The sequence below is a fragment of the Labrus mixtus genome, chromosome 21 (genome assembly GCF_963584025.1).
Source record: "Labrus mixtus chromosome 21, fLabMix1.1, whole genome shotgun sequence".
NCBI classification, from domain to species: Eukaryota; Metazoa; Chordata; class Actinopteri; order Labriformes; family Labridae; genus Labrus; species Labrus mixtus.
Genome location: NC_083632.1, coordinates 8,919,591 through 9,207,948, shown reverse-complemented (window position 1 = coordinate 9,207,948; position 288,358 = coordinate 8,919,591). Strand labels below are relative to the sequence as shown.

Here is a 288,358-nt window from a genome sequence, read left to right as displayed (position 1 = left end):
AAAAAGTCTTTATAAATGAAATGTTTAGAGTCCCTCTGGGCGTATCATCTGCACTGTTCACAGCAGGAATATCTCGGAGTGCTTTCAAGATTAGGGATTTAGATGTGTTGTTTCTAATGAAACTACAAGAGTGAAACTACGTTGTTATGAGCTTGAACACAGCTCTTTATTGCTGTGCACTGCCAGGTAGGGCTATTTGGCAGACAGAAGGCAGAAATCAGGGGCACATTTCCTCAGGGAGCAAAAGGAAAGCATTACAGAGATTCTCAAAGTGTCCAACAGTTTCAGGTTACAATTACAGTGCAGGCCATATACTCTCATTTTTCATATTAAAGACTAAAGCCATGCTGAAAAAGGCAACATTTTTTATTTCCCATAGTTTAAAAAGAATATTTTTTCTTGCTCTCCTTCATGTCTGCATGCACACTACAACAGATTCAGTCAATCAGGTTGCTCTTTGGCTGTTCCCCTGTAGCAAAGACATGCTAACTTTCACAGAAGTCCGCTAATTGACCTAAGCGACCAACGCTAGCTGGTCGAATGATAGCATCCAGAGCAAAGTGTTTGCTGGTTGCATAACACTGTGAGTCTTTGAAGCCGATTCAGAACCCTTGTTATTCTTTATTTCTGAGCAGTTAATCAATGAGGTTATAAGCCAGCATTTTCAAAGCATGCATCTTTACTTGGGTTACATTTATGGCCTGGTGCTATAGATTGCAGTGAAGGAACAGGACAAACCACAGCCTCAGTGTGTATCGGGTTGCCTGCCAGGAACTATTGAACTTCTCTCTGACAGGTCATTCAGACTGTGACAGCAGCTAAAGGACATTTGGATCAACTTAAAAGCGGGGAAACAAAGCAAGTCCGGCGTCTGTACTTCGCATCTGATCTACCGCAGATGGTGCTCACGTACCTGTAAGGAGCTACAAGCGGAGGGAGGAAGTGCACCGCGTTCGTAGGGTGATATCCTTCCTTGCTCACACAAAGGGTATAGCCACACTCCTTTGCGCTGTTTATTTTTAGTCATAACATCCACGACTATTGAAAGTATGGGTCAAGGTGAGGCTAGGACACTTGCAAAGGAGGGGAGGGTGCTGTAGGAACAACAAACAGATGTTCTTTGATGATAATTGCAGAGAGGGGAAAAGGAGTGTGGAGGGCAGCCTCGTAAAGCACTCACTTGTTGACGCTCTCCTGCCCCCCTCTGAAGCCCTGTGGTGGTATGTTGTTTAGCCCCAGGAGTCAGAGTGGGCCTGCTGGTGCCATTACCTTTACAAGCCCAGAGGTGACATCTGCTCACAGTAGCAGCCACAAATTTGAATGCCAATATCCTCGCCTTGAACCGACCTGGAAAAAAAAAAAAAAAAGTTGGTGTCAGTCAGTGACAATCTTTCTTAACATGAAAGGTTAGCGAGCCCGAGCCCTTAATCAAGTGTGGCTGTCAGCAGGCGCCCTTTAAAATGGAGCTGTAAAGACAGGCTGCCAGCGTTACAGCCGATGAGCGCTAGCACTGAGTGATTGATTTGTGTAAATCATTTTCTTTTTTTGCTCACTGCCTCTCTTTTACGAGCAGCAGTAGCGGTGGAGGATGGTGAGGATACCATCGTGGGATTAAGTATAGCTTCAGCAGGCTGTCCGGGTGATTAATGAGCTGCCACAGCGTTCCCAACTGTCACTAACAGGAGCCCGGGTTCAAACCCTGTCTAGACTGATGATACAACAGATAAAAATCACTTGTGTCATCATGTCATTAATGTCCCAAAGTTCTGAGGTTGATTTAGCAAGTTGCCAATCACCCTCAGGGGCATTCACACTCTTGTTATTTTGAGCCCTCAATTGCTTCCTTTCCTGGAAATATTCAGAGCAGATTTAATATTATTGATTGACAGAAGTGTTAGGGTGAGCATCCCAGCAGTTTGGCCCATTTTTATGCCACTTTTTTTTTTATCACTAGCTATGTCACTCGGTTAGCTTAATTTGGTCAGGGTTAGCTTAGCTTTAGCATTATGTTTTGAGTCTCGCCACCTTTCTCCTTTGAATGCTCCTATCTTTTAGTCTTTTGATGAGTCATGAGAAATATTTGACTGATGTGGGATTTCGACACTTGTTTTTTTGTACAAGGATCGTCTGGAAGAAAATAATCAGGCTGAGCCTGAAGAGAAAGAGCAGTGCATCGAGCTGCTGAAGGCCGTGCTGGAGTGAGACAACCATTCAAGTCCTTAATCATCCATTCATCAACCAGTACGGAAGGTAAGTCTTTATGTTGTCCAAAGACTATACATAATGGACTTAGCACCTGCATAGACATGCCTCAAGTTTGGCTTTTGGCTGCAGCTATTTTTTAAATGTAGTTATTTTTATTTTTATTTATTGGAGCCATAGCCAATCATATTTAGGGGACACGGTCGAGCTGATAAGGAGCCTCCACAGCTGTTTAATTTATCAGGCTAAAAGAGATTATGAAGAAAGACTCAAATCAAATCTCCAGTGAGGGTTGGACTTAAATAACCCCTACCTGCTACTTGTATTATTTATTTAAGTTTTTATCAAAATATACCATACAAATACATCACAGACGTTACGATCAATGACTGAATTGGCTGTGTTAATGACTAGCAGATTGCACGATCCACCTGTCACTCATAGTGGACACCCCCCCCCCCCCCCCCCCTCCACAAACACGCACGACATTAAACCCTACCAAAAAGATTTGACCCTTTAAAATTGATCTTCAGGTGTCATGCATCTCTTGCATCAGTAGCTTCATGTTCTGCATCATCATTCATCACTTTCAGGCATTTTCATCATTTTAAGGCACATCATCTTTTTCAACCAAGTCTTCATCATCTTGAGCATCATTTACATATATTTTGCATCATCATCATTCCATTATCAAAATCAGAATTTCAGCGTAATTTTAAGCATATTCAGCTCGATATTCAGTTCCTTCATTTTCAGCAACAGTCTTAGTGTTTTTTATTACATTAAGCTTTTGTTTTAGCAGCTCACAAGCAGTTTTTGTCATGTTTCTACATTTTCAGCAGTGTTTCGCAATTTCATTTCAGCTTTCAGTATCCCCACGCATTGCTGCAAGGAAATGCAATTTTGTCTGGTTTTCAAATCTCAGATATCAAAAGAGATATCAGTAAGATCCTTCAGATCCTCTGAGGATTTCTTTATGTCTTGTTTTCATGTTCATACCTTGTAATGTCTCATGACCTTTTACTGTACACTGAACTACAGAGCTGGGCAGCGAGCTGTAAGAAGAGCAAGAAAGCGCAACAACAACAACAACAACAAAAAAGCCACTCCACATCTATCTCTCCCCGAGGAGTGTCATGTTTCTCTTTCCACCATTTATTTGAAAGCTATCATTTCCTGGGATTCATAGCTGAAAAATGGCATCGATTTTCAGGATGATAGATGCTAAGTGTCCTCCTATCGACATGTCTATTGACAGCCCTGTGTAAATTCTGCATCTTATTACCCCCTCGGATAAATTATACACCTTGTGAACAGGGAGGATGTTGCTCAGTCGATGGAAATGTCTGAGCATCTCCTACAACAGCGGGTGTCACTTCTGAAAGGTGTGATTCAATTTGTCAGAAAACACCTCATCAGTCACTGTGCTGAATAATTAAACATAGTAAGACTGTTGGCAAGATAACAGCCTTTTAAAAGAGAGAAATAAGAGCGACTACAGAGGATTTGATTCAGCTCTGTTGTGCTGTTACTGTAGGAAGGTCAAACCTTAATCTAAAGGTGTTTTTGAATCTAATATCCCTGTCGGGGAAGTTTGCTGTAGCATTAAAATGACTTATGTAAAGCCTTAAACGTACTGCATGTGCTGTGAAGCAACACCTTTCTTTACTGCATTGTTTACAAGGGCTATTTCTCTTTGACTCTGTATGGTTTATTGCATCTTAATCTTCCCCTTTCGCAGCATTGCCTGCAAGGACGTTAAATAATGCCCCACTGCCAACCGTTTTCTCCATCTCAATTTGTTTTATAGTAATACACAATTTAACCTTCAGAATAGCATTTGCAGGTTCATAACACTTGGAACAGGTGTAATTTTTCTAACAAACAGAGCTACAATGTGACCCTATTTATCTCTGTTTCTTATAATGCATTGTATTAATCTGCGGGCCATTATTTCAGTAGGACAATAACTCACTCTTATTGTTTAGCCTCGCCACTGAAGGAAATCTTTCTCGTCCAGTTATGCTTTAGTGTTCAGGCCTGCAGCTGGGATCTATTGGGGTTTCCTTAGCTTTTTGCACAATGTGCTTTTATTATTTAACGTCGGAATTTCATCGTTGACTGATTTGGTGTTTTAGGCTTTTATATTGGTTTTGGTGTACACTGACACAAAATGTTTAAAGACATATTTTCTTGGTATTTTCTTATTTTTGTTAGGTAGGACAACTAAGAGAAGCAGGCTGAAAGGAGAGAGTTGGGGATGAAACCGAGGTCCGATTCAATCCCACGGCTGATTGGACGAGGACTATAGCCGCTGTACATGGGGCTGGCAACTAACCGCTAGGCTATCAGATGCCCCGTAAAAAATTGTTTTCAGTATTGATAAATTCAGTTTAATTAGAGAAACTGTGAACATTCTTACATTACAGCCAAATGCCTATTAGGTAACTGCAAGTCGAACCTCTGTGCAGTTCTTCCCCTTGTTCTAAAGATAAATTAGCAGCTTCTAAATAATGCAGTGAACCCTAATTCTCTTTGATTAGTAGTGAGTTAGATGATGGCGACCCATTGAAATTGGTCATCAGCATAAATAACGAGCGAATGAACTGATAAAATGCAAAGTCGTGGGCCATCATAAATCAAACGGAATCCACTGGCCGTGGAAGCGGGTGGAATTAGAAGTCCATGCTCCTATTAATTATGTTGCCTTGTGAAGGCGACAGCGTGATAAATCAGCGCTGAAAGGCCCTTCACCAGCTCAGCCTGAGGAGTTAGACTGCCTGCAAATTGCTTTGTGTATGCTCCTAATTGTTTCTTAAATAACCCTCCTTTTTTGAGGCAGGTTGTAGAGGAAGTCTACCAAGAAGGGTCAAAGACGTCAGAGCTGCTGCCTCTGTAAGATAACATTTTAGAAAATGATCCCCCTCTCCCCTTCTCCTTCTTAAAGCCCCTTAAGATATTAAGAGGTATGTATATATTTGTTCAAATGTTGCAGTGAAAATGGCAACAAACAAAAATCAATACAGATCCAGTTGATCAGTAAGAGTAAAAACTGAAAGAAAATTGGATACAAAATCATCAAAAATATGAATAGCATACAGTATATTAATTTGTATGTATAAATACTTTAAAGAAAATCATAATAGAGGTACCTATATAAAAAACATTAGACCATCAGTTACCTCATTGTTACACAGCTTTTCTTTTTTTTTAGTTATGAAGCCTTGACAAAATTGAACTAAATTATTGATCCATTTTAAATAGAAGTAGCTCTATTGTGCAAGATTTAATATCTTATGAATGTTTTCTTTTTCATCATTAAAATCATGAGAAAGGATAGTACACCAATGCTAAACCCCCAGCCCTTTATGACAGTAGTTCTCGAAGAGGTGTTAGGAGAGCCCCAGGGGTCCTTTAAGGGATCCAGGGGGGTTCCCAGCAATTACCGTAAGCTACACACAATTATATTCTTAAGAAATACAAAGAATGGATGTCTGACAAATTTGGCCATGGGTGTCATATTCTTTCTAAATAAAACATGTTCAAGCAATATCTGATGGCGGACCTTGGGACATAAGCTTTCTGTGAGTCATATCAGAATCTTTTAAGCTTCACCTGTCATCCTACATAAATGAAAATTATACAAGTAGATTTTCCTAATTTCTGATGAAGAAACATTCAAACAAATCGCACTAAATCATATCCTCTTTTGCTGACATGTAGCATGGACAGTGTCCAACGTCCCTTATGTTGGTTACACATTCACGTTGACCATTTCCTTCGTTGCCTTTTATGCAATTGTTTGCAAACACATGCCAACACATTTTTAGAACTGCTTTTATTTGAGTCTTACTCTTTAGAGTCTAATCCTTTATTTTCTTCTCTGATATAGTATTTCTGAGCAACAGCTTTATTTTAATGGCCATATAACATCAACATAATCAAAGGGATTCAATTAAATTACTTCAACTTTCGAGGCATGTAATAATGATCATACCTCTGAGAGGGCTGTAATTAATGTGAACAATGAGGCGGTCAAGAGCGGTTCCTCTAGTAAAACCAAATATACACCAGGAAGTTAATTTGTTGAGTAGTTGGCATCCTAAAGCATGAAATGTGGAGTTTTTAGAGTAATTAGCCTGAGTGTACAGCTCTTTGAATTGTGCGCTCTGTCTGAAATGCCAGCGGTCAAGCAATGTCAGAGTATGGATTTGTGTCTGCTGTCAGTGTGCTGATGAAGAGCTAAAGTGCTTTGATCTGTTGACAGCTTTGCAGTGTAACGTGTGTGTGTGTGTGTGTGTGTGTGTGTGTGTGTGTGTGTGTGTGTGTGTGTGTGTGTGTGTGTGTATACGTGTTGTAATGCAGCCACTTATTGTTGTCATTATTGATTCTTTTTCTGATAAACCATTCATCCTGTAACAAACAGTCATCATTATTTCATGGTGTATTATAAATTCCCAAAGACATAGCTGTCATGTCAGCCTCTTTATATGGGTCTTAGTTCTCTGACATGCTGTTCAATACCAAAATGAAATCACCTATATAACATTTTTGGAGTAAGCAGTAATGTTTGTGATTCATGACACACTGAATTAAATTGACTATAGGAACCTTGTAGGGTCTCAGTCATGAACTATAAGTGGGAGTTTCAGTCATTAGCTACTAACCTGTACCGATGAGATAACTAACTATTCAAAAGGTTCAATAGTTAGAGTTAGAATAGAGTTAAACTGTACTTTTCCCCCTGATTTTAGAGATTTTTTGGGGGTCATTTATGCCTTTATTTACTCAGGAAGATAGAGATAGGACATATAGAGAGGAGAGAGTGGGAAATGGTATACAGTAAAAAACAGAGATTGGAGTTGATTCCGGTGACGCTGCATCAAGGATTTTAGCCTCTGAATATGGGGCACACACTTTATCTCCTGACCTAAACAGGCACTTTTGAAAGGTTACTTTCTAATGTTTCAAGTGGCCCTGACAGGAAAATCCATAGCCCAGATAGTAAGTTGTGCTCCTTTCTATAACACTAGTTAGGGCAGTTTACTTTGTTATTAGATGACCAGAAAGCATTTCACTCTATATTGAAGAATTATATTGTTACTGAAATCTAAGAAAACAGATTTAAAAAAAAAAAATCCTATTATAGTTGACTCCAGCTCAAGGTGTACAACCAGTATACTATTGATTGAAACTGAAAAGCAACACATTCACATAATCAAGAGGCTGGAGAAAAAAACATATTTGGCTTTTTTTGGTTGAAAAATTCCAAAGTCTTATTCATTAAAGTAGTTTCAGATAAATTTTCTGACAACCTGCCATATATTTATTGACTTATTGACGCAGCTCTTAAATAAAAAAAAATGAATACATTTTGAGAACTATTTGGCGTGTTCATTTGACAAATGTCTGAAACGATAAGATAGATAGGCTAATATTGACTATTAATTTAACTTGTAACATATATGTGTGTGGGTGTGGATGCCCTTGGACTGACATTGAGCTGCCGGTAGATGTTTGAGTTTAAATAATGCTCCTGTGCGGCCGGAGAAATGATGGTGTGGTCTTTCATGACATTGCGTCAGTGCCAAGGTGACTGACTCGGGGACTGACTGATTGCTCTCTCTCTCACTCTCTCTCTCTCTCTCTCTCTCTCTCTCTCTCTCTTTCTGTCGGCCCCTCAACCCCCCTTCTCACCCTGTCAATAAGCATCCTCTTGTCTGATGGAGTCACATCAGGGCACTGCAGCTGACACCATGGTGTCTTTATTTCCTGCAGCAATCCTTTTACAAGACACATCAGAGGTGATTAATACACTGACAGCAGCCAGGAGGTTAACCCCCTGCTGCCAGCCGGATACTGTTACTGACAAACACACACACTACTCACCTTACATACCAAACTACACCATTCTGCACCTTCTCCTTTAATACACACTGTGTATAATCACAGGGGAGAAATGACAGTGCAGGATTTTTAGATTTGATTGATGGGAGCAGATAACACTTGGTATTCCAAAACTGTCTTTTACATTAAACCAAATGGTCGCTCCCACTTGCAGCTGTCTGTGCGCTTATTAAATCGCAGCTCCTCCGATTCAAATTTATGGCATCCATTACTCCAGAATTTACATGTCCAGGTGTTGCATCTGTTTGGCTTCAGGTAGGGGTCACTTTGATTTATTAATATCCATGCTTTCATCTGCGAGACAATCACTGACATATTGTCACTTAGGGCAGCGTGTCTCTCCGTTTTTAACAGCTGTGACAACCTGCGTGTTATTCGCTCCCTGGATGATTACGCACACGCACAGACCCAACATGTCAGCCTCGGTAGGGCCAGATTACACACGGTGTCTAATGCTTATAATAGCCAATAAACAGCATATCATAGACTGCAGGCTGAATGAGAGTTTTCTCATTATGTCTCATCAACACCTGCTTAATTGTTGGACATCCCAGAAAAATCTCGTGATGGAGGAGATAAGTTTCAGGTCTTCAGGAGTGATCGGACCATCTGGGTCATTCAGAGCCATATGTTCACACTGTTTTGTTGTTGCACAGGTTCGTGAAAACAGTTTGTTAGCTTGAAGCTTAAGTCTGTAATGTTCAACAGTTTAACAGTTTTTCTTATTTTGGGTGAAAGAGCTTCACTCGAACAGTCATTGGATTAACTCATTAGCAATTAAACTATCACATTTTTTAAATTATCGACTCAATTTTTCAAGATTATTTCATTCAAACAGCCCTTGAAAACAAGTTTTGGGCGAAAGAACTTCACAGAGACAGACTTAAATGTTTCACATACAAGCATGAATGAATATAGGAGCGTAACAGATGAGTGCCGATTCTTGCTCTTCAATTATGATGTTTATGATGAAAAACAGGCTAACACCACACCACACCAAGACATTTGTAACATTACCTTAAATTGAATAGTTTAAACATGTAATTTAGGATTGTAATTGTGTTTGGGATCAACAAACACGGACACATGACGAAACATTCCATCCATCAGGCTAATTTCTTGCGTGCTGCTTGCTTGAGCGAACGTCCGCCCTGAGTGACAGACAATCAAGACACTAGCAGGGGACTACAACTTGGGTTGGCACCAAACTTGCCTGTCTCTCCACTCGCAGTGCGTGTCAGCAGGACGGACCACTGAGGGCCATAGGTGGGCCAGTTGTTAGGACATCGCAAATGTCACGGGAGGAGAGAGAGAGAGAGAGAGAGAGAGAGAGAGTGTCCCCTCGAGTCACCCAGATGCTGCTCCCACCTCTCATCATTAACTCTCACACTGAGATAGTAATTAGTGCTCCTCACGGCATAAGACAGATTCTGCATCAGACCAAATTTTCTAAGCTGTCATTCTAATTATGTAGGCCAGGGCAAGATGGATCAGCCGGGCTGTATGTTAGTGTTGACGTCAGTTAATCATGGTGACTCGGCCCAAAGCCACATGGACTCTCTGCTGTGTCCGTCTGAAGGTATACGAAAAATAATATGTTTCAAAAATGTAAAGAGAGGAACACTTCCTGGGTCAAAAAAAAATGACGCTTTTGATGCTCTTTGGATTAAGATACATCTAGATATCAAATCACAAAACTTCAAGATACTCTCTTTTAAGTAACAGCTAAATTTAACTTCACACTAAGTAAGCTAATATCAAACACATTTTCGTTTTTTGGGTGATATACTGTTGTGAAATGAATGCAGTGACCACAGACGTAAATTAGCTTTATCGCTAACTGTGGCCCAAAAGTTTTGCTGTGTATGGCTCCTGTCAAATATACTAATGCACTGAACTACGATGGAACGCACTGGCTATTGTCTGAGGACCATATAGCCTGGTGGCGAGTGCCAAAGTTTTGGAGCGTCTGGTGAAGCCAATTGGTTAGCAATGAAGATCACCTTGCTTAGACTTATTTTTCTGCAAGTTGACATTGTTCACATTCTAGCAACTTGAAAAGCCAGAACGGACATGAAAGACGACATCTAACATCAGATTGTTAACTGCATCTGCCTGCCGTTCGTAGAGATGTTAGCTTATAGCGTAGCTGTTTATCGTTAATTATCAGTGTTAATTCATTTTTCCGTTAAGTTCAGTTTCCATTAACGTCCATACCTCACTCTTACATTGTTAGATGGGCTGTCCAATAAAGGCAAAAAGGACCAGAAGATAACTTAAAATAAAAATTATGAACATGGTATGAGTTTCTAGAGATTATGATGACCTTTTAAACAAACACTGATGTGTTTCATCATCAAGCCTTTGTCAGAGAGTCATAAGAACACAATGGTGGTAGGGGTTGAAGGGTTGCTGACACATTTTTTACTCTGTGGCCTTCTAAGTGTTCTTTAGGTGTTATTAGTTCAATTTCATGGCTCATAAACTATAGTACAGAGTATATATCCATGGGACTGTATGGTGTCATGACTCACAGTAAGAGTTTAGCTGCTCATTTAAGTCTGACTTTAGCCCCCGCTCCTCAAGTAACTGGCAAATTATAACCTTTTCTCACAGCGGGAGCTAGGACAAGTTAATTGGATTTGACAAGGGCATATTATGCACAACAAATATGCATAATTCTTGGGAAAATGGCACAGAAAATTGGAGGTAAAGAAGAGAACAAAGTAGATTTACATGGTCTGGTAGTCTAAATGTCTGGTATCATATTCTCTCCTGCCGCCTCCGTAAAAAGGCACAGAACTGTAACAATGGGTATCAGTGGAAAGTGCTTTAAAGTTAAAGCTGATGGATGGCTTGTCAAAAAAAATAATTGCACTGGTGGGAAAGTGGGTCTGCGTGCTTAGAGGGGGGAGAGCGGGATCTACAGAGAGGATGATGGGAAGTGACAGTGGTCTGTCAAGACGCAGTGGCTGCCCAGAGTAGTGTGAAGCCCTCGCTAGAAGGTGGCAGAACAGAGCAGGCTGTCAGAGCAGGAAAGTGCCTTTAATACATCGAAATGAAAAGGAATCCGCCTGTCAGACCTGTTCAAGCCGGTCGAGGGAGGAAGAAGGAATATGGCGGAATAGGTGTAGACGTGATAGAGCTGGAAGAAGACGGTGTGCCACTGGCCTTGCTACAGGTACAAATCATGCAGTCGAATGAGACAGATCGTCAGCCGCCACTAGTGACTGCTACCAGTTACAACTGGTTCCTTTTGCTGTGACAATTCATTAATCAGTTTGACAGATCTGGCCTTATTACATGGAAAATTTGACACTTCAGCAAATGGATTGTCAACTGCCTCCTATTTTAGATACGATTCAAAGCGACTTCTGGCTCTCTTGTTGAAATTCAGAGAAGCCTTTTATCTTAAGATTCCTGCACTGACCTTGGAAGGCAAATACCGCTTTATGTCTAAATGTAAACTGTTTTAGTGGATATACATAGAATAGCCTTTTGTAAAAACACAGAGACATAACCAGCTCATTAATCTGTTTGGTCCTTGCCCATGCATGACATAAAAATGTCAGACTTTGATTGGGCGAATGATGTATAGACTGACCTAACAAAGGATGAAGTGCCCAAGAAGACAGACAGCTAATAGATAGAGAAGCAAGAGGAGCCTCATTTAGAGAGGAAGGGCTGTTTGCGCTGCCAATATGACAAAGGGGAAGTCGACAACCATTGATCCACGCTCATGGATGACAGCTTAAAAATTCAGCAATAATCATGACAAACGAGGAGAGGCACCACAGCCGGAAAATTATCAATAATCGGCGGCTGGGAAGAAATGCCAAGGTCAGAGAGAAAAGGCTACAGAAGTTCTGAGTGTGTGCAGAGGCTGCCAGGTGATATATCTGTTAAGATAGGAGAAGCAGCTCCAAAGCGAGGTAGAAGTTATTAATTAAGTTTGGGATCCCACTGGGACAAAAATGTCCCTCAGTATGGATTCCTTGCCGGAGCCCTCTGAATGCCAAGGGCAAAGAGACCATTATGTAACAAGCAGTTTCTGGTGGCTTTGATCCCTCACAGGGGAGCTGCTGGATGGATTTGCTGTATCAATAACTCAATCCCTTTTCAAAGGAAACCTGAAGAGGGCTAAAGTATTGGTAGCATCGTATTTCATGACAGGTCACTGCTGACGTGGGCTCAAGCAGGAACAGGTATTCATTCATTCCTGCAAACATTTTTAAGATTACTGTATGGGGCAGGGCAGCAGGCAAAGTAGCACAAGAATATTTTTTCACCAACAACTTTCTCCAAACTCTCCTGGAGAAGTACCTGAACTCGTCACCTGTGAAGGGAATCCAACCCCCTTAATGGAAACCCCTGAACTAGCTCGTGTGTACACATTACGCATTTCAGGCTTCTGCTTCATGTTTCTTTCTGTTTTGATTATGTATGTCAGGAGCCATCATAGTTAGAAAATTGTTGCGTCAAGGCACTTTACTAGCTCCTTCTTCAGGGACATACTCCACCAACACAATGAGTGACTTAACATAAGGTGATAGGTCTAGAAGTAAGATCACTTTTACTGGTTGAATACATGAACACCTACCATCTTTAAACAGCTTGCGAATTTAGCCTTAAAAAATAGACCAACCAAGGACAAGCAGTCATTCAAGAAATATACTGTGAAATATACTAAATATATTATGATTATCATGAAACCCATGACACACAACAAGCCTGTGCTATGACCATAGCCATGTCCATCTTGTTACTCTTGAACGCCACTTTGCGTAACCTGTCACTTTTGAAAGTATTTAGATCTTTGGTGAATCCCTAGCGGGTAGTTCCTTTCAGTTAATAGCCACTATAGTTTGGTCTATAAAAGCCTATTTTCACATTGCAGGCTTAGCCTAGCGGTAGGACGGTGTGCCCCATTTTCAAAGGCTACTCTCTTTACCACCCCGGGATCAATTAAAAAATTTGTTGCATCTTATCCCCCACAATCTTTTCCAAACATTTCCTCTCTCCACTGTCCTATACCAATAAATGGCCAAAAAATTATCTTTAAAAACATTTCTTAACAAACCATGGTATATCTTTTTTCCCAGTGGTGTGGCATTAGGAAGTCAGGCATAACAAACCCAAACACTTGACCAAGGGAAATTCTAAAACCATGGCTTTTTTTGTGGGCTGGGGCGGGCCTCATGTTCTACATCAACCAGAGTGTTAGGTGCCTGATGTCCAATATCATCACTTCACTGTGGGTTGTCTTATCATTTTTTGGACACATTTGCAAAACCATTTGGTAAAAGATCTCTATTTACTTGATCTGTAATCAACCCCTCTTTTTAGGCTTCACGTTTTGAGAAGGAAAATCTTAATGATATTAAAAAGCATTATCTTTGTGCTGTTCAGTTATGTGATTATTTGGAAGAATTAAGTATATACTAATTTATTATCTAGACACTCCAATTGTCTTTGATAACAAGTCATTATATTCAAACTTGTATAAAATGGAAATGTGATAAATTATTTAGGTAGAGGGTTGAACCCTATAGCTATGGTTATTTAGAGAACAGTTTGAATCTCTCGGTTGGTGAATTAGCTATATACATAAACACACAAGTACACAGTGAGCCACAATGCGTAATGCGTTAGTACAAGACACATCCTTCAACTTGCTCTGCAGTCATGACTGAAATTAATAAATTGCAGGCAAAACCACCATATAAAATTCTCAAACTTTTACACAAGGTGACCTGCAGACTATACAGTATAGTCATTATCTGTAATGAAGTTGGTAGCTTCTTTCTTGGTTGGGGCGATTAACAGTTTCATCCTTAGACTTAGCTCTCTTTTCATTTGGGCTTAGCAAGTTGCATAAGGCTAATGTCCTTGGTTATTTGCTGCTAAAGTAGAAAGGAATTGGAGTAAACTGTAAGGCAGTAAAAAGAGTTGCTGACACAGCCGACAGAGCTCATTTCAGTGAGATGCAAATACAGCTATAGAACTGCAAATGAACTTTTATTGTATCTTCTTTAAATCCAACCAGCAGGTCACTTGTTCAGCCAAGGTTCATTGGGCCATGAGGTCAAAAAGACAAGAGAATAATTTACTAGCTGTGTCATGCTGCTGTGATTGAGTTGCTGTTCTGGCTTTGGGACTTGATTTGTTAGCTTGGTGTGAAAAGTGGCATGTGGCTGTAGGTATGCACACTTCAGGGGAGGTGCGCTTTCTCGCATCTCTACTCCAAACTAGCACACTGCTAACAACAACATGAGATATTAATTCTCAGCTGGTGAAAATGGATGTGCAGCAAAAAAAAAAAACCTTGATGAAAGTGTGAAACAATTAAGCATCGACAACAGCTCATTTGTTGAAGTGTGTTTAGCGTCTGTAGAATGTTCACATGCATTCACACACACTTGTGCATTTTTCCAATATTGTTGACATCATTGCGTTATACGTCGCCTCAAGAGGGATGATTATTCTGTCATATTACTGCCGCCCAGACGCTGCCCACACACTTCCTTTGCCTTTGCTGTAAGGATAAAGCACAGTTCCTGTTTTTCTGGGACCATCTGTAAGAAAAAGCAGCCCAAGGTAAAACTGATGACTGCAACTTGGCAGAAGATTAAACGGGCCCTCTGCAAAAGCCATTAATAATTCTCATATTTTGGAAACAGACCATACATACAGAATCTGTGGTATTTAATCTCCTCTCTCAGCGAATAAAAAAAAGGTCAGCTGGGAGGGAGATGCTTTTTTCTTCTCCCCAGCCTAGAGTGATGGGCCTAGCTTTTCCAAGGCACCCCATTTGTCTGTCAGGGCTGTGAGCGGAGCCAGTGATTTAGTTTCCATCACATGAAGCTCATGTCCGGTTGATGATACTGCCAGGCGGGATATGGGGAGAATTTGTCACCTGGAGCTTTGACAGGGAGATAATTGCTGATAGTTAGCAGAATAATAGGATATGAGCATTACTAGCCAGACAGGGTTTAGGGAGTGTTTGTTGTCCACACTCCTGAACATGTTTTCCTCACATAATGTCAGTATTGACTTTGTCTAAATGGAGATAATTTGACCTGATCACGGTGAAACACATCGGTTAAGTATTAAGAAATGGATCAACATGCAAGATTTTGTCATAACATCCTCAAGCCTCTACTTATCATGTTTACATTTTTTAAAACAGATTCAGCTAATGATGTCATTATTTGTCCCAGCATTATGAAATGTGCTTAGAGCTGTGTATTTGGATTGTAATACCTTAAAGTACTCGGGAAAAAATGCGTCAATAGCTCTTTTTTTAGGTGTATTGATGGGTATGAGGATGGTCATACTTGTAGTCCTTATTCCTCCCCACTGATACAACCCCCACATCTAGAAAAACAAAGATTATGAGTTAAATTAATATAGAAAAGAGAGGTTGTAGCACAGCTAGTTGTTTGCTCGTATTTGGCAGCAGAATTTTACCTTTCACAATGTTGTCCATGCATGTACATGTTTGTCCAGCCGATTTCTACTCACAAGTCATCAACTACATAATTTAGCTTGGTAGCCCACAAAGTTGAAATATAACGCTGTACGTACAACAGTGTTGTCATTTCTGGGCACTTTTTTTCTATCTTATAATTTTGATGTGGTGTTAAAGTCAGCCGATGTAGTATGAAAAGGGTTGAAAGTCCACTTTGGGTAGCAGCCAGAGTTTGATTGGTCAAAAATCTCATAATTGTTTTGCTACAGGTCCAAGTCATACAATAGAATGAGACAGAACATCAGCTGCCCCTACTGACTACTACCAGTTACAACTGGTTCCTTTTGCTGTGACAATTCATTGCTCAGTTTCTGTGAGAAACAGTCATTCTTGACTTCTTTGAAGAAGTACAATTGTTGTTGTTTTTGCACTAATACCGTACAATGTTATAAACTTATGTAACCTATCTTACAGTATTTATCTAAGTTAAGTTGTTAATGTAATAAACAATAGTTAGCTAACTTTTGCAAGTATATTCTTGCTTTAGCCGACACACTTATCTTTTCTTTAAACCTAACTAAGTAGTGTGCCTTAACAAAACCGAATTGCAACACTTTTTCAACATTAACCAAGTGTTGGTAGTTGTACATCAGTTTTCCTCAGTAACCTTTGATGTTGAAAATATACCCACATGTTTCTGATTTATTTTTGCTAGCATAACTTTTCTTTAATGCTAACTAGGTTTTGCATTTATTTTTTGCTAAATGGATTGCAACACTCAGTGAGTTCGACCCTGACGATAGAGCGGTAACTAGAGTCGCATCTTTGAGGGGGCAAGACCAAAGCAACGCGTTTGAAAGGTTTGTGCCTGGAGTGTGTTGGTACGTAATGTTTGACAGTACCATCCATGCTCTCTTGTGTCTGCCCTTGTGTCTTGGTGAATATCTACTTGATCAGACAGAAACCCTCTGGCCCATTAGCAGGTCTCACACAGCCTCAACACCTCTGCCGGGCAGCATCCACAACTACAACTCTGCCTGTGGCTACAAACAAGGCCAGGCACATAAGAGTACCAGAACCATTTCAAACTCTCCAGGAGCTGCACCCCCCCGCCCCCTTAGTTAAGTCAAAGGTTATTTTTCTCTCATTATTTCTTGGATGAGCCTCCACAAGTGCCAACTGTAACCTCCAAAGTACGGCAGCCAGTGAATATGATGTTTGCTTTTTTAAGTTTTTGGAGCTGCTCAGGGTTTCTTTTTGACAAGTTGTCCAAAAAATCCTCATATTCCCGCATTGAAGCTGGTCTGAGAGTTCATTTAGGGTCCCCTACTGTCTCAAGGCTCGTTTTGAAATCTTCAAAACCATTCAGCCCAATTAGTTTGAATAAAATAGCCAACATTGGGTATTTATGTGAAGTTGTGCTACTGCCCCAAGTGTTTCTTGAGTTCTCCTTCTAATAGCATTGGCAGCACATTGGGAGGATTTAATCTGTGTGTTTTACATTCTCTTCAAGTATAAGACAATGAAGATCTTTGTCGAAACTTAATTTGACCCAAATGTTGGCAAGATGAACACAGTTTTCCTTGAGTGACTTACAAAACAGACAGGTCACATTAGACAGCTGTAATGGATGGAGCAGCAAAAGGAGCGGTGCAGATAAGGGAAATGTGCCAGAAAACTCAGCTGTGGGGGTTAGGGAATAATCTCTCTATAATAGCCAGTGTTGGGTCAGAGAGCACTCCCAGACCCCCCCGCTGTCTTCCTGTGTGTTAACTAACGCTTACCAGAGTGCTGCCTGAACTCAGTGGCTGGCAGAGCCACAAGAGTGGGATCCAAACTCTCAGCAGCTCTGCGACCTGGCTGGACCTCTACCTACCGCCCCTCAGTGGGAGGGGGTTAAAGTGCCTATGATGTCCTCTGAGACAGTGCAAGGCTGATTTAGACAGATTTACCCCCCTCCCAGCAAAAAATATCACTTTGAAATGAAGCAAAATTATATCTGCTGGGAGCACCGTTAAATATTTACGACTGTTGTTTCAGTTGGTGTAGTTTTATGTGCCGATTGTGTATTGGATAGTTAATGGTGTGTACTTTCTGCCTGTTTGTTGTAATCTTTATTTTCCAAGGATACATGGAAGGATAAATCTTTTTTAAAATGCAAATAATGGAATTCTTAAACCCCTTCAAAAGGCTTTTTGTTGGATTGACAATAATCACACTTGGGGCAGTTCCTGTCACATACTGTAGCATAGGGCTTAACGCCCAAGTGTTAAAATGTCCTAGTGCTGTGTTGAGTTTAATATATTGCATTAATGAAGGACATCTGAGAAGTTATCATAACATTAAAGCCTCTAGATTTATTGGGAAGTTAAAAAAAAACAATACAATGAACATATACCATTTTGAGGAACATTGGGTCTTATTTGAAGTTAAAGCAAGACATGGTAAAAGTTATGCTACCATCAAACCACAGCTAATGTTTGTATTCAGCCAACTCAAGCTGATATTACTGTTAGCTTAGAAGGAGCTGAATGCTAACATCTTTATTACGCCTTTCCCACTTAACTTTGTAACAATAGTCTTTATGTCAAGCGATTAGCACCCATCAGGAGGCAGCTAATGTTAGCATTCGATAACTTCCTTGCTAACATAACAGTTAGCTTAGAAGTTACTCCTCCAGTGTATCACACAACACTATTAAACATTATACAAGTATTTTTCCACTCCCAAACTTAAAGTAGCCTAATATTAGTTTTATTTCAATTGCTATCAGGAAATGGTGAAATGATAAATATTGTCTGATCAACATATGTTCATACATATGGAGCACAACGATGCTATAACATTTGAAATGGTCAAAAATAGATTTGATAGGTCATTACCAACCGTCTGATACCAATATTAACATTTAAACACTTTCTCGCTAACATTACAATTAGCTAAGCATTTACACTTTCTGTATCATAAAACCATCAAAAGGTTGTGTTTATATTCATTTGAAATTTCATGAATACTTTTACTTTTACCCACCCGCCGTGATGTCAGAGGAAAATGGCCATCTTTTGCTTTCAGTGAATAAATTGAAATGCTTTGTTCTTTACTTGGCTTGATAATCATGGACATGGGCCTTTTAAATACAATGTTGTAGTTAAACATTTATAAATGGGAGACAGGCAGTTTCATCCCAGTAACAGGGTTTACTTAAATATCTTGCATCATTTTAACCAGCCCTAATGAAGGAAGGGGGGCTTTAAGAAGACTCCAGCACGCAGCCAGGCATTACCGATTAGGTCAGTGGAACGGCTGCTGGGCCGAGCATGATGGATGACTGGTGGAATGAGTTTCTGCCTAGCGGTATTGTGAAATCTTTTCATTGTCACTGACGGGGCCTATGAAGGCGACTGATAAATGAGGGTGCAAGTGTCAGAAACGCCCTTCTTTGCCCTGCTGCGGCTTTAATATCTCCCCCAGCTACACGGCAGGGAGTATTGATAAAAGCAAAAGTTTTAAAAATAACCCCAGTCCGAGGTGGGGATGATTAAGGTGGCTGTTGCGACAGTTGGACCAAACCGGGGTTTGTTCGCTGTAAACACCAGTCGAGGCCAGTGCCCATGCTGGGAAGAGAGAGCCGCTTTTTATGGGGAACGGGTGTTACCTCAGTGACACACTGCTGTGATGAATGTGTTGCCTCCATCTGGTTTCAGCACATGTAATAAATATCTGGACGTGTGTTTGACCTCTCTCACTTACCAGACACATCTTTCACATTAGAAACATCCAAGAGGGAAGCACCATTATGGGTGTGTGTGTGTGTGTGTGCGTGTGGGGGGGGGGGGAGGTCACAGGGCCAGGTTTTCCTTTTAATATTATCTAGACTAGAGACATTAGTGCAGGAAACAAAAGGCAAACAACAACATACAGTGTCCACACATACTCATATTAGTTACTGATAAATTCACCAAGATTTTAGTTTATCAAGTGTCAGAAAATAGTTACCCCTTGCCCTTTATGAGTTCCAAGGGAGATCCATGTTGCCTTTTTTAAATGTTCTTTTTTCAATCCAACAGACTGTCTAATAAAAACACAATCTCTGAACTTGTCAAATACAACAGATTGTCTTGTGGCACTACGCTTCAAAATATGACTTAAGTTACCACAAGCATTAGACCCTGAATTCAATTCAACAATGATGAAAATAACAAACAGATTTTGATCAGATTAGGATTGCTGATTCCCGCAGTATGATTTTTTGACACGCAACAATAAATAACACGTAGTTTATGGCACAAAATGGTCCCGATCAAGACTTTAAAAATACTTGGTGGGGTTATTGGAAACTATCATGGTTGGGTTCAGAGCTAGGCAAATGTTATGTTCGGATGTTAATTTGATTCATAATATGGATGTTGAACAATCTGAGCAAGAGCATGCCGCCTCCTGTAACGAGCCAAAATGCCGTCCCTGGTCCTTTTATTTTGAAATGCTTTTTGGCCTACATGAATGTCTTTTATTTGTAATTTCAAGTTTTCTATCTCATCATGGCCTCTTTAAGAGCTTAAATCTATTGACATTTTGAAATCTGATGTTTTTGTCATTGTTTGATAATACTGGTTAAAGTCAATATTAACTTAATGGTTAATGGAATTGACTGATTAACTGTTTCCAAATAACAACTTTGTGAAAGGATTAATGGTTAAGAGAGTTACATTTTTGATTAGCTGTGTCCACCTCTGGCTGGGTTAAACGAAAGTACTAACTTATAAACACTAGTTTAGTTAAATTCCTTCTCTTCGAGGAAATAAACCTTTGCTATTTGTTTCGCACTGAAATCAAACACCAGTCTCCTGAATTCAAGTCCTGAGTTTGATTGACACAACCATTACCACCCTGAGTATATTTTTGCACTACTAATACTATTTAATCTGACAATGATGCCAAATCAAACAACTATCTAGAAGACAGCGTCCAGAAATGGGGCTACATTGGTATCGTCATATTTTGAAGCATTGCACCACTGATCAATCTGCGTTTTTGACAACTTAAGAGTAAGTAAGTGATGTCAATGCAAACACATGTTTTGGAAGATTAAACTGTAGAGTTTTTGTTTTCAAATTAATAATTAAAATTGTTAGATGTATTGCCTTTCAACAAATTCATAATTAGACCAATTGTTTCTGCATTACCCTTGACAAAATAGAACTAATAGACGCATGCAGATGAAAGAAATTAAAACAGGCAGAGTTTTTCCTTTATTCTCCCCCCGTCCTCCAGGTTTGTGTTCTGACCTTGCAGCTTCTGTGCCCCATCCATCTTGGGCTGTTTAGCCATCTCACTGGATACATACTGCGCAGATTAACACAATTCATCACCACAATCATCCTCGATTCATCACCCTTTCCCATGAATGTTTTGACATCTAGTTAATTTTCTGCTGATGATTTATCAAATTATAATTACCATACTCTGAAGGAGTCATTCATTATGTTGAAACATGATAATGATGCCAAAGTGGATTGAATTTTAAGTAACTTCTCTGTGATTATAGCGTATGCATTATTGTGAGTAATGCTTTACAATTTGGTCCCCTACAGCCCGGGGACTCTTTTAATGTTGCGTCAATAAATGCAGAAAGAGGCTGGTTGTTTTTTTTTTTTGTTTTTTTTTCACCACAGTTGTTGAGCATAGACTGGAAAAGTCTGATCCAGGGACTGAGAGGCCAGGTTAAATACTGAGGCCCAGCCTGCCCAGGTGCATGGCATCAAATGAAGTGGCTCCGCCCTTTACCACCTGACGGCAACCTGAGTGGGGAGAGATTGAAGGCAACAGAAGGAGCATAGACACTGTTAGGGGTCGTCACAATAAGACAATTACAGTAATCTAATAGTCTATGAAATAGTTATTCTTTTGTAGTTTTCACTTGTTTGTAAAACTATCCAAAAACCAAAGGGGATTTGTTCCTTCTCAAGGAACAGGAACCAAAATAATTTCTATTTATTCACTATATTAACCTCATCTGCTGATAGATTCAGTACAAGCACTCAGGTTAAAGTAACACTGACATTGCAGAAATTTTAACGACAGACCTATTCTGTGTCGCTGCACCCTCCATCAGTCAGTTTCTATCACCATCAGTAGTTTCCACTTTAGGCTTTGCAACACTTGCTTTGCTGGCTAATGGGTGGAAACTGAGCTAGAATACATTTTGGGTGCAGTGTTTAGTTTGTGCAAAGCATGAATATACAGAACTTCTGTAACTGTCAAACAGGGTAGGCCTATGTTGTAGGCTAAACTAATACATTTTACACAGAGAGCATGATGTGTTCAACAGACCATGTTTCCTTTATAACCAATCAGCTCAGCTTTCTGCTTTCAATTCAGGTAGTGACAGTGGCCATTTTCCAATGAGTTTATTGATCTGTTGTCATCGATCGAAAATAGTATCATACAGTTACTGATTGTGAGAAAAACATGAAACATAATTATTAAATATCTCTTTCTGCATCTCTAACACAAATAAATGAATGTTTATGCTATATTTATACCATGTGAGTATAACAGGAAAGGATTGTTTTGTAACAACATGGGAATAATTATTGTAGCTAGAATTAACTGTTCTAATGCATTTGTCGCAGGTTTTGCCAAGTTTAACCCCATATAAACATACTGGAAAGCTATATTGTTTGGAAGCAATAGTATAAATATATTTTGCTAATACTTTTTAAATGTTCCATTGATCTCTCCATGTTGAGAACTTGCAGCCAGTTTGGCAACTGTTTTTTTGCAATGTTGTTCTTCTTATTCACCAATCTGAGAAGTTGTGATCTTAGAAATGACCAGTTTCATAACCATGATAAGGATGCTTCAGTGCATATTTATTTCTTCTGTAATGTGACAAGTCCTTGTGGAATAAATGGGGCGTAAAGGTCAGCTGTTCTCAAAGACTGAACTTCCTTGGCATCTGATTGGAGGTGGTACTTCTAGAAACTTTATTTTGCTTCTCGGACATTTGCCTCCCGGATCCTTCTTATGAAGAGACTTATTTGGCTGTCCACTTCCATGCTTCTCTTGAATCTCATTGGTGCCCTTTTTGTCAGGCTAAGTGCTCAAATTGAGCCATTTTGTCTCACTTTGGAATAAACCAACATCTATTACAGTGATCTTTCCTTCATAGCTCCTTTACCTCTCACCTCCACCTCCCTCTGAGTCTTCAACCCTCATCTCCCCCCTTGCTTGCCCTGGCTCCCAAGAAAAGCATGCTGGATAACCTTGTGAGGGCTCGCCTCTCCACTCCAGGCATGTCAGACCCAATCTGCAGTCATTTGGTGTGAAATGTGCGCCTTGGTCCGGGGCTCTGAAGGTCAGGGCCTGGTAATTGATGTTGCTTATTCATCTGTTTCCTGTGTCTCTTCTCCCTCCTTACACAGCCGCCTTTGTTTGGATAGATTGTTTGAAGATTTACTGTAGTTCTTAAAGGCCCTGAGAAGTGTCTCCCTGCTGTCCCGGCTCAATGTCCCTGCCTGACTGGAGGCCCAAGCTGATGACACACTGCTGGTCTTGGACAAAGGCCTGTTTTTCTAAGACAAGATGGAGGGAGCATCTCCCTGCATGACAATTGAAGCAAGACTTGAATGAGACTTACAGTAACTTTTGTGTGCTTTAAATCAGGCTTAAAGAGGTCCATAAAAGCAAAGAAGGACTCAACAGAAGAAAGAAACGATTGAACTTCTTCCTGAGGTCATGGAATGAAAAAAGTGATGTAACAGAAGACTACATTAATCAAGGGGTTTGTTCAGAGTATGAACAAGTGTCATATCCAGCCCAAAATTGTATGCATATTAAAATGTCCTACTCCTAAATCGTCTAAATAGCCTTTTCTTTGGCAGGAAATCCTGGCAGCTGCACAAATCAGACTTTCCAAGTGCTCCAAACATCTCTAAACTGAATTAAAAAGGAAAACTTTAAACATGGGCTTACAAGTGATTCGCTTACAAGCACATGGAGTATCCGTTTCGCCACTTCTCAAGCCTCCGCAGCGCCATGCGCCCTTGATGGCTGTCACCCAAGGTGCAGATAAACAATGGGCTCATTTGAAAACAAAGGAATGATTATGGGGGGACGTTTAATCCCAGCTTGACATGTCAGCAGGCTGCATGGGCGACAGCTTTCAAGGCAGGCTTTGAAGTGGCAATCTTTTCAGACTCTTGGCTCATTACACAATAAAGAACACTTCACATGTAGCTGAAGTGGGCAGGGAAATGATGGCTAATGATGTTTATGGGCTCCTTGACTTGCAAGTGAGTTTACAAGATTGGCCGTCATGTGGCTAGCTTGTTCTTTTTAAGCAGTGGAGAGGTAGAGCAACAGGAAACAAGTTTCATCTGATTCTTTAAAAATCCATAAAGCCACAATTAGTGCCAAATGTATCACTGCAAATCTATCTTAAAGAAGCATTTTTAACAATTTTAGAAAAAAGCATCTCTGCTTGGTTCATTTAAAAGAAAATCAAGAAAATCTTTCAGGGCAAATGAAATAGCTTACACTAGAAAATGCTGCCGTTTTTTTCCTAAGTTTAAGCTCCCATCCAACTCTTTTTCTGGCTTGAATAACCTTTCCTTTTCATAAAAGATCCAACCTCTTCTCTAGATGTGTCAAACTCTCTAATGGCTTCCCACTGGCAATAAGTCGGGTATTTCACTCCTTTATCATCCCCAAACAATACACCTCCTTAATCTCCTTGATCAGGCTCTGTGAACAAGTGGGGAGGGCTGTGATTGACGGGCCCACGGTAAACATAGGAAATGCACCTGTGAGGACAATGTGTTGTGGAGGAACAAAAAGGGGAAAAAATGCACACAAGGCAGCTGGAAACCTTTTAATTAGTGCTAATTACCTTAGCAGAGGAACGTCGGGAGGCTTGAAAGGATTTGTGTCAGCGCGTGAGAGATCAAAGATTGAGGCGGTCACGTTTTGTTCTGCTGAGTCAAAAACTAATAAGGAGGGTGATAATGGGGCCCAGGAGAATGACAACCCAGGTGGTGGTGTGTTTAATCCCTATACAAGCCTAGCTCCAGTTTAACCATCTGGGATATCTTCTGTGAGACATTATAAAGGTGGAACTAATACATAAACTTGTGAATCGTCAGCAAAGAGACGAATAATCCTAACAGAAATCTCATTGATGTTTACATTCAAAGATGATAGCAGCTTTTTCTTTATTCATTATTCAAGTGTAAAATCATTAAGCCTGTCAGGCTGCAAGTTTCATTTTTATGATTGTATAAGCCAGAGGGTCAGCAAGCTTTTCAGTCACAAACCATCAGCCCAACCCGTGTGATGGTATCTGCAAGTTTTTCTGGAGGTGGGTCAAATCTAGCTTAAAAGTCGGTCCCCTTCACATCCAATTCACCGTCACATTCTTACCTACAGGCAACCTCTGCTGAGCCCTGGTCATTAATCAAAGCGGAGTGCTGTCCTGACCTCAGCCCCTTCCCTTTGAAGTGCTCTGTCCTCTGCAGCATGAGGAAATCATTTGCTGCCTGATTCAATGAGCCATCAGTCGAGCCAGCAGACCTAATGACATGTGAGAATATTAACCTCCTACCACCAAGAGTGCTGCTGCTTGGGAAGCAGTCTATTATTCATCCAAGGTTTTACTCATACCCTTTTTTTTCTCACTGGGCTGCTTCTCTGTTAAATCAACCTACAATAACTATAACCACACCAGTGTTCAAACCCGAAACCAGTTATTTCATACATACTAGGAAATATAGAATGTTACATTTTAAATATAAAATATGTAAGATTTCAAACACAAAATGTCTGTAAAATAGCAAAAGCTATGTAATATATTTAGTTAGTTAGTTGTTAGTTAGTTAGTTGTGACTTACACAATTCCAATTGCTTCAAACATCCTTCAGTACTGGATAAATACATGAATTAGTACATGAAACACTAAATTAAACTGTAGGGATGAATTTCATAAATAATAGCCTGCTTTTTAAGTCATCACATTGGAACTACATCCTGAAATAAACTTGACAAAAGTGAAATGAACACATAACCTTGTCAGTGAACAAGATTCCTGACTGAGTCCCATCAGAAATAGTTTAATCCACAGAGGTGGTAGTTCAACATTAAAGACTTCAACACCCATAAGCCCTGGCTGCTTAACAACGTTATCAAACTAAGTCTTTTATTGTAGTTTTGATTGAGCTGTAACATTCATTGCGTTCAATGCAAGATTATCATGATTGTTTTGGCTCACAAATAGTAAAAGTGCCCACCTCATTATTTTCTAATATTGTTAGACTAGTACCATGAATTATGTGTCAAGTATTGACACTTTAACCAGCAATGTCATGTCTTTTAACTGATGTTAAATAGCCTAAAATATATTTTTTTACGACCATGCTTCTCCAAGCCATTCATTATAGTTTCCTGTCTCGACAGGCAATCTGTACTGAGAAGCATCCAGTCCATTACACACATATGAGGCCCATCACTCCTGCAGTATTGACAAATTCATCAGGCATTTTTCTCTCTGCTCCCTGAGCTGAATTTAGATTTGACTGCCATTCCCAACCCAGAGCAGCCTTGTTAGAATACAAACATGGCTTTTTCCTCTCTGGAGCTTGTTCAGAGCTCTTACAGTGATGAGCCATTACCTGTCAGCAGTTAGAGCACGGCCTCCAGTTTGCATTGATTTGTCAAGTACAACACAGCATGGAATAGAAATGCATCCAATGTTACTTGAGCCATAAAAAAGACAATATTTCTATTTTATTGAACACTAAGAATGGAATCTTGAAGCTCTCCCCCAGGCATGTTTTAAATTACAATATGTCAAAACATAAAATATATATAATTCTTTTTTCCATTATTTTTATTCAGTATGTTGGGAAAAACCATTCGCAGCTAGCATGTACATAAGACCAGTATGAGTGCAGTTAGCATGTGTGTTTGTGGTGTTTGCGAGCTTGTGATTGTTACTGTTTGTGGCTAACATGGTATGGGTCAATTAGACATCAATAAACACTGGAATGATACTGTGTTTGGTATTGGTTTAAGAAGATATTCGAAGGAAGCTTTAAGATTAATTGCACAATGCCACATAGCTGTTGTATCAGCTAATGGTGGTCTTGCTCTCTTTACTGACGATTCGTGAGGTTTCTAGCTTCTTCAAGATGCTTGTGTGTCATGTTGATATGCTATGAGCTGCCGCTTAAAGGAATAGCCATAGTTAGCTAACTGTAAAAACCTGCAGAAGTTTTTGCCACTAGGGAGTACTCTAGAGGCAATTCTTAGAAACATTAGCATGCACGTAGAATAAGATATCTGGTCAGATTGTAAACAAGTGTTTCTATGGGTTATTTTGGAATTTAGTGTTTTATTTTCTTTGAAATATGGAAATAGCTACAAGAGTGAAGCAAAACACACAAAGTAAATTGTAGAATGGAGACCAAAACAGTGAGCTCAAAGATTATATAATATCCTTAAAGATGAATTGACAAATGTTTTGTGGTAGCCGCCCTGTTTTTGGATTCTTCAATTTTCTGAAGAGATAGCAATGGAGTCATTTCAGTTACTCATACATATTACCTGTTCATCACTGTCAGAAATCAGCTCTTCCTTATTCCTCGTCACATACAGTAGTAGTGACGCCTGGACTGACACCGAGTGGAATCCGTTCTGACAAGTGATAAAAAAGTGTTTTGGCATGTTACGGGCCTTGTAGGCTGGCCTTAGTACCCCACGGTCACAGGTTGAGGACATCCGACCTGAAATGCATGCAAACTAATGGCCAGCATGACTGACATTTCCACCGATGAGCCCAAAGTGTTCGCCCGTTGTCAGCAGGAGTTTATCAATAGGCACGTCTGCATATGCGGTCGTCTATCGATCCATCCATCTCTGTCGGCCCGTCTCTGCGTCACTGTAGCTGTCTGTTGTCATTCGGTGGACTGGCTGTGAGCAGAGATGGCTGCAGGAGCCTCAATTTGCAATCCTCCACCTTGGGAGAAAGGATTTAGAATATTGGCAGCGTCGTTTCTTGTCAGAGTGGTGAAATCTCAGCTGACCTTGCTGTTTGGATGCAGAACATCAGAGTTATACTTTTCATTCAGCATTTTTCGCCACCTTCTGGAAAATGTCTACGTAAGAAGGTGCTTTAAAGTGTCTGTTAACATCATTGATAGATGTGGCTGGGCCTTGTTTGTTCTCTCCTCCCATGGAGACTGACTCTTTGTGCGGAGTGTTTTCCTAACAAGGCCCCAGGTTAATTGCGGCGAGTAGCAGAGGCTTTGCCCCTCCAGATAACGCTCAGCTTAAGCTCGGTGAGATGCTTGTGATTAGAGAAAGGGACCAAGTAGGTGACTGAGGTGAGGATAAAGAAGCCAGATCAGGTCTCTGGGGACAGAAAGGTGCAAGTCCGCGGGGGATTGAGGTAAACAAGATTGTACCTGTGAGCGAGTTAGAAGCTGCTGCTGCCCCCAGGTCATTATTGCCCTTAGAGCAGGAAGCAGAAGGCACAAACACACACACACACACACACACACACACACACACACACACACACACAATTCAGTGCTTATCAGTGTCCGGGGGATAATAGGGATACTATTTTGCTTTAAACCGTCAGCCAGTCAAAGCAATCTCTCATGATGAGCTGACATGCTGGGGCCACAAGGAGTAAGTGAAAATTGAATTAATGAAATGACGGCATTAATGCAATGAAGGAGCCGGTTAATAACTTCATCCCATTTGGCTAATCAGTGTTATTCAGCGCACATATATGTAAATCACGCTCAGGAATGAATTGGAATGACAGGTTCATTGTCAATATATTATTATTACACCTATTGCGTTAAACCTGGCTCGGGCCGAGGCTCCCATGGCGGTGAATTTAGCTGATTAAATCAATGGGTGCACACAGCAGTGGTGACACGAAAACAACAATTAATAAGCCAACCCCCAGTGCACAGCGGCTCCATTTTAACCAGGCTGCTAATAACATTACACGGCAAAAAAAAAAATCCTAATCAGACAGGTGAAAAGGGATTTGGAAGCAATTGGATTTTATTCTTTTGTGTGTCTACAGCCAGCCGATATGTTCAAGAAATGTATTAATAGAAGTATTCATACACCTCTCTGGATTTTTGAATTATAGAGAGTCTACAAGCTTTAAGTACAGTTGAGACAATAGTGTTTTTACTGGTTATCTTGACAACTTTGTCTTTATCTCATTTGTTCCCCTCACTCCCTCATTCCCCCCTTAAAACCGCCCCTCCTCACACACACACGCACAATCACTCACAAAGAATGCACATTAAAAAGGATTTGTTCCCCAAAGAAGGTCGGCATTTGTAAGGCTCCTGACAGATTTAAGTGTCAATTAAGTTGATGTACAGTGGGCACATTATCATACAAGGTTGTCAGCTGCGGCCATTTGAGGGAAACAAATACCCCAAGCTTTACACCTTCCACAGCTTGAACTTTGTATGGACCCACAGTTGCAATGAATGTCGCAGTCAATCATTTATCCAGTTGGCAAGCTTTCTATGTGTGGGTGTGCGTGTCTGAGATCAAGCCATTTTATACAAATAATAACCACCAAAAAATGTCCGAAATGCTTTGTCATGTTCTGCCACGAGGTCCCATCCCTGGCCTGTTCGGCGGTCTTAAACTCATTACTGGGAGGGGGGGGGGGAAATTATACCTCTGCACAAGGATGATGGATGACAAGTTAAATTTGTGTCCAGGGACTGAAGGTGAATGGTGACAGAGGTATTTATCTTGAGAATGGAGGTTGGGGTCAGACGAGGCTGGGCGCCTTAAGGCACAAGACATTGACAAATTTATCCAGTGGACCCCATTGCTTGGGCCTTTTCTTTGTTTTGAATCCTTGCCACTTGCTAAGTGACCCGCATCGCTCATGCTGCCAGTGTGTGAAATAAACCTTGCCATGCCAGGCTTCCTACCTCTGCTGATGCTTGTAGTTCATTCTTCTGTGGGGCCCAAGTCTTTGAATCGTTTCCAGTCATTTTTGTTTGGATGCATTCAGCGACTCTTGCATCCTCGGTTAATTTGATTTCTAGAGTCACATAAATCTTGATAAATATTTTAAACCACAAACTTCTTTGTGCGCTTCCTTTCTTGGTCTGAGTCTGATATTTATGCTCTTACAGCTCCACCCTGCCTCTCTTCTTAGACTCTACCCGTTTCATAGTCACCTTTTCCTGCATTATCCTCACTTGTTTTATCTGAGGCAGAGGACCATAACATGTGCCTGCATGAGGATCCACTATAGAAAAAAGGGGGTGTGAAACAGAGACCTCTAGTGGATATGGACGAAGCCTTATGGAGGTTACCTTGTAATGTATACCACTAATGCACCTCATAATGTTGCTTTAGTGTCTGTCTGTTTTAAGGCCCGCCTTTACTCCACCTCTTTGCCTGTTACTAAGTTGACCAAAAGTTGTTCTCACCTCATTTCAAGTGGAAAAAAAACTATTAATCAGAAAGATTTGTGGGTGTTGTTATAAAAATTGGCAACATCACAGCACAACAGGCAACAAGGAGTTAGCCTTTTAAAAGTAAAAGTCTCTCAGATAAAAAAAAAAAGGGACTTCATTATTATCAAACTGGGAATGAGTAGAGGGATTTTCTAAAGTATTTCATACTTTATTAAGCGTATTTTACATTCAAAATGTATGTTTTGTTTTTTTGCATCCATACCATACTTTGGGGCTAAAAGGTTAATTGGGTATACGTGTCAACTTAGTCTAGGTACATTTATATTCCAGTGCATTGTGTGTTGTTTTTTTGGTTGATACCAAAGGGTCTCATTTTCCAATTAGGCCAATGTATCAGAGATGGATACAATGTGAAGTGGTCATTTGTTTGTGCTTTAGAAGAACTTTTCAGAGCCTTTACAATTGCTAACCACTTTACCATGCTTCATCCATCATTTTGTCAACACCCTAATGTTTGAACCTATACAGCCTCGGCCCGGAGAGGAAAGTAACACAGACAAAGCAGTCGGTCGCTTTCACAACATGCCAAATATTCAACCTACCTTGTACCTCCCTCCTTTTGTCCGTGACCACCATTTAGAGAAGATTTGTGAATTTTGAAAGGCAGGAAATGGGTTTCGGGCTGAACAATGTATGCGTCTGGAGTTCACAGTGTTATTCAAGTCACTGTTTAAACGCTGACACCACGCTAAAGGCCACTGTTGTGTTTGATATTTACTCATACCTTTTGTTCCAATAACAGATGACTAAACAAGGAGTGGCAGTTATATTTAATTGACTTTACTTCTTATAGTTTGATACACTTGTAACATTAATGAACGATGATGCTATTGACGTTAAGAAAAACATGTACTCAGCAGTTTTGGCACATTGTACTTTTGATGTGTATTTCCTGTTTCCTCAAGGAGCAGTATTGATTTCCTGTCTGAAAACCGATGTCAAAATTAAATTAAATGTTACATACATTCAGGCATTGATTTTGCTTTAAGAAAAAAAAGAAGACAAGCCTGCACACCCACTTAATGCCAAAACCAGTTTAATAATCAAGATGTTTGAAACCAATGGTCTTTGTCAGGTGATAGTTTTTGAAAATTTGGAGCCACACCTGACAGGCTGACAAGCTCTATAAAGGAGTAATCAGAAAAAGGTATAAAACATATCTAAATATTATTAAAATACAACCATAGGGAATGTACAAAGTTAAAATGGATAGGGAAAATGTTACCATAGAACTGTTCAGCCATAGCTTTTCACAAATCATCTCTCAGAACATCAAATACAAAGACAGATAGAACCATATAGAGTTACATAAATAAAACGATGTGCACATAACCATCCCCTTGATTGACTTTGCTTTAAACCCAACATTAAAGTCCATGTTTTTATCACAAAATCAGTAAATAAAATGTGTCTTTATAAGGCTGTGATTGTTTTTTATATCTTATGGATAGTATAGCAGATCTTTCAAAAGGGAATAAAAACATGATTAAGTATACAGCATGACTTATCGTGTCATGATAATTGACTGTTCAAAGTTTTTGAAAGGTGCCAAGACAGATCAATTCAAAGTGAAACACTTCAGAGCCCTTAGATCCATTATCAACCCCTGGCATTAATATGCTTTCAGACAGCCCTGGATAATGCTACAAGCTTTTTCACTGCGACTTATATTTACTTTTTCCAGCCCCCCCCCCCCCCTCCTCTCCCCCTCCTCATCTTAAGTGCTGTTTTTAACAATGCAGGCACTATGAATCATTTACCATACAGGAATACCGTAAAGGAATCATTTTCTTAGGAGACGTTTGTGCTCGGTTTGATGCTGACGAAAGGCATTATCTCCTGACTGACAGCTACGGCGGGCTGCTCTGATGCAATATTTATTATTTGTCACATAGCCGTGCATTAGGGCCAAGAATGGGCCATTGTTTCTGTGTTATGGACATGGAGCTGACAATGGTCGGGCAGAAGCAGGTCAGGGATTGTGAGGCCAAAGCAAATATTAACCTACAGTTAGAGCACAATGCAGAAAGGGGCTGTTATGTAGTTTGATGTTGAAACACAAAAATAAATGAATAAACCCCGAAAATAAATGACGTGCGCAAAAATGTTCAATGCTTCAATGACAGAAAAGTGGTCAAACCACAGCAGGAATACTTGAAAGCTGAAATGTGTTGATAAAGGAATAAAAAGATGAAAATACATAATCATCTATTATTTAGCATCTTGATCAATAAGTCCAGCTTTTGTAATATATGAGGGTTGTGGCATCCAATAGAATATCTTTGGTTATGAAACTGTGATGGCTTTATTTCTACATTTTCTCACAAACACATCACACTCAGCAGATGAAATCGTATAAAATTATTTTGTCGTGTTGTGTACTTTTGTCTGGTTTTGTCTTTAAAATGAGCATTTTTAGTGTCTGTCACTGCAGGTAAATGTAGTTCAATTGAGAATATAAATGTTGTTGAGTGAAGGCATTGAATGCATAGAAAGGAAATAGTGACATACAAGCCCTCGTGACTGTATTTTTTAACAATACTCGCGTAAACATGTAGGCCACTTTTCCATTTGCAAACAGTGTCGCAACCAGAGGAAAATCTTTGTAAACTAAGTGAACACGTCGGCTATCCTTTGATTTCTGTTTCTTCAGAGCAAAAACATACAGGGCTCTTTTGCTTCTTATGAATAATATAGTATCCTATTGCGTATATTTTCCTCGTGTCGTAATGTTTTTTTGGCTGTTTGGACGGTTCATTTGCATAATCTGGATTGCTCATTTTGCTTGTTTCCAGCTCGTTTCTCTCACTATCTTTTCCCTGCACTGCATGCATTTTATAAATCCCCAGCAGAGGAGAAACTGCAAGCAAAGTGAAACGATATCAACTTTGTTCAAGTGTCTGTACAGAAATGCAAAACGACATGAGAGCAGACCGACTGTGGGACTGGTCCCCTTCATTCTTGCTCTGGCAAATGATCCCTGTAACTTCTAGCGCTCTCATCGGCCTGAGTAATTGAGATGAGTAATAACTGTGACAGAGGGCATTATCTGACCCATTTTCCTTTTCTTCTCACATTGCTTTGTTTATACATGCCTTCCTGTCATAATCCCTTACAAATCTCCAAAGTTAAAGCCCTTTGAAGAAATTGCCTCTCGTAGCGTGATATCCCGAGTAAAGGAGGTCTTTTTAATGACCAGGATCTGACCTCATTTCATATGCATAAGCCTACATCAAAGTAGACAGCATCCGTCCAGTCTGCGCAGCGTTCTTCCACTTGACAGTCTTTCACATCGGAGCGACAAAGCACATACATGGAGCTTGTAATTGCTTAATTAGTTTCAGGCCGTGCAGTTTTACCTTGGCTTGACCTTCTGAGAGGAGGACAACTGCTCCCCTCAAAGAAAATGTAAGATCAGATTGATTTACATTACCACTTTGTCTATAATCAGTCACTGTTAGAAGCTAAAGGGCATCTCTGGGACAACTGGAAACTCTTTCTTTATTTGTGTACTGGACTGTTCATCTAATGGGATTTTGATAGGAGAGAAAACACAATGATATTGTTATGCTCATATGAATGTATCTAATCTAAATGAATTGGTTCCTTTCTGGACCTTAAATGTTTCCTGTTGTTGTGGGCAAAAGGCAATTTGGTCCTCACAAGAAGGCTAAGCTGGAAGCTGAAATTAAATTCTAAATCATTTTAATTCTACTTGATCATTAAGCTAAAGTTAGCTCATATAAAGCTCTTGTAGCTGCTTAGCATCATGCTGCTCCAAAGTCTACAAGTTTTAAAAAGCTCAGCCAAGCTTTGACTTGAATTAAAAGGTAAGCTAGCTGATGTCACTGACAGCATCTCTATACATTAGCCTGCGTTTGTGTTCTGTCATCTACATTTACCGAGCACCTAGCAAAGACCATAAACTTGACCAGAATTATGACCAACAGGGTACAGCTTATAGTCTCTCAGGTGTGCAAGGTTGCAGGAACATACAATGAAAAATAAATCAATAATCCGTGGCACACTGAAAATGATTTTACTGTAACTTCATTGTGAGCGAACAACGCGTTTCGACTGTAGCTTCCTCAGGTGCGCCCAGCACGGCAGTGAGCAGTATTATGTTTATTTCATCTTCTAACGTCATATCTCAAATTTCTAATAAAAATACATTTAACTAGCATTGTATTTTATTTTAGAACTTTGCATCAACATTACTCCAATAGCAAGCCATCCATGCAGGTAGTGATTAGCAAGACAACTAGCTAGCTTTATTTTTTATATAGCTAACGATGCATTAGCAATACTCTAATAAAAGGGGTTGTAATGTTTACCCTAGTCAAGTGTGCTAGCATGCTAACACATAGTTAGCAGGACTACAGGACTTAAAAGGCATTGATATCTGGACCTTATTCTACGGCTATCCATCTAATGTTGTTGAGTCATTCATTCATAGGCAACATTTCAAACTTATGTGGGCACTATAGATACACTGAAACTTTATCAAACATCATTTACAGCCACATGCAAAGAGCTAGCCCTGTGAGATTTTACTGTAAGTTTTATAATTTGTATCTCTTGTTACACCAGTCTGTGAGGTTTGACAGGATTGTTTGTCTGTGCTGCAAAAGGCTTCAGTGAAAGATCAACAAATCTCAGTCAGAAACTGTCTGTAACTCCCCTCAATGTGAGACAAAGTTTAGACAGTTATATAAATGACTCACATCATAGCACGTGGGTGAATTGGCAGCGTTTCAGCTCTTTCTGCCCTATAATGCTGTGGGCAGCACCTGCCAACTCTGCAGGCACATTTTTCAGCTATTTGAAGTTAGTTATTGACCTCAGTCTGCTCCCTCTGTTCAAACAACAAGCTCACAGTTCAGCACCTCTGCCAGGTACTCTGTCTTTGTGGCAGCTCTTTGAAGCTTTAATCTAAACACCAGCGTTTATCTGACAGGACGATGATGAGATCATCAGGACAGCCGGTTGGCTTGTTTTGGTTCTGATAACAGCTGGGTGTTAACCATGTTCACAGCCAGGATGCCCCTACATCATCATCTTTAACTGTTTAGGCAGCACCTAGTGTATCTCACTCCTACAGTATGATTTATCTTTGTCGTCATTGGAACAAAATGATTTTTCTTCCTTTGTCCTCTCTGCAGTTAAACTGCTTACAATGATTTTTCTTAGAACTTTTACTTGATAACTGTATTTCCTTGTTTACGCTTACATGGCTTTTTAATGAAGATTAGACCAAGTTTCCTCGTCTTATTTGGGACATATATTGTAAGTATGTTGATCGTTTTTCTGAATTGCACAGGTGACCTTCACAGCATTAGCAGAGTTTCAACTTGGACACATACATTTGTACTACCCAATACTACCACCAGCCAAAGACAGCATTGGCTGTCTTTGATGACAGCAGATGCCGGAATGAGGAAGCTACTTTCTTACAGTTCTCTGTTAAAAACACATTTCTGAAAGGATATTAAAAAGTGTTTGCGACGAGTGACACTATTTGGGCCTGGCTAAGCAGATCCAGTTCACATTGTATACTGAACATACCAGAGGTCCACCACTGAGCCCCTTTTGTTTCCAAACACATGCAGAACAGAACATCAGCACATATTAAATCTTTTTTAGTTTCCCGCTTTAGTGAATGTGTGAACGTTTGGGTGCTGACTGCAGCTTGGCCCTTTAATCTCTTCGGCTCCACATGCTGCAGCCCTAAAGAGCTGGAGGGTTGGGTGTACTGTACTTTGTGGAGGTCATGATTAGGGCACCGTTCGCAAAAACAATTGCAATTAGTGCAATGACTCAACTTGTTCGCATAATTCACACAAACCCGCACCTCGTAAAGCAGCCTGTTAAACTTTAAAGCACATGCCGATTACTCATAATTGCTGCAGAAATTGATTTATTAGCTCGGGTGTGAGGCTGTGTGAGCCGAGTGCCATCTGACCTCCAGCTGAATGAATAATCAACAGGCTCCCCGAAGCAAGCAGATGTTTGAGAGTGTTGCTGTTTTATCAGGCCTGTAATGCGAACAGGCATGAAACCAGATTAAATTAAATGATGTGAGGACAGACAGCTGTGACACATTTGGACTTTGCAGCTTTAGCGCTTTTGTGCTAGCAGCAGCCAAACATGAAAAACGCTCTAGTTTACCTGAGACTTTTTTTTAAATGAATGCTTTAAAAAAAGAAATGTTGAAACAATGTCTGCCTTATTTTTTATTCTGAAAGAAATCATTAAAGAAAAACAACCAATGGCATCAACTGCTTTGCAAACAACACTTAATCCAAAGCAGTTTTCCTCGTACTGATGTTGCATCTGGCTGTTTTGCAAGACCCGGTGTTCTTTAGGGACATGAATGATGATCCCTTAGCTTCGACTCCTTTTCTCTAATTGCTGTTTAATTTCATGCCTTGCCCGTGATTAAAATGTGTCTCCGGCCTAATGAAGCACGGGTGACTTGTTTATGAAATTTGTGCTGTTTGTCTTGTTAGCCCTGAAGAACTAAAGGTTAGTTTTTATGCAGAGATGCAGTACATGCATTGCATATTTTGGTAGCTTTCCTCTTTCACAGATACAGTATATAATATAATAATGCATCCTGTAGCTGTATTTTGTTGAAAATTCTCTGATAGCCTCTCTTATCTCTGAGTGGTTCCAGTTTGCAGTAAGTGATACTTTCAGGTGCAGAACTGCTGGTTTGTATGTTGAATTGCCGATCATTGTACACTGTTTTGTCTGCCCCCGAGGAGCTGTCGACTCAAGTGCTTTTTCTCCGAACCTGTCACACTTTTCAGGAACAATTAGAGAAAAGAAAGTAAATTGTTCCCAGGCACTTGGATCGCTGTCCTCGCGACATCTGCCACCGCAGTGCGGATGATAGATTCCTCCTTCATTAGCCAGGGGTGTGGGATTACCCAGTGAGAACACATTAATCACCACTTTCTGTGGCAGCCTGAATGCACCACGCTTTGTTTGAAAAAAACTTTTTTTCTCCCCAACGTGTCACTCTTCTACTGTGACAGGCCACAATCAATCATGTTGATTGACAGCACTGATAGGTTACACTGTTTACACAATGTGTAATGAAAGATCATGTTACCCACTATTGTTGTTACTGAGACAACTCTTTTGGGCCTGGTATGAATAGAGTGGCTGCTTTGGTACAATCTCAGACAAGCACACACTAGTTTGCTTTCCCTTTCTCTTTTCAATGCAGTTTTTTTTACTCACTCTCTTGTTCTCTTTACAAAAAAACATAAGAAATGCAAAAATGAAGTAATCACTTATGGGTAATTTAATTTGGCATATTTTTCATGTACAGATCTGTAGGAAAAAAACACCCAACTAAGAGACACAATACAGTACATTTATAAAAAAAAAGACTATGTGAGTCTTTTCTCACAGACTAAACTGAACAACATATTTTTACAATTACCTCAAAACAATTCTAAATCATGTTCACAAAAGTTATTCATATCATTTTTTTTATTTAATTTGACACTGCTATTCTTAGGGCTTGGTTATGTGTATGCACAAAAACAACTTGACCATGGAGGCAAGTGTTCCTGATTTAAAGGAACACTTTAAATGTTGTCAAAAAAATGTTGACCATCGATTTTAATGGATGGATTGATGGATAAAAAACAGTATAAAAAACCTCAAGGCTATGTCCTGATAGTTCAGCGTTATAATAAACATAGTTTCTTTTGGTGAAGTTGGAGGAATAGCCGCTATTTCAATAAATAGTTTCAGAACATGGTCATTTGGGGAATTGGCTCATACAAATCAAAGTATTCCATTGAATTTATGTAAATACAATTAATTCAAACTGGCTGTTAAACAATCCCGCCAATTGTTTTTTGCAAGATCGCCTACTATAGGTCATCCTAATGCAGCCAGATATAATAAAGGAGTAGTTGTGAAAAAACTGAATTCAGAAATTTCCAAACACAAGTGCTATATATAAGAATTTCACAAATGGTTTCTAAAGTCTATAAAAACCAACCAACAGGACATCTTACACAAAGATCAGAATAAACAACAAATAAGGTCTACATGTTATTCAAGTTCAATCAAATTCTAAGAAGTAAACCTTTGTTAGAAACATAAACTTACCTGCAAATCTCCACGACCAACAAATTAATGACTTCATAGTCCAATAAAGCAAAAGAAAATTCAATGCAACAATTCATTATCCCTTACATTGGTCAAGATGATATGAAGAACAATTACTGTAAACTGTTTTGACTGTTGATTAAGAGTCATTTGGATAGTGTTGAGCAATGTTAAGCAAATGAAGGTTACTTATCTTCCTGCAAGGTTGTTCTAATGATGCTGTTGTGTCCTGAGAAGATGCTCCTGCAACTGTCAGACATGTAGCTAATCGTTTCCACCTTTGATGAAAAGAAACAAACGACCTTTCGTTTTTTTTCTGCAGCGATCAAAACAAAGGAACACATCGAAGTGGTTTGTGTTCTTGTCATAGTCCAAGTGTTCTCGGTGTCACCTCTAAATTAGCCCTACAGAGGACATTTACTGTACAGAACTCACACTGTTTTAATGAGAAGCGTATTAAACTTTCAAGAGCTGTCACACCTTAAACACTCATACATCAGTTCAATGTGGACAGATTGGTAATTGTGCTCTGCAGCGATCAATCAAGACCAGCCCATGAGGTATAATTAGGCCTGCAGGATTGACGTATTGACCATTTGTATTGAAGTCCTTTGTTATTGGACGTTTCCCATCCAACCTCTGTCTTTTACTTTAACCACCAGTTTAACTTGTCTACATGGATGACCTCATATTTAAAGATGTGTACACAGAAACACTTGTACTATCTCATGTGTACACACAGATGCAGAGTGGCCTCCGGATACTCTCCTTAATCTTAGGGCTATAATGTGGTCAGTGGAGAGGTCAAGTATGGCTTTCATTTCACATCAGCTGAAATGGTGATCCAAAGTGTATCATTTGTTACACATTCACAATACATATTGATTAAGGATAGAGTGATCCTTTTGATTATTTACTAGGCCGAGGGGGTTATTTCCCAATAATATTTGTGAGACATCATGGAAAAACTGCTGGCCCCATCTTATGAAACGTAGTAGATGTTGCATGGACAATGGAAGACCCCATCCAACCTTTGAACAAATCAGGATAAAACATACAAAGCAATAAATAATGGGTCGGACTCCAAGAACAAGTCTACACACTAACAGGCTACAACATTCACAAATTAAAACACCATGGTGTCTTGTTTTAAAAGTTTTGGACATAAGAAATATTGTGACCAAGTTGCCATCTTTTTGGTTGGTCATTTTTAAAACAAATTGATTTATATTTAAAAATGTTCATATGCTTTAAAGAAAACAACTCACTAATGCCTGTTATGTAATCTATTCTAATCCAGCCAAGAACATTGCTGTTGAAGGCCTCGTACTAGCCAGCAAATTTGATGCATTGCTCTCTACCTAGTTCACTCTTTCTTTTAAGTTAACTCTTTAAACCATTTATCGATTTTTGATACAAGGATAGTGAACAGATACTGAGGTTAAGCACTCACTATGAAAATTGGCTCTAAGAAAGCGTGCTTCCAAAAGTTTTAACAAAAATGACTCGCAAAGATTGAGACTTTGTTGTTTCAAACATGTCCTCAAACAAGTTTTATGCAAATAACAAAGGAGATTAATGGAATCAGCAAACTATGCAGCATTTTTTTGTAGAAGCATTGGTGAGGATCTCACAAAGACAGCAGTGGTTGTTTCATCTGGATAATTAGTGCATGCAAATTCCTGGACTGTTTTTTTCTTAATAACAAGCCCTAATCACAAATATTCTGCTAATTGAATATAGCACCGAGCAGAACCACTTATTTATTTTTCTTTAAAGCTTTACAGTCCTTTTAAATGACTCATGTGAAATATGCCATTATTTGGCACAGATAGGCACGTCTGTTCCTTCTGGGCACCAAAGATAAGCCGTATTATTTTCCATCTCTTGAACGGCAGAGGTGTCTTTCCTTTTCTGGTGTCAAGACTCTATTCAGAGAATTTCATACCCCCAATCATTTGATACAGTAAAGTACCTTTCTGACCCAAATGAAGGTGTCATACTTTAAATCTTTCCAGACGTCTGATCTCTGTGGAGATTGGTTTGCAGAAATATGATGAGGGGGCATAAACCAGCCGAACTTGCTGCCCTTTTTCGTCTTTTAGCTGTTTTTGTAAGAGGAATATCAGTCCTGTTTTACAAAGAGATGCTTAACTCGTTTCTTGTTCTTTTTGCATTTGACCTACACCCAAACCCGCTGCGTCATTGTTATACGACAGGCAGTACTAGTTATAAACTTGACTTTTTTCTCTGGTGTTATGTTCAGCACTTCCACGTTGTTAGATTAGAGTCCTTCAGACAGAAAGCCACAGTGACCGGGGGAGATAAGAGCTGTGTGCGGACTGAAATAAAGCCAACTCATTTCCACCCACATGGCTGCAGGAAGAGACATCAATTCCTACCTGTCATCTCCACCCCAGAACACTGTCTCATTACGATTATCTCTCAAATACACACAGTGCATAAAAGCTTCAGTAAATCAGAGACTCTTCTTTTACAAGATGGGCTTTAGTGCTTAATGAAAGTCAATGATCTGTTAGTGAATCAGAGTACAATGTCAAGGAGCTCTCAGCAGATGAATCTCCATGACTCTTTGTATTTGGTGGTTGTGGGAGGAGATGTTTCTATAAAAAACATTGTGATGATACTGATTCCAAGAGTATGGGTGTCGGCCAATACAGAGTTTGGTAATATCTGACTCAGAAATTGAATAGCAGCGAAGGTATACATCTCTCACCTTTGTCTGCTAAAGTTTTCTGCCATTTTCAGTGGGATCTGTATAATTTGCAATTCTTTGGTTACTGTTATAAAATGAGAAAAGCATCCTAACTAAAAAATAAGCAGATCTCCAGAGCGTTCCAGCAGAGCCACTCTGCTCTGCTCTAAATATGCACCAAGTCTATGTAAGATAGAGTCGCTGCAAGCACGTGTCAAGCTGAACAGAGTATATCGACCCAGACAGGAAGTCAGACAAGAGAACGCAAAGAGCATCCATTTACTTTCGAAATGAAACTCAGTATACAGACTCCAGATGGTATATCCCATAACTTTTTCAACATTACATCAAACCAGGGACTGAATGAGCAGCAAATCAACCTCAGAAACAAGTTGTTCTCTGAAGTTTATTCCCGTGTGATTTTTTAGTTCTCCAGTGATCTTGTGAACTCGTGATTACAGATGCTCATGGCTGCGCTCACGCTCCAGAAACGTTACCAATGGCAACCAATTGTGCCAAGTAGGACGGAGCAAATCCAGACGGAATGTGACGCGCACAGACTGTGTAAAAATTGCAGGTGAGGCCTTTCTCACTGATTTAAAAAACCCATATTATGCCCTTTTTGGGGTTTCGTATATTTAATCTATGTACTTACTTTTGTACGTTCACAATAGCTAAAGTTCGAATAAAGTGTCTGTTTTCATGTACTGCTCCTCCTTGCTCCCTCTATGCTCTGAGTCCGTCAGCTAGACTCTGCTGAGCCCCCACTGTTAGACCCCACGTGGGCCAAGTCTGCTCTGATTGGTCTGCCGATCTGCTCTGTCGTTATTGGTCAGTTGCTCAGCACGCTTCTCGGAAATTTCAACATGAGCTGCTGGGCTTGCCACAACGAGCCAATGGGCTTAGATCAGTGATCTCACACTGACAATGACGTCGGACTGACAAATTTTTATCGAGGGGGGCTAGAACCGAGCGTTACATGCGGCTAATGCTACAGCTAACAGGAGGACGTAGGAGAAGCCGCGTTTCTGCGGACTTTGGATTTTTGCACATAGATGTGCCTAAACATGCACAGGACACATGGAAAACACCAGAAAAAGCATAATATGGGACCTTTAACATTAAACATCTAAATTGAGATAAGCCAACACTATTCTTAATTACTCTGAAGCATAACATGGATGTTGTTTGCTAACATAACAGGATAAATCTGTTCTTTGTGTTCTTAAGCAGTATTGGTAGCCATATAGCTAGCTGTGGCTACAGTTTTGAAGTGGTGATGTAGAACTGATTTTCAGTAAAAAAGTGGATTTTAATGAAGCTTATAAATAAATTACAGTATCTGATCATTGCACAGTCTGGTGTACAATACTCCATGTAAAAAAATAGATGGTATCAGAGGTGGTGGTATAAAGATTGTATCTTTATTTTAACAATCCTAGTTTGGGGGAAGTTTAAGATTATCACAGTTGTACAGCTTTCTTAGCAGAGACCCCTTTCTTGGTACTTTTGGGTGGTCTCTAAAGACGACTTTCTCTGTGTTCCTACCTCCTGCTTGACAGCCTTTGTGTTATGCAGACGGAGCACAACATCAAGACACACACTCCTGAGGAGAGAGCCACAAAACACACTCTGAAGCTTGAAGCTTTTGGCGTCTGCCTTACTCCTTTAAAGAGACTGTTAAATATGAGTCAGCTGTTGTGCTCAGGACTCCAACAACAGCTTTAATTCCTCTGCCTCCCCCTCCTCTGCTTAAAAGGGGGGGCTTTGTGCCTGTAGGGCCCCCATCAGTTACCTGCTGACAGGCCGAGCATGACTGATGAGCTGCCCGAGGCGTCCCAGTATACTTTGTCAGCTGCTCATAATTTATACATCTTATCTCCGTCAGAACAAAAGACAGAGCGCGGCTTTATGGAAATGAAAACAGAGACTTGTTTAGACTCCAGCATGTGGAGTGATCCTTGTGATAGTTGTTTCTCTTTGCAAGCAAGACGAGCTGCCTTGTCTGGCTCTGGGCGATCCACACCCAGTCTGTCTGCAAACACCTTTACTCAGTGTGGTTGCGGTTGCTTGTAAGTGGGTTAGTGTGTGTGTGTGTGTGTGTGTGTGTGTGTGTGTGTGTGTGTGTGTGTGTGTGTGTGTGTGTTTGTGTGTGTGTCTGTGTGTCTGTGTGTCTGTGTGTGTGTTTGGTGACCCTGAGAGGCCATGTGAGGTCATTCTGGTCGTGTTTCTTGCTTTAGGTGGCAGGTGTCAAATACATAAAACAGATTTGTTTACGTGATCATATCAGTTGTTTGATTTGCTAATTTTCATGCACTGCATTTAATCAGAGGTCGACTGTAACAGCATTGTTCAAACTGGCAGGGAATAAAATTGCTTTTGATACGGAGCACGTTGAGAATCAACACTGGACTGTGCAGCTATTTGTAGCTTTCAGATGCTTTTATTGTCATCTTTTTTATAGCATGCTAACTATCCATCATGCCCAGATACTAATCCTGATAGTTTGGTAAGCATAGACACAAATGGTATGTGACTATTTTTGTCAGTCCAAAAACACAGGAAACCACAACTCTGAGCTGACATTTATAGTCTATGTAGCTTGTTTTTCTGAATGCATATAGAGACGGACTAGCTGTTTACCCCAACCTCCACTTTTTTTATGCTAAGCTAGGCTAAAAGTATCCTAACTCAAGCAACTTACTCATTATGGATTTGAACTTTTTTAAGATGAAATATATAAATAAATAGCCTAAGTATTTGTATAGCACCTCAAGCATAGTAAAATAGAAAAATTTATGCAAGAGAAACATGGAACTAAAATCATTATGTAAGGAAAAGATGAATGGTGGAATTTGTCGGACAGAAAATTACTAACTTCAGGGACAGGAAATGTGGGTTTGTACAGTAGGGGTGGGAGATGACTTGCACCAAATAGCGTCAGGAATGGGAGTTGAACCTGCAACTATGACGAGGACTGTAGCACCTGTTCATGGAGTACCTGTCTTACCAACTGAGCTAAGCCAGTGTCCTGAAAACGTAAAAAAAGTTAAAAAAAAAAAAAAAAGTTTTCTACCAATAGTGATTAGCCAGTCTAGCACTCTATTTGTTGTGGCACTTAAACACCTCAAAAATCAATTAAGCAGCTAAAATTACTACTAAATTGTTGTACAGGTTAATTATATTGTTAAATATATATTTCCAAGCACAAACTAGAGTTAGATTAAGATTTCACAGAATGAACACTGTGCATCCTAAAGCTATTTTGTTTTCCGAGCATCTGGAAACGTCCGAAAACACACATTAGTGATTCCTTGGATTCTAGTCAATGCATCATAATGAATGGGATATTGGCGTGAACCATGTGGAAGACACTGCAGAGAATGATAATTTATCACTGCCAATGGAACACTTCCCTACTAAGGGTGGATTTCTCTCCAACTGCTGTGCTTTGGTCTGAGACACTGAAAGTGATTCATTCACTGACTCATCCTCAAATACTCTTGTCAGTTTCAGATTTGTTTGCCAAATCTCTTCTTTTTTTTTTTTTTTTAGTTTTGGGTTTCTCATGGCCTTGGACAAAACGTGGGATATGCACTTACTTGTAGCAACTTACTCGGCTGCCAAAACACACCACTCATCCTGCTTTAGTTTTTGTGCCTCATCAGTAATGACATATGAAGTGCAAGTATAGCAGCTGGCCCAGGGATTTAGTCATGTAATATATCTTAAAAACAGATTATCCCAAGCTTTGTATGTAGTTTCACTATAGTAACACACCGTTTCCTCAACAAAGGAAACTGTTGCAAGGTATGTTTTTACTTTGTGTATCAGAATCTGCTGAGCTTCCAAGCAGGGGTTTTGCCAAACTTTTTAAGGGGTGGGTTTTTGACTTACCATATGATGGGCTGGCATGAAACATGTATTACACACAAATGCTCCAATTGCATTTATTTACCATTTATTTTCCTACAGCAATAGCCTTTTATAACGCTTCAATATGTATAAGACAAGACTGTCGAAGAGACACTGGTTTGTACACAGGGGGCGCCAAAATTGACACAAACCAAAAGTTTCTCACAGGTGCTTTTAAATGGTAAATGGACTTGAGCTTGTATAGCGCTTTACACTGCAGTTAACAACTTCCCATTCACACAGTGTTGGCAGAGGTTGCTATATGTTAAGTGACCATTAGAGTGACTTCACACACATTCACACATTGGACAGGTGGCTGCAGGAGCTGGGGATCGAACTACCAACCTTATGGTAGAGAACAGACTCCCAACTATCAAATCATATCCTGCTTGTATTCCTTCTTTTTTTTTTCATTGAGTATTTTATCATTTCATTTGATTAAGGCTTAATAAAAAAAAAGCACAACATAGTGGCTCTATAGTACACACATTTTCCCATGCTCAAGTCTTTATGGATTAAAAAAAGAAGTCACCTTAAAAAGAACCATTGAATTGCACCAGAAGCTTGTAACAACGGTTTACAACAGGGCAAATTTAACTCACCTCTGACCTATGACATAGACTATCATAGAGTAGTTTACTGGGGGCACCTGGGCTGGGCATGCTTATTTCAGTGGGGCAGCATACCACCCCTTAACACGCCCTGCTTCTCCCTTCTAAGATGTTATGAATAACAAGGACATCACATGCTCAAAAGAGACAATATTCAAATGTGTGTGTAATGACAGCACGGCAATGAATGTCTACATTATCAAGTTTCCTTTTCATCCCCCAACACTTCTTTTTTTTTATCTAAGACAGCTCATTATAAGCTCCTGGAGTGTCCTCACAGTTTCCTGCTTTTGAACTGTAACAAGCAGCCCAGCTGTAGCTATCAAACAGAGGAATGAGCAGGTATCTAAACTGTTCAGCTGATATCCATATCTCCATGTGGATTCTGTTCGTGCAGTCAGCGCCGGCTGGGGCAGTGGATCATTTGCACCCCTGTGACAAGTACATCATCATCCGCCTGTAACCTGAGCGCGGGGAGACGATGCAGGCTTTGTTCTCCGCCAGGCTCACTTGGGGATGTTTGGCAGTGTGCTGATAGATATGATTATCCTTAATGTCAGAGCATAGCACCATCCCTGATAACAGATTCTCTCAGTAGAATCCACCAGGCTTATCTCCCCGCTATGTTGTTAGGCAGCCGCTGCCTTTCTGTGCAGGGAGATGCAATGCAGGCACTCCTTTTATTCATTTTTGATGTATGTGGGTGACGCTTAAAAAGAGAAATTGCTACAGAATTTATTTCTAATAAGTAACCATTCTAAGTACAGTTGTTTAGGCGTGTTAGCATATTTGAGCATTGAGTAATATAAGAGGCTGAACAAAAAGGTACACAAGTATTAAAGTCCAAAGCAGAAAAATACAAATAAACCTGTAGGTTATGGTCAATACTCATTAATCAAAACTACTTGCTGACAGATGAAGAGGTAAGCTCCTTATAACTTAATTAACTTATATTGGTATCTCCTATGATGAGCCAACAATACTGTAGTTTGTGTCATAACACTTAATTTTAAGCCAAAAACTGCAAATGACAAAACATACTTTTCCGTTTCTTTGAGTTCAGTTTGACATTTTTTAAGTTTGAAATTTTGTCTCTTTCTAGTGTCTTGTAAAATCATGATGGTGGGCCACAGTAGATATTCTTTCTTATTTAGCTTCAGACCTATAAACATGCAGGTTACCAGTCAATAGGGATGACTTAGAGTTATTGCTTGACAGATGCTTGTATTTATTTGTATTTTTATCTGCTGTTATCTGACAATCATCGTCACAACAGCAGAAAACTGTTCATGACGATAAGTCTTCTCCCTAGTCTATTATATTCTCTGATTTTATTATATTTTCCTCTCTCAGAATCTATCCCTTTTTTGTTAATCTACCTCCTTGAAGGCTGATTAAAGTCTAAGATTTCTTAATTCCCCTTTCAAATGCACTGCAGCTGTGTTCGCTGGAGACAGCAGACAACCTCACTTGACACTTGTGACGGGTTGGAGGGTTGAGGGTGGGTGTTGATGTTGTAAAGGGGAGGTGGAGGCGGAGGAGGAGGAGGCCTGAGGGGTAGCAGAGGATCCTGTTCAGCTCCACTCAGTAGCCCGGTGATGAGCCTGCAGGAGAGGACTGTGTCTGCAGATTAGAGCCAGGAGATGAGACAGGAGGCCTGCAGGATGAGGGTGGAGGTTGAAGGCGGGGGTGTTGCAGACCTGGGAATGCCAGCTGCCAGACAGCTCACCACATGCAACACATGTCTCTCAGCACCTACTGTTCTACTATGCAAAGCTCCCCTTCACCATTAAGATGACAGAACAGTTCATATCCTGCGCCGGGATGATAGATATGTCATATCTGTGAAAACCCTGTTTGTCTTCCACAGGTGTATGAGCTCTTTTATTCTCCCAGCAGACAGCGCAAACGGCACTTTTCGACACTCCCTCCCCCCCCCCCCGATAGTGATTTGGCATGCAGACAGTATCAAAGGGGAGATCTTTCCCATGCAATTATGGCAGAAAATAAAGGCGATGAGGTGTGTCGCACAAAAGAAAGCGAGGGATCAAAAGGGTTGGAATGAAAGCCTATTACAATGAAGGGAGAAGCTTCCACTGAATGCCACGATGTGAGTTAGTTAGAGGAGCTAGTAAAAAATGGCAATAGCTTCCTTATTTATTGGGATGTCTTTGAAAAAACTATTTGACCCAAACAAAATAATTGATTAAAACTTGAAATGCACTAACTCCTTGCATTTTAGACACACAAATCTGCTTTTTTTCCTTTGTTTAATGACAAAACACCTGCAAAGAAACACCTGTCACCTTCAATGACATGCTAATTTTAGCATACTGACACAGAACTAAGATGTTGAGCAATTATCCATCAGTCCATCCTTTATCTTGGGCCGGGTCTCGGTGACAGCCGGTCCTGGGGTATCCCAAGGCATTCCCAGGCTAGAAGGGATATATAATCCCTACAGCTAGCTCCGGGTCTACCCCCTGGGTCACCTCCCAGTTGAAAATGCCCAGAAGACCTCCCGAGGGAGGTGACCAGGAGGCATCCTGACCAGATGCCCGAATCACCTCAACACGGCTCCTTTTAATGCGAAGGAGCAGCAGCTCTACTCGGAGCTCCCTGATGATGCCCGGGCTCCTCACTAAGGCTGAGTCCAGCCACCCTTCAGAGGAAACTCTTTTCGGCTGCTGTAAACATTATCTTGTTAGAAATGTTATGAGGAACATTTTAACATACAATAGGTCGTCATTGCTAAAAAGCACAAGCTGCCCATGAGGCTGTATATTGAGTTTAGTCTTGATAGAGTCGAGAACCCAAAGAAGCCCCTCTGACTGAAAAGAAGGCATGTCCTACACCAAACAACTCAATTTACAAAGCTGCTGACAGGAAGCCTGCTCTCACTACAGAGTTGTCAAATATGGAACCTTCACAGTGGCCCTACAGGCATCAAATACGACTGTACAAGTTCATTTTAGATGGGTCAAACAAACATGGTATCTTCAACCAGGGGAAAGGGGTGTGATTCCCATATCAAATAAATAGTCATTGTTGACCTCTTTTATTGCTCCTGTGAAGAACAGACGAGGAGACAGTTTATGTTGTGTTAGCCGAATTCCACTGAGCCGCAAAGTTGTCCATGTTTTCACCATTTGACAAACGATCAGTTTTCAGCTTTCTAAATTGTCTGTTGATTGTTTGGTATGAAGAAAGTCATATAGAAACTAGCTGAAATTAAATGGCCTAATCTAGCTACATATCTGGAGCTTGCCTAAAGTTCATATAAACTTACTGACTGAGGCAATGTCCATCTTTTATACAGTCTCTGGTTGTGACAGGTTGCAACTCTATCAAATCAAAGAGACAAACAACTCCAAACTCTCTGTATTTGCTGTGAAATATGTGATTCTAACTGGAGGAGTTATGTGGTTGTGGCTGTTTGTGATTCCGTCTGGACGGCGGGGATGGCAGGTCATTACTCCTGGGCCTGGCTGTCACATTCAGTTGTAATTGGTAATGAGTGGCTTCGCACAAATCCGATTCTGTACTTTTGCTTTTCTTTTTTTGTTGCTAATAATGCATGATTGTTCTCTGTAATCCGCGGCACCATTTCTCTTTCATCTCAGCGATGAGATAAAAAAAAAAGGAGATTTGTTGGCCAGGCAGCCCCATGCCATGCTTAGACGGCTCAACTCTCTCAAAGGGATTTATCCACTGTTGTTATGACTAATACTCTGTGGATTACAAGTTAGAGAGAGGTCACCTATCGCTTCTACTTCCTACAAGTGAGACTCACGGCACTTGAATTTGTTCCATTGGCCAGACTGTAATTGTACTACTCATCAAAGTTGTGAAAGACAGGGCGCCAAAGTCTCTCTCTCCTTTGAACTCGACTCAAACGTGTCACTTTCTCTAATGTGCGTCTGCTGATATTATGAGTTAGGTTGATGGACAGAATTGGCCGAATTTCCATCCCATGACACCCTGCTCCTCCAAAAAAAACGCTGCCACAGATTTAGCACCTCGCTCCAACAAGTTGAAGTAGCAGAATTTATTCTCAGGGAGGTGGCGGCTAGCACTGACTCACAGCCTTTTATGCAATGAAGCGTGTCCTAATTCATCAACAAGCGTGTCCTCCCTAAAAGGGCAGAGGAAGTTCACAGTCAGCAAATAGTTATTTATTTATGAGGCTGATTCAGAGATCTAAAACCCCTGTTTGGTGGTAAAAACAAGCCAAAATCAGACTGATTTAAATCAATTAGTTATTATATAATTCACACAGAATCAACCTTAGTCCACCAATGAGAAACCATTTGGCAATAATGGCAAGAAAAAAAATCCTTTAGACAGGTAAACACATTGAGAAAAACAAAGCTTATTGGTGGAAAGAGAGTGGGGAACAGTGAGCAAAAGAAAGAAAGATGGATAGAGCCAAAAAAGACTGACTGGTGTACTAAAGAGTGCTTCAGTCTGATGTTACACTTTAAAAACGTGGAACCCTGTACATCAGATTTGACGGTAATTAATCATATTCACTATTCACAAGCATATAGGATCGGGAGTCCGTAAGTTGTGTTTTATCTTGAAAATGACCGGATGCGTTCCTGTGTCTGTTTTTTTGTCTTCATGAGAGTGAGATAGTGTAACTAATACAATTTCCTCTGTTTTCTTTGTATTTATCTCACACGTGTCGTTATCTCTCCACTTTGTTCATGGCGTGTTGGTGCAGCTCAGGGTTGACTGAGTTTGCTTACGAAGTTATCAGAGCTGTATCATCATAACATTTTTTAATTGACATTTGCATGAACAAATATGAAAATGACGTTATAAGAATGACTGGGGGTGGAAATCACAGCGTAACTCATGATAGGATACCATGCATTAAGATAACGATAGGCCCAGGATGTCTGAAGAGTATTCATGTATCTATTCATTGCGATTGGATGTCAGTTTAAACTATTAACATCTTCACTGCTGTCTTCATTTATCCCACTTTCAACTTCTTCTTCGGTCAATTAACTTCCGTTTACATTACCATCAGTCTTGTCGTAAGCGCCACCATAAGGAGTCATGAAGTAATGAATTAAAAAAACCCAAATGTGGTACCAGAACTTCAACAACTGAGTCAGCACTATGATATATTGTTCACATATTTCTCTTGCACCAAAGAATGACTGATAAAGATTGAAGCAGGTTGACGGTAGCTGCTGTTCCGCAAGTACAATCCAAAGAAACCTTCAAAACTGAGAAGCACATAAATTTGTGTTTGGCTGTTATTTGATAAATTTAGTTTTGATGGATTCATGAACTCTTAGTGTTGCCACAGTTGAGCGCGTGGCCTCTAGTAACCTGCTCAGCCTCCCTTCTCTCAAAAATAGTAAAGTCCTTAAAGGGTTGATAGGTTTCCGACTGATGCTTAGCAACAGCATTCCAGTGCCTTAAGTAGCAGTAAGCCCCTCACTGCACCCTTTGATGTGGCTGTCAAGGCAGATTTATTTCCTCTTAACACATTGTCTCCTTGTCCACATACATAAAGGGATGAAAGAGGGTGATGTTTACACTTTTTTTTTTTTTTAACTTGTAATTAAATTGTGTTGCTCATGATTTCTCAGGTGATGTGAGACGTACATGTTGGCGGATCATAGGGGGGAGGTCTGACAAAGCAGCTTACTTTGATTTCACCAGCTGACATTTTGGAAACTGAAGTCAGGTCGACTTAATATCTATTGTTCATGACGGCTATAGAAATCCAGCGGTAGGTTACATTTAAATTTGGTTTCCTGCTGTTGTTTGACTGCATTGTTGTTAAAGGAACATCTGCAATAGTCTCCAACAGAAAATACTGCCCCTAGAGGCGACTTTTAAATGGGGTGGTCCAGTCAAAAGTCCCCTTTGACACATGCACTCCACTCTTCACATTTTTCCAACATTGCCCAGGTGGGTTGCATGTGTGAACGCAAATGAATAAATTGGCTCACCATGACTTTGTGCAGACTTATTCCTGTAGGATTTTGGGTAAGCAACTGGGAGTGGCCAATCAGATTTCATCGGGGGCCCATGCCACCCTCGGACGCCCCCAGGACACTCCCATGGATGGCCATTGGAATTATGTTCTTTTTTTTTTTTTTTTTACAGTTTCTCTGTTTCTCATGTGCAAAAGTCTGCTGCTCTTTCTGCACTTCCTGGTTCAGCGCTGCACAGCTATATGAAACTGACATTAATTTCCCCACAGCCATCCTGTAAAGTAAATAGTTTGTCCACATCGTCTCACTCCCAGTTTTGTGTCTGCCATTGTCCTCAGTTCCATATTTTCATTACCTTTCAGACTTGATACCTGCTAGATCATGTGTTTTCACAGGAACCCAAATATAACCCTGCTGCTGTGTGTAAGGCTCCTTGTAAAAGCCACACACTTGACATCTGCTTGGCTTTCCTCCACGATGCTCGTCTCTTGCGAGCTCTGACTAACCCTCTTGTGTGTTCTCGACACTCTCACACGGGAATCTTGCAGCTGGAGAAGTGCTTGTTCTTTGTGTTTCTTCAGACACACCGAGCTGTCCTAACCCACATGTCTGTGCAAAAGATGTCCAACGGTGGCAAAGCACCAGGAGTTTCCCTGAAGGGAGAACATAGAGTAAAATCAGGATTCCTCGTGTTTGACCATGGGCTAAACGTGGGGTGAGTATAAAACAGCTAAAAACTGCCTTTAACAGTCCAGTGGCGTCAGCTAGCCACTTTGTTTTAGCACTACTTTGTCACGCATACATGTTCCTCCGCCAGCAGAACACTGGATCTTAAGTGTATGAGTCAAATTAAATTAAGCCTTGACTGAGTTCTGATATTATACGGCATCCCAGTCATTGATCATTTTTAGCAACAGTGTATAAAGATGATCTGGCTAACACAGCACAGTAATGCTTGTGTTGCTTTTTTTTATGTATCGAAACCATGATTTATTCCTCATCTAAACTTAAGATTTTTTGTTTCCCAAACCTAATACAGTAAAAGAATCAAGTATTAATCCACCTGTGACTCTGTTGAACAGTCCTGCACTTTATGCACCTGCCATTTAGTCTTCAGTCAACTTCTGTCTATACAATAACAGTGTTTTCATCCCCTAAAAACATGGTTTGTGAATTTATAAACTGCTAAACATTCATATTTACCGAGTCAGAGCTGATGCTGAAATCGTATCTAGGCTACTTCATGGTAAAAGAAAGCTTCCATTCATTTTCGGTTCCTTAGAATTAGAGTTTGTGGTATAGGTCATCAGATACAGTTTGTTATTCACATCATCTCCTCCTGCTCCCAGGAGCCCCTTCAACTCTGAACCACTATCACATAGTTCACTGACAGACAATCCTTTCCTAAATCCAAGACCTAGATTTATCACTGTGAGAATTTCTCTCTTTGGTTTCTTCATTCTCTCTCATAATAACTTTGATCGCTGACAGCGAGTTGAGCCTGAGTGGCCCTCCTGTATTACCGTGACATGTGAGGAGGTTTCCTTTGCATGAGAAGTGAGAACGATACACAGAACATGATAAAGATAAGGCAGCAGCATTGGACTGCATAAACTCTACAAACAAGATATTTACATGTTTCTCAAAATATACTTGTATCCTTGAGGCTTTACAAATCTATCACAAAGAGATGTACTCTTTGCCTTTCAGAATACCTTAAAACAGTTGGAAGAAATATATATTTCTTATTTCATTTGCTTGCATGAAGGCGTGGTTGGAACTCCTCCTGTGAATTTTCTTGTAGAACAAGATACAAACAACACAAGGTCCATCTTTTAAACATGCATAATGTCACATGGGCAGCATACTCTTACCTCTTGATTATGGATTTTACCTCTTGGTGGATATGTACACTTATTAGGAAAAACATACCTTGTTTTTTTCTTAAATATATGCAGAATTGTAAGTTATTTCTGGTGAATTTAAGTTCATAATCACTCTCTTTCAGCTCCCTTTTTTTTGGTGTCTCATTATATAAAGCCACTGCTTTATTTTCTCTACTACTTTATTTTATTCATGAGGTCACATGTGTATGTCCTTTTTCTGATTGAAAATAAGCCACTTTGTAAATCTTCATTCAAAAAACCTGCTTAGGAGCTTCTCTAAGAAGTCAAAGAAAACATGTTTAGAGAGAGAGAGAGAAATGCTCTGCCACTGAGAAATGTTTGCTTAAGTCAAAAAACTTGACTCCGTGATGATTCATTCCTTCATCTCCAAAGAGGACGACAGCAGCAGAAGACAATCTCGTATCTATGATACTTTGGTAAACAACAGGCCTAAGCTCAGCGGGACTGTCTTCACAGCAGGGCTTTGTTGTAGAACTCAGCATAATAAAAGCTCTTGTTTGGAGACGTGAACGCCTAGTTTTCAGTTTGGACATCCCCAGTAATTTCTCACCACTAACAAAGCTGCCTGCTGCCTTCTGTGCCGAGCCGAGTCGAGCCTGAGATTTAGATCTAAAGGCCTTATTTGAAAGTGCTGGTCATGCATGCAAACAAGGGGGTGCTATGAAACCATGTCCTTTGTCTGACACACAATAGCATTTCAACCACTGGGGAACAGCTTGGATCTCAATAGAACTGGCATTACTTTCATGTCAAGTGACACCGAAGGCAATAGAGTGACCAACTTTTTAAAAGAGCCTCCACACATTCAGCTCTCATAGGCGCTCGCCTTTCTCTCCTCTCTGCTCTTTGAGAATAGTTGGATTGGGACATTATTTCATATTCTTTTAAAGTGGTGCCAAGCTATTCTCACTGCAGCAGCTTTGATCACCACTTGCGGAGTTTGTGCTAACAGCTTACACTTCACTGGTACAGAGCTCAAACCAGTGGGTGGTGCTCGGCTGTTATCACGTGTTCAACACAAGACAAACAAAAAGTGGAAAATTGTGTTTTTATCTGCTCTTTACATGATTCCTCTTTATGTACAAAGTAAGGCATTTTATAACAAGACATGAGATACATTCATGTGACAACAGCATTAAAAAAGCTTTGTGTTTTGACACATCAACTTTTGGCTTCTTCACTGTAATAGTCGGGTACCAGTTTCGTTATCAGCCTTCAATTCTGCCAAAAATGATGTCTGGGGTATCAGTGAGTCAATGCAACAATTGCCCAACCACAACCAATGCTCCCCATCCTCCAAAGGGGGAAAACAAACCTCTGTTTCATCCTCGATTTATGTAAAATCGAGATTCTTATCTTCAGAGATTTTATTTGATTCATAACTTCCAAAAATAGTTTTATTTATTTGTTTATCAGTCACTCCCTAGGCTACTAAGTGCTAAGGCTAGCTCTTTAACTAGCCATGCCAAATGGAGCAGGAAGAAATTCAGCCAGTCTCACAGATGACTGGAGTAGATCCTGAAGTATGTACTGATTCAAAAATAGACTTTAAGTCATGAATCAAGAATCGTTTTAAAACGAAAATAGATTCTGAATCGAATCGTGAACCCAAGAATCAAAATCAAATCAAGGATTCACAGCCCTAGGTAATGGTGGGGCGAAGTCGTTCCGTTGCTGAGCCTGCATCAGCGTTATTAACTGTAGTTACAGAGAGCGGTACACTGGAGAGTAAACAGTGTCAGTGTGTCCGAGTTTGTGTGTATGTGAAGCACCTTGTTAGTATACACATCGTGCCTCCTGTGCTTTCATAACGCAGTCATAAAATAAAAGGCATCGTGAGCTTCATTATGTTGCTTTGGTGGTATCTAAGGGCAAGGTCACACCGACAAGCTGTACCGTGCCTAAGCATGCTTCACCCCTAAAGTCCAGTTGGTTTGACCAGTGTGACCGCTCCGTGCCGTGCTCAGGCACGGTACACTTCCTTGGCTCTTTGGTCTTCATGGTGCTTCATAATCGGACCCGATTAAAGTCATGTTGAGGCAAATGAATTACATTTAGTCTGTTTCATAAGTATCTGACAGTACATTTTTATAAATCAAAAACGTATTAATTATGCAAACACAAGACAACATAGTTCACTAGTTTATTTATTTATTTATTTTTTTGGGATGACAACCCAAGTCAACCAAAAGCAATTTACTTGTAAGCCCTCTATGGATGTAACACACATAAAAGGCTAGTTACAGGTCTTTTCCTTCTTTGTATACAAAGACTAATGAGAGTGATGGGCCGCTGAGAGGGAACACAGGAAAGACAGAAGAAAGAGACAGAAAGCCAGCAAAGCAAAGGTAGATGTAGAAAAAAAGTGCAGGGGGAACTCAACTGTGGGTTTTTTCTCTTTGGTGGGAGGGGTCATGTTGTTTGATCAGCAGTAAGGGAGGGTTGGGGGTTGTTAAAAAAAAAAAAAAAGCCCTTGATGCTGATAGTGGGCAGCTCTTTAAATCCCCACTGTGATTGACACTTCTGCCACTCCGCTGTGGGCTAAGTGAAGGGGGGGGGGGGGTCAGGGGTTGCACACAGAGAGGCCTGTTCCTGGCTTAACATTTGCATCCTCTGCCCGTGGGTGGTTGTGTTAATAATATGGCAACCAGGAAGATTAATTGTGGACAAGCAGCAGGATTACGAGGGTCTTTGTGGGAGCAAAGGGAGCGCTGGGCGGGAAAGGCCTGTGATCTGTGAGGCCGTGAGGAAATTAGGCAGGGCAGGCCGGAGCTGCTTTTAAACAGCGTTCCTAAGGAAATGAAAGGGCTGCGCTAAGAGGATATTGAAATAAGAAGGCAGAAAATTGTTGACATTCTTGAGAGGCTAATATTGTTGATAATCATTGTGCAAATATGGACGCACAAAAAGAAAAAAAAAAACACTGAAGGGAAGTATAATTTCATTGGAACAACTTACGAAAGACGCCACACTTTCTGAGTCAAAATATTGCTTCATTTTCATAGATTGTGAAAATAATCGAAGCTTCTTTTACATTATAACAAGGAAATTAGGCTCACTTCATGTCTAGGACCCAAGTAAGAAAAATAAGAACACAACAAAGGTGTCTTTAGTCCTCCTGCAGCTGTGTCTCCCTCTCTATTGAAGACAGAAAAGAAGGAGCAGGGCAGGCGTCTCATGCCACCTGTTGGATGGTCTTCACATAGCAGCACAAACTGCCTCAGATACTCATCTGCTTTCTGACCCTTATCTGATCCAGTCCTTTCACAATTTTATCCGAAAAATGTATTTAATTTATGTTAAGCTAGCTCCAGAATGCAGTACTTTCCAAAAAAAGAGAGCATATGATTAAAAAAGATCCAAAGGAAATCGAGTAGTTTAAAGGTATCAAGATGAGTGTGCCGTTAGAGAAGCACAAAAATGGCACAAACAGTTCTGTCACAGCCTCAAAGAGCCTTTAAAACGTCAATTCTTCTCCACACACCAGAGAATTCTCACTTTGCAACCCTCTAGCCGTCATCGATGTTTGGCCGATCCATTCGTTGCTTTCCATAATCAGTTAAAGGAATTGGTAAGCATCTGGACGTTCAGGCCTCTTAATTAAACCACTGCTGTTTTTTTTCTCCCAATGCAAGAGAAATCATGAAAAATGGCCTGTCATGGCAAATTTCTGAAACCAGATGACAAAGCTTGGGCGGCTGGCGAGGGAGTTTCCAAACACAAACACCAGGCCTAATAGTTGTTAATTAGATTTAATTGTGGAAGCAAAAACTGGCTGATAGGTTCAGTAACCAAAAGTCAAATAGCTTTTTTCTTGATTTATTCAAATAAACGGAGCGAGCATTTTCCAGGAAGGGAATTGATCTACTTGTTGTTTCTTTCAATGCACTTGCACCCAACGATGGAAAAAAACAAGTAACAAAGAAACAATGCAATCGAAATACAATGTCATGATTGTGAGAGCATGCAAATTCTAGATACTTGTGAAACTAGTCCACCTATGAGCGATCCCACATTTCCAGCATCTCCCGCCAGTTTCTGGAAAGATCTATGGTCTCAAATGTGTGTGTGACATGATGTGCTTTGAAATGAATTCCTAATACTCTGAGCCTGTGTGATTTGTGGTCTCAGTGCGCAGCATCTCAGATCCACTCTTGTATTTCAGCTATGTTTTTACTTGTGCCAAGATGTTGCACCACTCATTATTTCCCTCGGATTTTCTGAAGCACCGTCGTTTATCAGGGAGATTTACTGGCAGATGGACCTCCAGATGTTTTGAGTATCTTTTTTTTGCAGCAGGAGAGAAAAAGTATGTTTTAAAAGTTAGACCATGACAGCGCTGCAGACAGTTTTATCTTTTAAGAAGAAGCATATGCACTGAGGATTGAATACATTGTGTGTTATGTAGATACTTTGTCCTAATTAAGCCAAATCCAAGACCTTCAATGGATGTTTCACAATATTTGGCCACCAGCAGTCTACAATAGAGATTACAGTCCATTGTGCTTTGTGTCTGGATAGTACAGCTGTTTTTTTTTGTAACAGTAAGACAAATGAAATATTTCTTTGTTGTTTAAAAAGTTGGGTAAACCAACTGAAGAAACAAGGTTTTTGCACATGTAGCTTCATAAGTTCTTATGTCTTGAGTAATTTCAACACAGGAAAAGTTATATATATTTGTCAAAAGAAAAAATATCACAAAAAGAGATTATTGGTATTGAAAATCTTAAATTCAAGATTCCCAATGTGGTGGCAAGGCAAACAGTTGGACAAGGAGAGGTTTACTCGTAAAAAAAAAAAAATGTTTGAACCTCTGAGCGAGACATAAACAAGATGAAGGGAGTGCCTTCCCCAACCCTGTGAACGCAGAGCTGAGAACAACAAATCCAGACTTTTTATTACTCCACAATATATTCACATTGGGTAAAATTGATTTGCCATATTAATTTTCAGAATGTCACATGTTTGGCCTTTTAACATCTCCATTCTATTGCAACCATGGTAGTGTGCTGGTAGTAGAAGTGCTGTGAAATTGGCTTGCTGGCGATAAAGTTTAGTGCTGTGTCTTCTACACTTACTACTGACAAGAACTAATACAAGTCTACTTCATGAATACCAAACCATCCCTTTAAAGCCGAGGATAGTATGCCATGCCATGTTTTCCAGCTCTCTTTCTTCTGTCAAAGTCGATTAAATATGTATTTTCCATCTTTTATTTAAAATACTTTTGAAAAAGCACAGACAAATGTTGCCATAGTGCTGACACAGGCTTCAGATCTAGAAACATTTCAGTGAGTTATGTCCATAAATCTGAGGGACTTGTGGATTTCTTTTTCTTTGGTAAAGGCTTTGATCAAGAAATTCTTCTAGATGTAGTGTCCTGATTTTCTTAAAAATCCCCAAACCATTTTCATTAAGATTAATTGTATTCTACCATTATACGAAAAAAGAGGAAACTATCCAAAGAGTGAATATGAAAATGTAGATTTAAGATAGGGCCGGGAAATATGGACCAAAACTCATATCTTGATATTGTTTAGCTGAATGGCGATACTCAATATATATTTATTGATAAGACATAATAATAAGTTCTAAGTCAAATAAACACATGGGCCAAACACCAAAAGTGGCTGCACAATGTCAACATGGACATGAAAAATGACATAAATATAAATAGAATAGGTCAACCGGTAGCTCTACAGGTAATGATTTTTTAACGCAAAATAAACTACATCAATATAAACGATATTGTCTTACCCTATCTTGTTTGAAAATATACCGATATATCTTAAAAACTCGATATATGTCGCCCAGCCCTAATTTAAGGTAACATTGAGAACTAAATAAGAAGAATATACACAAACTGATATTAAAGTGACAGAAGTGACCTCTCAAAACATGGGTGGGGGGTGGGGAAGGGGGCTGCGGGAGGGAGGGTTTGACCTTAAAAATCTCTGTGTCTCATTTGAGATATCACTCAACGGAGTCATGAGCTTTATTGGCTGCTACCTCATAAATTATGCACATTTACCTCCTCAAATCAACCTTAAAGTTGGCTCTTTGAAATTATCATAATTCTTTCCATTTCAGTACATTTCCATTAGTGCCCATGTGACAGCTATTTAAGGAGTGGGAAGTTAAATAGAGCTGTGCTGCTGTAATGGAGTTGAGTCCAGTTGTAAAAATAGTCATATTAATGGGATTAAGTGAATTCATATTACATATTAAAGCGATAAATCACTGAAAATGAGTGTGGAAAAACCATCGTTGTGCTTGACACTATTGAAGTAAAGTTCATCTTTGACCTCTGAGTCTGCAGCTCTGATCAGGACCCCCTGTGATGAGATTACAAAGCAGCCGGATGGAGACGAGGAAGACAACAGACACACTTTGTTGTGCCTTTGTTACTCTATGAGGGTCATTACATTTTTCCATGACTGTTCAAGTCTGAGCAAGCGAGCTTAAAGACATAATGCATCACCGTGTGGAGGTAAACGGCTGCTTTGAAAGAAGGCAAGCGCAAAAGATTTAAGAAGAAAAACAGAAACAGTTGTTTGTGTCTGGAGACTCAGAAATAACCTTGGGAGTCGAGATAAGAAGCCACGGGGCCACTTCTGTTTTCGCTAACCAAATGTGACATTTGGGCATTAGAGCTGTTTCGAGTCAGAGTGCATAAGAAACTTGTATTTGAACAACTGGCTCTCCGTCTCGTGCCTCGTGAACAAGCAAGTTGTTGTTTTTTTTTTTTTTCCTGGTGCTTACAGTGGATGTATCCATAAATTATCATCAGAGTGCTGGCTGCTGTTATCGCACTGCTCCGCCGTCCTCTCCGCATTGAGTTTCAGCTCATGTTCCTCTTCCTCTCTCCCCTCATATCTCAGCTGCGACTTTGTCACGCAGCCAAGCACGTAATACGCTCTGAGCTCTGTATCATGTCCAATTATAATTAGCTTTGTCAGGCCTGAGCCCTACAACCCTCATGCAGATAATATGATAATATGTCTTCATAACCAAGTGACCTTACATGTGCAATATTTCTCTCCTTCCTCAGATTGCGTGTCAATAAAGTAATGGAGTCTGGGCAGCAGTGGCAGGGGAAGATTTAGATGATTGGGCCTCTCAGGTGCACTGATGTATAACCGTGATTATTCTACCTGTCGGGGTTGTATACACAGCTGGGCGCAGCATGGTGGCGGCTGGGGAGAGAGGCGTGCTTTCGAGGCAGGCCTTTGTTAATAAGCCTTTAATCCTTCGTTAAAGCCCGCCGCAGAGGGACACTCTCTCATTTTCATTCTGCGCATGGAGATTCTTTGCTGAAATAACTGGTTTTATTATGAAAGGGCTGCAGTGTCAAAAGCCGTGGTATTAATCAAAGCGGTCCCAATGATTATTTAGGACGTCAGTGAGCATCCACGTGTGACAACTTGTGCAGAAAAGTGAGTTTATTAGACAACAACTTTTGATCATTTGATTGATAGAGTGCTTTACAACATCTGGATAGGGAAACCAAAAAAAAAAAAAAGCTTTATTGTTCTTAACTTCTGGACAATATAAGCAGGCATTGCTTTCAATTTTTTGTAATTAATGAAACCACTTTTATAGGTTCTGAGTTTATTCTGTCACCTGTTGAATATCTCTGTGAATTGTGTATCTTCAGAATAAAGCTGATCAGCTGGAGTTCAGGGATCCTAAGATATTATTATAATTTGGTTTCACCAGTAAAAAAGTGCCTACGTGTCGTTCCTACTGATGGCCAGCAGGGCTCCAAGTGTATAAAACTGATTGATTGCCTCTAGTAGCTTTTCCCAAACAGGTTTATGCTCTCAATCGCAAGTTTCAAGCCTTCTTCGATTATAGTATTACGAAAACTTGGAATAAATAACCAATAAAGCACGGCAGGGGTTCACAGAATGTGGGTGTCGTCCCCTCAATGTGCCACCACGATACTGCAGGTAGACCGTAAGAGATCTTTTGCAATAAAAAAAAAAATCAACTTTGTTGTTGATGATGATGATGATGATCATAATCACAAGATTAAAAAGACATCTGCTCCCCTACACTCAATGCACTGCCTTTCAAGTCGAACTCGAAGCTGTTTTTTATAATAATAATATAATAATCTGAATAATTCATCATTATTACTGAAGCCTACATTCACATACAATTTTACGGTTTGTAAATAAAAATATTTTATGAAATTCTCTTATCGAGTCACTTTCAAAAGGTTTAGATTGGCCCAATAGTTTTGTAAGATTTCAAAGTGGGCAGCGGTAAACTTCAACAATGTCAGCTTCAGGGTGTGGCTGCCATGTGATTGACATGTCGCTTGCTAGTCTCTTTTCATCCAACTATTGTCAAACCTGGTCCCAAAAACCAAGATGGCCGCAGCTGCAATGCCCAATCTAAAGTATGAATAAGTACGCACAAAGTAATTGCTGACTTTGTTCTGCCATTGTTGACTACAGATTTTTTTTGTACAGTCTATGTCATGAAGTCAAAAACTTTGTCCCCAAAATACTCAAAGTGTAATCAATGACAACAATAATTAGTTTCAACCATAAAGCTCATAAATGTCATACTGGTGAGCACGTCTTTGTCATCAGTCATTTGCGCTGACGATTTGCCTCCAGCATATGAACACAGACGTGTGCAGCCATGCAGACATTTAGCTTTTTTCGCGAAGCAGAGGTCAACTTAACACCTAACACATTGACATATATGTAATAGCTGTAAGATTCCCATGCTCTGATTCTGCTCTCATCCTGTGCATGAGAGAAAGAACAGGACGAGAGATGTGGAGAGAAAGACAGCAGTGAATTCCTGACAGGCCGAGGTTTCACTAACACTGACGCAACGTAATGAGAGAGCCAGAGGTGAGGCCGATCTCGGCATGTCTGACTGGATCTCCCTGAGTGATTGATGTGTTCCAGTCAAATGAAGCAGCGGGCTGAGTGATATGACACTTGTCTCGCAGTGACACACGTGTTCGCGGCTAACGGTTATTGGTGTTGATGGGCCCCGCTCCACTCAGCCAGCCAGGCACGGTTATTTTGATCCCTTGTTCTTTTATTTCTGTCCCCCCTCTTCCCTGTTTTCTGTCTCCTTGCCACATCGAATCAGAGTTTAGAGACGTAGCAGCACCCTCAGGTACTCGCTGATTAAGCATCAGGAGCTGAGACGAGATGAAAGTAATAACGGGGACCAGGAAGCCGGGTGGGCACCTTACATCTCAGGTAAGAAGTGACATTTGGGATTTTTCTCAAGAGAGGAACCCATGGCAAAGCTTATATCACTTCAAAATGGATAACTGTCTCCGTCAGGCAGAAGTCTGTTCTTTAAGCAATCTCTTATATTGTCTTTACCTCAGTAAGGTTTCATCTTTGCTAAAGAAAAACTTTCAACTTAATGTTAGGGTTAGGGTTACATTTCAAGACTCTGATATGTGCATGAATCCACCCAATGATATGGAATCTGGTTTTCCATAATTCAATTGATTGATGTTGTCTTTAAAATTATGAATAAATACTGGAAAAATGTAGATCCAAAAGATCAAGACAACATTGACGTTTCTCGCCTTAGAACCAGAAAGATATGATATGGATCGAATACCTTAATATGATACATAAACAAGCAACTAATATGTACTTATGTAAGGCAGGAACTAGAATATTTGGGCTGACCATTGGCATGCAATATGGTCGTTACAAGAACATCGCCGGGCGCTACGAGGACAAATTTGGACCACTCGCCATGCCGGAAGACCAATAGACAGCAGTTTGATTTATTCATTTATTTCTCTATGAATAAATAAATCCAACCAGTCGGGGATGGTGTGCGAAAATACTAGAATCGAGCGGCAGTGATTAGCCACAGGTTCAAATCTTTTTTTCGAATCAGACCTGTGGCTACTTTCCTGCATGTCATTCCCCACTCTCTCTCTCTCCCCGATTTCTGACTTTATCTACTGTTCTGTATCTCCAATAAAGGCACACAAAAGCCCAAGGTGCACACTGTGTGTTAGGACACTCAATTACATGAACCACTTAAACATTACATAAACATAAATCTCTACTGTAGCTTTATCAGTTGATTGATAGTTGCATAATTCTTCTGGAACCATTTCCAAAATCAGATACCCTTACTTCATTCCAGCAACCATGAATACATCTCTGATACAATCCACTGGTCTAAAGACTTATAACTGGATTAAAGTGACTCCAGATTGATGAACATCTGATACTGAAACCAAAGCTGCTTTATAGAAAGCTGCTGCGTAAATCTGGGAACCCTCAAGACTTTTTTTTTTTTTTTAATACATCCCTAGATGTGGGCGACAGCTCCAGTGGTCACAAGATGGTCGCCATCAAACACTATCCGCTGCTGGTCTCTGTGACAGCTCTCATTATTGGAGGCCACCGAATAGTTACCAACTGATAAAAGCATATCACAGCACGGAGGAAATTGAATTCTGGAGGACATAAATTCTGACTGCGAGGGCTCATAGTCTGCAGCTAATTTAAGGAAGATTAAATTAATTTCAATGACATCCATTCTATCTTGACGAAGTCGCTACATAACATAATGTAGCTCTGTTGCCTTGAGATAAGAGGATAGTCATTTGAGACTGGGCACAGCAGTAGCTGAGGATCAAGCCCTAATCCCATTGCTGCAACCTTTTTTGCAGAACATCATGGATGATACAGAGTGTCTGACAGCCATTATTCAGTAAGGGGATTTTAAAAGTCTTTCACTTTGGTGTGATAATTTAATTGACTGCTGACCCAAAGCCTCAGGACATAACTTGCCTTCATACACAGCCAGCTCAGTCTCCATGTTCATGGGCAGATTCCTTGTTTTGTCTCCAGATGTCAGTTTGTTATTTTTTTATTTTTTTTCAGAAATCAAGTATTTCTCTAGCCGAGTCTGTAAGTCTGCGTCTGACACCAACCGCTGTTCATGCTGTGGACAAAAATATTCATGAGCTTTGCACAAGTTAATAATTTATCTTCAATTCAAGAGGTGAATGTTTGGTTTTATGATGCGTTCATAGATTTATTTGGCTATTTGGGGGCAGAGAAATTCCATATAAGGTTTGATAAAGAATCTTTATCCCTGTAGATCTGTTTTTGTATCCACCTGGTGCTTCATATTGTGGATTTATCAAAGATTTTCCAGCCAAAGCGAACAAAGAGGATGATGATGATAGTCTGTACCATATAGACAATGAGCTTAAATCTAAAACATTATCACCCTCAGTCTTCCAATGAATCTTTTTTATAACATGAAATGTATTGTGCATCACTGTTAGCAGGCTCTAGCTTGCCTTCATGCCTCCACAGTGTGAAAAATGGCCTTTCATCTGAAGACAGAGTCCTTGTGGTTGAGCTGTCTAAATGGCTAATGAATTACAGGCGAACATCGGTGCAGATTAATCTCCCAGCAGTCCCTGGGTAATATGGCAACCATTTAAAACTTTAATCAATAAGCCCGAAGTTGAAAGCATGCAGGCACTGCACTTGTTTGGTCACAATAAACAGAATGCAGACTGCATCGCCGCTAAATCATGATGACAAGCACAGTCACGCTAAATCACTGGAAGTGAAAAATAAATGTCTGCATAACTTTATCAGCTGTGCCTCCACATTTCCTTTGGGAGAAGGAGGATATCAGCAAAAACAACAGAGGAAATGAATGATTTATGATCTAAAGTAATAGTTCAGTCCACTCATATTGGTTGTTTTGGATGAAAGATGTTCTCTATATTAACATTAAGCAGGCCAAAGTAACGCTTCATTATACGTCACAAGTCCTTGAAATGTTGCACCATTTAACGTGGAGCTGACACACATCTGTCTGTAAACAATGTGTTTTTCTAGCTGCATAAAATCCATCATTATGTCAAAGTAGCATCTCCGATATGATTCAGTTTATCAAGTATGTCAGATGATGGACTTCTGTTCTTTATGAATATATAACATATGTTGACACATTAGGTTTGGTTTATATTTTACAAAACATTGATCTGAGCTGATTCATGACAGTTTATAGTGATTATTAGGATAACACATAACACAACTGAATTACAGAATTTGTGTAAAGTGTAAAGATCTAAATGGATTTATGTACACTTACAACATTGGTTGACTTTTTCTCAACCCAGAAGAGCACATAGCTAGCTCTAAAGCTAGCTCTGTGGGTTAGTTGATATTGTAAATGTTCATAAAATTCATTGAATACCTCTTCCTGACGCCCAGAGCTGATTTAAGCTGCTGGTTGTTTCTTGCATATATATCAGATTATCTGTGTACAAGTGTGTTGTACTTCATATTATCTCCACAGTACAAAATCGCATGACATGACATTTAAAAATATAAAATAAGTGGGGGCCTAGCGGTCAGGTCGTGCCCCATGTTTAGAGGTTATAGTCCTTCAAGCAGGACCTGCGGCTTCTCTCCCACGTTCTTCCGCTCTCTCTCTTTCTCTCTCTCTCTCTCTCTCTCTCTCTCTCCCTATACAAATAATCTAAAAACTTAATATTTAAAAAATGTATTTATAAACAATTTAAAAATATCAAATAAATATAGAAGATGACCGCTCTTATGTTCGCTTGCATGTTTCTACATTCTGCATCTAGAGCCAAATTACTTCCATACATTCATGCTTAGCCTCTTTGATTGTCTGCAGATGCGCAGTTATGTCACATATGTTTTCTCTTTTCTTACTTACACTGACACAATAACAATGTCTTACCCTCCTCCTCATCAACTTCATTGTTCTTGTGAATTCGGCCCTGAACCCCCACTACAACCTGAGACAGATGATGTGTAGACACACGCTCTGCTTCCCTCTCATCCGTCTCATCCTCCCACACTCCCTTTCCTGCACTCCATCTTTCACAACTGTAACCTACGGTCGCCAGCTGTGCGGGGAGCCCCAGAGTGTATTTACAGCGAGCTGCACTTTATCACACACAGCCTGCACAGCTGCTAACTTTACTCAGAGCGTGTTCTCCAGCCTCCCTGCCTGTGGCCATGTTTTTTTTTTCTGTGTGTCGGTAAGCTCCTGCACTGATGCTTCCCTCTCCCTTGCTGCTGCCCTGCTGGAGGAGGTGGAGTGAACTGTTAATGGCCTGTAGAGTACAAACAGCGGTGCCCTCCACTGCCGCTGGGCAGGCTTACAGGACACCTTCCAGTCACAACTCAGGGCTAAAACAAATAGTGCCATTCAGAGTTTTAAAGGAATACAGTACTGGCCAAGCGGCAACCTCAGGTGATGAAAAAAAGGTACAGTTCCTTGGGTTTCCAAACGACCTGGAAGTTCCTGACACACTCCTAAAACGTCAGATTTTACCGAAATAATATATTACCGCAGAAATGAACTCGTTCACAGCGTGGTACAAGTTATGCATAATTAGGGACGTAACTGATCTGACTGCAAACAGCCGCGCTTTCTTCACGAGGCTTCAGGTCTGCCTCAGCTCCAGCTCTTTGCCTGTCGTTAGGTTGACTGAAGGTTTGATAGAGTCAGCATTTCCAACATGGCAACTGCCATGGCTTCCAAAACAACCCTTTAGAAATTTGGTGACATCACTCAGCCTTCATCCAATATTCTATGTAGTGTAATGGTAGATGGTTAGATAAATCCGTGACTCTTAGCAAGAGTCTAGCTGGATTATTTTGCAGTGGTTTCACATTTATGTCTTTGGAACTATGACCACAGCAGAAGCAGAGTTGTGTCACTGTTGCTAGCTAAGTATGGATTTTTACATTTTAGCAAAGCTAATCGCAGCAGGATCATATCTTAGCTTCTGTGTTGGTACTCTATAGCTCCTCCATCCACAGGCCATGCTGTATGTACAGTAATACACTCACTACTGATAAGTAAAGTCCAGCCCGCTTAAAAAAAACGGAATACCCTGAGTATTAATTCTTCTGTTCCACCTATTTTGAAAATCATCAATTGTCTCGGCTTCTTGTTGATATTTTAACGCAGCATTCAAATATTTCCGTCATATTTGGCCCACAAACAGCGTGAGTCTGCCCTGAGACTGCAGGGGTCTGCTGATTAGCTGCCTCCTCTCCCGCTGACCTCTACTCCCAAGACGGACAGAGTTGAATAAATTCCCTCCTCTGCTCTTATAGGGTCCCAAGTGTCCTCACAGCCAATCAGAAAGTAGGAACCTCCACTCCCCCCTTTCCTCCTCTCCCCTCTTAGCATATCAGGAGCCACACATCTCTTGCTGGCGCAGATCTTTATGCAAGGTGACAGCTCCTCACACTTCAGTGTTCGGATCACCTCAAGTAGCTCAGATATCGGAAAAAATGAGCACACTTCCCGACGCGGTGACCAAATGTAGATTGACTGGGGGTGTCCGCAGGCCGAGGCACCCCGCCCCCTCCCTCTCCTTACGTCCTGGTAGAACGGGCCTGCCGGTAACTCTCTGTATACGAGAGAGGGAGAGCAGAATCTGGAGACACATCAGAGGGGAGAGCTGGCTACACACAAAAAGAAGAAGTGGGGGCGGCTGGTGTTGGTGGTGGAGGGGAGCGAACACTTTGAAGCCATTGGAGGTGATGTCAAGTTTGCTTAGGCTCAAGGATGGTGTTTGAATATGCCGGCCACTAATATGGCACCAGTATCTCTGTCCTCAGCTCTGTTTTCTGTCACTATGTACAATCTGGGCTCGTCTCGGCGCCTCCTGACAATGTCCTTTCACATCATGTTATTGCACACTCGAAGCTGCAGTCAGCAGGCCGTCACTCAGCTTCTTTGTCTCAAAGTCAGGCCCTGTGTTACCGTTAATGCACTCGGTGTCTGAATAAAAGTAAGGGCAGAAAATGCTATCTGCTCTCCCATCAGGATACAATCAGAATATCAGTCACCTTATTTACACCAGGATGTATCTTCATTCTGCAGGATCTGACAAGTGGCATTTTGTGTGCAAAATACAACCGTATACCTGCTTTTCAGGAGGTCGCCTAAAGCATATAATTCCACCTTTTTTTCCAAAATATACAAAGTATATGTCTCTGCAATATCATTTTCCTGCCTTGGGCAAAATACCCTCATCTAGTGTTTTCCTGAGCATGTAAATATAATTCATCCCCCCCCTGGGTTTGTTGTTTTTGGTGCATTTTCACAAGGAAAGATCTCCCTGAAACTGGAATAAGAAATCCTTAAAATAATATCAGCATTTCACATTTCTTTTAATTGCAAAGTTTTATGATATATTCATTGCTCAGCAGCTTACTTCGTTCAGCCTGTGATCCCTTCAAAGAGAACCCAATCTGTCTGTCTAGACATTGTCCTGAGGCGGGAATCATATTTTGAAGGTCAGACTTTTAAAAAAAATGGTTCATATCCTGTCGTTGTGTAGTGCTAAACAGAGCAGCTTTAGATCACTAGCAACTGATTTCTTCCATGTATAGAATGGTTTACACATAGTAAAATGTATTCAAAATTAAAACTGAATTCTTATTTTTGGTCGTACTGAGAATCTATAATTAGGGTCTCAGGAAAAACGCTTTGGTTTAGCATAAAGGTTGGGTTTTCTTTTGTTGATATTCAACTCATTTATATTTGATTCAGTGAGTTGTTGGCAGAGGATAAAATCAACCATCACTTTTCTTGTCCACAGAGCAATCAGACACAGCCCCGCAGTGTCTTCAGCTGACTCTTCTGGCCCTGTCAAGTCCTCCTTCAATCTGCGAGTCTGAGCAGCCGCGTGGAGGTTGACATGATTGCCTTTAAGCAGCCTCTCTTAGCTGGTGACACACAGCTGCAGCCAGGCACCTCCTCTGACAGTAAGAGCACCATGATGGATTGCCTTGCCAAAACTGCTGATCAAAGAAGGTCAAAGATCAGATGTGGGGTCTGCCTGCACACTATCACCAGAGATGGCTTTCCCCTCAAACGGCCCAGCACCGCTGATATTATTATGCCCTTAATTATCAGGAATTTATCAGATAATGAAAAAGATACAAAGCATACATGTTAAGAATATTTAATTATATTGATCAAGTGGTTCAATTAAGCTTAAGAGTCTTAATAAAGTAGAAGATTTTTAGTTGACATAAAGCCAATATTGCTACAAATACAGCTTACTCTGACCATTTTTCATAGACACATTTTGATATGCATAAAATTCCATCTTCGGGCTGCAGACGCACGATGCTGAAAAGAGCAGACATGTAAAAGTTTGTGACATGTGTCGCGCTCCTATTGAGACAGTGCCGCTGATGTAGGTGGAGCTGACAGCGTCCCAGCCACTGAAGATGGCTCTGGGACATACCAAGTTTGGTATGTGTCAGCTCTCATTGTTGTCAGGATGCATCCTAAGTGAAGTCTGAATATGTAAACAGCATTATTAAAAAAGGAATACATGCAACACATTTTGGGGGAGGAGTGATGACAGGACGATTTGGATGTTGCTCTCGCTTGCCTTAAAACATAAAGGTGAGTGAAACAATCCAGATAATCAGCAATTTATAGATGATAGGTATACTTACTGTATGTCTCTCAAATATATGGATAATGCAATCGAAGGACAGAATGAGGGCTGAGAAGTACAAGTATAGGTTTGTAACTGGGACAGTGTCAGGTTGTAAAAGCTAAAACCTTCAGGCACACTCTCTTCTGCAATGACTACATTTACAGACACACTTATTTAAACTATAAATTCAAATATGTAAAATATATAAAAGTTGGTATTTCAAACTTGGAATGTCAACACGATTCTCTATTTCAATATTCCAAATAAGGCTTTTTATGAATTGATCACAGTCAAATTAAGAGATGTACATACACCAGATATTTAGATTTTTGGAGCATTCTTTGGACATGTAATCCAGCACATTCCGAAAATACGTCTCTGTGATCTTTGTTTTAACAGATGTTTGTTTGAATCTTATCAACTTGCCAACAGTTTGCAAGTGGGCCTATCGTAAGGCCTATATCTTAAGGTGGTCAGCAGGGTTCATCACTAAAATTTAAATGTGTCAAAAAAAAGTAACTATGTGGCCACCAAATATTGTGCTGAGGTTGTCCTTATGCTCTCCTACTGTGAGCAGTGGCCATTCTAGAGTCTGTTAGGACCCTAGGCAAAAATCAACTGGGGGGTCATCGAACCAGCGCCCTCCAACCAGTGTTCAGCAGGGTAACGAGAGTCTGGGTGCGTTCGAATTGTCATTTTTGCTCAGGAAGATTCCTAACTGAGTGAAATGACCCGGAAGCATTTAAGTGGCGGCCATGATAAGAGCCGTTCGAATTCTCTAAAAGCTAAGGAAAGGTGGGTCAGTGCTTCCTTTATAACCTCCTTTAGCATAGGATACACTGGACCGTCCTTTACGAAAGGAGATGAGATATGCCGCCCCACAATTCCTTGCGGCTGCAACATTTAAAGCGAGTCGCGCATCCGACCGTTCACGAACATTAACGATGACCATAAAGGGGCTCAGATCATGTAAGGGATGAAGGGATAAGCAGACATTTTTATCCAGATGATGTTTTATTGAACATATTTCATTCACTTAAGAATGCTTTGTGCAGTTGTACATTTAATTTCAATCATGCTTATTTTGATGTTGATTTCTGAGTGGACAGGAAGGTGATGGTTTCACTTTTGTTACTTGTAGCCTGGTTTGCTTTTATTTCAATCCCAACCTTTTGGTGATTAGGATTATTTCACCAGCAGGAAGGCACAGGGGAAAGTTTTTTAGATGATCTTTTTGTAGTCCATTTTCTGAACATTGTAGTTTCACCACGGCGGACTCACGTCATTAACCTCCGCCGGCCCGTCGCATTTAATGACGTGGCCTCGTGGAAATGTGGTCGAATTGTCAGAGCAACGAGATCGCCTTTCCCTAAGTCCTTTATGAATTCTCCTGACATCTTTCCTTAACCTCATGACTTTTTCCCCGGGGTTAAAGTGAAGTGGATAGTGAAAGGGGATAGGAGGGACAATTCGGATGCACCCTAAGTGCTGTCAGATGGGGCCTCATTAGGGAGGTTTCCTACCGTCATTGCAAAATTTGCACATTTTCGGCCACTGCTTTGGGGCCCCCTACTGGTCTGGAGCCCCAAGAAGTTGTGTGCCTTGCCTGTTGACAAGCAGCACCTCTGACTGTGAGCTTTCCAAACACACCTTTACAGTCCCTGATTCCTTCCGGCAAGCGTTAGCGAAAACCATTGCAGCTCTTGAAACGCTCTAGTAGCCACCGTGCTTTAGCAGGTATAGCAGACACACTCATAAAGCATGTGAACACGGAGTCCCTGCTTTTTGGTTGCTATTGGCCCTAAGTAGTGACGTATTCAAATATGTAATTTCTGTTCCTTTCATTAGCTCCACTTCAACTTGAGGGAACCCCGGCTCTTACACCTCAATGTAACATACAAGGAACAAGCAAGTGACACCAGATGGTGCAAACAAATAGCTGTCCACTCACACAATGAGTGATTCTGCACACCTTAATGAAATCAAACAGCCTGCTTTAGGAAGAAAAGGCGAAAACACTGCCTCCCTCGTCTCATGTCTGAAAGGTTTTTTTAGTGGGTTAGTCTATTTACAATTAGTGCTTTGATGTTTTGAAGCTCACTCGATTCAGCAGGAAATGATGAAGACTGAAGCGGCCCTATCTAAAGATCCTGGCTGCAGTGCGAGACTTTCCCAGTTGAGGTGACTGCAGAGTCTTATTTCTGGGCCAGATCCACATTAGTGACATTTATCACTGAGAGGGAAGATGGTATAATTAGCTTGTCAGTGGACTTTAGGCTGAGCTGGCGCTCTTTGTGAAGAAGAATGGACTGCGAGCCCAAGGAGCTGACAGCCAGTCGATAATGTGGCAATTAATGTCATAAATAATTCTAAAGCCAATTATATTAAAATGGACCTCAGCCTCTAAAACAGCACTTTATTTCCTATCATTTTATGATGTGTTCAGTATCAAACAGCAGGAGCAGATTTTCCACTTTATTTCTACATATGGTCGACATATGGTGGAGTCATAATGTGAGGCGTAAAATCAGTAGGGCCATGCGGGAGATTTATATGTTGATTTAGTTTGAGTTTGACTTATGAATTTCTTCCTTATTGCTGAAACATCACCTGCAGTAAAAGGCAAATACAAAGTGTAAACCGCTTTTAATCAAAGTGAAACTGCCTCTATGTTGCTAGCTGTATCTTCAGCTCTTACAGAATGTGAGTAATTTAATAGCCGTAGTGGTTAAATATATCAAATCCTCCTTCCGGCCTTGGGAGGGTCAAGCCCACTGTGATATATAGAGATGGCTGTGATGGCTGAAGGTCGTGTCAGCTTCTTCTGCATAATGCATGAATCCTGTAACTCTCTCTGACTCCAATCTTCTGAACCTGAACCTTGGAATGAAAATTTTACTAAGTAAATCAGCGAGCATGCTGGCATTTCTATTAACCTCCAGTGTGGAGCTGACACAAACATGAATCACAGTAAATAATATCTTGCAAATTGTAAATCATGTTTACAACTTGGGCTGAGAAGTGATGTTATGGGATGGGGCCATCTGTTCGCTGTTTGTTACTGCTAATTTCTTTACGCGGAAGCGAAGAAATTGGATTTTAAATGTGTAGAATTACAATTTAGCAAAACAAATGATCTTCACTGCAAGCATTTATCTTGTAAACCAGCCACAAACATGTGTTGTGCTTATTTGTGACTTATTAAAACATGCATCTAACATCATCCACAGCACATGTTATTATATTAATGTAGCATTAGTCTTTATCATGCAGGTTATATTTTGCTTTTGATGAGTGGTGTTTCCCACTTCAAAGATGGAAATAGCCAAGAGCTTTGATTTATGCATGCGTGGACTGAAACAAAAGAAAAGGGAATGTTGACCTTTACGGGGAACATAAAGGGTCAGTGCAGCAATGGTGCCTCACAGGCAAATTGCCTTGCATCTGTCCTTAGAAAAGGGATGAAATTCTTCCCTTTTTGCCATTTGATTTCTGCTTCTACAGTAGAATTGTGGAGAGACACAACATGCCCTTAGAAAAGGCACAACATGTCTCTCAGTGTGCAGGTCAACTTGCAGAACTATTAAGAAAAGAAGGTACAAATGAAGCATTAAGCAGAAATTCTAACAGCAAAGTGTCCTCAATGTAACTCAGATTTTTAGAAATAAATCAAGTGACTGTGCTGAAAATCTTTAGTTTTCTTTAAACACTGCGTGCAAGCCTAGCCGCCCTCCTGCCCTCCTTCATTTCTGTATCAAAGGGTAAACTAATGCAAAATGTATATGGCCCTTGGCACAAAAGATGGTGCTGCAGCGCGCTACAGGAAGATCTGTGTGCTAAAAGCTTGAAACATCTGTGTAAACACATGGCCTTTTTCCAACCATGTAGACAATGTTCTCATAGCCTTAAGATAGATGTCCAAGGCAATATACCTCGCCCCAGGGCCATGCTGGAATGGCTTTGAACATCTGAAAAACCTTGAGCTTGGAGCAATATTCACTCTCAATATTCAAGCCCGACAGGAAAGAGGAGAAGAATTCAACCTATGGCTTTTGTTTGACTCATAAGCACTGTATCAATGATGATACAAATACATGTTTTAATGATTCAGTCATAGTTTATTGTTGTTTTATTTGAAGGATTATCTGGAGGTTTTAAAGGACTTTATATAGTGTTTGGAGAGGCAGAGTCAAGCAGAACAAAAACTAAAAGAGAGGACCTTCTTCTTTTGTTGTTGTTCTTTAATTCTGTTAATAGCCCAAGGTAAAGATTTATCTGCTCTTGTCAATTTACCTCAGCCTCAATATAAAGCACCAAGGTCACTTTTTCCTTGCCGGGCCCACAGGATTAAATTGTCATGTCACTCTAATAGGCAGCACAGGGAATCATTAGTCCAGCTCAGCTGCCTGACTGATAGGCATTTCAGTCCAATCATGGGAGTGTGCCGCCACAGGCCAGCCAGTATTGACACTGTGTCAGGACTGAGAGGGGACGCCTTAATCAGCGAGGACACTCTCAACATTGATTTGACAAGCTGCCGTAATGACCCCCTTGTTTTGGTAAAGGATCACTGTTTATCCAGGCTGGCATTGATGCACTTGGAGTGTTGTATTGTCATGGAAACTATTATCACCAGCCAAGCCTGCACAGTGGGACAGGAGATGTTCTCAGAGGGGAACATGGGTTTGTGTGTACATGCGCGTGTGTACATGCACAGCCCAGTAGATCTGATCGCTACATGTACAGTAGTTACTGCAGAAATGATGTTTAAGGTGTATCTTTCAGGCAGAAAAGTTCAGTTTTTCAGACTGAACGTCACATGTTATTTAAATCTCACACATTTTAATTTACAAAATTGTAGAAATGCATTTCTATCAGTCACAACAGAGAAGCCCATTACGGTTGCAACCAGTAGTACTGAATTAATGGACATTTCTTTAAAGCTGCTGTGAGACGATTTCTATTTTGTGGATTTTTGCTAAACCTGTGGACAAAGTGATACCTCTTACGTCTCTGCTGATTTATTCCTGTGCATGTGAAAGTAGAGTTTTTTAACAATAATAAAAAGCTGTTTTGGCAGCATGCTGTTGGTCACTTCATCTGTCGCCTACCTCCCGGCATAGGTTTCAGACACTTCAAATAACAAGAACAAGAAATTGTGAAACCTTGTGCTGGTTATTCTCAAACAAAAGTAAGCTGAAGATAAAAAATACTAGTTTCATACATGTTTTCCCTGTACACAGACATGGGACTATGAATTTCTCTAATAAAATGAGCTCTGAAGGAATCAAGATGCTTTGCAGACATAACTTGATATGGTTAGATGCATTTATATTATATATTTACAGCATTGGAGGAAGAGCCCTGTTCATTCCAATGAGCTGCTCATGAAGCAAAAAAAACTCTGACTTCCGTGTGTAGAAGTACCCGAATCTGCCGAGTTACTGGGGTCAATAGAGATGCGCACTTGGAGTCACTGTCCCATGCCCCTGATCTGTGTTCATCACGTCTACAAAATATCTCGGAATTAGAATTTAATTGCATTTTACAGATTATGACTGTTAAAAAAGAATAATTTATGTGTTTGTATTGGCAAGTTGATGTACCTAAAAAAAAAATGTATCTGCTGATGTATAGATGTCTCTTATGGGTAAGTATGTGTGGGCCCAATGGCATCATGTGACGCTACAATACCAGATTTGGCCACAATGTAAAATTGGCTTCAATGATCGGCACACTTTCTGAGGACTTGGTTAGATGACATTCGAGCTGTTTTTTTTTTTTTTTTTTTTTTTTTTTTTAAAGTTCTGGTCCGCCCCTTTATTTCTTCTCTTGATTTTCAGTTTAAAATCCCTTCAGCTACAACATTTGTGTTTGTCAGTGTCGTTTGAACAAGACTATTTCTGCCAATAATTACTCAAACCGTTGCGCCTCTAAGTTCTTTAAAAATGTCACTGCTGAACTCGTTCTTTATGAGCTTTTATGCACGATTGTTTGACAATTAAATGTAATTATTGAGATAGTTGTTGACATAATCTAACAGAGCATGCATATAATTATGTTCATGAAGCGTATTATCCTATTCATTAAATCTCTGCAAATAAACTTTCATTAATACATGAAATAAGTGCATATTTACTTTTGTCTTCAGGCTACATTAACCACAGAGTATTTTGCTGTTGTGGCTGCACGTGTTTGTTTACTAAGAAGGTGACACTGCCGCTGGCGGGGACATCAGGAAATAGAGCGGCCTCTCTGCGAGGTGTTAGTCTGTAAATATTATTGGCGTGCTGACAGTCTCCCACTGTGCTGTGATGTGTAAAATCATTAACAAGCAACACGATGGGTCCTGTCCATACCCAACATGAGCATGTGGAGGGTGATTTTATAAGCCTCTATCCAGAGCATGCACCAAAGTCTCTCAGACTTCATATATAGCTGCTTTTTGATTGACCGATGTTTACAATGTGGCCTAAAGTGTAGCTATAGAAAAGGATGTAAAAACAAATGTAGAACACAATAACATCAGCTTTAATTTGTGAAAATACAAAATGAAATCATGTACAATTTTATGTACAAGCCTATTTGTACAAGACAATAAACTGCATTGGTAGGTATTATGACATAGTCAGAAATATCAACTTAGCACAGTCATTGTATACACAAGTCAATGTGCTAAAATAAAATCACAAAATCATACAAACTAGACCGCAATGCCAAATGTCTCTCAACCCCCACAGATACCAATCAAACATGAACACACTAGAAATTAATATTTTACATTAAGCTTTACAGATGTCTTTCAATATTACATACAAATGAATAGCTATAATGCTCTGCTATCAACAATGGGTCCTTTAAAAAAATCGTATTAAGACTTCAATTATCGACTAGAGTTCTAGTTGTCTCCAGGGAATTACAGCCTCAAATGTAAGCATTCAAAGGCTATAGTTTTCAAAAGTATAGCCTCTGAGCGGGAAGGTATAAAGCAAACAGGAAAGTACGTTTCTCAGACAAATTAGCATCAATGGAACTAAACTAGAAGCCACTTTTTCGCAGCAGTGGGTCTTTGTGGAGTCCTCCTTCGGCTTCAGCACTGCCTGGCACATTACTGGCACTGAGGGATGGACGGTTTGGATGTTCTCTGTGCCAGTAAATGTCACAACCTCTCTCTGTACATGCAACATTGATCCAAAGCTAAAACTGTGACACATGATCTGTGGATTAGAGATTTAGCAGATTGCTTTTTTTTTTTTTTTTTTTTTTTGTACCTCTCTTACCCTTTATTGATTCTGAGTAAAGTGACAACAGTGCCCATATAGCTATGTTGTATTATCGAAATAAGACAGGATTAATAACCACGTGTAGCTCTGCATTCTTGTTAAACAAAAATAAATTAACAGTCCTTTTCTAGACATGTGTAAAATAAATTATGAATGCTATTAAGCAGGCAGAACATACTAAGCCAAAATAATTTGTTTTTGTATGATAGAGCTGTTTTTTTTTAAAAAGCATGAACATGTTTGATTAAAGCATTAAGATTGGTCATGGAGTTCAAACCAAGCGCTTAAAAGCCTCCAAGACAATCCTGTGTCAGGCAGTGCTTACAGCCAAAGGAGGACTTGCCCACTTCATGCGATATGTGGCTTTTACATTCATCTCACCTACAGACAAGCTAAAACACAGTATTTGGCTTTTCTGTCTATTTTTTTCCCTAAGAAAATCAATAGCTTTGTAATCGAAACTGTGACATTTTGGTTTTATTCTACTAGTGCACCAAAACAGCTCTATCATATTTGGCTATTAAAAAAAGGGTTAGAAAAAAAAAGATGAACAACTATTTACCCCCTGGAGAAACTCTACATATTCTTAAAAGCTTTTCTTTCTGGGGGTTTTGGACATTGCAACCAAACAAAAACATGAAAACATTTATAACAAATGACTCAAAAAAGGCAAAGATAAGACAAATATAAATGGATAGAGATAAGGCTGGAGCCAAATGCCATTTACACATGGACACTGGCCTTTTTTTTTTTAACTGTCACAAATGTTGTGAATTAGCTTCCAAACGGCAAAGGAAATCACTGAGCCAGTCACTGTCAGTGCCATTGTGGTGGGATTGCAGCAGGATGTAAAATACACTTTTTTTTTTAAACATACTGTACAGAGTAATTCTGTAACACTGGGTAGAGTAAATGCAGTAGTAGTTGTTCATTAACAGCTAAAAAGGCAACTTTAATAATTGCAAAACTTCCAGTTACCATTATAATCCCCTCTTAAGTATAATAATCATTTTTACATCGCCGTTTCCCGTGAAGTGACCCTCATTCCCCACAAATGGAACAAAATCCTAATGGAGTCTGGTCACCGCTAAAGATAAGCTGTACAAACTAATAGCTGATTTGATTATGATTGTCGTCATGTACATTTTATAATGATTCTAAGTCAGCTTGTACAATAGGCTTGCAGCATTCGATTGAGAAAAGCAGTATGGTTTGCCTTTTCCAATGACAATAAATGATTTATGTTTGCACATGAAAAGATATCATAAGTCCCCGTCCGACATCTACACAATAAGTCCTTTGGGAGTCCCAAGCATCCAAGTGTCAGTGGGTGTCGGTGGATCAGCACTCGTCTTCTGCTTCTCTGATGGGATGAATCAAGCTGTTTGTTGATTGAAACTGACTGACGTGGTTGACGGCGAGTGTATTCACAGGCTTGATGTGCATGGTCCTCAGGTTGGTGTTTTCTGGTTCATCTGTAAACCATGTCTTTTCTGAGAAAGAGCCAAAATCATATAAAAGACAAAGAGGAGGGACAGAAAAAAGTTAATTCTAAATCAGGACATTTCAGTGTTTGTTTGAGTTCAAAGTTGCATAAGGAACTTTCAGAGAATGTGTAGATTTTTAAGGAAAAAATAGTTCGGAATGATTTTAGAAAAGACATTTTGACATCCTAGAGGTGTATGTTTAATGGCAGGTAAGTATCAATAATTATTACATTATCCCAGTTGTTTAACTCTGGAAATGTTGTTTCATAAATACCATACTGCCATTGAAGCATGCCATTTTATTGGGTCAGCCGACATGCAGGTCAACAATTAAACACACTCCATCCTCATAATCACTGTCCAAAATTAGGAATGAACACTTCACTTTTAAACCATAGAAATATTTTATTTTTAATCATTATTCTGGGCTTCAGGCTCTTGGCTTGATGCAACTTTTTTGTCTTATGTCTTAAAATGAACAGTTTGGCATTACATGGTCGGTGATTCATCCACTTGGCAATGGCCATGGTCATGCATTTTCATCAACATGACTTCAGGCTAAGTTGCCAATAATAAAACATCCAACATTGCTTGATCCAGAATAAAGAGAAGTAGCATCAAACCATTGCGATTCAATCACACATTCTACAGTCAAATCCTACAGCGAGATGTATTGCATAGGTCATAACCATGCGGTCCCAATGCAGTCATTTAGAATACTTCACTACTTGGCTTTCATTCAGGGGGCAAAATGTCAGCAAGGACATGACCGTGTTCAATGCATTATTTAACATCATGCATAATCATTCACTTCCGTACCTTGGCTCACTCTATTCATCCTTGTTGCACTTTGGGAAAAAAAGTAGTAGACTAAATGTAAGCTCTATGGGAAATACTAACATGACCATTAATGACAGAAACTGCACAATGATGATCAGAGGTATAAAAACAGCCGGTGATCTCATTGCATATGGATGAAGTGTAAGTTGAACAGCCAGGTGTAACCAAGAACTAACAAAATAAAAACGTCAAACAGAACATGTATCACGTCTTCTAGAAAATCTTTAAGTGCCTTTAAAATGCATCGTATCACTGTAGCTTATGTCAAGCAGCCATATTGTCCATTCCTGTGCCAAAAAAATATATTTTCCAGATGGCAGAAACCAATAATTAGCATGTAGATCACACCAAATATGTAAGCCATATAATTTATTTTTTTCAGCACAAATCATGAGTTTTCAGACACAGGAATTTGTGTAAAATGTGAAATGAAAATGAATTTGTGCTGCTATTTTAATAGAAAAGTGACACCAATTATTAACCATGGAATGCTTGCTAAATTAATTCTGTTGCTGTAAACTGGTCACTTTATTGGTGAATACTTTCCCATACATCAATACTATAAGAAAGTATGGAGAATGCATATCTGCATCAATTGTGAAAATCCTCTGCATGTGTTAATTATATAAAAAAACTGTAAATGTATGTACAATCAAATTACACACAAAAATGGACAAAAGTCATCATACAGGGGTAAACCATCTTCCCTGTTTGTACACTTCTATGCTTTGTTTGATGTATTGAGTTACGGCTATTACAATTTTTCAGGATGCTGCATTGAAAATTATAATCAAAATGCCATGTTACTTGAAGATTGTTCAATTATGAGTTGTTCAGCGCAAGAGTGGGATGGATATCTGGTTGAGCACTGTTAGTATACAAGTTTTCTCTAAAAATTAGTTGAGTTGTCGCTTTACATTGCATCCTGCAAAGTTATATAGGCTCTTTTCAGGTATGTACTGTAAACAGTAGGTTGTCATTTTTTTTTAGCAGTAATGGGGTCTGGTTTGTCCAACCAAGGTTTGCTACCTTTAGACTCTATATTTTGCTGGGTGTAAAATCTGGAGGGATGTTATTTGTAATATCCATCTGCTTGATCCAAACCTCAAATTGCTTTACATTTGGACTTTGGCACAAGTAAAAACAGAGGACAAAAAAAGTGTCTACATTTGAGTTTTGGTTTACACTTCTACATACAGTATTTCCAGAACACCTTGGACAGAAGAGTGATGATCGACTTTAGGGTGATAATATTTCAGTTGGCCACTGTTTGTAGATGATCGAGTAAAGAGAGTAATGTAGTTGTTCACTGGTGGTCACCTGGTAACGATGGTTAGGAAGTAGAGTTTGTGAGCTACAAGACAGGTCTGGTAAACCCCAAATGCCAAATGATGGTGGGATTATCTTGCTTATGTTCCTTTCTGTAAAGTCAGATTGCAGAAATACTTTCTGCCTCTAGGGAAAGAAATATTGCCTCGATGGCAGAAAGGGCTACCTTGTGAGTTATGGCCAGAATGTAATTGATGCCTGATGCAGTGGGGTTTTTAGAGTTCATCTGGGTTGAACACCAGTGGTGAAGGGAGTCTTTAAACTTGAAGAGGCTTGTTTGGATCAGGAGATTTCTGAATCAATAGAGACATTCAGGGGCAAGAGGGACTCTATCTTCCAAGTATGCAGGTAAGTGAGCAGAGCTTTAAGTGGACCCAAAAGAGCATTTGCCAAACTATCAGACTGTTCTCATCGAGCAGAAAATGGTGACTCTACTAGCTTTTGTGGAGGATGTAACATTGGTAACTTTTATTTGTCTTTATGGTAAAGATGCTGAGTATACCTCTTTGTTGTTATGTGGCAGATTGGGGACAACGCCAATCCACTGTCAGATGGTTGGTGGTTTCACCATTTGAATAAAATGTGCTCTAATATATTGGGGTATCATAATGCTCAGCCTCTCAAGGAGAACATGGCAGTGTGCTGGTTGAGAACGTCTGATCAATGTGAATATTTCCTGCTCATTTGAATATAGCTTTTTTTCTCTTGAAAGAATAGTAATGGGGGTCTTGTAGCTTGCAGAACAAGTTGTCTCTTAGTCAACAGGCCATGATGTTTTAGAGCTCTTTTGGAGGCATTCAGTCATGGAGGGACATCTGTGTTTGTATTTTTTGCAACAACACAAGCCTATTGTGCTCTGCGCTCTACCAAGGAAGTGGCATTCATTGGATTTGGTTAGGGCTTTGCAGGGAAAGGTGGCTGGTGGTGATGGTAACTTAAGGAATATAATCTTCTTTTTCCCTGATGATGTAGTTATATTTGTTTCAACATGACCTTCAGCACACATGATACTTGTTGTACAGGATGTAACATATGCGCAGTAACTTATTTTCGAGACTTTAATAAAAACATAAATACTTGTAATCAACCAAGTACAAAACATGTTTTCGCGAAATATTCACAAAAGTGACTTCTGAAATGAACACAAAATTATATTAGCATGTGACATGAACATGTGAGGACACTGTTATTATAATGGCTGTGTGACTTTATTGATAACTGGAACAGCTTGCTGTAAATATGCCGGCTTAATGAACACATCATGGTGGCAAATAACATTTAAGTGAAGCATTTAAAGTCTTATAGGAAATCAAAAGGCATAAAGAGGACATGGTGTTCAGCATTAAATAGACATGACAAGTTATGAACTTTTTAAGACAAGTATTTAAAGTGCAATTCAAGTACAAAAGGGTTTAGCTTAAATTCAAACAAAAAAAACCCACAAGTTTCAACTCAGCAAAACTTGGAACGCTGAGCGAGAGACCCCATGACCTTTATCAAAGAGATTGGAGTCTTAAACACAAGAAAGCACAGTATAAGAATAAAGGTCTGCCAATTTCTTCTCTGAGGGGATATGAAGTTGGCCAATATCACACATACTGTATACAAAAGAATACTTTGTTTGCTCACAGGGTCCTTGCTTCTCATTCTATCAAATAGCATCATCTTTTAGTAGGGGAGTTATGTCTCAACTGTGTGCAGGTAAAAGCTCTAAAGACAAAAAACACCAAGGATATTTTAAATGATGAAAAAACTCTGAATAACTCCTATTAATCTTTAAAATACAGTTTATAGAATCTGATAAAACAAATGCAAATTTTCATTGGATGCTAACAGAATTTATCCGTAACAAAGCCAAGATAACGTGCTCTTCTTAACAGCTATTGAATGGGTTTCTATTGAATAATGAAAATCAAGAAATGTTTCAATAAAATGTCTTGAAAAAAAACATCTATACCCAGGCTACTCAGCAATAATATAGTATTAACCTAGGCAAAATGTCACTGCAGTTCTTGGCATAGATAATGTACAAGTGTGGAAAAATGAAGAATAAGAGCTCATAGCAACTGGTCCAAAGGAAAGACAGTTTTTCATTTTGCCTTATGCAGGTTGGCCCTTCTCAGAGGGCTAAACGCACTGTGTTAAACTGTGAAGGGATGGATGCTGAATGCATGAAGACATATTAAGTAACACAAACATACACATTCAGACAAACATTGAGACGTAGACGACCAGGCATGTGACAGTCTTTCCGGACACACAGGACAGAAACTTTTGGCAGGCACTGTTCACGGACAAAGACAGTCAGAGAGCTTTAGAGGGGCACATACTTTTGTTTGTCTCGTGAGTCCCTGCTTTTGGTGCGGTTGGTGCGGTTGGAGGTTGGGATTGAGTGGACGGAAGAGCTCTTTTTGCTGGAGGAATGGGACGAATGTGAAGAGTGGGACAGGCTGGTTCGGGACTGGCCAGCATTGTGGTCAAACTGCATCAGGCAGAAAATCAGGTCTGAAGGAACCAGCTCAAACGCATACGGTGGATTGGTAATGACATACCTAGAGGAAAGAGGGAACATACTAGTGGACAGTTCTTGATAAAGATAGACCTGCCTTTTTCAATCTTTTCCATCTATTTTGGTGCATTGAAATATAAGACAACATTGGGTCTGTACTCACCGTTTGGTGCATTGGTTTTGACTGTTTAGGTGTGCATCTCGTAACCGATAGATACCAAAGCACAACATGTTGTATGTTTTCAGGGCTTTACAAAATAGGTCACCATAGCAACCACCATCCTGCAAGACAAAATAACCCCCAAAAACTATTTGGTATACAGTCTGCATTTTTAAAAAAAGCATTAAAACACAAAAATGAGTCTATAAAATAATATTTAAAAAATGAAAAATACCATAACAACAATGTGGTCAGTGCTTATGTGATAAAAACAATAATAGAAGTTGTTTTAAGCCTTGTGCACATTTTTAAAGAACTCTAAAGGCACGACCGAAGCTGGATTAAAAAAACAACATTTTGCAGGATCATCATCTTCCAATAGAACAGTTTGCAATAACCTCTGAACTCGGAAGTCAGGACTGGGAATTACGTCACGCCCGAGTAAACTGCGTTCCAGTTGCAAGTCGGAAAAGCAACATGGACGCGTCCAGGAGTACCTTTGTTTTGTTAGCTAATACCAGACGATAACAACAAACTACGTGATAGTTTCTCACCTAACATAACATGAAAACACCTCCACAGAGAGAACTTGCACGATGCCATCGGTCTGATTGATTTATTACACAAAAAGACGACTAAGCTGCTAATAAACTCAACAGTTGTATCTTAAACATCCCTTTGGATGCACGTAGCAGCCATATTGGATCTGAACTCGCTCTGCTTTTTTTCCTCCGAGTTTCCGAGTCGTAATTACGACATCAGGGGGCGTTTCAGTTGACACTTCCGACTGGGAACTGGGAAGTTCCCACATACGAGATCAACTGGAACGCACCATTACTTGCAGGGAGCGAAGCAAATTATTTAAAAGCTTCGGCATATAAATTAAAGCTGTTGACTAAAAACAAGTCATACTGAAGATGCTGAGACAAATGAGTTTAGCTTAATCCTTCTCTTTATTAGAACACTCCACTACAGAATCATTTTACAGTCAATATAGAGACAAGCAGTTGTCTTTACTTAATGCCACATTAAACAATGACAAACTGATTAGATTTGATAAGCTATTTCATCTTGTTAAACAACACTCTAAGGAATGGCATGATGTTTAATCCTCAGAACAGAATATTCCGGATTCATTTTTCAAGCTTTTTATCATCTAAGTCGTACACTTGCTGCTTACTGCGGCTTACAATTATGCCTGGGAAAAGTCCTCAATTATCCAAGTCTCTATCACTACTTGTAAATAACCTTTACTGTTAAACTTGAAAGAAGGACTACTGTGCTTGTAGATTTTGCTTCATCTCAGGGAATGAAAAGTGTTCATAGGTAAACATAATGTATTGGTTATTATGCATTATAATGCACTCATGATTGTTTCTTATATTTATTCTTCAGACATTGATTTTATTCATGTAAAAATGTTTTTGCTGAATGTAAATCATAATCATTATTAAAATGATAACTAATGTAGATTTTGTATTAACCAGACAGGTCAAAAAGCTCCTGCAACACTTGTAGTATGAAGATCAACTTTATTAACAAATTACACCACCATGTTTCAGCTTTAGCCTTCATCCGGTCAAAAAAAGGATATAATATTGCTCTGATTTTTTCTCTAAGTGGCAAAAGGTGACAGGGTGACTGGATTGGGTCAGTCAGTGTCACAGAGTTCAGCTTTTTTTTTTTTTTCTTAACACAACTCCTGTTAGTTATCTCGACTCTGATTCACAGCCATCCCTCTTAGTCTGAATCCTTCCACTAAAGTCAGCTCCCACAACACGAGCAGACAAAGACGTGCCTCGCCCTCGGCTGACAAGATCAGTCACTTACCCCGAGGTCGGCGAAGGGCCCGTCGTACAAGGCCAGCTGTGCCACGCGACACCTGTCCCTGTTTGCCAGGGTCTGTGGTGTGCTGTAGCCGCCCCGTAACGCATTCTCCTCTGCCAGCAGCCCCTCCAGCTCCGGCGTCGCCCCGCCTGTTACCAGCGTCCGGATCAAGGTGAGGATATTATCATTGAAGTATGTCTGTTAGGATAAAGAAGGGAGAGGGTAAATCACTCAGAAAACCCCCAAAAAGTCACAACTGAACCTTCTCAAAGTGCCAGCCGGGCCAAAAAGAAAAGCCTTCTAACCCTGCTGTTGCTTTACATTGAGACAAGACAAGAGAATCCAATTACTGCAGGTTACTTTCACTCACATTTGACAGAGAAACAGGAAGCACATATAAACATGCCTGCTGTCCAGGCATTTCCTATTGGGACAATAAAAACCTCCAAGTTAAGGTAAAGATTTTTCTGAGATTTTGAGTTTATGTTTTTTTTTTTTTTTTTTAAAGCTGTTGCTGCGGTGTTACTTTAAATCAAAAAAAGCAAATGTCTGTTTTTTTTTCCCCTCGCACTGCAGTCTCTTGTCTCCCCCTGCTTGTACAGCACAGTGACATCTCCCTCGGCTGCTGACAGCGCTATTGACTAAAATGATGGATGAGGGCTGTCCATTAGGTAGCATTACCTTTGTCTGGACCGGAGCGCACTTGAAGGCAGCTTTGTTCTAACCTCACTCAAACTGAAAGGCGGACAAGTGAAGCCATCATACCCGGTACAAGTTCCAACCTTGTCGTCTATTGTTTCAGTGTGAGCAGAGAGTGCTTACATCAAAGTAGGAGGGGGAGATAGATAGACTACCATCTGTTTTCATATCAAAACACAAGAATTATGGGATAGACAGACAGATATGCCTCTGTAACAAATCCTCTCTCATACACTAATATCGTCAGTAAGCCAAATTGATTGTGACTTACAGCACTCATTAAAGAATCCAGCACGCTGACTGCGAATGCTGTCCCACAGGCGAAAGGCTGAGTGAGGTATAACTCGGTGTCTGGGTCGTCATCATCGTCTTGGTCCAGGAATTGAACATTCGAGTCATTTACTATGGACAGAAAGAAGTTTATTACAGTCCATATATTATGTTCATTTTCTGCACTTAAATGTTTAGATCATGTGGAATTCTTTTGTGGTTTTCAAGAAGCATGGATATAATGCTCGAGCATACATCAGGCAAATGCTTGATTCAGGTGAGAAGGAGGGCACAAATGTATCGTGCTGCAGATATGGACTGTATTAGAAATCAGTGAAAAGTTCCACAAATTCTTCTTAATTTGTTTGTTTGATATTTGGACAAATTGCACTTACTTTAAGCCAAACCATGTCTGGTATTTGTGCAAACTTGCCTCTGCCACATTCCATATCCCGGCCGTTCATGCACACTCATGACACCATGCATACTGTCAAAGCTTCAGGCTTTGAATAAGAGTCCTCCATCGTTGATATTTGTGAAAACCAATATGCCATTGTTTGTCTTGTGAATCCAAGACAGAACTAGCAATTACTCGCACTTGCATGTCAAAACAAATGAAAGTGTCTCACTGCCCCAGAACCTTCTTTTGAAGACGTCTATGAGCACAACAAACACATGCAGTAGCTGGAAGAATGTAATGACGTAAAAAATTTAGTTGGAGAACCGCTACTTCTGAGAGGACAGACATAAACGTCAGTCACACAGACGAAGGCTGAGATGAAAAGAAAGGGCACAGGCCAGAGAATGTGATCCGACAGAAGATGCTATGAAAACAGCCACAAGGACTTCTGAGGGATCAAAGGCCTTGTAATTCTTGAAAAAAATAGTGGTGGGGGGGGGGGTGCTTTGAGATAAGAGCGCCAAAACAAGACAGGCAATTTTCAACCAGAACCGAAGGGGGTAGAATGTGCTCAAAGTGATGCCATGGGAATGGACTGAGCCTCTTGTGCAGCGAGAGAAATCAAAAGAAGAAGCTGATATGGAGGCAGCAGCAGCAGCAGTTACAACACTGCAGTACAGGACAGATGCACTTCTTACCCAGCTCTGTTATCATTTGTATGTTGGTCCCACTGCTTTTATCCTGACTGAATGAAATCACAGGCAGTTTTTTGCCTGGCTTTGCTAATGGTGCTAGACAAGTGTTGAGGGGGGGAAAAACAGTTACTGGAGCATGTCAACAAGAGACAAAACAAAAAAAAACACACACACACACACACAAAGAAACTCCACTTTGAGTGTGCTTAATCAAGTGTTGACAGTTTCTAATTGCAGATATTATGTTTTCTGATCTGTTAACAACTACTTAGCTGGAAAAAAAAAAAAACATGCATCTGTAGACGTAGCATATCAATCATGTCACACTGTAATACAGCAGTAAAAGCATACCTAGTTCTGTTATGATGGGAATATTTCCTCCAGTGGTGACAGAAGTCTGCCTGACTAATCCGTGGACCGGGCTGCTTTCAGGAGAGGATCTATCCATGCCTGGCGGTGTGAAGCCTAAATGGATACACAGAACACATAAAACACATCCGTTAATGCAATATTCAATACGTCTTCATGGGCTACAAACGGGCATATCAGCAGAACTAATACGCCAGGGCTATTTCATCCATTCTCCGGCTAACGCTGGAGCACAAAAGTTGCTGAGTGTGATGTTACCGTTTCCTTGACATAGGTCCAATATTAGTGTATATATAATAGATGTGACATACAGCTCATTTTGTTTCGCTTAGATGGTGTGTGCATGGAGACGGAAAACCTTTCACACACACACAAGCAAAAAGCAACACACACAAAAAAAAAAAAAAAAAGCCCAAGCATGTACATTACGGAGCCATGAAATAGAAAATAAGTGACGCAAGATTGAATTCAAATTGACTTGACGTTTTCTTGCTTTCCTCAGACTGACAAGTAAGCACATTAAATCAGTGATGCTGTATGTATTATACATAGGCCGTGTTTTGACATCCATCACTTGCTGCTGACTCAGGCAAATGCGAGGTCATACATGTATTAGAGAAATAATGATATTGGCAAGGTTTTTTTTTTTCCCCCCTCCCTCTTCTAGGGTCAAAAGGTTTCTAAAAGCATTTCTCTCAATGCCAAAGAATGAGCATTATTGAAGGCCGTATTAGGCTAACTGAGTGCTCCAGTGGCTGTTTTGAAAGCTAGGACATGCATACTCATAAATATAAACATTACCTATCTTTAGCAAAGTAGTCCCATTCTCTGAAAGAAACAAAAATCTGTGTGTCAGGTGGGACTTTTGTGCCAACCCTGTGCTTGTTGCAACCAATTAGCTTTGTGAAGAAACCAGTTGTTACAGTAACCTGAGGAATAGTCAGTATGGTTTAGTGTCAAACGCAGTGACACCAGGTCAGCCAGGCAGCACCTAGTGAGGGATATTCTGTGTGCCAGCGCCCTGTCCCTCCCAGGCGGTGCAGTGAACTATGATAGGGCGCTCCTTACCTTGGGAATTAGCCTGCAAGACCCCGATGCTGTCGTCAAACAGCATGGATTTGATGTTGAGTGACGCCAAGATGCATTCTTTGTCCTGCAGTGATGCGTCGTCAATATTGTTCTGATTGGCTGACAGGATGACACACATGTCGCAGAGGTTGATGTTGACAGCCCTCAGATCTGCCCGACTCAGCGGTGTGCCCTTTGAGAGGGAGTGAAGGAGAGATTTGGTTATCTCACCTTTACGGTGAAAGAGGGTAAATTTTAAAAAAAACAGCAACTTTAAACTGCAGATATCATCTTTGGACCTGATGTCAGAGCTGTCTCCTGCAAAATACTGTCATAGAATTCTTTGACTGTTAAATCAATTTGCCAATTTATATGCAGGGAAATGTAACTGCTGCCTTCATAAATGGCGAAAGGTTTTCCAATTCAGAGGCGAGATATCATCATACTAAACCATCTGAAGAGAGGCCGGTGATTCAGCCAACAGAGCACACTTTGTCATCTGCGATCAGCAGTCTTCACATTCTGCATCAAATGTTGCTTCAAAAAATACTTGAAAAATTGTGAAAGAAAAACAACAACGTAGTTTCCTCTTATACTCTGTGACTCCCAACAATCAAGGCAGTGATCTTGAGACTTTAACCAGGTGTTTTAAAATACATAGATACTGTATTTATCCTTTGAAGGACATTTCATTGGTACAGCAGCTGCAATCACAGTAAAGACACAACTTAGTTTTCTGTATTTATAAATGTGTGTGTGTGTGTGTGTGTGTGTGTGTGTGTGTGTGTGTGTGTGTGTCATTAAAGTGATGGGTTTGACTCCTACTCTCCGCCCTTTCCTTTTTGACATCCCCAATCTCTCCTCCCAATAAATCCCGTCTCTCTTCAGCTGTCCTATCAATAAAGTTAATGGCCCAAGAATATCATTAAAAACAACCACTAACAACAAAGGCGGTTATATCAGTGACATTAAAATTCTCTTTATTAAAAAAAATATCTGTCTTAAATGTCTAATATCAAATAAATAAAACCCAGCATGGCCAATGTTCACTTCATTTCCAACTGACAATGTTGTGTACCTGGCCAACCTGTTTCACATTCACACTTTGGTACAGGTAATACTCACAGGTAAAATGGAGATCTTTGGAAAATTGTGAAGGGTCTCCCACTCTCGCTTCAGATACTCGAGGGAGCCGACGAAGACGATGTGCTTCAGCTCATGGTAGTGAAAGTTACTCGCTCTTAGGGGCATGACGAAGTTTCGGAGACCGATCAACGCCGACTTCACATCTCCAAATATGCACACAACCACATGACCGCTCAGGACTGTCATGGCCGCCTCGCTCCGGGTCTGAGAGAAGAACAGAAGAAACCAAGACAAATTGTGTTTACGACATAAATGTGGCATAATGGACATTCTTCTTTAGAAATTGCTAGTGCCATCTGTCTTCTCTCGAGTGATCACCCAGTGAAATAAATCACGCGGTTCATGACTGCAATAGACTATGGAGGTAATTTGAAAAATGGCATATGTATTAGTACAAGAGATGCTCTATATACAGGGCCCCCATATAGCAAATGACATGTCAAACACCTCATTACAGAGTGTTTAAGTGCCCTGTCAGCCTCTGATGGTGCTTTGTGACATGACACATCTGTCACTGGGGGAGAAGAGTGTCAGGGACAAATGACGTGTGCCGAGTAAAAGAGCAGAACCCACCAAAATGACCTTCTCGATGTCTTTGGACGGGCACCAGTGAAACATCCCCGTGGAGTCGTATTTCTTTACGTTCTCGTCCATGCTTTCCATTTCGTTCCCCGGGACGAGGAGCGGGTCGTGTCTAATCAAACAGAGAGACGACAGGGAGGACATAAATGAAGTCATCAGACACTGTAAATTAGAGTTAGGGGTCTAGTTTAAGGCTTTTGGGCAGTAAGGGAAATTTAAACACAATAAACCCGAGCACAACGCAGACCTACAAAAAATGAAAATACTAAGGTCAGATTATCCTCGCACAGAATCTTCCTGCTTTACAAGAAACAACTTGAAGTGTATAAAGAGCGTGCGTAGTGCATCAAGGTTAAAACAAGATGAGAGGTTTTATAAGATTCATGCAATGAAGAAGGCAAAAGATTACAAAGAAAATGAAGACAGACAAATATTCACTTCCAATGAAAAATAGATACAAACTCTCCTCTATTTATTACAGAAGTATTCTTTTCCAGGCACGTTACGGGATCTTCAAACCAATCAGTTATACTTCAAAGTTGCTTTCTTCCTTCTTTTTTTTTTTCAATCCTTGCTCATTGCTGTCAGAGGCCATCTGCAGAAACGCCAATAAAACTGCCATGTCATCAAGCAGAGTGACATCAGCAGCGGCAGCCAGGCGGAAGGAGATGGCAGCAACACACTGCGTTGACTGGCATGAGCACGGAGATGCAATTACGCCCCCTTACCGCGTACAGCTTTTGACGTCGTGTGCTGCGTGGTAAAAGCTTTAACAGACCAGACTTTAAATATTTCAGTGATTTGCCCAATCATATTTGCTGCTCAAAGTGAAGGCTATTAATGTTTAAACAGAACTACATGAAGTTATTTCACAGAGCGCAGAGGTGCGCTCCATCCTCCACAACGCTGACCACTGAAGCGATGTCCTGACACGAGTTTGTGGTTGTTGTGCGGCTTTCTTCGGTCAAAGTGATGTTTCAACAGAGATTTTCCCCAAATTCTTAAATAAAGCAACCCTCCAACAAATAGAAGGAAAAAAACAGACAAACAGAAATGAGGTTCATACCCAACATATGGTGCAGCTTCTGCACATGGGGAATGCGAAACCAACTACTATGCCATCGGCACCCCAACATAAGGTGCTTTTGCTAAAATTTCTTGTCCAGGGCTCGTCAAATTGGGACAATTTCTTTTTAAGATGTGAGATGAATTTGATTTTTTTAAACGCTACATGCAGTATGAGGCTACTTGTTTGAGTCATACCATAAAATAACATTTATGAAGCTTTAAGCCCAAATATTTTTTATTTCCAGTTTATGTCAAGTCCAACAGTTCATGCATTTAAATATAATTTGAGTCATTTTCCATCTTTCTGTTTTCGAATAATAAAGGTGTTGTTGCCAATCCCAGCATGCAAAAGAAATGAATTAGAGCTTTGGTTCAACAGGACTCAAGTAAACGACCGTTGATGTATATTATAGCATTTAAACGAACAGATTCAGTAGATTTGTGCAAAACCATCTTAGATAAAAAATTATACTAAATAAAAAAACAACTATTAGTCTTTTTTCAGGCAATATAAGTTTGTAGAATACTTTTTTTAAATCCAATTAAAAGGTTTCAAACAAAACCTTCCTGCATGTTTTTGGACTTAGGAGGAAATTCAAAAAGGCAAAATTTAAGCATACCATAAAAACAACTGGCATTCCTGCTAAAGTTCCAGCTGTGCTATACAGTAGATATGGAGGCCCAGTGCTACCAGACTCATCTTCCCTCAGCCCTAAATGGCCTTTGTCAGATTGAGATCAGAGTTGAAGATGTTATCATCTGAAACTCAGACAGAAGCCTTGTGTTTCTGTCAAAAATCCTTTAAATACTTCAAGTCATTTAATCCGTCTGAGTACTTTAAAAGAATGCTGCTTTAAGTAACATGTTAAGTATGCATGAAAGTGTCAGCCCAAACTCTCATCCCTCGGGCTCCAAGAGACTGAAGCCAAAAAAGCCTGCCTTGGGCTTATATACCCCTAGGCAAGACCTGGATGTCCTTTCAAGAGAGGAAGTGGTCGGGGAGGGAAACGTCTTTTCTGCCACTTTCTACCTCTCAGAGTCTCATCTGTCAAAGTCATTCTCATCTGACTGGATACGGTCTGTGAATGCAGATTGTTATGGGTTTGAGTATTGAAAATATTATAGCAAAGAAATAAAAAACTTATACTGCCTGGCTGCTTTCTATAAATGACATAAAAAAAACTAAATCACAATGCAAGGATACAACTTTTAAATCTAGGAATCCGTTTAGTTTATGATTCATACGGTATTGAAGGTCATGCATTAAAATGTCTACGTATGTGCTTACATAATAATACAGTTTTAATATTAAAATTGTTGGTAAAAGTATAGAAAACTATAAAACTTACAGTATATCACTTTGGGTTTTTCTGGCAATAGTGCCACAACACTATTCCCATTGAGGGGTACAAGAACCAATCATTTCTTCTTCTATGTTTTCATTAGCTTCTATGGTTTTTATTGGGTAACTGGTTGATTTATTTTTACAATAACTCAGTTTATGAAAAAAAACTTTTTTAGAATATTGATGCCTTTTCTTAGGGGTGATGGTAGTGTCTTGAAACTGCCATGTTGGTCGGACTAACAGTCCTTAACCTAAACATATTCAACTCGTGATGATAGATTCATAGTTTGATCCAAAGGCAACTGGTGAAGATCTTGACGACGTTTAAAAAAAAAATGCTTCTATAGTTCAGAGAGGAGAAATGTCTTCAAGATCTTCCACCAGTCCAGTCGCCTTTGGATCAAGCTTTGAATTTGCCATGACCCAGACGACTGAGAACCTGCACATACCTCATGATGATATGCAATCCAAAAGCTAGAACCAGCAGCTTGATGAATAGTCTTTATAAAATTCCCTATAATGTAAAACAAAATATCGATACATTTACGACAGTCTTCTTCGATAACTCTCCTTTCGTCAAGTTTCTGCTCAAGTCTGAAAGGCAAGTTCTAATAAGAGGGAAAGCATTTAGTGGTTTTACACCTCAGCTAAATATTTCATCAGAAGTCGAATGTTTCAGCGCTCACTCAGTGGAGCCGCTGTCACTTCAGTTTGTCCTTGTGGAGATGACTGGTGAGGCAGAGCTCTGCCAGGATAGCTATCGCTCACTGTCAGCCATGACGGCCTGTCACTATCCTGCACTGCCAATTGCCTCAGCAGTGCAGTAGCAGACATGACGTGTGTGTCACGGCGCGGCCCCGATGTGACACAACGCGTTGTGACATCCCACAATTAGATGTGTCTTATGACCCATCAAGGAGCCTGTGGAAATGGTGTTAATTTCAGTGAGGTCGTCTTCGCTAAGTTCCAGACAGGATGTGGTGGTTTGTTGATACAAACTGTAAACAGGAGACAGTTCTGCCTCCACAGCTGATCACTTTCTTCCTTTTCGTGCAGCCGCTGCTCAGGCGTCTGTGAGTGTCACTTCTGTAAGCGCACTTCTAACCATTCAAAATGATCTGCAGCATAATTTGCTGCTTTGGTGGTAAGATGACACGGCTGACAAGAATTCACACGTCATGACCGCAACACATAAAGCCAGGTGTCTTCTAGAGGAGTGTAATGACAGTCGAGAGAGACATAAAGTAGAAGCTAAACATGCACATTATGTAAATTTTCTATTTCAGCATCGCTGCACTGGCTTACTCTTAACACCCGACGAGCAGTGAGGACAGGCAAAGTCTTTGAAAATCCTTCCCATCATGCAAGCTGACAAAAGCTTGCTCTTCAAAACTCACCGCCAATCTGTTGATCATTACTTATTTACACAGGCCTTGAGGCTGCAGGTCCTGTAAAAACACATTTGATATAGTATACACCGAGATGTTTTCTTCTCCGCTTGTTGCAATGAAGTATCCCTTAGGCTACCGCAGCGAATCCCTCCCCACTGTGTAGGCAGCAGACGAAACAACACATCCACCTGCATAGTACATTGTATTAGCATGACAAGGAGATGGATTGGTGTTGTGGGCTGATATTTAGCTGATGGCTAAAGCTTTAGAAAAGCCTGGTTTTGTTACACGAGAGTCTGAAAAGCACCTGGAGCGATTCAACTCTGACACCACTTTGAACCAAATCAAACAATCGAAGGGCAAACGCCTACCTGAAAAAACAGAGGCCATAGATCAAAGGCAAATGCTAATTGTGTGTAGAAAGACTCTTTTTTGATGTATAAGTGAGTGATTAATTGAGGCATTTATATATATTTTCTCTCATAACATCATATAAAGAAGACATTTCTGATTGAATTTCTAAATGTCGAATAAATATCAGCTGTATTAGCAATGGGAACATAAAGTCATCCGTCAGTTTTAATTCAATTTCATCCGTACAATTCCACTTTGTACACATCAGGTTGTAGGACTTCCCTGTTGCCTTGCTCCCTTATAACACAGCACTTAATGACAATGACTATTACTATTATCATCCCTGTAATGGCCTCTTGTTGAATAACAGCGTTATCGCCAGTCAAAATCAATAAGCGCCGATGTAATTCTACGGGACAAGATAAAAGCAAGGTAGCATTTGAATTCACCTCTCATTGTGATGATACATATCATCTGTGGCCTTACGTGCTGAACAGAGCTCAGAGGGTTCCCACAATAGATGAATAGCCTTGGGCTATCTTTCCTTTAGAGCCTCTCTGACAGCCTGGTGCTGTCATTAGTGCCAGACCTGTTTAAGAGCTGGAGTGTGTGGGTGTCACATGAAACCTCATAGCATCGAGCTCTTCTTCTGCAAGTCGGACATGTTTGCACAAAAACAGGCTCACATGTATTTCACTCTTGAGTTGTTTTTGTGCCATGGTGCTCAACCAAAATGGATTCAAGACGTATTATATCGATATTTGCAAAAAATTTGAATTAGGAAAAATTATGTCTGCAGGTATTTGTTTTCTAATACAAACCTACGGTTTCTACATAAAGCAACACTATTCAGTATTTTGGTATAAGAAAAAACTGGTTGTGGTCCCCTAGGGATCCACCATCTTACACTATGCTTTATTCAGCATTTTAGCGTCTTTTAGCCTTTTAGTCTTCTTTTGGGTCTTTTTTACTGCTCTCATCCACAAGCAATAGAAGGAATCTAATGTTTGCAAAATATAGTCAGATAAACCAAATGTTTGCTACTTCCTCAGCAGAAAAGGGTGGCAAAAAGTAGCTACAGAGAAACAATTTTCTTCAGGAATTGGTTGAGACCAAAACAGAGCCAAAAAGAGAATTACACTGAATATAAAGGCAACTGATGTCAAAACATTAGCACAAACAGCTTTAATGGCAGCAACGTGTCATTGTTGAGTTCACAGCTTGTTGGGCTGCTTCCAAATTTAAAATTGGTGTTTGAAGAATCATATAAAGTAGAGACCTGTTTATCTCACAGTTCAACAGTCGGACACATTTCAGTGCTTATAGGAAAAGTTGAACATTTTAAAAATCTAAATATATAAAGCAGAGATGTTCATGTCCTACCTCATTATCTTGGGGGAGGAGTTTGGTGAATTTCTCATGCCTCCATTACGCTGCTTTTTTTTAGGCGATAGCGCCAACTGTTGGTCCTCTTCAACTGCAATAAAAAGTATTGGTATGAGAGAGCATGTTATAAGGAGACAAGCAACAATCCAAAAGTCAGTTACGGCCAAAGGACAACACAGCACAAGTAGAGGTCAGTGAATTCAAAGAGATAACACAGAAACAGACACACAAAGTGTTCAAAGAAGTTGGGTGAACAAGATGAAGCAGACATATAACATGAACTTACTATTTAACAGAAACAGTCAATTTTTTTTACAAGACAACAAACAGATACATGAGCACAAGTTTTTTCACAAATGTGTATGAAGATGCAAACGTGCAATAGTGCCATCATCAACCATCATGCTAAATGATTTAGTCTAATCTGTGAATTTCTATTCACTACATTCCTTTTGTTTGAGCCACATGCCAACAAGTTTATAATTATGAGATTTATCAAAGGGTATAAGAATACTTTAATTATTTAATGACTGCTTGGCACAGATGGAATTTTTACTGACACTGCAGACTAGGATAGCTCCTATTTTAGCCACACTAACCCTTCACATTCTCATTGAATTATTTCTCTACAAGCATCAGGCGTCAAATATTACAAATAGGGGTGTTATTTGCCAATACTGAATCCAGTCTGGATTGCTGAGCTTTTTTCTTTTTGGGTCTGACCCACTTAGCCCATAAACTCAGCTCGGTCCTTGTGCCAGAGTGATTTATGTACAGCTAAAATGCCCCTTGGACATTGTCTTTTATCACCACACAAAACTACAGAGCTCTTTATAAGGAAATAATGACAAGGTTTACCCTCAAGTAAAGTAATCAGGCAAATATTTTCAAAAACGTATATCTTGGTTGAGGATAAAAAAGACTACTCTATGGAAGTGGCAGGTAAAACAAACCACGGAGAAGCAAGATCCGTGTTTAAGCAAATCACATTTTAACAGCTATTGTGATGAGTCGTCATTTCTAACAAGGAAAATAATAATTTCAGAGAAAGGGCTTTTAACGTCTTAAGGATCATGCTCCTCAGCAGATGAACACAGAATTTCCAACGCTGCTAGCTTGTCTAAGAGTGTCACCATAATGGAAATTGTTGCGGTTCGGGGGGGCTTCCAGTGGAGAGGGGATGCTCCAGCAGACTGGCCCTTCACATCTTGCTCGGTCTGTTCAATATTTAATGTTTCACAGCTGACAGCTGCACACACTGGGTCATTAGTAAGGAATGCTACACATGCAACCACTCCAGCCTGGCAAGCACATGCTCTGGTTGTACTGTTGTTGAGTACAGGCCTGACAAACACGCCAAGAGGTGGGGGGGGGGATGGGGGGAGGTGGCCCTTACAGTGCCTATGGCTGAGTTTGGCGTTATTGGAGTGATTGGGGTGGTATCTGTATTTCACCGGGAGGCTGCGTGCCCGCTGGAGCCGACTGGCCACTTCTGCTACCCCTGGTGGCCGCCCCGCCTGGCCAGGATCCCCAGAGCCCGTGAAGCTCAGTCTCAGAGCAGGGGGCTTGTTGTTTACCAGCGGGACTGACAGGGCAGCCACTGTGTGAGTGGCTGAGTTGTGGTTCAGTTTAGCCGACTTGTATTGATAAGTTGAAGACTGGATAAGGGAAGCGTCACTTACTGCTAAATAAAGAGGATTCAAATTCAGGATCTGTTCAGAGGAAGTTAATAATAATAATACTAATAAATTAGATTTATATAGCGCTTTTCTAAATACTCAAAGATGCTTAATCTCTATAATTTGACCAATACTGCTATCCAATACCACCTTAAACATGGTTTGGGGCATCAATAGTATGCCAGTCAATGGACCTATAGTTGCCATAATTTGTTAGCTCTGTTATCAGTTGACTTGTTTCCTCTTTCCTCAAAACAGTAGCCCACATAGCAATATAACGGCTGCCAATAGCAACAACTAGTTTTGAGCGTAGTTGCAAACAATAACATTGTTGTGCTAGCTGAGAGCACAAGTGTAAGCTAGCAAACTGTCTGAAATGTAGAGTTAACTATAACACATTTCAAGACTGTTTTTCTTTTAAATAAAGTTAAGATACTGAAAAAACCTACTGTAGCAGTCCCTGCCCTAAATAATGGTGTTTTTGTCACTCTTTAGCAGACAAAGGCTGTCAGGAAGGGCTACGAGCTCAGCTGCCACTAAAGTTAGCGTAACTTGTTTTTAAGGTAAAAATTCAGTGTCGGCCTATTGTTTCAGGCCAATGATAGCAAGTTAATCATAACATGGGTTAGTATTATTCCTTTTTAAAATATTAATACCATATTTTATTCCATTGAATTAATTTTTTTGGCCCACATTTGAGTTTAGTTTAGAATCGGTATCAAGAAGGACAACATGGGAACAGAAGTTTCCGCCTCTTTCTCAATAAATTCTCATTTGCTGTGCACAAAACATTATATAATTTAATTTCAAACAGTAACTCAGAACAATCCTCAGACCTCATAACGATAACAGTTTCTTTACAGTGTGTTCTGCAGATTGTTCCGAGTATCCACAACATTGTTTCTGAGAAAGAGACGTTGCTGTTAATTCGCTCTCAATTTGAATTTTTGATGCTCTGAGCACCACAGACACAGTTGAATTCAAACAGAAATTACAGATACAGATATTTCAAAACAAAGGTGCATAAATGTGAACCAGCTGGCATGTCTAGATACCACAGGGGGCAGTACAATGCTTGCTTTGTGATTTGGGTGAACTAACCCTTAAAGTCTTCCCATTAACCACAGGATGGGACTTGATTTAAAGTGACTTGAATAAGACCTGCAGTGTGTATGTTAATAAAACATCTTGTGACTCTTATCATTATTAAAGCACAATCACTGCTTTTTGGGGGTAATGCTTTCTGGCACAAGAATGCTAATAGCTGAATAATTAAAAAAGCTCATTTCTATTAAACACCACTTAACTACTATGTTTTTAGCCACCAATGAAATGTTGACTTTGACATTCGCTTTGATATTTATAATAAACATGAATTAATAAGTACGCTTTCAGGTGTTCCAGCGATTGTTATTCCATAAGAACAAGGAGGTGACACTGTGGATTACCAAGCACTAGCTGCTGTGCACAGTTTATGCCTGATGAGGGAGGAATGAGGCACTTGACTATTTAAGATATGAAAGCTTACAGCTCCACTGGTGCTATACTGTAATAGAGGTAAAGCTTGTAAAGATCCCACGATAAAATAGACAAAAGAAAAGAGTGTTCCCCTTGTTCTAAAAAATGGCTGGGAGCTAAAAGTGGAGAATAAAGATGACTATTTCAACAGTCAGCTGTCTAGAAGATTATCCTCCCTGCTCCAGACCTCCACTATTCATCTGCCCCATGTCAAACATGTACGGCACTCCTGCTGGACGACACTGTGTGGCAGATTTGCTGCCTATCACAGATCCTGTTGAAGTAGACGCCTTGCATGGTACACATTCCTCTGTTGTTTATCTTTTAGGCTTTTTTTTTTTTTTTTATCAGGATCTCTCTTTCAGCAATTCTTACAAACATTTCCTTTTACATTTTTGATTCTTATTTTCAGCTGGATTCAATCGTTCACACTCGGTGAAGCAGCAGCACCATCTACTGTAACTGCTATACGCAACACAAACCAGAGAAAAAACATTTTCCTGTTGCTTTGCATGTAAAATACACATGATGGGTGATGATACACTGAACAGAGCCATGGGTAGAACGCACCGAAAAAAACAAACAGGCGACAGACGGTTCAATGCACGAGACGAAGGGTCAAAAACAAATGACAAAGAGTAAGAGAGAGAATGGAAATCAAAACTTACTTGATTTGATATATCCATTATAGCTATTTTTAGCTGAGAAAGATGCAGAGACAGATGAGAGGTTACAGGGAGGAACAGGTTGTAATGAAAGAAGCAAATTATAAATGACATCTGGGAACTGAAGGCTGAGAGGTTTTCTCTTAAAGGCACTTTTAAAAAAATAGAGAGAGAAAGGTGCCTGAGAAAGATAACATGGACAAAGCAATGATAAATTAAAAACAGCTGAGTTAGGAATATGATATTGTGGTCAGTAAGCAGAAGATAAGTCAGTGTTTAAAGGCTTTCACCTGCTGGATATAAACATCCATGTTTGAGTTGTCACAGTTAAACATGATTTGATGATTTACATGTTAAAAGGTTAAACCTAGGCTGACTGTAGTTAAATGTTTAAGTTGTTTTATATGAGAGTTTAGTGCTGTATTAGTAATTAATCCATTGCACATTTTAGTTTATTTACCAAATGAAGGAAATAAGCAGTAATACATGTCAGGCCCAAGCTCATTTCTTCAAGTCGCTTGGCTTTTTTCAGCCATCCAAAACATCTTAAAGATTAATATTAAATATTTCCTTTAAGATAAAGAAGGAACGTTTTTTTTTTTTTTTTTTAAATGAAACCAAATTTAGATCAGATGCCTTGAGACATAAAACCAGAGGTTTTTGCTCCTTAGCTCTCCATTAGTCAGCAGGTATTTAACAGAACTTACAAAATGTGACAATACTTCATGTGTTTTTGTTCTTGTGTCTATAACATCATGTTTGTTTTTCTCCCCTTTCCCAGAAGCTCTTTCCCATCCCTGTGCACTGCCTGACACAACCTGCACCGATGCATGGAACTTTTCTGTGAGTCACTTTTTTTTGTCGGAGCGGTGAGTCCCAGACATGCTCATTAGTACCTTATTTCAACCCCTTGCTTATAATAAAGGTCATGCATTGAGCTTAAGGCAGGACAGTGACAGCGATGTTCAAACAGGGACCTTGCTGGTCCTGGCATCTGTCGCCTGCAATCGGAGGGCGCGAGCAGAGTCACAGGACTAACAGGCTAGCATCTGTCCCACAACGAGAGAGGAGGGGAGAGGGGTGGAGGGGGGGTGGGGGGGGCACTCTGCTGCCTGGTGGTTAGGAACTGTCAGGCTGAGTTTCATGACAACCGGTAGCACTCCAAAAATGAAAATGCAAACATAATTTCCATGTCAGGCCGTATAAGGCCTCGCTCCGTGTGTCTCCCGCACCGTGTCGACAGCAACTCCAGAGCTCTGCTTGAGCCTAGCTAGCCGGGCGAGGCTCACAGCACACACGCCTGTGAGACATATTGAAGGGGTGGAAATGCCCGGAGACGTTCAACTCCACACAGAATGGTCTTTGATCAAGAAACATTCACTAAAGCTGTATGACAGAGTACAATGTTTTGCAGCAAATTGTATCAAGGCTCTGCAAACTCAGACACATTCTTCATGCCTCTTGCAATACATCAGTGTAATTTAACATGCCCTCTGGCTTTAAAGGGGAATCACACTTAAATTAAGAATTTATATGCAGCTCTATTCAGTCGAGGCTGAGTCTCTAAAATCCAACACAGTCTAGTTTGATTCTATTGTATTTTATTATTTTTGCTGTCCAATTGTATCCATCTCTCGCCACTGTATTTTGTACAATTGAATCAATGTATTAAGAGTAAAAGTAAAGTCTCTCTCAAACGCAGAGCTTCTCCGTTAACAATGAATAGGGCACTGGTTTGTGTACTTAATGCATTTTGGAGATTTTTAGCCCCCAGTGGTTGTTCCGGATTTTGATCTTAATTCAATAAACCAGTTCATTTCGGAAAACATGCACTGCTACCCTCAGAAAAATCCCCCCAGGAGCTGTACAAACCGCCTTTTATTAATGAATTGTCAGTTGCATTTAAACATATAAATCTCTCAAATCCTATCCTGTTCAACCATTTCTAGAGGGCACAGCGGTGAAATATTTGGTTGAAGTGATTTTTTATTATGAAAATCCTTTAAAAAAAAAGAATTAACCCCTTCCAGCGATATATTTAAAGCACAATCACACCTATATCAGAGCTAGTTTTGTTTAGAAATAAAGGACCATTTCCACAAGGATTCCTAAGTTTGAGTGTTCATCAGGATATTTGTGGTGGTGATGCAGAACTGTACTTCTTATATTGCTTTAATTTTTATTTCCTGTAGATAAGTGAGGTCACTGGAAGGGGAAGTAGCCTCTATTTTAGGGATGAATTGGTGTTCAAACAATGCACAAATTAAGCATTATTGACTGTTTAAACTACATGCCAATTTGAATTCACAATCTCTGACAAAACACCAGCAATACAGAATCCTTGCATGCTTTACAACAGTTAAAAAGTCAGCTCCAACACAAGTAAAGCGACATCTATATCCATGACAGTAACAACACAGCTGCTACAGCTAGACAGCACACAAGCCCAACGACACTCTGCACGGCTAACACAGTGCATGGTACAGACACTGAAGAGCACATGTCATGGTGACAACTTACAGGCACGTAAAGTGGCAGAGCAATCATTAACAGAGACAGTAGAGAGTGGGATGTGGCGTCGAGGGGAGTCCGTGTTACAACACACATTAACTGGCATGCAAGAGCAGTCCCGCTCTGAGCGGCCGCAATCAAAACAACATGCCAGTGTCATTTTCTTGTAGTTGGCCGTCTTGGCTACAGTGGCGGGTTGAGACGAGAGGAGAGGAAGAGCAGGTTAATTCTGAGGGTCGCTCTGGAGGAAGAGGGGACAGAGGCAAGACAGGAGGAGCACAGAGGAAGGCTGCTGCTGGGATGCACAAGGTTAGCTTTGTCCTGACGGCGCGCAAATGTCAGATTAGGAGTTTTCGCCACTTTTTTTGTGGTTAGTTCAGTTTGGGTCATCTCTGGGACGAGTGGGGGAAATATCAGGAGGTCATTGAGTCGAATGGTTTAGGGGTAAAATGGGATAAGAGATGGGGTTGAAGGTGTAAGGTAAGGGCCGGTCGTTAACAATAGAAAATAATTGTTTCCTTTTTGAATAGATCTCTACTACCCTTCACCACAACATGACCCTTACGAGCTTATACCAAATAAATTATTAGTCTTGATCTGTGAATTTCTTCTTAATTAATAATATATATATTTTTTTTTACCAAGTTTCCAATACTAGCTGTGGTTTTCAACTGTTGAAATGTTTTCTAGAGATGTTTCCCAAAAAAGGTTAAAGCAGGGTCAAAATACTTTTATGGGTTTAAAAAGATCTGTAAATTCATCCAGACATGACAAAAATCAAACACTTGTACGAAACTCTTTAAGACCATTGATGCATTAAGAAATTCTCATGTTAAATGTCACTCAAAACGGTTTCTATTAGTCCTAAAATGATGCAGTCAACTCAGTTCAGGACAACGTTGTTTTGATTGTGTGTGTCCAAAGATATTTTTCCTTTTTATCAAATCTCTCACTGACATTTGTCTTCATGCTGTGGGCTCCATGCAAAGGTGCTGTGGTACTGTGGGGACACCTGGTGGTGATCTAAGGTATTACTGGCTCAAGCAGGCATGAATGAAATGTTGATGCTAGTTTAATTATACTTTTTGGATGTTGCAATTGTCATTTTTTTAATGCATGGTCCTAATAAAAGGAGAGGAATAAGGAATAACATGCTCAAATGTTTTAACACTTCCCTCTCAGTCTTTGTATGATTTATTTATTGTCTTACTGTCCCTTTTTGTTCAGTGTTTTCCTGGATTTGGAAGCAACGTGCACATGACAACTGTGGGTATCCAGGCAGCATCAACCAGTGTACATGCAACATTTACATTACATTCAAACAGGTAGCTGTAATCAGAGGTAGCAGGCTGTATTTTCGGAGGGTAAATAAATCCATGTTACTCACAATATATCACTATAAAGTGATTTTTTTTTTTTTTTTTTTTTAAAGAAAAGTGTGTCAAGTTTCCAAAGCAGCAGAAAGAGAATACATCAAATGTTAAGATTAGCTGTTAGCTGTAATGGTTCAAACAAAACCAAAAAGAACTACAATTAAATCAAAGTGAGACAACAACAACAAGGTGACAGATGATGTTTTAAGTCTATAAACACACGATCCATCCAAGTACCTTTGGTGTTAACAGTCTCTCTGAACAGCCTGTTAACATCACAAAGTTCAGAAATGAACTGTAACAACACGGACAGCTATTATAAACAGCAAACATCCACACAGGTGAAGAGACAAAATGCACATTTAGACTGACTTCACAGGTGGTTTGAGAGGTATTAATGTGTTTGATTCTCACTCAGTTTATCTTTATTTGAAGGGAATCATTGGAAAAAAAGGACAACATGCTATTAAAGCTAAATATGTCTCTGTATTCTCAGATCTATAGTCCATTGTTTTCTACCAAAGGAACTCACAAAAATGCATACAAACATTACATGATTAGAAGAAGTATTTCAAAAAGAAAGCTATGTAGTTAATGAACAACACCACACCGCTAATCTGATGCTAACTCAGGACTATTTCACTTTAGTCTGTGAAGAAATGTCAGAGAAACTTAGAAAATAAATGATATAAGCAGTTACTTACATTTCTTGCACCCACATTTCTTTATCCTTTTGGGATCAGTGATATCATCATGGCAGGCTTTACAGTAAAACAGTGCCCTGTGAGAAAACAAAGTCCTTTATTAGCTGAGTCATCTACAAGGCTGAGCAAGTCAATGTCCAACATGATGACGCAAAGTGTTTTCAGACATTTTACCTGTACTACAGCTTCAACATGTTTTTTACACCCTGATTTACATTCAATCTATCTCAAACTTTAAATGAATTAAAGTTATTTGTTGTTCAGAAATGGCGTTTTCCTTCTAATGTCAGTAATGACATGGAAAAGTAGCAATACCAAATCAGTGGTGATCTTGACCGGTCTTGTTTTAAAATCCAGAGTCTGCGCAGTCTGAGACCGAGCAAAACATTTTTTCAAATCCCAGACGAGACCTTCAAAAAGTGGTCTCCAGTTTAGTCTTGGTCTACAACACTACTAGTTCTTAAAAGTAGTCAGTTCAATTTAGGCTTGGAGTTATGGTTTTGACCTGTGGGCTACATTTTATATTACATGACTGCCTTTATACACCTGTGAGCGCATACTAGCTAGCAGCTAACAGCTAGCATCAAATTGTAACAACGTGCTAGCATGCTATCCCTTTGTTAAATGTGTTTTATTATCCTCATGAGACATCTAAATGGTTTAAAATGTCCCTCCATAAATCTGTTTGGTCACTTTGATGATACTGTCTGGTTTAAAGTTTATCACCAGTATGCTAGCTGTAGGTGGTTTATTTCAAAGCTACAAAGCTAGCCTGACAGAGCGGCTTGTAGAGAAAGCTCTTTAAACACATTTTAATCATCAGTCCCAATAATTACCTCTTTACTTCTTTGGCATCACTTGCAATGAAGAAGCCTAGGGTTCCCTCCTGCATTTTCACGTGGTTTCCAGGGTTTATCAGGGTGCTGTGAAGATTTAACAGACCAAAGATGTCAGAGGGGAAGGTTTTTATCACAGAGTCTGGAGAGGCTTTGCATTTATCACTGGAAGTGGCACACGCTGTAAGGATTAGTTTTTGGCAAATTGTTTGGCTGGATGGCCTCTGATTATTAAATGAAGTGAAATGAAAGCAGTGACACTTTGAATGATATAAAATGAGCATCCGTACACTTAAACAGACTCCATTAGTGCTTAGAGACCCAAACTGCAACTTTCCCTAATTTATTTGTCAGGATGTTATCTGATGTCAGGGAACAAGCCAATTTAGACGCCAGTGTAGAACATCTTGTAGCCCGCCTTGTGTTTGCAGTCAAACACGGAAGCTGATTCAAAGTAGCTTCATCACTGTCAGCAAACACACACCTGCATATTTAAGTTTTCTGCATCCATGAATTTTAATGACTCCAACAATCCACTTACCTGCTTTCCCTTTGATCAGACTTGTGCTCTATTGCTATCAGCAGGAGCTTTAGCTTCACATAGCAGAGTCTGCAAAACAGAAAAACAACATAATTAGACCTCTTTCACACTTAAAATTTGTGCTTTCCTGAAAATCATGTAAGCTCTGAGTGACACGTTTTTCTACTTTGAAGTCTGGTTTACACTTATGACTACGAGGCTCAGAAAATCTTTTCCTGTGTAATACACACTTGTTGGATTGACCGAGCACATGTGGTTCTTAACATACAAAGTGTCAAGAATTACATTTCATTATCTTACTTTATACTGTATGAACAGAAGCCGAAGATTGGCCACAGCTCTTAATTTTTAGTGAAGCCCATTTTCTACAAATGAATGGTTATTACAGGTAACTTTTGGACACTTTCTAGATCATGATCAATACTTTACAGACTTGTCTGTTTTTTTAAATGTTTTTTTAAAGTTCTTTTTTTGTCGAAATCTGAAGCTTCAAGGTCAATGTTTCAAAAAATACCAAATCTAAATGCCACACAGCGTTCAATGTTTCAATCTGTTCAACACAAACCAAAAATAAGCAACTGAAAAAGTTTGAATGTTGAAAAAAAAATCTACATTTCATTGTACTTACTCGCAAATTACAGGAAAAGACATGCCCACAAAGGCACTGGACAGGTACTCTGTGTACATCTCATTGGCTACTCCTTCAAGGTAATACTTCTGCCATGTGTCCTCCTCAATCTGAAGCACAGATTTATCACAAAATACAGACAAGAGTTATCCATTACAGAAAAATAAACTGGACACAGAAAAGCAAAAAAACAAATGCTGGTTTTGTTTTTTTCAGGCTTATTACCACCCCACTCTCCAGATGCTGCACATGGGCCTCATCTGGGGCAATCATTATTATCTATTCAGACCATGTTAGAGGCCAACTTCACTTTTGAACCTAATCCAGTGAGCACAGATGGAGGAGTTTTAGCTGTAGCTACCTTGATGAAGGACCTCATGGAGAAAAGGTTTGCCAGCATGGTGGAGAGGCCCTGAGCCAGGCAGCTCTGGGCGATGAAGCCCAGTTTCAGCTCCGCCAGACAAATGGCGTCATCTCCTTCCTTCCAGGTCCAGCTCGGGATGTTCAAGAGGTGGGCCTGACGGAGAAAAGATGTTAAACAAAAAGACAAACGTTCATAAACCTAGATTATATCCATGCAAACTATCCACATATAAAGACTAAAATAAAAGGACACCTTGGAGCTCTGTGCTTAATGATGCATTGGACGTATCAGGTGATACCAACCTTGTTGTGGTACTGCAACATTTGGGTGATTATTCTGATCTTCGGATGGTAGTTCTTGATAGATATTACCCTGATGCATGATAAAAAGTACAAAACAAAATCAGACTCTCACAAAAAGATATCAAGACATTTTTATACTAAAAATCAATCCTAAAAACTAGATAAAGTTTACATTTATGCCCAGAAATGTAACGCTAAAGACAGAATATGGTAGATACATCATACATCATCTCTTAGTGACAGAAATTGTGTTATTCCAAATAATTTTCAGGTGTGTTTTTGCTGTTACAGAGTTTACCAACTTCTGTTCATCAGTCATTGAGCTAGTGGAGTTTGAGGTACATTAAAAAAGCCAACAAAGAAACTAGAAAAACAAGGTGTGTGATAATGTTTTTGCTTGATTACACTGGTATTTCATCAACCAAATTACATGTGACAGTAAAATGATTTTAAATTAATTTGTAGAGATATCTGTCGCACATTCACACTTATTTTTTTTTTTTTTTTCTACTGAGTGATAGAAGAGTACATTTATTTAAGAAGCTGACCCCCTGCGACTCAAGTTCACTTTAAAGAAGTTCCATATATGAAATAGTCTTGGACTTGAAGTTACATATTATCCTCCTTTTCAACAAGTTTAAAGTCTCAGGGATCCCCAAAACAAGTCTGAATTTTCTTTTTCAAAATCCACTGTATTTGATCACGACTATAAACCCCTCTATTTCAGCCCTGCTCAGAACAGGCTTTTTCTGTGTCTGTAGCTTTAAATGCACATGAGCTATGTCTGACCACGCCCCTCTCTGGAAGGGGATGTGGCTTGGGCTTTCTTGCACCGTGCCCGATTGTTTACAGTCAGTGAGAAGGCAGACTCAGAGGGCAGAAAAAACACCTAGCTGTGGGAGTGTCGCCCACCTGGGGGAGGGGTTACTGCCCTTTGTGATGTCACAAAGGTAAAATCTCCACACGGCCTGTTTGTGCACAAATTTTCTGAAAAGTGGAGCAGGCAAAAGACGGAGTGGATGGACTTTTCTAATAAATGGGGGACAAATTTTCTAACACATGTTTGTGTTAGAAAAACATGGCAAAGTGTATTTTGCCTAATATTTGACCTTTAAGATTAATTTGAGTTTTTTTATGTCTTTATTTGAGTCATCAGGACGAGAGAGTGACATGAGGGAAAGGAGCCACTTGTTGAATTGATCCTGGGCCGTCCACTTTGAGGACTGTAGCCTCTGTACATTGGGCGTGTGAACTAACCACTAGGCAACCGGCGCCCTTAATGCACATCGTTTAAGTGCATGGTCTTAAAGTAACCAAAAAGAATGTCAGTCTTAAGACGCTGCTCTGGTTCACCTCATGATGTTGGATGCGTCCTCAGCATCAGGGTCAGCACAGTATTTGTTGGCTAAGATCAAACAGGCATCAGCCGATTCAATCTGGAAACAAAATAACACATAAGTTACTTTTATCGATATTTTTTGGAAGCCAGAACAGCACAGATGCCTTTTGAGCTACAGACAAAAATGTATAATCCATTAGTTACCTTAACTCTGGCCAGGTCGTGTGGGTTCAGGACGGACCCTTGGTAAAACTCCACCTGGGTGAAGTGACGCTTGAACAAGGCTTCCAGCTCAAGATTAGGGGAAATACTGAGACACACACAAAAAAAGAGAGAGCCCTCTTACTCTCTTGGAAATGTAATTCACTTTATGAGCAATGAAGTGTGGATATTTTTTCAGGGACATGTGAACAGAATAAATGTTTTGCACTCACTTATGGAGAAAAACAATTTCTACATTGACATCATCCCTGTCCTTGTGTAGGAAGTCTTTTAGAAAGTTGGACACACTCTCCAGTGTAATATGACCACAGACCACGATGTGCCTGGAAAACGAGGTGCAGAATAGCAATGAAACTGAAACGTAGTCAAAGTAATATTCAACAGCAAAACTCACACACCCACACACATACACAAAGTCATCGTATCATCTTCATCCTCGTCCTAGAATCCCATCTGTGATGAGAGATTTAATGGGAATGGAAAGTAATCAGTGCTGCTGTGTTTAGGGGACTGATTCTAAATCTGTAGGCAAATAATACATTCTATGTTACCGAGGGGATGTTTTATGTTCCGGTCGGGATGAGGGAGGACTGAATGAGTAGGTCAGAGAGCACCGTGGATTTCAGTATCAGATTATAGAGGATCAGAGTTTACTTAGATGGAGATTATGAAATCAGTGCACTGTCCATCTCAATTACCATTATCCCAGATCCTTTACATACAGAAACCAGTTTAGATTGATCTCTGCATCTATGTTATACTCTTTATATATATATATATATATATATTGAGGAAATGTTTTGGTAAAATCTTTTTTGCCGGAAAATGCAGCAGCTCAAAGAAAACCAGAGCTGGATATTTTATGATTATACAATATTTCAGTGTGTGACCCAGCGTCATGGCCCCTTGTAAAACAGTCCCGAAGGTTCCCGTAAACACGAATGTCAAACTGATTCAGTTCAATTAGATGTATCTTTCGTGTCTGAAACACAAAAGCCGTTCAGCGTCACTCAGCATGACCTGCTTAGTAAGATGCATATTTCTATGGAATACTCTCTCTCTCTCTTTCACCCAGGAGGTCGCTGTGAGTATCACTTATAATACGTGACGTAACAGGAATCAGCTGAGATAATTCACCTCCCCATGAGGGAAAGCTCCTTTTTTCTTACCATCCCTAACCCCTGAACGTCCCCACAAACTATTTTTTTTTTTGCTATTTGTACCCCGTCCCTTACCCTAACCCCCTTTTAGAATAAAAACTATTGACTTTACCAACAGTTGAAAACAAACCTTTGTTTGTTTTCAACTGTTGGTAAAGTCAATAGCACATGTTTCTATATTTATTTAATTATATATATATTTTTTATTTTTTTTATTTTATGTGTTTTCTCAGTTGTGTTTTGGGATATAAATGTAAATATCTCATGTGATCCTGATTTCACTCTGTGTCTGAGAGAAATGATTCTAGAGAAAAGATGGAGAGGAAAAGGAAGACAACAGAAGGAAACAGATGCCATTTGAAACAACTGGGACAATTACTTATCTAATATAATTCATTTTATATTATATTATATCATAATGCATTATTATTTAAATTAAGAGCTCTAAAAGTTAAAAAAAAACAGCGTCCCACAACTGTTCCTGATGTTAAGTCAGTGTGTTGACCAGATGTTTGTGTGACACTTCTCTTCATCTCCGTTTAAATACATCATCTACATAAATCATCTTCATTAGAAACATTTGCAAAATACAAAATACAAGACACAGAAAAAGACTTCAAAGCACTAGTTGTGAGTTTCTCTAACTAAAGAGACAAAGATTTAGTTAAACAAAAGTTTCCTAAGCCAACTATGACTATAGCTATGACTTCTTTGAACTATGTCAACGACCACAGATAGCAAAAGCATGCTACAATAAACCTTACAGTACTTTGTTTGGAGGCATCCAGCAGAATCTCGCTAACTTTAGAAAAGGCTGCAGAGCTTGGGATATGAAAGTGTAAGTATGTTAAAGGAATGGTTTGACATTTTGGCATTAAAGTTTTAATAATGAGATGAGAAGATTGATTCCACTCTAATGTCGGTGATGTAAGGTTGAAGCTAGGACATGATTAGCTTAGCATTAGGGATAGCTAGCGTGAAAATAAGAAATTAAAACCTCTATTGTTATATTGTGACACATTTTTTTCTTCCAAAACATTTGAATCTGACCTCGGCCCTTTGCTGCATGTCACCCCACCCTCCCACCCCCCTACTCTCTCGTCCCAACATAACCGCTGTCTCTTCAACTGTCCTATCCAATAAAGGCAAAAAGGACCATCGGATATATTAAATCAAAAAACTACTTCCCACAAATCTTGTTTGTACATGATACTTTTTGGGACTGCTGGGCTCTATTAAAAGTTGTAACCAAAACAAAATTATTTTTTTAAGCCGCAGCATAGCAAAGGTAATCAGGCTCTAGCCTTATATTAATCAAACAGACATCAGAGGGGTCTCAATCTCATCGTCTAACTTGGACCTAAAGTGAATAAGCTAATTTCCCAAACTGGTTAGTCCTGAGGGTGTAGGTCCGACTGAAGATAAAGGCCAAGAATATTCACCAACAAAGCATGAAGAAAACAGACAAGCACAGCGGGACGAGTTTTTCTGGAGCAGAAAAACAAACGTTCTAAATATCAGCAGGAAACAAGCCATGGCATACAGAATCAGATGTTCATGTATTTATTTTAAAGGCTGAACTGAGGTAAGCTTGAGTTGATTATAGTTCTTATTTTGTTATTTCTTTGTTACCATTTTTTTAACATCTTCTTTTAAATCTAATCATTTACTTTACTTTGTCATAAATTAAACACTCTTGTTTTAGCAAAGCTTTTTAATCGCTGTTCAAAGGCAATAAGGTAATATGTTTTACTAAGTTGAGTTTTGGTGTGCGGGGAGATGGGGTAAAGAAAATAAAAACTGTGTGAATGTCTGAAATCACTTGATTCACAAACACAAACATGACCACAAACGTACATTCACGAGAAGCAGACGTATTCACAACGAGACATTACACAACATGTAGGATTTCTTCTCATGGCGGATTAAAGAAAGAATGAAGTGTTGTAAACGGGAAACATCGGGCTAGTTTGTTTTCTAAGAATACAAATCTTTAAAGGTATTTAAATGTCATTTTTTTCATATATCAGTTAACTGTAAAAATCTTTGAAGGATAAACTCTGAGATGGATCCAGAGCAACGATTATCGAGATGTGCAGCACGTAGCTAGTCTATATGAGATGTTGAATAAAAACATCTTTATTTATTCATTCAAAGTCAAACATCCTCAGCATTAAAATTAAATTGTTTTTCAATCAATACACGGTCCTTTTCACCTTGCAGCGAGCTGACATCGTCTACTTTGAACATTTCAGTTTATTTAAATCCATATTTTGTAAACAGTGTTAAACTGACCTTTCGTAATTGTACTACTTTCTACAAAATGTTTTAATTTGAATCTTTTAATGTGTAATGTTTTCCTGCTTGGATATTTATTATATAAGAAAGTATCATGAGTGTCCATGCCTTAAGTTCGGTCGAGAGCGGAGTTAATGTTCTCACTTTAAACGACACCACAGCCCTCTCTTCAGATAATAAGTAACCATGGTCAGTCCTTCTACATGAACTTCAGGGGAAAAGTATTTACTTTTTTGTTAGTTTAGCTTTTTAGGTTATGAGCGTATACACAGTGATAGATGAGTGAGATAATCCTACATGTGCCATCAATAAGCATGATAACTGATTTATGACTACACTGCAGAAATGTCTCCATTCATTTTTAGTGACAATTTTATTAAATCAGGTTAAACAAAAAGCCTCCAAATTAGTTTTTTTTAATCATTTATTGATTGATTTAATTCTTATTGATAACCCTTTAAACTCTATTTAAAGAAATACTCATAAAAACACTTTCAGGAGAGACAAAAAAAAATGAAGATATTCTGCAGTGTAAGGGCGGACAATCCTTCATGAGAAGCAGCAACGACATCTTGCACAATAAAAGCAGCAACAATACAGCAACATAAGATCTACACATGAATCATGGCCTAGTTCTTCAGTCACAGTGTGACTTTAGTGCTTACTGAGATCCTTACATCTCAAAATACAGTTTAATGATATAGAATCAGGGCATATCACCTCTTTATGAGAGGGCCACTTGAGTCACACAAAACCACACCATTAAAAGTTGTCTTTGTTTATCATTCGTTTGACTTACTTTCTGCCTCTGGTCGAGTTATAACTCCCTCCATATTTCTTCCGATTAAGGATGAGAGCAGCAATTTCTGGCACGTAGCGAGCAAACATGGCCTACATGCATGAAAAAGAAAAAGAAAAGTGCATGCAGAGAAGGTTCTACTGCGGGCGGAGGCAGCAGAGCCTCCTTGAATACTTACTTTCTCCCATTAACCGCACTATAGGAACCACCATATTTCTTGCGGTTTCCTATTAACTCTATGATTTCAGGGACGTAGCTTGCAAACATGGCCTAAGGAGAAGATAGGAGACAGAAGAAGAGTCTAAAAAAAAGAAAGGCAAAGTAGAGAAGGTCCTCCATTTGTGCTCGAAAGCGACACTACAGTGAGAACAGGAGCATTCCAAATATCCAGAAGTAGTATGAAAATGAAAAAAAGGAAATATTAAGGCCAATATTTACGGATATTGGAAGACTAAAGGAGAGAAATGACAGCTGATGAGCAGTATGTCAATCTGTGATAGAAAAATTAAAAAGTTATAAAAAACTGAAGAAAAAGCCTTATATGCCATGTTTCCTCCAACAAACACATGAAGGGTCGATTTGTAGAGAGCAGCCAAATGGATGGCAGACAGAAAGAGAAAGTCTACACTTTAGTTCAATGATTTGAAGAAATCTTTCTTTTTAGTTTAAATCACTCTGCATAGAATTGTATCTCTGCACTTTTTGAGTGTTTACATGTTTGAAAACAAATTGCAGAACAACTTTTTAAAATTCAACAAGATGTAGAAGTCTGCTTTAAAAGAAACATCAGCAAAGGGGAATCTGTAAGCCCTCAATATGCATTTTCCTAACATTTCTCTGTAAGATCAGAAACATCAACTTGCTTCACGTGGCTGACAATATACATGAATAAAAAAAAGAAGGCTCATGTGAGGTACTTAATCTCTTCACTGAGCTCGTAGTTGATGGTTTCGTTTGCATTTGTACAGTAGGTCATAAAGTTACATCACTATTGATTTCCAGTTACAGGGTAAAGTTATTTTGAACAAAATAGTAGAAGAAACTCAAATTGTGCATGCTTGAATCCTTCTAATGTAAGGCAGAAAGATAATAAAGAATAATGTCTCATCTGCAAATCTAAAAATATGACTACGGTGTGAGCCATTCTAAAAAAGTTAACCCATAATGTTTTATTTCTTTTAGTTATTCAATACTTTCTTTTGCACACATGAACCCTTATTTAGCTCGACTTAATTGTCATCTTTGGAGTCCTCTCTATCTTTAAACAGCATTTTGTTGGTTTGAACATTTCACTGCACAAATAGACAACATAAAGCCTTCAGTCTGTCCAAACCATTCTGTAAGCTTCCTTTGACACTGAAAATATTATCATTAAAATCAATCGATTTAAATGTTTTTCATTAATAAAATCCCAGAAGAATAAGCCTGCACACACTTTTCTTAACTTCGAATAAACTGTCCACTAAGTGTGTTATCATGATTTAAGTCAATAGGTGTAAATTTAATTTTCACCTCAGAGCAGAGAAAGACTGAAACGCCCTGAGATCTATGTCAACCCCCCAGGTTGGGAACCAATGACTTAAAATATGTGTTCTAAAAGTTTTTAGCATTGATTTAGTCATATATTTTATCTTGTAAAATCTCTTCATATATTTTCTTCTTTATAGGCCTTTCGGTTTTTGTGCAGAAACCAAGATCTGTTGACGCATCCATTGAGCTGAGATCTCATTAATCATCCCCATGTCATTGTGTTTGTTGGAAAGAGGAGGGGGGGAGGCAGAAGGTGGGGCCACCTGAAACCGCAGTACTTTACTGTTAATAACAAATGCAAATATAATCAAATCATCTACATTAACATACAAAACAACAGAAGACAACTGAAATACTTCAGTAAATGTAAAAATAATACTGTAAAACATTCATGTGGTGGACAACAGAAACACCTCAGAGTAAAAACAGGTGGAGGGAGTCCTGAGTGTGGAGCACCACCTGGCGGGGTGTGATGATGGTTGGCATGGAGGATTTAAAGAAGGAGTAAGAAATGAGGGATTTTTTTACCAATCCACCAAGGATGAAGAAGACCATAAACAGGCGGCCGAGCGTGGTTTTTGCATAAACGTCTCCGTAGCCGACAGTGGACATAGTAACCATGAGTAAATAAACACATTCCCAGTAGGAAAGTGCCTGGGAATTCTGGAAATTTTCCCAAGGGTCCCCTGAGTTCTCCACCTGAAACAAGAGACAAGGATTTTAAAAACATTCATGAAATCAACCTGTGTTTGAGTTGACGATTAAATAAAAAGTATAACGTGTTTGGACAGCTTCGACGTATTTACCAAATGAATGAATCCTGCTGCAGTCAGCCATGTGCTTATAAAGATTGAACACAGGTTCACCAGCTTTATAGAGTTGCTATTTAAGAAAGAAGGGCCAGAACAAGAAGCATGAGGCAGCAAGTATAAAAAAACAACATTTATATCAGGGAAAGACATAAACCAACATGTCAAAACATTTCATAAGATCTGGGAATTGCATGCTCTAAAATGCTTTCAACAATGACGAGGCATAATGTAAGACAGTGGACCAAAAGGACCAAATCAAAACACACCACAGCATGCTGCGCAAGTTCATTTTTATTTAATTAAATTTCATATAACCATATAAAAGTAAACTATATATTATATCTGTGTATGTGTGAATATAACATTTCTCAAGACTTTGATGCATTTTTTCAATTTAAAGCTCCTGTGAAGAACGTTAAAAATGTGGTGCTGGGGTTCGAGCACTGCAGACAATGCACAACTTTTTTTTTATCTCTTCATGATCTTGTCCTGTACATTTTGAAGTAGTGTTAAATGCCTGGTTTACAACTCACAAAAAAATCTTTACCAAATCATTTAAAAAAAAGGTTGTTTCTGCAGCATGCTGTTAATCACTTCGTCTGACACCTACCCTGTGAAAGGGGTTACAGGCATACTAAATAACTCCACAAAAAAACATTTCCTTCCTGATGGTCTGATTGGCTTTTGTTAGTCCTATAGAGGCATCATGATTCATTTCAGTCAGTTTCTCTACTTGCTGAAACTCGCCATTGCAGCTTTAAAATCCATGAAAAAACATGTTCATACTCTGATTTCTTTCGCGACACAATGATTGTACATTTAAAGTGACTTCTTTGCGAATGTACATATGTTTAATTAACACTAAACATCTTATTAAGTCCCTGAATGACTAAATAAATAAATCACCACTACTTTGTGTGTCATGTCTTCACTTTCACGTGGGTGAAGAGCGAGGTGATTACTCGGCGTAGCGTTTTGTTGTTTAAGCTCTTCCTGTTCTGACATCTGTGCACAAAGTCTTAATTCTAAACAGAGAGCTGGTTCATTTAAAAGTGCACTGTGCACAAAACAGCAACATACCAACCAAGACTAACAAGAAGTATAGAGTGTGTTTAGCAAATGACTTGAACGCAAGTACCTACACTAACTTTTCTTTTCTCCTTCATCTCAACAAGGTTAGATTACTGCAACGCTCTATATGTCGGATTATCAAAACAATCTGTAGGAAGACTTCATCTTATTCAAAATTCCTGACCGGTACGAGAAGATTTGATCATATCACTCTGGTCCTCAAAACTCTCCATTGGCTCCCCGTACAACACAGAATCACCTTCAAAAACTTCTTATTAGTCCATAAAGCACTCAATGGTTCAGCTCCTGAGTACATCTCTGACCTGCTCACAGACTACAACCCAACCCGGACCCTCAGGTCATCAGGTGGAGGTCTACCCAGAATAAGATCAAAGTCCGGAGAGGGGGGCCTTTAGTTACTGTGGTCCTCCTCTCTGGAACAAACTCCCTGCTGACCTGAGCTCAATCACTACTGTTTCTACTTTTTTAAATCTTTTCTCCAAAGCATATGAATAGTTACTTTTTGAATGTGTGTGCGTGTATGATCACTTGTGTGGCATGATGTTTGTTTTGATTAGATTTCTGTATCCTGTTAATGACAGTGGAAACACTTTTTTTTGTATGCCGTGTTTTGATTTTGTTTTTAACCTCAATGTAAAGCACATTGAGCTCATCTGTAATGAAATAAATAGATATATATGAATATATTTGCTATTGCTATTCTAAATGAATTCACGTTCATGCTTATAGCCAAGAAATCATTGCACTAACACGTAACATGCCACGTTCACACTTAAAACAGCTGCAGAAACATCACAAACAGTCTGCTACATGGACAGAAAGTGAGGAGAAATATTTAAAAAACACTTACCTCGTCTTTAGTATATTCAAAAACTGTAAAATTTCTGAGAACTGTATCAGCCTCAAGGCCCTTAAAAACCTCAAGCCTGTGAAAAAAAAGACCATAAAGACATTATTTTAACAAGATTATCAACCAGAGACACGACAACATCAGCATTCGACAGAACACACACTTCATACCTTTCATACTTTCATCCATGTTTAACAACTTCAGCGGACTCATGTTAATAAAAAACGGATGAAGCAACACTCAGCTGTAATGTTTTAAACAAAAAGCTTTTGGGTCATGCGGAGAAAAAATAGAAACAAGCTCCCCATAAACTTCCTGTCTGTCTAAAAAAAACACACCGGCGTCCTCATGATACACGTTTCATTCCTGCTGGATAAAAGTGGAGCATAGACGGGATGAAAATCTAGATTAGAGTAGAGACAGGTGGAGGCTGATTGAGTAGACAGATGTGACGTCAAGTCCTCACTTCAAGGGTATTTACGGGGAGAAGGAAAAAAATAGAAGTCTGTGCCTGATGGCAAGATTTCAGGGAGGGAAAAACACCCGACAAAAACCAACAAGGGCTGCGTTACGTCATTTACTCGATCATACCATCATTTACGGCTCAACAGAAAACGAGACCGAAAATGCATCAAATACGAAGGAAATTTGATTGCCAGATTGTTTTTAAAAAATGGTAGTAAATCTGTTTTACAACAGATAATCAAATTCATATGATATTAAAAAAAATATTAAGCATTAGATGCAAAAAATTGGAGGCTAATGAAAAGACTTCAGAAGTGGGTGCTACAATAAAGCAGAGCAAAGTAATAACTGTTAGGACATTATTAGAAGCATCCTACATCAAATTGTGACTTTTTTTTAGCTCGGTTTTGTCCAATAAAGTGAAAAATCGGCTCAAAAATCTCCCACATAGACACATCTGTTGAAGCTTAAATATACACCTCCAGCATTTATCTGCACCACAGCCATTATTTAAAAGCCAAATAATAAATCAAATTTAAGTTTAAATCAAAGCGGAGTTCACTGGTGTGTTTGTGCTGTATGAAAAATGAAAAAATCCACCTCAGCCAATAGCAGGCAATCAAGCAAAGTCCATCTCTGTATGCATCAATCGAGCTGACAAGTTTCCCTGATGGAATGACTTTCTGTGAGTGCCTAATGCCACAAATCAAATTGTTGATTCTCTGCATGAAAATACAAATAAATTATCTTTGATAAAATGACGTGATCTGTGGCGAGCCTCGCCAAAGCTCTTTTATGAATGCGAGTGAGTGTTTGCCAGATGGGCAGCATCATAACACGGCAAATCCCGAACCTGAACCCGCTCCAGCTGACACACACACACAGAGTCCAAAGACCCGGGGACACGCCACTGTTCAGCTTTAGAGGAGATTCCCCCTCCTCTTGTTTCCCTCGTCCCTGCAGGTCTTACCCCAGTAGGAGATTACATGGAAGCATGCACCCAGGCTGTACCACATGCTGTCCTGGTCCTCTTTCTCGCCCTGCCCGTGGCCCATCCTGACCCTGTAGCCTTTCTGGAAGAGCTCACCAGTCGATTTCTTTCGCCTTCTTGTGTTAACTCCCACCTGAGAGTGGGTGCCTCCATCGGGCCCCTTGTACACCAACATCTTGGTGGGAATCATGGCTGAGAATGAGTTTTCAAATGAAATAAATATAAAGAAAAAAGTCCTTAAGTTTGCTTTACATCCAGGTCTTCACTCTTCTTGGTAAATAATAAATAAATGTAGAAAAATCTGATCCTTTTCCAAAAACAGAGAAAAATTAGAGACCAACAGGCGCTTTCATGTCAGCCGCAGCCAACAGGTTGTTGCAAAAAGGACTGTTCTTCGAAGACGGATCTTTGATCTGATTCACCTCAGACCTTCACAGTATTCTCGCTGTGATGAGGCGTGTATGTCGAGCTTAAAGCGAACCCTTTTCCCATCAGGATATTAGAGTGTAAGCTCCTTTGGGATTCATCCAGGGAAAGGAAAAAAGGCTACACAGCGAGCGTGTCCATCAGCCGGCTTCACGATGTAACGCACATCTCCGCTGCCTCTGTCGAACCAAATTTCATTCACTAATCTTAGACGAGTACAGCATGTAGCTTTGTCTTACATCAGAGAAAAACATCCACACGGAGTACTCAACAGCCAGCAAAGCTGTGTAAGGAAAAAAATGAGAAGCTTTGGCAATAAAAGTGTTTTTCAATGGGTTTAGTGATTCTGCTGTAATCCCTAAATGAAGCACAGTTGATGTAACAACTGCTATTGTAGTCCATGTTAAAACTAAAAGTGCAGCATGAAAAAAAACACTGAAATGAGTATAAAAATAAAACAGCTGACACAAATTTAAGTCTGCAAAGTGCACTTAATCTGAAAATATCATATTTGAAGCGTGTCGCTTTATTATACCTCCAACAAAAAGCTCAACATGCCCTGATTATTCTCAGCGAAACAAAACGGAGGAACATATTCTTTGTAGGAGGGTCTCTGAAATCTAAATCTAAATTTAGCATCGTCCAACAGATTTGATTTTCAATACCAGATTGTATTAGTTGTTGCATTTCTTTATGTTTATGATGCGGGCTAAATTCCCAAAAGACCGTTTAACAGCTGTTATAAAGACTGAATCATTTTGTGTCTCAAAATGTTAATAATGGGTCCGTCAGTTTCCAAAATAAAATGATGTGTTTCTGCAAATTCCTATAATTGTTAGTAGAAATAGCTTTGGTTGTTTCTTATATAAAATATCAGATTGATACAGTAATCATTGGAACAGTTGCCGTTTGGTGCTGGGACAACCTCCAGCAGAGGTTCACAACCAACAAGGGTAAAAACATCAATATGACTTCAAGATTAAGAACCAAAAAAATAGCTGCAAAATGTTTTCCTGCAACACAAAAGTCTGTCGATCTTTTTGCTCCCTCAGAAATAATTATTCATATTACTTCTTTTAAAAGTTGCTCTTAAACTCCACTGTTTAGATATGTATCCTGGAACGAGGGGTCACAAGCAAAAAAACGGTTTGTGACCATCGACAGAGAGAGTCAACACACAACAGGTCAGCTCTGTGTATGCAAGATATTGACTTTGTCTGCAGGCAAGCGAACAATTCAAAGTTTCCTTTAATGGGACAATTATCAACAACTGCATGGTTCATTCTGACTGTTAAATAATGTCTGTTTTTTGATCAATCTCTTCTTTTTAAACATTGCTAAAAAAATATTTGATTCATCTAGGGGTATTCTTAAATCTTTTTTTCGGGTTAATATATATGTATGGGAGGGGGGCGTCAGTTTTGTGGTTAATTTGTAACAAATGTTTCATGTCATGTACGTCTTTGTAACCTGATACTGGATGCTTTGAATTTCCCTCGGGATCAATAAAGTATCTATCTATCTATCTATCTATTCTTTCTTTCTTTCTTCCTCCCTACCTTCCTTCATTCCTTTCTTCCTCCCTACCTTTCTTTCTTTCTTCCTTCCTTTCTTTCTTCCTTCCTACCTTTCTTTCTTCCTTTCCTTCTTTCTTCCTACCTTTCTTTCTTTCTTCCTTCCTTCCTTCCTTCCTTCCTTCCTTCCTTCCTTCCTACCTTCCTACCTTCCTTCATTCCTTACTTTCTATAAAATGCTCAGAAAGTTACAGATCTCTGACATTAAGCCTCTTTTCTATTAACCAATATTGAGTATACTTAATTGTCTATATGTTTGAGGGGTCCTGAATGTCATGTAACAAACAAAGGCTTTAGTACATTTTCATTCGAGGAGATTTAGTGTCAGTGGATAGTGAAATACTATAACCCTCAGTATTCAGCACAGGAGGAAAAAAAAGCTGCAACACAAGGACGCCACCAAGACATAAAGATGTGATCTGGAATAGAAATGTTGTGTTTACCTTATGACACTTTGCAGAGTTGCACTTGATCATTTTGACTGTCACAGATAAATGTGCTGCTTGCATTTTGTAAAGGCAAGAATGTCTTCCTTTGCAACTCTTATCTTGCTCCTTAGCAACCACTCAAAACCTTCCACACTGTGACGTGGTCCCTCTTGCAAGCTTATCATGCATCAATGAGTGTGTCAGTATGAGAGAATATTAGCACCTACTGAGAGTGTTTTCGTGTCAAAATGTTCAGACAGGAGGACTGGCAGATTGACAGTTTGGCTGAGCTCTGGGTCAGATGCAGAGTTTTGATCAGAGGAGGGAGTTTGACAGCAGCCGGGTGCAGGCGATGCTGAGCTGGTTATGACCTGTTTAACCCTTACTTAACTACCACACTGTCAATCAGTCTCTAATCCTACATGACCAAATGCTCACAGAGCATATTGACTGAGATTATGTCACAGATTAGCTCTGAAAATCACATGCAATGAAAGTACATTTTCAATGCTTCTGAGTAGGATACAGAAATGTTGTGTCAAGCAGTAAATTTGAAAAAATGTGGTATATGACACAGACGCAGTCAAACTTGGTCTCAGTGAGCTAAAAGTTTAAAGTAGTGTGACAGACAGCGTTTCACTTCAAATTATGTTGTAGAAAGATTACTGTTAACTAACAAAGTGGCTGACATGCGTTGCACGGCAACAACAGCGAGAGCGACACCTACATAAACACGATCGACACAACAACAGCATGCGAGCAGCAACATCAGAATCCAAGCAAAGTTCACACTGAGTCAGGATGCTGTCATATCATTCATTAGCACTTTGACCTACACCGAGATGAAAATAAAATCTCAGGGCATCACTTCCAGAACAACCATTGATTACATAAGAGATGCAGGTTTTCCATGAAACATATTGGTAGTGATATCAATCATGTAGGCAGGATATTTTCACTCTAGTAAAGCATGCAAAAGTTAAAAACATGGTACAAAAAAGCACATTGTTTTCAAAATGGGACCAAGGTTGATGTAATGGAAAATCAGGATGCAGTATGTTTGGGAAAAATAGAAAATAAAATGCATTTTAAAACTATTTTGTACAACTGCAGACAAACAGCAGAGCCAATAAAATGAATTCACAACAACACAACAATTGTCAACAGCTTCCCACATCTACATCGAATCCCAGTCATACTCTCATATGTCCACTAGATGGAAGCAGCAGCCAGCTCTACCTCAGTCAACCATTCTTGTTTCCTCACCATAAATCACAGTACATTAGCCTATTGAAAAGACACATCCGAATTATGCAAGCACGCCCATCAAGCTGTCATCCTGACTCTAAAGTAAAGAAGCATTTCATTGCTGAAAGAGTTGCTGGGGTTGGCAACATGGCAGGTTTGTTCCGCCACTGACAGGAGAAGAAAAAGAAGCTATAAAAACCTGAAATGCAGCAACAACAACAACCTAAAACAATCCCCTTTAATCCAGTAATTCCTCTCAGACCTCTCTGAGTGATGAGCTTCACACATTTCACAGATTGACTTCTATTCTAGCGCTCAAACCGCCCGTGCAAAGCTTATTACCTTTTTTTTTTCTAATCTAAGTATGTACTTTTCAATCATTCCAGTGTAATCACGGGTGTGTCTGAGAGCTCAGCCGGACAGGTGAAGGGCGTGTGAAAGACAGCTGCCGCACGAAGCAAAACTGTCCACAACACATGGACAGAATCCAACACACCATTCAAAATAACTTGAGTCAATGCGTGTTTAAAGGCTCACCAAATGACAGACGTTCAACGTTTGAAACAGAGAAGAGCGTCACTCTGAGGCCAGTAAGGCTTTTCAGGCACCAGGCGTTTCAATTTTCAAGCTTATTTGATGCATTTTTTTTTCTAAGCTAAAAGATGACAAGATTGTGTGGTGCCTTCACTGTCTGCTGCGAGAATGGTGGAATCCACTGGATGGCACCACAGGCCAAGAAATAGTAGCCGAAAGACCAACTGTATAAGTATTGGATCCTTACCAAGCCAGCTCCTGTTCAGATACACGGACACAAACACCGGAGGAACCGTAAAGAAGTCCACCACCGAGTTCACCTCCAGCCAGAACCACAGCTTGTCATTGGCAGCAATGAACTGCAGAAAATACGGAGTTAGATATAAAATGTACAGTTTTTAGAATTACAGATAAAAGGGGGAAAGACGGCTGCATTTGTTAGACTTACACGGAGGCCGAAGTACAACAGGAAGAAGACGTTGAACGCCATGTCGATCTGCAGAGTGAAGTCAGAGTAGAAGTTCTGACACGACTCAATATCACTATTAGACAGAGAGGGAAACAAAGTGTGTGAGAATTATTGGTAGTCAAGAGAACGGTTTGTTCAAAAATGTGTGCACAGTATTTCATTAAAAATGCAAATTAGTGCATTTTTTCCTTTTCCTGAAAATGCATTTTCAAGGTTGTCAAATAAGAGGAACTGAAGTGCAATTGTTGGTATTTTCCAGTGGATTTTTTTCTGTTGAGGAAGGACATGCATTAATTGTCACACAAGCAAGAACTTGTTGAGAATACTGATTAACCCTTAAATAACTGCAAAACAATGTCCCACGTTTTAGGGTGCTTAATGCAAAAATAGTGCAGTTTTCATTTCAGGCCAGACCTTTTTTTTTATCTCAAGGACAAAATTTGAGATCAATGGGAAGTAAAACACATGATGTGAGTGCAGAGTCAAAGCAGTAGTTTAAGGGTTAAATGCATGCAGGGTTCATGTCTTCTTTTATGAAATCAGGCAGCCATAGCAAGTGCTAGCAATGTAGTGAAGTCTCACCCTCAATAAGCTCGTATCTGGCGATTAGAATTCAAATAAAGAGAAATACATAACCAAGTAAATGGGGATGATACAGGTTAGTAGGACTGGGTAATAATTATGAAGACCTAGAAGTAAAAAAAAAAATGAAGTTGTATATTATTTACACGTAGAATGAGAACACTGTTTACTGTACATTTGGTGCAGACTGAATGTTATTGAACTTAGTGTAATGCTTAGTTTGGAATCTATATTTGAATAACTTACCCCTTAAATTACAAATTATGTTAAACTGATGAATAAAACGAAACTGAAAAATAACAGTAAGCGTGACTGGTTAATCATGTTAGTGCTGAAACTGTGAGTGGATAAATTAGTATCGACAGAAAACTGTTTAGCAACAGTTGTTATAAAAAAAATGTAACACGTTAAAAAAAAAGAAAATTCACTGGTTCATGCTTTTAATATGAAAGGGTTTACTGTTTGTAAGTTATCAACCACAACCAGGGCTCTTAAAATGTATGTTTCCACCATTTCTGTTTTATTCAAAATTAGTAATAAAGTCAGAAAAGAATCAGAATTAAAATGTGGGCTGGTTGATTCAGTCCTGGATCCTCATGTAGACACACTTCATCTCTCCAATGCTTAATGCCACTCGGATTAAAACAAATTGCTTTGGTTATGTAAAAAAAAAAAAAAAACTCCTTTAGATAAAACACTGTCCTCATGGAGGTTAGTGACATTAAAATACTGCAGGCATTATCTTCCACTGATCTGATGCACTGCAGAAACACTAAGGCAACGTTTATACAAAAATCCTCCACAGGAGACAAAGTCTAACTCCAGCTAGGTGTCGTGTAAACTAAATTTGTTGTTTCACTGAATATATACATTTTAAAGATGAACATCATTTTCAAAAAAAGTGGATTTAATCAATAACGGTTTTCTTTATAGTGTCATAACATATACTGAATTTGTAAGAAAGTTAAAGATCTATTCTTATTTTGGGATCGACAAAGGAATAAATACCCCGACCTGTTCAAGAAAAAAATATTCTTTAGTGACCAGGTTCTTGATGACTTTGAATAAGCTACGTTTCCATTGCATTCTTATCACAGCTGGGCTCCTCTTTTTTTTTTTTTTTTAAATGTTTACTTTCTTCTTTTATTAAAAATTCCAGGAGGTTCATTAAACTTCTGTCTTGATGATTTATCAAAAAAATGTATGATAAGGTAAAGCAAATCCAAATCAGTGTTCTCTGAGGCACCTCTAAAAATAGTCCCAACATGTTGGATAGTTCTGCTCTGATTCGCTGCAATGACACGTCATCCCCACAAATCCCTGTCATCACATGGTGACAGACCGTACAGAAGAGTTAGACCTGCGGTGCTAAATAAGTGAGTTCCAGTAGGCATGGTTTGAAGATGACCAAACCTGCTATGGATCACAAACTCTCCCTAGCTGCTGTTGCTCTGCTGTCTCTTACAGTCTTCTTACACTCAGTTCAGACTCAGATCAAACAGGACAGAGCAGCTCACATGTAGGAGAGCAGAATGTTCTCTGTCGATCTGCACGTTTACAACCTTTAAGTTTAGCCTCTGGTCGTCTTTTGATGACTTAATTTGTCAAAATGTTTCCATTGACAATAAATCAAACGGGTATGAAGGGCATGATTCAGTCTTAATCCCAGAAATAATCGACACATTTATGTTTCTACTGAGATATTAATTATGGAGCTCTTTATTATAGCACAGCTGAAGAGAGGCTGTTGTGAGGAGAGAGTGGAGCAAAGACATACAGTAAGGGCCGAGGTCGGATTCGAACTCACAGGCGCTGCAATGAGGGCTGTAATCCCCATACAGTATGTGGGCTAGCGACATAACCACTAGACCATCCAGCACTGATTTTCAGATTTTTTGAAGTTTTTTGTTTTGGTTACCCCTAAATCAGAGCTCCTTTAAAATATTTTCCAACATTAAATAAACTCTGTGCTCGAATAAACTCACCCCAAGACCTGCATCAAATAGAAGAGCAATGTAGCTAGCCATTAGCTAGAAAAGAAACTAACAACTAGTGGCTAAAAGAGACACATTGTTTCATGAGCTGCTGGAGACTGAGCTAAAAGTTAAGCTAATAATACAGTATATCAGTAGGTTAACTTTCATGTTAACCTTTGTTCAGGCAAACGTTAGCTTCCATGTTAGCCATAAAAACAGCTTTAAAAGGCAACATGTCAATGTTGTGTTTTTAAAGTTTGCACTGCTGCCCCCAAAGGTAATACAGTTGACTCTTCAAGAACTGTAAGCAAGATATATGTTGAGAAGGACATTTCACTGATACATAATTAACTACATCTTTCAGGGACATAGCTAGCTACATAGCCATTGATATGTGAGCTAACTTTGGGAGCATTGAGGTCAACATTATGGCTGTCACCATCTTGATTTTAAAAAACAAATGTGACCATATTTAGACTAAATTACTTAGCCTCTATGCTTCTCTACAGATCAACGTGGTAGCGACTTGTTAATCACAGGTAGAAAAGCTCTCAAACATACTTCTAATTCTGATCTTGCAGGTCAAAAAAACGTTTGCATCAGGCTCATTCTTAAAAATCAAAGGCGACATCCACTCACAGTCCATGATTTTTCAGCTTATGGTGAGTTTTTCCTGCCCTCCAGTGGTCAAAATAAATCATGACAGAACCTTTAATATCAACAAACTTCTTACAAGACTAAATGTATTTTGTTTCACAATAATTGTACCCTAGCTCTACTTTAGAATAAATGAAATAAAGAACAGCTCCCTATTCTTCTTGGACACATACTGTAGAAGCGAGACAGATAAATGACAGCTTTATGAGGTCAAACTCTCCTTTTTGACCTAACTGGTCTCTTATCTGTGTTTTTTGTCGCTTAAGCTCTCCACTATGGATCTAAGTGGGTCTGCTGTGTTGACGTCTTTCTCTCTCTCCCTGTGTTGCTTCCACCCAGGTCAGCCTGTCCATCATATAACAGCCTCAGCAGCCCCACAGGACTAATTACAGGAAGGGCTGTATCTGTTTCAGTCGCTGGCACTATAGCAACATGTGAGAGAAGTGGCCGCTCTTTGGCTTCTAGTACTGAGCTTTTTAGGCTGACAGGTAGTGAGAATATGGCCAGAAAAAAACCCAAACCCTTTTGGACTGAATGAAACTGGGACAAAGGGGTAGTTGGATTGTAAATAGGTGCTACATCATAAAACCTCATTGTGTATTTAATAATGCATGCAAAGGTTAAAGACAGAGGTCCTAGGTCATCCCTCATCAGGTGAAAAGGTATCAGCTGCAGCTACAAACCAGTTCTGAGAATGAGAGGCCACAGATGGCATTGGTGAGGATGTAACTCTACCTGTCCTGATAATGAAATGAGATCATGCTTGCAAACATCAGGGTTAGCCGAGCCGTCAGCCGTTTGTGGCCTTATGAAATAATGACAAATAACCTGACTGTCGGATTATGTTTAAAGCCCATTTTTCTCTCCTCCTCTTTAACATTACTCCCAGAGGAGACTCCCTGCTGGCTTGGTAAAAGCTTTTATCTGGTGGTTTTTTTTTCTCCTCCTCTTAATAGCACATCCTGCCCAAGCACCAGAAAGACTGCAGTAACGGTATACTGGCACATGGAGCTAAGAGGTTTTTTCCGCTTCCTCTGGTCTGATGAGTGATGGGGATTGTTTCGTACAGGAACTTTGGTCTTTCCTGCCTGTTTTATCGTCTGATCCTTTCATTACAGAGATTAAACAAATTTCATCTGTGAGTACACTGGTTGCATAGACTGCAGAGGTCACTGGTAAACCCAGAACAGTTTACCTAAAAGAGGATTGGATGAAGACAGCCAGGAAGTACATATTTTCATATACCGCATATATAGAACATACAGCACTCAATGTAATGAAGTCAGCCAGTTTATAGCTTGGGTCTCCGAGGCTAATCTAAATCATACATGTCAGAGTAATATACAGTTTTCCAATTAACCATTATAATCTCAATAACTGGAACAACTTCTAATTTGCCATAGAGGTTTAGACTGCAGTATTATAAATACAGAATAACTGTCAATAATAGAGACAGCAGCACAGAATATAAAAGTGTCCAAGGTTCTTGATCTTTTAATGTTAAATCTTAATTTAATAAATCCATCTTCAGACCGGATCTAGATGGTCTGAAAAACTAGGTAAAACTAGTCTATCTCTTACAGATTACAGATTCTGCATGGGGAGCAGCATGTTTAAACAGGTTAAGAGTACAATGATTTAGCTATATAATGACAAAAAAAAATACTTACTCAGAGGAATCTATGAAGTATATAACAAGAGCTCCAATGCTGAGAGCAAATACCAGCACCACCTGGAAAAAAAAAAGAGAAAAAGGAACCATTTCACTTGAGGTGTTAAAGTTAGACTAAGTCATTTCAATATACTTTTCAAGTGAAAAATGTTGACAAGATTAGGATGCAAATCTAGTGCAGTCAATGGCTTGTCAAAATACATGAAGCTTTACACATCTGTGTGACTTAAAATAAAGAAGCAATTAATTCAAATTAAAATACTAATTGTTGTTGTTCAATGTTCAGAGACAACATTAAAAATTGTATTGCACAATTTTAAGATAAATAGATTTCTGATATATAGATACAGGTGTATTGAGATCAAACATTAAAAAGAAATCTCTTTATTACTCAATAATCCAATCAAAAGAAGATTAACCTTCAATATTTGAATATCAGAAATCTTAAAATTACATAAATATTTAGTCTAATCGTCTTAAAGAGAAGATACTTATCTATTTTTAAAGGGTTAATAGACTGACAGCTAAAAAGACAGCTACTGCTAATCTTGTGAGGAAAAAAAATCAAGATTTAATTGTTAGTTGCAGCTCTAGATCTTATGCATCATAACATATTTTCTCAGTTGCAAAATCCAATAGATAACATCACACTTCCTATGATTTGAAATTAATAAAGCATAATGTAAATGCATTTCAAGTTGTGCAACAGATGTTTAGTGCATATTAAAGAACAAAGGAAGACCTTGATACATCCTGTGAGCCTGTCTGAGTTATATAAACCAGAAAACAAAGAATCACAGTTTGGAACAGCAGTGTCAAAAAACAGACTCATCAATTACTGTACATTTGACAGCGTAAATAAATCCACAAGAGCTACAGCTCATCATGTAAATTGGCAACGAGGGAGTGGGCGAGGTGACAGAACGTGGCTTCAGCTTTCACACACATAAAACAGGGAAGGGATGCAGCAGCAGAGCCCGGAGCTCATGTGGCCACTGTGGAGCAACGAGATAATAAAAAACAGGGTATTGCTTTTTATTCTGTCACTCTGCCTTTCTGCAAGGGAGGAGATGAGCTGAACAAACAAAAGCCTGGAGTAAGAGGAGAGAAGTTTGGAGCAGACTGAGACAGGCAGGTTTCAGAGTAATAAACATGAGATCTGGGGGTGTAAGGGAACAAAGCAAGAGATGTCCCTCAACAGCTTTGACATTGAAATATACTAAAAGAAATCGTGCTTAACTGTAACTACAAATAGTTAAGTGTGAATTTAAACATGGACGTCATCAGCATATAGTGATGTTTTGAGGTCAAAGAAAGCTCTAGGTGAGTACTCTGTCAAAGCAAGAGCTGTTTGTTGACACATCTGACAATTAAGAATACTCAAAGGTAATCAGCCTCAAGTGTAAGTACAAATAGTTAAATGCAAATATAAACACAGTAGTCATCGGCATATGTATATATTTTGAGGTCAAACAGAACTCGGGGTGATCACTCTTTTTCATTTTGACCAATGTTACCTGTAGGGAAAAACAGTGTTCTCACCTGACCTGACACAGTGCTACCGTCAAAGAGAATCACACAATACAACAGAGAAGGGACTGCTGTCATGTCGTGTTTGTCAAAGCACAGAAGAATGTAGAAGATTATCAGAAATGGAGGGCAGAGGACAAAATCTCTGTTACCTAACAACAGGGTATTTATTACAAAGCAGGTGGAAAAGCAAGCTAAACAAACACAGTTCAGAGGTTTATACATTTCACATTTTGACTTGCAGCTGTTGCAAAAATCTCCTATGCTTGATATCAGACACATTTTTTTTTACTCCTGTGATTCTTCATTTTTTTTTATAACAAAGCTGTTGAATAATACTGTTACAAAACGTACGTCCTAATTTTTTCCTTTTATAAGCTTGGCTGTGACGGACTCAGATAAGGAGAGAAAGGTTTCGGCAGACAGCAGAACAAATGTTTTACATCCTGAGATACACTCCCTGGTCATCTGCGAGTCTACCTGGCTTTCATCTGTGTAGAAATGACACAATGGCCATCCTGAACAAGAAACCAATGAGCATCCATAATGAATGAGCTCAGAGTAATTCATTTCCATGATGTGAAATCGTATTGTCAACCTCCAACCACTGATGGCTCTGTCATGACAAAAAGCACCCCCATGCATTTTTAATTGACCCTTCTTCTTTGAAAGGCAGGAAATCTCTTAATGCCCCTGACCATCCCGGTTTAGAAACTGGAAACAATGTTGATGCAACCTTAGAGATGTTAATGTAGCCAGCAGAGGGAGATTCAGTGATGGCAGTAAATAAAACACACAGGCTGCAACCAAAGAGGGTTCAATCAGGGCTGGGTTTGTCAATGAGGTGACAGCACACTGCGCCAGGGTTTATCATTCATCTCAGTCAATGGATAATGATGCATCACATCTGTAACTTCAGCCAACTTCAGCTTATTGCTGAAAGATAGCTTTACCCACAAGGGGGCACAGTACAATGGACCCTATTAGTCAGAAGAACCAATTCAAGAATCACTCTGCAGGTTGACCACTTGAGCAGACAAGATCGACTCAGTTCATTTTGCATACATTTTTTTCAAATATACTCTATGTTCCTAACCTCATGCCTTTGCCAGCTCGAAAAAAAAAAATAGAAATTCAATTACATAAAAGGAAAGTGACATATATTTTCCCTCAAATCTTAAATAATAATTGGAGTTGTGAAAAAAATATGTTTTTTATATTGTATGATTCTCATCCATTTCCTGGTATGGCCAATAGAAGCCTGGTCCAAAGGAATGTAATCATGGCTGACCCACATATAAAGATATCCAACTTAGAGCAGAATTAAACATGTTTACACCTAGGTAACTACTCTTTTTGGTTCTCTAAAGTGTATACCTCTATTCATAACAACTGAACAACAGAACTCATCTTTCTAAATCAAATTAAGTATTAGAGTTGAATTAGGAGCATGGCTTATTCGAGGGACAGATGGTATTTTCTAGGTGACTGCTCGGTGTCACCTCAGCTAATTTAATCACTGGGACTTACCTCTCAAACTTGTTTTTGTAGTTGGTGTATTCAGAGATTTTTTAAATGCAAAACCATATAAATAGTCTAGTCTAGGCCTGTGAAGGCTTTTTCATCATGAGCCGGGGATCCAGCCGAAGATTTCTGCCTTTTAATAAGGCAGTTTTTTTCTTACCACTGTAACTTTTGCTGCTTTGCTAAAGTGCTCATGATGGATAGACCGGGTCTTTGTAATATAGCAATGAGTAAGGTCTTTTTACCTGCTCTTTTGTAATGTTAAAAGACAAAGAGTAAGGTATTTTACCTGCTTTTTGTAAAGTGTCTCGAGATAACACTATGTTATGAGTTGACGCTATACAAATAAAAATTGATTGATTGATTAATTGATTGAAATACATTGCTGTTGATTTATTGTGCTAACAGGTCACACAAGAAGTATTTTTTACATAAATATTTTAAGTTGTTTTCCCCCTTTAGCAGGTATTGATGTCTGCCCCATACCTGATTTCTTCTTTTAAGTAACCTGGTTCTTCTTGTTTAGCCATGCTTGTTCTCCCAAACGGAATGTGCAAATGCAGATAACTGATGTCCACTTTCACAATAAATCCTTCATCACCAATGTCCCTTTCTTTGGTGAGCATTATGTTAAGGCCCTGCAGAGAGCACGAGCAGAACTCAAGCATTCAGAAGTTGACCTGCAAACATCAGAGAGCCCACTCATGCTCCTCCACTCTTCTTTCCGGAGAGTGACTCATAATCAAACAGCGTGAATATCCTGCCAAAGAAATGGGAACTTTACTTTGGCAGAAAAAAAAAACGCTCTTACTGGTGGGAGTGAGCTCGGAGCCCAAGGTGGTGTCACCCTCACTGATAATTCAAAGAAAAATGACTTTATTGAGGCTTAGACAGGGGTTGACTAAGAGGATAATTATGTATTTTTGAAATTGTCTGTTAAGGGCTCCTTGCAGAAAAACATACATTGTGTAGGGTTGTGGTTTCTGTGAGCTGCTTCAGTATCTAAAAACAGGATTCAGAAGAACCAGGGGTCAGGTTGTTCCCTCAAAGTCACTGCAGGATCAAAAGCTCTCATTTGTGGGATGCCAGAGATTGGTTTGTACTGTCAAATGACTGTGCTTGTTTGGGAAAACCTCTCCAGTGTCACATCCAGTTAATGCATGCAACTGTGTGAAATTCAAATGTTTGCAGGAGCCTACTGTATGTCCCTGACCTGGAGTTCCTCAAGGGTCACTGTTTGAGCCACAGCATGTCCCACAGAAATACAGAGCTGCTTTAAGAAAATGGCCTGACCTTAGAGCTATCCTGGTGAATACGAGCCAGCCCATCTGTCTGTCTACAAGCCCCACTTTTTGGCATCAAGGACATAATGGTACAGAAGAGGGGAAAACAAATCTATAAGGCCTGCTTCAGCTGATAAGTGCCAATTAAAAACTGCAATATGATTTGCAAAATTGGTAGAGCTCTATTCCTTCTGCTTGAGATTCATTTTTTCAGAGCTTTGAAACAAGTTTTAAAGATATGTGTTGCAGAGTGAGACTTGGCTCAAGATTTCATGAGTTTTAATCAATAGAGAATTTTTTTCTGGTGAGAGAAATTGATTCGTGCAGGTCATGAATTCCAGGCGGCAACAGCACAAGTTAGAACGCATGAAAAAGAAACCATTTACTTTAGCATACAATGTTTTAATTAAATCTATTTAAAATGTATTCTTGTAAGGTTTAGAAAGGCTGTACTGTAAATGTCCGATGGGCCATCATTTGTGAAAGAAACCTCCTTAATCATAACTTTCCTCACTAACAACACTTGTTTACATTCTTTCTGCCTAGTTCATACCTCTCCCAGAGTGCTAACTGCAAATTAGCATTTATTACAACTTCAGCAATAAATGTGATTGACTGCAGCTCTGACAAACACGGACACCAAATGGATGTTCAAGACATTTACAGGGTCATAACTGTTGAACTGTTCCTTATTTGCTGGACACAGACCAAAACATATGTGACCCATGATGCAACTTGAGTAGTATGGGGGGAAGACTACAGACTGCTTAAATATCATAATGAATGATGATCACTGAACTGAATATGACCTTTTGATACTCTGTGGTTCTCTGTAATTTAATTGGAGTGCTTTGAGTGCACACAGAGCACTTATCGGGCCTGATAGGGCTACACAATAATGGCTAAAATAATCATCCTGATTATATTACGAGATTTGAACTGATGATTGTCAATCAGAGTTATTACTCTATGCTGATTTGGTTAAACAGTTGTATAGGTGTCCTTTTGTGTATCAACATTTCTGGCGAAGAAATCGATCAAACATTTTTCAGTAGTGTGAAAAAAGTTAGCATGTTGCCCCTATGGCAAGACTGGAAACAGAGGGACAGCTAACCTGACTGTCCAAACAAAAATACACAAAAAAAGTTATGGTCAAAAAATCAAATAAACTCTAGTATTAATATTAATAATTAATAGTGTTTAACCAGTTTGTCAAAACAACAACTTGCTGTTTTAAAGGGGTTGTTATTTGGACTTTTATTTTTTTCACTGCAAGCAGTTGCTAGGCAACCATCGGAGGTTCCAGGAAGTTGCTGCTTTAAGCCAAGAAAACTTGAGCATATTAGTGAGGAGCATGAATGGTAAATGCTCAGCAGCAGCAGCAGCTTCAAAACAGACCTACAATATGAATACTGATCTACTTAGAATAACACAATTCTTACTTTTTCACCAATAATATAAAGTATTTAGTTTACATGTAAAGTCTACATTAAGTCATACCGTATATTTATTTTAAAACCATAAATTGGTCCATTAAGAGTTAGCTGTGTCTTGGCTGTGTGTCAATGTGCAACATACATGAAAAAGGAAAAAAACAAAAACACATCACACAGACAGCCTACTGACGAGGTCTTGGATGTTGCTCCTCCCGATAACATGATCCTGATATAACCTTCCCAGCATGTGTTTATAACTTAAGCAGTCTGCATTGTAATCTGCCTGAACAAGAAATGATTATGAAAAGGTCTAAATCACCATGTCCTGTATTCTGTGTCACCGAGTTAAACAAGGTCACACACAGACAAAACAGAGTCCCTGTTTATAGATAAACAGACAAAAAAATACTTCAAAGTCATTTTTCTCCTTTTTCACAAATTTCTACTTATCAAATGTAACATAATTTCCATCCATCCATTATCTTAACCACTTTTCTCGTTCTGGGTTGCGGGGGGCTGGATTAAGAGCAGGCAATTAAGAGTCATTAATTAACCTCACGAGCATGCCTTTGGACTGTGGGAGGAAGCCGGAGAACCCACACATACACGGGGAGAACATGCAAACTCGACACAGAAAGGCTGCTGTCCTGGTTGGATTCAATACAGGAACCTTCTCGCTGAGAGGCAACAGCGCTAACCACTGAACCACCAAATGTAACATAATTTGATCCTTGAAAATCATTAACCTAAATATATTTTTATAAAAACAGGGCACTATCACGATCTTTACATACAAAAATCATAATATCCTTCCAAGATTTGAGTCAGTGATTGTCAGTCAGTAATATAGCAGAATAAGATTAACAATAATAGGTATTTTGTGAATTAACATTGTTGTTATTTCAAGTTTCAGGAAGTACAAAATGAAAGCTGGAGGATTTTTGTACCAATAAATGACTCCGGTCAGGTTTCCGATTTTATAGCCCTTTTCTTTACCGCTTTGGTTCATTCTTAGCATCATCTTTGTTAACAGCTTGTAAAATAAGAAGGAAAAAAAGCTTTAGCATTCAGGCAAAGTTAGCAGCTAGCTGGGGAACATGATAATAAAGAATGAAGATGATGATGAATTTAGCAACTTTACGTGAGGTGTTGCACCACATGAGGTGTTGCTTTAGGTATTTTTTCTCCACATCTGATGGATTTCTTTTGATGAATATGATTTGGTTGTGAATACTAACAAGAACAAGTTGGATCCGGTCTAAATGTGCAAAATCTCTTGTCTTTGGTCTTCAGGTTGTTTGGCTGCTAGCTGGTCCAAAAAAATATTTCCTAAACATTTGTGTCTAACATCAGTGAAAATGTGTCTGTCACTGACGTTAACATGCAGTACATTTAAATACAACTTCTTCACCTGATGTGAGCTTTGTGTTACCCCATTCATTCACCATCAATTTTCTTCTGTAAGAGTCTGCACTGTCCATGCCTTTCTCTAAAATTCTAATTTTTCCCCCTTTCTCACTGACCTTTTCAGAGCAAAGACTACAAGCTGTCCCTTTGGATCCAAGTTTTTTTTGTTTGGTACACAAACATCCAGGCATTTTCCCGAATTGACCAGCCTGCAGTGTGTTGGATACTAGTGTAGGTCTATTTACTCTATCTTTAAGCTTCTTCCTGTAACAAAAGGACAACAAAATGATGCATGATGTTTGGTTATTCATTTTGGATTCGAGCCAGTCTTCAGGTTAGTCCAAAGCCACGACAACTTCAGAAAAGAATATGTCAATTTGTGTTTTCAGCTTGATGTGCTGTTTCCTAGTACCCCCAAAAACTGTGAATTTGTCATTTCACTTAGGTTGTTGCTGCAGAGGATGGTCATGTGATTGACACATGCATAATTAAAAGCTGTCATGTGTTTCCAAGCAATGGAAAGACACCTTTGGCCCTGAAAATCCTCAGAGTGACTGGGATCAGTGAAGGTTTTCAGTATAGCTGCCAATCAACACTTCAGGTGAAAAGTGGTGTGAGCTCTATTGGTACCATAATTACTACTTTTAATGGGTGGCATGACACTCTGTTCCATGCTAACATCTCTTTTGTGGGTTCACTTTATAGAAATAAGGGAAATAAAGCCTGAGTAATCTGTGGTTTTTAAATGTGTCTGCGTAGGAAGCTCCATTCACAGCATTGAAATATATGAATGTATCATATCTACATCCAAACCAAAATCTCAGCTCGGGAGAGAGAGTGTGATTACTCATCATCAGACATGATAACAATCAGATTGCATAAATAAGCTGCAGGGACTGACGACAGCAGCGGGGGGATGATAAATACTACAATACCCTCAGATGTGTGTGGTAAGAAATCAGCTCATCATGTGTCACTGTGATCAGACTTGTGTGTTTTCTTTATTTTTTATCTGGTGACTCATGAGGAGGTGAAGCTGAAGGACAAAGAGCTGGATGGGTTCAATGTGCAAGACTGAACGCTGTAGAGTTTTCTTTTCTCAAGGACATCACGCTGATCAGTGGGAGGAGAGCGACTGAAAGAACCTTGTTAAATCATAAAGAAGGAAATGTAGCTTAAATGTGCTGATGGAAAAGGGAAACGGGCACATACAACCTTCCAAGGATCTAAATTTAAAGATTTTAAGTTAATGTTTTCTCTTTCAACTTTCATTTTAGTCTCATTTTTTACTGCCAAATCTGCTAAATGTCTTTTTTTTTCTAGGTCATATTTCCCCTTACTGGCTCATGGATAAAAGTTAATCATTTCCATGTTGGCAGAGTTCAGAATATCAAATCAAGGCTGAAAATAAAGTTAATTCACATGTATTAAACTATAGGCTGCCAAAGAAAAGGGGAAAGTAATAAAAAACATTTTAAAAAATCACACTGGAGACTGTACATTAGGCCAGCTTTCATTTAAGGTACAAGCCACAAAGAAACCACGAACCCCCAAAGGGGTTTAAGCCAATTAGCTGTAACATCTGAGAAGTTACTGGAAAAATGCCCTGAAATAATTTCTTCTTTGTTTTTTACTTTCCTGCAGTGTTGTGCAATGAAGTGTGCAAAAGTGTCTCTTTTAGCTCTGATTGAGGTCAGAGGTGAAGCATACATGAACACAGACTCGGCCTTTCACACTGGTGGGACCAGCGACGTCCAGAGGATTTAAAGGGGCAGGGGCTGAAATTCACAAGAGGGACATTTAAAAAAAAATAAAATGTAATTGATATATACCCGCAGTGACACTGTTAAAAGAACATAAAAATATATAGATATACAATAAAAAAACACATGACTAAGGGTAGTTCATACAGTGATACATGACTGTTAATTTGTTTTACATGCTAAGAATGTATAGGAGCTATTTCTGGAGAGTAGCAGAGTGAGTAGAACTTGTCTATTTTTTCGAAGGTGTCAGCTTTGTACGATGGGTCAATGTCGACGCCAGGAAGAAACCCTTTCACAGAAGACAGGCGAGGAACACAACAAGGGTTTTCACTTCAACATGAGGCCACACCACTTCAGGTGGGTGCTGTCATTGTATTGCTGAAATAATTGACTGTTTTGACCGTCAGCAATGCCAAGGCGAGCACTTCATCTAGCCCGCCTACACAGCTCCTCAGTGGCTTTAGGCTAAGCCACTAAACATATTGTATTGAAAAAAAAACTCTCCTCACGTGTTAACCATCCCAACTCTTACCTATACCGTCAACATCTCACCAGCAGAAACTCTGCTAATTCATGTGGTAAAGCTGCACTTCCTCTCTCTCACCTCACCTCCATATTCATCTCATCTTATGGAAGGTTCATTTACTTCAATATTCACAGGCTATGTACTTTCTAAGTATATGAAACATAAAGCAGCAGACATGAGATTAACATTGACACAAACTGAGCAGTCAGTGACTGATTGATTGTTGAAAATACTTAAATTGTCAACTGTGTTGATAAGGGATAAGGAAACTACATTGGCTAACCACCTCTCTTGTTTTTTTTTGTCTGTGCCTTATGTCTTGCATTCTGCACACACCCATGGGAGGGCACATCTCGGGTTAAACCTGTGTGTTTATATTCCACCTGGACATCCTGGATCATATTTCATAAGCCCACAGGTATCTGAGGCAACATGTTCCCACTAACGCAGCCCTTTGCATCTTTATATGGAGGACTGTTTCTCAGAGACTCACACAGGGTCTGGCCTATGCGTCGTCCAAAGATTCCTGATAATGAACACCTCGTTGGTCCTTCACGTCATTTAATTCAATCAGCATTGAATGTTCATTGGTTACATTGTCTACAGGGAGATTATAGTCAGACATAAACTGTGACTAGAATTTGTATTTGTTCTAAATGTATTAATTCCTCATTTTGCAGACATCAGAGACATATTGGATTAAATATCAGAGCTTGTAATACATGATTCAGACGAGTCCCCAGGATGAGCACATTGTGCACAGTACAGTATCCTACGCACGGCTTTATCAGCGGCTTTTCTCTTGTGCTGTGACTTTCACACTGACGAGTTAAAGAGGTGGGTTTAAGGGATTTCTATCTCATCTTGTCAATAAAAGCAGATCATACCTTTGTCTTCCAGACTTCCCGCGCAGCTGCTTCCACATCATTAGTGATTACTACCAGAATTACGGCTGTTCCAAAGGGATAGAGCGCTGCTATCTGGTAATAACATCATTATTTTCCAAGTCTGGATACAGCCGCCTCACCAATGGCAGAATATAAGCAGGCAAATTAGCACAGCTGATAGGCAGCTGCAGCTAACACAATGTAGAGTACACAGAAAAGAACATGTTGGTTCTTATGTTGTTATCACATTAAACTGGATATCAAAATCGTATCTGAATTATAGAGACCTTTGATGATAAAAGCCTTTAGTCTAGACAACAACAATCTTCACAACAAATCCAACAGGCTACCCTCTTTAACAGCTTTATCACCATTCCAAAAAAACAAAATCTTTTAAACCCAACATACTGTACATCAAGGGCTTGATCACACTCACTTTTATTCTGCAGTTGTTTCAATGAAACCAGAAACCAGTATCATTAATGCCTTGTTGCACCATATGGTATAGGGCAGGGGTCATCAACTACTTGAACAAGAACCAGCTTTTTTCTTATCAGACACTGTGGGGGCCGGACTTTAAAACATGCTTGCACATAAACCTGAAAGCCGTCAACCCGATGTGAAGAAGTTGGTGTCAGAGGGGAAACGTAATTTCTCCCATTAACCTAATCCGAGTATTTCAGCCAAGTGATTTTATTTTCGTGTTTATTGTTTACTCACCAAATATAATTTATATTTTAGGGGCTGGATAGGAAGCTTTGGGGGGTTGGCAGGTATCAGAAAGTATTATTATTTAAGCCTGGATTGCAATGATATTCATAACAACACCATGAGCCAGAACTCTTGGTTTCTTAAAGGCCACATGAAAGAGAACTTCGAGAGTATCTAACTGTCGTGCCATGACATATTTCCAACTGGCACAGGATAGAACCAATCAGAAGACAGAAGGCGGGATATCACGTTGGGATGAATTTGACTGGATCGTTAGCTTCAACAAAGTACTGTAGTATACTCCCCTGAGTGCATGATGAGTCATCAGACATTTGAAAGGTTCAACAGGAAGAGGAAATATGGTTATTTTGGTGTAAATACACTCAGATTATGCTTTTTTTTAAAAAAATGTATTTGGCAGATAATGGCAGATAAATGAACATTTAACACAGGAACGCTGAATTAAGACCGTGAATATGTTTGATTCATTTCAAGGAGACGTAAAGCAGAAAAGAGGGACTGCAAGGCTCATTGAGCATGCATGTGTCGCTAACATCTACAACAAACATTTATTAGGGTTCATATATGGATATCATAGATAATGTGCCTCCTGAAAGAGTACGTCACACCAAGTTAAAAAAAAAAGAAGTCATCATATCATGCTTTAGTGTTGCTGAGTTATGTACACATGTTGATGCAAATTGCAACAATCTGGTGCTAATACCTTACTTTGCCCGAAGGAGTGTGTGTCACATCCCCCCACTTACACCACTGACCCTGTTGAGATCACCGCCTGTCCCTCACATCGCTCCTGTAACCCCCTGAATCCCCGCGGGTAAATGATCATCACGGTCTAAAAGCCTCAGCTCGAATCTGAAGGGCTTTAACTTTAAATGATTGTTGAACTGTACCGCGAGGTCAACTCAATAGAAGCAAACATGTCGTCCTCGAAAAAATTATGTTCCTAAAGCAGATGGACTGTAATTTGTGAGTTTCTGCTGAATTCCTTTTTCTTATCTCTCAAGGACTTTTCTTGCTTTTTTTTCTCCATTTTGTTATTATGTCTTATATGATGAAAGACTAAGGGAGATATGTCTGGTTTTCTTTTTCTTTTACTTGAAATAACCAACACCACGAAGTTTGTGTTTTTGATACCGCTTGTTTTCCACCAACATTGAATAAAAAGGAACTGGTACGATTTGTATTAAACTTGTTGGAAGTCTGAAGATTTTAGAAGACAGAACCTATCACATTTTGGAGAAAACTAAGATCCAGCTTACTGAAATATTGGTAATAACTTACAAACAAGAAAAACTATCTGCCTCAGTGAATGACTGCCCTTTCTGAGCTCAATTCCATTTTAAACAGTTTGAACAATACTGTGCAAACTTTAAAGGCTCTAACTATGACACACACATGTCTAACTAGCTAACTAATAGAGTTGTTCAGATATCACTATCAGTGTCTGTACTGGCCTTCAATACCACCTAGTTGATGCACCAACACACACCTACAAACACACAAAATGTACTTGTTTTGGTATATTAATGTTAATGTTAAAAAACAGGGTGTATGCCACTTTTGCTCTGGTACTCTGGTATGTAAGTTTATACTCATGAAATAAACAGAAAAAATGGCATTGTAGAATCTGTAGTTTCTGGTAAGTACAGCTCATTAGAAATATTCTCTCCCACCAGGTTGTACAGAGTACGCCTGGAGGCGCTGCAAAGTATGGCGATGTCACTGTGTTCCTGCAAAGAGAAACCAAACCTAGTTAACATATGATAGTGCTGACGTAAGCAGACGAAAACAACATCGCACACGAGGGACAAAGCCAGTCTAGGAAACTGAAAATGGTCCAAGTACATACATGTGCATCAAAGCACATCTTGTTTTTGTCTCTCTCATGTTTTCACTATTCCAAACCTATCTATACAGGGTCAGTATGTGTCTGAAATGTATTGACACATTTTAGTTGGATTTAAGCTATAATGTAGTCATGTTAGGTGAAGAAATAATTATTTTTGAATAATTATAATCCCTTTTTTGATGATGAGAGCGTTTTCAATTTCCCTGTCACACATCGTCATAGAGCTGTCATCGATTAACGTATGTTAGTCGATGACAGAATAATAATTAACACTGCTTTAGCAAACAATCTGTGGCGTTGAAAAGAGCGGGTCAAAAATAACCGTGAACTTTACAGACAGCTGCTGTGGGAGTTACACTATATGGCAGCTTGATGCAGGATGATTTATGACTTCCTATAAATAATAGTTTCTCTGAGTGTGACGTGTGTCCAACATGATGGGAAAATATGAGATTTGTCTTTGTGCATGTAAAAAACAAACTAAAGAACAGGAGTCATATTCTTTTAGTTGTTCCGTGGAGAAAGATTTTTCTTTGTACTGGAGATAAAAGAAAAACTAAGAAACAGGAAACATATTCCTTTAGCTGTACAGTGATTGCACAGAGTACAATAACTGTTGTTGTGAGCTATAAGCAGTCACTCCTGGGAGTTGAAGTTTGCCTGGGGACCCGCAGGGTCTCTGCAGCCACTCACACTTCCTGATTCACTCAGTAACCCAAAATCAACACACCAAGCTGTAATCTGCGCTGCTCAGTGAACTTAAAGAAAACGCAGCATGGAGTGACAGACGCCTGCTGGTTTCGGAACACAAAAATCAAGGCAAAAAATAGTCTCTGTGGAAGTAATAGGAAGAGATAGACGTTTTTTCATTTCTCCGAGCATGATTAGATTTTTTAAAGGTGTTTTCTAAAGCTATATTTCTAAAAAAAAATGTGATGAGTGCCAAACAAGCCAACTGTGATAAAACTTGTATTCATTTCTTAGAAAATAGAAAGGTTAAAAAAAAAGAGTCCCATTAAAGCAGTGAGTCACATAGTTGTGCTCAGGAGGCCAGCTGATGCACTGTAGGTATAACAGTTGGATAAAAGAAACCATTAAAACAAGACACTCAGACTGCTTCAATACTGTTTATACAACATTATGAATTTAGAGGTGAGCAACCTTTTCCAGTTTTGATGATAAACTCACGACTCAGATCCAATTATTTTACAAATAATGACATCATGCTCAGTTATGTCTGGAGTCCCGCATTGAAATATTTCCTCCTCGTCCTGCTGACAAATAACTCACCCTGCAGCCTGTTAGGCTAATGGCTCCCAGTACAAAAGTTCTAAATCACAACCTATCTAAAAGGGAGTTTCATCAAACACATAAGAAGGAAAGTCAAAATCATTTAATCTGGAACAACAACGTTTGTGGATGTGGTTTCATAAAGTTTCTACAGGTTTATTTGTATTTCTGTAATTGATGTGAAACACAAAAAGTAAAAGACAACTATACTGAATTACAAAGATCTGTTTCTCTCTAATCTCAAATATGAACAACACAAAAAACATTAACCCTAGAGGAAAATAAAGTTACGTCACTCATTACAGGATATTATTTTGGTTGTGCCAATAAGGCAATCCCCCTCATAAAGTGATTGTGTAGTATTGATGTCACGGGGAGGCTTGAAATCAGACCTGCAAACCGCTCAAGTTATCAAAACATTTGGGCCTAACATTGGTACTAACCAAGGTTCCAAACCATAAGTCTGCTCTGACTGTCAGGGAGTGGGCCTATGAGTCATTTTTACCAGTACAACAAAGCTAATAAGTAGTTCAACTTTAATGTACAATATGTAGAATTTTATGACAATGTTTACATTAAAATATCTAAATTAATTTAAAAATTGACTAAACCCATGTTATATATTATTTTGTTGAGTACTTAAATTACCTCAAATATTTCATTATTTCATATTTTATCAAAAGTGAGAGAAATCCGTTATTTTATAGCTGTAACGGAAAGTGTCTTGTTCAAGTGGCCGTCATGATAAGCCGCCATGACATACAGAATGGTTATCATTGCCGTGGAAACAACGAATGTTACATCATATGCCGCTTACATAAGGAAGCAAAAATTACGACTGAAAAAAGCTGCTATACTGTTGCTGCATGTGCTGCTTTGATAAAAAAAATGTCATGTAAATTATACTTGGATACATCGTAGGCAAACATAGTCTCTTCCACAGGTCTGCTCATCGTTACTTCGTCAACGCTGAGTTTGTTTTCACCGGGGTGGGGGGGGATGCGTGTGGAGGGGGGGGAGGAGCAGAGAGAACTCCCATGATTCCCCGCTAGCCTCAACGTCATCTTTTGTTAGTGTAGTATTGATTGAGAGCCCCCTGACGGAATCTACATCTATCTTTAAAACATCCCTCAAACATCTCCAATATAACATTTAACACAATGATAAATGGCATTAAGCTGTAACACAGTAGCTTGATATTTGCCTCCTCAGCATTAGCCATATTGCAAAGATATTTAAAAAACAATGGAGGTTAAAGCACTTAGAAACTGAATCTTCTCTTTAACCCCCGGCAGCTCCACACAAGTGCTCAGTTTGTGTTTCATGTTGCATACGTTGTCGCACTGTAACTACCCGCAGCCTGAAACCTGATCCTCTGTTTGTTTGACATCTGTCACAGTATACAGTGAGCGACCTGATCTATGAGCACCGATGACATCCGCTCTGAGCTGTGAAAACAACGCTGCCGACCATGAATATTTTGGGTCAAGCCCCCCTCTGTCACACTGTTCGCTATACTCTTAAAGGTCTATTTCAATATCTTGTTGCTTTTTATATTTCTGTGATGCTTAGTCTACTTTTGTCAAACCAAAACAGCTTTATCTGCTCTGTTGTAAATAGGAGGCTTAGTCGTACAGTTTAGCACCATTATTCAGCTATTAAAATGTCCACAATCAAAACCACGCAGCGCATAGAACCCCAAATCCCGCAGTGGCTTAGCCATGATTTAAGCCACCCTGGAAGCAGCCCAACCACTCTCACAGTGAGGCGTAAAGAGCTTAGCATGGGTGGGGATGGATGTGTCTCCCTCCCAGCCTCTCGCTGTCTGTCTCAGCTGGAATATGAGGCTGCAATTCATTTCATTCTGGGGTTAGAAAACAACTGAATGAAGGAGACAAATAAGTGGTGAAATAAAATTGAAAAACTGATTTTTTTTTTTTTGTCTGAAGGTACAACTTGTCATATTTCTATCGATGTGCAAAAAGAAGTTTGAAGTAAACTTATTTTTGAGAGGGACAAAGACTTCCCTGCTCCAACAATTCAAATAGAAATGTCTATCACAAGTTAAAATGTAGCTCATGTTCTGTCTCTCTGGAAGCTGAACATACTGTAACTGTAGCAGCTGTGTGTACGTTAAAGCATTGATGGGTTGCAAGAAACATGAGGTGTTACCTCAGCGGCAGGGACACTCAGTGAATCCATTATATTTGGTTCATATTGTTCTCAAATGTGTTGCATTTACAGTATAAGCACACAGAAAAAAAGGACCACGCTTTGGTATTCTTTTAAAGTTGCAACCTGTCAAAAACATCTATTAACTTCTGTATATTCATTTTCACTAAGTGGCTGTGTTAATAAATTAAAGTGAGCTTGCCAATAAGAACGCCTCTTTGATGTAAAGTCCCAGCTGCACGAATAAAGAGCTATTTCATTTCCACCTCCTTTAAGCCTTTCTTTGCTGTGAGAGAGAAGGGAAGATTTGGGTCATCGTGTATCTAACGACTGTTAATGAAACCTGGAGAGTCAAATTCATGAAGTGGGGGAATTTCTTGACATAGTTTTGCTTGTGAATTGGATTTTTGAGGAGGGGTGTTACCTAGGTCCTCTTCTCTACAGTTTTTTTTTTCCTGCACTCTGAGTGTGTTGCTATACGCCACAAAACTAATTATACTCCACAGATTGTTTGTGCCAAATGAGATCCTGGTGAAAACATGGCCGCCAAAGAGAAGTTCAAATTAGAAATGCTTTCTCCCCTCTCCGCCCCTTGAGGGATGCTAATTATCACACCTGATACTTGCTGCTCCGAAACGAATGGTGTGATTGCTGCAAGAATTTGGCCCTGCGAGTTCCGAGTGAAAGATCAAGCCTCTCTCAATCTGTAGACCCTGCAGGCACAGATGGCCACAGGTCAAGACTAACTCACATAAATGTGTCAAAGCAACACTCAGATCTGACTGCGTGCTGCACTGAGGGCAATCACTTATGGTGTTTTGAGTAGACTGAATCCAGGCTCCATCTAAAGAAAACCAAAAAGGAGGACAGCTTAATATTTGCATCAAAATTAAGAATCTCCATTAAAATTGGCTAAGATACTGCAATGCATAAGATTCATCTTTTCAATTGAAATATATTACATGATTTCTCTCAAGGAGCAGGTTGTCTAAACCAATTAGCAGCAGGCAAGCCGTATGTTTCCGCCTGCATGAAAAATCTAACCACCACAGTTTGCAGCTAACAAGGTCCTCTTGACATTTTACGCTCAGAAAATGTTTCTTTCCATAAACAGGAAGAGAAAAATTGTGGAGAATATGCTAATGAGCTTCTGCATATGCACAAGAACCCATCGTAATTAGTACAAAGAAGGTAAAGGTGCAGTATGCTAGTAGTTTTGTGAGGCTGCAGCCTACTTCTGGCACGTGGGCGTTTTGAGCTACATGCTAAAGTCTTCAAGCTGAAAAGTTTATACACAGAAAAATGAAGAGAGATATAAGAATAATATGGAATGTGTGAAGATTTTTACTTCTCATGCACCAGTTTCAGTTCAAATTAATTACAACAACGATTAAGCAGCAGCACAAGGTTTCGAGCATTAGTCGACAGGGTTGCTGTGAGCTACATGCTAATGTCTTCTAGCTAACATGCTTACAATCACAGGGCTGATATGTAAAGGATACTGTAGGGGGAGCGGGCTGTTTTTACAAAATGGAACCCTACTTATTAATTACTTACTCAGAGAATCAATCAATTGACACAAGATATTCATTTTGAAATTATATAATTGATTTTAAAATGATTTACTTCTGCTAAAAAAAACAGTCTGTTGGAATCTACAGTTGGGGCTGCGTCCATAGCAACAGCTGACTCTGTAGACTTCATAAAATGAGCTCAACTGTTCTTATTCACAATAAACCAAAAGGTTCCACTGATGGTGACGTTAGACGAACAGGTCTGCATGAATCTGCGCAGCGTCATCATTGGAGTGGACTTTTGTTACTTCTTTCAGCGGTCTTCAAACACCACCGTACCTCATACCACCATCTGTTGCGTGTTCACTAAAAGTTCCATCTTCAGTTTTGTAGATTTCTCCTTCATAGCCATAACCTCTTTTTTCTGTTATTCTCTCCTTTTTTCATATTCTCAAAGTAGACGGACCAGTGTCATATAACAGGACTTCTTTCTGCAGATTAGGATAGGATAGGATAGGATAGTACTTTATTGATCCCCAGAGGGGAAATTCGGGCGTTGCAGCAGCACAGACAAGTAAGCTCAAAGATGATTACAGGTATTCCTCCAGATCAGATCAGAGCTACAGTTGATCCTTTTTTTTCCACTTGTAGGAGTAATTTTGACGGTCAATTATGCCGAATCAAGTTAAGATGTCCTCGTTTTGGCTGAGCACAGCAGAATATCTTCAGTCCCACATGGCATTGTTTCTTTCTGGAGGGCCCGGACAAAACAGGCCTGGCAGCTGCTGTCACCCTAAAATAACAGCAGAGTGCCACGTCGTTCACTCTGTTGCACTGGGCGCGGTGAAAGTCACACACGATCCCTTTGGCACCACCGTCCACAGGTGGCAAACAGCCTCCTGTCTGTGCCCAGAGGCCCCGGCATGTTAGGAGAATATCTGTTACCTCGCGCCCTAACCTGAAGCCAAGAGTCAGCGGGGAATGTCAAGAAAAGGGCACGTTCAGGGAATGACGTTTGAGTCCTTTGATGCTAAGCTGAACACTGTGGAAAGTGTGTTTTACAAAGAAGCACTAAGCTGAAGTCCCAGTATGCGTAATAGCTTCCATCACTTGTGAATGCCACTTGGATGTTTTTTTTTTTTTTTGTGCTGCTGCAGTGCTGTAAAAGAAGAGCGCTAGTCCTAACAAAAGTGTTCACTCATTCCCTCTGTTCACTCTCATCAGACAAAAAGCTTTTCCATGTAGTGCCACGATTGCTCACTGAGCCTTTCAGAGAAGACGGAGGTGAGTTTGTCCGCCTGATGAAAATGCCCTTCTGGCCCACCTATAATTTGGTTCTGAGCTCTTTTTTTTTTCCAGCTTTGCAGCTGCTCCCAGGTGACATCGACAGAGACAAAAGACTTCACCCATCTGTCAAATAGGACTTTTATCCCATGTTGACCTCAGGAGTCCTAGACAACTCTGAATCTGAAGCTCTTTCTAACATGTGGAGATTACAAGCTTTTAGTGATTTTGCAGGCTTTTACATCTGTAAAGGTGCATGCTGGGACTTGCTGTATCTTGATCTTAAGAACACTGGCTATAGGAAGAGGAAGTTGGGGGGGGAAGCAGTATCGATCTTCAAAGTATACCTACGATCAACAAAGATATACCTCACAATGTTAAAAATAAAAACTGTACTATAATAAATAATTATAAAAAAAAGCATGTTCATTTTTCATACATTTGCTTCCGTATGCTATTTTGACTTCTAAGGCTAGACCAGTTGAGAAACACATGGTTTAAGCCATCATTTTAAAATGCTAGCAGCTTTTGTAATGTTCATAGAGAGTACACACTTGTTAATCTGCATGGAAATTAAATCCCTACCAATTTATCGGCCAGACGATAATATCGGTATCGATATTAGCATATTAAGTGACTATCGGTATCGGCCAACCTTATCACATATTTGAGTAGATATTACTAGATTTATTCACCAGTCAAATAGCATTTCATCTGAGAGTCATTGTATTATCAGTATTATCACCCTCCGCAGTGTCAAGCAGCGACGCACATACATACAAAGTCACTTTCCAGTTGAGTGACCATCTTGTCTTTGTTATTTATCAGAATCATATTTTTTGTTCCACAATATCGATATCTGTATTGGCCCCAAAAATGCCATATCGGTCAGACCCGAGTGGAAATCATAAGCGCACTTTACATTTTCATTCAGCTCCTGCCTCGTAGTCGACAGGTTTAGAAGATTCTTCAGCATACATTTTTTTGGAGCTCGTGGTCTCGTAGCTATGGTAGCATGACTTGTCCTGATGCAGATTTGCTATGACATATTTTGTCATGTATAATACTGAACAAAACAACAGGGCCCAGATGTAGCCTGCAGCTATACTGGCTGATTTAATGCATGGGAACAGTATACCTAATGTTCACATCACCCAGAGACCGGAGCCATGGTGCCAAAATGTCAAAACATATTATTCTTCAACGTTATCCATAAAACATCCGATCAAAATGGTTTCTAAATGCCTTTGTCCACCCCCTAATGAAGCAAAGTTATCTTTATGTATATTACAATTCACATGCCTTTCAATTACACTACTAAAGATCCTTCTTATTCAGACAGTAAAGCAGTATAAATGAAACAGTTTAAATGTAGAAACAGCACGGAGTTAGGTCAGACTATTGGAGATCATTCTTCCACGTCTAATGAAATCTCATTGACTCTGCTCAACCTTTGGCTGCGTTTGGGGTTAGAGGGTAAACTGAACAGTGCAGGAGGGAAGATCAGTGCTTCCATTAATAGAAAACCTTTCTTTGTCCACAATAATAGCATTGTGACGTCCCAGCCCCCCCCCCCCCCCCCCCCGTGGACCCGTGGAAAAGAGCACAAGTGGGCTAAATGTCACTCAGCAGGGTCCCATCATTTAAGAGAAATCACATTTTACCCAAGGATACACAACCCTCAGATTCGCTCCATCACACTTTACCCATTTTACAATTTCATGATGATAATATCTTCAGGGGGAAGTGCGACTAACAGGAAAAAGATGTAGGATATAACAGGACACCTGCTGGGTTTCTTGGCACAGGTACAAGCTGCAGCCACCTGTTCAGCCCCCGAAGCCGGTTTTGTTTGTTTTGACGCGGGTAAACATTGAAGTGATGACATTTTTCGATAAATAGGGAGAGGGAGGGTGGTCCTGTATGATGCAAAAGTGACTCTAGGGGAAAGAGGAAAAACAAAAATGCATATTCTGACAGATGGGATACCCTCTGTGCCCCCAATCTGAGGGAAACCACGTTCCTTACATGCAGCGTAAACACGCAGCGCTTACTGTTTCATTTGAGTGCAGGAGGAGGGGAGCGTTGATCTCCAGCAGATAAACCTTTACAGACTGAAAGGTCATCAGGAAGTGTCCTCCCCACTAATCAAATAACCCTGAAGGCGAGGTTTGATCTTTTACAATCTGCTGAGACGGAAGGCCAGCCAGGCGAATGAAGACTGAGCCTGTGGGCCGTCCTCAGGGCAGACAGCACCTGTTTATCACTCAGCATCCTCTGGCAGAGGTAAACAGCTCCGTGTGCACCCAGGAACACTGTGCTTTAAACGTGTCACGCTGATTTTTGTTGAGGTACCTCAGAACTTGGTTTTAACAAGCACGTTATATCAGCAGAGAATTGATCCCAGGTAGCATAATAAAAACACAACCCTTAAACTTGGAGACTGTCTTGTGAAAAGATCGAAAATCAATCACAGCGAGGATGTCGTTTCTTTTATATATCAACAAGCACTTAACCTTTTCATCGCATGTCACACCTCGTGCTTTTAGAACTAATTGAATCAAAATATTCAATAGAAACGTGTGATTTATGAGATTTATTTTGTGGTCACAGTTGACGTTTTTAGAGCTAAATTGACGTTTTAAAAAAAAAACTTTTTTATTGTTACCATTATATTTTGAGTGGTGAGAAAACAAGTCAATAGAAAACGTGTCCTCAAAGAAAAAGAGAAAAGGACCATTTTCAGACATACGTACAACACTAGAGGTTACAGTAAAATATGGATGACGTACCACAGGTTTGAAACTAGAGATACTGATTAATGTTAAGGAGATAAGGAGAGAAAAATAACAAAACAAAAAAACAAGATTGCAAAAAGCTGCAAAAAAAAGACATATAGGCTCCTTGTTGTGGTAGTGATATCTTTGTCATTAGATCTGGAACAGTTTCTGTGAAAAGTGTGAGAAGGAGTAAGGAGAGAAAGTAAGAATTTAATTAATTAAAATGTGATTTAAAAAAATGCACCCTAAAGCTGGCTACACATTAGACGGGCACTACGTCTGTAAGTTTTTATTTTACTGCTCCCAGCCGAATTGGAGCCTACACAATCTGTAAAACAGCAGGAGTGTTGTCTCGCAGTCTGACTGAATTGTCTGGTGTGTACGTTTAAAGGATTTTAATGTAAAAAAATCAGTTGAAATCAGTTCAGATTTGAAAATCGTCTAGTGTGCAGCCAGCTTAAGTTTTCATGATGACAGTAAAGTTAACATCATATATGATTTAATGTTGAAAAACGAGGTCCTAAAACTGAAAACTTGGGGTGCAGGAAAGCCTAGCGCTTATGTCGTGCACCACAGTGGCTATAGTCATGGCAGAAAGTTCAAATTTGACCTCTGCCCTTTGTTACATTTCATCCCCCACTCTCTCCTTCCATTTCCTGCCTCTCTTCAGCTGTCCTAATAAAGGAATAAATGGCTCAAAGAAATATAACTAATACCTGAGAACTTATTTTTCTTACTTGCAACCTTGTATTTGACAGCTTGTACTTTTAGCGTCCTTGCTTTTGTTTCAAGTTTTGATTAATTTATTGACTTCTCTTTTTTTCTCCGCTTCAGTGACGCACTGTACAGTAGATCCTATTTTAGAATGAAAAGAGCTTTAGAAATAATTGAATCTGTAGAGATATAAACCAGTGTTTGCTTTCCTGATCCATAAACCTGCATCACAATTGCAAAATACTGCAGGCATGCTGCTGCTGAGCCTGTTTTTTTATTTGTATGTTTGTTTTTATTTTTTGCATAATCCTTCTCCCTTGTCTTCTAGGTTCAGATTTTTTCTCTCCTTGACTTCGCTCGTTTGCACTTTGGTCAAAGTCTATCATTGCAACATAAAATTAGAAAAATCTATAATTCTGTTTGCTGGGTATTGAGGTGTAAAGTAAAAAAAATCGATTCATCTTAACAAAGGAAGCCTGACAGTAAAATTGATATTATGCTCACATGAAAAGCAGTTTCAGAATATTTCAATACTAAATAGGCTGCTTGCAAAAATTACATTTTTAAAGACAACAACGTGGGTGAAGACGTGGGAATAGCAGCTCATCTGTACTCAACAAACACACGCAGATAAATGCATAAATAAGCCAGAAATACAAACACATACTGCCATTCATTTGAGCCATGTCATGCTTGTACTCCAGTGTAAAAATGTCCTCTCTGGTGGCTGGAAATAGGCTTTTATGTCCCCCTCTTAACAGGCTGACATAGAAAACACACATCTGCCATGTTTAGGTAAGCTGCGGTTGCCATGGTTACAGACGAGCAGCTTGCTAAACAGTTGTGTGAAGCCGTCATTGAGACAGAGCACTTGAGCAGCACACACACACACACACACGAACACGCACGCACACACACACACACACACACACACACACACACACACACACACACACACACACACACACACTGTCGTGATGGTTCAAAGTGGAAAACGAGGACGGGAAGGATGTAGTCGAGCTGACGTCATGCTTCTGTTAGCACTGTGGTGCTATCATTGTAACTGTATATAATCTTATTGTGCTCAGCATCTACTGATAGAAGATGTGGGGATAACCCATGATGGAAAACAAGTCTCCACCTCCTGTTGTAAAATCTGAAGCCATAACACCCCCATCAACAGGCACTGACATATTGCACTTTTGGAGCCAGAAACTGCGATTACTGGAGGAGCTGTTGAATTGACGTACTGCACCTTCGGCTAACCAAAATACACCTTACAATTCAAATCCCTTAGTTTGATACAGTCCATAGCAGAACAGGCTCAAGGATTCCATTTGATTGTTAAAAAGTAAAAATATTGATATGTAATGTCATCTCTAAGAATTGCTCACCAATATATTGGTGAGTTGACATTTTGTATGACAAAGGTACATGATTACACTTAATTCACTTAACTTAAACAGAAATAATAATATAATATAATATTATCCTGTTATCAAAAAATTTAACATATTTTTTTAATATGCTTTTGATTTAGACACCTAGTTCCTGTTGCAGAGAATTTCCTTGCGGAGGCTCCTGAATTAAGAACACTTCATTTGCTACAATCCAAATACCATCTTCCAAAAGCAGCAACATAAACAACAGACATGAACATTTTGGCACCAAAGCCCATCACATGAACTGGTGTCACAGCCAGAGGGCAAGAATTAATGGAACTGAAGCTTGTTTGGATAAAGAACACTTCCCCTGTCCATCCACTAAACAGGAGCTAAGAGCTTTGTTAATTTTCCTGATCAAACCATAATAATGAATGAGCCTGCCTGCCCAACATTCATGATTAACAACCCCCACACGCTGAGCCAAGTGCAGAGATGCTGCACCACATTTAGAGGGGAGTGGGTGAAAGTGGGATCGGCCCCCAGCACTGCGGCAAGCCTTGGCATGGAGCCCCCACTCATGTCATTTCATTTCATCACTCCTTAATGCTACATGTGCATTGCCAAGAATTTGTAGCTTATTTATCAAACTCTCTTGTAAAGCAAACACACACAAAATAACATCAAAACTTTTTTGCAAAACTTAGAAATACTAGCTGTTGTACTAACATGTAGTTGAAGTTTTCATATCAAAGGACACACCAGTCCCATGAGAAACAAGCTGACCAAATGCTATTGTTAAACTGAACATTTACCGCCTCCCTTCCTTCCCCCCTTCTGTTTCTCTCTGCCATCTGAGGGCATTACGAGGTGTCTGACCTTAATACACTCCTTAAATCTCTCCTCTTTGTTGCCCTGGCTTTGTTTTTGATTTATCTGTCAGAGAGATAAGCTAGCAAGGTATTCTCTTCAAAACGTTCAATTTATGCATCAGACGGGCAGAAATAAATTCAAAGAACATTCAAGCGTGCCTGAATTGTGGCCTGTCTGATTCATGTCCTGCCCAGGCTCTGTCCAACAGTAACAAATATTTTCGACAGACAGATATATACGATGCTGAAGTTCAACCCGTCTGCAGAGCTGTCATGAGAAAGTCTGGGGGTGATGATGATCTGCTGTCATGCTTCATCTCGCTGACGTCTTAACCAACAGCATGCTACATGTCAGACTGAAGTAGCTCAAGACGTCAATCATAGATTAGAAGATAGATGATAACTGAGTGTGAACTCACCAGGACTCGTCCTGTCAGCGTCTGAGCAGAAATCATGACTCCAGCCCAGTCTTTTACCGAGGTCATCCAGCCCACCTCGCTAGCTGCCGGGTCTTCCTTGTCTGTGCGCTTAATGCCATCACCTATAGTGAGCCGATGGACCTCCTAGAAGACCAAAAGATGCAGAAGGTAATGTTAAAACATCTGGAATTTTAAAAATGGTAAACTCATTTATGTTATCAAGATTTAAATAATATAGATATCTATGAAAATCTATATGAAAACTAAGATTCATACAAAACCTCATTAGAAAAACAGATTTTTTTTTTGCATTTAAGACTGTGTAAGCATGACAGATTACATTTTGATTGACATTTGACTGGCTCAACGCACAACTAAAACACAAGTGACAATAAGCCTTGCATTAGGTTTGAGTTTTCTGAGTCAGACTGAGAGGTCGCATCATAACCTGCAGACTGAAAATATAGCTTTAAAACTGATCACTGACTGGAGCGTTAGAAAACACAATCTTTGGTTAAGAAAACAGGTGCTTTCAAAGCTATGAACGCAATGTTATATTGTGGCTATGAATAATCTTAACCTATGCTACATTATTACAAAGAAATACTCCCTTGGCAGGTCTTCAAATGTGCTACCAAAAGTAGATCAATATCCACTGCACTTAACCTCTAAAGCTGAAAATTAGACAATAGTAGCAGCCATCTATTATCAATTGATGTCTAATTCTGAGAGTAAACCATTCTATAGCTGCCATGTAACATTTCTATTTTTATCATTAGGTTTATGGAATTATCAGTGTGATATTTCTTATCAAGCAAGCATAAGATTTAAACACAGAAAACACAGGAAAGCTTTGAGAAAGTTAAATAATTGTAATACAGATTTGGATTTCTAAGTCATTTTATATTACTTACACCAATTCATAAAACACAAGATAACTTATATAGTCGTCTAACAGGTAGTTGGTTATCCAGTGGCGTCAACAGTAAACAGTTAATTGAGAAACTCTCTCAAAACAAATACACTCTTGACATTATCATTGCTTGCAAAATGCTTACTTTTTTCATAAATCTTCAGAAATTGCAAAACAGGATTTAAGCTGTGCTGGAGGAGCTAAAAAAGCTAGAAAAATTATGTATTTATGCACTTACACTGAAATAATAATAATACATGTTTATCATTAGCAGCATGAAAGAACAGAAACAGAGAAACTAGCAAATCTGACCATTAGCTGCTACCAGTAGCCTACAGGTGAAATACACGAGTCTAGCTGTCTTTTAATCAGCCTTCCCAAATTTGAAAGTAGTCCATCATATTATTTAGCCCAGAGCAAGATAGTTTTTAAGATATATTTCTAACTTTTACATTATCAAAGCCTCAGCTCCAAGCAGGGCTTGCATCAAGACTAGCGAGAGCAGAGGCAGAAATGCTAACAATGATTTTGTAACTAAATACTATAAGGGTGTAGCTAACTTTGTTCTTTGGTACTGGGATGATACATATTGGGTTCACAAAAACGTCTCTTACTGAATCACTAAAAGTTGACATGGCTAGTGAAAATTGTACAACTAAGTCTCAACAGTTAAATCAGCATTCAACCAATAACAAACTAACATTACTGTTTAGCTGGCTAGCTAGTTGATCATGTAGGCTAGGACTAGCTACACAAATAGCAAGAATATAAAGTGGTTAAATTATTTGTTAGCTGTTGTTGAAATGTCCCAAATAGGTTTTCAAAAATATTTTAACTTGAAATATACCTGAAGTCAATCCATTACTACTACCCTGTTATTTCAGGTAAGCCTATTGAGGAAGCAGTGCAACTCTAGCAATTGGTCTAATGAACTTAATTATGCCATTTGCAAACCAGGGACAGGGTATTATTCCATTACAACAGTGTTTTACAATGAAGGTGTCTTCAGAGGAAAATAACCACCATGTGAATAAGGTGAATGGAGCAGAAAGACACTAAAACACAGCTGAGATTCACAGCAATTATAATTGATTATAATCCTCAGTGGATTTTTCACTTTGAGGATTGTGATTTACATTCGAGTGATTATTATATTTTGTTTTGTTTAAGAATTTGTTTTGGACTATTAATGCCTTTTTGTGAGGGACGGGACAGGACAGTGGATAGAGACAGAAATTGGATGGAGAGATAGGGGACATGAGGGATAAAGGTGCCATTGATCAGATTTAAATACGGGCTGCCGGCTTTGAGAACTACAGCCTCTGTACATGGGGCACGCAAACTAACCACTGTGGCTACCGTCGCCCCCATGTGAGTTATTGTGAACAAAACATTAGTGGGATCAGATTAAATTTAACATGAAAATTGGTTCAAACCGCCCACAGAAAAATACCTCCTACATTTTTGATTGACATCTGTAAAAACAAAACATAAACAACTGCTCAACACCTCAATTTACCACTTCAAATACAAAAATGCTTAATTCTTTATAGTGACCACACTTAAAGCCTCCAAACTAAACCCACGCTCATGCATGCTTACATGCTTACAGTAAACATACAGAGAGGGAGCAGCACAGAGACTCCAGGAGTGTATCCATGGCAGCCACTGAGCTCCTGTTGTTTCTGCTCCACTGAGTGGGCTGCCTGCCTGCCTGCCTGCCTGAATGCCTGTCTCTCAACCTGTTTGTCTGTCTGTCTCTCCACCTATCTGTCTGTCTGCTGGGACGTGTATGATTCACAGAGCAGGAAATCTAGACTGGATGCAGGGGTTAGTTGTGTTCCCTGATGAAACTCCCTACAGCCTCAAGGCTAACACAACTTGGACTCTTTACCCTGTGCCCTTCTCTTCTTTGGCCTTAATAGTGTCACACATCACTCTCCCCAAGGCCTTTCCCCTACAGTGTCAGTCATGTGAGATAACTTGATGCAGTCTACAGAGTTAGACAGGAAAATGATCAACCCACATTTCAAAGCTGGAACAGTTTATATGGTTTCCATTAACGTATTATGCCATGTGCGCACTACTGCAGCGGTCCTTTTTCTTCAGGTGTTTATGTCCGAGATTTCAACATGCCACATTCTCCAGATGCAGAATGGGCTTTTGTGTGTCCCTGGGATAGGGCATCAGCTTCAAAGAACTCTGGGCATGCAACTATGCAACATGTGCTCTGCTTCCACTCCACAATAAATCATGTTAAAGCTGGGCAGTCTGCAGCACCACTGAGATAAAGCCATGTACAGATATGATCCACAACATACTGTACATCTAGGAATTATTAAACAAATGAAACATCAACTTCTCCAACTCTCCGTCTACTACATTTATTTATATTTTATACTTTGGCAATAATATTTAATTTATGTGTTAATTTATGTTGCTGTGTTTTGTATTTTTATTATTTTTTAATACAAAATACTATCAGGAAAAAATACTATCAGGAAAAACTACAGCTGAAAAAATGTCCTGGTGTAGTTGTTAATTTGAAATGGCTCAAAAATCTATAAACACCTTTATTTATTTTTAAATGTTGAGTTATTTTCTCAAACAGAAAGGCAGTGTCATTTTAAGCAAATGTTACTCAAGCAGGAGGAAACGGTGTATTTGCAGGGGACTATTTATAACTGTGGATTTGGATGCATTTATTTGCATAATTTACGGCAGCAGAAAGGTACATCAGAGATCGACTTTAAATAAAGAACAGTGCCCATGTTCATCGAAATGAAGTCGCATGTCATCCAGTGTGAAATTATGGCTCTGGTGCACATCTTTTCCACATGTCCAGTGATATTCTTCTGTATTTTCAAAACCAAGATTGAATTGATCCTAAAAATAAATATTGCCTGTGTAAACCAAAGTCAAGAAGTGTAAGTTCATTCCTTACCAAAAGTCTCATTTACACCCACCCTGTTTCTTAAAATTAACTGATTAAGCATAGAAATTGTATTGACCCGCTGCCCAAACAAATTTACTTTGAGAGACTTTGCCATAACTTTAAAAACCAGCTGTATTAAGAACCTATTTCTATGACGAAACTCCAGAGTCTTTGTAGATTTTAAGCTATGTTTCTATATATAAGATAAGCACCTTCTTAATTTATCTACATGGTTTCTGAGAGCTGGGATCCAAAGAGCTATAGAAAAACTAATCAATGTTGGTTCTGTTCTTTTAATGGATTACGTAGATAAGGAGAACGTTGGAAAAGACCAAGAGCGCATGTTTTAGAGTTTATAGAGAAAAGTTAATGAAGGTCCAGGGCACAGAGGATGAAGTGGTCCTTTAAGGAAATACTTTTTCACAGGATTACTTCAGTTTTAGTCCAGGAAATACTAAGCACTGTTGCCAACACAAGAAACACTGACACACTTATTCTTTGAACATGAATAAATAAGTGATTTAAAGTAAAGGTCATTTATAACTGTTGTGTTTGCATTAACATGTTAAAAAGCCTCCGATATGAAAATACAAATTTGTCTTTAAGCTGTACAAAATTGACCCACTGTCATCAATCTGTATATTTCCTGAACAGTTAAAGCTGGGCGTCACTTGCACAGTTCAGAGAAGGGAGCAACTCTGCTAATAAAATCAACATTCATCAACAACGCGGTTGGAGAACGTGTCCGGAGCTCATAATGTACTATATTTATGGTTTCACCATGCAGCAGCTATTATGTTAATTATTATAATCAATCAGAGCCATGCAGAGCCCTGAGTCCTCTGATCTGCCAGAAAGAAACAGAAAGGGATAAACAGCCCTGTTCAGCAGTTCTATTAATTTGGTGAAATAGCAAGTATCACGGCTCCAGTCACCTGGCTAGAAGCCATCGTCCAATTTTTGTTGAACTCAACATGTGCTGTGTGCCATCAGGTGAATTTGGTGGAGTGTAAGGTTCAATATTTTTCCTCATAGATGAGGTAGAGGAAAAAGGATCACGCCTTAATGGCAGAAGTCTACTTTTCGCAGATTGTTCCTGGTGTGAAAAACTTTATTTAACACCTTTGAATGTAAAAACAGTATCCGCACTAGATTCCATGATGGCACCCCCTACATGCAACACATTTCAGCTGTTTCCATTATTACAACTAAAAAAAGCCGGCGGCAGTAAGAAGTGTAATCATGTTGTGAGCCATTAGTCAGAGAGCAGCAGACCAACAGCAGACCATGTTACACCTATTACAGTCTGTACACAGCCCTGCAGCTCTAACCTGATATCACACTACAGGATAATAACATGTCAGGTTCACTCAGGAGCTAATGCAGCCAACAGGAGAAGGGAGCAGAACATTCAACAAGTATCAGCTGCTTTTCAAAAAGTGGTTTATTTATTTTTATATCATTTGAATTGCCCAATTGGATTTTAAAGAAAAAACACGTTTTGCGATAATATAAAGGGTTAGGAGTGAAGCGTAAACCTCTGGTGTTGAAAAATGAAATGAATGCGGCGGTCAATTGAATCCCGTCCGTAAAATGTTTACAGCCTGGTTCAAAAAAACGAAAGAGGTCTGATTAGCTCATGTTCCGATCATGGAGTGGAGTGAATATTTTGATAACTCATCTGTTTTGATTTTATGACGGATAAGAGTTATTCATAATAAGGCTCATAGCTGATCGATTGACAGGCGGGCGCGATGTGACGGTTTGTCAAGAGGCTTAAAACCTGCCTCAGCTCTAGCTCTCAGCCTGTCGTTAGGTTGACTGAGAGTTATGGTGAGATAGCATTTCCAGCATGGCGACCCCCATCAATGGGACTCCAAAGCCCCCCCGCAGTAACAGATGGGTGAAATCGCTCAGGCTTCGACCATTAATATTTACAGTCTATGTTAGGAGCAGCAGTAATTCTACAAAACTCTACATTTCCTTAGAGTTACAAAGGTTACATCATTTATTTTGATTTTAAATCAAAGTGGTCTTGAAACAGAGTCTCAGGGGGGAATTTAAGTTAAATATCACTTTTGAATCCTCTTCAGGAGATCAGGCTGAATGGATAAGACTGAGGGTTAGAGATAAAAAAGGAAAAAAGATCATGCTGTTTGCTCTGTCAGTGAGCAGCCTGTTGAATGAGTGTTTAACTTTGAAGGAATATACAGCTAAAGCCTTCAAGTTTATCTGCAGTTAGCTGGCAGGAAGAGCCAGAAATGCTCATGATCTGAAAGCAGAATATAAAAGACAAGAGGATGCTGAAAACAAATAAGTAAGTATATATCTACCTTGATCAGAAAGTTAAAAAAGGAAGAAGGTTCAGAGGCTGTTTAAGTATACAACAAGTCCTTATTTGAAGAATTATGAACCCACTGAAAGCCCTTATAGCTTTTATATTACCCTGTCGCTTATAAATTACGTCTATTTATTACTAAACTGTCTCCTTATTATGCTGTATGGACATCCTTTTCTGTATTATAGAATATATCATCTTCCTGATTGGGTGATAAAATGATCATATAGCTGGTGCCAAATATCAATATTTGAATTGAAAAAAGAAAAATATGGCGCCATAAACAGATTTCCTTGGCAGTTTTGACTCGCCATGTCATCCCTTCATTACTCCTACAGTGGCACTTTGTGCATGAATGAGGGTGATGTGAATGGAAGTCAATTGGCCTAAAAAGCAGCAAACAGCAGGATAAAAAGATGATGAACACGACCAGAAAATGTAAGACAGTGGTGAAAAACAAGTTAGGATAAAGAGTGATAAGAGGTGAAACTGACACCAATTTGCAGTGAATAAAAACATGAATGCTGCACTTTTCTGTAATTTCTGTACAGTGATATTAAGCTTATCCTGGGCCACTTAACGCATAGTGTATCGTATTGTGACTGACCCTGCGAATCCCACCACTTCGGTGACAACCAAAGAAAAAATACACAAGTACAGATTAGACTAATGTGTTCAATATTGACATTTTTGTAACTTGCCAGATAAGTACATTAACTACTTCTCTTAATTATGTAAAAAAACAAAATGACATTATTTAAATTTGTTGTTGCTATGGCAACTTTGTTGTACACAAATGAAATTTTAGGATACAGAGCAAGAATAAACTGACATTTTTTTTACAATTGTTTTTTTTTCTCCAGTACACTCTTAATTGGATTACGGTGTTTTTATGTTGTCAATAGGACAAACATAGATTGCAGATTCTTTTTGAACATTGCCTGATGAAGGTCTAAGGAACATAAGTCATAAATAAAGTAAAAGTGGTGGAAACTTTTCCATACTCTTTTGAACTTTCCCAAAAAACTTGTGTAAATCGCCTCATATAATATAAAGTGCTCTAACTATTCAGTACTAATACACCCCTCTGAACACTTAACCTGATGTGCTTATCTGAAATGACACTTTCCTCTTTTAATGAATGAAGTGAGAAGGCCGAGGAGAGGGATGTGCGAGTTAACTTCAGTACACTTAATTGGCATCCCGCGGTTTTCTGCAGCTCTTTTAATTACCAAATCTAAAAGTGTAAACTGAAGAAAAAAAAACACTGGCCATGACGTTTTTGACCCCAGTAAATGAAGAGATGAATTGGTTGTGATTAATTGGCATGTCTATCTAATTATGTTTTTAAAGGATCAGTGTGCTAGTATTAGCTGAAAGGCCACAAAGATGGAGAACATTGTCTCTGACATTCAAATCTCTAATTCATTTCTGCGTAAAAAACAACATCACTAAGTTCAATGAAGAATTGGTTATGGTTTTACTTCTCAAGAGGGTTCAACACACTTTTACTGGACTTTAGTTCAATGCAATTAAAATAGATTAATACATTTTTAATAGCACCAGAAAAGTTCATGGAGTCATTACACCCACTCAGGCATCAGGTCTCCTCTTTGTCAGTTTGATCGATCGTCCAAGACTCCAAATTTAGGCTACACTATCTCGCCTGAATCCAGAGGTCATCTATCAGCGCTGTTGGCTCGTTCTCTGGATTCACCATGATCATTTCTCTCAGGGCGAGTGCATTAAACTAGAATAGAACATGTGCCTTGTGACACGACTTCTGCTAAAGTTCATGAATTATTTAAAACATATTCATATAAATCACATTAATAAGCAGATATAAGACATTCTGAGGGGAGAACAAAATCCAGAAATACTCGAGTATCCAAGTGTTTCTAAGTGGATGTATGGCCCCCTCAGACAGGTACAAAAAGACCGTAACACAGATGCTTCTTCGCACTAAGTCCTTGAATCACTGAATGAATGAACGCAGATAACATCACCGAGCAGACAAACTTAGCCTCAACTCAGCAGCTAAATCCAGCTCCTGCATGATGACATTAAAGCTTGAGGAACCTGAGCGAAAAAAATAGACAAGTGTCTATCTCTAAGTCAAGTAACATCAACAATTGCATTAAAAGCAGCAGGCTCTGGCATCGTTGAGATTTTTAACATTTGTGCTAATCTGAAACCTGTTGGATCACAGATGGTGTAGTGCCAGCCAAGCTGCAGCACGCTGCTTTTATTATGTAACGTGAGCAGCTAATGAATGCTGTGCTAATTACACAATCCTGAATAGAAAAGACTACAGAGAGAAAGGGTTGAGGGTCTTGACTTTATATCTCTTATACTGCCTTAAAGTGCTTCCTCTTTAAGTTCATGTGAGAACCATCTGTGATGTGTTCAGACACTCCTGGTTACAAATTTAATGAAATGGACACAAACCAAATACAAAACACTAGTATTTTTTACAGTGTATGTTTGAGAAGCAGTGAACAAAAGAAGAAATACTAGTCCAGGGCAGATAATGTCAGTGCAGAATTATTATTCATGCTGCTTCACTTGTTATTTTGTGATTCTGTATGTGTGTATGTGTGTGTGTGTATGTGTGTGTGCGTGTGTCAGTGCAGGAGGAAAAGAGACAACAGCAAAGTGCCACTCAGCTATTCCTACTTTCTGACTGGTAATTACTGCTGTTCGATCACAACCACTCGTCTCATAATTACAATATTTCAGGCGACACTTAAAAGCACCACGAGAGAGACTCTCCATCTGAATTCTCCAATCACCCCCCACCACACACACGCAACCACACACACACACACAAGTTAACACACCCTCATGCACCTGACACATCTAAGGACACTGAGTCACTGCAGTAGATGTGCATTAGCTCTGACTGTGCTGCAACACATAAAATTGTACACAACATAATATCTACTCAGAAAAAACTACATAAAGTATCATAAAGATAAATGACTAATAAAAATAAGTCAATTAAAAGAAATATGTAATATATTAGCTTAAAAATATAAATAATAAAACATTTTAAGAACTCTTCAGACATGCTAGTGGCTCTCTACGTTTTAAGTTTGCTCTGCAGTGTTTGGCGCTGTATGCTGAAATCAGAATGCTAAAAATCTGTTTTATACGTTTTTAGCTGTGTTCAGCAATATAAGTCTTGTAAAAGTTGAGAATCTGTCAAATTATTAATTCACTGCTTCCACATTTAATGGCAACTGAAAGACATAAAAATATAGAGACGCATCAGATCATATTTCAAGACAAAGCAACTAATATGTCGACCCATTAGCTCATGTAAGCTATCGTTAGCATCCAACCACATCTTAGCTTATATTACCATTTGATTTAACGTTTGACACTAAGATAGGAAAGAAAGGATTGTTACTTTTGGTACGACACTCTTCTAATAGTTAAGACAGTAATGCTAGCATGAAGGTGGTTGTCTGCTAAATGGCCATTGTGTAAGGGTAGCTAGGTAGCTGACTGGTAATATTCAATGTTGTTTTCTCTTTAAATACGGCCAGACAACATATATGGCCCAACATAATTTCTCCCAATTGTCTTGTGGTTGCTAAATGATCTGGAAACAGAGATTAATCAAATAATTTAGAGGTACATGATTTGAATCCTGCCACACATAACATTACAATGTCATGTGCGGCAGGCGCTTGGATAGCAGCGTTTTAGCTTCCTAGGCTATCGTTAGCATGATGTCAGATGAAATGTGTGATTATGGGTTATCTGCCCAATAGATATGCAATAATTAATTTAGTATCAAAAACATGTAAATTTCAACATGATATCAATTATATAAGTAGTTGTTTGAATCTGAATCAAGGCCATGCACCATTGCCACAACAAATCCAAAAACCATATTGCTAGACTGGTCATTTTTTTTTATATAGGCTACTTCTAATATATAACACATTGGCCAATGTGCTTATCTACTCAAACTTTGAGCATCAAACACACATCCTTCAATGAAACCCCCAAAAATGACTGATAATCTAAAACAGCTGTGAGTTCAGTGCCATTTACAATGAACACAATTTCCTCTCCCTCCCAGACGGATAATAGCCGTCATTCATCAGAATCCCACAAACAGAGAGTTTCATCGATTACCATCAGACTTTGGAAGTCAGAGCCACAGAGAGGGAGACTCAGTCTCAGGGACCTGTGAGCTGTCAGAACAGAGCAGAGAACAGGGCAGCAAACGCCCCGCGGATGGCAAAAACAAAATGAAAAAATTCAACTGAACAGGAGGAAACGGTTTATCAGCTCCCATCTATGAACAATGCTGTGAAAGCTCCATGTTTGTGCTGCTAATGACATACACAGACAGAGGGGTGGTGTGTTCCTCCAACACAACCTGCCACATCTCACAGCCCAGACAACTGCATAACACAGAGATTTACACTTATAATGAAATCCTTTGCTTGCTAGTTGCTTAGCAACAAAAGTACTGATTCATATGGCACATACGGTGTGTGCCTGACACTGCATTTCTGACACTTTGGAGGAAATCTTGGGTGGAAAAAAAGGGTGAGAAGAAGAAAAAAAAGGGGCAGGAGTTTGGAATGAATGCCAGGAGCGCAAAAAGAAGGCAGAGAGGGAGAGATAGAAAGTGAAAGGATGACCCAACTCTAACTGACTCCCACTGAGTAACACAACAGGTTGGTGGAGCTCGCAGGATTCACTTGGCAGGAATGTGAAGAAAAACACACAATCCGACTGCTCTCTTGTATTCACACATGCACGGTGTTCGCCTGCGGACTCCAAAGGAGAGGAAAAACCTTGTCCTGATCTTTCACAGATTTATTTCTGTTGCCTTTCTGTGCATCTATAAATATAACCTGGATGCAAACAGAGGGATTCTTTTTGAATATCACAACCAGAACAAACAGTCTTTGCAGAAAATTAATGGTTCATTTCTTTAGGTAACTTAAAAGCAAAATCTGCATAAATATGTGCTTCTTTTCTCTGATTTATAACAGAATTTATCTGTCTCATTTACCTGCATTTTTTAGACATGTTACAGTCCAAGCAATAAACAAAATAACCAAATATATATCAGCAGATTAATTAGAGACGGTAGTGATTGATGGTGGGATGTTAGTTGCAGCCCTAATTATAACCAGGTTCATCCAAGGCATACAAATGTTAGACGTCTCCTTTCAAAAGGTCAGCCCCACCCTGTATGCAGCCTTTTCCATTTCTCCCCTTCCTCCAGTCTATCTGAGAGATGAATGCACATTAAAAAGTCAAATTGCTCCATCTTTGGCGCCTGTATCAGCTGATCCATTCTTATCCTAAAGCAAAAGAATGAAGATGAAAAATGTATTAAATAGAGCCTGGATCAGTTTCCTTTTGCAGGACTTTAGACAGCCTCGGGCAGATGGTATCCTAACTATTGGAAAGCATTACTTTGCTCATTATTTGGGGATATTACACCATGGCATACATACTCTAGACAAGCACTACAGAGACACCAAAGTGGTAAGACAATCAGCTGTGAAGCAGCAGCTGATGTGCTGGGCGTGTCCTGAGCACCAAAAAGTACAAACAAATGGTGCCGCACATTTGAGTGAATGATGTTGATTGTTGTATTTTTTTATGGCTGCAGCACTGGTTTCAAGGAACAAATATTCCTCAATTTAGACTTTAGACAAGGGAAAGAGTTTTTACAAACAACATGTTAAATAAAAAATCTTTCTTTTCATCTTTAACTCTTCTCTATCATTTCTGTTGAAGTTTCTGTCTCCAGCCAACTAAATGGCAGTAATAATCCATTCAGCATGTGGTGATGGGTACCATGGACTGGTACTTAATCAGTAATGGTACCCGACTTGATGGTAACAGAATACTGATAGACTCAGTGCTGTTATTGGTTGCAAATTTTGCAACGTTTATTTAAATTAAACGTAACCAAACATAGCTGGAAAACTGGTGAAGCTGCTGGTGTTAGTCTTAAAATCAAACAGACATTGATTTAATTAAGTGTATTTATCAATACATACCAAGGTTAGCAGCCCTTCCTATTTATACCCTCAAAAATCTATAAAACTGCAAGATTAAGCAGAGCTTCAGCTAAATGAAGAGGAATAATTTAAAAAATTAAATTCAAATTGATTACAAATGATCACATTGTGTTTTACATTAAACTATGGAGACTACTATCAACAAGAGTATTAATAGGCAGCATCTGTTTTGGTGTACAGTACATATGGTCTAAAAGACCCTCATCCCTAACCACAGGCTGTGGACGGTTTTCTTTGAAACCAGTTCTTCCACAAAAAGTCGCTCCAATGCAAATATTCACAGGGAGGTGAAGAACTGTCAATAATAACAGGGCTAAAGTTTCTAGAAACACAAGTGTCTGTCCATTTATGAAACTTGTATCCCCACTCCCTCTCCTATATTTATAATCTCATTGACTTCTGTTGTTTTTGGGTTGATGGAGAAACATAAAAAAAACTGATTTCTTATAAGTAGGGCCAAAAGTTAACATGCCAACAGGGAGTGAGGTGAGGATATATATGTGGTTGTGTTTGTCATTTTGGATGAACCAACCCTTCACATATTTTAACACCTTACTAACAAGTTGTTTTACAGGTGTTTATGTTTATAAATAGGGGGGTGAGGGGATGGTTTTTTATTTGCCAAAATGCATTTTATGCACACAAAGGGGGGGGGGGGAGGGGGGGTAATATTATAAGAAAGGCATTTAACTCAAATATTAGCACAGACTGAATGAAAAAAAAAACATTTTATAACTGTTGCAACCTGCTTGTTTGTTGTTCCAACAGTTACAGATCTAACTGATGGATAATATGAGATTTCCATCCAACAAGTGTCAGCTGTATCAGCTTCACCTGCAACTCAAAACTAAAAGCCTGCACAAACATGGTGTGTCAGAGCGACATGTATTTGTGATGGTGCATCCTTCCAGCATAACGGCAACTCTCTGTTTCTCTATATGCAATTAAGCCGGAGGTCAATTATTCAACGTGCTCTCTGCGGACACAGATTTAATTACGAGCCTTTTTCATAAATCAAACTGGACACACTTGATGTCACGCACTGGCTGTGATACAAAACCCCGCTGATGAATAAGTCATCCTCTGAGGTGTGGTTGGCTGCTATGCTTCATGAAAACGAGCGGACGTACCTTCTTCTTGGCGTTACAGTGGCAGCACACGGTCCACAGGTATTTGAGAGTTCGCCACAGCAGGATGATGAAGAGCCCCCCGAAGAAAGTGACCATGGAAGAGGCGAGGAAAGCCCACCACATCCGCTGCCCGTTACTGTCACAGGGCACATCTGGCGAGAAGGGGATGATCACGTTCATCTTGGATATGTGTATGGACGGATCCGGGTTGAATTTCTCCCGGTTTTTCGGCATTGTGCTCACCTGTCAGGCCCCCCCCACCCCTCCTCCTCCTCCTCCTCCTCCTCAAACAAACACAAACAAACAACTCAACAGGGATTCAGACGCTTTTGGGACCTCCAACCAGCGCCCCCTGATGCCCCCGCGGCTCGGCCATGTTTGAGTCTGCCACCTCCCGCTACTCTGGCTGCACCAGTCGAGGACGTAAAAGTTGAGTCGACAGTAGACAAACGCACTATGGGGAAATAAAAGAAACTTTCACACAAATTGAAATATCAGTGGTGCGCGTCACGATGCGCGTACATGGCTGGAATTGCGCGCCATCATTTGATCCGTGCGTAAAAATCACATTTCTAGAAAACTACTAAAAACTCAATATTTCCAGCACAGTCCAGGCGGATCAAAGTATACGATTGATATGTTGATGTTGAAGAAATGTGTCGTCCTCAGCAGACGATGGTTTTCACGCGCTGCTCCACCTTGTTTAGCAGCGCAGTTTTCAGCAGCTCCGCACTGTTGAATGCTCTCCTCGCAGTTAAAGGTCGCACTTTCTCGACATCCTCCTTTGGAGAGGCGTTGTTTGAAAAATAAATCAAGTATCGGTTCGTGGAGTCAGAAAACAGAGGGTTTAGTTGTTGCGTCTCTCCGGGCTCCGTTGGCCGCTCGTCGCATCCATTTGTCGGGAGATGGCATCGCAGATTTACAGGTAGCGGGGGAGGAGCCATCAATGGCAGACGTCGATGCCTATCTGGATGTCTGGTTATTTATAGTGACCGCTTCATCAATTTTTCATGGTTGTAACTTGTGGTTACTACCATCTTACTTTGAAACTGTTAGTTATGTAGATGCACTTTCAGTTTCACAAACGATGACGTTCAACTTCTGAGAATAAACACTCTCCAAACATGGTTTATTTTAATGACATAAAATACAAATATTTTAACGATTTTTCTCCTCTCAGTTGTTTTAGTTTGTTTTTTAATTAATGCCTGACTTTTGGTGTTTTCACAAAATAAATTGTCATTTATTTTTTTCAGTAATTGATATAAACATTTATTTTTGAAGATGTTGTGGCAAATAATGTAATTTCAGCTTTATTTGAAACAATGTGTTAAAATGCTCAACTAAATATTTAATTACAGTAGCACCATCAAATTCAAATAAAAATATACATTAACAAGTATGACATTTTAACATAAACTGGCTATAAAGTTATTAATAAAGTTGATAAATTAAGAATATTTTTCATAATAGGCAGCTTTGATAAAGCGCTATGAAAAGAGATGAGGACATCTATACTGGTGGTTCACTCCCCCTACTGGACTGAAGGTGTATTGATCCTTAGGTCCAACTTGTGACATTCTCTCTTGCCAGTTATGAAGCAGATTTGTGAATCCTTTCCCAATAAATACGTTTACAGAAGAATGATAAGGAGTGTGTGTTGGCAACTGTATCTCAATGAAAGACAGACACATTGTATTACAATAACAGTTTTGTTTTTAATATTTTATAGAAATATTAACCTTCATTAGGAGAAAACCTGCCTCAAAGTATTTGATCCAAACTGCGACATGAAATGTTGACAACATGATCTACAGCAGATGTGTATGTGTTTAGTTGAACCATGAACCAGAAATAAAAATATCCCTTCTTTTGGCAGTTTTGGCAAAACTGTAGAACACACAACCTGGGACAAACGAACATACCTACTGTTTGATTAGACTTTTAGTGTTAATGCATCCAATAATGGAGAGTTATAATTGGCACAATCTCGTACTGAGGGCTGAAATGAGGTCAAGATAGAACAGGAAACTACAACATTATGTGAAGAGGAAGAATATTTGTCCCAATTACTCCTCTATAAATAAGACCATTATCTGAAATATCATCCTACCTGTTAACTACAGAGCTACATTTGTATATCAAAGTTTTATAAGCAACATCTTTGATTGATTAGATAAATTAAATGGCAGGAAATAGGTATAAATATAAAGAGGTGGTCCACTTTTACCATCACTTTAAAAATAAAGTCTTCATATAACGTAGATGCAGACTTCATGTGGTCCGACGTGTTCACAGGGCAGAGCGGGATTAAAGGAGTGCTTCTACATACTAGGAAAACCTTCAAGTATGAAATACTAGTGTAAACAAATCTATCTGTACAGGACATCACTGTTGTAGTGGGATTAATTCATGATCCTCTTCATCAGTGCTGAATATTTCTAAATGTGAGAAAGCATTGGCGTTAACTGTGATGTCTGTTAGATGTACCGTTTCTCTGTGTTTCCCAAAATAAAAAAAATAAAAAAATCACATCCTCTGCGACGTTTCAGAGAGGCGTGTGATGCGAGGTGAGAGTGAGGTGAGTGAGGTGAGAGATCTCTACGCTGCTCCGTCCGGAATCCACAGAACTTTGCTCTGCTCCTGCTCCACGATGGTCATGATCTGAGTGCAAATGTAGGAGACGCTGCCGCCTTGGACAACGCCTGCAACACAGAGAAGGAAGGCGGGGAGATTGACATGGAAAGTGTTACATATCTATTGTAGTACATAGTTTATTTCGTATCATCTGAAATTGAATGTTTTCATTATCAAATTATCCGTCTTTAATAAGCTTTTGTTCAACAAGTGTAGAAAGGGGGGCGGATGGCCTAGCGGTTAGGCTATAGTCCTCCAAGTGGGCGTCCCGGGTAAAACACGGTTATGATAACTCTTTACTGATATTTGGTCGAAAGTAGCCGATTTGTTGCACTGATCGATTTTTCACTAAACAAGACTGTGGAGCCTAAAGATTTAGTCGTAGACTTAGGAGATGGAAGTCCATCCGTGGTTTGATCAGCCTCATCGTACAGTTAACCACCACAGTCGTCCTCATAACATTATAACTGTTAATAACGGTTAGCTGTATAATCACAGTTTTCTTCATCCTGGCCATCTCCCCCCCTTAGGAGGGATCCGCCGTGTTATGTGTTCATTTCAAGAGTCCCTCCTCATAAATCGTCTCCTTTTATAGACTCATTAATCAGCCGGACAGTCGGCTGTCTCAGGCTGGCTGCTGCTCCAGATACAAAAACTTTAACTCTGATCTGTGACGTGTTCCAAAAACCTCAGACGACCTCCAAAGCTGGTAGAGACTCACAGTGACTATGTTAGCCTTGTTGTTGTTTTATCTGTTTATTATGACCACGTTTAGGTTCCTCCAGTGCAGACTTTTACTGCTTAGTTTATTAAAGATTTTAGTTTTTAGGCAAACAGCTGCTGAAACATACACTTCCACCCTTATTTAATACGATGTCTATCAAATTAAGTTTGACTTAAAACTGCCTAAAATGGTCATTCTAACATTAAACCACAGCATGTTACAACCTAAAGAGGCCCTGCTTTGTGGCCTTGGATTAGTATGACACACTTTCTTACATTCGCATGGATTAACGGCTCTAAAAAAACAAAAACATATTACACGTACACTTAAGGTGGAAAACAGCCACAGGTCGGATTCGATTCGGCCCCTCACTTGGAGGACCAAAGCCTCCGTATATGGGGCGTGCACTAACCACCAGGCTATCAGCGCCCCAGGAATATATGTCTTCTGGGGGAAATTTTGATGACCCTTATCTCACTGTGGTTAAAAAGACTTTGCATAACACACTTTGTCATATGCACATTAAGTACATTTCCTACTCGTAAATAAGCGGAGGACTGTTGACGTCTCCATCATTCCTACATCCATTCTCTCTTCAGTACATCACAGAGACAGTGTTGTTGTTTCCACCGACCTGTGAAGAAGCGGCTGTACTCCTGCTCCACTTTCTGAGCCGCCTCGTACTGCTCCTTGGAATGTTTCTGTGAGAGTTTATCCCGCAGGTACAGAGGATCCTTCTGCTCTCTGCAGAGACAACACCAGCACATTTTAGCAGCCGTTCAAAGAATCAACCTCCAAACACACAGACTCATAACATGGCTCAACATCACGATGTAGAAGGAGTCAGGGTGTGCGATGATAGGTTCTTCAGACTGAGGTTTGAGATTACACCGAAAGCTCACTCGTCATTTATATCATTTCCCAGTTGTTGTACTGTATATATACCAGAACAATCTTAAGAAGTCTAAGTAAAACTTGAAATATGATTGGTCCGTCAGACTTATTTTGACCTGACCTGATCATATCATTTGATTTCTAAAATAACTCCAAAAGTTGAATCAAATCTTCCATTAACAGCTTATACATCATGAAATATTGCATTTCTTAAGATTTTAAGTATGGAAAGAACATTTAAGAATGGGAAGTTCTGTTTTTGGTGAATCCCCCTAAAGATATGTGACTTCTTCCTGTAGACCCATACAGACATGTTGCTCATTATACTGTCACAATGACCTCAAAAAACTAAGACAACCACAAACCCTGTTTCAAAGGAACACGTTCAGTCAGTTGATGAGAATCTGTTATTTTTCCGACATCTAGTCTCCAGCCGGATGGTTCGCTCCATATCTGCCAAAGACTTTAGAGAAAGTCATGTGACCACTTTTAGTCTTCCTCCACTGGGAGCCTCTGACCTCACTGCGTGCTCTCCCTGGCACTCAGTGTTCAGTCAACATGTTGGTCTGCTGAAACCTCCCGCAGGATCAAAACCATGAAAAAACCCCCGAGCTGCAGCAGGCGGGCAGTGGGAGGTGCGTTTGTGTTAGTGTGTGTGTGTGTGTGCGGCTGCTGCGGCGGGTGGGGTCAGCGAGTGTTTTAGCCGCCCACGCCACAAAGCGGAGCCACAGTGAGCTCTCCTTGGACAGCTGGCACTCAGCTGATGACAGACGAGGCTTAGCAGGATTCAATCTCCGCCATGTTTTCCTTCTGCACCAATCCATAGATTTATGGGCGTGTGTGTGTGCGTGTGGCCGAGAAAGCCCGTTCCTGCCAGACCTGAGTGTGTCTTTATTTGTGTGCGTGTGCGCAAAGTACCACACTGAGAGTTCAGCTCATTTAATCTTGCTGCGAGATTACGAATGGAAAAGCAGAGGGACCTTTGAAATATGACATCATCCCATCACAAACCAGAGCAGGTGGTGGAATAGAGCGGGCGGCTGTCTGTGAACTAATCACACTGTGATCTAATCAAAAAGATCAATTAGTTTGCTATGCGTGTGTGTGTGTTGAATTAATATGATTATGAAAGCAGAAAGACTTCTGCACATGTTGGTTTCCCGAGCGAGTGTCTCCATGGAAAGGAAATTAAATATGAGTGATTCATGTGTATTATTAATGGGAGAAGGATTGGTACCAACAAAGATGAACTTTCTCTTTCATGTGTAACTTGATGGGTGATATACGCATTCCTCACACCATGTCCAATCATGTTTCATATCATTTGTACTCATAATATTACATGATATATATCTCATTAGCACAGGCTATACAGCTGTTAATGTGAAGTGCATTACTGTTTGAACATATACATACTTCTATTGTTGCTTTATTGTGCACTGATTCTTTGCAGTCAACTCTAACGCCCTTTATATTTGACGTTTAATATCTGAAGCTCTGTTGTTTGACTTTTATTTAAATGTACTGTCATTTTAAAACAATCAGGGGCTAGAATAGCACTAGAGGGCTTTTTCAAATAAACATCTTCAAAACTCAATAATGCTCTAGATTTGTAGTTCACAGCCCCACCTTCCTCTGTTTTTCTTCTTCTGCAGTTATTTTAATTATTTATCATGTGCCCTCCCCTTTCTCCTTTTATATTATATATGTGGGAGTCATTTGTTTTGGGCGGAGTAATGATCTTATACCCATCTCTTTTATTGAAGATATTTTAAATATATTTGATTTCCCACTCTGTTATAGTATCTGCTTCTACCTGTAGATTGTATTTCAGTGTAAAATCAAACATGTTGTTTAAAAGCTGATTGCTGCTAGTTGAAGTTTCCAGCGAGTTAAGTTAAATTATATGATGTTTATTTATTTGATCTGTGGAGGAGCTGGAGCGGCCAGTGACTGACAGAGTGGCTCTGTTTCATTGTGTGTTTGTCAGAATAAAAGATGGCCAACAAGAAAGAGAACGCTGAGGGCGTGTGTGCATTAAATATTATTTTTACAAATAAAAATGACTTCTCTAAAATCTAATTTTGTACACTTCATATTCTCATAAACAGCCTTTTGAATAGTCACCATAGAGACCATGACCTGTTGTGACCTTGTTTGTATGACATGAAGGTTTCATTGTATTTGTTGATGTAGATTTTTCTCCAGTAAACAGACCTTTATGAGTCCCTACAGAGCCACACTTCTGGATTGTGTTGGGTATATTTTTATGATTTTGAGACCATGAGCTATTAGCTGTTGGGTGCATATGTGACACACCTGAAGGGATTCAGACGTATTTGATTTTATTTGTGCTTAAAACCACATTTTCGGGAGCGCTGATAGCCTGGCGGTTGTGTCGTGCGCTCCATGTACAGAGGCTGTCGTCCTCGTCGCAGCTGCTGTCGGTTGAAGCTGACCTTGGCCACTTGCTGCACGTCATCCCCTACTCTCTCCTTCCAACGTTTCCTGTCTCATCTAATAAAAGGCCCCCCAGAAAAAAAACTATTTTCTAATATCACTGTTTTTCTAGAAGTAATGGTCTGCTCTGAAGTATTACATTTGATATTTACAGATAACTTTGCTCCATAACTTCTGTATGATGACATTTTTAAACCCTATATTCTCATAAATATCCTCCAGAACTAGAAACATTGGATGACTGATTTTCTCATCAGCTGATGATGAAGCATCTGAGCCTGAACTGGAGTTATAACAGAAGATGCACACTCAACATTCACTACAGCTTTTCAGGCAAAACAAACAAAAATAACTCTTTTAAAAAGGAGGCATGGGATTACTCACTTTATCTGCTTGGCGTTTTTGTAGCGAATGAAGATGACGATTGGGTAGATGTGAACGCTGTGGAGACGTTCGATGGCATGAGGGGCAATGTCAAGTAAACAGTGACTGTCCTACGAGAGAAAATGAGACATGGACGATGGATCAAAGCAGAATGTTGCAAAAAGGCAAGCTCAACCACTGATTACTTTCTCACAACGATTCTGGAAACATAAAACATTGAACAATCAAGTGAGCTCAGGCCTGTAAAACCTTCAAGCAGATCACACAGAAGTTTGAGATCTAACGATCAAAAACAAGTTCATTAGTCCCCCAAATGGTTTTCTTTTTTATCCTATGGGCAGATCAACCATGACATATCATATCATTTGCAATAATAAATCAGAGGCATTGCATAACTATACTGACATGCTGTTAAAGAACTCTTTAGACAACTATTTTTCAGAGTGCAGTTTTTGAAATAAGAGGTGTCTTTTTACTGTTTTTCTGAAGACAAACTATATTTTTGAGTGCTGCTGATACATCTCCCAAAGATCCAGAAGTCTTTAGAACTATTAGAAGAAACCTGATGTTTTTTGATTGATTAAAAGGTGAGCCTTCTGGGATGGGATAAACAAAGAACTATACTATTAGTTACTTACACTTAATACTTAGAATCATTTGATTTGACCTCAACAATAAATACGATTTGAAAAGTTCATCCCCAGCCTATCGCCAGATTATCTAGGAATTTGAAATTCTTTAAGAACAGATGATTCAGTAGTTGCATGTAAAGCAAAAGCAAAGCTATTCTCCATTAAGTGTGATTTTTACAGAAAAGGCAATGCGTCGAGTCTATCTGATCCTGTCCTTGAATCCAGATGAATTTTGCTTCTTTTTGAAGTACCAGCACAGACTTGGACCTGATATATGGAGAAAGAAGTGTCATCAACAGTAAGAGGATTTTTACCTTCTCTGTGATCTCTTTGATTGATGCAACCGTCGTCACATCAAAATGGCCGCTCCTGCGTTTGTAGTCGATGAACACACAGTCCTTCACTCCGCGCTCTATAGCCTGCTGAGATGCCTTCATGATCTCTGGAAGTTATAAAGAAAATAGTTTCATTCATTTTTATGTTTCCTCCAACTGTCCCTTAAATGTCATGATTGAGTGTTTCATGCTCTAACATGCTGCAACCCCTCTATTCGAAACGACATCAGTAATTCAAACCTGAAGGACACGTACAATACAAAAGCTTAACGTTGGTGTGTGTGTGTGTGAGCTCACCAGGCAGACAGCGGCAGAACTTGTCAGGAGCCTCCTTCACCAGCATGTCCTTACTAGCCTCCACTAACGGACCCAGAACCAGCACTGGTCTGGGGGACGAGCACTCCACCCTCTGAACCCGCTGGTACATCAGGCTCACTCCGTCTGAGCAGAAAATAGAAAAGATACAGACTCATTCTCAAATCTACAAGACCGCATAGAGATACTGCTGCTCTTTAATAACCACAGTTATGAGTTTATGTGTCCTGGGAAAAGTTCTGTGGAGCCAGCGGGCTTTTTATAGCACAGCTCTACTTTCACACAGCACGTTATACCTGGGAGCTGCCAGACTACCATTTATATGAAGGTAAACCTTTATGCAGTACATTTGCATCCAGGAGCTGTATTTCTGAAATAGAGTTTGATGAGTTTACACTGGGACACAGAGGTACGAGAGAGTTTATGTAATTACTGTAGTGATAGAATAAAGAATATGATTTTAGCCCTGGATGTTTTTTTAGCTTCACATTTTTACCCCAGGGACAAACATGTAGATTTATATATTACATTTGTTGTTGTCTTTTTTTTTTTTTTTAACTACAAACAATCCAGAATAATATTAAATAGTAAACTTTTAGAATCAATAGTCAATCAATAAATAAATAACAAACCTGAGGAAGCTACAGGACAAACGCTTAGCTTGCTCACAATGAAATGACAGTAAAGTCATTTTCAGTGTGCCACAGGCGATTGATTTACTTTTCATTGTTTTTTTCTGCAACTGGGCGACACCTGAGAATCTAGGTCAGCTGTACACTGGGTACTCTGTTGGCCATTTTAAGGTTCTATTTTTTGGCGGGTTTAGCCTTTATTAGATAGGACAGCTGAAGAGAGACAGGAAGTGTTTGGATTAGAAAGTAGGGGACGGCACGAGGTCGGACTCAAACCCACGGAGACTACGACGAGCACCACCGCCTCCATACATGGGGTGCGAGTCATAACTGCTAGGCTATCGGCGCACCCCAAATATGATTACTTTACTGTGATGGAAGTAGAGCAGCTTGCATTTATAGGTTAACCTTCAATTTTTAAAGTTCTTTTAAGTTCTTTTAAGTTTTTGGTTGTTAATTTATCCTTGGCCGACTGATTTATTTGTGCAGCTTCAGATAAGCACTTCAAGACTGGTGTCATTTTATCTACATTTTTAAATCTCTACTTCATTGCTGAAATTGGCTCAACATGCCATCCATGAACCTGTGACGCATAAATAAAAGTTGACTGGTTGAGAAAATCCTGCATCAGTAGATGACGTCTCACCCTCTGTGATGGGTAAGGAATCCGTGCTGATGGCATCCAGAGCCATCAGGTCCTTCCCGTCTTTAGAGCCGTTTCGTTTGTGCTTCAACCTTCGTCGGAAGAAAGACCTGCGTGCAGCTGCCGACAGAGTCTTACCGGTACCGTTATCGTCTTTTATATCGGCAGAGCTGTGTCGCCTGTAGAACTCCTGATCCATCCTGGAGGAGATACGTGAGCACATTAACACAAAAAAAAAACGGATATGCATGATCTACATGTCATAAAAGTAAAGTTAACGAACAGCTGGACTCACATATATTTACTTGGAATCTGCCCTTTCCCCAGTTTCTGTGCATTCTCGTCCAGTTGCCAGGCCATCCAGAAGCCAAAGTTGCCGTTTGGTAGCGTATCTTCTACATACAGAATGTCGTCTTTGTTAAAGCCCAGCTCCTGCTCTACCTCCGCCACACGCTCATAAAGTGCTCTGAGGGGAAAAAGATGAACAAGAATGCTCCTGAAGAATGCTCTGACCTCTGAACAAATTCATAACCGATCCAGGGACAACTTCACAGAAGCTCTAAAGGCTTTAATAATAGAGTGTTTAATACAGCAACAGAATCTGCACTTGCAGAGGTCCTCAGCTTGGATTGTGAGATCTAGTAAAGTACCTTATGTAAAATCCATCTCCGTGTGTGTCTTTGATGGCAGGGAGGCTGTTGACGCAGTTCTGGACCTTGAAGGTGATTGTTTCTGCAGGTTTCAACAGTTCCAGGTAAGCCTCTTCTTTAGATTTGTTCTTCATGCTGACACCATTGTACTGTTTGTAAGAAGACATAAAAACATCAGTTACACAAATGACACTGAGCTCAGCTGCAAACAAAGAATGACTCATCGTTTTCAGTAAAGAGAGCTGAACAACGTAGGAATAAATGCCAGTTATATACACATGAAGAGACCTGGACTTAAATGGAGCTTTGAGCAATATCAACAAAAGACTGTGAGGTTTCATAATTTGAGAGGTGTGATGTAAAATCCTGGCTCATGTAATTTGTCAGCACCAACTACTTAAGTCGTGTTTTTTGCGCACATACAATTATATTTATATATTAAGTAACAGGTGCAGGTACCTCCAGTATCATGTCTCCAGGTATGAGGCCGTCAGGATCCTTAGCGGGGCTGTCCTCATCCAGACTCTCCACAAAGATGCCGTGCAGGTTTCCTCCACAGATCTGAACTCCCAGCTCCGCCTGGATCCTCTTCAGCCTCACCAGGCGATGCTCTGCAGCGCGATGTGAACCTGAACCTGGAAGTCTGGAGAAAAAAAAAAAATAACCTTACAGTTAACTTTGAAGATATACGGATTCCTCCAACTAAACTGCACCAAATGCCCCTCAGAAGATTTACCAATACCATACCAATATGTCGCCTTCCCAAGACATCAAACTGGACAAATGCTACTCTACACTCAAACAAAATAATCAACGATGAGAGACATTTGCACCTGAAGGAGCTGTGAGGGCTGGTGGCGGGAGTCGTCTGTTTCGACGGCGGCGTCATGGTTCCCTCGTCCTGCTCGCTCAGTGTATCCGCGTGATTGTCCGGGGTCGTGGCTCCACTGCCATGGAAAATCGGATGGTTGCTGATGGACTCCATACGAGAACTGTTGACAGTAAAAACAAAGTCAGAATCTTTGAATCCTAAATGACTAAAAGATTTAAGCTATTGAGAGAGAGTGTGGGGAAATAATGTCTTTTTTCTTGTTTTAGCTACGTTCCTTTGTTTAGGAAACATTCTTTCAAATCTGGCCATTATCGTTATATTAGATATTTTATGTTCGGCTTGTCCTCCATACGATGTTTTCATGGTTGTGAGTCATGTGGAGAAAAAAAGACAAAAAGAGTTCTTGAAATTGGGACACAAATGATAAAATCCCTAATTGGACATGCCTCCACACTTTTTGTTTACTTCATATTCCAGTGATAAAGTGTTAAGTTCAGCAGTTTTCTTGAGATCTTTATCTTGTTTTTTTCTAATTATCTCAGGATAACAAAAATGGTTTTCACATTAGAATTGATCCAGCTATTTTGAGCAAAGACTTGATTCATTGATGGATTCTACTGTAGAACTGTAGGGGGTAAAAAGACACATTCCCCCCCAAGAGGACAATAAAGTGTATCGTGTTAACGAGATCATTGTCTAAATTCTAGAAAATAAAACAACGGGCTGGTCACTATTGTGAAGTGATATGTCCTATACTGGTGATGGGGTAAGGGGGCGCACTAGTGTGGTGAGAGCTGAAGTGTTCAAGTAAAAGTATGTTTTGTGCACAGCAACTATGACAGACCAGACATCGACATGGCATGCTGCCTTTGCCCACACTAATTACATAATATAAGCCTATTTCTATGTTTGTTTTGTGCTTTTGCAACTCTGAGGGTATGATGTAAATAATTTGGAATCAACAACCAAAAATGACTCTTCATCACAGGAAATCGGGATAAATAAAATGGATGCATATCTGCTTAGGGCTTCCATATTGCAATGTATTCTAGATTTGGTGTTTGTTATTCTATACCCGTTACCAATCCAAAACATTGTGCCACATCTGTTTGAATGGCTCTTTGTTTGCTTGCTGTGTAAGGTTTTTATGTACTAGCTGTGTATAAAGAATCAATCCATAACTTTCCTCACTGTTTACAAAAACACTGGTGCTGTGTGGACAGGCTTGAAAGAACAGAATGGTTTGTTTGATAGTCTAAAATGCTGTGTTATTCATCATGATTCTGTTGTTCCTTCCTTTTTTTATTTTTATTTTTTCTTACCCTGATCGTGAGTGGTTTCCCAGCTGGAACATGTGAGGATTGTACTGAGCCAGAATAGTGACTGTATCACACTGCTGCCCAATCACCAGCCGGGCCTGCTGCTCGTTGGCATTGCGTAGGTTGATTCCGTTAAACTGGAAACGGGTGAGTCATTAAAAAACAAAACAAAACCATGAAACACGAGACAGATATTAAGATGAAGTGTGTTAGCAGCTCTACCTCGAGGAGCTGGTCTCCGTACTCTAAACGAGCTTGGTGAGCGATGCTGCCCGCCGTCACTTTGGACACAAACACTCCCCCGTTCTCACCGCTCACAATGGAGATCCCCAGAGGTTCTGCTCCTTTCTGGACGGTCACATTGCGTGGCTCCTCCAAATACGGCCTTCGGGGGGGGGGGGGGGGGAAGAAAAAAAGAGAGGAACATTTGTACAACTGTGTAGAAAACCTAAAGAATGCTGGAAGGTTTCAACATGCAACTCTTGACGACATCCAACTTCAGTTGTGTCGGGATGTTTCTGCCCGGTGGTACTCTCTGTGCGGTGATTCTCTGGGAAGATTTCTTTTAAATAGAAAAGCCTGGCGTGTCTTTGTGATGTGAAAAGATCTCAAAAATAGATGTGAGATGTGTGTTAGATGTGCAAAGTGCATTTGGGATTTGCATTCAGTCAGTCATGCAAGCATTCAAAATTAAACATCATTCTAAATAAATAACAAGCAGAGAAAGGATGGTGGCTTAAAGGGACATGCATCCATAATTTTTTATATGTGATCACTGATATTAGTGATTGTTGATTTTATATATTTGCATTGTGTTGTTTGTATCTTTTGGGTGTCATTTACAGATTCCTATCCCCCACACACACCCTCTTATGTTTTCTTTAGGTGCTTAAGAATGTTTGTATTCCTGTGTAAAAACAAAGTCAATAAAGTACACTCAATCTGCTTAACAGTACCTACACTGCACAGATGCTACACAGGGCTAGAAGCATCTCTTTCTGCTCTGTGGACAAGGTGGATCTTAAGATACATGCTCTAACCGACTGACTGCACATGCTTCAAGCAGCACAGGACAAACCTCAGGCATCTTAAAGAGAGGAACTGTGGCTTTACTGCCAGTGGAAGTCTGACAGAGGAAGAGTTATAAGAGACACATCTGAGAAGAAGAAATGAGAGAAAGGAAGAGAGAAAATGATCACCAGATGTATGAGAGAAAGATTCCAGTTAAAATGCACAGCAGCAGAAAGAAAGTGATGGGAATGATGTGATAGATGGGGACTCTGTGCTCTAATGATATGAGATGGAGCCGCACAGCTTTGTTTACTGCTTTGCAGACACTTAATCACAATGAAGCAGACAGAAGTACAGACGAATGGTGGAAAACATGTCGTGTTCTGCTGAATGATGACGGCGTAATGACCCGGACGCGGAGCAAGGCCTACCCATCCTTCCGCCTGTCGCCAACTGGAGCGGGGCTGACTGATATCCTGGGCTGGGTGGAGATGGAGCTCTGCGATTGGCTGCTGGTGAAAGATGATGTCTCCAGGTTGATGGGGGACATTGGAGGCGTCGGGCTACTACACTCTGAATGCGAGAGGGACCCTGAAGGGCCAAGAGGGGAAAGGTATGACTATAGACTTTGTGTTTCGCTGCTGTAACGCTTGTTATGTGACAGTGTGGCTGTCAAACGGAGCTGTACCTCTGTCAGATCCAGTGGAGCGAGGATAACGAGCTGGAGGGATCTTAATGCGCTCTGCACGAAACTGTAACGTACTGGAAGATCCTAAAAACAAAAAAAAACAGAGGATATCTATGAAACTGCGCTTAAAATTAAAATACTGAATATAAAAGGTAGACAGATACTTACACTAATTAGATAAAGGACCACTCTTTTTAAAAGGACGAACGACCAGGCTTTGTAAATGCAACAAAGAATCAGTCTGTCCAGACTTTAAAAACTAATGGGCATGAAGTTTCTGCAAATCCATTCTTTGACCAATGAGTCTCTGTCTTCTAAGCTGATTCAGACACAGTTTGATGAATCTCCTCAGAGATTATTTTGATCGATGAAAGTCAAAACATTCATCAAATCTGTGTGGTATTACACACAATGATAGAGTTGTGCTTGGATATAAAGTTTCATAATCAAATCGACTGTGCGATCTCTATCAGCTTCATCAACAACAGTCTCCACTGATTTAGTATTGTGCCGTCACATGTTTGGTAAATAGTTTATTTTTATGCAGCAGAGCCAGAAACATTCTCTCATTTGCTCCATGAATTATTCTTCCTTGTCAAAACCCAGTGCGTATGTTTCCCACAATGCAGAGCTGCTGACCTCAGACAGAGAATATGTCTGGTAGGTTTTTTAACAACCATACCCGCCCCCCTCTTTTTTAAACTTGAACACTTCAGCACTTTTGACAATGACTCCAGTCACTTGTGGCAAGAATCAGACTTCTCCCTGCTTCGCCTGAAGCCACAAAAGACATTGCAGAATTCTTCCACATGCAGCAGTACTAAAAGTACGTGCAAGACAAGTTAGAGAATAAGTTGTAATTTGGAGTAACTGAATTAACTGAAGCTTTTAGAGGAGTCACACAGGAGTCAACATCCTCTTATTCAAATAGCTTACTAGATAAGTTTAGATGAGACTTAAACTGGGACTCCATACGTACCCAGTCTGGCACTAGAGGGCAGCGAGTTGGTGCTGTGTGGTGGTTGGCTGCAGCTCGTCTCAGCTGAGTCTCCAGTGCGCTTGTGGCTTAGGTCCAGACTGTGGCGACCTTGATGCTGGGGGCTAAAAGTGGAAAAAAAGGCCTCAGTGAGTCCCCCGGTCAGTCAATTATTCAACCCAGAGCAAGATATAATTTGATACATGCCATCTGTTCATGAGATCCAGGGCGTCATAAACATTGCTTTGAAGAGTTAATGCTCCATCACAGAGTTCATTAAATGGATGTTAAATAGATAAACTCAGCACTAGTGGTGCAACTGAGGACTTATTTAGTAACAATTAGTGGAAAAGGGAGCATTGTATATTTATATACCACAAAAAAAAAGCTAAAAGCAAGATCGGGTATCATGAGCATGAGGCTGCCAATAACCCAAAAAATGAAGTTTTTCATTTTGCAGCAACATTATTAAAAAAGGAAAATCTCTGCAGTGAAAATGACCTTTTAGTTTGAACAAATGAAGAGTTAAAAAAAAGAAAAGAAAAGTCAGATGTTCACACCTTGCGTGCGCTTGCTGGTGGACCCCTGAGCCGGGAGCTGGAGGGCAGTTGTTGTTGTTCTGGATCTCGTGGCTCCAGGCGGTGTAGACCGGGTTCCTCATCACAGCCGTCACAGCCGGACACGGGGCTAGACCTCGCTGTGCTGGGTCTGAAGAAACACACAGAGTTTAATTATTGATCACGTCAGACTAAACACAACTATAGTGAAAAGAAATTCAAGCACAGGAATTTTTTCTCTGGCTCAGTTTTGCCTTCATTCCAACTGAAGAACAAACAACAAATTCAAGCACGCGTGTCCTCGTTACGATCTCCAGCCGACTCCTGAGGATAACATTTGGACCAACTTTGACTGAGCAGACAAGTCAAGTCAACCATGAGGAAAGACTCCTTTACCTTCTTGAGAAAATGAAAAGTTTTCTTTCGTGCATTTGAAACTACGTTTATTACAAAACAAAGCTGCCAAAGCACGGCTCAGACACATTAAACAGTCTACGTTCACCACTGATTGATATTTATTAGTTAAGCTATAAATATATAAATCTATTTCCTGCAGAGATGTGACATCACATCCTTTTTGAAGCAGAGTGAGAGGAAGATTTCTTTGAATGGTTAAATGAGACCAAAACGTCCTCATAATACTACAACATGACAACATTTACATAATACACTATTATCGCATTCCAATAATGACAGACAACAATCAGAAAGAAGTTACAGTTTTTCTGATGACTTACGTCCTGCGATGCTGTTGTAGCTGGGAGGTGCAAAGTTCATGCTGTACCGATTAGTTCTCAAAGGAGAGAAGCGTAACAAGTCCATTGGCTCTGGGGAGTGCTCATCGTTTGAGAAACTCTGAACCTGACAGGTAAAAAAAAAACAAAAAAACAAAAAAACACTTAGAACACTGACAAAAACACAAACATCTAGAAGAGAGTCAGATCTAATAAGAACAGGGTCTCAGTTACCTGCATTGGAACAGGGATGTGTAACGGAGTCACATTTCGCCGCAGTGCTGGAGCAGATTTCGGCCGGTACCTCCTCTTCGGCGGCTCCCCTGCTCTGTGTTGACCCCCCTCCACCTCGGCGGGTTTCTTAGCGCCACTCTTAGTCTCTCCTGGAGGAGCGTGGGTGAAATAAAACTGGTTCCCGGGCTCTCCTTCCACCTGTGGGCTCTTAGCTTGAGCCGGTGAGGCCGGAGGAGTGCCGGTGGTGATGGTGGAATCAGACGCTGAGCTGTTCTGCTGCCGGTGTTTGAACCTGAAAGAGTCGCTCCTGGTCGGCGGGGTGGGAGGAGTCTGGCCAGATTCCGATACTGAACTCTGCGGCGAGTGTTTTGGCATCTGAGACAGAGACATGTAGTCTAGTTTTGGGGGCACCTCGGGTCTCCTGAAGGCGGTCACATCAAAGATGGATTTCCTCTGTTTGACTTTTTTGTAGATGGAGAGCTGTGCGCACTCTGGATTCGACGCTCCTGCTAAGACTTTAGGCCACGTGCCTCCGCTTGGCTTCACCGGGGGGCTATGCACGTGCTCCACGGGGGCCTGAGGAGAGCTGCAGTTGGAGAACACCGGGGTGAAGGTAAAGGGGCGATGGTGGAGCTCCTGCCGCATGTAGCAGAAGTCTGGGTGGGGCTCGGAGGGGCTGTGTGAGGAGAGAGAGCGGGAGTGTAGAGAGCTGTTGGAAAAAGGTTTGTTGTGGCAGTGAGCGCTGCTGCCGCTGCTTTCCAGGGGGTTTCCCATGTCTTTACACGCCTCTTCCCCCCTGCCGCCCAAGTCACAGCTGCAGGTCTCCGTTTGTGTCGAGCAGTTGTGCTTGGGGCAGCTGTGCTTGGGGCAGTTGTGCTTGGAGTTCCTGCAGTTCCTGGAGTGGATCTCACAGGGTTGTAGACGAGAGATCTTTTCAGAGTCCCTCAAACTTTCGACCAAACTCTGGCCAGAGCAGCTCTGTGGCAGGAACTGCAGAGGAAGGAGAGTAAAAACAATAATTTTATTTTTCGTCAGGAATTGAAAGCACAAAAGGAGAGAAGCTTCATCACTATATGCCTTTCCGAGTCTATTGTATTGCTCCTGGTTCTAGATGAGTGGATTATGTATGTGTGGGTCTAGGTACTTTACCTTCATGAGGGAGACGCTCAGAGAATCCTGGCAGTTCCTCAGCAGAGACTCACATTCAGAGAGCGACTTGTTATCGAGGGCAATTCCATTGATCTGTAGTGGACAAAAACACAAGGTGTGCAAAAGTCACCCACACAGAACTTTTCTCCAACAGAATAATAATAAGAAAAAATAAACTACATTATTTATTTTATAAAGCTGGCCAAAACATTATGGTTTTAGATTAACATTCTCAAAGAAGGCAGCATGCATTGCAGTATGACCGGATAGTGCAGCATATGAACACTGAAATCAATGTACACAGGAGACGGATGAAGTTAAAAAAAGTACACTAACTACTGAAGTTGTGTAACTTCCATAAAATAATTTTTGAAGTATTAAAATATCAGGGTTTTTTTTTTAAACTAGACTCCTGTTTTACTTGATTTAACACATTAGGCCTGTGGTCAGTAGAGGGCAGTAGAGGCAAACATCTTTGTCCTATCACTTTCTCCTTAAAAGGGAAACATATTATGTTTATTTAAAAAGAATCACTATAAAGAGAATCTTTATTTATCCAGCACATTTCTAGCACATGAAGCAATTCAGTAAGCAAACAAGACAAATCTAAGGGGAGAAATTAATACAAAATGTACAAACAGGACTGCTAATAAAATCAAGTGAAAAAAGAAAAAGCTCTCAGATGAAGGTGTGCTGTAACTTAAAATAACTTTATTTGCATCGTACTCACAGCTAACAGTCTGTCCCCCACAGTCAGAGCACAGTCTCTGGCAGCTGGACTTCCTGGAGCCAAAGAGGCAACAAACACTCCGCCTTCCAGCCCGATGCCACAGTCTGAGAGGAAAGATCAGAAATCATAAAACATATAATCCAAGTTATTTACAAGAATAGAAACAGTGCATTCATAATGTTTGTAGTAACATTACATCTTTAACTATGTGAAAATTCTGCCTGTTAACATCAGTGTATCAACCATTAAGTTGACCTTTGTGTCCGCTCAGGTTTATCTGGATGGGAGTGATGACTCGTCCTCCCAGTGACTTCCTCCTGCGGACCACCATGTTGATCACTCCCTCGCCGCTCAGCACCGCTTTGATCACCTGCTTCCTGTCCTTATTGGTCAGGTCCACATCATTTATTTTCAACAACCAATCGTTAACCCTGCAGAGGGAAGACAGGTGAAGGACTGGATATTTCATCTTGACACCTTTGGGTACCAACAGATGTGTGTCTGAGGCGTTAGGGATTGAATAGTGTGAAGACATAAATGGCATCTTAATTCTTTTAATCCAATACTCCCACATGGAGATCGGCAGACTTTATACTAACTTTATACAATGCTGTTTAGTTAGACTCAACATTTCCTTAAGGCCCCTGAGAGAAGATTTGAGCAGGTTTTGAAACCAAATGAAATAAATACTGATGCAAGAGCTTTAGGACGAAGATATCTTATTTTTGTATAGTTATAATTTGTGTCTGAAAGTGCTGCCAAGGGGTAAGTTGTCAGACAGCAACCTAAAGAAAAAACATTTTAATGTAAAAATGTTTTTTTTAATGTTTTTTTTGGTCTATGCTTGAACACAACAGGATCTGCAGAAAGATACGACAACCTTTCTTTGTCCAGAGGCGGCAACAAAATCAACACAAACTAAAAAGTTAGTCGCAGAGGCTTTAAGAGAACAGCTCAAACATTATTTTAAATTCAGACAATATTGAAATGTGATGTTTTTTCAACACTGATATATATTCTGTCCTTATAAAATGTCCTTAATTGATGAAGGTGGAAAAACAGTGATAAACATACCTTAATCTTCCCTCAGCAATACTTCCTTTATCCACCTTACTGACAAATATGCCACAATCTCCTGGTAAATAAGGATCATTTACCCCTTCAGCGATATCAAACCCAAGTGCTTTCAAGTCCATGTCCTGAAATCACACATTTTGTTCCATTCAAATCTGAACTTTAACTTTCTTTCAAACATTTATTTTAAATAAGAATCAAAGTGGTTCTTACTCTGTGCGTTTCAATTTCCACAACTTCTGTCTCCCACTCCATTGAGTCTGTGTCGATGGCTGAATCATGAGAGCTGTGGGACATCAGCTGACGAAACCTGGCCTCCTTTTCTAACTGGTCCTCCATCTTCTCTCTTCAGGAAATAAAGACAAAAGAAAAGTGTGGCTCTAAAAAAAGTACAGACACTTTTAGAAGTGATCTGAATCTTTGCTCAGTCAGTGACTACAATCCTCCACTAGGTGGCACCAAAGCTCTGGCATGACATCAACATTCCTGGTTCAAATATAGAAACAACTCAACAAGACAAAACTCCCAAGTTTAGAATCTGAAAAAATGTCATATGTCTAGCAAGAGAGAAAAAGTTTGGAGGTATGACTCACTTTAGTTCTTTGAGTTCCCGCACAGCGTCGTTCTTCTGCTTCCTCATGTCATCCAGATTCCTCAGAGCGTCTGCCAGATCGCTCACAGCTCTGTCCCTCTCTCGCCTCAGGTTGTCACATAACGTGCTGTCAGATGCACACAAGATGTAAACGAACTGTTCTCGCCCCAGTATTTCTGCAGTTACATGCAGTCGTTTTGTAAATGTAGCATATTTCCAAATAACAAGCATCCTCACCGTATGCTCTCCCGCTCTGCCACTATCTTGTCCCTCTCCTGGAAGGCCCAGTCCCGGCGACACTTGGCCACCTCTGCCTCCTGCAGGGCCTCCTTCAGCTCCTGAGAGATGGCCTCGTACTGCTTCCTCAGCATGTCGATCTCTTTGTTGGCTCGCTCCATGTCCAGAGTGGCCGAGTCTTGTTTCTGGAAAAAAATTGAGGGAAAAAGTCAGGGGATGAAGGTCGATATACGAGTTCACAAAACATGTGAGCAGCAAGGTGCTTTAAATCTAACACTGTGTTTGATGGTAGGGCAGAAATCTTTCAAAGAGCTTTGCATGATATGGTAAATTAAACGTTTTTTTGCCTCCTGCAACAATTTTTTTCCCCCAACACATTGATGAGACACTTGAGTCAGGCTTCATCCTAAAATGCACAAGCCTTGGAACCTGATCTGTGTCACTGTATTTGGTTATGAATTAAACATTAACAAATTATCACTAACTGTATGTTGGAAAGTGTGCATTACACTGAGAACCAACACATTTTGGATTATTAGAATGTATTACTGTAAATATTATTTATCTTATTTTTACCTCATTTTATTTTATCTATTTTACCTTATCTTATTTTGGTTGTATTGCACCGCGGGACGGAGACAAACGAAATTTCGATTCCACTGTATGTCTGGCAAATTTTGAAATTGACAATAAAGTTGACTTTGACTTTTGAACTTAGTCAAACTTAAAATCAAAGCATATACAAAGAAAACCCAAAATGTTCATTGTCATTCATTTGAGGCAAGCCTTCCCTTTTATTTAAATAACTAAACCATTTGATGAATTTAATATAATTTCCTTATCATGTCTTTCTTTACCAAAACCATTTCACAGGCCCAGACACATAGCATTGCATCCCTTCCCATGTAGCATCACAATATTATACATTATGTTCATTTGTTACATTATGTGTATCCATGACTTTGATAATTGATCCTGGCTTCTCTTTTGATGCAACAAAGTGATGCATTATCTGGCAACTTCTTACATTTTCCCATCAGATACATGCAAACACATTCCTGGTAAATAACTTACCATGAAGGCAGTGATGCGTCTCTTAACTTTGAAATCATTTTACATGTAAACTCTGCACAGAGTAAAATCGTGTTTTGTGTAAACACTGCAGTGTTTTGACATGTTCAACCTTTTACATTTCAATTCTAACTAAAGGCAACTGAAATAATGAAAAAGAAAAGTCAAAGGAAGTCACCTCAAGATGAAATGTTCCGTCGTGTTCAACCACAAAAATCCAAACTAAACTGCTTGAGACTGAAAATAAACTTCTGCCCGTTGTGTTTCTGTAAAGTTCGCTTTAGGCAGAACAGTCATAGATTGGATTAGGTTGTGTGGTTTGAAGTGGGTCAGATATAGTATAATGAGAGCCCATCTCGCAGAGAGCACATGTTCTCTGTCTCTTTGGATCAAAATTACTGCAAGGAGACGTCTGTGTAGTGGGAACGTTAATTAAACCCACAGCTAAATTTATTCCATTAGACTTCACTGTGCTCTTGTTTGGCTTAATTGTTCTTCCTGCTGCAGTTTTTTTTGTGCACTCCAAAGTCAGCAAGCTTTTTTTTTTTTGCTGTAATTTACTAATGCAGGTATCTCAGTACTTGTAATTAATCTGACCATCACAATCGTGTGATGGACCACATAAACGTTTCAGAACAAAATCAATATGTGGAACCCCACGCCCCCCTCCCCTCCCCTCCCCCAGCAGAAAAAAAAACACATTTACTACTACTATAAAAGAGAGGGGATGAAAGGATTATTGTCAGAGGAACAAATCAATCCCTCCACTTGTAATGATAAATCTCCTGTCTGTCTGGCTACCTGTCTGGCCTGGTAATACTCTCGCAGCAGCTGGTCCCGCTGGATGATGGCCTCCGTCCTCTCCGTGCGGGCCACGTCCCTCTCCTCGCGTACCGTCTCGATGTCCTTGCAGGCCTGGCTCAGCTCCTTCTTCGCTTCAGCCTTGTCCTTCACCTCGTGGCAGTATTTCTCCAGCAGCTCGTTCTTCTCGCAGATGGCTCGATCTCTGTCCACAAGCGCCGAGGCCAGCTCCTTTAAAACAAAGTGGATGATACAGGTTCAAAATAAGAAGATGCTCACCATTGTCACCAGTCTTTATTTTTAACTAATTTTAATGAGAATTTCAACATTTTTTAACCTTATTTGGTCCGTTTTGTTACATCTCTTGTCACTTACCTATTCCTGGTTCTTTGGCCTGTTTTCTTGAGCTTTGATGCTACTTAGTCTCACATTTGGGATTGCAAAAAATATAAATCATTTTCTCCCACTTTGAAGATACCTAGTGAAGTAACTTTCTCTTTATTTTTATGAATAGGGAAATTGTATTTTTCCAAGCACAATTTCTTTTGTCACATAGCAGCTCATTTGTGTTGTTTCTTTTGAGTTTATTTATTCACCTCAAACTGAACTAAAATGTTCCATTTTATCCAGCTGAACTATGTTTTGACATTTCCAAATGATACGAAAGCAGCAAAAACTAACTCAGGTTGATATATTTTGAGCAGAGATATAATTTTACACACCACAGGACAACATTAACCTTGTTCGTTTTATGTTATTACGCAGAAATGTGTGACTTTATATGATTCAACAAGTCCAAAATGTTATGATCCTGAAATTATTCGACATTATTTCTTTACTTGTAACCATTAACAAGTATTAGATTTTGTTATTTCTATGTTCTCTTGTTGTGTTAGATGTGCAGTTCAATATGGCTGATTAATAACTTTAAGGGAAATTATTGTTTTTAAAGTTGGTTATGTTAAAATACACAATAAAAACTGTTGAAAAATACCAATTAGAAAAATCAAATGTTTGAGCTTACTGCTCCTCAGTACGGGTAGAACAGTTCTTCTTACCTGTCTGAGAGCCTCCAGCTCCTCGTTGGCCACCTGTCTCTCTGAGGAGGTGTTCTTCAGCTTTGCCTCTGCGACCTCGAGCCCGGTCTGCAGCCGGTCCACCTCTTTGATCACCTGGTCCCGCTCGCTCATGATCAGGCGATACTCGTTGATCACAGAGTCCCGCTCCTCCTTGTATTTCTCAGAGTCTTTTACCGCCTTGAGCTGCTGCGTCTTCAGCCGCGTCGCCTCCGACTGCAGCCGCTCCATCTCTCGCTGCAGCTCCTTGTTCTGGGATGCGGCCTTGGAGAGCTCCTGCTGCGTGTTGTCAAACCTGAATAACATGGGAATATAATGGTTACTACTGTGCTTATTATACTGGTCCGCTTTGTAGATGAATATTTTCTGAGTTGTTCTAAAGAACATAAAAAAATAAAAAAAACAATAAAAACACAGACATGCAAGTGACTAAAATTGCAATCTCAGCATTATAGAAGAAAAGTTAAATTTGGAAAGCATCTGCATGTCTGCAAAGCTTCATCTGCTTTGGATTAAGTCTGATTTAAGCACTGTGCAGACCTGACCTTGGCATTAAAATCAACCGAGGTTTGTTTGACTTTTGACAGCTGCTGAATCTGCCTGTGCAGCCTCTGGTGTGTCTGTGATGTCTCCAGCTCTACCTTCTTATAGACGAGGAGTACTGCTGCTGATAGTGGATGGCGGCGTCTCTCTGCTTCAGCAGCATGTCCAGCTGTTTCTGCAGACGGTGGTTCTCCTCCTCGGCCTGGTCGAGACGACTCAGGTCTGCGTTGTGACCGGCCGTATTCTCATTGTAGCGCTTCCTCAGGACCTCGTAGTCGCTCTTCATGGCCTCCAGCTTGTCCACGGCCGAGTCGTACAGCTTGTTGAGGACGTCAGGCGAGCCCTCTCTCATCACCTGGAAGCGACAGCGTTCAGGTGCTTTAGTGAACCAGAGGAGAACAAAGGGACTGCTCCTTTCATCTATTTGTGGTGTGTTCAAGTAACGCCAATAAGCAATCAGCCAAATAAATGGTTGGATAAAATATTGTTTTGTTTTTTTTTAAAGACGTGCCTCTCTGTTAATTTTTTACAACGTTTGTTAATACACAACACTGACAGTATGTCCACACCTGGCTTTTCTGGTGCAGTTCCATCAAACTCTTATATTTTCCGGTTTGTTTCGGTTCATTTATTGACTTTTGGGAGTCGTCTTTTGAACTGCACTGAGATCAGATGAAAGTGGAGGCGTTGGCCTGCTTTGAATAAGACTCAGGTGTGGTTCGTTTGTGTTATGAATGTAAAACTGACATGTAGGACCACAGTAAAAGTAATAAATAGCGGATATTAGCTTGAATGCATAAGCTACATAACTTTTCTCAAACCCTTTTTTTTTGATCACAGGAACTGTTGAAGAAGTGACCATCGTCTATCTGGTCAGAAAACACAAACATGACTGAAACAAACAAACAAAAGCAACCAATATGAAATCCTGACGGGCTTCAGCTCCAGTTACACAGTCACGTCAGCTCATGTGTGCAAATCTTTGTACGGTACATTAAACACATTGCATCGTTAAGTTTGTTGTATAACACCATATAAATAAACAGGGGGAACATCTTATTCTTTTGCCACTCTTAAGACTCGACAGACAAATTTGAAATGACAACACACTCATCCCCAAAAAGATGTTACAGTACGAGACTTTTTTGTTCGTTTTGTAATATTTCTTAAAACTGCAATAAATAAAATCCACCATATTAGCTTCTTAAACTCTTTACTTTTGCCTGGTTCAAACCTCGGAAGTAGACCTACTATATATATACATACTATCATTCAGTATGTACTCTCTCTTGCATCAACTATACAATCCATGTTGACTCGGACTGACATCACCAACCTAATTTGACTAATTCAATACTAATTTGACTGATGCTGAACACGTGTTTGTTTTATGACAACATGAGCTCTGAGGACAACGAAGTATTTACTTTTCCCATCAAAGAGACATGTCAGTCCTCCCCCGCTGTTGTGTAGTAAAAATTTAATGATCCGACCTTCTGACTGCATGTCAGAGAGAGAAACCGTACGAGGAACAGGTTAGGTCATTTGCAGAAATGTTTTGATCCATGAAGACTCAGCAAAACGAGCTCGCCCATTTCTCTGAATGATGTTATCTTGGAAAACCTGATATTTAGGAATAAATATATATTCTACTCTGAATATGATTAAGCATGATTTACAGTGGTGTTTCCAGCACTACGGGTACCTGTTGATGCAGCATCCTCATGTCAGCCAACTCCCTCTGGTCGTCCTCATGCAGCCTCCTCAGCTCCTCGCAGGCCTGCTTCACATGGTTGTGCTCTCTGACCAGCTGGATGTTGTCCTGTCGCACCGCCTCCAGCTCCTCTTTCAGCTGAGCCTGCTCACTCACCAGACGGCTTTGCAGCGTGCTGAAGAGAGGGAAAACAAGGAAAGTGGGATCAGTGGAGAACAGCATGAGAGAGCAGCGCTGTGTGTGTGTGTGTGTGTGTGTGTTCATGTCAGACTGTGTGTGTATGTGGAGCTCCCACTGTGCCGTGCTCCCTCGCGCTTCTGCAACGCAATGTGAATTCATAGACAGGGACACTAATATTGCACCGATGCGAAATCAATATGAATGTCTTAAGGTTTGATAACAGTGTAGATTTGTTTCTGTTGTGGAGTTTCACTACAAAAAGGGCTTTATTCTTATTTTCATGTCTTAATGCCACTTCAAAGATGCTCATTAGCGTTATGCTAATATTTACAGTAAAGAAAGCCTGTTGTGTAACACTGTCTAACTGCTAACATAACAAACATGAATGACAGTGAGGACAAATAAAATCCTCTGCGATCAGTGACAGTTAATGTGAGCTTACGTGATAAGTGACTTATTGATTTGAGCACAATGTCATTTCCTATTCAGGATGCCGTTTAGTGTGAATGACTAAGTGAAGAGGCAGACGGGGCCATAATAAACTAAAGACTTTCTCTGTGGTGCAAACAGGGTGCAGAAGAAGAGGCTTAAACATGGCAGTAATCCGCCCTCCGTCTGTTTGCATTGGAGCCAGATGTCGGTCCCCTACACTTGGAGACAGTATGGCATCATTAAATCACACAAATGGACCGGCCATGGGACAACAAATGCCCTGTTTGGTAGCTTTATCCTCATGGCACAGATGCCGTGCCATCCACACAGGGTTCACGTGATGATGATGATTACAGAGCATGCTTTGGCATGAAGTCCACAGGGGCATTACTTTAAGAGAAGTAATTCAGGCTCTGCTCTTAACCTTCAGTGTGAAGAGACGGCTCAGGATTTCTGCTGCTAAGACGACAATAAAAAAAAAACTTTTGGAAAGAATGAAATTAAATTGATAAAGGATTTTTTTTCAGGGCTTAGCTCGCCAGCTTCTGGGACAGCTATAAAAGATTTCATCCCTTTAACTCTGACAAAAATAAAATCTGTTCTATGCAATCTGCTGTGAATATGTCAGAGGAGGATCTGAAAAGCAGCTCAAACCCTGCAGGCTGAGTGCAAATGCAGAGCAGAAATGTGCTGGCTGTTAAAAAATTTACAAAGAAAAAAAAAAAAAAAAAAAACAGCCCCGTAGTGGGTTTTACCACTCACTGGTAGAAGTCGGCTTTCTTCACAGCCTCCTCGCACCTCTTCAGGGTGGTGCTGTGCTGGTTCTGCAGGGACTGCAGGTCCGCCATCGCCTTCATGCACTGCAGCTTCAGGCGCTCGTAGTCATGACCCGCTTTTAAGCTTGGTCTGTTCAGCAGAGAGGAAAGAAGGGCGAATAAACTTGGGATGCATGGACATTTAGTTTTAAGGCGCCACATGGGATGATGAGAGAAACAAGATCACAATGAAAATCATCCAAACTGTGTGCTTTTGGGAACACAACAGAAGAGCAGCATCATTAAATTTGCATGCTCACCCGTTGTTTTACAGAGTAGAGACATTTTTAAACCATTTCATGTCACGAAAGACTCACGTAAGCTCACTTGTTTTACTTTTTTCGTTGCTTTTAGCAGCTGAACAAGGCAAAAATAACTGCAGTGTACAACGCGTCACTGCACCTTTCTGTAAATGTTTGTTTTGGAAAAAAAGAGCATAAGATCCGAACAGTACCTGCAGTCATCGAAGGTGGTTCCGGGTGAGGAGAGAGCAAGGCGTTTGCGGAGCTCGTCCCGCTCGCGGGTCACGTGCCGCAGCTGGAACAGGACCGTCTCCATCTTCTCGTTCACCTGGTGGCTGTCCATATGAGCGGGCGGAGGGGAGGAGGCTTGACCGGGCGTACCTGTGAGAGTCAGCACGTCACTGATGGCATGGGCTGCTTCATAGCTGCTGTGTGTTTGTTTGGCAATGGCTTTCTTAACGCCAAAATGAAATGTGCTTTCACAGAACTCAACTACTTTTTCTTTACTGAAAACTTGCACAAGTGTCAGACTAAACACAGTTGGTCTACATACCGACTAATCCTAAGTAAGAGATCTTTGTTACAGCTTCTGGTTAAAAAAAATTAAAATTACACATTTATTTACTGTTTTTTGATGAGAAATCACTTTGACTATTCTCTTCTTGTATTCGTTTTGGTCATTGGACACTATTTCACAACCTAATGTAAATCTGTTTAATAATTTGCCATCATTGTTCTTATTCACTTGAGTACCTGTGAATGTAATATTGAAAAATCCCCTGATGTAACTTAATGTCTTGTTTACCGCTCAGTGGCATGGACCAAATCCTCTCTCCCTCAGAGACTGCATTAAACAGGTCTGGTTATGAATGTTTGTGTGTGTGTGTGTGTGTGTGTGTGTGTGTGTGTGTGTCTGGGGGGGTAGCAAGTTTCTAAATCCTTCTCACATCTGTGTAATCACTTGCATGTGCTCAGACTCTGAACAAGCTGCCACCAACGACTGACTCTTAATTGGCTCTGCAGAGTGTGCTAAAAACTTGATTACTTTGAACATATTTGTTGTTGTTTTTTCCAGGTATAAATAGATTTTTGTTGTTGACATTCCTACACCTGAGCACCACCATGAGCACCACACTCACCTAAGCTGCTGAGGGAGCTGCTGCTCTCCGAGTCGGACGGCATGGTCGACAAGATGCTGTAAGTGGATCCTGTGAAGGGGAACAAAAACATGAAAGTCAGCTGTGAGTGTACTCGACCATGTCTGCATTATAGTAAGATGATTATCTTCAGTATTGTGTGCTACATCAAGGCTCAGTGGCTCAGGTTACATGCTTGGTGCTTTTCTGCAAAAAAAAAAAAGAAAGAAAAAAAAGGCCAGCTGGAGGAAGAATAAGGTGGGACTTTCCCTGACTCTGCTGTGGGCTGACGGCACAGTGTGGCTAATTATCAGTCGGACAGGGAGCTTGAATAGTGACCAGCCAGGGCCCCAATGAGGCTGCAGCCTCAGAGCTTCTCCTTTCATCTCCTTTGACAACATCACACAGCCCCCTGTGAAAGCCCCTTCTTTTATAGCCTACAGTGATTCATAATTAACTGTAAGGGGAAAAAAAGAGAAAGTCAGTGCAATACTGTTAACTCCAGGTAAAACTAAATAATTCAGAAAATATTCTGAAGGCCTACAATGATCAAAAAACTGCAATTGTTGGCATCTTTCCTATCATTCTTATGGCAACAGTAATTTGGTCAACATTATAAACTGGTTTAGTCCAAAGTTAGGAGTTTGACATGGCTGTTATTACCATATAATGACAGTTAATGTAAGTCGGATTCAACTGGGCTAGAGGGAAGTTAGCTTCTTGCAGAGTTGCCGCTGTACAATCTACAATATGTCAGAGGTCACTAAAAGATGGTGCAGGCATCAATCTATCCATTGTTTTACTTTTAGAAAAGGAAATTATAAGGGGACTTATTAAAGTCGGTATTGGCCTTAAATATTCTTCGTCAATTTGGCAAGGATTTAAAATACACAAAGCGGCAAAAATATCAGAAAAATAAAAGAAATTGCCAGAGTTTTTTGGCAAAAAATGTTTCCATGCTACTAAAAAAGGATAACAAAAAAGGTAGAGTGCCATTACTAAGGTTGTCACAAAACTGAGACACCGATGGCAGGGGCAAGGGTTTGCTTGCAATTTCTGTGAATTAAAACGTGGCACAATATTTTTTAACTGTTCCACAATAATTGGTACCTGGGACTTCTATTTGGTTGCCGTTGAATCAAACAGTATTGGTACTGTTCGATTTTTACTAGTTTGATATCTAAGTTGAAAATACTGGTATTGTGACAAGTCTAACCTGTACGTTTTTTTTTTCTTTAAGCGTTTAAGGAAAAAAAAAAAAGGGATTATGACGTATATAAAATGTTAAACATACTGCACCAGTCTTTATCAAACAGCTAGCAGTGCACATTTACTGAGATCTAACTTGTCCTTGGAATGAGCAGCTTATAGTTCAGTTAAATCAGCAAACGTTCAGCCCGGATGTAAAGTCGACACTCGACTCAGAGCGGGAGCATGACAAACGAGTCTATTTACTCACGTCTCAGTCCTCAACATCAATCCCTGGCTGGCTGAGCTCCCACTAACTAAAAGGAGACTATGAGTTTGATTAAGACTGGAAGGAGCCCAGCTAACATGGCTCACCCTGCTTTTTCCCAGAGAAGGGCTGAAAGAAGAAAAAAAAAGAAAGACTGATGTGCCTCAGGAACCGTGGCATCCCATGGATCAAGCTCTCTTTGTTCCCGCTCTAGCTTAAGTTTCCCATGACTCTGTTTGAGCAGAGAGTGTCTCAGTGGGCAAGGTTCACTGTGTCATAGCTCGCTCACGTCTCTGCTCCGTGGAAGTCATGTGACCTGGAGCTGGCTGCCGGTCTGACACTAAACACTTGAATATCTCATTTAGGTTGATCTCTTTGCATAAAATCACAGCATTTGGTGCACTCTGGAAGCATTTTGTAGTTAGTAGTAGAGATGAAAAAACAGGAGAACCAACACAGAGCGATATTAACAACTAAATAAATCACATCGGGTACTCTGCTGCTGCACTGGTTATCAATAAGAAGCACTGTGAAAACTCTGCCCTGTCAATAAAAATGAGCCACTCAGATGTGACAGCTTGACAGCCAGTTCAGTACATTAGGTGTAAAAGCTGGAACACCTTTCATGGTCTACATGTCCCACAACCATGAATTTATTTAATTATTGATCCCACAGCTCCATGTATTTTCTTCCAGGAAGTAAAAACATTAAACACTCTACTGATTTCTGTGTATTTATCTCGGAAGCACAGAGATTGTTACGCTGACATTTTTGGCGCTTTCAAGCAAAACTACACAAGAATCTAGCGCGTGATATTTGGAACTTGATGTTTCTATGGATTCAAGTTTAGGTAAGCCTTACTGCTGATATAGGATACTGTTTCAAAACTGACTCAAATAACTGGACAGACTGTGAAAAAAAAAGGTCAGATCCCATTTTCTTATGCAATATACAAAATATGATGACATAAGACAATTATTGTTTCATGAAATAGCTCGTCAAAAACCTGAAATATTGGCGTGGACAGATGTGGAAAAAACGGAATGGCTGTTTCAGTTTGATGTGTTTAAGCTTGCTAATTTTGTCTCAAAGTGTGCAAAAGAGGTCAAGATAGTAGAGGTGAGGGGGGTAAATCGATACAGTATCGCAATCTTTTGTGTGGCTGGCAAGTATCGATGTTTTTATCAATAAGTAGCACATGTGCTTTTTTAATTTTTTATTACTGAAGGGGTTGCACAATTCATTTTTGAACAAGTTGCATTGTTAAAAATGACTGCAGTAGTCCAGTCGTCCAAACATGTTCGTGTCCAGTTAGGTTCAATAAAACAGAAATACTACGTTCAGATTGTGAGGTGCGTGCAGCCTTTTACATGTTTACTTTGATCACAGTGTTGGTCAGTCTCTGGGCTTGACTCCCATTGGATAGAAATAAAAAGACTGAAGTGAGATGACTAGACTGAGATTGTTTTCTTATTTGACAAAGCAGTTCTTGATTTAATTTAATTTTGTAGCCATAATGTGCAGTTAAAAAAGGTGAAATCACAATATATCACAACTGATTGTAATGCAATTGAACGTGACTCAAGTATCGTGATAATATCATATCGTGGGGCCTCTGGTGATTCCCACCCCTACAACTACTACAACTACCCCTACTACTGTTTAATGAGTGTTTACTTTGCTTTTGCTTTCTTTTTCTGTTCTATGACAATGAATAGACCTACTATCCTCTGATCCTGGAACATCCAAATCCACGGTGTCATGTAAGCCCATGCACGCTGGGCATGTAATTGTATGTATGAGACAATAATAAAATAAAGACATCAAATAAACTACAATACAGTCATTAACGTTGCAGTAACATATCATTCCTGTGTGACACACATCACTTTATATAAAGCCTTGGAGTAAGAGAACTCAATAGCTGTTTGATTCTACATTAAAATGTTTCTCACAGTTTTGTAGTAACAGAAAAAAATGGTGGATGTAATTAACATTCCCCTTTTAATAGGGAGAAGATGAAGAATAGAAGGTGAGCTGAGAGAACCAGCAGTTCACTCTCCTGCTAGGTAACCTCTCTTTATTTACAGCCACACATCACCGCAAAGTGAATACGTCAACTGTGATACACACCCTTTTAATGAGCTGTCGTCATGCTATTGTTCTTCAGTAAGAAGGTGAGAGCAATCTGTAAACAAAAGGCGCTTTCTGTCAAGCCCTGCAGCTACAGTTCTATGAAAGTATAGAATACCTCTGTTTATTAAAAAAAAAAAACATAAACACTCTGAGATACAAACCTTTTTAGCTACTGTATCGTATTCATGACAGTGAAACTCTTGCAGCCAAGCGTTCGGTTCAATAGCCTACATTTAGTGTCTGTGTTGTTGACATTTGATTTCAGAGCTCCTGCTGGGCTTCGCTAATGAAGCTCACACTCGTTAACCTTGTTTTGATTTCAAAAGATGATCCAGCTCTCCCTCCCTCTGGGATTTTTTTTTTTTTTTTGGTGTCTGGGGAGCAGCTTCATCATGCTGCTGACAGTGCATATTGTTTATAAACACAAGCGACTTATTTTCCTTGGGAAAGGCCCTTCTCTTGGTGGCGCAGTGGAGGAACCTGTCCGCCCGGTCGCAAAAATCAGCTCAGCCCATTTGAGTCCTGTGTGACTACCAACAGGGAGCTGCAGACTACGGCAAAGTCATTCACAATCAGTCCAACAGCAGCAGATATCCGGTAGTTATCAATTTTAGTCTATGTGCACGGTTGTTTCATGTGGCATAAAATGAAAAGGTTTTAAAAAAAAAATAGACAGTTTGCAGCTTAATTTCTTTTATAAATAATGAGAACAGAATAAATAAATAATTAACAACTCACTGACTATCACACGAGATCTAGGAGTTTACAAAGTAACTAGCAATGCAAATATTGCTTTTGAAATGCAAAAGGTGCTGAACAATCACTATGAACCAGTGAGCAAGCATTTTCTTTGGCTGCCTCCTTTGCATACTGCATACGAATGACAGCTTTTGTGCTAACTGTAACGTCACCTATTTTCGTGACAGAAACCACCAACTCTCTGACTTTTGCTGAATTTGAAGGAGAAAAAGAAAGAAAGAAAGAAATTCATTTCTGTAGCTTTATGGATTTAACAGTGAGGAAGAGAAAGATACTGCAGAGAAGATCAGATACATCGAGGAGGTTGGCAGACTGTGTGTGTCATCTTATCAGCGAATCAACTACAAGATGGGCTTGTTCTCGTGTGGGGAAACAAAATCGAAGAGATTACATGAGGATGGGGGGGGGGGGGGGGGGGGGGGGGGGAATGTAAAATTTGTTGTAGGTCAGGGTCACCGAGTCATTTTTTTTATGCTCAAACAAAGCAATGCAATGATGAGTGACACTTTGTAAACTATTGGACCTTCTTGTGTTATAAGTACAGTAAGAATTGTGATTCATGTAAATTAAACTCTTTAGATTTTGCCTCAAATGTTTTTATAATTAATTCAGAAACAGGTTCTACTTGATACAAATACCATACGTTTTAAAACTACACAAGCTCCTTAAATTTCATCAAAAAGAAGTATGGAGAAACGCGACAGTGGAGGAGACACTATCAAAAATGAATGTTGCTATTTGTGCAGGTATCAACATCATTTCAGTTTTACTAGTCTCCTATCAAAGCTTAAAATTCTGTAATCGTCATGACAACCCTAACCCTGCTATGGTGTCAAATGTGTTTCACTGTTGTGTTACACAAATTTGACATTATTTCTCTATGTAAATGACAACATGTGTTGCTGATATTATTTTTTCAACATTTGGATATTGATGCGTGCCTTTCTCTTTTTCTTGGGAAATTAATATTTCATGATTTTGGTGTTCTCTTAGGACAAACAGGAGCTGACACATTAGAGGTTCAATAGCCTACATATTAATACATGGCTTTTTTTTTTTTTTTTTTTTAAAGATAGGCTAGCCTATAACATACTTATGATTACGTCAGTCAAGACATTTCCTATTCCAGCTGCTCGATTATAAGGAATGTGACTGCAAATGTGTGATTATTCTTATTGCTTCATTTATAGCCTAATCAAATTAAGTTAACTTCGGTTTTGTACCAAGCCATTCATGACACTGGCTCCCTACAGATCGTTGTAAAGTCACTGCACAACTTTTGATTCTTCACGCATTCGTTTGACTTTGACAGTGGTTTATTGATTGAAACACTCTCACATTAGAACTTCAGGCTGCCCTGCTATCACTACATTGATTGTCTGGATCTTTTTAGGTCCATTAAATGCTTTCACAAAAGAGCTGGCAGGCTGTGCTTTTAGTGACATGGCAGGGGAAAACAAGCACAGTAGTGTGAGTGTAAATAAGCATCAGGTCACATGATTGTGAAGCCCTCTCTCTCTCTCTCTCTCTCTCTCCCTCCCTGTGTATTCTTGCCCACAGGAAAAGTCAGCATGTCCTTCATCAAGTTGTCAAATGGTCAATACCTCTAATGTAAGTTAGATAATTCGGGATCGAACTCTGGATCAGAACCAAAACAAAGGACATTAGTCATCTAAAGCACTGTAGCCAACATCAGTTTAATGATGCTATAGTGGTTGCACAGTTCTCTATACCTTGCCTTATTTGTTAAGATCAAACAAAAACAAGTTATAAACCCTAGTTTTGCTGCTTCTTACCGGTTGTGTGATCCACCGGTCCGACGCCGTTCAGCAGCGCAGAGTGCAGGTGAGGGTGAGTCTTCTCCAGAGCCGAGCAAAACTCTGCGAAATGGTCTCTGTCCTTACTCATCAGTATCTTCAGAAGGAGGTCCACTTTTTCCGAGTTTGAGGCGCAGTTGTGTCCCAGCTCGAAGCACTCAGACTGGCTCAGGGTCCCACAGTGAGCCAAAACATCCACAAGTCGGTCCGCATCTGTTATCGACTCCACCAAGTTCTGGTAACATTTCTCTAACAACTCTTTATGCTTGGGCTCCATCTCTTCTCCTTATCCCCCCCCCCCCCTCCCCCCCGCCCCCCTCCTCCCCTCTCACGTCGCTCTAAAACCAGCCTTGGGACGAATCCAGCTTCTTTAATCTTTCTGGTAGTCACTTCCTACAACTGTGGCGACTCCCCGAAACTATCCTGCTCGACCCAGTTGGGACGGTTTTCGACCCGAATGGAAGGATACACTAGAAGTAGCCATATTTGTTGCCCAAGGCTGTTGACTGCACGAAGATGACAACACATTTTCCCAGCCACCGCTCCGTGCTTCCCGACATAAAAAAAAAAATTAAAAAAAAAAACGTCCCTGCCTCTTTAAGTTTCGCTCTGCGCACGTTACGAAGGCTTTGTTGACCCGAAATCAAGTTTTTTCCGACATGTTCAAAAGTGTTACAAACTCCCAGAGAGCCCCTTCTGTCAGACTACAAACTCCGCCATGTCTCACCGCTCCAGCAGCTGTAGCTCTGTGCCAATCAGATATCCGCGCAATGGACATTTAAGGTAAAGGGAGGCGGGGCTTTGTTTGTACGTGCACCTGGTTCCCATAGCGCAATTGAAGTATCCATCAATGCAACACTTTATTTATCTCAGTTCAGACTAGAGACCAAATGAAACAATAACAAACAAGGGAAGTGCTGCAGCCTAGTATCAACTCTGTGTTTGTGGCCAAGTGCTGTGTGGATATAAAGCTACAACAGCACGACCCATAGTGCGATATTGCTTTTGTGCAGTAGGCTACTGGTAGTTTTTTTTATGTCTATAATTAAGCCTACTCATTTAACTCACTGGATCCACAAATATAGGATAACTTTTTTTTTTACTTGTCTGGAACTGAAATGTAGCCAAGTATCACATGAACACTTTCCTGCACATTTCCTTTTTTGTAGGCTATGTCTACATGTTTCAGTTCATACATATGTGTATCTTGAAAAAGTCAACAACGGTTTCTTTAACCTTCATTTAGAGAAGGCCTATAGGCATGTTTAGTAGCCTAACCCTGATACATAGACTATTGATTAAAGTCTCAGAGCTGTTCTAATTTATATTACAGACATGCAATGTCTCTTGTCCAATGTAATTACTTGCTCAGAACTTACTGTTGTGTAACATTCATTTTACATGTGTCTGCTAATTGCATGGCATATTGTTCCCACATCTAAATTAAATGAGCGAGGTTTGTATAACATTTGTAAAACATGCAATGTCAATAAAGATCTATCTATCTCATCTATCTATCTAGTCTAAAAGGGACCCGTACCCAGTTGCAACACATAAAGCGAATACAGAAAAAAATAGCCAGTTGAGAGATAATCCTTTTGTGTATCTTAAAGGTCTAAAATGTATCACATTTAAATTTAAACATGTTATTTTTCAGCTTACATTGGGGATGTAAAAAATGTAAATTAAAAATGTGCATTTTTTTTCTTAAAGGTCTCATAGATTGTATCATACTGTAGGAAATGGTGGTTTCCAACAATTAGTTCAGGACTCAAGCGTCAAAACGCAGATACACAAAATAATACTGACGCTTCTCTGTTCCTTCCCTTTAAAATACTTGATTGAAGCCTTATGAGAGGCAACAATCGGAAAACATGCTGCCGTAGGGGACTAAAAGCCTGAAAAGTTACAAATCTGCTTCCAAGTCAATATACCTTGAGGCTTTTGAAAAACTTTGTTTGCAAACATCACTTTATAATGTTTGTTACTCTTTATTTGCAGCAGGACATTCCTAATACAGAAAATGGACTTAAAGTTTGTTTATTGGTTGTGACTCATTACATATTTCAGCTCATTATAAGGAACTGAATGTATATAACCTAACCGTTTTATTACTGTAACAGTTTTAAAACTACAGCATTGTTTATTATTAATATTGATTTGGCGCATTGCTTCCCGAAGCTTTGTTTGTTCACTGAATCCATGCTTGATACCGCACATATATTATGTGCTTCCGCAGGCTTGAGTTTTATTTGTAGGTAAATCCAGTGTTGTAGCTTTATTTCATGATTCGATCTCTTGTCAGAGCCGGCTGTATACCTCAGGATCATATAGCTGCCTGTTCTTCATCTGAATTGTCCCGTGACACATCTGCCACAGATGCTCTCTGAGCTTTCATCTGCTCCACATAATCCATGAGATCTCAGAGGAGGTAGATGTCCTATAAGGTTGATATCCTTAACAAATACTGCAATGACATCCTATATAAAGACTGCCTATATGTGATTATCTGTATAGCCTCAATAACAAAAACAGCTGAACTGCAGAGATGCTGGATTAAGAAATCTCCTCGGGGCTCATTTGTGATAATTGCTGACAGGACTGTGTATTATTCAGAGGCTTCTCTGCGTGTGTTTTGCCTGGCTTTAAAGCTTAAAAAGTACACATTGTGCCTTTACATTCCTACACTTAAGTTTAGCACAGATTTAACAATGTCAGTGGTTATATAACAACTCAACTCTTAATTTTTTTTCGTGCAGGAAAAAGGTGGAATGTTTTGAAATTATGTAAATTCCTGACTCAATCACACCACTTATTTGTGAGGCTCCTAAACTCTTCAAACTTTAAACTCCTGCAGTTGTTCTGCAGTGAATACATTATGTGGAAGCCATTTGTAGTGTTGTAGTCTGTTGGAGCCTGCTCACTCAGACTGCAAATACAAATCCAAGAGGACGCTCGGATGGGTTTTATATTCATATTTTATCAAATATGCAAGGATGAACCTGCATCCCTGTGCAGCTCTGCACAGCTGGATGATATCGGCTGCAACATCTCATGTGTTGTCTATCTAATCCTCAGGGTTTGTAATTTGCTTATATGCACTCATGAAGTTTAAAGCGGGATTATGTTTCTGGCAACCAAATGTCACTTAACTGCAGAATCCTCATTGGACAGCTGGAGAAAATCCACCGCAAATCAACAATTTGGTCGATACTTCTACTTTTAGTGATTGTCTGTAAAATGTAACGTTAGAGGCACATGATAGAGATATGAATAGAGGTAAACTGTGGATTAATCTCTATAGACTCACAGACTTCAGTAGACTAAGGGTTGGTTTTCAATTGTGTTAAAAAAAATAATTTTACACCTGAAGTTTCCTTTAAACCTCCTAATAAAATATGAGTTATTTGGCATACATGTATAAATAGAAACCCATATAACAGTTATTTGATCCTATTCTTTGGTTGGACCAAATATAAAGTATTTGGGGGAACATTTTCTTGCTTTAAAGACCAAAATTCTGATCAAAGTCTTTTAAAAATGTACTTAAAAGGAGCGGCTCAAACAGTGTGAAAATGTGAGTATATATCAACAATGATGGTGCAAAAGCACTCTTATGCTCGCGTGTCTAAAAAATTCTAATAAAACATTGCATTGCTTCATGTGTGTGCATCACAGTGTGATCACGTCCCAGACAAGAGTGCCGCATCCTTCCATCACATGAATAATTGAAGCACCTTTTCTAGAAATCAGAATCAGGGGAAGTGTTCTGTTTTGTCTCTAAAAGTAAAAGCCAAATGGAAGCCCCTCCTGATTTTTTCTTTTTCTTTTGACCTATATACCAGGAGGTATCACGGCAAACAGTCTCGACTGGAGAGAAAATACACAAATACCAACATAAAATATTCATCCTTTTTTTGTTCTCCGGCTGCTGGGAGCTTTTTATTTTGAGTGTGTAATGAAAAGGTGAAGAAGAAGAAGCGAGGCTCTCTGAAGTCATTTGTCTCCCTCTGAGGCTGCACTTTGAGGCCAGCCAAAGACTTTAGGACACACGTGTCTCCAGCATGGACAGTATTCATAGCCTGAGAAAAGCTCTCTGTGCCGTATCAAACCTGGGCATTTTCTCCCCCTCTCACATTATTCAGCAAAGCACACACACACACACACACAGACCTCACTTATGTAAGCCACATTATTCGCACCTTTTAACAGAACGTGCAGCCTGTGATGCTCAGAGCATACAGGGGGAGGGGGAGGAGGGGGGGGCAGAGGAGGTTTGACTCAGTCGTAATCCAGACCAAGGTAGTGAAAATGAGGCTGCCTTTGAAATGCAAATTGCTCATTGTGTGCAAGCTCAGAGCACAAAATCCACAGACAATGTTTCATGCAAATCACACGATTCCACTGCACAAAGACAATCCAGATGTGCCAAAATGTGTGTTTATTAATTTTTTTTTTTATTGAAACAAGAAATGTTTGTTTGTTAGTTATAGGAGACTGAGACCATCCCATGGCAAAACTGAAAATACATCCATTTGATTTCTACATTTATCATGTTACAAGGATGATTGCAAAGAGGAGTTAGTGCAAGAGATATTTCGTCTAAAGTTTAACTTTAACTTTTAAAGGGGGAAAAAAAACTATCATACAGACATTGGAGATGATCCTTCATGTGAGCACAGTGCCCTCTGCTGGCAGCAACATGTACAAACCAGTGAAGGACACTGGAGTGATTGTAAACAAATGATTGACAACCAAAATATCTAAAAAAAACAACTAAAAAAAACATTACTGCACCCACACAAAGTTAATTATTGATTGTTTGTGTAATAAACCACAGTGCAAGGGAAACTAGCTGGGGACAGAATTACACAGCAGCCCTGAGAGAAAGGCACAATATGATCTGTGTTAAAGCTTTGGCTTCTGAACATTCATGAAAAAAAGGCAACATTGTCTGTAAATACTCAGCACTGTACTGTATATCGAAAAGGCCTACGTATTCCAGATTAAAAGCTTTGCAAAGCTGATGCTAAGTGAAGTTTGCATAGAATTGCATGCAATTAAATGTCTTCTTATTCAACATTGAGACTTTAAGATAAAGAAATGCCTTTTCTAGATATATATTTTTTACATTCAAGAAATTAATTTAATTATGACAAACGAGCAATAAATGATCATGTGTACTCTACATGAGAATAAGGCATGCATCATTGGTTAGAAGTTGTGTATTATCTTCACAACACAAAGTATATATAAACCAGAGCCCTTGAAAGAGAGAGTTATGACAACAGAAGTTCAAAATGCTTGACCGTCACGTGATTCATGTAGACTTCAGATAGTTCCTGGAAGTTATTAGCGGGAAATTCAAATCCATTACTAAGAGTGGCAGAACTGCGAATTTCAGTAATTTGTAATCAATAACTGCATTGATTTACAATATTTATACAGCACACCGTAATATGTATATAATATAACATATAAAGATATATATATGTAGTTCCATAAATATTTAATTTTTTTCAAATGTAAATTTGCTAATATTTAAAGATTAGAGAGTTGAGCGGCTCCATGAGCCGTCATTTCTGTAAAAAAAAAACGTCCATTGGCGTGAATGGAGATGTTGCAACTCTCTTTCAAGGGCTCTGATATAAACATGTACAGTTGAAATGCTTGACATGAAGGTTAACTTTACCTCCAGAAAAGAGAAACACTACATGTGTGCAGTTATTTGCTAACTGTTTCCTCATGAAATGAATTTATGTATAAGGTAAATGAGACACTGGTTCTTCTTCTGCATCTTATTTTTTTACTGTGTTAATTATATTGTTCCTATAACAGTTTTCTTGAAATAAATCAGACTTGGAATTTAGACATTAGTTTAATATTATTAATAGTATTCTACAATATAGTTACCATTTAGAATAGTTGTGTGTGAAAATTTCTGACACCCACTATTTTCTTTAGGACCCTACTTTTTACCCCCTAATGATAAAGCTACTACGTCCTTAAAAAATATTCATATTAATATATATTGACTATTTGGCAATCATCTACATTCACACATTGTAGCAACAAAAATATCATCCAATGTGACTGAAGAGAACACAAAAATCATAATAATGATTGACGGTCGTGATGTTAAACAGCATGCATCATAAGTCCTATAACGTTGTTTCAGTGAGGACGTACATTGTGTCCGGATGAAGTGGTAGCTTCCTTTCTAATCGCTACCTCCACACAGCTTCAGCAGCAGCTTCTTGTAGTCCCCGGAGGTATCACCCTGACAAACGAAGCAGAAGATCATTAGTAAACATTTCAAAGCATTCCCATAAATGGATCACATAAAGAGGAAAATAAGATGTGGTCACACTGGTTTGAGTGAGACTTACTGAGATGTGAGTGTACACTGATTTCCCATAAGTCTGCATATACGCCTGTCTGATGTCCAACATGTCTTTCTCAGAGCGGGACACCATGACGCGGATGAGGGTGGTGTCCTTGGTCCCCGCTCCCTGTCAACACATCAAAAACGTGACTCCTCAGTGACAGCTGCGGTGAAATATTCAACCCTGTACCTCCACTAAAAACCTTTATATACAGCACAGCAGCAGTGATAAGCAGAATGAGACGTGATGTTTACCTGCATGGCCTTGTGCAGCCTTTCTGCAAAGTAGGCAGGGGTGTTCTTGATGCATTTCACTGGGGAAAAAAAGAGCACATGTTAATGTATAAGTGTGTTGAGACGGTGCAAAATCAGTCCAATGTTGCTTTTCTGCATTACTTAAAGGGGCGAAGAGACACTGTCAAGAGGTTAATGATAACACTAGCTGATGTCTTGAAGCATTAGACAGTAATGAACATTTGAATTATAACTATACTACAGACAGAGAGGTTGCTGTAGTGTCATATATGATTTTTTTTTTGTAAACACTGTTATGGCAACAACGACAAAAAAAATCCCCCTTCAGTAGTTTAATTGCTACTTTGACTTTCTAACACATCCCGTTTTGCCACCAAGAACTCTGGACTAATAACTCTGAAGCTAACTATTCAAAAGTACAATCAGTTTACTGCACATTGCACAAGTTTACAGAACTCTGGACTAATAACTCTGAAGCTAACATCTCAAAAGTACAATCAGTTTACTGCACATTGCACAAGTTTACAGAACTCTGGACTAATAACTCTGAAGCTAACATCTCAAAAGTACAATCAGTTTACTGCACATTGCACAAGTTTACAGAACTCTGGACTAATAACTCTGAAGCTAACATCTCAAAAGTACAATCAGTTTACTGCACATTGCACATATTGCACAAGTTTACTTTTTCTTTAAATTTTATTTTATTTTATTTACCATTTTGTACCTTTTGCACAATTTAGAATTTATTACTGTAAATATTATTTATCTTATTTTTACCTCATTTTATTTGATCTATTTTACCTTATTTTGGTTGTATTGCACCGCGGGACGGAGACAAACAAAATTTTGATTCCACTGTATGTCTGGCATATTTTGAAATTGACAATAAAGTTGACTTTGACTTTGACATCCAATATGAGTATTGTACCACTCAAACTAAGCTTCTTCATAGAGGTGGGCGATATGGGAAAAATATCATGTCACGATTTTTTTTGGGCAAAATCACGATCACGATTTTATCACAATTTTTTTCATACTGTTCTTTAGACAAATTTGTAAGTTACTGACCAACCAAACTTATTTCCCTGTATAATGTTTTTAAATGCACAAAAACTGAGCTGACAAGTTTAGTCTATTAGAGAAACATCTTTGTAGGAGGTCTGGAGGTCTCTGACCCAGAACATATTTAGCACCAGAAATGTCTTTCCCTCAATTTGATCAATATTTATGCACAATTTGAAGGTTTTCCTCACCACTTTGAAATGATGATTTAGTTATGTGTCCTCTTTTCATGTTCATCAGGAACATTTTCACGCAGTGATGCATTCATTTAAAAACATGTAGACTTCGAGTTCTTGTGTTTCTGTTCTGTTTTAGCCCTGCAGAGTTCCTCCAGCTGGAGCTTCATACAGGCTCTGCAGCCTTTGTTGTTTTTATGACATCATTGGACTAACTTTAGTTTAGTTTATATATAATCAAACATAATACAGAATGTGTTCATTCTGTGACACATGATCAAAGTAAGTTTTACTGACAGAAGAGTTTAATTCATAGAGGGGGCGGGTCATTGTTAATTGACAGACAGACAGTCACCATGGTTACTCACTCTCACCTGCCTGCTGCTTTGTAACATTGTTTAGCCTAATCCCTATAGGTTCCGTTATCACAACAGGTGAGCTTCGAGTGGAGAGGCTTGATAGTAACTTTTAAAAACTGAGAGAGAGCAGAAAACACAGACAGCAACATTTGAAACACCGGGGTTATAACTCCACTGTCTGTCTGAGCTCTGCTCTGTCTGAGTGTGACTGTGAACGTCTCTCCAGCTCGCTCTCTGACATGTAGGCTAATCTTAACTGTGCACACTATGCAGATAAGTTAACTGTTGCTCACAGCGTGTCGGTTTGGAAAAATATCAGAACAGTTGCATACAACCGAGATGGAGTTGTTTTTGCGGACTTCACTTTTAAGTTTCGTTTTCACCCCTGCGGAGCAAAAGAGGGGGAGACGCGTCTGTGTCGGAGCATAAACTGCAGCATGATAGAATAAACACATGAGCCCGGTTCTACGATCTCTCTGCTTTGGCAGATCGTCAGCAAGTTAAAATCCTTCACGATCTAAGATCGTCATATCGCCCACCACTACTTCTTCATCTGATTTTTGCTCATCTTAAATTGAGATATAACATTTGGTGCTTCACTGAACCCCCCCCAAAAAATGGTTTCCTTTAACCGGATGCCAAATGCTTTAGAAGTATCCTGTTAGGAATCACTTACACGAACTGTTGGTCTGTGACCTGGTTTCACACCTGCACAAACTTTGATGGCAGATGGATGTGCAGCAATATTATTAACTGCAATTCTGTGGTTATCAGTCTGACCCAGATACCTTTTAATAAAACCATATCAGTCCACCACTGAGAACAAAAGAACACTGACTACTTCGGTTATAACAACATAAAATGTTCTACTTTTAAACGGACCCATTCAGAAAACTCTGTCATTCATTCATTGGATATAATTATGCTTCAGATCAGTATTATAAGAGGTGTGCCGGTTCATCCCTAGCGGTTAGAGTGCACCGGTGCACAGGTTCAATCCTACCCTCAACATTTGCTGTTTCATTTGCTCCCCGCTCTCTTCTCCTAATATATCCCATCTTGCTTCACTGTCCTATCAAAATAAAGGCATAAAATGTCCCAAAAATATCAACAAAAAACAAAAAACAAGTATCAAAAGGTATGTAGGGTCAAATGGCTGCCTGGTGGCATCTGCAACACGTCTTTATAACTCCTTCCAGAAAAATGTTTGATGAGACACTTCAGTATGTATTTTAAACTTTGACATGTGCTTGGAAAGACGCTTCAGTTTGGTTTAGGTTTGGAAAAAGAGACCCAAGGAACATACCCACAGCCACCATGCCAGACTCAACATTCCCAGACATTTCCCTGCAGATGCTCTTCTCCATTTCTCTGCCGGACATCTGCTGGTACTCGTGGAACACTGGGGGGGGGGGGGGGGGGGGACAGGAACCACAGGCGATTTTGTTACCATCATGACATGTAATTATACACATGAGAAATATGTGCTTAAAAACTTGTTTTTTGTGGGATTTGAAAATGGAAAAACTAAGTTCAGAAGATGGAGGTAGTAAACATATTGATTAGAGTAATGTGGACATTAAGACACCTGCTCTGAGGTGAGGCTTGCTGCGAGCACACAGGATGGCATTGAACTGAGACTCGTCCGTCCCCACTTTGTTTTCCCCGGCTGCATACAGTTTCTGTAGCCCACGGAGACACACAAGTTAAAGAAAGTAAGCAACATGATGAGGCGTGTTTATTCAATTTGAAAGAATGTTACAACAGTAAATCAACTTCGGCTGATACCTGAGCGTCCTGTTTGGCAAGAGAGACGTCTACAGTCTCCCTTTCGTCGCGGTTTCCCTAAAAAGAGGGGGACATGTCTCGCTCATAAAAATACAGAATGTGGGCGTGGCAGTATGTTGATGCTTTACATTCACCGAAATCCACTGTGAGAAAGTCTATGAATCAGGGGTTAAAAAAAAAAGAAAAAAAAAAAGGAGTAGCTACCTGACTGAGAGAGATCAGGAGTCTGCGGAAGTGACCGGACGTGTCGCTGCTGATCGCGTCCTCCAGGCTCTTCCCGTACTCTGGAGGGAAGGTGTGGCTTTTTAGGAAAATACTCTCGTTTGCATCGGCTATACATTTAATTGAGTCACCTCTTTTCCACAATCTGTCACCCAAGTGCAAATAAAGGGGTAGTCACACTACCTAATAATATCGGAGCATATGTTTGAACTTGCATTTGTCTATTATAACCAACATTTGCCTGTGTTTAAAGGATTTGAATAAATGAACAGCATATTTCTCAAAGTAAGCTCCTCAAATACAAGCTCTACTGTATGTCTAGAAACCTGTTTTAGAAGCTCAGATAGTTGTTTAAGCATTTAAACATATTAACAAAAACATTTTGTTCTTCTTTTTTTTTTTTCCAAAAAGAGAAATGATCCAAATATATGAAATATCAAAATCACAACCCACCTGCTTTGTAGATTTTTGTGATTTCACGTATCTCATCATTGGAGCGGGATGACAGAATCTCAATCAGACAGGCTTCATCAGTTCCTGCACCCTGGTGGGTCACAAAGGAACCTTTGGTAAGACATGGCAAGATACAAACTGCTACGAAACAGGTCTCAACTAGTCAGGCTTTCTTTCTCTTTCCCTTATTTTCCCTTTTCAAGATGAGTCACACAATGCGGTTTGGACTACAAACCCAAAAAAAAGCATGTGCTAATAGACAACATCTCAGACGTCCAACCTTTATAGCCTCTCTGAGCTCAGACGCATCAAAGTGTGAGGGGCTCTTCAGCATGGCTAAGACCAGCTTCTCAAAGTTTCCAGTTAGCTCAGACTTCAGATCGTGGAATAAATCCTTGGAGGGGAAAAAAAAAAGAGAAACAAAGAAACATGATGTCAGCCTGGATAGAGGTGCTGCAGGTTAAGGACGAGGCAACAGCGGGCAGATTAGATTTCAAACATAAAGGATAAAAGAATATTATAAAACACACCTTTCCATAAGTTGTTTTATAGGCTGCTACCAACGGAACTCTCTGCTTGTTGCTACGATTTCCCAGCAGTTCAATTATGGCACTTTCATCAGTACCTATGTAGAGGAAGGAAATGAGGAAATATGATGCTCTTCATTGATTACTGACAATATGTAAGGTGGGTTTATATTATTTTATAGAACACAGTTAACTTACCAAAACCCTTCATGGCCTTCCTGAGAACTTCAACATCCCTCAGTGGATCCGCCCCTGGGAAGTCTTTTATTGAACCCCTGAAACCTTTCTAGAAATCAAATGAAGATGAAAACACAACACAATTGAAAAGTTAGAAATGCATCTTTAACAGTATGTGTGAAATCCTTTTGTGTCGACAAACGCTTCTTACATGACTGGCAAGTGCCTGAGGGTTGGATGGAACTCCACTTCCATACCCAGGCATGGAGGGGTTAGTCGCAGGGGCTCCGGGGTAATTTGGCATGGGCTGGCCTGGGGCGGGGCCCCCTGGGTATCCCTGTGGAGCCCCCCCTGGCTGCAGAAAGAGGACAGCTGTACACTAAGTGCATGGCTACACGTTTCATGCAGAGTAAATGAGGTTCATCAGTAGGACTGGTGAAGTTAAGGTGATTAAACAGCAGATTTAGCTTAAGTGTGTCCATATGTTATTAGTGAAGGCAAGAAAAGAAGTAATGTACCGCTCCATAGCCAGCTGGTGCTGCTCCCCATCCTCCAGCTGCAAGACAAATATCGACAAGAAAATCAACTTGCAATTCTTCAAGGAACAAATTTATAATGTTTGTTGTATGTATTTTTCTGGATTTATTTTAAATGTTTATTTTGTTGTAAGAATATAATGTATTTCACAAAAAGTACATCTAAGGAAATATTCTGTATGTCAACCATACAGCCTCAAAACATCCTCTTTGAGCCTCACCTGCTGGCTGCTGGGAGGGATAGCCTCCTGCTCCAGCCTGAGCTGGGTATCCTCCAGCCTGCGGAGGGAAGCCTCCAGCTTGAGCAGGGTAGCCACCAGCCTGGGGAGGGTAGCCGCCTGCTGCTGGTGGGTAACCGCCTGCTGCGGGAGGGTATCCTCCAGCCTGGGGTGGGTATCCTCCTGCCTGAGGGGGGAAGCCTCCTGCCTGTGGGGGGTAGCCGCCTGCCTGTGGGGGGTAGCCGCCTGCTGCAGGAGGGTAGCCGCCGCCGCCGCCGGCTGCAGGTGGGTAACCGCCTGCTGCCGGAGGGTAGCCACCTGCCTGAGGTGGGTATGCACCGGGCTGAGGTGGGTAGCCCCCTGCCTGTGGGGGGTATCCGCCTGACTGAGGAGGGTATCCTGGGTAGCTCATCTTTAATTAGGACCTGGAGGTGAATGAATGTTGTCGCTTGTTATTGATATATATTCAGACTCTTTAGGACTCGCTACTCGCTGGGGGAGCCCTCTTTTCATTTACATTGACCACCAACTGTTCCTTGCTCTAGTGGTAGTACTTTGCAGTAGCATAGAATCCAGTAATATGTTGATGATGATTACATTTCAATGGTCACCATGGTGATTATTACTACTACACTACCAATGTTTTTGAAATAACATAACCTAGTCTGGGTTTTTTTCTTGGTGGCTTATAAAAAGAATAAACAATCTATACTAGAACAAATCATCCTGATAAAACACTTGACTCTGTACCCAAAACTACTTCAATTTGCCTCACTTGACTTTCTTTCAGATAAAACCGCATAGGCTGTTTAACCTCATGTCTATTATGACTACACAAATCCACCACAGCACTCATTACATCTCCTTTCGATATGATGGGGACAGAGCGTGACCATCATTTTGTACAGAGACTTCCTTCTTTTCTCTTAAGAAACACACACACACACACACAACACAAATATGTTCTGTGACGCAATAGGATTGTCATCATATAGATGCTTTCTGTGTACGCTCAGGAGCAGGTGTGGCAGTGGTAGTTAGCAATTATTTTTGCTTTGTTTGCATGCAAACAAGAAAGTAGGGACTGGGGAAATTCAGTGACTACAGGTACCTGAATGCTAAGTAGCAGGATATTTGGTGTAGGCAGAATATGCAGAATATTTGGCTGTAAAATAAGTATTTTAAAATCCAAGGTGATTGAGTTCATTTTAAGCAAAAGTTGAGATGTAACTTTAAAGATGCCTCTTTGAACGGAATCACTCACACAAAACACTGTTAAAGCTGAAGGGCGTTTGTATGTTAACACTCCCCTGTCAGTTTCCAGCATTCTTCATTGAACCCTTGGAAACACTCATGAGGCTTTCAAGTGTAGTCGTAATTTACCCCCCCATTTCCACTACACCCACATTTACGACCAAGTGATTAGATGAGAAAAGAGTAGGGAGAAAAAAAAAATGCGACTCCATCACTCATATACGTCAGGATGCAACAGATAGCTACTGACGTGCGGATTCTGAAACACTTTACAGCGCGACCTTGTACACATTTAGACCTCGTACTTAATTTCCCTGAGCTTTTGAAAGCAGCTGATCCTCTAATCAGAGTTGAAGCATCATGGGCCTGTGTTTTGACAACTAGCGATCTTGCTGTAACGTTGGGATTTGGGGCCTACTCCTAAATGTGTGTAGTAAATTGCTCAGTAGTGAATCCATATATATATCTACAAGCAAGCCAAGCTAATGCTAAACTGTTATCTTCTTTGCATCCAAGCGGAGTATAGACCCAGCGGTCCGCTAACGTTACATAACACTATCAAGGGAAGGTGGTGTGAAGCATCTAGCGTCAAGTCTGAATGTTGACGGAGACGAAGTGTCAGTAAACAACATCAAACTTTAAATATTATTTAAGTATTTCGTTTGTTGCTGTCGATCAGCGTTACCCTTAAACAGCTATACGGCCGGCTGTGTCTGTTTAATTGGGCGAGGCTAATTTCCTACATTCCACACGCAGGAAGACAAGCCAGCAAACACCGGAAGATTTTTTATTTAGGAAATACTTCCATGTACTCGTATTCGCCTGTAACGCTAGTAGTGATATTTTATGGCTATTTGCAGTCCAAAACAAAAAAGATTTGGGTTACTTACTTTTCACGCACGGACTTCAGAACAAGGAAGAGACGAGCGGAGGGAAGCAGTGAGAGCAGTCCGGAGGTGGGTGGGCCCTAAACATTGTTTCCGTCCTGCAGTCACCATAACCTTTGGTCGTTTATTATAAACAGAAGACAGAGAGAGAGAGAGAGAGAGGGTGATGTTGACTCATCGGGTTGTGCTTGTGTGAGTTATTTTCACCACTGGGGTATTTGTCTGCAGTGAGAATCCTTCCCAGGGTTAAATAACGGCAACAACACTGTTATGTGTAGTATCTGTTGTTTAACTTTAGAAAAACAACAACAGTACATTTTTTATTAAAATAAATATCTATTAAAATACGTTTTCGAAGTATATTATTTTAATATTGTTGCATTATAAAAATGTATCTTTCTTCATAATTGCATTTGCATTATATGGACCCCCATTTCAATAAAGGATCATACTGATGTTAGAGCTTAAAAATCCCCCAAGACATATTTAGTATACAGCCACTCTGTTTTATAAAAATATTTCATGATATGCTATTAACACAAAAAAAGGAACAGCAATCTTCAGGGATGGAAAATAAATGACAGAAAACTGCAGTTCCATTAGTGGCCACTTGAGGCTGGCTCCCAAAGTGAGCCGATCACCATACACTATGTGATATAAAAATCACTGTTTTACAGCAACACTGTTTTGTTAAGATGAACTTTCTTAACAAGTTAGACCTACGCGTTTTTCGACTTGTGGCCTTCATCAGGGTCATCCCATCCTGGGCCTGAAGGCTGCTGTGAGGAAGTTTCAGGTAGTGTTGATTTTGACCTCTTCAAGCCGTTCACTCTTCATGAACCTTGTTAGTTGGTGAAGTTTTGCCAGAAAATCCCACTTTGCTTCTTCATGACGTTAAGTTGTGACATATCTCTTGAATGTCTGATTTTAAAAACTCTGTTCAAATAGTTTTGACTGTTGTTACACCTTAAAAATGTAGAAAGATCATGTTGCAGTATCCCTCGTGCACTAACAGGACTTGGTGGCTATCACCACATTTTTTTGTTTGAAGAATTATATAAAAAAAAAAAAAAGGTTTATTTTTTTCCAGTAAAATATTTAAAGGCTTGGGACAGAAAAATAGACGTTTCTGCAGAATGACCCATTTGATCTTTTTTGTTCACTTAAAAATGATGCTGTTAATTGAGTAATCCTACTATGCTGTTATGCATATCAGGAACATGTTTTAACTGAACCTCAGTTTGTAAATACATTTGAATGATTTAGTTTCTTGGATGAAGTGTGAAATGTGTTTTGTTCTGCCTTCGTTCTCCAATTTGTGAATTTGTTTTCGTTCTATGCTAAGTTTGTGTTGAGACTGGTAAAATGCTACTTTGCGAAGCAGAAGTGGGGGAAGTTATTGTTTTTGATTTTAGATATATATTTTTATGAAGGCCTGTCCCCTGGAAATTTTGCACAGCTGTTGCAGTAAATATTGCCTTCACAATTCCAAAAGTATTCCCAGTTAGATGGTCCCAACATTATAACATTTTGATCCATGATCCTTATTATACAGAGATATGAAAACGTATGTATGGCTTTGAATTTATAAAATCAAATCTAAACATTAGGTATTGGTGTCCCATTAATAAGACAGTGATTGTATGATTTGAAATGAGGTGGTAGTTAACTATAGCAGCTGTTGAAAGCTGTAGACATTTCAGAAATATATTTCTGTATCAAATAAAGACACTAGATGGCAGCAGAGAACTTGTGATGGAGACACGTATGACATTCAACGATCCAGTTGGAGAAGAAAAAACATGACAATCTGACATCAGCCTCACTAACACTAATGGTGCTTTGTTAGTTTAATAAGTACTATTCATTTGAGATTTTAGAAAAGTTCCTTTATTTTACATTTTCTAGTTTTATTTCATAGATGTGTCTTGGGAATGTTCAGTCAAGGAAAACCTAACCCATTTTACTGTCTTCTGCAATCAACAAACTTGATAGTATAGGGCATTTTTCCTTGTTTATATATAACAAAAAATAAATAAGAAAACATAAAAATAAAGAACGGAGATCAACTTTAGAAATAAGATAGGCCAAAGTTTCTGTGGTAGCCTAGGCTACATATTTAACCTTACCAACTGGTGTTTCTCCTATTCTTAAATAAGCTTACCATTAATATCACACGCCTGCTTAATATAACAAGTTTTAGGTTACATTTTTTTAAATCAGTGTTGATAGAAAGGTAAGCAGCTCGATTGAATCTCCGGTCGGACCTCCTTCGCGGTGACGCAGCGCAGAGTTTGAGTGCTGCCTCCAGCTCTCTGGTATCATTCAAGCTTTTGCGCTTCATGCTCCCTGTCACTGTCTTCCGGTTTCTGGGGGTCCTTGAGGGCTCCCCAGGTGAACACCAGGATCCCACACACCCAGCCGGACCAGGTGGGGGTGACTGAGAAAAGTTTGCTGTTCCAGTACATCAGGCAGTTCTGACGGTGCTGTTCCAAGAGGAGCAGCCCTCTTTAAAAACAACAACATGATGTCCGCTATAGAAACTGGTACCCCAATGTACCAACCTGCACAGCTGCTCAACTGGGTCTACATGTCTTTGCAAGACACTCAGAGCGGAGGATTTGATGCGTTCAAAGCCGAGTCAGACACATCTACTCAGGAATTGAACATCTCTAAGCGCAGTGTTGCTGATTTGAGCTCCAACTATATCAACAACTTCTTCCATCTGAGGAGTGAGGTAGAATTTTTTGTACACTTTGCATGGGTTGTTATTAACATGCATGTTTTGCTGAAAACTTCATCATCTCACTCAACTTTTTTTTTGCTGCAGGTCTAAAACTTCCTTGCACGAATATTATACTCACATAATTCCCCCCAGGTTATTTTTGTTATATGTACAGTAAACCTCACCTGCATGCCTTTGGGTGGCACTGTGGTGAGTGGGTAGCATATGAATATGTGTTTTGTACCCTGGTATAGTGCTTGAGTGTGTTCAGACTGTTCTGGTGTCAGTTTGCAGCTGGAGGAGGAATGGCAGGTTAAGAAAGAGCTCTCACAAGGATTTAAAAATGTCAGAGTTCACCCCAGCTGGCCTCTGTTGGTCAGAGGTATATGCACTGTTCACACAGTGGGTTTTGGTGTGGCTAAAATGGATAGGCTACTAATTCAGTAAAAAAATAATAAGGGAAGTAGTCAAAAAGTAACATAGGATTAATGGACTCATTTAGTTCCTATGTTTATATTTCAAAAAAAGTATTTTTAAATATAATCCTAAATGGTGTACCTCAAGGATCCATATTAGGTCCTTCACTATTTTTTTCATGCTGCTGTGAGGAAGTTTCAGGTAGTGTTGATTTTGGCTACGGAAATAGTGGGTGATTTTGCTCTTTGCTTTGCTTCTTGTACATGTGTAAGAGCTCACCAGTCTTAAATGTAAATGTCTTACTTACAATGAATTTGGGTTTTTATTGAGGCTGTCCTGCAGTGTGTTGTTAATTTCTTGTCCTACACCTACCCTGCAGCTGGACTGACAGACATATAAAACCCATAGAATCCATACATTTCTCATGATGGTCCTTCTTGTTTTTTGGCTTTAAAGAGGTATCAATATTAATTTCAGTCGGTTTCATGAACAGCTAAAAACCTCGCAGGAGTTTTAAATAAATGAAACCATTCAAATTGCATACTTTAATTGCACGTGCCACAGATATGCAGCAGTTTGAAGACTTCACTGTATGCATCTGATCACAATTGTCTGTCTGTGATGCCATCAGAATGAACAGCCAGTGTCTTCAGGCTGTTCCTACATGTTCGCCCTGCGGTGCCATAGCACCCATCTCCTCCAAAGGCACAAAGATGATGATTGTGCCGAGCCAATAGAACAAGCAAGAAGAATACACGACAAAGGCTTTTTGTTCTAATGAGGAAATGGACACTATTGGCCCACAGTGTAAATGCAGTAAAGGCAGCACATCTGCAGGAATGACATAATGTCGGCTACTGTCAGGGAGACAAAACAGAATCAATCAGGGTGATGGACTGACTTTGCTGGCTGAACTGCTCTTTCATCTTACAGTCATGTTCTGTGTGTTGTGAAATAAGAGATACTTTTGTGTCGAGCTAAAGGGAAGCACTGATTTATTGATCAGTTTAAAAACAGCATTTTAGTCAAGAACAATACATTGACTCTCTACTATATTAATCAATAAAACATGTAAGGCATTAGCTACTCCTATATAGGATCATACTGCTTTTATGGATCTGTAAATTACATTTCTTTGCATCTATGATTTGATAAAACCCTTTCTAACAAGATTATGACATTTTCAATAAATACATTAAAATGTAAAGTGCTAGATTACAACAAAAGTTATCTTGAAAACCTTCACCTTAAGAATAGGTCTGACTCTTTGTACTATTATACTGTGTGCAGAGACTTAACATTAATCCACCAATGAAAAAATGGCAAAAATACAATTTAAATTTAAACAGGCCAAAACCTTGAGCAGAACCAGATTTATTAGCGGATAGCTATCTGCAACTGGATGGCCTGAAGTTCTGGATATTGTGCATTGTTTGAAATGGTTTGCCGCAGCCCTACTTTAAAGGTCTTTACCATATTTCAATGTTTGGACCAACATGCTTCAGTTGCTAGGGACTTAGCCTCTCGCTCTTTGTTTTTCCCTGTCAGGCCTTGAACAACAACAACTTCTACAAGAGTTCCTCGCCCTACGGGTCCCTCAGCAATATCGTGGACGGCCTGAGCTCTCTGGCGGACCATTTCTCAGACCTCTCCCTGTCCCCCGAGGCACGCAAACCCAGCAAAAGGCCGCCACCCAACTACCTGTGCCACCTTTGCTTTAACAAAGGACATTACATCAAAGACTGCCCTCAGGTGAGCCAATCAGCGATACTGTACATCACTCAAGTCCAGATTCACATAGGCACCAGCCTTAAACTAAAACACATGTATATCTAAGGAACTACGGTGTTTTGAAAAGCAAACGATGCAGAAAATCATGAAGTTAATAAGATGACACATTTGATCTGACTCTCAGTACAAACCTTATCCTCATGTAGCCAGACTATATAACCCCCTTTTTTACATTGAGTGGTGTAAAAACCTAAAATTCCAGGAGCTAACATCACATTTGTATTCTTTTTTTTTTTTGGTGAGAAATAGACTCCTCAGCACATATTTGAGTTAGATGTGCCACCGCAGGTTAGTAATGAGCAACAGATGCCAGATTGGATCTCGGAGTTGGCCTTAATGAAAGATGATAGGTTTCTCTGTGGAACTAGGCACGGCCTCTACTCCAAACACGAAAGAAATATGACCACTGCTTTATGCACAGCTGCACTTCGCCATTGATCACGTTCAGAGGGAAATGCCTGACATTTGTTAGGTATAATGGAGATAATCAGATGATTGATGGTCAGGATGTGTCCAAGAAGCAAGGAAGCAAAAAGTTGAAATTCCGATTAGCAGGTAATAATTAACTGCTCAATTATACAAGGTTAAAGTAAAGTGTAATGTCTTCCTGTTGGGGCTAACAGAGAATTAGCTTGTATTATAACATTTATTGAATGCCACGTTTTAAACAAGGTTGTCAATTTCTCAACAAAATAAGTAGTTGTTACAATAGATTTATTAACTGGAATCTATTAACATGTAAAGTATTTAATTCATGAAAAATCTAGCCTCATTTTTAGCTGTGTGTTGAATGCTGTCTGTGTGACTTTTTACCTTTCTAAAACGAATACATAAGAGAAATTGATTTCATTCTTACCCCTGTAAAATGTCAATGAAGTGACACCCATCAGAGTTTTAGCTTAGCTTAGCAAAAGGAGGAAGTAGAGGAAGAACTAGCAACTGTAGAAGGTAGCTCAACTTGCTCTGTTCAAGGGCAAATAACCACCCCACAGAAAGTGATTTATAAGTATCGTAGTCCATTTTTATAAAGATTACAAATTCTGGGTATAATATATTATTTTAGTTTTTTTCTTAGAGTTGCTTGCAAAGGATTTTTTCTGAGCTAAAAACGAGCCATGCTAGGCTTTGGCCTATGTTTCCAGTCTGCTGAGCTACACTTTCCAGGTTACTCTGCATGCATGAGAAGTAAAATATTTCAGAAAACATACATTTAACAAAAAAAACATGAGGGAAGAAATGAAGAAGTTAATCACTTTGTCCATTAAAATAAACATGATCTACAAAACGCCTTCTTTGAAAGCTTATTGCCTTTTTAAAGCGCTAACAGACAAGCGACTGGTGTAGTGAAGCAGCCAATGCAGACAGTTAAGGAATGTAAGGAATGTTGAGAAAATAATTATGTTTGCTTATAGGTCTTAATATTTGCCAGCTTTGCATCCCTGAAAGTAGGTGTGATTGTACCACAATGTCTCAACATTGAGAGGAAGAGCAAAACCCTCAAATTGTAAAGCTAACACAATGCGACAAGTGGCAGTGTGTTAGTTTTATTTTTTAAGTTTTAAGCAAAACACTGCAAAAAACATGTTTAAAGCTCCTTTCTTTACAGAGAGATATATATAGAATCTCATTAGCAGCAGTGTTTCTGTGCACGAGATAGCTGACTGATTTTCACTGGAGCTGCAGTGGACAGGAATCAAAGAAAGTCACGGCTCAGTAAGATGAGAGAAGAAGCACACAGGAAGTGAGTGTGCAGGTCCTTTAACAGCCTTACTCTGGGTGGAAAGGGGCCCAAGTCAACTCTCAAAGTCTGCTCCTTTGATAAAGAAACACATGGTACCTCAGGGAAAGCTTGCGGTGATGAAGAATGATGAAAAGTGTCAGCTGAAGTCTATACTATACTGAAAGGCATTAGTTATGCTGTCCACGCTGTGCTCTGCAAGCAGTAAACATCCTGTTGACAGCAAAGCGGAGAGTTGGGTTACTTGCTTCACTAAAAGGTTAAGACGTCAAAGTATTATTCTGAGATGTTTACGATTCGTCTCTGCAGCCACGCCCCTTAAAATGTGCAAAATCTGGAAACCATTTCTGCTCACTGACTTTCTCCTGCTCCTGCCCTTCTTCAGGGGGATGATGTCAGATTGTATCATGTGTTGCTAATAATTCAAACCCGAAGAAATGATTAGAGTGCCGATGGTGTGACAACAGGCCTCTTCAGTTGAAACTGTGCTGACCATCCCTCTGAAGCTGTAACTAATGAACAAACTGCTTTTTGTTCGTCATGGCTGGAATCTGAGGCATTTTAAGCTCCAGAAAAGTCAAATACATACTGCTGCTACACTGTTGGTGTCCTATTGCATGGTACACTGAATAATGGCTTCATTAAAACTTTCATCTAAAAATGATCACCATTTACTGTTTTAAATGTAAATTCACGTTTAAGTTCTACCAAATACCTAAATGTACTGCAGATTAAAGGCCTCTGGAAATTGGGCTTGAAATGATAAAAAATGCATACATATTTCAATTTGACAAAATTCAACTGGTTTGGCATCCTAGACACCTGGCTGGCTCTACACACAGCTATGGTTTATGTTTATGTCACTGAGTCCAAAATTGTATGTTTGATACACCTGAAAAGTCAGAAACCTCTCCATCTGAAAATGATTTATTTAAGTGTTCACTAGTTAGCACATACAATTTGTCTCAAAGCTACGAATGCAGTGCTAAATGTTGGCTTTTGTTGGGTTAGCTAGACCTATATAATTACAGAGCTCAACTCCCCCTTCAGACGCTGAACAGCCTCTATCGAAAACAGATTAAAAATGGGCACACTTAACTCACACAGTCAAAAAATGCATCCATAATTCTGCACACTAAAAAAACAGCTGACTGAACTCAACATCTGTGTCTGTGCAGTTTTAGACAGAAATATATTTGCTTTTAACTGCACATACGCGTGTTCATTATGACCGTCTTGTCCGCCATGCATTTTTTTTGCCGCATCGGCTGTGAACTTTCTAAAAAATAAATGTGTAGTGGTGCAAGATGGAGTATGCACATGAACAGTGGGGGCAGTTTAGAGGCAGAGGAGATGTGACAAAGACTACAAATGTTGGAAACAAGCTGATACACTCAGTCCGCAGTATTACTAAGTCCCAAAAACAACTTTATCAACAATATTTCAAATTTGTTTTTACACCAATTAGTAATAATTTATATACTTAATATTATGACCATAAGACCCAACATCACACAAAAAGCAGTTTTTTATTTTGGCTTTCAGTGTCTTCAACACCTTTTAGCCCTTAACCCAGGGTCACATCATTTGAATGGCCCCTAATTTATTAAGTAGTTGATCCTGGTTACTGTAAAGAGAAAACACTAGAGACAGTGTGCTGACAGTAGGGTGTATGGTGGGAAGAGCCTGGGCTAAATAAGGAGGGCATTGTCTCTCCAGAGGGGCTGTGGAACTAAAGGTCAGGAAGTCAGCTGTATTGTTCGCTGAGCTCTGCTTGACTGCAGTCATCTCCGTCTCTTTCTGTTTGTGTCTGTGCAGAGGAGCGGCTGTCAGACGACTGTTTAAAGGGCCAGTGAGCTGCTAGAAAGAGATGTCAGCATCCAGTGCGTGTTTTTTGGAAACAGTGGGTAGACACAGGAAGTGGGTGTATGTCTTTACAGTTACAGTTTAATCAAGTTTCCATGCAGGGAAATAATTTGCTTTGATAATGAATTTGGAACTTTTGATGAAGCAATTCTTTGATTTAAATTTGGTCTGTTGATGCTGAAACTGATGGCAGATTTTGATCATTTTAAGTTAGTTGAAATCAGCCTGTCATCTAATGATTCAAAAGCTTTGCCTAGGTTCCCTTGTTTTGGGTCTTTATGCTTTACTAAATTAGAGGTTTCCTGGCGTTAGCCTTTGACAGGCATGGGAGTGGTATTGATATTATTGATTTACTTTTGGAAAGAGCTCAATTTAGTATATTTCCATTCATGTTTCACAGCTCTTTTAACACAGTGATTTTAGACAGTTAGATCATGACAATGGGGCAGCCGTAGCTCAGTGGTAGAGTTGGTGCTTCTTTTACTTGGAAGGTTTGAGGCTTAATCTTCAACTCTTGCAGTCACATGTCAAAGTATCCATGAAAGACACTGAGCCCCAAAATGTTCATGGTGGCATAGCCAGTGGAGTTTAAATCATGGTGTATACTGCTTTGGACAAAAGCGTCTGCTAAATGAAAAATTGACATTATATCAAAATCTGTGATCAAAGAAAGAATTAACTTCCCAATCCCATATGCCCTGGTTTTCAACAATCTAGGTGTAGCATTGTTTCAGTTTAACTGAGATTCAGCTGATTGTTTATCTGCATGATCCAAACTTTTACTGTTTTGTTTTACTCTATGGCTCTAATTTGCAAAGGCAATTAGGTTTTTCCCTTAGCTGGCAGAATCCCACCTGTTGCTCCTTTGCCGTATGTCTTTCCCCACTCTCTCTTCCTGACTCTACCCACTGTCCTTCATCTCAAGTAAAAGGTGTAAAATAGCCACAAAAAAGGGTATAGAGCAGCTTTATTATGTACAATAAGATTTAAGTTATCCCACCAATTGCAAAATAATAATATTCATTCATGTCAGTTATGTAAGTGGTTGACAAACTGAGAATGAACCCCTAAAACCATAACTAAAATGCTCAAATGATTTTTTGTTTTTACAACATTATCAGCCCCTTTGTCACTTAAAAAAATGCAGAAATAGCACATTATGTCCCGAAACAATTTATGTTTATGATCTAGACTCCTAAAGCCTGAACCCATGTGTGGGAAAATGTCTTGTTTTAGGATAAAAAAGATAGTAATTCAATTTATATTGTGCGTTACAGCTCATCCTTTCCAAAAGCCATAACTTCAGTTGAGTAACTTAAATCAGCCCCAGAGTGCAAAGAGCGATGTAAAGCCAGATTTTAGGGCTGCAGCAGATAAGCTTGGCCCAGATCCTTGTAGCCTGGTGAGAGAGGCCCAGGAGGTTGGCTGCCTCCCTCTGCCATCATCTGGAAACCATCAGGATAAACAATGGACTACTCCAAAACCTCACCCCCACCCTCCTCTTTTTTTTCTCTCTCTCATTCACTCTCTTCCCCCACTTCCATACCCCCATGAGACATTCTCCTGCGGAACACAGCAACACCGAGCCTATTGGACACCATGTGGTCAATTACTCCACACTAACAAACCCACAGCGTTCTTCCTCACTGGGTTTAATTTGTATCAGACCCCCAAAGCATCAGGGAGAAGCCCAGCTGTTACCAAAGCCAAACAGCAAACTAATGCCCGTACTGAAATCCAGAGAAAATGGTCTCCCATGTTTTCCTGACTTCACTTCAGTGATCCTTTTCATTGTTGTTCAGGAGGGTTTATACCACCAAAATGATGACTTTCCATTTACTGTAAATAGAGAGCAATAGAACAGCTAGATTTGTCTAAAGGAGACAATTCGATAAGAGGTCAATAATATGAATCATTCGATTGCTTGGTGTTTATCTAGCAGAAAAGTCAAATATCAATCTGATCCCTGCTTTTTACATCTGGAGGATTTACTTCGTCCCTCTGTTTCATATCAATCGTTTTGGAGTTGGAAGCAACAAGTTATAGAGTTATTAAGTTATCATCCAGTACATAAAAAAAAATCACAATTGGTGACCATTTCACCCTTATATCAGGCGAATAGTAGAACTTTTAATGACCGTTAACAATGAACAGATTCCTGTTTAATGAACGACTGAATGCCAGTTTATTATGAAAATTCAAAGTAACATCTGTCGACATTTGAAAGTGAAACAACATATTTGTTAAACATTAGCTAGACAAAAGCTAGTAAGCATTCAGCCATCCTGTACACATTTTGCTGTTAGCTAGGAATTTGTGCTTTTCCTATCCTGTAACAGTACCCAGAAGTGATTAGTGTTAAGGCAATTTGAAGTTAGCTGTAACTTTAGCTTGAAGCTAATCTCTAGCTAATGATAGTAATAGTTAGTAAGTGGTTACATGCTAATGTTAGCTGTTGTCTTGGGTAGCATGAGTAATTAAGAACAATCTAATGGCTGCTGCTAAGTCAAAAAGGCTACATTCTCTCAAAATGATTCTGGGGTCCACAGAAGGGATTTCATTAGGTTCAGTTATCCTTTAAGTCGTAGTTTTAAAGTGTGTGAATAATGAGATAAAGGAGAAAGCCTACAACTCTCGAGTCAATTTTGAATTGACAGTGAAACGTGCAAAAAATCAAAAAGAGAAAACTGGTGTGACACATCCAAGCAAAATGCATACAGGTGCAAAACAGTAAGCAGCCAATAAGCAACTTAAATTTAAACAGAACAAAGTTTTGATCTAAAAGGTCTTCCTCAGGCAAACATGGCAGGAGACGTTGTTTTTTTTTTTTTTTAAGTGAGGCAATCAGCAAATAATCATTTTAACCTGTAGAAACAAAAAACAGGGACAATAAATATTCTGTCTTTAATCTAACACTATCTGTCATTAAACCTCCCTCAAAACACTTACACCTCAAATCCCACAGTGTGGTTTAGTTCCACCAATTCCCAGATTTCTTTTATTTACTCTTAAAAATGATTATGTATTTGTAATTTTGGTTAAGCTCCTCCACAAAAAAATATTGTGTGCATCATTCGGCCTACATGTTTTATTTATCATAATTTCAAAATGTTATGTTGCGTCTACCAAAATCCAACAGTGGATATTTAGGTTAAAAATAACACAATTATAAAAATTCCTAAAATTTGTTACAACTTCAAAAAATCTTCTTCTTAAAAACACACAATTTTAATAGGATTCAGTTCAAGGAAAATTGTTTTTGCCAAACAACCTTCAACAAAAAGGAGGTAACAGTGTAAAAAATCACTCTTCCTTCCCCTCAGGAAAACTGTAATCTACAACGAACAAGTCCTCCAGTTTGACAAACGTCACTTTATCTTTAAAACATGCGACCACGTAAAACCTGAGCTCTGCAGCGTTCCTCTCCTATATATTCATTATGTTCCAGCAGATGACAGCGACTGTTTATCAAAGGGAGTCTATCTACCCCACATTCCAGGGTTCCCTCTATCTGACTCATCCTCCTCAGCAGATGATCCGGCCAAAAACAACACACAGTAACGGCTGAGGACAGATAAGACCATTATCAGCAGTGAAAACAAAAGCACCAAAGCAGCGGTAATCAGAAAGTGTTGCTTGAGATTCACCAGTTACATGTTTTAGCTATGAAGTGTATAACCTTGCCTTAAAAATAGAATCCAGTCCATTTGAAATAACATGTCTTAACCAAGATAGCAAACATCAAATAAAACACTGATCCAATGTAATCTCTAGAGAACACAATTCCAAAGATTTTAAATGAAGTAAACTGATTTATATGTAGGCCACAAGTTGGATATTGTCATTTTAATCAATGTTGATTTCCAGATTTCCAGTTAGGTTTGACTATATTATACTATATGACAATTTCCTCCTTGTAGATTGTAAATTTTGCAGAGTAAATTTTGCCTTGAAATTGTTGTCACATTCTATTCATACAGAAGAAAACCAGCAATGAAGAAGTGATGTTTCAGTGATACCAATTTCTAAATTCATTTATTGCACAACTAGGATAATATTCTTGTCATATATTTTCTAAATGTAATCCTCAAAATGACTTCATATTTTAACGGGAAAAAAGCTCCAAGTACCAGCCAATAACTGAACCTTTTTTTTTTTTTCTTCAGCATTCGTTCAAACTTTCTGTCCTTCCACAAGAGTGTCTATTAACGTCAGGGTCAGAAGTGGGATTCCATTTGTTTGCTGTCCCTGTCACATCTTTTAGGGGACTGGTGGAAACTCCAGCCTGTGCCATGCCCTTTGCTGGCCTATGGGCTCCGGACCTTAGGTAGAGTTTGTTTTGCTTGCTCTGCAGAGCGAAAGCTGTTTCCTCCCTCAGGAAGATGATGCTCCATGTCTGCTCTCCCTGTAGGTGCTTGAGGCCATAAAAGTGACCTCCCACAGTGCCTCATGGTGGCCAGATAATGAAAATACAGGCTTCAATGTTCTTCACAGACTTAACACTGAACATACTTGATGTAGTGCATGGAATAAATAAAATGGGCTGCAAGAAGTTTTAAACCTGACATATGTTCCTGCTGTCAAATAAAAACAATATTATAGGGTTGCTTCTTCAATCTTCATTGATTTGCCCTACTTTCCAGTTGAGGTGCTGCTAATTGAAACCAGTCTTGTCGGGATGATTTTGTCGTGATGGGTTTTGAATTTTGTCATGTTATACAAGTGCAGAGTTCATCTGGGTTTTATTTCCTCCCTGCTAAGATCTGCATGTCCTGATTGGTGGGTCAAGGCCAACTGGGAGGGATGACTGAGAGCCTGAGGTATTTGTCCTATAGCAGGGAGGCCTCTCCCATTGGTCCCCCCACGGGCCGGGGCCTCCTTTATGGTCCCTCGGGAGCACAGCTGGAGGGAGGGAGCTCATTTCTAATGGGAAAGCTGAGACTCCTTAATTTCTGTCCAACAAATAAATTACACTTAACCAGAACAATATTTCCAACTTCCTCAGGAAAAAAATGGGAGGAAAGACGTTGTTTTCTTCTTCTAAATGTCTACATTTACATTTTGTAATAGATAAAAGGTGTCCATTTAACATACAAGAACCATAAGTATTGATCAAGTATCAAAGAACATGAGCTTTTGAACTTTAATAATCATTAATAATGATCTCATTCCTGAGACAAAACTGGTCCGTAAACTCGATTCTCTGGAACAGCGACAGGGCTGCTATCACATCTAGTTCTATTCACACAGTGCTTTCAATCGGCTGCAGTCCAAAACAACCAAGCAGGTCTGTGAATATCCTCAAGTTAGAGGTGGTAATGTTTGAAATTGTCAAACGTCATATTGTTGGAAAGATCCCTATTTTCCTTTTTTCATACATGTGCATCTGTCAACTTTTCATTCAGAACCCCTTTTTGTACACATACTTTGTAGAATGTTAGCAATAAAGGGAAGCTCTGAATGAGTGTAACATAATGTCAGGGATGTAAAGGTTTTTGCTTTCTCGTGTATTTCTTTTCAGGCTCGACCCAAAGGTGAAGGCCTGACCCCGTATCAGGGGAAGAAGCGATGTTTCGGTGAATACAAATGCCCTAAATGCAAGAGGAAGTGGATGAGCGGGAACTCCTGGGCCAACATGGGACAAGAATGTATCAAGTGCCACATCAACGTTTACCCTCATAAACAGGTAACAGTGTGGCCAGAAGGCAGTGGAACAGCTTTTGTTCACTTTAAGCAAACTATGGCGTCCAATCCTCACAGGAAAAAAAAATAAATCGTCTTCACTGCTTACAGCTTCGGGGTGAACCAGTTCAAACCAGCTTGTCTGAGTGTTTCAAGATATACTTCATTTTGTTTGACCCTGGAGACCAAACGCTGCTTTTTAAACAAACCAAATGTTTGATTTGAGCACTTTGTATCCAACCACAGGGGTAATAACCTACTCTATTGGAACACTTAACCGTCTGCTCTGACCACGTTGTTTCCTGATATTTTAAATATATTACCTGATAGTTACATGTAGGCCACAAAAACAGGTAGTGTTTTTTTAAGCAGCTATTTTTTACCATGTGCAAATTTAAGGATAATTTTACATGATGAATAATAAGGTGTAAAGACGAACCTTCACATGGTGACAACTTCTCACTATATAAACAACATGTTTTTACATTTCCCATTATTGACCGCCAAACTCTTTCTGAGTAATGTGGCAAATTCTTGTCATATCATCTAAGAGGTCTAAAAATCATGTCCACAAATATCTAACACAGCAATCATTCCTTACCTTATAACTGGAACTCTGTCTGTATGTCCATGCAGCTTTGGATCTTAACACAGATTCATTTGATGTGATTGTATAGCATTACTGAAATGTTGATCAAATGAATTTACAATGTCGTAAAATTATCCGTAGATGTAGCTAGGATTTCAAAAACACAATACAAATCAGCCTGAGGACACACGGCCACACAAGGACAGAATTGTCTACACTAAGCGCTAGGAATGTCATTCTTATGGGAAAAAAAATGTGATTTCAGTTTGAATTTAAATTAAAATATCAAATAGAGACATTAGCCTTGACAAAAGCATCATTCTGAATTCATGTGTACTTTTTGACTGAAAAGTCTTCCAGGAGTTATTGAAACCTTTGGACTCTGTTAAGGATTTGTTGCTGCTGAATAATAATAATAGTTTGTATTTTTTCTTTTCGTTTTGTTTCAGCGGCCTCTGGAGAAGCCTGATGGGTTGGATGTGTCTGACCAGAGCAAAGAGCACCCGCAGCACCTGTGTGAAAAATGCAAAGTCCTCGGCTACTACTGCCGCCGTGACCAATAACACTCTAGCCTTCTTAAAAACACCCCTTCAAAGGTTTATCAATAAGGGATAGCTTTATTTGAATGACTAAAAAAATACAAGATAAAGAACTTTATTTTACTGTGATGCATTTTCAGTCACAAAAAAACCTCGGAAACTGTGACTCTTGGTATAAAAGGCTCTTTTTTTTTTTTTTTTACAGTGTCTGCCAATGAGGGCGAGTTTTTACTTTTCTTTTGAAGGTAACTGACTCTGACTTTTATTATGTATATTTTCACTCAGAGTCTTAACAAGGAACCAAGAATCTTTTCGACTGTGAATTAAGAAACTTGTGACTGTCCTCACTCATGTTCATTCACTGCAGTTCGTGAGTGAAGTGTCTTTATAACATGTTTGTATATCCCAGAAATAACTTATAATAATGTTTTCTGTATAAAATATGCAACAGGTCTTTACTAAAATAAGATATGCAGTACAAATGTATATCTGTATTGTTATCTGTATTATCAGTACTTGAGGGTGCATACTTTTTGAATATATTTTGACTTATTACATTTTGTGAAGGAATATATTAGCAAGCGAACTAACCGTTATTCCTCCCAAGGTATGTGCTTGTAAGTCTTCAGTTGTGCTTAAAGGTGCACTATGGAGTTTTTAGTAGAGAAATGTGAAAGTTGGAGAAACAGATTCTGTGGTATATGTTCATAACTCTATATACAAACATGTTGCCCCTGTAACACTGTTTGAAGATAAAATGCAATGCGAGAAGTTTTGGTGATGGGCCCTCAACAGTGAAACCGTAGCTCCTGGTAGCTTTTTAGCTCCAAACAGTGTTCCAGGGACCCATTTTTTTCCTTTGAATTAAGTTGTTGTATTAAGTTAAGTGAATATAGCATAGAATTGATTAACTTCTCAAACTTTAAAATTTCAATACCAAATCTAGCTCACCTTTAGTTTGTCAGTGAGAAATTTTTCTAGACTGCAAACAAATGCAATAAGGTGGAAGCTTTTGATTCCCTGACATTAGATTGAATTACAGCTGTTATATTTCAGCATGCAGTGCTAAGGGACTCGCCAGAGTGTTTTTATTAATGGGGTTGTGCCATGACATAAAGAGGGAATACATATGTGAATGTAATATGAAGGATTAAGTGGAAGGCTACGTGTTGCTTTAAGGGCTTTTTGTATTTCAGTGCTCTTTTGATGTTAAATGACTATGGAACAAAATCTTACTATGACTTTAAGCTGTTTTAAAAAGTGTGAAACACCATTTTAATGTGCCTTATAAGTGACCCGAGATTGATGTTGATCTCTATAAAAAAAAAGTTTTGTATTAAAAACGGTTTAAACACTTTATTCTGTGTGTCCTCTGGTTGTTTTACTCTTCTGCAGAATAGTTTTTTTCTGTGTGTTGTAAAAGAATTAAAGCACAAGATGACGGATGTTAAATCAGGAGTTTTGCATTAGGGGTTTGGTTTAGGGAGGGTCCACACAGGGCTGTATACTTGACAACTGATAAAATCAATTTTTGTCAACATAAACCGATCCAGATGTTACACATGTTTATCCCCCACTCACATTCTCAGAATCTTGATGTCAATATTTTTTGAACATCTGGTATAGCAAAGTCGGATTTGGCTTGTTGTCAGTCTATAGCAGCGCTGGAAGAACATACAGTAAAAGAAAAGCTGAACCCCTCAGGAGAGAATATATCTCCACGTTGTACACCTTAAGTCCCCTGGACAGTCCAATACTTACAACATCAGTCAACTGAGGCTGATGAGGAAAACAGAGGGAGGCAAGGAGAGTGACGCAAGTCTGATTTCATTCACCCAGATGGTGATAAAATATCGGCTTTCCCCCCAGTAACAGGGCACACCTTTGACTGTAACAGCTCAATGTCAGCCAGTTGTTCAAGGGCAAACATTTCCTTAGAGAATCTTTCTGTGTGTTCTTTTCTTCTTCTGTTGTCTTCTTACTATTTGGATTCTATTGTTGATGTTGTCCTTGTATGTGCTGTCTTCTGTGTGCTCCTGCTGCAAAACAACTCTCCCCTTTTGGGACCATTAAGATTCTGAATGAGTCACTCTCATGGTGGTCATACAACATTTTTTAGTGACCACAGACTTTCTAAGAGAAGTGGATGAAGCCATGTGATGTCACTCATTGGTTTGTGGACTTGTTTTTACATCTCGAATTTGGTATTTTAGCTTTCGCCATATCGGGGTTTTTTTAAGCCTAAAGAAATTATATCAAAGTCATGTTAAGACAACATGATTGGTAAGAATTTCTACGACTCTTTCCTGGTGGTAAGGTAGCTCGTCGATTTGATTGTACTCTTAATGAGACCATTATGAAATAAAATAAAACGTTAACCAAGGTGTAAATCAAGTAAGTGAGACTGTTTTCACATCTGGTTCAATAGAATCATAACATCCTTTTTGCATTAAGTGTTGCTGCCCCCTGCTGGCCATTCAGAAGAATGCATGTTAAATTAATTCCCCATTTCAGGTCACTTTGGAAATCAAGAGGTTGACTTATATACAGTTTATGGGCTATGGAAACACGCTAACAATGGAGCTAAATAGCACAAATGTATAAATTCCTGGCATACACACGCTGGTTGTGTAAAACAGATGAATGCTCACAAGTTTTCAGATAAACTCTGATGATGAGAAGATGATACTGTATGTCAGTTCATGATTGATTTCCACATTAGTGACAGACTGAAATATTTATAAATTAATAAGAACTTTAAGTTCATGAAGCAAAAAAAAAGCAAGAACAAGAAATATTTAGCAAAAAAATTATTTATTTATTTCAAATAAATGCCTCTTTCCCACACCAGTGTTTGTTAATGAATTATGGCTCTCTTTTAAAAATAATACAACCCGTGATTTTACAATACTAGTTCACATTATATGGCCTGACACAGTTAAGTGCGTTAATTGTTACCTGAAGAAACACAGAATGTTTGTACCAAAAGAAAAACTGATTGCGAGTCTGATAAAAGCGACCGTCAGTAAGGAGAGGTAGCACTCGGCACCATGACTGAAGAAAGAGCCTCTTTCACTCGGACGCTCCCATTTAAACCCCAGCAGTAGGCGATGAGACTACGACCGTGTCCTATGCTCTCATGGAGCCTCCTTGAGCTCTCCACAGTCTGCAATAGTGATCCTCTTGGAGGTTCGCCCAGACTGGGAACCGAAAGACTCCACTTTCTTGATCACGTCCATTCCCTCCTTCACGCTGCCAAAGACAACATGCCGGCCGTCCAGCCTAAATGGAGAGAGAGGAGGTGTATTATCTCTGCCCCCCAGACAGCGAAACAATCCATAACGCACCCCACTGATGCAACTTTCTCTGCAGAGAGTCTGCTGTTTCAGGCTATCATCAAAAGCATCACCTTTTTTCTTATGTCTTTAAAAAACCTCCGAAATGACTTTTTAATAAAAAGGACACATAAACCAAGTTCTTAAGATGCTATAATAAGCAAAGCCCTCCACAGGTATCAGTACTTTTAGTTGGATGGCAATCCAGAACTATTCAATTTTATGAAATCTATTGAACACATTACAGATATAAAAGAGTGTTACTTTTTTCATAGCTGTGGTGAGTAAGGATGCTCCTCCCTACTGAAATAATTTACCAACATCTGGACCATTACGTCTCGTTGCAATTTGAAGTACTTTATGTCTGGATCTTGGGTTTGTTAGTAATGATTTGAATACACAAAAAGTAAAAAAAAAACCTCAACCTTGACTTATAGAACTGAAAAGAAAAAAGACAAGCTTCCTATTTTACACATAATGCATTTAAATCGTCAAGTGTTTGCAGTGCCCACCAGGAAGACTTAAAAAACAAAGGTTAGCACGTACCAGTCTGTGTTACCGGTGCAGATGAAGAACTGGGATCCATTAGTGTTAGGTCCAGCGTTGGCCATAGACAAAATACCTACAATGGAGCAACAAAATCATTATCAAGGACTGTAAAACTTAGTGTATTACAGAAGTCATATTGACATTTAACAGGAGGAAAAGCACAGGTTTAAATAATCAAATGAATTGCAGCTGGGTTTCGATGAGCTGCTATCCTTTAAGAGACCCTGTTTCTATGGATACAGATGCATAACACGGTCATGTTTTACAAATAGCCAATGTTAACAACGTTATATTTTATTATAAACACATAATTAACTAAGCATAATCAATAACACAAGTGGGTCTCTTATTAAAAGCACATTTAAGGATACATCATCTAAAACTTCCAGTTTGTTCATTTGAAACAACAAAATGCTGCCCCCTGGTGGTGGTGAAAAAAAAAGAGTAAGAAAACTTGTAAGAAGTGAATAGCAGTTACAGACTACAACCCTTTTCACACATGGAAATCTCCTGAAAAACTCAGAAGATTTGGCTACCCGGAGGTTTTTTTAGGCTATGTGTGAAGGCAAACAGCCGCATTTTTCGGGCGGACTTTACCCGGAGTTTATCCGGCCAGACCCCTAGTATTTTATCCGCAGAATATCCGAGTGAGCTGATGTCTGAACGCGGCCGTTGTTGTAGTCTACATGTACATTGCATTTTGAGTTCCCCTCTTGTAAAAGTATAAAATATATGTTTTAGGTATCATATTCCTCAGCAGCTAACACTTTTGCATACTTGTCAACATTTGAAGTAAAGTGCAGAAATGAGTTAAATCTGTAACCAGCTGGGTTTCAAACTGTTAAAAAAGACTCACTGAAAACACAGCAGGAAGCTCATCTGTAGGTGAGGACAATTACAGATTCTTCAGGGGCGTTGTGTCATGAGTTTACACCGGCCTGAGTACTTTCACAATGTCCTGTTCACTTTTTTTTTTGTGTGTATTACACAAGGGTCTGCTATTTATTATTCAACGACAGCGTCCAATTTGTTTGTGACTGTGTCTCATTTGTTTGTAATATTGTCTGTGAGCTTTTTGTGTGTGTCGTTCTGTTCAAACTGTCATGTAATGGTACATTTGTTTTGTGTTTTTTTCGTTAGTACCTGCCTCAGGACTACGGATGAAAATTAGCTTTTGTGCTATCCGGCATATTTACATGGATACTATTTTGTTGATATGTTGATTAATGTGCACGGTTGTAATTCAATAAATAAAATGAAATGAAATATATCCCACATGGTACATTTCATTATAATCTGCACTGAGCTATAATAATAGAGTGATTTGAGATTTAGTGCAGACCTATCTTCAGAAGCTGTTCATTCTCAGAATCAATGGAAAAACAAGAGACAAAGAATTCCTCCTTCATTAGCATCATTGTGCGAACAGAACGGGATGATTACCGGGTCCAGTGTGCTTCAGCTTGAAGTTCTCATCCGGAAATTTCCATCCATAGATCGACTTCCCCCCGGTTCCATTGTGGTTCGTGAAATCTCCACCCTGAAAAACACACACATCACTGTAAGTACTGTAAGAGCAACAAAAAGGACACAACAGAAAACTAGAAAAAGCTCACCTGGCACATGAACTTGGGGATCACCCGGTGGAAAGTTGATCCCTTGTAACCAAAGCCATGTTCGCCCGTGCACAGCGCTCTGAAGTTCTCTACAGCAAAGATTCATCAACACATTCTCACTCTGGTCATTTGCTTACAAAAACACCATGCAGGAAAACCAGGACATACAAGAAAGAAAAAGTAAAGAAGTATGTTTTGCCTGCTGTTATTTGTCTGTCGCACCTTTGAAGACTATAAAGCACTGATTGTTGCTGATTAAATTAGAACTTGAAAATAAGCCTTAGGGTTAATAAAAACATCATTCAGCAGAACTACATGAAACTAAAACAACGTAATGAACATTTTAGGACAGCACATTAAGAGTATTTGCGTTGAAGACAGCTTTGCTTCAATTGTCGTTTCAGCGTGTCGCAGGAGAAGGATCCGTTGCGCAAGTCACACTCTTGTATTAAGCAGCCACTTAATCTCAGATTTAAATAGCTGACGCCTCATACGCTTAGGTTCTGGCTTCAACTGGTTGATCTTGATATGATGACTTAAAGAAAAGGAAAACGTGGTCTGATCCTTTGCTTTACTTAAAGTCAAATCACATCATTTTAAAAATGACTTAAATCCTGCTTCAAGTACCGCATTCAAAAACTGAAGTTTATCAATTTAAGTATTGTCAGCATTATTCTCTTAGAGTTTATGACAGAAAATAACTTCAAGTGGACCAAATGCTCCCTGTCAGTGTTTTGCTGCAAATATGATGTCATTGAGCTTATATTACTTACTATTATATAACTGTACAAGTGTGTATTATGAGCCAATTCTAACTTTATCATTGAAATGTTTGGCTAGTACATTTATTATTTCATTTTTTTCAGCATTTCTGTCCGTCGAAATCCTTGTTACACTGTAAAGTCCACTTTGTGAAGCCATGTGTCTTTTCTTTCATCAGATTGTCACACAAATTTCCAAATTCCTAGAAAGTTCTTCACGCTACCATAAGAGTTAGAAGTAAGTAAACTTTTTATCTTTATGAAACATTTTGTTCTGGAAAGACAAGCTTTAACTGTAGTGGATAGGCATGGTTAAAATTATAATATAATGTACAAATACCTCAAGAACATAGTTGCATTCAGCTCCTGTACTCATTTTAAATTTAAATAGCCTACTATAAAGATGACATGATAAGGTCAGTGCTTACCTGCAGTTTTTGGCACAACTTCGGCGTTGAGCTGCAGAAGACAAATGAAATGCCTCAGGGGTCAAACATGAGATAACAGGTTGTTCTTATGAAGACTGTGACTTGGCAAAGGGCACTTAAACAACACAGCTCGGGTGTCAAGAGTTTGCCAGTGTTTGTATTTTACCCACACACTCAAAAAGGGACACAATGGTAAACAGAAAATAAAAAGCCACTAAAAGGTTATTAATCACATCTTCTTACCTCAAAGGTGACTCTGCCGATGGTCTTGTTCTCTGCAGCAATGTCAAAGTAAACCACGGGGTTCTTGTTTGCAGCCGCGGCGCCGCTGCTGCACATGCGCACGGCCGTGAAAGCCAGAGAGCATAATTTTATCCTGTTTGAGAAAGTCAACATCTTGAAAACGAAGGAAGCGCAATGAATCACCCAGAGGCAGGAGGAGAGCACGGCGGAACACAGTGGTGGAAAGTCACGCCGGGGAGCACAGGAAGTTCTTTTTACGGAACCGGTAGTACTAGACACATCAGGCTCTCGCGAGATTAAACGTTATTTCGACCAATTTGAGCCCTTAATAAAGCCTGATTTACTCATACTACTTCTGGCGGTGAAAAGCATACATAAAAAAAAAAATTGTCAATATCTGATTTTATTTGTTTTTTATTCATCAATTTTATTTCATTAAAAAAAAACAAAAAAAAACAATAAAGTTAAGAAAAACAAACAAACATAAAATCTCAAATTTTGAATGAAAAGGAGCAGAAAGAAGATTAATCTTATAATATCTGCCCCTCTCTTAGTTATAAACAAGGAAAACAATGGATGACAACCAGCTTAGAAAATATATGGAGATATATAACTGTAAAAATTGAATTGTAACAATCCAAAATATTAAGCACACCGTTTTCATACAAAGTTGTAGCACCATGTTGGTGTTATACTTTCTTCTGTATTAACCTGTCTATCAATCAATGTTTCAAAGCTCAAAGCGATCCTGTTGGAGAAGAGCATCCCATTGGCTCAAAAGATTAAGATCCTGCCCTGTGTACCAAAGACTAAACTTGCCCGATGGTTCTATTCCAACCTATTCTGAAGATTGATTGATATGCCAATTTGTTCCTAGACTGTAAGTCTGCAGCCTGGCTACTCTCGTCTGTGTGCTCTCCTCTGTGTGCTCATGTCTGTGTGCCTAAAGCCGAGCCTCCTGAGCTTCAAATTTTCAAAATAAAGCTCCGGAGGTCATGCAATTGAATTGTCAGTAATGAAATACTTAAAAACATGAACAGAATAAAATGTTTGTGTATAAACGAAGACTAATATTTTTTTTATATATACATACATATATATATATATATATACACACACACACACACACACTTTTACACACCGTTCAAGAAAGCACATTTTAATTTTCTTGTTTTTTTCCCCCCACATTTTAATACTGTTATTTTCAACAGTACTTTGAATGGGCGGCAGTAGCTCAGTCTGTAAGGACTTGGAACCGGAGGGTCGCCACCAAGTCCGGAAATTGGTCTGGTAGCTGGAGAGGTGCCAGTCCACTTCCTGAGCACTGCCGAGGTGCCCTTGAGCAAGGCATCAAACCCCAAAAACTGCTCTGGAGCGCTCGCTGTGGGCAGCACCCTCATTCTGAGACCTCTCCATTAATGCACGTCCATAGGATCCTGTTTGTGCACGTGTGTGTAGCATGTTCATTAAACAGAGTGTAAAACTGAATTCCACCTCGCGGGAGTAATTAAGGATAAATTATTTTAATTTCATAATGAAAAGTCTCCAACAAAGCAGCAGCATCATTAGAAATGATGATCATAAATACAAACGGAGCATTTTTCTCTATGTTGTAAGATTTACACAGACCACAAACAAAGGACTGGATGGGTTCATTTCACATTTGGTGGGTCAGGAGACACTTAGTGAGACGCGAGAGCACATGAGACGGGAGAACACAGACGAGAGAACACAGACGAGAGAGCACCAGGATGCAGCCATACCCGACTCATTTGTTGACCGTCATGAATTGCTTTGAATTGGTCTTAAGTAAAATGGAGGTGGTTATATATATGGTGTTAGGTTGGCTTGGGCTTTGGTAGTGGAGCTCACAGTGAAATCCTATCACCGGGGCCCAGAATTCCTGGTGATGCCTCTGATTTCTGACATCGATATTAGCCAAATTTGTGACTACACTGGTATGGAAGACTAACTGAAGTTGAAATACAGAAAATTAAAAAGCCTGAAACCTAATATGTGATAAATTATTTATTACAATCAACAAGATCAGAAATATTTTACAAACTTATTAAAAATCCCATATTAACAAAGATTTGGTGATTTCTTTTTTAAAATGTAAAAATGTTGCACAGTCACCAGCCTTATCCACCACCATGTAACAGTCGATTATTAGAAAGCTGCCACGGCAACCGGTAACAGTGAGTCCACTTATCACAGTGTTTTAAAATTGCATTTTCATAAAGTGTTGAGCAGCATACTGTATACATTTACAGTTGAAAATATTGATCTTAAAAGCTGAATTAGATTGGTGGCTTCCCAGCAGGGATTGGTTTCGGAACTCCGGGCCCCTGCCTATGTGGTTGTGCAGGTTGTGCAGGGACAGGGGCCTTGTCTGCGTTCCAATAATCCAGTTCTCCATACCTTAAACTAACAGACAGGAATTAACTTAAACCAGTTATACAGGCATGCTTATGGATAAGGACAATATGGATAACAAGAAGGTTAAATTAGGTTCATACCCAGAAGCTGGAAGTGGGGTAGATGAAGGATATCCAGGCTGGAATTGGAAGAAAAAAAAAAATTACAATCACTAAGTTTTTACTGAAAACAGTGTGTACCACTTTTGCTGGTTTTCCATTTAATTGACTTCAATGTCGTAATATTAAAAACAACTTTTTCTACTGCAAAATCAACACTGGTCTTCCTCCCCTGCAGTGATTATTATTAAGCAAGACAATATTTACCCCATCAGAAGCATACTGTACTGAAGGCTGGGCTGGGGCAGCTCTTGGTACATCTTGGGTTGATTGTGAATTTGAATTTCCTTTGTTAGGATTCCTCGACCTGTGAAAGGAAAACATATTAAAAGAAAGAAATCGTAATCCAAATAACACTCAATCATCACAACTGCTGTCCTTTAAATATCTATGGATAGAATTTTTGGGGGGCGGGGAGTTGATGTTTACTTGTGACATCTGTTTATGCATGGGTTTAGGGATTCCCTCTTGAAGATGTAGAGCAACAGCAGAATGAGGAGGACCAGAACAGGAACCACCAGCAGGAAGAAGATCAAAAGGCCGTTCCTGAGGGAGTGGTCTGTGGAAGGTAAAAAAAAAAAAAGAGGCCATGCGTGACGAAGTAGCAGCACAGAATCATTAAAAGTGCACAGCTGTCACATCCAACAATCAACTTGTTCTTTCCATCATGAGTGATTATATATAACTGGAGAGGAGAAAGAGTGAGTACTGTACAGTTTACATAAGTATAACAACATGGGAATACAATTAACTGAGGATTTTTAAGATTTCTTAACCAGTAGGCACACTGTAGGGTATATAGATAAATCAACAATACAAGTTCAACACTTTTAAAATCCTAGAAGACAAAAACACATATGAAGACAGAAAATAGAAAACAATAAGTGTGCACTGCCACCACAGTGATACCAGCAGAGGACTGAATATTTAATACATGAGAGAAATGAAACCCTAAGACAAGCCCTCGATAGGCAATGGAAACATGTATTACATTACCTCATATCTATTCATGCATCGAAGAACTTCATTGTTGATTTCATTATAGTGCATTTTTTTTTTAAAGTTTATGCGATTTGCCTCAAGTACAATGTCTATAGTAGAGTCCCTGTGGTTTTCTGTGTGCTTTATTTATAAAAGTAAATAGATCAAATCAATTCAAACCCACCAATCTGAGCAGGACCGCTGTCTATGCTTCCACCACGCCCTGACTTGTCACAGCGAGGGGGTGACCACCCGTCATGACAGTGGCAGTTCCCTCTGTCATTACAGACCTGAAGGAAACACAGAAACAGAAAAGTCAGCTGTATCATCATTGCGTGTGTTAACAGATGGAAAAATGTGAAGAAAATGCCGTCTTACCCCTTTGCCGTTGCAAGTGGTCCGGGCTTCACAGTTGAAGTTGGGCAGCAGAGCGGAGGCGTTCACACACTCAAAGTCCAGGCAGGTCTAAGAGAGAAGACTTATTATTCATTGATTTTTTTTTTTTTTTCTATTTTCTGGAACAAATTGGATCACATTAGTTTGTTAAATGTTTTCTTTTGTGTGTACTTTTGGTCAAAAATTATTTTTGCTCACCTTTCCTTTCTCACAAGGGCTGCCCGGGTTAACATAGGCAGGATCCAGCACATCTGGGCCCAGGCCGAAGTCAGCGTTAACACATTTTTTCCCGTCAATGACCACGGAACTGACTTGGGCACCAACAGGGTGAATGTTAAGGTCCACGTTGGTGCACTGCAACTTTCCACACTTGGCATTTCTGCAATGCAGGACAGAGGAGAAAACAGTCACTTTCAACAGTTGTCAACAAGTTTAATGTTGGATTATAAGAGCTCATCGATACTTCGAATGGTGGGGTTTGCAATTCATTAGAAAGGGACTGTTTATATTTGAATATCAAATCCAACATACACTCAGAAGCTATGCCCTCAAATCATGGACCAGTTTGCCAACGAAACATCTTCTATCAAAGTGTACTGGTAAGCTAGCTTGTAAAGAGGGAACTTTAAAAAAAAATCTATTTTGAGAGCCAGAGCTTTGTAAAAACACTTTTTTAAAAAATCATGGACAGCTGGCAAACCATCAACAAATATTTGCCCAATAGGAGAAAACTGTGTAAGGCTGGACGTGTATAATCCACCTGTATCAAAACAAAGATGATCCTCCTGAGTTTATCTTATTGGATGGCTTTCTACAACAGTGACGACACAAACTTACTCACCTTATCAAAGTATCTAGACAATTACACATGTTTTACTTCATTGTTAATAATAATAGATTGATTTTCGCCTTTAAAAAGGGGCCCAAGGAAACTTTACATGGATTTTTAAATTCATGCAATAATTACAAAATAAAGTACTCACACGAGACTACATTTTTTATACTGTTGGCTGCTATCGAGTCCACAGTTTCCATATTTGTCCCCCTCAATATTTGCATGGCTGAAGCAGAAATCGTCAGCCTTTGTAGCTAGATCTGCGGAGTACAGAACAAATATCCAAGATGACACATTAAAGCCAATAGAGGTTTATACATACAGGCTGATGTATTATTGGTTGGATAATCAATAGTTAGGGTGATGATCAAAAGTGCACAGCAGTGGCATTATTGAATGTACCTTGTGCAAAGAGATGTTTGCACTGGTAATCATATGTCTGGCATCGGCCTTCATAGCAGTAAGCAGTGTTGCTGAGACACGGCAGGCCGTCCATGACATAATAGTCATCGGGACAGAACCCTGTGCGGCCGTCACAGAATTCAGGGAGGTCACAAGTGTTGACCGACGCTCTGCAATTATATCCAGACACTCTGACCTAAAACATGAACCAATCACATTACGTTATTCATTTCATTTACTAGTGTCAAAAGGTTTCCTTAAGTGAAGTCCAACATGATGCTGACCTGACAGTTGTTGCAGCAAGACCCCTGAGCGCAGGTCGACCCGGATGTAAACCTGCAGGTGGCCGCATTGCAGCAGTCGTTATCGCATTCCTTCATTAAATGGAGACAGAACTATTTTTTTTAAAACCATCCCCAAAAACGGAAGTACAAGAAGTTATTGCCGTTTTAACATGTCTGTTCATGTGACTGTACAGATTTGGGTATTTTGTGTTGAACCATAAAGTCTCCATATTCAAATACAAGTTTGTCTTTTATCACAACTTCCCAGCTTCATGGGACTGAAAAATGTCAACGTAAAAGTAAATTAAAAAGACGTTCTCTACGACCCAACCCCTTCAGTGTTGCTGTCTGGGTAAATATTTGAATTTAATTTAATCTAACTGTTTGCAAGCCCTTAAAAGTCTGCATAAAAATGTCCCAAAAATGTATTCAAAAATAGTTTTAAAACTTTTATATTACAGTAAAGTCATAAAACTCCAATAGATAAAAATGTGATGTGCTTAATGCTTTTGTGCGTAGGTCTGTGTGTGTTGTACTCTACCTCTGGTTTGCCACAGTCACATTGCTCTCCTTTGTCCAGCCGACCATTGCCACATTCAATATTACCGACCACATCTGATGGGTTGGGCTGGTTTTTTAGACACTCTCCTCCTCCTTGAATGAACAGTGTCTCAAAGTCCTGCCCACTGCAAGTGCTGAACTTTGTGGATCCACTACAGGAAACAGGACAAACCATTGATGTAAAAAAAAAAGAAGAATATTATTATATTATATTATCAAATTATTGTTGAATATGAACAATAATTAGCAGTTTTAGGAAGCCAGAAAAGACCCAACAAAAAATGTCATCATATAAGGAGTTAACACAACAAACTGGTCAAAAAATGTCATCGTTGTGTACCGGATGGGCTTTGAACCAAATCTTTTCAAGTTAAGACGGCTGCATTTATAAAGCACATTTAAAATAAGCAAGGTTGTGCTATACAGAGTAAAAAAGGTCAAACAAGACAAAAAGAATACACAATACATCATCATAATAATCATAATTATGAACTTGGAGAAGTTCAGCTTTGTAAAGCAGTGCTGTTCCATTAGAGGTGTAAAAGTAGTGTTGCATTTTAAATACTGTCATTGCTTCCTTGTCAAGGCACATATTGTATATGATTACCTAAGACTGGCAGCCATGATACAGGCGTTTCCCTCGCATGTGCAGCGTCCATTGTCATGATTCATGCCCAGGTTATGTCCCATCTCGTGGGCCATCAAAGTGGAGAATAAGGGCACTTTGTCGTCAGAGAACTGTGAACAGACACAAAGTACAATCATTGATACAATTCTCTTTACTTTGTATTCCTAAATATACGACACTGAATGAAAGATTAAAATGTGTAAGTCAAACAAACTTTAACAGTTCATATTTTATTCTCCATATATCCGGAGCACACTCTCAGAAAACTGCAGGTCTGGGTTGAAGACTCTGCCTTTCATTCAATGATTTTAATACATGTTTTTTAACTCTGCATTGTAACTTTTACTCTTATTATATTTCAGCTTCTTTGTAATCGCTTTTGACTTTGTCTTCTCTTTGACTGTTGAGGTTTTGTCAGAATGATTTTGAACCGTCCTCTTTTATTGCCTTTTTCTGCCATTTCTCATGATACTTTTGGATGTCTTGTGTGAAGCACTTCAAATTGTCTCGTTGCTGACATGTGCTATAGAAATAAACTTGCCTTGCCTAAATCAGTGATAGAAAGAGAGCATGTCTCTTGAGTCATTGTATGCCTTACTTGAAAATCAGCATATTCAAAGAGATCCGGCCTGAAAGGATCTTTGTAACGTTTAAAAGTATTGGATAAGAGTCATATAAAAAAATTAATTCATGGTAAGATATAGCATTTGATTGGATTTCAGACCATTTTCAATTCTGTAAAAAACTACACACAGTTTTCTAACATGAATTCTCAGATTTACATACACTTTAAAGACTGCTGTTTCTGTACCTAGTGTTCCTTAAAAGGAATTTAAGGAATCCATCAACCCAAAGAAAGTTGCCTTGTCATGGCTCTTCTAAATTCTGTGTTCCAGTTGTACCTGTTTAACATGAGTGTCAGTCAGAGCCTACGTGAATAAGCTGCATTTACAGAACTTCCCATAAATAATTCAGATGGTATCAGTTTCTGCATACAAGCTCATGCTGCCACAGCACCAAGCTGTCAGCTGGTGTTAGAAGTTAAACGGATGCTGAACTCACCACGTTAATTCCTCCAGAGTTCGCTGCAGAGCAGACGGTCCCAAGAAAGGCCATTCCTAATACACTGCCACCGTAGGGGCCGCTCCGACCACTGAGAAAAAAGTCAACCAGGACATAACTCCACACTTCTAAAAAAAACTTTTAGACTACGCAGCTTGTATCAAACTATGTCATCTGATGTTGTCTTTAAAATAAACAAAGATGACACAGCATACTCACACAACGAGTTGACCGACATCATGCCTGATCTTTGGTAACAGAGACTCCTTCCTCCACTTAACAAAATTCCCTAACACCTCTCCTGCAGAACCCTCCACACTGAAGGGATTACTGTCCTTAAAGATCTCCAGGCCCATCAGCACCACGCGGATATTCAGCTGCTTATAATACTGAAACAAAACAGAAAATAAAAGCATTGCATTTTGAATTAGAACACAGAGCTGGCACAAGAAAAAAAAAAACATGAGAATAAAGTCTGAGAATTATTAATATTTTCTTTAAAAAACACTTAAGTTCTCACCCCGTCCAGGAGATTAGCTACTTCCACCATTTCCTCTCGTATGGCCGTCTCGTTTCCTTTCTTAAGTTTGTACTGGAAATACAATTAACACAAAAATAAATCTTGATTCCTAACATATAAAACTAACTATATACTATGTAAGCTTAATAACTCTAGCATTATATTCCACAGCAAATGAATTAAGGTGTTAAAGTAAACAAGCACATTCCTGACTTCAACAAGCATGGTCAAACTGCTTATCTACTCGCTCAAAGAGTCTCTGAAAGGTTTAACTGTTGCAGCAAATGTAGTAACCCTATAACGTTCAGGTTCATTAATCCAGGGACTACAGATGTAAATTAGCTTATAGCTAACTCTGGTTCAGCTACACGGTACACGGTACACGGTCCCTTTCAAAATAAACAAATAAAATAAATGTAAATTTAAAGATATACACACTCACCCTGAGATTATCCACAACCACCACCAACTCCACATAACTGGTTAGTGGCAAATTGCGCTTCCTCTGTTGAAAGAAGAAGAAAAAAAAAAAAGAATTCATTTCACTCTTCCACTCATTTTTCAAATATACTTTCCAATTAACAAATCCAGCATCCTACCCTCAGCAGCTTGGTCAGTGATTGGCCCGGCTCAAACGGTTCGTGGCTTTGAGTTGATGCATCCTCACTGACGACCCCACAGCTGATGGGCCCAGTCTGATCGTCATTCAGAAGGTAGAGAAGGTGGTCGTTTGTTTCAGACTGTTCCACGGGTTCAAGTCCGTACGTTTCATTTCCGATAACAATCACACCCCTAGAGGGAAGTAGGACAAAAATAAATACAATCAAAGGAATGTTTCGGTCTCTGCCAAAGCTAGGAGTGGCAGAGATTTTACTAAACAGAGGAGCACAGACACATTTAGAAAAAAGGTCTGACTGGTAACTTTCTTCAGACAAAAAAAAACAACAACCGCCTGAAATAAGTGAAAAAATACCATGTAGCCATGAAATAGCAAACAATTCAATGTCTGCATCTACTTGAGCTTTAGTAATAATCTTCTGGGAATATCAAAAAACTCTCAAAGAACATTAGGTATACAGCTTGCTTTATCAATTAGACTTAAAAATAATTTCCATGACTCATCAGGTCAACATTTAGTCAAAACATTGTAGAAGACTTGTGTCTTATGGTTTTCTTCCATAGTTAAAATAACCATCCACAGTTTAAAGACCCTTCAATTGCTCTCTACAAAAGGAAAAACCTTACATGTAGAAAGATGGAGCCAGTGGATGTTCAATAATTCTGCTTGAAAATTACTGAAATGATGAATAAATTATTAAATTAGCTGGTGATTTATTTTCTCTGATTGATTAATCACGGCTGCTCTAGACAAGATGAACGCAAGCGAGTCCAATTCATCTTTTTTTTTTTTTAAATCCTTAAAATGAGTTTGTTAAACCTAAACTTTTTTTTTTTTTTTAAATCAGAAAATACTGTAAACGACACAAGTCAGTGATCCATGTAAAGTTAATTCATGTTAACACTGAATCAGTGTCATGCCCTAGATCCATTTAACACTCAAATGAAGTAGTAAGAATGTAAAACGTTATTAGACACTTTTAAAACTCTCAGTTACAAAGTGCTTCACACATAAAATTGATCAGAACTGGGAACAGCAGAAGAGAATTTCAAACCTAAGGCCAGAGCATGTGCTCAGTGCTACCACTGAATCCTCATATCCCTCCACCTGGCCGTGGTAATAGCAATGCACCTGAGAAAGAAGAGCAGAATATGTTTGAGAATAGGCGTTCAAACCAGCCTCCTGATCCACAATGACCTTATGTTTACTTACAGATTGCTTCGGATAAGATGGCTCGTAGTTCCCAGTGGCATCACTTGAAAACTGAACAAAGTTCGGATGTAAAAAGTCTCTGAAAACCAAAACAAAAAAATTACATAAATGATCTCATCTGAAAAATAAACAAGGGCGTTATCTGAGGAACATTAGCCAAGTCTTCACACTCTGTGTATACCTGTTCTTTTGCAGATGAAGGAGGTGCTTCCTGCTGTTTATGTTAAGTGCATATGAAATGTTCTCATCTTCATCATTCTGAAATGGATATAACCAACAAAAGATTTTTTTTATTTTGTGGAATAGAAATAGCAGTTTAAAATACATGTGTGTGTGTTTTATTTAATTATTTTTTTTTTAAATCAGGGATGTAACTTACTCCTCTTGACTGTGTTTCTGTGTTGATGCTCCTTGTCCATCTTCGAATCAACTGAGGATTCACAATGGAGTATTTGGAGCGTCGTAAAGGGAGCTCATTGTTAATGTCTGGAAGAAAAGTGTTCACCCCAGAAACTGTTAAGATAGACATTTTGTATTTCGGGGCTCAGCCAATGCCATTTCTTAACAGGACAGAAAGCACAGACAAATGATCCAACCAATGAAGGCTACTGTAGGACATTCATGATACATTTAAACACTTTTAAACAAAAAAAAAAAAACAGATGCGAACATATTTCCATTAAATGAAAGCTTAATGGAGTAAAAAATGTGTAAAAGTCCAACTATCGTTTAGAAAAAAAGCAACCTCTATCGTTCCTTATCTTACTATCCAACCGGTAAGTTGACCGTATCACCATCGCCTCACCTTTGTTGTCAATCGCAGTGACGTAGCACAGCAGAAAAACAGCGAATAAGCTGTGTTTCAATTCCATATTCCTGGTGAAAGTACCCAGAAACTCAGTTAAGTCCCAATACTATGTATGCAAGCTATTAATGAATGTAAGGATCGTGCCTTTGCTTCCTTCTGTTAGTCAGGTGCTTCGTGATGGGTGTGGCTTATAACAGGTGAGCCGGTAAGGCAAGTAAGGCAAATATTTGTAATATCATTAAGTAGGCAGTTTAATTGTTAGGTTAGTATAAGAGTGAGGAAAACAGACAGAACAAAAGTTATTGCTTCCCTATTAATTGCATGATCTCCAGGGTGTGAGCATCACTCCTGCATCCATCTGTGCTGTAAATATAAATTGATACAACGTCTTTAAAAAAAAAAAAAAAAAAGGGACAATAGTTTTGAAAACTCAAGCATCGGAACTTCCCCGTATCTATTTTTCAGTCACAACAAAACAATAGACTCTTTTTCAAACCAACCCCCTACACCCTCCCCCTCCGTGACGGAGTGACACTCGCAGCTGAGTGAAGTCCCCTTAATCAAGGTGTAGGGTAGAACTACAGCGGCACACGGAAACAGGAACTGTGTGTTACCATGGTTACTCAGCGGTATCTTGCGGGAAACGGCTTTTTTTTGTTGTAGCTAATGCATTCTGTAAAAATATTTATGTAGCCTAGATTATTATTCTGCTTTAGTTATATTGGTGTAGACTTATAACAAAACTATTAGATTGAGCTTACATTGTTTATTGTAATTTACAATTTCAGTTAATTTATTGTAATTTCATAGAACAGCTGTTAATATTTATTTCTTATTTTTCTACTTTTGATGTCTTTGTGAAATCTCAATTCAACGACAAAAAAATACTCTTTTTGCTGCCCTGATGTTCAACAATATTATCCTTGTCTTTGCTTTAATTTAGGACACCCGAAAAGTTGTCCGCAACATGATTTAATATACTTTTGTTTTTGCAACAGTCCCTGTAAATATAAAACACTTATAATAACAATAAATAAACATATATTTGATCCTCAATACACATTCGAAGTTGTTAACGTCTGTATGACGATATTAAATGTCTATCTCAGTTGGAGTTAAAGCAGCCATGGCCTGTTGAGGAAGTTTTGAGATATCGCGATAATTCGGCATTTGTTACGTCACGTGCATGCGGAAGTGTTTTGTTAATAAACAGCGGTGCTTTTTGTTTTTAGCAACATTCAACAACTGTAGAGAGTGTAGGTAGTTTTAACATTAACCAAGGGGGAAAAAGTGTTCTCAAAGGCATCATTAGCGATGTTTATTTTCCTAAAATGCGGTCACCCTACTTGCTTGAATCTAAACTAAGTTATATTTGTTATATGTCTAACAACCTACAGTAGTACGAAGCTAGTTAGCATGCAGAGTAGCCATTAAAAGGGGGCGTTTGAAGTCGTTTAATGATAAACTGTCATGTTTTACACATGGAAACACCAACTACGATCTGAGACAACAGTCAGAATAATATAAGAACACAAGGTAACATTTTCCTGCATTTTCTTGTAACCACGACCCTAATAGATCGTGTGATGTATGGCTGCGTACCATATCTTAAGATTTGCCCGCTTATTGAGGAAAGGACTGCCCAAAAAACAAGCCTGGAAAATCCCAAACAACACAACCTTTGTGGTGTCAGCTCAAATTGTTTTGTAAGTATACATTTAGTGTTTTTGCCAATCTGTAAAGTGTTTTCTCATGCCTATGGACATGTCTTATTGTTGCTTATTTCTTTTTTTTGTAGAATGACAGCACTGTTAGATGTTGAACCTTTAACTAAGAGACTCAGGGTTGAAATCAGGTCTCCAACACCCTCCTCAATATGTTCAATGAAAAGTAGGTTTTCGTGTTTCTGTCAGTGCATATTGTAATTGTCGTCACTTTTGTTAAGCACTATGTTGTATTTTTGTTTCCCTATCCTTAGTTATTCGCAGCAAAGACAATGAGACAGTAGATCAAGCAAGAAGGAAAAACATAACAGAGGCGAAGATGGATTCAAGGACAAAAACTGGAGCAGATGGTTTGCGAGGCGTAAAGACGAAAAGTCAGCATCAAAAAATGCGCCCAACACAACAAAAAAAGACTGCTCTTGAACAGTGGCTGGTAAACGCCTCAAAGAACCCAAACACGGCTGTAATGCGCCAAACCCAAGAGGATGTAGAAATGGCCGAAGAAGATTGCTTTCAAAGCACCTCAGCTCCGATTACGGACTGCAAAAACAATGAAAAAACATCCCTCTCTGACTCGGATGAGGATACGCAACCCTTGACACCACAAGACCTGGATGAAAACAATCCTGTGTCACCGGTTCCAAAGAAATGTGCGGGAAGTGAATTAATGCAAACACTGCCCAATAATGACGGTGGATTAGAAAAACAAGAACGGGAGACTTCCCCAGCCAGCTCAGATGACTCTGTCAAACACAAAGCCAAAATAACATCCTCATCAGGTTTACCTGAGAGACGGGGAAGGCCAGATAAGTCTGTCGAGCCTGATGTGAAATGCATGGGGTCACCTATTAATGAGCTGAAGAGAATGCCTGAATGTGGCGGACCGCTTCCTCCACTGAGGGATGTTCCTGGACAGCACACTGTGATGATAAGGGTTTGGGCTATTCTTCTTTTTAATACAGCTCTTCTGAAAGCAATAATGAGTTATAGAGCATGTGCTCAGAAATGTAGATGTAGAAGTTGGTATTCTACTTTGTGTCTGAACTGTTTGACATTTTACAAGTACATTATTATACTACTAAACAACAAACTGTTTCTTCATTGTCATACACTGTTTACAGATTGCGATTGCTTGAATCAAAATTGATTTATTTCATGCATCAATGTGGTGAAACTGAGATCTTTCTGGGTGCCAGTTCCTGAAGATGCTGAAACATGTTTCTCCAAGTCTTTCACATTTTAATATCTGTGATTGCTGTCAAGTAAAATTGACCAAATCTGAATTCAGCATTTTGCCGACTTGAAACTATATACTATAATAACAACAGGGTAATTAGACTCAACCTTGATGTAGTTTAAACTTTTAAGAATCTAATTGAAGAATTCCGTTTTTTTTGCCACTAAACGCGGCAGTAGCTCAGTCTGTAGGGACTTGGGTTGGGAACCGGAGGGTCGCCGGTTCGAGTCCCAGTGCGGACCAAATATGGAAGTTGGTCTGGTAGCTGGAGAGGTGGGTTAGGGTTAGCTCCTGAGCACTGCCGAGGTGCCCTTGAGCAAGGCACCAAACCCCCTCCCCACCATCAGCTCAGGAGCGCCCACTGTGGGTCACTCTGACATCTCTCCCATTAGTGCATGTCCATAGGATCCTGTTTGTGTGCATGTGTGTATATACTTCAGCCTATGTGTGTGTTGCATGACTACAGAGTGTAAAAACTGAAATTTCCCCTTGCGGGGATCAATAAAGGTAAATCTTATCTTAATCTTAATCTTAACACTAACATATTGGAATCTACAGTACGAGTCATGTTTAAATAATTAAATATCTCTGCTTGTGTGCCGTTTTGTACAATTATAGGATATCTTATAATCAGGCTTTCAACTCACTTGTTAACATACAAAAACAGCATCTATATAATTGGTGATTATTCTCTTGCATTGTTACTTTCTAATCCATTTCTTATTGTTAATATGAAGAAATTAAGTATTTGCATTTACTCATAGCTTTATGTTGCACTTCTTCCTTTTGACAGACTGACCTGCTGGAGAGTGGTAAAGTTCCTGTTCCATATCCTGCTAGCTTTCAGGATACCTGGGATGATGTCCATGTGAAGATGCCCTGTTCCAGTAAGAGTCTGTTTCCTGTTATGGATGAGGTAATGACCTAAAATGCCTACAGATCAGCCTGTCTAGCAGATGAATCCATGGTGTATATAAGCTCATTAAAACCCTGTGAACGTAGAAAATGCCTTTATTAAAACAAGTTAACATATTTTATTGCTTCAAATGAGGATGATGCAAAGAGAAGAGTTCTATTCACTTGTATGAATGTAGTTTGAAAGTGTTGAAATATCATTTTAAGGAAGACTTTTGCAAATGATTGTGTTTTTACAGGACAGCTCTTTACATTTACTTTCAGTGTCTCAAATCTGCATGTGCATGAAAACGTATAAGGTGCAAATCACTGTTTGGAACTTTATAACAGTTTTTAAATAATTCATGTTAACATCACTTCACGAAACACACCACAGCATTTTGTAATGTTTTTCACTTTGCAGATATCTATTTTGTGTTTATTGTTGATATTTAATATTATACCTTTGTACAAAGAGAGCACAGTTTACCAAAGTAAAATTCCTTGGGTGTTAAAACATACCTGGCCAATAAAGCTGATTCTGATTTTGATTCTGATACCTAACCTGAATTTGTGCCTCCACAGGAAACAACGGAACTACAGAATAAGAGTCGGTGGGAGTTGATCGAGGAAAATTTAAACAACAAATTCACAAGTCCACATGAGTTGAAGGCAAGTTTCACATTTTTTTTTTGTGGCCAGTTCTGTAGCATTTCACTTCATAAAACAAGGTGCAGAGATCACTTTGTGTGTAATTACCAGACTTTGCCACGAGATGGCGATATTAGCCCAGAAACTGAGATGCACACTCAGAAATTGGATACTTTGTCATTTTGTTTACAGTTACAGTTTACCCTTTTAGGTTTCCTGTACATTAATCTTTGAATTTGTTTGTTACAGAATGCCATCTTGAAATACAACGCCTCAAACGCCAAGAAATGGGACTTCACAGCATTAAGTTCATACTGCAAAACGGTAAACAACTTAATATCTGTTGCACTTCCTGATTATTCTTTATAAATATTGCTGAACTCAAAAGCAGAAAATTAAGTTTTTTTTGTTTTTTCTTTAATTTAAAATGTCTGGAAAAGTAATTTGATCAATACTGGCATGCAGACATGTGAACATCAACTGTCAAATGGTGAAAATTAATTGCCCAACAGACGGCATCGTTAACCAATGACAAGGCTCTTCTGTGGCCAGAGGAAGTACAGATGGCTCATAAGTTAGTGATGAGAATCTCTTCTGTTTGTGGAAGACACTGTTTATACGTTTTTTAATTTCACACTCGACCAGATTGAGCTTAATATGAACCATATTGAAGTCGCGTTATGAATCAATGAAAATTGAGAGGATTCATATCTTCATATCTCCGTAGAAATCTAGAAAAAAGTCTAAACTTTTCAGATATTTCTCTTTGATTGTTTCTCTCCTTCTTGATAACATTGGTTTTAAATACGTTTTTGGAAAAGATTGCTTCTGTTATCAAGCTCTGTAGTTGCATGGGTGTGCACAGATTATGTTTTTTTAAGCAGCATCAATATCAAATTAACAACATTTTATTAAAAACGTGATTCATGAGACCATGTATCACGTTTGTGGGCGGTGTGGACATCTGGCTGTTTGGATTTCTGAGGCTCGGATCATAAAGTTATATTTTTAAAAGTGTTATTTATGAGAGCTTTATCTTTTACTGTCCACAGCTTTGTCATTTTCTTTCCAAGCCAAGGGTAAAATAGGCCCGAGTTACATCATGATGGCCAGAGCGCTGTTGGTTCATTCGTTGTCTCCTCCAGACTCGTTTGGAGGCCATCCATCATCTGTAGTCTTGACGTGCTCTGCGTCATCCTGTGTAGAGAATCGGGGAGGGCTGTACTACTGTCTGGCTCATGAAAGGGACGGGAATATTCCATTTTGGAGAGTCGGGCGTAGTTGTGACACAAGGGTTTGATAGAAAAGATCCTGAGTCTGTGTGACCAGCTCTGAACTGCATGGAATCAACCAGAACACACCAACTACATGTTTTTTTTAATAATATATCCCATCTGAGGGTAAAAGTACATGTAACGTTCTTTTTTTTCTTGAATGCCAACGTGTCAGATGTCTATCTGTCACTGTGCACAAGTACAGTAATGGATTTCACATGGGAGAAGCTTGAAGCCCTTCAGAGGCAAAGTGGGAGTCTGGAGAATTCACTTAATCTTCTGCCAAAAGGTCACGTTTCGTAACTTGACAGAAATGAAAACGGTTGACATTACATCGAGGAACGCTTTAGCGCAGCTATATACCATTAAATCAGTTGTTTGCCCAACAATATCAGTATGTATGTCGTAAATCATGTGAGAAAAGGGAATTTAATAAGATGAAAAATCCCCGGCTGAGACTCTGCTTTAGCCAGAGATCTAGTTCTCCATGTTGAAACTGGATTTGGATTGTATGAAGTGTCCATTACTGGTCAAATGTAAACAACACTGCAAAATGTGTGTACTAAAAAAACTTTAAAATGTAGGACGTAACCTTCCACAAATCAAAGAAAAGGTTTGAGCAATCACTGTTATATTTTTCTTAAATTTAAGATGTTTGTTAACAAGCAGTCAGTCATGGGCGCCGGTAGCCTAGTGGTCAGTGTGCACGTCCCATGTGCAGATTCTGTAGTCCTCCAAGCGGGCGGCCCAGGTTCAAATCCGACCTGTGGCTCATTTCCCGCATGTTGTTCCTCACTCTCTCTCTCTCTCTTCGGTTTCTGACTCTATCCACTGTCCTGTCTCCAACATCAAGGTTCAAAAAGCCCCGAAATAAATCTTTAAAAACAAACAAGCAGTCAGACAGTTGTTCGCCAAACACTGTCAAAATGGAACATCTCACTGTACCAAATCAAATGATCGTCATGTCAGGTACTTGCAGCAGGTAAGTTTCAAGAGCCAAATTAATATCACAAAGACAGACTCCACACTTTGACTGAGACATGAATCTGTTTGTGCTGTAGCAATCAGCCTTGATGTACAGTGTCTCTAACTTATCAATAGGAGAGTTGCTCACACGGCCCACAGAACAAAGTGGCTGTTTGTTGGCACACTTTAAAAATCCCAATCACAGAGGATCCAACATTGTCCAGTTTATTTCCATTGCATCACACAACTAACATGAGGAATATGAAGAAGTTGCACACAGTTTGTGTCTCACTGTATTGCTGTTTTGCCGAGTAGCTTGATTGGAGAATAGCAGAATGATTCATGAGTGTCAGAGAAGAGAAGACGTGAATGGCACAGAGTGACGGGCCGGGGCAGCCTCATTGAATATTCATTCCAGCACGCACACCTTATGAATAACCGAGAAGCTGTTGACTGGCAGCATCAGTTCGGTCCGTTGTTCTTTCTCCACTTTACCCAGTGTCGTATTAATGGTTATGAGCCTGCCAGTGTTTTATTTTTTGACACGGCTTCACGTCCACAGAGGCGGTCAGGCGGATTGCTTTATTGCTCGGACCTGCGGGGAATCAGAACAGCAGCGTGAAGCATTGTGTTAAATCTGTATGAGGGCCCTTGTTTTCTCACAGCCCCCCCCACCCCCCTACCCCCCTGCATCTTGCTTGATTACTTTGTCAGTTCACTTTGATGTACAGACCTGTATCAAGTCATACAGAGAGTTAGCCCCGGTTGATTTGATGCACTGTCTTGTGCGTGATTTAAAGAGCTCGGATCGTACTACCTCAGCTGTATCCGCCGCCTCGCCCTGTCAGCCGCCTTCATTTATTACGCCCATAGGAGCAGTTTATGATGTCAACCAGGTCATTACTTATGACAGCGTTTAGTCAGGCTTCCTTTGCCAATAATATAAATGTCCTGGGCTAAATCACCATTCAAGGCTCCTTGTCCTGGGAACACACTGTCCTTTCTGTTTCAAATGCTTGTTCATTTGCATCTCTTCCTGGAAGACTTTTTAATCAGCTGGCATGGTCATGTAACCTCGATGAAATGGCTCTGTGATTGATCCCGCTGACATTTTGCAGCTGATATGGTGTAAATAAAGGTTGTATATACTGTCTGATGTACATTAGTGCACTTAGGCAGTGTTGTGAAGTCATGGAGGGTTAGTATGTCTCTTTCACATTTAGTCAGGATGACATCATTTTAGATTTGCTCTCCGGCTGGAGCTTAAAATTCTCTTCTAAAATGTCCAACATGAGGTTAGCGTCTTCATTTGACACCCGTTTCACCTGCACAATATTAAAGGCATTTTGCTCCTGATTCATGAATGTTTGTTTCTCTGTAAGACTTGTCGACAAAGCATCAACATTTTGACGTCTGATCTGTAAAATGTTGTCTGCTTATCTCAAATGTATGTATCCAAACCAGCTCCTTAATGTCACAGCTGAGTTTTGTGGCAGGACAACAAACATTAACAGATCTCTCGCTCTCTCGCTCTCTCCAAGGTGAAGCCTGATGAGGCTGAACATCTGTTTGACTCCCTGCTGCCAGACGTGGCGCAATTAGCACTGAGAGCATCCGAGCTGTGCACCAAGGTAACAGCCATCACTAACCAACCCACAGACAACTGACTCACCAGTCTGTGAAAACAGTAGATCACCCCCAGCAGGCTGATCCCAAAGGTCACGACATGACAAATAATCTTGTGAAATGGACATAAAAAAAAACAACCCGCGGAGGTCAAGGCACACAGCCATTGATGGTCATTTATTGGATGGTTTATTGTCCATTTGGTCATCTGGTTATGTGGTGTGTGTGGATGATTAACAGCTGGGCTTATTTGCTGCGGAAAAAGTCTCATTGAAAGGTTTTTGTTTGGTTCATTTTAAATGTAGTTATAGCTAGATTCATGGACACTTAAATGCCCTAAAAAAAAAAAAAAAAAAGCAAATACGTGTCTTAAAAACAATATTTAGTTATGCTTTGGGTAAGCTGTGTTGCAGGCCATCATTCCTCCCATGAGAAACAATCTTCTGTCCCCTAGAATGAATCTGAGAATTAGTCAGTTCTTCATAATAATCTTCTTTCTTTAATAGAGAGATAAAAGAGTTCAATTCTAACTACTCTATCTAAATCTGTTGTCAGTGTTTGAGGCGTTAGATACCAAAGTAAACAGATTAGGCCTATTGCATGATTAAAAACCGGTTGCAGTGATTTGATATTGAGCTTAATGCTTGACCTGTATTGGAATATGATTTATCCGTTATTATTGATTTGATGTTCCTGATGTTTCAAACATTTTAGCCACACAACTTGTCATGTCTTCCTGTAGATCTCTCATGTAGCTTTCTCATCGTTACTGCTGAATTGCTGATACCGACGCTCTGATTATTTATGAAAAGAATGGATCTTTTGTGACCATTGATTGTAATTATGATTGCTGATTGAAGAAGCGCAGAGTGGAGCCAAATGACTACATTTAAGCAACATACTTCAGTGTCTCATTTGGCAAATGAACCAAACAAATGATTCTGACCTTCCCTCGCTTGTACCTGTGTCTCCTCCTCTAGCCGATACCACTCCTCAAGGTAGGCATGGACCACTCCATCACCATGTCTCAGGAGCAGGTGGCATGTCTGCTCGCCAACGCCTTCTTCTGCACCTTCCCCCGACGCAACTCCAGGAGGTCTGAGTACAACAACTATCCAGACATCAACTTCGTCAGGTAATGAAGGGCACATGTTTAAAGTTACACAATCAGGCTTTATATTATGTTTCTGTGACAACTAGCTTCATTTCCATGAGGGGGCACTACTGTATATGCTTTCTTTACTGCTCATTTAGTCTTCTTGCTGCATGGTACAGCAAACATTTACATTGAAAGTATATTAAAGGATAAGCAAACACCATTTTATAACCTCACCAGTTTAATCTGACTTTAGACATTAATATGAAAGATTTACCTTAAGAAATAGACATTAAGTGCATCTTTTTCTGACCAAAAGTCTTCAATCAATAACTAGTTGTTGGTCATTCGATCAATATGGAACATGTTTGTTCTGATTATAAATATACGTCAGGTCAGGAGGGTCTCCTGTATTTAAATCCCTGCAGGTATTCACTGTGGAGATCATCCGGCTGCTGCGATGCAAAATCAGTCCTCAGAGCCCTGCTCAGTCATGTCCCTCCTCTCTGTTGGCATCACAGTGTAATTACCTAAATGGAAAGGGGAATTAGATTAACATTGACTGAGATGGCTGCTTTTGACAATGGGGAAGGCCACTGGCTGTTTATCAGAAGGATGTAACAGAGTTCAATTGCATCAGTATTTCATTCACGTAAAAGTTTTGCCCGGATTTGGGAAGAAAAACGAGCTCTGGATGTCTAATGGTTAGTGAGTGCCCCATGTACTGAGGCTGTAGTCCTCCAAGCGGGCGTCCTGGGTTCAAATCCGAACTGCGCATCCTTTCCCACATGTCATTCCCCAATCTCTCTCTCTCCCCGATTTCTGACTCTATCCACTGTCCTATCTCTAAATAGAAGGCATAAAAAGCCCCAAAATACACCTTAAAAAAGAAAAACAGTGTCATCAATTTAACCTGCTGCTGAAAATAGTCCTCATACACCAGTTTGGTTCAAGTGAGGATTTAGCATATAATTGTTTTTTATTTTAAAACTTTTTGGTGAAGATGTAAAGGAGCCAAACTCCTGTTTTTTGAAAAAAAGAAAACTGGCTTTTTTCTCTTGAGACCCTCTTTGATCTCAGACTGGATTTCCCAGTTTTTTAATGAAATGTTTTCTTGATGCCGATGATGCAGAAACTCCGCTGTTAAACATACTGTAGTCACTTATACCCTCTTCTGAGTTACATCACAGCTTCCTGCCCTCTGTGTGGGTAAATGGATGTTATATAATTGTGTATTAATTCTCTTATCCCCATAGACCATACTGCGATTTCTTACTAAAAGCATGCTCTCACTAGTGGCTACTTAATGTCAAAGACTTTGCCCTGAGGACTACACAGCACTCAACTTTTTTTAGGGGCAAAACTGACAAAATAAAAAATAGAAACCAATGCAGGAGTTGACTTCGATGAATGAGTTTCCGTCGCCTGAAGGGCTCTCAGAGCGTCAAGCTTTTGTCATTATTTCATTTCCCTCGCATGAAATGTCTTTCTCCTCATTGTGGCATGTGAGGCTGGCTGCAGGCTTCTTCAAAGAGTTGTTCTCGAGAGCGAGATGGTGGGCTTAATGCTGAAAGTGCTTTCAAACCTGCCCACTGCAACTCCACACCAGCAGCTTTGTGTGTGTGTGTGTGTGTGTGTGTGTGTGTGTGTGTGTGTGTGTGTGTGTGTGTGTTTGTTTGTGTGTTATTTTTCAGTGGAATTGACCTTTTTTCCTCCTGAGGACTCTGCAGCTTAAAAGGGACACAGGGCTTCCTAATGTATCCGCAAGGAGGGAGCCCTGTCCCCCCTCTCTGTTCCTTTCTTTTTGTCTGAGTGCTGTGATGTGGCACATGAGTGTGACCGTGATGGCGAGCCTGGGGGCAACTCCATCGTCGAACAATGTAGGAACTCCTACATAATCGGCCAGTGACTGAATGGGAAGCTGAGAGAGAGATGGACTAATTCACATCAAAAGTTAAAGCTTGACTGAACTCACATGGCTAGAGTGGAAGTCTTGTGTCTCTACAGCACTGGTTACATGGAGAGACATTTTTCCCCGTCTCTGCTGTAGATGTTTGATAGCTAATGAACCTCGAAGAGTTGGTGGCTGGCTGTGGTGCCATGTTTAATCTGCTTGCTAGGGAAGTGTGCTTCATTTGTAGAAGATGACATAATACGTAGTCAACAAGAACTGTGTTGAATCCTGAATCTTCTCTGGCCATCAGACTTTTTGGGGGATCCTCTTCAAGCAAGATTGAGAAGCTGAAAACCCTGATGTGCTATTTCAAAAGTTTCACAGAGCAAAGTAGGTGTTTACAGTTATCATTTTCTAAATTCCTTATGATTGATGTAAAGTAAAATACATGGTTGATATTTCATTGTTCTCTTTTGCCTTTCAGAGCCTCCTGGACTTGTCACATTCACACGGAAAAGCTTGGACAAACCTGTGAATTGGAAAAGGTGTTGTTCAGTGATTATGTAGCAAAGAAAATGATTGTCAGTTTTTTTTCTGCCAGTTTGCTTTGACTGTCTGGTGGCAAGCATAGATAACTGATCTCAACTCTAGTCCATAGCTGTAAAGCACTTCACTATTTGTCTTTCAGCTCACAGACTCTGCTCACAAAGCTCCACATAACTTGTGAAGGGACCATTGAAGATGACGGTTATGGAATGCTTCAGGTAAGACGAAGGGGAGACGTGAACCTGCACAGATTTATATTGTGATTTTAGAGGGAGGTCACCTGGCAGGATCCTGGTCTTTTGCCTGAGGAGGCTCTGAAAAATACTCCTCCTTAGTCCTGCTTCCCCTCCTCCACCCTCTCTGCTATAGTCAGTCTCCATATTCTCGAGTGTTTCACCCAGAATGCTTACTGCTGCTGAAAAGGCCTTTGAGGGGAGCCTCTGACACGTCGCAGGGAGTGTGCGCTGGGACTGGGGTCGAGGCCCCTGAGCTTCCTCTGCGCTCCGTGTCGGCCGTGCTTCCTGTGCACTGTCAGGACGGCCCGCTCTGCCTTTCACCTTTTGTTTGCCTCTGGTTGCCACAAGCTGACAGTTGATGTGCACACATGACCAGCTCCGGGGGCTCACCACGGCGCGGGATTGATGGATGCTCTGCTGGGGTGGGGGGGTGGGGGGGATTGGTGCTTTGACAGCCTGTCAAAGCAGACTTTAGAGGCTGGCTCACTGTCCCAGAGTTGAGTGACCAGTTTGGGGAGATGTGCTGCTCACCCCCTTGCAGCTTCTTCCCGGGGTTGTGACGAGGTTGCTTGGGGCCGTCTACAGGCCAATGAGCAACAACTGTCAATCCTGCAATTGAATTATTTGTTCCCCATGGCTGCTTTCTGACTTAAACAATGCGTTGTCATTCCTTTTTCTCTGAGCAGAAACAGTGAGAAACGTACTGTCGTTTGAATCACAAGATGACCAAAATAAACAATTGAAACAGGGTCACACAGAGATCTGCCCACAAGCTGGAAAGAACGAGAAGGAAAACAGATCATAGGCATCTGTCAGCAGTCACTTTAGCAGCATGTTATGACTGGAGGGAGATGTTATATTGGACTTTGGACTGCGCTCTCTTTTTTTGATATTTGCCACCGGCAGCAGCACACCTAAGTGCTGCTCCTGGGGAGAGCTCATTTTGGCATGGGGGGACAAATGTCTGAGTAATGCTAGAACCTCAGGCCACCTTCATGAACAGAGATTCTGTCACAAATAAAAAGAAAAGGGCCCAAACCTTTTTTTTTATTTTTAAAGGGGTCTGTTGAAATCTGTGGAACTATAAATATCACTTTCTAAGAAAATGCTTCAATGCTGTCATCCGTTTCTATGTTGGCCTTTTGTTTTAAAAGGATATTTGAAGAGAAAGTGGATAATGCAAACGCATGGATGTAATTTCAAAAGGTGTCATTTGCAGGTGGATTTTGCCAATAAGTTTGTGGGAGGAGGAGTCACCAGTTCGGGTCTAGTGCAAGAGGAAATCCGTTTTCTGATCAACCCCGAGCTTATTGTTTCTCGCCTCTTCACTGAAGCCCTGGATCATAACGAATGTCTGATCATCACAGGTCAGTGGTCACATTTCTCACACACTGTGTTAAACAATACTTCACACTAAAGGTAGTCTTGCTTTTTCTTTATTTTTCATGACTTAGTCCGTTGATCCAGATCAGATCAATAATGCCCTGGATCCTCACAACGGCCATTTCTAGTAACACCCAGCATGGAGTACACAATGCACTCCTTCAATTTACCCCATCCTGGTTCAGCGTGAAGCTGAGGGATGTTTGTCGCAATTGCTCTCTTTTCTGTATTTGTCCTCGTCACATGCTGTCCTTTGATTGGCTGCATGGGGAGAGTGGCAGCATCAGTCGAGGGTGTGAGATAGGGCCGTCCTGATTGCTGTACATCACTTTTGAGTGGTTACAAACAAACAAGGCTTGGACCGGCCGCTAGACCCAGTACCAAGAGCCAGACTTATGGAGTCCCAGCAGGTGGCTGATGGCTGCAGTCTGCTTTTTCTTTTTCTTTTTTTCAACTGTCTGTCACTGTTTGTCGAGACTGTTGTAGCCGTTTGATTGTGATTGCTGAAAGGATTACAAAAATAATCATACATTATTAAAACGACAAGATTTATTATACTTCTTGTTTAAGTATATATGATTGTCTAGACAATGTAGTTTGTAGTCAAAAAATGTTTAAATTACAATTTAGCTGATTTTCAACCTACACTTTACCTGCCCTGATCCTGCATCTCTCAGTAATGTGTAGATTTTGAAGATGTGTTTCTTAGAAACATGGCAACTTAGACTAGAGTAGAGTAAAATAGAATACAAATAAAATGCAAGCGCCACTCCTAGTTGATGCTCAAACATTAAAAAGACATGCTTGCATACAATATGAAAGACATTTCAGCTGCACACTTAATACAAAGAACCCTTTAATGTAAAAACAACATAACAGCCAAACCATACACAGTATGATAAATAACCAGGTCAAGTGCCAGAGTCAAAGTGCTGTAGTGCTAATAGAATTAGATACATCTACTGAAATACACGTTGCAAGCCCTTCACAGGTCCAGTATGTCCAGTATGTATCAATAAGGTGAATAAAAGTGATTAAAAAAATAATTGAAAGGACACTTTTCTGTGTTGATGCTCGATTGGAGTTGAATATCTGAGTCCACAAAATGTAACCTAGGTTTTTATTTCCTGTGCACTATTTATTTTCTAACTGTGTTGCTGTAGTTATTTAGCTAACTAACACCAACTACTTCCGCTGTCTGTATGCATCCTTTCCAGCTGAAATCATTCACCACCCCCTGAAATATCTACCTTAACATTACATAACTGGTGGGTTGGATTTCTGCAGGAAGTGAGGCTGCAGAGCCTCCGCCCTCCTGATCAGCAATCATAGCGATGCATCAGGTCTTTGGCAGAGTCACCTTCAGACTCCTTGCCGGCCATCCCTCCCTTGCCTCCACTTACGCCACTTAACTTTATTACTGCGGCCCAGAATTAATTATAGCTCGAAGACCTGCCCAAGACCTGCTTCGCTAATGGACTCTTCCATTCCATCATCTTTATTAAACCCTGCCTGTATCTCTTGTCCCCCTCGTTGTAAAAGTCCAAGCCTTAGCTGCATTGTGGCCATGTGGTAAATCATATTCCCTTGTGATGTGTTTTGGCATACTGTAGGGAGGCTAATGGATCCTACCTCTGCACTGAAATTTGTAAAAGTGCCCAGGCCTAATTGAATTTTCCTTGATTGCTAGATATCTGGCAGCCATTGTGGCGGTCAAAAGTATAAATAGCATCAAGGCGAAGTCATGTATTCATTGATCGCAGTACTGACCAGAAATAGTGGTGCAAGTTATGACGTCAGCATGAGAAAGAAAGAGGAAATTCTTCTTTAGTTTGCAAAACATTCTCTGCATTGTTTCATTGTTTATCGGCGGGAATGGATGGTTGTTTAAGCGTCTTTTGGGAGTCAAGTAGTGGTCTTAAAGATATGTGTTGAACCTTGTTTAGACAACATTTAAAGCTATTCTTCTTATAGAGCTACATCACTATTTTTGACATCTTAGCAGTGTTGACATCCTTGTTTAGTTGAGAGCAGATGCCTACTTCTGCTTTGAGATTGCAATGAGATGCGCCCCTGACCTTTTGCTGTGCATGGTCCACCACAAATACGAGCCACTTTGTTTTGATGTATTAACACATGAAAGGAGCAACCTTCAGGATGGTTTTGACTCGTCATACCTGCTGATTTTGATCTAACCTCTTTGATAATAACAAATCATTTTTCAAAAACCAGCCACATCTTCCCCTGCAAAAGATTGTGGCCTCCTGATAAAAAAAATATAATCTTGAATTTTTGTCATTCAAATACTGAAACGTAAAAATGAGGGCCCGACCGATATGGGATTTTTTGTGGCAGATACCGATATTGGGTAGGAAAAACATTTCAGATACCAATATATAGGCTGATATCTCCCTTAGATCTATGTTCGATCTGTGGAAATACATAGATAAACCCATTTATTGTGTTGATCCCTCAAATGCAGTTATCAAACACAAGTGGAAAAGATATACGGTATAACAAGATGGTCACTCACCTGGAAAATAACTCTGACTCTGGAGAGTGAAAATGTTTGTTGTAATCCATTAAGCACACTCTGCGAATGAAAGAGAACTGCTAGTGTAATACAATTAAATGCTATTTGAATGGTGAATAAATCTAGTAATATCGGCACATATCTGCGTTCAATTAGCCGATACCGATAGTCACTTGATAGGCTAATATCGGCTGATATTATTGGCTGGCCGATTAATCGGTCGGGCTCTCGTAAAAATGGCTTATATGAGAAAAGGAGGAGCAGTTATGTTGAAGTTAAGATTTTTGGCAGGAGGGTTAAACACTATCAGCAACATGATAACGTCTCCTTGATATCATGTAACACAATGATTACATGGCTAACATGTTACATCCAAGAGTTTTTACTGCACTTACATTCATCAGTGTGTTCAATATATTTTCAGTATCAAACTGTTTTTATTATTGTTTTAAACGGTTATAATATTCTTATCAACATACTTTGTGTTGTAGCAATCAGTGGGTGAACTGCATTATTTTGATCAGCAGCGATGGATGTGTAAGAGCATCCCGCGAGATGTTCTACAAATAAAAGATACAATTTTTCCCACTTGGTAGCTGTAAAGCAAAAATCATTAAGGCTGAAAATATTAATTTACCTCGTACATAAGAACTTCTGAAACATGGTAGAGTTGAACTGTGGCAAGAAACAGGACAATTGTTATTTTCTGCATTAGAGCCTGACCGGTCAATCAGCGGGCCGATAATATCGGAGGATATTAGCATATCCTGAGACTATCATGACTGTCTGCATTTCCCCAGTAGATGGAGAGTAAAAAACTGTATTTGTGGTTGTAGCTGCTCAATGTATTCTCCTGGTCAACCTCAATGTTCTAATGAAATCATGCAGTATGCTTTAAACCACATTCTGCTCCTGTGTTTTTTTTTTTTTTTTAAGTGGTAAGAGGCAGGCTGATTATTAGACTGTCAAGTGAAGTGCGCTCTAGAGATTCCCTCCCCCACGGTGCGCCTTCTTATAACTGCACACAAAGGCCGCACAACTAATCACTTAGTTTATTCACTTTGCAGCATGAAGCTTCTCAGCAAGTGCTCTCAACGGCCAGGTACTAATGAGCGCTAATGAATGGGAAGTTAATTTGTGGCCTCATTTGTTTGACTGTGCTGTTGCCTCCCCACCCTCCATTCCCCCTGTATGGGTGGTGAGTGTTTCCCTGTGGGCCGCCGGTCATCCGCTGCTTCTCGTTGTTCCAAGAGGAAGGGAAGGGGAGGTAATAACTTGACCTTCATGTTGTCAGGAGACAGGGTCTCGTGTTTCGTTTGCTTATATCAGGCAGAATAACTAAAGCTATCCCTTCTTGTGTAGTCCTTTTGGTGTTTAAGTTAATTATTTAAGCTTTATAATTTTAGTTCAATCATTATTTCCCTTTAACTGTTTTTTATGTATCATCTTCATAGGCTAAATTGAAAGTATTTTTTGTGCTGAACTTGCTTAAAATGAAAGTGGATATGATGGTGCTTGGATTGGCGTGTAACTGATGTCCTTATCTGTCTTGACCAGGTACACAGCAGTACAGTAAATACACAGGCTATTCTCAGACCTACAAATGGAATTGCTGCCACCAGGACATTACTCCAAGGTATGTATTTGTCTTGTAGCTTCAAAGACTGTCGAATGTTTAAAAAAAATCATTATATTTTTCACCTTTTCTTTTAGCCGTGATAGTTCATGGGAAGTTAATTTGGTTTGGTCCAAGCTGAAGTATCTAAAGAACTGAAAATTCAATGTTTTATAGACATTATAAGTTCACATATATTATTACAATCACTTTAAATAAGTCTCCTAGCCCCCCTACACAGTTTCTTGTTATAAATCCACTCAGATCCTGTATTTCATCATGCCTATAAACCCCTCTATTTCAGCCCTGCTCAGAATAGGCTGTTTCTGTGTCTGTAGCTTTAAATTCAAGTGAGCTGTGTTCAACCACGCCCCCTCTCTGGAAGGGCTTTGGTGCCTCGAGGCTTACTTGCACCATACCTGATTGTTTACATTGAGTAGGCAGACTCAGAGGGCAGAACAAACACCTAGCTGTGGGAGTGTCACCCACCTGGGGGAGGGGTTACTGCCCTTTGTGATGTCATGAAGGGAAAAACAGCCTGTTTGAGCACACATTTTCTGAAAAGTGGAGCAGGAAAAAGACGAAGAGGACAGACTTTTCTGATAATTGGGGGGTTTGTAGACCGACTAGGGACACATATTAGTGTTAGAAAAACATGTTTCAGTGTATTTTTCATAATATGTGACCTTTAAACGCCCTCAGGTCACATTGTATTGTTTTGTGTTACCCTGACATTAGATGTTACATCAGATTTGTTCCACACTTCGTGTCTTCCTTTGAATTACTTCAGAGACGGCTGGCAGAGACGATGCACGGAGATCGTAGCCATCGATGCGCTGCAGTTCAAGAACTTTCTGGAACAGTTTCACCCACAGAAAATCAACCGAGAACTCAACAAGGTTATTTTATATTTTATTTTCTGTATTTCCTGCTAGCCACATCTTTCTGTGTTTTAAGTATTTCTTTCATTTTGTCTGTGTAGCTTTCTGCTATACATACCACAAACGTAAGAACTGGTGTACGTGCCCTTTGCTCCTCCTCTTGGCAAACTTCACAAAGTGGTTTAGAGGGCGCTGGATAGCCTAGTGGTAGTGTTTGAACGTCCAAGGTACAGAGGCCTTGATCCTGGTCGCGGTGGCCGTGGGTTAGGGTCTGGCCTCGACCATTTGCTGCATGTCATCCCCCACTAGCTCCTCCCACAATTTTCTGTCTCTCATCCACTGTCCTTTTCAATAAAGTCGGAAATGGCCCAAAAATATAACTTTAAAAAAAAGAAGAAAAACATCAAACACATAGAGACAAAACAAAACATACATCAGTTATCATAAAGCAGCTATTAACGTGTAAAGTGATGCTTTAAGTGATTTTTATGTTTTGCATAAAAATTAACCATTTCTATAATTAATGGCTGTGGAAATGTGGGGGTAATCTACCATTGATTTTTGATGTTAGACTTTCATGTCTTAAAACAGAAACATAATGTTTTAACTGTGACATTTTCCTGATTGTTTAGTTTACACTCATTTAATTACTTTAATGTTCATTTAGTTGATAATTGGAATCCTGTTTAATCTAAAATGTCAGCTGAAGGACAATTGACTCATTTTTATTTTTCTAAAGTTAAATGTGTGAATTACAGATTAGTGTCATAATTATGTTATATAGACAAATGGATTGTCAAATTTATGAGCGAAAATGAATTCCAGGGTTTTTCCCTTTAAGGATCAAAACCAACCTCAGGACGATTAATATAATAACTACATTTACACTTCCATTCGTTGAGCAGGAATCACTGTATATGTGAAATAATCCCATTCACACACGTCCGTTCATAATAGCCAAATCAAGATGTTGATGTCAAGACAGCCGTCAAAAAGCACAGATGAGTTTGACAGCTCTGACAAGAGTGTGAAGAATGCACCTACATGGAGATCAATCCGGTTTCGAATATTGTTCAGCCGACTGTCATATCTGCCCTTTCAGAGGACCAATTTATGACTGGTCAGGTGGGAGGATGGGCAATCGCCATTCATTTTCACGTTTTACACATAATGTCCAGAGTGACAATTAATGTCCGTTCAGGGTCTTTCATTTCATCCCTCCTGCTTTCAAAATCTATTCTTCATGTATCATCAAACCATGTCATATCAAATGATCCTGTTCATGCGCGTGGGCTTAGTCTTTAAAGTGTGGTTATATGTACGTAAAATACCCCACACCAATTTTACACCAATTGCAACTCAATTGAGAGGCTAGGTGTGAAATGATTGAAATGTTACCAAATGATCTTCAAAAAAATGTGTGCTCAGCCAGGAATACCAGCCTTCATGTGTACATGCTTTGAATGTGTCAAGCACAGACCTGCAGGCAAATGGAATTACTTTGTTGCTCTCTGCGTTCCATTTTACGTTTGATAGCATGGCGATGTTCTGTCGAGCCGCTTCTTATAAAAATTACCACTGATCTGGAGCAATAAGGTGATCACGCGACCTGAGGCCTTCTTTCATGTACCAAGTGACACCTCATTCCCCCTCTCACCTGTGCTATCTGGCGTCATTTTGCTGACAACTTGATGTAACATAACCTGCTTCATTCACGATACGATTTTCGCATATTCTGAGACCAAGGTGTTATCTGAATTCTCTTCCTATTTTGAAACCCAGTACAATATATTTATTCACCGCCATTTAAAGCCCTCAATCATCCCGTGCTCTCCTTCCTGTCTCTATCTAAAGTAACAGCTACCTTCCCCCCCCAAATATGTTTGGAAAATAAATCCCTTTTGCCTTTTGAATAATTGTAATTCCTTTACAAAATGAAGGTTCACAGCTGTGTTCAATCTCATGTTACTGCTCGTTGTATACAGAACTAAGTGTTGACTATGTAGAGAGAAAAAATGTGTTTTCATACGCAGTCAATGTTTGACTGGTTCTTATATCCTTGCATATGTAAATAATAGTAATACATTAGACGTTTATAGGGCTTTTCTAAGTACTCAAAGATGCTTAACAAAGAATAACAACAAGACAAAATAGTGAAAACAAAACAATGAAGAAATCATTTAAGAGAGGGAGGATGAGAGTAGAGTTTGTTAGTGGTTGTAGGGGATGCTGAAGAGGTGAGTTTTTAGGGATTTCTTGAAGGAAGTGAGTGTGGGGGAGTCTCTGATGGAGAAGGCCCTGTCACCCAGAGAACGATGGTTGGTCCTGCAGGGGTGGGTGGGCAGGAGGTTTGCATCACTACATACAGAGCACAGCATGGCTATATTTGAAAACCATGCCCATTGTAGGGTAAAGCAATGGGAGCGAAGGGCTCAATTGCAAACAAACCCCTTTAGCTATATAAACCATTAAAGCTTCAGACATGTTAATGACTATTTTAACAACCTCACAATCATCACAATTCTTGGAGTGAATGGCCAATGATAAAATCAAACGGAAGTATTTGACCACATCTCAAGGTATGACAGTGATCATCCTTAACAAGGATCAAAGTTAGGACTTCACTTAGCCTTAACATGTAAGACAAGTTTGACCACATTATTAGGTGTCTGGATCCTACAGTTTACCCACTCATACTGTTGATGCCTCACATCTACTGTAATTGCCTCTTTGCACTTCTATCTACTTAAAGGCTCATTCAACGGGGTTTGAATGTCTAATACAACGTAGTTCTGGGATCTTCCCTGTTCACAGCACAACCCATCACAACAGCATCTTTTTGGATTTTATGTGGACGAAACAAGTGACAAAGAGTTCAAAGTCAACATAAAGTGACTACTGTTTTTCCCTCTGCTTTGGGCGGGACAAAATAAAGCTCGGCCTTGGTTTGTGTCTTGTTTTACGTAGCCTTTACTCTCGATAATATGTAACCTTTGACCTTCTCTTCACTCTTTCTTCATTCAGGCTTACTGCGGCTTTGCTCGCCCAGAGGAGCAAAGCCAAAACCTTGCAGCTGTTGCTACAGGGAACTGGGGCTGTGGAGTTTTTGGCGGCGACACCCGTCTGAAAGGTAAGCTCTGACGTTACCGCCGTCGACAGAACATCCTGTAGAGAAACAAAAAATGTGCACACAAACGTCGCCTTCACCTCACTTGGCAGTCTAAGCAGACTGTCCCCCCCCTGGACATTACAGAATACATTTTGGATTGAAAGGCTCCAGCAGATCAGCGCGGGCATCCATTTGTCTTCTGGGAATGCGTTCATTTAGTTAAGGTCTATTCGTCGCCTTCCTTTTATTGATCAAATGACAGAGTTAATATGTTTCATTAATAGTGCAATTGATCGCCTGCTCGAGTCCATCAATCCGTTACAGCTTCCTGTCTGAGCCTTGTATCACTGTCACAGAGCAGGGCGCTTCAGGAGAGTTTAGGCTTTGCAGTTGCAGCTCTGTTTCTCCCTTTCTACCTTACTTTAGTGTCATTTTGCTACAAACTGTACAAATGCCTGCATATAAGGTAATTAGCTCAAGCAAGGTTCATCCCTCCGTAGGCATTAGCTCCTACTCTCTGCTTAATGACATGCCTCATGGGAAGAGCCTCCTTAATTCAAACGCTGTTCACTTCCTGGTTTAACCTTCTGTGGCCTCACATTGCCACATATATTTTTTTTAATTGTCAGGATCCTTTTTAAATACAAAGCATTTGAACCAGCTCAGGAGATGGAAACTGCTGAAGTGTGGACATATTCAGCTCGGCCTTATTTTGAAAATGTTGATTCAGTGTTGCTCGTTAACGCTGCGTCCCAACCTTCATTAATCAGCAGACATATTTCCAGTCTCTTAAAATATTCACAGCTCTCCGGGGCCAGACCTGGCCTCTCTTTGTAACTAATCCAGAGTTCTCAGTGGGGGTGAGACCTATTCCCTCGATTACTTACCTTTTACTGAACACAGAGGCAGATGCTGCACGCTTTTAATGGTACCACTAGCTAATGGATGAGTCTGTGTTGGTTTAAACTTTGCTGTATTTAAGTAATAAGACCAGAATATAACCTGCAAAAGAGACGCTTGTTACTGTGCTGAAACAGATTTCACCCTCACTCTCGATGTTTACAACTGGTTTCTTCTTCTCTTTCCAGCTCTCCTCCAGATGCTGGCAGCTGCTGAGGCGGGCAGAGATGTGGCCTACTTCACCTTTGGTGACAGCAAACTCATGACAGATGTCTACAAGATGCACTCTTTCCTCACTCGGAGGAAGATGAGTGTCGGTGAGGCAAACAACTTCTCTTCCTGCTGTCTGTTTATATGCAGCTTCATAACTTTTATTTCCTCTTCCTGTGCCTGTTAATTATGTTCTGGAACTTAATGTACTTTTAGGATTTTCTTGTTAACTATGCACTCCCCCCCCTAAAAAGAAAATCAATGAAATGGCTCATTATTATTCCTGAACACTTGTTCACATTTTGCTTGTTGATATAAGGTCTACACTGCTTCCTTCACAGGGGAGGTGTATGATCTCCTGGGGCAGTACTACAGCTCAGTGTGCAAGAACTGCCTCAGTCGGCGGCCTGACGTCAGCCTCTACTCCTTCATCTACCGACAGGTCGGCCCCTCCTCGGCGCCGGATGAGTCCGACGGGCGCTCGGCCAGACAACACGTCCCCTCAGTTAGCAGTTAAGGTCATGTGGCCGATGAGTCACTGTGCCTTATTGTTGGGAAAAACGACCATTCACCAAATTAAAAAAAAAAAATCTCATTCTGCCTTTAGCTTTACATTTAATGATAAATATTTTTCTTCAAAACATTTTCAATCATCAGCGGTGGATTTACTAAGACTGGTCTACACTGCTGGTATCTGAGCGTGAAAAAAATCTGTTTTTTTTTTTTTTTTTAAACAACTGAGCAGCTGAAGGTGATTAGTTATGACCCTGTCTCGCGCTGTCGTCCAAGCTGTGTTCATTTTTGCCACCGCTGGTAATACGCCAATGGATTGAGCTTCAATACGACGCTATCGAGATTTTAATGGTGAAGCAAAGGTTGCCATCCATCTTGTGGGTTTGTCATGTTGCCTTTTTTTTACACCCACACATATCCAGCCTAATTGAATTGGCTGTCAGAAATCAAGTTAAAGGAAAAGAATAACAAGAGCCGGGATTGGAAAGCTCGGAGCAGGAAAGTGGTTTGATTTAAAGAACAGCCATGCAGGCTCTTTGGGATATTATCTCCCACCTTTTGGGTTCAGAATTCTAGTTTTCATTATGAGTCCATGAATTAAATTGTGGTTCTTTGCTGTGCAGTATGTGATACGCACTCCAGAGAACCCAGTCGCACTTAAAATATTATTTAAATTGGAGTGTTTCTGTGTTTAAGAACTGATTTGACTGATATTTGTAGGCCTGTTTATTGCTTGAATTAAAGGTTACACATTTTTCTGACTGACTTTGTTTTTCATCCTTAATAAAAAAACTGATTTGCAATTGTTAATATTTCCCATCTGGAGCACCATTTGAATGGAGCCACAAATGTCAGTTATACATCTCAGAACAATCAGGATGAGGGCTTCTCGTCCCATGAGCAAAATGAGTTTCTATACAGCCTTGCCATTTATATTTCCCCAGCTATTGCCTCACCCTTTCACTCAAGAGTTTAATAAGGTCATACCTTTTATATAAACTGTACATGACACCTCATTAAGTAAAGAGGAGATCATAGAACATCCGGTCGGAGGCGGGAGTCGGGCAGTGAAGCTCCTGGGTGATTTCTCTGGCTGTCGGACGAAACACGGTTTCATTTGCATGGAGAAGAAGCTGCTTGACGATAAGTCTCAAAGGTGAGACCTTTGGCACCTTGTATTTAGGTTTGAGGACATGAATGAGTTTTAATTAATGTACATATTAGGGGGTAATTGTATGTACAGAAACACCAAAAATGTGATCATTGTAGGTTTAAAATAATAAGGGTTTTTGTGAAAAAGAAAAAACAAAACGTGTACGCTTAATCCAGGCTACATATCTGATGAAAGATGAGCAAAGCTAGCAGCTTGTTGCTTTGTCAGTGATGCAAGGCTTTGTGTTGTTTTCTACCTACATGTCTGCTAAGCTTTTTACTGTCTGTTTACAGATGATCAAGTCAGCGGGAGCATATTGACTAAATGTTTGTAAGTTGAATGTGAAATGAGAAAGTGCACACTTTGCTGAATGGACTCCTGGGAGCCCGTGCGTGAATGAACCAGGTGTAGGCGTCTCTAAGCTTGATGCTGTCTGCCTTCATGGAATCAGGACTTGAGGTAGGTGGTCTCTCTTTGTAACGTGCTGAGTTCAAAAAAAGCCCTTTGGTGTCATCTCTCTCTCGATGGGATCCACCAGAAACACACAGGGGTATCCTACTGGATCGATCCCTCTGCAGTGGACCCCATGTGTCTCTTTGACCTTTAGGTTACCATCTGCTATAAAGTCACAAACAGCGATTAGGCTTTAAAAACAGTATCACACTTCGACACATGACAACACTTTCGTTTTGGTTACAGAACAGGTAAAATATACATGCAGGTAACACTAAAAAGCAGACAGGCTGTTGCTGAAAATGATACTGTTTGTTGGCAGTTTTTACCTTTGAGGGTCTTCTGCAGGTAGGTAATCTTCCATGCTAATCCATCATATTCAAATTCTGATTTATCCGCTAGTAACTTCAGTGGTTTAAAAAGCATCAGTACGCACACAGCTCACATGAATGACAGCACAGAACAAAAACAAACCACACACACATCAGAGATCAACATCCAAAATGCGATCAAGGGGTCCTGAGTGATTGAGGCTTGAAAGCTGTAAAAAATGATGCATGACAGATTAGCAATACATAATGCTGAAGATTCTAGGGTTAAAAGCAAAGAAACATTCAAGTTAACTTTTGAGATATATTCAAAGCATGATTAATAGGTCATGAGTAATGTTATGAAAGGTTAAAAAGACTGGTTATATTTACTACACCATTTAAAATCAGGCCTCTTTCTATCAGTTTGACTGACTCGAGACGGTAATGTTCACAAGTCTCAACAATTACTGGATGGACTAACACACAATTTATACAGACTCCTGGTTTCCAGAGGATGAATCATAGTGGTTTTAAGAATATTACACTTCTATTTGATGCCTTTTTGAGGCCAAAATTGGAATCAGTCCTTGTTTTAGTTGAAAAACCTGCAATAAAAAATATTCAAATTAGCCTCATCTGTTCGTGGTTAGGGCTTCTTTACAAATGTCAGCATGCTAACATGCTAAAACAAGACTGTTAATACTGGCAAAATGTTTCCTGGTAAACATTCCCTCCGAGTCCTATGTTCTCTAACATTGTTAAGGATTGGTTAGTGAGTTCTTCTCACCTTTATTTTTATCGCAAATTCTCAAAGAGATAAAAGGTTAGGCTAGCACAACATTTTAAAACACAACAAAAATCGACAATCTAGACGAAGCTCTTCAAGCACAAGTACAGTGTGCCTATACATTTTGATTTAGTGATCACATACTGTACATTCCTCACTTTAGTAACACAGTTTTCTTTTGTATCAATAATCAATGGGTCTCCAAAGACAAATAAAATGCATCAAACAATCGATAATTAATCTTTGAGGCTGGAACAACAGCACCACAGTATATTTAAAATGTTGCAGTGTTTCCGTCCAAGAAGGTCAGCTCTGATAACGCAGGGTGCTGTATTATAAATGGGAAGGCCTATTTAAATTCATTACAAGCGATTTACTTCATATCTCTTTATCTTTTGGGATCATTAGTGGATACTCCCTGTGGGGTTAGGAGGAGTTCTGTGAGGCTCTCTTGGATGCAGATTAAAGGCATTATCAGCTGAATATTGATATGTTTGATGAAACCCTGCAAGCTGTGGCTTACATTTGTTTAGACTGAAGACATAAGACTGAAATAGGATTCGTTGTCATGAGCTCCCTTTGGCTAATTATTCATACGTTGTCCTTTCCATGATAATAAAATGCATTTAATGATGAATAGATGAATGCTGCATTTACACCTGGGGCTGTGGAATACTTGTGGGATGCAGCTTATTTACAATTGATCTGGCATGAATTGTTATCATTTTCATGGTATGAGATGAGATGTTTGTGCATATACACAAAACTAAATTGATGATTGTAAGTCTGCAGTTTTAGGGTTAGAATTGCTAAATGAGATCCTTTATTGGAGCAAATTGCATCATGTTAAATAAAACAAATCTTCATCAACACATCCACATTTTTTCCAATCCATCAGCAAGTTCAGTAAACCAGCAATTAATATTCATTTTCTGACAACATATAAGACTTGTGCTTCCCATCTTCTAAAACACATCTTTTATTCAATCAAATTCAACATAGCAATCATAAGAAACACTAATCTTGCTTTGGCTGTAAATGTTTCAACTCTCACTGCTGTAGCTGTGAGCATGTTTGAACTCAGTGTGACCTAAATGTTCCACCACTTCCTGTGTCCTGCGTGACGCCTCAGCAGTGTCATAGCCGCTCTCGTTTGATGATAATTGGGTCTCTCCTCCGGCTCTTGAACATGCTGAGATGGTTCCTCGTCCGAAGGCAGTTCCTACACTCGCTGCCTTGAAAAACCTGCTTGCATTGTCTTTTACTGGGTCTAAACAGCCTGCACACAAAAGAAACCCCTCTTAAATATGGACTGTTCTGCAGAGGCGGAGGTGGTGCATAACTCCAATGCAACAGCAATTATTTATTAGTGACAGCTTTCTGTTGCTGTTTTAGTTCAAATGTTTCCACTGCAATTGATCCAAAAGAAAATCCATTTTTATGTGATAGCTGTAGCTTTTAAGCAAACTGACTGCTCGCTCTGTAAGGTCAAGGATTGACTGAGTGAAGTTATTTTTTACTCCTAGTGTTATTAGATTGCCTATCTATCATTGGAGTGTCATGTGATTGATACTGACTCAGCTTGAATGAAAGATAAAGCAAGGCCATGGCTGCTCCAACACTAGAGTAAAGAGTAGCCTGACCAGTAAGGTGTGTAGCGAAAAAGGACGGACTAGCTCAATACTCATGTTTTGCCATTGTCAAATTCTTGTGATTATGTCCTAGTTTTAATTTTTCCTCACAGAATTTACAACATCAGCACATTTGGTGGAGAAAAAAAAAACAGCTTGAAAGTCAATTGTTGATGATCCAAGTATATGTGCAAAAACATTAATTCAATGGCCGTCATCATCAGTGGTTTCCAACCTCTTTTAGCTTGTGACCCCACTTTGACTTCACAAAACTTTGGAGACCCCAGACAATCCAAAACACAAACTACTTTTTCGCTAAAACAATTACAAATTCAACTGTGATTGTTTTTTTCTAATGTGTTACAAGTAAAATTCATTTTAAACCACTATTTTAGGTATATTCTTGTGGCCAGGGCACAAAGGTTGGCGTAATATTTGCGCAAAAAGGGAGGATTTTATTTGTTGTGTACAGCCAGGTGGGCTTGTATGTGCAAGGCCGGAAATGAATTCTGGACACATGACGCATTGATGAGAGACGGACGGAGATACTGCAAGTTTGCATGTTTTTAGCATGGGCTGCGGCCCACAGTAGCCCTTGCTGAAAAAGATAACTTCTTGTAGCTTAATTACGCCAGAATGCTCCAATATATTTAATTTAATCATTAATTAGATATTTCAGGAGACCACATTTGGATTCCATGTGACTCCATTTGGGATCAGGACCCCAAGGTTTGTGAAAGCCTGGTCTTCATATTACTAGCCATTTAAAATTACATGAGCTGTTAATTAGCTTTCATCTGTGCTTGCTTGATATCGCTTTACAACATATTAGCATTTTTGGCATCTACTTTAACTTTAAATGCACCACATGCATATGAACTTTGAATCTTGTGGTATGTAGGCTGAATCGGTTTATTTTCCAGAGCATGTCTGTTCTGAACTGAAGGCATCTCGTCAGGATTTTAATTGCACACTTGTTGCTGCTTCCACCATCTGCTCAGTGTCCAAACATTTCCAATCATAAATTCAAAAAGAGAAAAGTATATTCTGTGCCCTCGCATGGATTTCATATGGGAAGCCCATTAGGTGATAGGAAACCCACATGATTTTTGATTTATAAACATTTTGAAACACTTCATATTTTTGCACAGGTCTACTTGTTTGAACCCGATGTATGGATGAATGAAACCATGTGAACTTTGGATACAGCAGACAGATGTCTCTCTGGGTTCCAAAGGTGCCAGAGACAGATGCTCCCCACAAATTTCAAAGGAGACATTTAACAGGCTTTTGCCTTGATCATTTCAGGAAATGATTAGATTCCAACACATGGCATGTGTCATTAACAGAAAGATAAAAATAAACATACACAGTTAGTTTGAGCGTATTTTACTGAAATGGCAAATTAAATGGTCAGGTGTCAGGAACTATTTTGATACCAAACAGTTAGTAACTCCAACTTGATTTGGAGCCTCCTTTGATTTATCAGCATTGTTCATGTAACAGTTTTTAGGGTTTTGGGACTTTTGGTTGAAATATAAAAAAGCAACAATCAATTCTGAAACGTCGCCACAGGCTCTGGATTTTTTTCCCCGTGGAGTTGACTCAAAATGAACACACAATTAATGGATTACTCTTTGTAAAGATCGATTCAAATGTATTTTGATATTCAGTTCTTTCAAGTCATAATCTGGAGCACGGAAACCTCGACTGCAACTCTACATGAATCTCACGCCGCTTGATATGTTGTTTGTTCCGCACATGTGAGGATGTTGTGACAGTGGGCCATTGGGAATAGCAGAACAGAGCAGCTCGAGGACAGGGCCTGTCACGTGTCACAGGTCGACTCTTTGTGTGTCTGTCCATGGAGAGGAGGGAGCTGTCGCCTGTGCCTTTAATGCTTTTCAGAGTGGCTTTGGTAGAGCGGACCTCTAGGCTCTCTGCATGTTGCACCGGGCTTGTTATGGGACTGTCACTGTTGTGGGTGGAAAAATGCAACGCGCCCTTTGGTTGGATCTAGACAGGATTTAAGTGAAGCATACATTAAGAAAATGACTCCTTGGACACTATTCACAAAGAAATTAAGAAAAGTAACATAAAATATTTCTCTGTTTTACTGTGATGTGAAAACGCTTTCTCACAGGGTGTCGAGGATTTCCCTGTTAGAAAGAGACTCCCTTCTGGGTCTTTTTTTTTAATTATTATTGAATATTAATTAGATTTCATCTGAGAAAGCCCTCCAGTCCTTACAGAGACATCCCTTCTAATCAGGACATAAATGAAACATGCTAAAGTGATTTCTAGGATCATAACTCTGGGGGATTTATGACTTCTAATTGAGATGAAAAGTGCATGGATACTTTTATCTTTTCACTCAGTTTAACCTCTTATTCTTTAATTTAGGATTAAGATGACATAATGGTAATGCGCTAATGTGAAGGGATCATTCTAAATTGAACATATTGGCATTTACAGTAATAATAGATTATTACTGTGTCCTTGAGACATGTAGCATTTACATATCATTTAATATTTAGACAAAAATCTAAAAAGAATATCAAGATGTTCAGTGGTATCATATCATGACCTAGCATTTTGTAGCTCATGTGGGGATCTCTGTCATCATTTCTACAGCTGTCAGTAATTTATTGATGGTGAAAGTAAAGTCTGACGTTGCACCTGCTTTGCTGTATTGTTTTCCTTCGCAACAGTATGCCTGTTTCAGCGGATTTTTCTCAGCTTGTCGACTCAAAATACTACATAGTCCGTCCATCTTATTGTAAGCTACAGTGACAAAACCTATCTGTCCTGCTCATCAGAGCTGCCTTAGGGGCCAGTTTGCCTGACAAGTGTGGTTTTAGAGGCCATAAAAACCACCCTGCCATCATCACTCAGCCCAATCCTCTATTACATATGAACTAGTGGCTGAAATGACAGGCTTATTTTCACCAGGACACATGTAGCTTAGATGACACCATCCCTCTAGTGCCAAACACGGCCGCTCCACAAACATATCTCAATGAAAAACTACTAAGAGGAAACAGAGGGGTAAAGCGAGAATACCAATATCAATTCACCAGTCATTTAGTTTGCTTACACTTCCTTTACGGATAAGTGCATAGACCCTTTTTCCTCCTGCTGTTCAATTACCCAGGCACCCATAAAAACCTGAAGTTGCGTCTCGGGAGTGAGATATTGTCACGCTGCTCGTAAGAAATAAGAGCGAGATTTAGGATGAGCCTCTCTACTGTGACAGAGGCTCGGCAGAGGGACCCTCTCTGTCACCAGATATTGCCGTCCCCAGCCACTCATTAAAGCTGGAACCATTACTTAACAGCTCTGGCTCTGCCTTTCCTCCTCTCCTCCTTCATCTGCCTTCACAGCCCGCTGGAAGTGAATAAACACAAATGAGCTTGAGGATGTACAGAAAGCACATGAGCCAAACGCTGTGAAAGGTGTACATGGCCATACGCTTATTACTTCAAACCTGTGTGACCTATTAACTTCCTTATCATACACCACTTAACACCTCTTGGTGGTTCAATTAAGTTCATTATAGAAGAATCTCCCCTGTGAACAATGTGCCGTAATACGTCGGTTGATCATGAGTGTTCCCCATGGTAGTGTTCATATTTCAACCATGACTTTTTCTTAACAAGTAGCTGGAAGTTACAGAATTTGTCAAGTCATTTTAGATAGTTTAGGTTGATATATTATCTTTTCAAAAAGTTGGTGATTAAAAAAGTACAATTGGGAGACTCTTTGGGAGATTGGAGATATGTATTGTACAATTCCCATAAACTGTCCTATGTACATTTAATTTAAAGTTGCAGCAACAGCCTAACTCTAAAATCTCTCAAACCTTAAAGGAGCAATATATAACTCTGACACCTAGCGTTTAAAATGGGTACTACAGTCCAAATACAAAACATTGACGAGAGCAGTCTCCACATGTCCCTTCCTCCCTAGTGCCAATGAGCACGTGGGTTGCCATGTCACAGACATGGAAGCTTCAGTGTTTAGCCAGCTCTGCATCGGTCTTGAAACCTTTCTGCATTCTAACCTCTCTCAATGTAAAAAAAAAAAAAAAAAAGCATCTCCAATATTTATCCTAGTTTGTCCACGTTTCTGGTCATGGAGCTTATTAGAAAAATGCCAAAGCTTTTAAGGTCAGGTAGAACCAGTTATATCTGAACCAGTTTGCTGGGGAACCAGGGGAAACATAGAATGTTTCCATGATATAGTAAGGTAAATTGCTCCTTTAAGTAATCCAAGACATTAAAACCACAATCACACAATAATCACATTTATGTTGAATTAAAAAAGTAGCTTTAACCATTATGGACATTTCCAAAGTCTCAATTTTTTCCTCCAGATTAAAATCATAAAACAATCCCATCAGTGTCTAAATAACATTTATTTCTTCTTTACCAAAACAAGCGAATGAACACACCTCTGTTCTCCCATCTGTTGAGGCAGCGTTCCTTCTTTTTTAATGGGTCACTGTAATTGGCGAAGTCAGGAAGCAGGTACTGCTCCATTGACTATGGTTTAGTTACCGGAGTCCTGAGTGTGATGGAGCAACTGGCAGCTGTGGGCTCAGAGATGCTGCTGCTGATCACTGCAGGCCTCTGTTCATCTCCTCTCCACAGGGACAATGCTACTGGGGCATATGGCCATTGGGGAGCTGAGCACTTAATGAAGCACACCATTTTTTTTTACCCATCTTCTCCTCAGTCAAACCCTGTTTTCCCCAACACCAACAATCCCTCCATCTCACATCTGGCCCGGCATGAGAGCAGATCTGTTGGGGGAACTTCGAGGTGAGGGAATTGCCTTTTTCAAAGTGTGTGTCTCATGTGACCAGAGCCACAAAGCCTGAATGCATGTAAACTCATGCCTTTTTATTTGCCCTCATGACAGTATAGCTATTAGCTGCCTGGTGGTTGTTTTCACTTGTCAAGCGTTGCGAGATATCCGTCAGAACTCATGGCCAGTTCACGAATTTCTCTGCGAAACGGAGATAGGGTTGGTGAGGAATGTGCAGCGCTTCTAATGAGTTCCTTCCATCTAACTTTCTCCCTCCTGTCGCCTTGGATCCGTTCACGTTTGGCACTTATGCAACCAGCTCTCAGAGTTGCTCTCATGCTGAACTGGGAAGCCATGCAGGGGGATCAACGGTTGTTACTTCAATGTGAGGAGAGCATTTAAACGTTGTCTCTTTGCGGTGCTTTGGTAGATGATTGACTCTAGTCTTAAGATGATGGTGTGGAACAACCACTAACCTTTTCAACTCATTTCCAGTCATGAACCCTCACTTCCTCCTTTTATTTTTACTCTTTGTTCTTGCTTAAAAGAAATCAAGGCATTTATTTGTGTGCTTATGAGATGAAATATTAAGATAAAGTTAATGATTAAACACAGTTGAGGGTTTTGTTCTCCACACCAATTACAACTTTCACTAACACCCCAAACCTTTCTCTTACCATTACCACTTTTTACTCAGCAACCCCCCCTCACTGGAGCCACTCAAATTAGCTCCGGCTGTTCTTTTAGAGGCCGACCGCTTCAGGACATGTCGCAAAACCGAGGCATAAATCATCCTCCAACGCAGGAGCTGTGGCAGGCTAAGACGCACATCCACCACCCTAGATTTACGCTGCACATCGAAACACGGCCCGGCAATCTGGATCCTCTCCACCAGGTCATCTTCAAATTGGTTATTGATCCTCCAATCACAAAATGAATCATACGTTGCCAAGCCGTTTAGGTGCAACGTTTACAGTAGCGTAGCTTGGGTTCCTGCTGATATGCAGTCCGGGGATGGATTATTGTTTAGAAATGATGAGAAAACAAGTGCCTGTGCTGAAGAGGGAGTAAATAGGAAAAGAAATTAGAAGTAGTGTGCCTCGGAATGAATGGATCTCATGGATCTCATGTTGTCACCCAGCAGAGCCTCATTATAAGATATAAAAACAGCTGAAGAAACTGTTGACAGTCAGAAGAGAAAAGCTTTGAAGTTGGATACTTTGGTCATGCGCAACAGTGTGGGTTTCTGTCTGCAGTTACTAATATTCTCATTTGAGACTAATTGCAGAGCCTATACGTAGAACCACATACTACAACTCTTCAGAAAGAGGAACTTTTTGTCTTTCTTTTTTCAGATGACGCAAATATTTTCTCACATATCCCCAGATTCGGACACATTGCTTCACACAAGCAAAAGTTGATGCCAATCTGTCACCAATTGATGCTGAAATTCACAGGATGAGGTCATGGCTGTATCAGTTATTTTAACAATCTTAAATGGGACAGGCTTTGAAGGCTTTGGAAGCACTTCTTTTCAGCTCTTGGCATATTGAACATTGTGGCGTATTATTTAATGGGGCTTAGCTTCTTGCCCAATTAGGCTCCAAGATGGTGTGTAAATGTAGCTTCTGGCCTGGGAGCAGTTTCCTAATAAATGTCAGAATTGCCATTATAAGAACTCCTTTATGAGTGAAAATGGACAGCTATGATATATACTCAGTTTTAATTGAAAGATTGTTACAATGGCGGTGACACAGTCATTGGATTTCTGTGAAATGTCAATATCTGCACCACAAGACAATGGGACCTTTTTTTTTTGCTGTTCCATTTTTTGAGGGAAAATGTCAAGCTCAGTTTCGCTTTCAAAGATGGCTGCATCATTGCCCGTGTCTTTTGAATGTGGTATATTAATAGTGTTGGGATAACATTTGGATGACAGGCTCAATGTAACTACTTGGCTGCTGTATGGTGTCAGATTGTAATCTTGTAGCTGTTATTATTTTGACTGATGTGCACTTGTTCGATTAGAGAGGCTCATTAAGTCTACATGGTGATTAGTGATTACAGCGCTAGACATGATTTGTGAGAGCTGGTGGGCTCATTGGTTATGAAGCTGTTCACTGGTCAGCTGTAAGAACAAGAAGCTAGGTTTGATGCCTTGCACTGTTTTTTTTTGTATGCTCCTGAGGGTATGGCCTATGTTTCTGTACAGTATTTCAATTTTGCTCAAAAGAGACATAGGAACACGTTTTTTCTAGGTTTGGTTCAAAGTAAACCATGCTCTGAATAAATGTAAGAATACAAATAAAGTTAAATGCACTAGTAAACGGTTTAACAAGCTTATATAATGGCCAAGTATCATCACTGAGATGATATCCAATGTCTCATTTTACCATGATGGATCTGTGGCTCTTTTATTGCCACCAAACATAAGATCAGCTGTTACATTTTAGGATTCTGAATACTGAACCCCAAATGCGAGAGTATGGCCTATAGTGTATGAGTATATATAAATGACTAGTTGATTAGTTGGCATTCATGGCAATTCAGTGTATGAATGTGTGAGAAATGTGAACGTTGATGAGAAGTGTAAAGCAGCCAGATAAACCACAATTGAGCCCATTTTCCATTTTACAGTTTTTTAACTCACCCATACCAAGAGGCCTACATATTGAGCATCAAGTGTGTGTGTGTGTATCAGAGCATATACACATGTTCCTGCTTTTCTTTTGGCATCCTTTCTGGAAGGAGAGAACCTGCCTTAGTGGCTTTTCATAACTCTTGGACTCTGGCAGGCCCCTAAGAAGGGGGGAGGGAGTCTGAATAGACTGTTCTGCTCCCCTCTGCTCCCCTCTCAGGTCGATAGCAGCCAGCAGGTAAGCCTCTGTCTCCGTCTGCAGCGTGGCAGACACTTATTAGCGGTAATGTACTCCCATCATCCATCTCCAGGAGGGCTTCCGCCATTGATCTCAACACCACAGCTTGTCACTTGCTGCTCTTCTCACAGGGAAAGCACTGGTTGCTGCCAGCACAGGCTTTATATGACCCAGCTAAATGTTCTGTCAATAGACTTGTGGCTATAAAGCCGGTAGAACTGTGAGGTGACTTGCACAGCAGTGCAAGGTGTTTTCCCCACTGTAGTCTTCAATGATTATATTCAGCCCAGACAAACAGAAGGAGGCAGGTGTATGGAGGTTGAACCCAGCTCAAGTTTAGCTTGAGAACATGATAATGTAATCTGTCAACATGCTGCAGTGGTCAGTCAATTAGAGTCAAGCACATGTTCCTGGTGGATAATTTAAATGTCATTGTGTTGTCCTTTCTCTCAAACTTGTGTTTCAAAATATGAAAAATGTCCTGCTGTGAAATCTCACAGGTTTTGCATTATATGTAACTGTCCATTGTTAGTTTTCTGATAAGCTTCAGGGACTTTGCTACCTTAGGGGCAGGACCCCACCAATTTGTACTCCATTGACTGTCAGTTCAAATCAATTACCCCTCACAGCTGATATGTTGGGGCTATTGGTGTAGCCAATGGATATCCGACAGATGACTAATACTCGACAAAGAGTTATTTCTTGGAGTTTTACAACTGTTAAATGAGTTTGTATTTGAGATAGCTGCAGTAAGCGATTATTCAAGTTGTGATGAAGAAAAAAACAAGACCAGACATGCTGTCAAAGTATCAGGATTTCAAACTTCCCTACCTCCACAGGGAAGCGTATTCCATGGTGCTACAAACAAGGTTCTGCTGTTTGTTGATATTTAAGAAGGAAAAAGGTGTTTTCAATATGTTATATGGAGGTAGAACAGTATTAAATGTCTTTGTTATTGCAAGGAAATTGGATGAATCACAGAAGTTTTCTTTCCTGTCAACAAATAAAGACAGGATCAATCATGAACACCTAGGGAAGGTTACATAATTGTGTCCCCCTGGATTTCTTGTTGGATATTCTTAATATTCAGTATAGTCCAGTTTTGGTGAGCATTGCAATCTTAGTTCCGCAGTGAAAGTGTATAGGAACTGGACAGTTTCCTTCTTGTTGCCAATAACAAATTAAACCCTTTAGTTTAGTCTGCATGAGTTATTTACACAATTTCTATGCCAAATTTAATTGGACTAGTTCAAAGAACCTTGACTAAATGTTTAATGTTTTTTGGGCACTTGGTTGACCTGGTTCAGTGGTTCAACCAGTGGAGAATTAAATTAGGGTGTCTCCCTAAAGACCTCATCAGATGCCACTGAAATGAGGCCATCTGTTGGTAGTGTGTTAGTGAAGTGGCATCACTACAAACAGTCAATCTCACGGAAACTAGATTCAATCACAGTTGTGCTTCAGAGAGTTTATCATGGTTGTACTTTACGACAATGCTAAGCAGTTTTCAAACATGCAATCCTGAACATTTCTTGAAAATGTCAGGAGCTCTGACCTCGACATTTTCCCGAGCTGCTCGTTCACACTTGTCTCTCACAGTATGACGTTTTCCCCATCATTCAAGGAAGGAGAACATACAAGGGGGCTGGTAGGAAAAAGTTTGGGTGAAAAGTAAAGCTGCTTGCATTCACATATGCAGTTCTCCCAGAAAAATCCAGGAAATTTTAGGAATTTTCTGAACGTGTGAAAGCACAATTAGTTTAGTTTTAGCAGTGTATCCCAAAATGGCAATTAAAGTGGGTAAATTTGTTTTGTTCAGATAAGCCGCCTCAAGACGAGATGTTGCCACACAAACAATCTATTTTACTCACTGTCAATTAGTGGAAAAGGTAAACAAACCTTTCACAGAAATAGAAAACTGTATTTTTGATTAGCAGATATTGTAATTATAATTGATTAAACAGTTTTGGTAAATGCCAACATTTGGATGATTGATTCAACAAAGAGTGAAATTGTCCATTTTTTCCCCCAAAGGAATGGGATCAAATTTGACTGTGCTTGTTACGCCCATAGACTGTGAATATTAATGGACGAAGTCTGAGTGACGTCAGCCATCTGTTGTGGCAGGGGGCTCCGGAGTGTGGCGCCGCCATGATGGAAATCCTGTCTCTACTACAGGCTTAGAGCCAAAGCTGAGGCGGGTTTTACTCAATAAAGTAAATCTTAATCTTAAACCTCTTGACGAACTGGTACATCACACTCACCTGTATATCATGTCAGCTACGTGCCTAACTATGAATAACGTTTTCATAATCAAAACAGAGCCACTTGAAATCACCCCCCATACAGAGTGTGCCAGACCTATTTTGTTTTTTTGTACCAGGCTGTAAACATGTTTCGTTATGCTGTAAAAATAGCTTTTTTTGCCAGTCATGTGTATGTGACTTCTGGTGTTCCCAGAGGTGTAGTGCAAGGTTTACGCAGGTATACACACCAACTTAATAAGCAAGAGGAGTCTTTTGTCACTGTTAGTAACAGAGGATGTTTATCCTCCGCCTGGACGGGACACTTATGAGTGAGACGGGAAAAATTAAGAGTATGCCCACTCCTTCAGGCACCACTACACTACTGGGTGTTCCTGGAGCTAGCCTCAAGTGGACGCGCCACAAACTGCAGGATTTTGCAACTCGGTATTGGCTTCATTTTTTTTCAAGAACCTGCAGTCCCAACTCCCACAGCCTCTCCTCCTGAGGCCAGCACTGGACTTTTAAGCACCAAGGCCAGGTGCGCCTCGTTGTGCAATCAGTAGCTTCACCTGGGCTGGAGACAACAGAAGGGGAGAAGGGACAAACAGCACAGGAAACGACATACAGCTGTAGCAGTGCTGTTTATCAGTCCATTTTAGTATGATATTTTAGTGCTAAAAAAGCAACATCTGATGGTTAATACAAAAATTATGATGGTCACTATTTTTAAGTGGGAGAAATCTAGTCTTAACGGCATATGGACTAGTTGTTTATCCTAAAGGCTGTTTTAGCTGTAAGTCTCATCCCCATTCCACATGGCTTTGTGCTTCTAACACAGTTTTAGATGTTGTACTTCAGTGAAACAGTGTCAAACTTAAAGGCAGTATCTCTTCTAATTCAAAACCAGGCAATATTCATGAGGTATCCTTTTTTCACACCCGTAAATAATGTGGAATTCATAACTCTTGCTATAACTCAATTCAGGGCCCTACTGAATTCAATCTGTTCTGTGAGTTTCTTTTCAATAAGAACTTGTCAAGTATGTATTGTTTTTAAAAGGCTCGTCATGCTTTATTCAACATATTTTACCGACCTAATAAACAACCAGACCACAACACAAAATTACATTTTTACTGGGATTGCATCCTTTTTCTACAGCCATTATAACACACTATGCCTTCAAACTTAATAGGGAATCATACAGGATAGAAAATTAGCAAAATTCAGTTTTAATGAAATAGGAAACACACAGACACATTTCATGTCATAGTTTGAGTTTATTTGATTTCTGGCATTGGGTATCCCATTGTTCAACACAACAGTTTAATTACATCTTAAATCTTTTATTCACACAATACTGTTGTATAGCCTATAAAAAATAAATAAGCCTTTTGTTTTCTTTTTTCAAAATGATAAACATTTATGGAACATTCATTAGATATTGAAAGACTTAATACAACACCACAATACTCTTCCTGTCGATAAAGTGTCACATATTTAACCATTCCTAAAACTTTGACCATAGAAGAATGTAACGCTATGGAACCCCATAAGGCTCAGGTGAGAAAAAAAAAAAACCTCAAATGCTTTTATTTTTTCTAACATGTGCCTTATGAGGCTCCGTATTGCATGAATATTTCAGGTTATGTTAATACAATGCTGTGGTACAATATATTATTACAGCTGCTCCTACTCACAGGGATTATTACTGACT

General features: G+C 39.7%; 7 protein-coding genes across 18 annotated transcripts; 2 read left to right on the top strand and 5 right to left on the bottom strand.

Annotated features, from left to right (window-relative positions):
* Positions 1 to 76,355: 76,355 nt before the first annotated feature.
* Positions 76,356 to 167,296, bottom strand: LOC132955086 (calcium-activated potassium channel subunit alpha-1a). 8 transcript variants are annotated; one of them, XM_061027763.1, is made up of 32 exons: positions 167,047 to 167,296; positions 153,666 to 153,809; positions 128,297 to 128,358; positions 123,391 to 123,484; positions 123,190 to 123,301; positions 117,277 to 117,352; positions 115,329 to 115,404; positions 115,051 to 115,221; positions 113,171 to 113,262; positions 108,948 to 109,058; positions 108,718 to 108,823; positions 108,528 to 108,610; positions 107,175 to 107,244; positions 106,870 to 107,025; positions 106,509 to 106,618; positions 105,881 to 105,949; positions 105,340 to 105,426; positions 104,504 to 104,580; positions 102,436 to 102,609; positions 99,919 to 99,951; positions 96,051 to 96,144; positions 90,501 to 90,621; positions 89,907 to 90,131; positions 88,782 to 88,974; positions 87,696 to 87,809; positions 87,348 to 87,440; positions 86,251 to 86,381; positions 85,284 to 85,478; positions 83,457 to 83,575; positions 83,115 to 83,336; positions 79,435 to 79,463; positions 76,356 to 78,621 (listed from the first exon to the last, which is right to left on the bottom strand). In XM_061027763.1, exons 1-32 carry the CDS (start codon positions 167,278 to 167,280, stop codon positions 78,470 to 78,472), a joined length of 3,825 nt encoding a protein of 1,274 aa, XP_060883746.1. In that variant the 5' UTR covers positions 167,281 to 167,296; the 3' UTR covers positions 76,356 to 78,469. The 8 variants fall into 8 exon arrangements, with proteins under 8 accessions (XP_060883746.1, XP_060883747.1, XP_060883749.1 ...); XM_061027764.1 differs by lacking the exon at positions 113,171 to 113,262 and adding an exon at positions 112,993 to 113,084; XM_061027766.1 differs by lacking the exon at positions 79,435 to 79,463.
* Positions 167,297 to 168,739: 1,443 nt separating this feature from the next.
* On the bottom strand, positions 168,740 to 201,968 carry LOC132956010 (disks large homolog 5-like). 5 transcript variants are annotated; one of them, XM_061029155.1, is made up of 34 exons: positions 201,644 to 201,968; positions 195,499 to 195,567; positions 194,572 to 194,740; positions 194,065 to 194,208; positions 192,682 to 192,865; positions 191,075 to 191,331; positions 190,416 to 190,728; positions 189,358 to 189,588; positions 187,486 to 187,670; positions 187,250 to 187,375; positions 186,870 to 187,002; positions 186,657 to 186,781; positions 185,838 to 186,013; positions 185,583 to 185,686; positions 184,853 to 184,945; positions 183,704 to 184,693; positions 183,473 to 183,596; positions 182,739 to 182,886; positions 182,182 to 182,303; positions 181,203 to 181,286; positions 180,946 to 181,105; positions 180,582 to 180,659; positions 179,726 to 179,888; positions 179,507 to 179,640; positions 178,186 to 178,344; positions 177,812 to 177,995; positions 177,353 to 177,501; positions 176,998 to 177,168; positions 176,706 to 176,902; positions 175,410 to 175,553; positions 175,092 to 175,219; positions 174,146 to 174,255; positions 171,042 to 171,151; positions 168,740 to 169,751 (listed from the first exon to the last, which is right to left on the bottom strand). In XM_061029155.1, the coding sequence occupies exons 1-34, from the start codon at positions 201,939 to 201,941 to the stop codon at positions 169,648 to 169,650; spliced, it is 6,066 nt and encodes a 2,021-aa protein (XP_060885138.1). In that variant the 5' UTR covers positions 201,942 to 201,968; the 3' UTR covers positions 168,740 to 169,647. The 5 variants fall into 5 exon arrangements, with proteins under 5 accessions (XP_060885138.1, XP_060885139.1, XP_060885141.1 ...); XM_061029156.1 differs by having other exon boundaries at positions 194,572 to 194,725; XM_061029158.1 differs by lacking the exon at positions 201,644 to 201,968 and adding an exon at positions 197,059 to 197,193.
* A 4,443-nt stretch (positions 201,969 to 206,411) lies between these two features.
* Positions 206,412 to 214,269, bottom strand: anxa11b (annexin A11b). The gene is made up of 14 exons (XM_061029167.1): positions 213,829 to 214,269; positions 213,590 to 213,627; positions 213,283 to 213,426; positions 213,093 to 213,180; positions 212,898 to 212,992; positions 212,648 to 212,761; positions 212,368 to 212,458; positions 211,897 to 211,976; positions 211,693 to 211,749; positions 211,493 to 211,586; positions 211,211 to 211,306; positions 208,305 to 208,363; positions 208,054 to 208,176; positions 206,412 to 207,944 (listed from the first exon to the last, which is right to left on the bottom strand). The coding sequence occupies exons 1-14, from the start codon at positions 214,235 to 214,237 to the stop codon at positions 207,885 to 207,887; spliced, it is 1,548 nt and encodes a 515-aa protein (XP_060885150.1). The 5' UTR covers positions 214,238 to 214,269; the 3' UTR covers positions 206,412 to 207,884.
* A 4,030-nt stretch (positions 214,270 to 218,299) lies between these two features.
* On the top strand, positions 218,300 to 232,672 carry LOC132955605 (zinc finger CCHC domain-containing protein 24-like). The gene is made up of 4 exons (XM_061028517.1): positions 218,300 to 218,703; positions 220,657 to 220,860; positions 230,025 to 230,189; positions 231,224 to 232,672. Exons 1-4 carry the CDS (start codon positions 218,491 to 218,493, stop codon positions 231,335 to 231,337), a joined length of 696 nt encoding a protein of 231 aa, XP_060884500.1. The 5' UTR covers positions 218,300 to 218,490; the 3' UTR covers positions 231,338 to 232,672.
* Positions 232,673 to 234,110: 1,438 nt separating this feature from the next.
* On the bottom strand, positions 234,111 to 238,442 carry ppifb (peptidylprolyl isomerase Fb). Its single transcript, XM_061028306.1, has 6 exons — positions 238,246 to 238,442; positions 238,003 to 238,033; positions 236,814 to 236,902; positions 236,641 to 236,737; positions 235,195 to 235,270; positions 234,111 to 234,595 (listed from the first exon to the last, which is right to left on the bottom strand). The coding sequence occupies exons 1-6, from the start codon at positions 238,396 to 238,398 to the stop codon at positions 234,451 to 234,453; spliced, it is 591 nt and encodes a 196-aa protein (XP_060884289.1). The 5' UTR covers positions 238,399 to 238,442; the 3' UTR covers positions 234,111 to 234,450.
* A 1,921-nt stretch (positions 238,443 to 240,363) lies between these two features.
* zgc:174164 (uncharacterized protein LOC570656 homolog) lies at positions 240,364 to 249,269 on the bottom strand. Its single transcript, XM_061028367.1, has 22 exons — positions 249,088 to 249,269; positions 248,662 to 248,768; positions 248,464 to 248,540; positions 248,283 to 248,361; positions 248,125 to 248,201; positions 247,051 to 247,243; positions 246,894 to 246,956; positions 246,452 to 246,523; positions 246,151 to 246,320; positions 245,932 to 246,022; positions 244,849 to 244,979; positions 244,222 to 244,393; positions 243,681 to 243,770; positions 243,397 to 243,592; positions 243,143 to 243,254; positions 242,358 to 242,538; positions 242,142 to 242,228; positions 241,948 to 242,053; positions 241,212 to 241,341; positions 240,990 to 241,089; positions 240,765 to 240,802; positions 240,364 to 240,672 (listed from the first exon to the last, which is right to left on the bottom strand). Exons 1-22 carry the CDS (start codon positions 249,152 to 249,154, stop codon positions 240,546 to 240,548), a joined length of 2,466 nt encoding a protein of 821 aa, XP_060884350.1. The 5' UTR covers positions 249,155 to 249,269; the 3' UTR covers positions 240,364 to 240,545.
* Positions 249,270 to 250,280: 1,011 nt separating this feature from the next.
* On the top strand, positions 250,281 to 273,136 carry LOC132955187 (poly(ADP-ribose) glycohydrolase-like). Its single transcript, XM_061027939.1, has 17 exons — positions 250,281 to 250,796; positions 250,889 to 250,980; positions 251,069 to 251,748; positions 252,845 to 252,967; positions 253,531 to 253,617; positions 253,846 to 253,920; positions 257,378 to 257,467; positions 258,443 to 258,597; positions 260,763 to 260,842; positions 260,937 to 260,997; positions 261,141 to 261,216; positions 262,454 to 262,601; positions 266,708 to 266,786; positions 267,556 to 267,664; positions 270,671 to 270,776; positions 271,844 to 271,972; positions 272,207 to 273,136. Exons 1-17 carry the CDS (start codon positions 250,681 to 250,683, stop codon positions 272,380 to 272,382), a joined length of 2,382 nt encoding a protein of 793 aa, XP_060883922.1. The 5' UTR covers positions 250,281 to 250,680; the 3' UTR covers positions 272,383 to 273,136.
* The last annotated feature ends 15,222 nt before the right edge of the window (positions 273,137 to 288,358 follow it).

Bases quoted from the DNA above. Each gene is read 5' to 3' on its own strand.
- anxa11b (XM_061029167.1), bottom strand. From the start codon at position 214,237: ATGAGCTACCCAGGATACCCTCCTCAGTCAGGCGGATACCCCCCACAG. The intron at 212,762-212,897 runs GTGTGTTTTATA...TTCCCCTCCAAG, and splicing joins ATAAAACAACTTATGGAAAG to GATTTATTCCACGATCTGAA. The intron at 211,307-211,492 runs GTGTCTTAATGT...CCCCCCCCCCAG, and splicing joins CAAGCCTCACCTCAGAGCAG to TGTTCCACGAGTACCAGCAG.
- LOC132956010 (XM_061029155.1), bottom strand. From the start codon at position 201,941: ATGGAGCCCAAGCATAAAGAGTTGTTAGAGAAATGTTACCAGAACTTG. The intron at 186,782-186,869 runs GTAAGAACCACT...GTGTGATTTCAG, and splicing joins TGGAAATTGAAACGCACAGA to GACATGGACTTGAAAGCACT. The intron at 182,304-182,738 runs GTGTGAACATCT...TTCCACTTTTAG, and splicing joins CACCAGCAAGCGCACGCAAG to CCCCCAGCATCAAGGTCGCC.
- LOC132955086 (XM_061027763.1), bottom strand. From the start codon at position 167,280: ATGCCGAAAAACCGGGAGAAATTCAACCCGGATCCGTCCATACACATA. The intron at 128,359-153,665 runs GTGAGTTCACAC...TTTTTTTTCCAG, and splicing joins CGCTGACAGGACGAGTCCTG to GTGGTGCTGGTATTTGCTCT. The intron at 108,824-108,947 runs GTGAGTGCAAAA...TGTGTGTCTCAG, and splicing joins GAAATTGTTTTTCTCCATAA to TATTTCCCCTAATCTTGAGC.
- LOC132955187 (XM_061027939.1), top strand. From the start codon at position 250,681: ATGGCTGCGTACCATATCTTAAGATTTGCCCGCTTATTGAGGAAAGGA. The intron at 250,797-250,888 runs GTAAGTATACAT...TTTTTTTTGTAG, and splicing joins GTGTCAGCTCAAATTGTTTT to AATGACAGCACTGTTAGATG. The intron at 258,598-260,762 runs GTAATGAAGGGC...TCTGGCCATCAG, and splicing joins CCAGACATCAACTTCGTCAG to ACTTTTTGGGGGATCCTCTT.
- ppifb (XM_061028306.1), bottom strand. From the start codon at position 238,398: ATGTTGACTTTCTCAAACAGGATAAAATTATGCTCTCTGGCTTTCACG. The intron at 235,271-236,640 runs GTAATCATCCCG...GCTCCATTGTAG, and splicing joins GCTGAAGCACACTGGACCCG to GTATTTTGTCTATGGCCAAC. The intron at 234,596-235,194 runs GTACGTGCTAAC...CTCTCCATTTAG, and splicing joins TGCACCGGTAACACAGACTG to GCTGGACGGCCGGCATGTTG.
- LOC132955605 (XM_061028517.1), top strand. From the start codon at position 218,491: ATGATGTCCGCTATAGAAACTGGTACCCCAATGTACCAACCTGCACAG. The intron at 218,704-220,656 runs GTAGAATTTTTT...TTTCCCTGTCAG, and splicing joins TCTTCCATCTGAGGAGTGAG to GCCTTGAACAACAACAACTT. The intron at 230,190-231,223 runs GTAACAGTGTGG...GTTTTGTTTCAG, and splicing joins ACGTTTACCCTCATAAACAG to CGGCCTCTGGAGAAGCCTGA.
- zgc:174164 (XM_061028367.1), bottom strand. From the start codon at position 249,154: ATGGAATTGAAACACAGCTTATTCGCTGTTTTTCTGCTGTGCTACGTC. The intron at 248,202-248,282 runs GTAAGTAAACAT...CTTCTTTCTCAG, and splicing joins CATCTTATCCGAAGCAATCT to GTGCATTGCTATTACCACGG. The intron at 243,771-244,221 runs GTAGAGTACAAC...CATTTAATGAAG, and splicing joins GTGACTGTGGCAAACCAGAG to GAATGCGATAACGACTGCTG.